This window comes from Columba livia, chromosome 6 (genome assembly GCF_036013475.1).
Source record: "Columba livia isolate bColLiv1 breed racing homer chromosome 6, bColLiv1.pat.W.v2, whole genome shotgun sequence".
Taxonomy (NCBI): Eukaryota; Metazoa; Chordata; class Aves; order Columbiformes; family Columbidae; genus Columba; species Columba livia.
Genome location: NC_088607.1, coordinates 795,312 through 1,080,349, shown reverse-complemented (window position 1 = coordinate 1,080,349; position 285,038 = coordinate 795,312). Strand labels below are relative to the sequence as shown.

At 49.8% G+C, this 285,038-nt stretch overlaps 5 protein-coding genes and 1 long non-coding RNA gene across 57 annotated transcripts; 3 read left to right on the top strand and 3 right to left on the bottom strand.

Moving 5' to 3' along the window:
• Positions 1 to 47,394: 47,394 nt before the first annotated feature.
• LOC135579727 (uncharacterized) lies at positions 47,395 to 79,467 on the bottom strand. Of its 2 annotated transcripts, none has more exons than XR_010473345.1 (5): positions 78,219 to 79,467; positions 52,794 to 52,869; positions 50,840 to 52,197; positions 49,848 to 50,054; positions 47,395 to 47,922 (listed from the first exon to the last, which is right to left on the bottom strand). It is a non-coding gene; the product is annotated as an uncharacterized LOC135579727 (long non-coding RNA). The 2 variants fall into 2 exon arrangements; XR_010473346.1 differs by having other exon boundaries at positions 49,848 to 49,983.
• A 3,898-nt stretch (positions 79,468 to 83,365) lies between these two features.
• Positions 83,366 to 106,078, top strand: PPP2R2D (protein phosphatase 2 regulatory subunit Bdelta). 2 transcript variants are annotated; one of them, XM_065066692.1, is made up of 10 exons: positions 83,366 to 83,559; positions 83,885 to 83,974; positions 93,911 to 94,008; positions 95,502 to 95,667; positions 97,265 to 97,377; positions 99,882 to 100,059; positions 100,907 to 101,071; positions 102,476 to 102,645; positions 102,734 to 102,825; positions 104,215 to 106,078. In XM_065066692.1, exons 1-10 carry the CDS (start codon positions 83,553 to 83,555, stop codon positions 104,492 to 104,494), a joined length of 1,359 nt encoding a protein of 452 aa, XP_064922764.1. In that variant the 5' UTR covers positions 83,366 to 83,552; the 3' UTR covers positions 104,495 to 106,078. The 2 variants fall into 2 exon arrangements, with proteins under 2 accessions (XP_064922764.1, XP_064922765.1); XM_065066693.1 differs by lacking the exons at positions 83,366 to 83,559; positions 83,885 to 83,974; positions 93,911 to 94,008; positions 97,265 to 97,377 and having other exon boundaries at positions 95,550 to 95,667.
• Positions 106,079 to 107,874: 1,796 nt separating this feature from the next.
• BNIP3 (BCL2 interacting protein 3) lies at positions 107,875 to 116,581 on the bottom strand. The gene is made up of 6 exons (XM_005509330.3): positions 116,387 to 116,581; positions 113,425 to 113,602; positions 112,300 to 112,384; positions 109,680 to 109,786; positions 109,189 to 109,338; positions 107,875 to 109,082 (listed from the first exon to the last, which is right to left on the bottom strand). The coding sequence occupies exons 1-6, from the start codon at positions 116,547 to 116,549 to the stop codon at positions 109,031 to 109,033; spliced, it is 735 nt and encodes a 244-aa protein (XP_005509387.2). The 5' UTR covers positions 116,550 to 116,581; the 3' UTR covers positions 107,875 to 109,030.
• Positions 116,582 to 123,958: 7,377 nt separating this feature from the next.
• On the top strand, positions 123,959 to 197,749 carry JAKMIP3 (Janus kinase and microtubule interacting protein 3). Of its 47 annotated transcripts, none has more exons than XM_065066648.1 (26): positions 123,959 to 124,205; positions 124,841 to 124,946; positions 125,701 to 125,797; positions 151,983 to 152,124; positions 153,532 to 153,743; positions 156,774 to 157,271; positions 165,576 to 165,791; positions 167,418 to 167,537; positions 167,928 to 168,074; positions 168,509 to 168,640; positions 169,048 to 169,083; positions 169,697 to 169,756; positions 171,645 to 171,773; positions 173,100 to 173,228; positions 174,342 to 174,425; positions 174,898 to 174,960; positions 175,313 to 175,411; positions 176,314 to 176,412; positions 176,502 to 176,561; positions 178,473 to 178,538; positions 178,963 to 179,031; positions 179,107 to 179,184; positions 182,040 to 182,243; positions 182,582 to 182,647; positions 184,189 to 185,317; positions 195,759 to 197,749. In XM_065066648.1, exons 5-25 carry the CDS (start codon positions 153,609 to 153,611, stop codon positions 184,312 to 184,314), a joined length of 2,616 nt encoding a protein of 871 aa, XP_064922720.1. In that variant the 5' UTR covers positions 123,959 to 124,205; positions 124,841 to 124,946; positions 125,701 to 125,797; positions 151,983 to 152,124; positions 153,532 to 153,608; the 3' UTR covers positions 184,315 to 185,317; positions 195,759 to 197,749. The 47 variants fall into 47 exon arrangements, with proteins under 47 accessions (XP_064922720.1, XP_064922718.1, XP_064922715.1 ...); XM_065066646.1 differs by having other exon boundaries at positions 125,552 to 125,797; XM_065066671.1 differs by lacking the exons at positions 123,959 to 124,205; positions 125,701 to 125,797 and adding exons at positions 124,351 to 124,632; positions 183,578 to 183,649 and having other exon boundaries at positions 167,424 to 167,537; positions 182,082 to 182,243.
• Positions 197,750 to 198,435: 686 nt separating this feature from the next.
• DPYSL4 (dihydropyrimidinase like 4) lies at positions 198,436 to 212,826 on the top strand. Of its 3 annotated transcripts, none has more exons than XM_065066688.1 (14): positions 198,436 to 198,744; positions 201,233 to 201,321; positions 201,768 to 201,952; positions 202,713 to 202,877; positions 204,551 to 204,612; positions 204,704 to 204,784; positions 205,675 to 205,743; positions 205,830 to 205,950; positions 206,598 to 206,754; positions 207,723 to 207,864; positions 209,016 to 209,186; positions 210,343 to 210,522; positions 211,190 to 211,358; positions 211,918 to 212,826. In XM_065066688.1, the coding sequence occupies exons 1-14, from the start codon at positions 198,499 to 198,501 to the stop codon at positions 212,007 to 212,009; spliced, it is 1,929 nt and encodes a 642-aa protein (XP_064922760.1). In that variant the 5' UTR covers positions 198,436 to 198,498; the 3' UTR covers positions 212,010 to 212,826. The 3 variants fall into 3 exon arrangements, with proteins under 3 accessions (XP_064922760.1, XP_064922761.1, XP_064922759.1); XM_065066689.1 differs by lacking the exon at positions 198,436 to 198,744 and adding an exon at positions 199,249 to 199,394; XM_065066687.1 differs by lacking the exon at positions 198,436 to 198,744 and adding an exon at positions 199,860 to 199,946.
• A 1,138-nt stretch (positions 212,827 to 213,964) lies between these two features.
• On the bottom strand, positions 213,965 to 284,687 carry STK32C (serine/threonine kinase 32C). 2 transcript variants are annotated; one of them, XM_065066690.1, is made up of 12 exons: positions 284,284 to 284,687; positions 248,628 to 248,683; positions 226,399 to 226,550; positions 224,424 to 224,597; positions 223,875 to 223,912; positions 222,842 to 222,931; positions 221,806 to 221,909; positions 221,608 to 221,724; positions 219,574 to 219,699; positions 219,268 to 219,399; positions 218,258 to 218,325; positions 213,965 to 217,512 (listed from the first exon to the last, which is right to left on the bottom strand). In XM_065066690.1, the coding sequence occupies exons 1-12, from the start codon at positions 284,366 to 284,368 to the stop codon at positions 217,377 to 217,379; spliced, it is 1,278 nt and encodes a 425-aa protein (XP_064922762.1). In that variant the 5' UTR covers positions 284,369 to 284,687; the 3' UTR covers positions 213,965 to 217,376. The 2 variants fall into 2 exon arrangements, with proteins under 2 accessions (XP_064922762.1, XP_064922763.1); XM_065066691.1 differs by lacking the exon at positions 248,628 to 248,683.
• Between the last annotated feature and the right edge of the window lie 351 nt (positions 284,688 to 285,038).

Here is a 285,038-nt window from a genome sequence, read left to right as displayed (position 1 = left end):
GGTGCTATTGTGAAGGCTCGGATGATCCCTCTAAACTGCCCACAGAGGTTTAGCAGTTTTCAGAGTGCTAGGTGCAGCAAGACACTAGCGTTATGTTTTATTAAAGCCTCTTGAAAAGTTTATGGGCTCACTTCTGAGTGAGGCTTTTCTCCCCCTAACTACATCTCATTACTCCTCCTGAGCACAGTCTGTCACTCACATCGTATTTGCAGATAGAACAGGGGTTTTATAGGTCATCTTATTTGTTGTATCATAAATATAACAAAATAGTGCAAATGACTTAATGCACACACATAGCTGAACAAGAAGGAATCCCAAAAGCATCTCTAATTAAATAGGAATTTCTTGAGAGAGATTTAAGTGGTGAGGTTTTGGTTATAATTCATTAGAGGGGCTCTTGTCAGAAAGCAAGTAATGCTCTAAAATAAAGTGTCTCCGTATTTCAGTGGAGGATTTTTAAGCTGAGACTTCTACTGGAAAACTTTCAGCAGGGTTTAAGACAGGAGCAAAAGCATCTGGCACTGAAGTGTGAGCAGCAAACACGCCGAGGCTCCTGCACCCCCAGCGGAGCGGCAGCAGCTTTGCTGGACAAAGCCGGGCTTAAAGCCCCGGCCAGGAGCTGCTGCCACGACTCTCTTCACAGCGTGTTTCACATGCAGCCGGTTTCTGGACGCCCTCCCGCAGCCTGGGAGCCCAAGCTGTTCAAACAGCTGGGAGCTGCTGGAAGCAGCGCAGACCCAAAGCTGGTTGTGCTACGCTGGGCGTGTGGTAAACAGGAGGATTTTGGGGCCTCCCTTGGATCCTGTGCTACCTTTGGGAGCCCAAGATTTCTGTAATCTCAGATTTTCAAAGCTGGATGTTTTCCCTAATCCTCTTATCGCTGGCTGGAAAGCCGTCTCTGCTTTCGCAGCGCTGTGCATCCCTGGGTGTGTAACACCCTATGACGCTTCTCCAAACCCTCCGGAGAACATCAATATTGATGGAGGAATCTGCTTTCACCTGGATGTGCTTCTATCCTTCAGCCGGCATCATATAGGAGAGCTCTTGTGGTAAACGACAGAAAGCCATTAAAATGCAATAACCAACTTTCAAGAACCGTCTGACTAATTCCATGATTCAGGAACTCCGAGGCGGCACCGCAGCAAACTGCAGGAGTAAACAGCCCAAATGCTGAGCAGGCAGGGCAGCTCCGCTTCCCCTCGGTTACTGGCTTCCTTTTGAACCTCTGCTTGTTTTGCTCGTTTGTTCCTTTTATCCTCAAGGTGCCTTACTGCTAGGAAACCGAAAATCAGTGCACAAATAAGGTCATCTGTAATGGACTCCAGTGGGAAGGGGAAGCGGAATGAAGTAGCCCTAAGCAGAAATAGCTTTGAAACAATAATATTTATGATGGGAATACATCATTTCATTTTGCTGGGATCACCACAGGCACGAAAACTAAGTTTTTTGTCTGCATTTCCCTATTTTGAGTTGAAGACAGCAAGTCCCCGTCACAGCAAAGGTATTTACTGGTCCCCGTCCCGCGGGAGCGCCCGGAGGTCTGTTTGCTGGGAACGCAGCTGCAGATGCTCCAGCCGCGTCCGTCATGAACCCCAAGGTGCATCTTTTAATGTTCATCAAACGCGAAAACCAGGCGACAGATTTCAGTTGCTTGGCTTTCATGTAAATGTAACATCTACTCATTGTACAATTACACCTTAAGTGTTCAATTCATGGCTGGCACACAGCTTACGGTAGCGCTGGTTGTGTTTTTCTAATCAAAACATGCAATCATGAAGTGGGATTTGATTTAATGTAGGGACCAGCATTCCGCTTTCCTTTCCCAGAAGGCAAGTCGGTGCTCTTGGTCTCACACCCATCAAAAACCGGGGAGAATTTAAACTGGTTTGCTGAGCAGATGCCACCAGGTCGGAGCCCGCGGGGCCGGGTTGTTTCTCAGGATTACCACACTTGCCTGAGCGCGGCGGTGGTTGTGCCTCGGGGCCAGACCTGCGCTGCAGGCCAGAGCGGTGTGACAAGAAGGTTAAAAATCCTTAGCCCCAAGTCGTGACTACGAAAGAGCTTCAATGGGAAACAGCTCTTTTCTCCGCGCAACAGAGATTTGGTTGGAAAACATTCTTTAGTAACATGGTTCTGCATTGTTAATGCTCCCCCCACCACACACAGGGGTTTTGAGCTGCCGCCCCCCGTTCCTGTTGTGCGCGGTGCACTGCGCGGCTGCGCCCACTGCAAAGAGTATTCTAGTTTTGCTAATATTGCTCCAACAAGTGGAGTGGCCTCTATTCACACCCCAGCAGGAACCCTCTGTGGCCAGAGCCATTAATTGGACCCAGGTGGCCCTGGGTGACTCATTTGGGACCACAAAGTCACCTCCTGTCCTCCAAATCCCACTCGAGAGAGCAGAGCCCGGGGGGGCACCCACCATTCCACACGAGAGCAGACACGGCTGCTGGGGCTCCCTGGCCTCCACCCACACATTTAACTTATTTCTAATAGCACAGACATTAGCAAAGGCAGAGCAAACATCACTCTATGAAGGCTGAGTTATCGACCCTTGTTTACCTGTGTCATGACCTGTGACACTGCACATTGCCCAGCTCTCAATTATGTCACAGATGGGTTAAATTCTCTCCTTATCTTTGGAAATGCCACGTGCCATTTCAGGGGAATCCTGACGGCAGAGAGCAGCCACCTGCCAACGGGGCTCTAAGGGAGGAATCCAGTAGCACTGCAAGGTACTTCTCATCAACAACTTTCCCACAAAGTGCTTTTTTCCGTTATTCATCAAAGTGAAAACCTTTCATTGAAACACATCAGCTTAGTGAAGCTTTTGGTGGAAAATGGTTCTCGGACCCGTGGGACTGAGATGTCCCCCCGTTCCCCACAGCACACCCACTGTCCCGCAGGGTGGGTGCACAGCTGCTCCCACATCTGCCCCTCCTGCCCCCGCCCCAAAACTGGAACACTCGTCCCTCACTTTCCAGCCCGCATGTAACAGTTGGGGTTTCATCCCCACCACAAGATGAGTTGTTTCGAAACCTTCCCTTTTTGGCACAAGAGAAAACCACGTCTAATCACATTCCAAAGGGAAAAGGAAACAGCCCAAGCTGGACAGGGTCTGCACCCAGATGTATCTGGGTTTTTGGTCAAGATCACTTATTTTTACAAAGGGCTTCAGTCTCCTGTCACAGCTGTTTTATGTCCCATTGCCATCAATGAAGCACCACGTGAAAGTGTGAACTGCGAGTGAACCTCCCACCAGTCACAACACGGGCAGCTCAAAATTCCTCAAAGTCCAAATCACACTTTTCAACTGTTAAAATTATACTTTTCCAGCAAAAATCTTGCACTAGTGTAAAGTGAAAAAGCGCCCAGTCGCCTTGCAGCATATCGACACCCGAGTGATTGCTGTGCGGGGCCCGTTTAACGGGGATTTAAAGACCATTGCATGGGGTGGCAGGTCCCTGAGCCCCTGGGACCCCAGGAGGCACACGCAGAGCAGCGCAGCAAACCATGCCAAAATACATTCCTGTAAACTTCTTGGCTTGATTGCCTTCAACAGAACAAGTATGCAGATAAAACAAATACTATTTAAGGAACAGCATCTGTCATCTCTGGTTTTGAGGGAAGAAATGACAATAAAACAGCGAGCCGAGTTTCTCATGCAGGCGCAGAGCGGGGGGCTGCGCTCCAGCCTTCCACAGGAATCCCTTCTGGTGCCTTGTAACGACTATTTAGGGTTTATTTCAGCCCTGATGGAGCTCGGGACAACCTCCTCTCTATAAGCTGTGAGTTAGGCACACCTGGAGGTGTATATCTGAATCTCCAAGGGGTGGTTTGCTTGCTTTGGGGATCAGCACAGTCTCCATCACATCCCATGACCACCACCTCTCTGCAATAGCACATTTTCTGTCTGACTGCAGGAAAACCAAAGAATCCTGAAGAACCAACCAACAAATAGGGGGTAAAAGGCCACATCCTCCCTTTCCTCTGCAAGCTGGGCAGATGGAACCAAATAAGCCATCAGGCTGGTAAAACCCAAGTGCTCCCGGCGAAGCACCATGTGCCTCTTTCCTTAATATACAGATGGAAAAAAACCCTGACCTTGCTGGAAACGGAAAAGTTCCTGTTTCTCTTGTAAGGAAAAATCTGCAGGGCTCAGGAAAACACAGAGACATTTGTGCACATACCCCACCAGCTCCCACGAAACGCCTTTACCATACCAGCTCACCTCCACATAGAGAAATCCCAGTGAGCTGTGATTGATTGGAGTGATTATCTGTGACGACATACACTTGAATATTTGCTGGAGCAGCAAACGGAGTGTCCCGTCCCTGTCAGTGCGGTGACAAACCCACCGTGCTGTCTGTGGCACCGGCCAAATCCCCTTCAAACTGCCCCTTTTGGGGACGACCTGCCAGATTCTGTGTGAATGCTGAACTCAGGGCGAACAGGAACCAAGAGGGTGCTCACACACTCCAATAATTCACGATCCACACCTTGCAATAACAATTAATTATTTGAACTTTTTGTTATCCAAGTACCAGCTGTATTTCTTTTCATTAAATTGATTTATATTTCTAATAAAACACAGATCGTTAATTACATTCAATTCTGGATGTCTATCGGGAACCTACCCTCTTTTCCTTGATGTCAATAGGCAGTGCATTCAATCTTAGCCTGAAGCTTTGGGAAGGAATAATCAAGTTTTAAATATCCTGTAAGCCCAGATCTTCAAGCACAGTGTCAGCTTTTCAATATCTTCACTTTTGACCAGATTAGTTTCGTACATTTTCCTGACTGGAAACAAAGACCTGCATTCCAATCAAACACTCAATATTATCAAAGGAAATTTCCAGCCACTGCGGTGATTACCGTTTTGGTGCCTGGTTTTCCAGCAAAGCAGCGGCAGTTTGTGCGTGTGTCTGTCCCTGTGTCTGTCCATGCACGTGTGTGTCTGCCCCTGCATGTGTGTGTCTGTCCCTGCACATGTGTGTCTGTCCCTGCATGTGTGTGCCTGTAGCTCCGTTTCCAGTCCATCTTTAGCAGATGACCATCCCCTCCTCACCACTCTCTTACAATTTTCCTGTGCTCTTCAGCTGTCATAACTTGGCTCCTTCATGGTGATACATTCAGCTTCTTATTAAATCTATTCATCTATTCCAGCTTTCAAAAGCGTAATATGCAAAGCAGCTAGCAGGTATATAGGAGATGTCATTTTTCCATAAATCTATAATATGAGAACAATATAGTCTCAAAAATGGAGAGGGCAGACTCTTAAATGTCAGACATGAGAGATTAAAAATTCAGAACCTAAGTTAGATAACATCCTTCGCATTTACATCTGTAAGATAAATAAGGAGTTTAATCTTATTTAAGATGTATATTCCTGGCCTCGCTCGCTGAATTTTCAGGAAATATCCATATTAGTGAACTTGGTGGTATTGTGGCTTTGCTTCTGCTCTAATCCCTGAATCCAGCTCCTGACATTTCCAAACTAAGAGGCATCAGCAGAACTTGATCATTGACCCTAAAATCACCACCTCTAAAACTGCCGCTTCCCGCAGACTGATTTGTAGTTTTTTAACCTCACTGAAATAAACAGTTTGATGCTGGATAATGAACCTGTTCCGGATAACGAGTGAATGCCGATGAGCTGAAAGCAGCCCATTCATTCAGGATAAATAAGGGGAATTAAATGCCTGTTTGTGTATCGATGGGGAAGCCGGTGCAGATCACTCTGCCACCCTGAACGCTTTACCTTCCACTGGCATCAGCCGAGAAACTCCTGATTTTCTTTATCATTTATTTTTCTCATTTCTTATAGTAGATGTGACTTCACAAATTGACAGGTGAAGGTGGTTCTTGTGTTGTCCCAGTTCTAGAAAGCAGCAGAGAAAACCAAACAAAATAAAACCCTATTTCCCTGAAAATAAGACAGGGTCTTATACTAAGTTTTTCTCCAAAACCTAATACATTTTTACATGGACACTATTTAAATTGAGGTTTTTTTCTGAACTGTAACTAGGGCTTATATTTTGAACTGCCTGAAAAATCATGCTAGGGCTTATTTTTGGGGTAGGTCTTATTTTCGGGTAAACAGGGTAGTCCAAAGTACGGGATTCCTCCATGTTTATCATTGTAAATCTTTGTATTTTAAATCAAGTTTTATTCCTATCCATTACAGACATTCAATAAACATTTTATCTATATGACTAAATGTATTGTGGTATAAAAATAACCATTTCATTAAGAGCCGCATCAGTTCTGCTTTCAGGCAGGTGTTCCACGTGCGTGTTCTTCAGCTTCCTCGCAGGTACCAAAGGTGAACACACTAACGTTTTGCACCTGCTTTGCAGCTGCACATCCTGCGGACACCTGGACACCCGGAGTCACCGAAAGAGGACAAACAGGGTTTCCACACCGCAGCCGTACCCTGCTCACGGTGCACCTGCGCACGGGAATCGTTACAGCGTTACCTGGCGTTTAAAAAATAAAAAATCAACGTTTTCACATAATCTGAAATTAAGCATCCAATATTTATGGATATTTGCTGTAAATAGCATGCTGAAATACATCTGTGCTCAGAAGCCTTTTGTTCACAAAGTCCTGACAATTAAAATGTGCTAACGATGTGCAGATTATTACAAATTCATCATGCTGATTTTATGCTGATGGAAGTTTAAATATCCAGCAAAGCACCAAGCAGAGCCGAGGGAGGGAGGCGCTGGTAGACGGAGGCACCGCAGCCACGGCGGCTCGGTGCTGGTTTCCTGACGTGTCTCCAGCAGGAGTCAAAGCACCACTGAACGTCCAGCGTTTGTCCAACGGAAAACACGTCACAAACTCAAAATGTTGTATTAAATAAAGACAAGAGAGCAGCAAAACCAAAACAAACTCTAATTGCAGAAGATGGCTAAAGCTGCAGAGAGATGCTGCAAACCCGTTCTGGAAAATAAGAACAAAAGTTGAAGCGTGAGTTGTCCAGCGCTGGGGCTTAGCAAATGGCTGGGTTTACTTATAGATCCTTCCAAAGTGATTGCTATTCAAAGAGCTCTGACTCTAAGGCGCCAAAAGGAAATTTCAAGGGTAAACTTTGGAAAATAATTCATTACTGGGTCATTGGCACTATTTGATCAGCTCAGGTCATGTGTTTACCTCTAGAAATCATTAAATTCAATTGCAAAATATCTTTTAGGGGTAATGGAGGGGATTCTGAGTCCAGAAAGCAAGAATGACCTCACTGGGAGGTTATTAATATGAAATTTTGTGACAGGTTTTTATCACCTTTGTACCTTTTGTACATAACTTCATTAAGGGCTTTTCCCAAGTCTGCCTTCTCTCAAAATGTAAGCCAAAACTCTCATTATAAACCTCCACTTGCCTTGGTAAAGATGGCTGAGCTCTAAACAGCAAGAATTCAAACACCAAGTGCAACTTGAGTATTATAACACCAACACAGCTTTAATTTTAAAAGGTAGACAGAGCAAGATATGGCGTACGTGGGTGTGATTCATCCATATTAATGCCCTAAGTGTGTCATTTGTCTTTACTTGATATAAATTGCTTTTGTCTGTTAGGGCACCAGCTCAGCCCACCACGTTGTCGCTATGAGCAGCTCTGTGTTCGGAGCTCTGCAAGGCAGGGTCACAACAAACCACGGCTCAGTGGCACCACCGGCCCGGGTGGGCACTAACTGGGAGAATTCCTCCCAAAACGCGCTGCTCCCCAGCAAATACACCCAATCTCCAGGCTGAAATACATCTGTAATGATTACCAGCACTGCATGCTCGTCATACTTGCAATTTTGCAGCTTCTAAATTACGGCACTTACATTCTTGAAGAAATCATCTCATTTGTAGAGCGTTGCCCAGCCCTCCTGTTCTGCAGAGTGATAAAACACCGAGCAGATCACCCCCAGGCTAGACTGCGGGTACCCTGTTGCTGTGCATTTTATCTCTGTTCTGATCCTTTTTCTAGTAGGAAATTAGATCAACACTACCAGAAATGGTAATTTTTCTCATGTCATTTTTTACTGCCTACGGATTTTTTTTTCTTTTCCTGTAGGCAAGAAAGGATCAGAAACAGAGAGAGTTGATTTCAAACCCTGTCAGACTTAGAGGAATAACTCTTTACACTAAAGAACCAGCTCTCCTCTGATGCTGCCCAAACCACTACTAAACCACAGGCTGCTCGTTCAGATCCTCACTTCTGCTGCTTCGGTTCCTTCACCCCACTGGTGAGCAGCACGGCAGCCGCTCCGCCTGCGAGCAGCTGGGGATGGAAACCACAGCAGGTCCTGCAGAGCAGCACGTGGATCTGGGCGTCTCACACACGCAAACCTCAACCACCATCAAAATTTAATGAAGTAAAACAAGGGCAAGTGTAGAGTGTTGCATCTGGGCAAGAACAACCCCAGGTTCCAGTATAAGTTGGGGAATGACCTGCTGCAGAGCAGTGTAGGGGAAAGGGACCTGGGGGTGCTGGGGACAGCAGGGTGACCATGAGCCAGCACTGGCCCTTGTGGCCAGGAAGCCAATGGTACCTGGGGTGGGTTAGAAGGGGGTGGTCAGTAGGTCAGAGAGGTTCTCCTGCCCCTCTGCTCTGCCCTGGGGAGACCACACCTGGAATATTGTGTCCAGTTGTGGCCCCTCAGTTCCAGCAGGACAGGGAACTGCTGGAGAGAGTCCAGCGCAGCCACCAAGATGCTGAAGGGAGTGGAGCATCTCCCGTGTGAGGAAAGGCTGAGGGAGCTGGGGCTCTGGAGCTGGACAAGAGGACACTGAGGGGGGACTCATTCATGGGGATCAATATGGAAAGGGGGAGTGTCAGGAGGATGGAGCCAGGCTCTTCTGGTGACAACCAGTGACAGGACAAGGGGCAATGGGTGCAAACTGGAACACAGGAGGTTCCACTGAAAGAGGAGAAGAAACTTGTTCCTGGTGAGGGTGGCAGAGCCTGGCCCAGGCTGCCCAGGGGGTTGTGGAGTCTCCTTCTCTGCAGACATTCCAACCCGCCTGGACACCTTCCTGTGTAACCTCATCTGGGTGTTCCTGCTCCATGGGGGATTGCACTGGATGAGCTTTCCAGGGCCCTTCCAGCCCCTGACATTGTGGGATTCTGTGATCATTCTCTGAAGCGTAAACCCAAACCGCACCCCTGCCTTTTTGCCAGTTTACCCCACCCTGCGCCCCTCACCACTCCAGGGTGACCTGGACATGAATCCATCTCCCTGTTCAGCTGCCGGCAGGCAGGTGAGAAAACCTTTCCTTTACCAAAACCTGCCCGAGTACTGCCTCATAAACACATGATATCCTACTATTTGCCCTCTCCTTTTACAGTATTTATCTTCTAAGTGGGAAATCCAGTCAAGCTGCTGTTGTCATTACCACTTAAAAGAATGAACCCTGTCTGCAATTGCTAACCGAAAGGTATGTGAACCCTTTCAGTTTTGGGTCAGTCTGAGAAAGAGTGGCTTGAAAACACCTAATCCTGAACTACGAAGAAAACTGTCCTTGCAGTGCAGACTGTCTGGAACCTCACAAGTCTTGAGACTGTTGGATAAAGTGTCCTTTAGCTGAGTGTTGCTCATTAGATGCTAAAATGAAGGTATAACCCACATGCAAATACGTCACAAATTGGCTCTTTAGGGTGTGCAAGCAGTGATAAGATTTTGTATATAATGGCAGTTGCTTTTCTTGCTGGCATGGGCTTAATACTTAAAGTCACCATATACTTGTCCGTATACTTCTGACTGAAGAGACTGCTAATTTTTATGTTAATCTTTACCGCCTGTACAACAGACAACCCACATCCTTCAAAAAGAACCAATATATCAAAATAGCTGCTCAGCAGCCCTGCGCAAGGATGAGTCAGAGCAAAGGAGGATGGAGAGCCCCGGGGCTTTGTCTGCAGCTGGTGCAACTGCTCCTGTAACCTTGTTCCTTCCTGGAGAGTGTCCAGGGATAAACGTCTTAGAGGTGGGAGAAGGAGCGAGTGAAAAACGCTCATGCTTCAGGATCTGACGGCAAAAAAATGAGTTTGACAAGCACTCGCAGTTGAACTGATTAAGAAGCAATTTGTTTCCCTAATTATTTGTAAATAATAAATGGCTAAATACCTCATTTTATAGTAAAGCAGCTAATTCTCAGAGTTCTTTGCTTAATTTGTAGATGAACAAATTTATGTGGAGTAGTGCGTTGATGTTTTACTCTCTATAAATAATTCTGCACGTGCTGTCTCCTTCAAAGGGCTGGGCTGACTTGTGCTGCATTTCCAGGTATTTGTGGGGTACAAACGTCTGAATTTCGTCCTGTAGAGGAGGATCCAATATCATCAAGAGGAGAAGAAACCAATAAAGCCGCAGGAAGCCATGTCCTCAATGGGTGCAGATGGATGCAGTTCACCAAGAACATGTCCCAGGACCTGACCCGCTAATGGGACCCACTTCCTTTTTTTTAATGTATTGTACACCAGATCTCCCATCAGTTCCTGCGCTTTCACCACCCACATCAAGCACTTGTGCCACATAATTTGACAGACAAAATCGTGCTTGGTAGCAAACCCGGATCCAGCACCTCCAGGTGACGCCACCCTGAGCCTGCGGTCCTTGTCCCCAGGGGACAGAGCTGGTGTCCCAGGTCCCTGTCCACATCCCCAGGGACCAGAGGAGCTGGTGCTGGTCCCCAGGCTGCACCACTGATCCAAACAGGGCTGGTCAATGCTGTCTGATGGACAGAAGCAGCTGCTTTAAGCAGAAAACTCTCCTTAGCAATGATATACTGGGATTTTATGGATATAAGACGTTTCCCTCAACTGTGGCATTACAGTTTACAAGCTACAAGCTCCCCAATATATCTCCTTGACAGGAGGACTCAGTTACAGGATTTGGAATAGGAAAGAAAGGCCGTGCCCTGATTCTTGGGCTTACTACTGCCCAGACATGATGGACTGCGCTAGAGAACGGTTTGGCGGGGTCTAAGATGCTGGTGAGTTATGAAATGTATTTTCGGTTATTGCTAGAAATACTTATCACTAAGTCCACACCACGGAGGGAGCAAAACCACATCATTTGCCTTTTCTCAGAAGCACTGACCAGAACACAGCGCAGGGCCGGCAGCGCTCTGACAGCTCCAGCAGCACGGCAGGGACCAGGGGGCGACAAACGCGAGATGCGGAATTAACACTGAGGAAGGACATCCAGGTGTGTGTCCAAGAGAAACCAAGTATGAACTGCTTTCTAATTCAGACACTTCATTTGAGCAACATTGTCTAGAAAAGAGTCTGTATAATAAGAAATATCTCTGATATATTTCTAGATTTACCACAAGGCGATCTTTGAAGAGCCTTAATTTTGGTGGATTTGTTCCTCCTTTGCTACTAATCTTTTAGACAGTTACGAGCCTGCAGTGGGGTCACATCAAACTGTCTGGAGCAAGAAACAAGAGATTGAGTCATACCTGCAGCCCCTAGAGCGACTAACACCCCCACAGACACAGCAGAATGGCTAATGGGAATTTGTGTTCTCAAAGTAAGCAGTTCCCAATTAGCTTTTAAATTGACAGGGTTATAGTCACATTTGAAAACTGGAAATCTTTATTTAAGGACATCTTTTGCTCATCAGGAAAAAATAAAATGCTGCCTCTCTGTGCTCGGAACAAAAAGTATGTTGGGTTCAGAACTGGAGAACTGGTTTTAAAAGGTCAAATCAAACCGAACCAGAAGGTTTAGGTCTAAGTGGTGATTCTAACAGATCCATTCACTTTGAATTACACACTAAGCCAGCATTTTATTACCTGTAATATAATGGCTACACACTCACCTCTATTACAGCGGAACCTGCTTCCTGCTTGGCTTCTACCATCAATATTACTCATGGCGTCTTCCACACTAATGTAAAACTGCACATAAATTTTAACACTTAGGGAGGAAAAAATATAGACTCATGTGGAATTCCGATTCCCTGCCAAAACCTGCTTCAATTGGTAGCATGCAATTTTAATGAGACTTTTGTGATAGTTGGAAGCTTGGCGCTCTAAGCAAGCTTGAATTTTAATTTCTAGTTATTCAGCAACAGAGCTAGGCACACATTAACAAAAAAGCAATTACTCCTGACATCTCAGCACTTACCACGTGCCATTTCAGAACAGAAATGTGAGCTCAATGGGGACTTCAAGTTACAGAATGCAAACTGAGGTGAGTCAAAGTGCTATTCTTCGTTCCAAAAAGGTGGATTGAAGGTTTCGAAGTGCAGGAGATACAAGGACAATTTAAGTGAAACAAAGTTTACTCTCTCGCCTTTCAAATCAATGCATGTTGTAAAACTGCAGAAATAATGACAAACCTTGGCTGTGTGAAATAGCTTCCTTTTGCTTGCTGTACCTTGTGCACAGAAAGAAGAGAACAAGGTTTGAGCAAGGAGGGGGAGATGGGATGGGATGGGATGGGATGGGATGGGATGGGGTGGGATGGGATGGGATGGGATGGGATGGGATGGGATGGGGATGGGGATGGGGATGGGGATGGGGATGGGATGGGAATGGGGATGGGGTGGGGATGGGATGGGATGGGATGGGATGGGGATGGGGATGGGGATGGGATGGGAATGGGGATGGGATGGGGATGGGATGGGGATGGGGATGGGGATGGGGATGGCAATAGGGGAGAGCTCATCCCCCACAATCCAGTACCCCAAAAATTAAAAAGTGGCCCCCACAAGTCGCACCAGTGGGATGGATTAACGGGATTCTCCTCTGGTCTAACGTGGGAAGGAGCTGAACTCTTGCAGGAACCACCTGGTTACAGGTGCATCCCTGGGAGCTTCAGAGGTTCTGCTCTCAAAACGGGAAGATTTGATGATTTCCAGGGCAGATCTTCAGAAAGGAATAACCATTTTTAATGGCAATCCTGCACTTAGCAAGTTTCCCAAGATAAACCTCCAGAGAAGTGCTTCTATATTTAGTTATGTTATCTGCATGTATGTATAATTAAGTGGCTTGCTACATTATTCAAAAATATGCAAACTAGATTTACATGCAGTGCATTTTTTAAGCTCTAGCTTGAAAAATACGTTTGGGAAAATTCATAGTGGGGTCACAGCTGCTCTAGGGGGAAAATCAGCCAACCTGCGAGCTGCAACAAACTGCACTAAAATAGTTCTTCAGGAGTCAGAACAGCCTCTGGGTTTGCACTCGACTTGAACTGAGAGGACACCGGACACAGAGGCTGCAACTAGGACGTTATTCACAGTCTTAATATCGCCAAAAGTTTGTTCTTCTAATATTGGTTTTGCTTAGTGCGAGAATCACCTGATTGTCTGATATGTACACACAAAATGACTTCTAGTGGGTACTGTGTCATACGCAAATTCCGCCTGTTAGTGGCTTTTCAGTGAGAGAAGTCAAAATAGTTATATTTGTTCCTCCCAGAAACATCCACTGAACATCACTGGACAAAATGAGTTTTTATGAAAAAAAAGAAGAAAAAATACCCGGGTTTTCTTCCATGTTCAATATGCATCAAAATACCTGCAGGAATACTTTGCACAAAGCCCGATGTGCACCCGCAAAAAGCAGACTTTTATTAACGACTCTATCATTACCCACTAGTCCAAAACTAACACTATTTTTCCTCAGGTATTTGCAGAATTGCGGTTTACAGCTCATGACTGGAAAAATGCATATTATGATTTTTTTCTTCTCTTTTAGCAAGTGAGAAAGTCTTTTGAATTCATTACAAAGCTCATTTGTCATGTTCCTTTTCGATTAACTTCGCCCCTTTGTTTTCCATATTTAATCCATTTCTGAAAGGTATTGTTCCTATGTAGACGCGCTCTACGCCTGCCTGTTGGAGAAGGGGACTAACGCCGACCGCGTCGGTGCTGAGCAAACCCAGCGCTGAGTATTTCACGTGCTGTACGGTGCAAAAGGCACAGCAACCCTGCGAGCAGGAGGGACACACTCATTAACCCTCCCAAAACACAGGCTGGGTGGGAGCCGGCACGACGAGCTGCTGACAGGCAGAGCCTGTGTGGGTCACCCGGTGTCATTCGGCACAGACCGCGGTGCCTTGGGCTGGTTTTAGCTCTGTCCTGGTTTTGTTAAAAGAACAGGTTCTCTTTTAGTGAATTTGCCTGTCAGCTAAAGCCTTCTTATTAGCTGCTTTCCTGAAAGCCAGATACATGTTTTAGTAGACATAGCAATGGTGTGCAAGGTCGCTGGACTGGTAAGTGGATGCACATCTCATGAGAGGGGCAACGAGAAACAGGTGACTGAAAACTGGCCAACTGAGTATACCATTCATATAAAAGTGGGAGATCACAAGGATCTCACCCCTTTCCCTATGGTCAACATTAGGAGAGGACCTTACGAGTGGTTCCTGTGAACTGAGGCCAGTGACAGACTGAATCCAGCTCCGGTTGGCTGCAGAGTCCAGTCCAGGACTTCAGGTGCCAGCCCTACAGTTGCTGGGACTTTCAAGATTGGTTTTGTATAATTTGTATTATTTTCTCCGTTTTTATCAGTAGCATTAGTAAAACCTTTTTAATTTTTTCCAACTCTCTTCTCTGTGTCCTCCTTTCCCTCCCGATCTCCTGTGCTGAGCGGGAAGGGGGGAGAGGGAGGAGCTAAAGGTTTTTGCCATGGTTTTGTCACCCCGCAGTCGGACCTTGACAAGCTCATACACACTTCACTGCAACACCTAGAGACAGAAAAAAGTGCAAAAGCCAGGAAACAGCCCTGGAGCTGCAGAGGAACAGTTCCCTGTGGGAAGCCAGGGGGATTGGAAGCATCTTGCAAACATCAGCAAAACTAAGGGTCATTGCCAGAGTTAACACACCACCAGGATAACAATAACATGTTGTAGGGCTGTTAAGACTATTGTAACTCAACAGGGAAAGATAACGACCTGTGATTTATTTTGAGTTGGGGCCTGTGGAACAGTTGTATATGTATTTTATTTACTGCATTTTGCCTGTACTGAATGTCATCTCTTCGCTGCAGTTAAGAGGAGGGAAGGACTGGTGTGAGAATATCTGTTGTCTAAGACTGCAAAATTCCCTTTTGATTTTGTGTTTGGATATTCAGACTTCTTAAAGCAAACCGAGGCTTCTCCCCTTTTCACCAGCTCTTAATCCATAGAACACTGATTATTGACCTAAAATAATAGATTTGATAGGTCAAATCTAGGTCATTTGAGTACTGTGTGGGGTTTCTCATTCCTCAGGTGCCTGCTGGGCAGAATCCGCCAGTCTGGGTCTGATCCCTGAGGGTCTCTGACTGCAGACACGTGTCCCACGCGCACACGGCACAGACATGTCACATGCGCACACCGCAGAGAAACATGTTACACATGCACACCGGAGACATGACACACGCGCACACCGCAGACACGTGGCACACGTGCAGACTGCAAAGACATGTTACACATGCACACTGCAGACATGGCACACGCGCACACCGCAGACACGTGGCACACACGCACACCGCAGACACGTGGCACACGTGCAGACTGCAAAGACATGTTACACATGCACACTGCAAAGACATGTTACACATGCACACTGCAAAGACATGTTACACATGCACACTGCAGACATGATACACGCGCACACTGCAGACACGTGGCACATGCGCACACCGCAGACACGTTTCACACGTGCACACTGCAAAGACATGTTACACATGCACACTGCAGACATGGCACACGCGCACACCGCAGACACGTGGCACGCGCGCACACCGCAGACACCTCCAGCATTAAGAACCGTTTTATTTAACCCGAGCGGAAGTTGGCATTGTACGTTCCTTCTGTGTACCGGGCTTATGCAGAAAATGTCAACATTTCATTTGAGTGTTTCCAAAATATTTGGTAGCCTTGAATGGAGAATGTCCTTTGCATACAAAGCGTGATAATTAAAACAAAATCACTCAGCATTTCTACAGTTTGTTGAAAGGAAAACAACACCAACAGGAGGCTATAAATATTTCAGTTTTGGGTATCTTCTAGCTGCTACCCAGTGGCATTTAAAAACGAGGCTTAGGTTTTTTAGGTAGCTCTAGTGCTAAGTAAAGAGGTCTCATTTAGCTCCATGTTTTAGTATTATTATTTTAAAACAATTTTGATTTCTTCTCTCCATGTCCTTGCCTTTCCTTCACGCCCCTTACCGCAGACTGGCCACGTTAAGACCCAACCAGGAATAATGTCATCTCTCCATGTGTGTTTGTGCGATACTGCCTGTGAGATCAACACAATAAGGAGCAGTCGTGTAAATCCATCAAATGCTCTTCACAGAAGCCAAAGGTGGAAGCAGAAAATCATTCTTATTGAGCCCCTTGGGAATGTTGGTTGAAACCTGGACCAGAAAATATTTTGGGCATGTTCTCCCAGGATTTTTGCCCAAAAAAGCTCAGTACGAAGCCGCTCATGGAAATTAATTCTAATAGCTTCATAGAATCTCCTATTCAAGCTGTAATACTTCACATTACACAAATCTCACCACAAAGGAGATAATAGGCATGGGATATATTGAATTACTAGATAAAGTTCTTATCTGTTTCTCTACATTACTTCACTGGGTCTGAAATGACAAGTCATAGTTATTAAAACCACAGCAAATTGCCTGTGATTTGCATAGAAACCAGTACATTATCCTAATATCATTATCTTCTCTATCTGAAGCCCACGACAATCACTAACAACTGTCCCCAGAAACATATGCTTTGCATAGCAGCTATTCACAGGTGTGCGGAGAACATCTTAAACAATTATGAGCTGACCCTGTAATTAAGTGCATCCCGTAAGCACGCCCTGTGCCCGACTCGTCCTGCTGGGCCGCCTGGGGGCGGCAGGAATCTCCAGGGAAAGTTTGTTCACCAGCGAGGGACCCGGTACGAAGTCACAGGGAATTTTCAGTCAAGTATGTTAGAAATATCAAGGACTCATAGATTTTATGAGACAGCAATAAACATTCAGAATAGAAAATTATATGTTTTTTTCTAAGTAGTAATCACCAAAAGTACACAAGCTGTTTTCCAATACACACAAATGATCTGTATCCATCAGGCGTAACCTCCCGGCACTATATTTCCATAGACCAAATGGATGAAGAAGGGCTTCAGATGTGCTGTCCGGGCCACTGCGGGTTGAGGTTCCAGTCGAGCCAGCTGCCCAGCAATGAACCCCGTCAAACAGCAGTTTGGGGGCACGTTAGAGCCGAGGCTGGGTGTCACAGTGCCATGGGCTTTCACTGTTTGGGGTACAGGCAGGCTCACACCAGTCCAGCCTAACCAAGCTGTGCCTAGGGGCTGCTGGTCACTCCCAGCAGCACCCAGGGAACAGCACCGTGAAGTGTTGCTCCTGGAGCATCCTCCATCTGGACCAGCAAAAGTGCTGTCCCAGCGAGTTCACACACGGGCTTAAGATGCTCAGGTAACCAAACCCCCATGGAGACACCCGTTCGGTAAGCGTCTATGAAGCGTGATCATCCTTCGTTTCGGTTATGCCACGTAGGTTTAAAAAAACTACTCAAAATTTAGATCTTATCCTTCCATCCTTTGCAAGAAAAACCCCAAGAAGGCAAGTGACCCAAAACACCCCCAGCCATGTCCTGGGAATGGGAACAGGGAGGCGCTTCCCTGCCCACTCCACCGCTGCAGACTGCAGATGTTTACAGCAGATATTCCACTAAGATTGCTTCCTCTTAAAAAGTAAGACCAAACCCCTGTTATTACTTTGAGGGAGCAGATAGTGTCTACAAGGAGGCCTTTTGAGGGACATTACAAGCAGCAATAAAAGTATTAGTTTTACAGAAGCACTGGAAGGATTTCTGAAATGCTCATCAGCATGGGAACCTTGTTTCCCTCAGCACCAAAAACACATGTAACAAAGAGTATTTTCCTGATAACTTCGGGGCTGGAAACGGAAAGTGCAGGGAGAAGTGAAAGCGCATGGTGCCAAACCCCAGCACGGACTCCCAAATCCCAGCACGGACCCCCAAACCCCAGCAAGGATCCCCAAACCGCAGCACGGACCCCCAAACCGCAGCACGGACCCCCAAACCTCAGCACAGACCCCCAAATCCCAGCACAGCCCCCAAACCCCAGCACAGACCCCCAAACCCCAGCATGGACCCCCAAACCCCAGCACGGACCCCCAAATCCCAGCACAGCCCCCAAACCCCAGCACAGCCCCCAAACCCCAGCACGGACCCCCAAACCCCAGCACAGACCCCCAAACCCCAGCACGGACCCCCAAACCCCAGCACGGACCCCAAACCTCAGCACGGACCCCAAACCCCAGCATGGACCCCCAAACCCCAGCACAGCCCCCAAACCCCAGCACAGACCCCCAAACCCCAGCACAGCCCCCAAACCTCAGCATGGACCCCCAAACCCCAGCACAGCCCCCAAACCCCAGCACAGACCCCCAAACTCCAGCACAGCCCCCAAACCCCAGCACAGACCCCCAAACCCCAGCACAGCCCCCAAACCCCAGCACAGCCCCCAAACCCCAGCACGGACCCCCAAACCCCAGCACAGCCCCCAAACCCCAGCACGGACCCCCAAACCCCAGCACAGCCCCCAAACCCCAGCACAGCCCACAAACAACAGCATGGACCCCCAAACCCCAGCACAGCCCCCAAACCCCAGCACAGCCCCCAAACCCCAGCACGGACCCCCAAACCCCAGCACGGATCCCCAAACCCCAGCACAGCCCCCAAACCCCAGCACAGCCCCCAAACCCCAGCACAGACCCCCAAACCCCAGCAGGCTGGAGCAGGCAGGTGCTGGTACCGCTCACTCTCAGAAGAGGATGCATAAAGCATCTTGTTTGCACCAGTGTGCAAGGAAAGCTGGACAGGTCATAAGAAGAGCAAACAAAGACTTGGGTCGGCTGTCATTTTACAGAACGCTGGTTCAGAAGGTTGAGTTGGAAGCCACATCTCACTACCCCAATTCACTGCAGCATCCGGGCACCTTTACACTCCTGGTACATGTTGCCAGTTGCCATTTTGGTGCCATGATCATCAGTTTGGCTGATGCACAAGCATTATTTTATTTTTAAATACTTCGGAAGCATAATCAAAGCTCTTGGAGAACTTTTCATTGTGACAGATCTGGCTTTCCTGCAGCCAAGCCAGCCTGAAAAACAGCCTCTGCATTCCTTTAATGAGGCTTCCTTTAATATTTAGACCAAAATATTATGATTGTAGTTATTAACTAGGCATTCCCTAAGCACAGCTCATCTTTGTATTTGACTCATTTCCTGAGACTATCTTCATAAAAGCACCTGACACTATGATTCAAGAAATGACATGCAAAAACCATCTGGACCTTCGAGCCACACACCTTATCTTCTGTTCTGAATAATTACAACTTAAATCAATCATCAAAAATCCATAGCTTACTCTAGTACATCAACATTACATTAATATGGAAATCAATGTTTGCGCATGCAAATCAATGACTAAGTGCTTAGTGACCATTTGTATTCAGAACCAGCAGTTTTCAACCAACAGCTGTACGGTGACGCCAGGAGTGAAGCTTTCTCATTTCGGCGTCAGTCATTACAGAATAGAAAAGACAGAGAAATCTAGTTAAAAAAACCACACACACTCACCCCTGGATTGACTGGAGAAGAGGATCATACAGTATCTAATTGCTGCCCTGTAAGTGCCATCCACCAGTGCATTGCTGAGCCAGAGCACCACGTAACCTTTGTAATCAAAGTAACGCTTATTAACAATAAGTGATCCAAAGAACAGATTAAGATTAATTAAAAAGAAATTCTAAGCAGATATTTTAATTGTTTCATTTCTGTGTCTTGACACCAAAGCAGCTCTTTACTGGAATGCTTTTCTGATTACCTGGCACCTATGGTTTAATTGCATGGTCTAAAAACATTCCCATTATAATAGAAGTGTAAAATCTTCATTTGTTATAATTGTTTGAATCAACCACAAGAGCGGTTATGATAGTATAGCTTATATTATAATTAATATTTTTTGTAGTGTTAGACCATAGGCATGAAGATTTCTCAGTGCTAAGCAGCAGGGCCTGTGTGCAGACAGGCTGGGGTACAACCCGAGACGGTATCATTAGGATGCTGGACTAAACTAACGTCACCATTTAGGCAGCATTAAGCTTTTTCCAGAGCTCCGACAACACTTTCCAACCCTGTTACCGCACACCAAGGCCAGAGAGGCGTTAGGAGCTCGTTGGTGTTGCAGACCCCGAGCTGCAGCCCAGCCCAGCCCAGCAAAGCTGAGCAGCTCCGCACAGGGGTGTCCCAGGGCTGGACGGATCCTGACACTGCTGGGACTCACGTGTGTGAACGGTACCATGTCCTGTTCCAGCCCCGTGTGGCCAGCGAGGTCCTGAAGAAACAAACGCCACAGCAGGAAAAACAAACCCAGCCCTGGGACAGCAGCAGCCAGGCCTTTCCTATGGCCTTTGCCACCCCTCCCATCTCCATAGACACAGAAATGCAGCCAGAAGCAAAGCAAACCAAGGGTCCTTTTTGGCCCAAAGTGCAGTCTTGATTATTTATCCGGTTATGTAAAATGTATATTTGCACAGCCCTTTTGAGGAAGGGAGGAGCGGGGAAAAGCAGCGGCGTCTGTGTTAGGAGGCAGCAGGAGGGCTCTGCTGAGCCACCCAAGCGGGGGCATGAAAACCTGAGTCAATCTGGATTCAAAACCAGCCAACATGCTGAAGGAAGGAAAATCACAGTACCAATGAAAGGCTAATGGTAAATTCTGTGTTACTTTTTCTTCTATGTGAAACATTTCTGCCATAAGCTAGAGTGTCTTCTTATTTTTTATTTTACTCATCAGGTTATTTTCTGTTTGAAAGAATTACTTCCTTTCTGACCGGAGATTCAAAAATATTTGTTTTCAAACATCTAGCCTGATAAAAACCTTACTTTGCACTTGCAACCTGACTATTTTCCTACACATAAGCGCAGCCGAAAGAGCAGGGGTTGGGCGGGAGTGCAGCCGTGCAGCCGTGCACTTCACCTGCCCTTAACCAGCCACCAGGGTTCTGCTCCTCACACTGCCTGAGCAAAGCCCCCGGGCGCGGGCTGAAGGAGAAACCTCCTCAAAGGCTGAACCACCTTCTGAAGCCTTTGACAGTCTCCTCGTGGCAGCTGCGTTAACACCGAATGGATTCTCAGTCCTGTGTGCTCTGGTGCTACTTTAACCCAGACTATAAAGTCTGCTCGTGCAAAAACCACAGCTCTTCTGTCTGCTCCAGCAGCAGAGAGGGTCTGAGCCCTGCAGGGAAGGGGACAACAGCGATGGCTTTACTGGAGGAAACAGCCTTTTGCCACTTCAGCACGAAGGGCATCTGCGGAGGACGTAGGGACACATCACTTCTCCAGGACAACCAAGGACGTGGGGACACATCCCTTGTCCAGGACATCCAAGGACATGGGGACACATAACTCCTCCAGGACAGCCAAGGACGTGGGGACACGTCCCTTGTGCAGGACAACCAAGGACGTGGGGACACGTAACTTCTCCAGGACAGCCAAGGATGTGGGGACACGTCCCTTGTCCAGGACATCTGAGCCCACAGGGAGAGTGGAGCAGCTTGGAGCTGCTGCAGGGCCAGGCACAGCCAAGTCAGGTTAATGCTTGGGCTCGGAAACACAAACCCCTTTTCCTTAATTTTTATTAATGCTTATTTTCTGATCTATCACCCAAACCTCCTCATTATGGCCTATTACAGTCTTAGCTTCTAATAATTAGGAATTGTAAGTACAGTTCTACATCATTTTCCCTCGGCTCAGGAACAGACTCGTGTCCCCCAGCCAAAGGGCAGAGTCACTGCAGAAGCACCCCGTCCCCAGCACCACGAGTGTCCCAGCCATGTCACTGTGATGTGAATGCATGGCCATTGGAACAGCCAGCCACACTGCCCTGCTTCCCCCCTACAAAAAAACAGCATTACCTCCTCTGGAGCCGCTATTTCCCAATCTCTCCTTATTTCCAGTCTCTGCAGTGTCTCCATTTACTCCATTGCTCCTCTCAGTCCTGCTCTTCCACTCGTGCTGTTTGCACTCGCTTCTTCTCAGAGGGCTGCAATCAACCTTTTTACTGCTTCTCCAACCTTCCACCTTTTCCCCCTCTCTTTGCTCTTTACCGACATTCACATCGCCTACACTGCATGATGCAAAAAGCAGCGATTTTAGCATAAAGAAATGGTGCTAACCTTGCAGATCTAAGGATGCCCCGCGCTGCAGGCACCCCAACCCCTGCAGGAGGGAGGGATTCGGCCCCAAACACCTGTTCATGGCTCCCAGAGGCCTCAGCATCCTCCGGCACCAAAGCAATGGCAACCTCTGCTCCCATCTGCCAGCCATGGAACTCATTTCAACACTGGGGTCCTAATCCTACCTTGTCAAATCTGTTCAATTTGTTATATAATGATCTTTTGTTTTTCACGTTAACAACCTGCACAAGTTATTTTTTTCAGAAAAGCACAGCTCTAAATCTCAGTATTTCCTGTGCTGCTCTGTTCGTCTCCTCACCACATTTTATTTCAAGTGCCATAACAGATTGATCAGTTCCCAGCTTATTCTTCAGTCTGACTTTTCATATTTTTTAAGGACTTGTATAAATGCTTAAGATTGGATTGTGCTTAGATACAAAACACACAATGTACCACAAAAAAAAACAAACTGTAAAAGTAGTAGTTCACACAAGTCAAACAAATACAGCACGGCTAGACAAAGGTTAGAATCAGTATTTAAGGTAAACTTGAACAAATATGAGATTTAGATGGATTTTGAAAAGGGCAAATTTTGAAATGGCAGTCAGTGTGGAGTGAGGAAATCACCGCTCTCCACAAGCATCACCTTCCAAAGGCAAAAAGGGAAATCCCACTTTTTCTCTTTTAAACCAAGAGAATCTTTTCCTTCATTCAGCAGTTTAATGCTAACTAAGCTTCAGAGCCAGGTTTCCTACAAGTTGTTACTGAGAAGAGGGCAATTGGCATCACAACGTGTGTTTGGTGTTTCAGGATGCAGATTTAATACCATTTATAGAACAGAAACACAACCCAATTTGCCACAGGATTTCTGTGACCGGAGGTCAGGGCTGCATCTGCTTCCATGCATGGTCACCAGTGTCTCCTCCGTGGAGACGCGTCCACAGGAGCTGTGCAGGGCTGGTGTCCCGCACGTCTCCGGGGCTGGGACTTGCTGCCCCTTGCAGGTCCCTCTCACTGACCCTCTTGGCTGTGCTCAGTGCATGAAAGGGGCTACGGATACTGGAAAAGTTGGTAAAAAGACAGTTTAACACTGTTTCAAAAGTGTTGAAAAGCAGGCATTCTTTATTGTGGCACGCCAGGCACTCGGAGGATCCTTCCTCTAATCGAGCACGCCTATCGCTTAAACATCCCCATATTTATTACACATACTGATCACATATTCATTAGTTTCTACCACTTAGTTTATGCATTAAACATGGGATTTTTACATAGTTATGCCTCTTCATTGTCATCTTGTAAAAATACACCACAAAAGTCATGTAGTTCTGCTTTATCTTCTTAACAGATGCTGAGAACATCCTGCTTGCTTAGTTTGCACTATGTCTAGTTTCTCTATGTCCGTTGTTCCTTAAAGATTAACAGCTTCCTACTTCAACGTTTCTATCACTATGGATCCGAAGCTCCAGCGTTTGCTCAGGCTATAGGAGCTCAGATGAGCAGGTTTGGAGAGGAGTCAGTGTTAGGGTAGCACCAGGTACCCAAGCATCCCATCTTCTAGATAAAGCCATTGGAGAATTGGGAATGACCTACTAGAGAGCAGTTTAGGGGAAAGGGACCTGGGGACAGCAGGGTGACCGTGAGCCAACGCTGGCCCTTATGGCCAGGAAGCCAATGGTACCTGGGGTGGGTTAGAAGGGGGTGGTCAGTAGGTCAGAGAGGTTCTCCTGCCCCTCTGCTCTGCCCTGGGGAGACCACACCTGGAATATTGTGTCCAGCTGTGGCCCCTCAGTTCCAGCAGGACAGGGAACTGCTGGAGAGAGTCCAGCGCAGCCACCAAGATGCTGGAGGGAGTGGAGCATCTCCCGTGTGAGGAAAGGCTGAGGGAGCTGGGGCTCTGGAGCTGGACAAGAGGACACTGAGGGGGGGACTCATTCCTGGGGATCAATATGGAAAGGGGGAGTGTCAGGAGGATGGAGCCAGGCTCTTCTGGGTGACAACCAGTGACAGGACAAGGGGCAATGGGTGCAAACTGGAACACAAAAGGTTCCACTTAAATATGAGAAGAAACTTGTTCCTGGTGAGGGTGGCAGAGCCTGGCCCAGGCTGCCCAGGGGGGTTGTGGAGTCTCCTTCTGTGCAGACATTCCAACCCCCTGGACACCTTCCTGTGTAACCTCATCTGGGTGTTCCTGCTCCATGGGGGGATTGCACTGGATGAGCTTTCCAGGTCCCTTCCAACCTCTGGCATTCTGGGATTCTGTGATAACGCTCACAGCAGCACACCCGACCCCCAGCTCCCCAGTGTGGTCGGGCTCTCTCTCCCAGGGCTGCAGTAAGAGCCCAATGTGGACATTAAACCAAAGTTAAATGCAGAGGTCTCACCCCCCAGCAGCCACCAATGCCCCCCAGCAGTGACCCAGCAAAGCTGCTCTCCAGCTGATCTCACCACTGGCAACCTCAATGGCTTCACCAGTACCTAAATAAGCAATGGGTCCAGAGCTGGGCAATACATTCTTTAAAAATAGCATTCAGCTGCACAGACCTGCAGCAAGTCAGCAGGCAATGATTCATTAGCAGCAGTCTTGGACCAGACCTGTCAGGTTTCAGTGTTATTGGTTTCATCTTACTTGCTATAAGCACAACTCTGCTCCTTCCCACCTCTTTTGACCGTCATAATTATTCCTCTGATGCTGGTATTCCAGAGCAGCGGGTTCTGGTGCACCCTGGTCCGACACCCTCTCCAGAACACCTGGTGTACGCAGACACTGCACAGCCTGAAATTCAGCGCAGAGGTGACAAATCTGGGAGATGGGACAGCAGGACCAGCCCCGGCTGTCGGGCAGGATATCCTGGTGAACTTCACCATGCGTTATATGGTCTTGTCAGACAAAAAAAAAAAATGTAAAAAGATGTTATAAATTAAAATACAGTGATGAAAATAAAGCAGAGTCCTAATAAGGAGCTACACGAGAAGGCAACACTGTGCTGAGAAGTAACACACTGGGAAGACCGCACGTATCATATAGAACAAATAGACATCCTGCAAAAATCAGTGTGTTGCAACAGCGTAGACTGAACTGAAAACTGATCTCAAATATTAAAACATGGAAAGCTAAGTCCTTTCCACTCGAAATGTACATAATCAGATACGATCCCCTCTAAAGAGCCATCAGCTGCCCTATTGAAGGATCCAGACCCACATTAGGTCTAAAATCTGCCTTTCCCTGTGCTGATGATCGCACTGTGAGCACAACTGCGGTGCCTGGGGGACAAAGCCAGGTAACCAAGTGCTCGGGAAGAAGCTGCGAAAGCACAATCTTTCTCTCCTGTCTCTCAGGGTTTCCTCCCGTAACCGAGGGGATCTCCCCTCTGGAAAGCAGGGCAAGAAGTGTCTGCCCCCATCTAGAGCCAGCAGCCTGTGCTCGGAGCACAACTCAGGCTACACTGGTAATAACCCTGTTAGAAAAGCAGCAGTTTAAAATGTGCTCACATAGTTTCGTAAGAGTAAGTTTCCTCTTAACAGTGTCAATATCTGATGATCTCTTAAGGCAGTTTGTAGCTTTGGACTATTTATAGACGACCATTTCACTGTTTGCTTTGACTATGCACAAACTTACACAAAGAATTATGACACTTTAGCACATCCATGGCCACCAGAGACAGGTTCATCTTAACTGAAGTTCAACCCCATGCCCGCCAGCTGGAGGCAATGGTGAGAACCCTGTGGTGAAGCACCACTCAACACAAAGCCATATTCAAATACAGTTTTCTAAGAATAATTTCTGTTTTTTCCTCAGTCTTTTAATGAATATATCCCTCTTTTCCTGCTTATGGAATTGGAGATGGGGTGTTTAGCTCTGTCACATTTCCATTTCAGTGGAAGATCTTTATCTTTGTGTTCAGATACGCTGAGCTTACAGCTGCTACTGGAGCTGTGCAACTCCTGTTGTAGTTGGTGCCACACACGACACAACATTTGAGTGCCCGGCTCTCACTGCTGTGCTCAATGCCCACCACACACTGAACGACCAGGAGCGCTTCAACAAACTGACCCCAGCACGGGGGCGGGCACGGCCCCACACAGCGCCCCTGCGGCACAGAACCAGATGGGAGCTGGGGGCACCCCCAGTGCCACGAGGGGAGCAGGAGGAGCTGCTGGCAGCGCCACACGCCTGTCCTGCCTGACAACCGGCGTTATTTACAGGGAAAATGTGAAGGACAAGGAGCAAAGCTCAAAGGCATGCCTCGGGAAAAATGTTCATTAATAACGTGCATTCCTATGATGAATTTCATAGCTGGAAGCTGAACAAGGCTTCATCTGAGACTTGTCTGCTGCAGTTCCCTCCTTGAAAAGAGCAATTGCTTCTCTTGCATCTTCAGAGAAACATCAGGTGTAGGTAAGGGAGGTACTGATGACTCGTCAGGGAAGCCAGTAAGACCTACAGAACCACAGCCTGGCTGAGGCTGCAGGGACCTCGGGGTCCATCTGATCCCCCCCAACCAAGTACAGGCACCCAGGGCCATGGCTGGTGGCCCTGGACATCTCCAGGGACAGTGTCCCTATGGAAACGGTGGCTCTGGACATCTCTGGGGACAGTGCCCCTATGGCAATGGTGGCTCTAGACATCTCTGGGGACAGTGTCCCCATGGAGCTAGTGGCTCTGGACATCTCACAGTCAGAAGTGGCTCCTGACCTGCAGACAGGCTGCACTTTTGCCTCCTTAAAAGTACCCCTGCAATTCCTTACAGATTAATTCTTAACAGTGACTAAAAATTCCACTGATTCTCCCTCTGTCTGATCCGCTGCTGGTTATATACTTAATCAGTATGCTTTTTTAGTGTGTTCAGAACTACATCAGTTAAATTAGTTCTGCGTCTTACTCCACAATTGAAATTGTGTGATAGGATCAGGTTTGTTGGTTTATTTTGCTATTTTAAAACTTGATTTGTTTTCCATATACTTTCTGGTCCTCAGAGTTTGCTCTGAAGTATATTAAGTTAAATTTAAGATATGTCCTTTGTGCAACTCTCCTGTGTTAACTCTCGTTGCTTCAGTCTGGCTTTTGGGTATTTTTAGCCCATAAATGAAGCATCTTAACTCAAGTATTCCAACTTTCTCCCAAACGAGTCCTGTTAATCTAGCATGAAGGGAAGGCACTGAGCTTCTACACCACCTGGAAATGGATCCACCAGTTGGGCAGAAATCCATTTTTAAAAGCCATAGCAAATCACCCCAGGCTGCCTTCCACCCAATCTCCCATCCATATCCACTGATATCAGCTTCCCCACCATCACCGAGACACTCCTGACCACTTCTCTTATTCTTCACCGTGCAAGGCTGAAATTTCAGTTCTAGGTCTCTTTTAATGAACCGATGATCTTTAGTAATGTATCTTTGCAAGTTATCTTTGCTCTATATATTTAAAGATATCTTCCTTTTTTTTTTTCTTACATCTCTGCAATTATGAATATGTTCACTGGCATTTAAACTCCAAAAAGCCAGTGGAAAAATGAGATGTGCTTTAAATTAGGCAGCACTTGAGCTCTTTTGTTTTTAAACAGCAGCCACTGTGGCTCCGGGTGGTTCAATAACTGCTCAGAGCCAAGAGCTGCATCAGTTGTGCTCCTTCCAGGGCTCGGTTCCGCACAACCTGTAAGCAGATATCCCATGACGTTCCCTTTCAATGACACAGCCAGGCAACTCAAAATAAATACAGTTTTGAACAGGCAATGCAACCCTAGTGAGGGCAACTGCTCCCCAACCCGGGGCTTTCTGTGTGGGGTGGGTCTTCTTGTGGTTTTGTTTTGTTGTTCTTTTTCTTCCCCAAGAAGTGACTCCCCAATGACCTGAAGAAACCCCAAGGCCGTTGCCTTATTGAGGTAGGATTCTAAATTAAGACAGATCTTTGTCTTTTTTGTGAATCAACACCATCCTTTACTTCATTGTTCAGATTGAACGGTCCAAATAGAACAGTACGGTTGTAGCTGATTTGGGGTTTGCTCACATGACAACCATAAGCGATGAATTTTTGAAGAAATGGTTGCAAATCTGCTCTATTGACATCTGAAAGAGTTATGGAGTTTGACTGAAACAGGACAGCTACTGGAGCTCTAGAAACATGAATTTGAAAAAGAAATAAGGAAATTAAGGCGAAAAAGGTTAAACTACCCTTACCAGGTTATTAACTTGCATCAGTTTCACTTGTAGAGCTACAAACCCAGATCTGCAGGAGCACCTGAGCCGTGAAAGCAGATGAAGCCCTATTATGCTGCAGCACTGAGAGACACAAGATTTGTCAGCCCAGTGAAGCGTTAGCTCTTGAAACAAGTGAGCAGTTTGTTGACCTTTCAGTGATTGAGACAGAATGAACAGACAAAACTACCCCAGCAGCGGGCAGGGGACCCGGCAGTGGCTCAGCAGCTCCAGCGGGACCTGAAGGTCACTGTGGTGCTTGCTGTGCGCTGCCAGGGCCCCATTGATCTGCTCACTAACCCGCAGGTTCTGCCTTTATGCTCACTTAACTCGTTTTTTGCTATAGCCACATATATCTGCTCCTTCAGCTTCACCGCGATGTGCCAGGACTGCCATCATTTTGAAGAGAAAAAAAAATAATAGGGCCATTATCTTCCCATCCTGAAAGGATTTTCACACATGCTGATTTTTTTTCTTTCATGCTGTGCCATCTGTTTCAAAAGGAATAGTCATAATATTAAAGTCAGCCACGCTCAAGTTCCGAGCTTTAGAAGGTGCCTAAAACATAGCGAGACCATACCTTTGACATACCCACACTGGTCTTATGAGTTCATAAAATGAAGGGGAAATAACTGCTTCTAAGTCCATTTCTCAGAAGTTCGGCTGGTACCAGCCTGCCAGAGCTGCCCAAACCCAGGGCAGAGCATCATCCCCCGCCTCATCCGCACCCTTGTGGCACAGGGCTTGGGACGGCAAGCACGGGCTGTCCTTTGTGTCCACACTGCACACCCACATCAGAAAGGGGTGATATATTTTCCTGCAAACAGTTAGCACAGGGCCTGTCCAAGGGGTATGCCCTATTTTCTATATTTCGTGGAGGGGATGCTGCACAACGGCTACACCAAAATGTTGGAATGAGCAGCAGTCGTTTGTATCTAACGAATTAAAACAAAGAGGCAAATGCTTAATAATTTATAAATTAAAAATTGAAATAAGGAGGGAGCTTAAAGAAAATACTTAAGGATGCTTCATAAAACCAGCACAGAAATAAAGTTGTAATGCAAAGCCTGATTTACATTCAGGAATATGTAGCACTAATCCTGCAATTTAAGTATATTAAATCCTGTTCTTGTGCTACAGACATGCTCTTGCCCTGACCAATAGTCTGGCACTTTTAACACCTGTTCCTACCCCATGCTCACTAAGCTGGGCTTTGCAGGAGGGATGGAAATCCATGTTCTGCTCTTCATCATGGAAAACACCCCTGAGGGTTTGAGCAGCAGCTGAGATTGCGACCCAGATACCTGAACTGATCCACACGTGAGCGCTGAGCTCCCGCTCGCCATGGCGAGGCACACATTGCGGTTTTCCAGAGCAAAAGGTAATTAAATTAAGAGTTACAGCCATCTTCACCTGCAGGTTCCTCCTGGCACAGGTGACACAGGCGTGCTGCTGCTGCCCCTCTGCAGGGGCCGGGGAAACCCCCCTGTGGTTGAGAGGCAGGATCTCCCGGCAGGAGCGGCCGCTCATTTAATGTCTTATACTGCCACCCTCTGAAACCGGCTGATCAGGAGCTCCGCCGAGGGCTGTCTCGCACTGTCCATTCCCCCCCGCGGCACCCAGGCGGTCAGGCTGAGGAAACCGAGAGGCAAATCCAGGAGGAGATAAAAGCAAAGGAGAAGTAGAAGGGACTTGCCAATTCAGAGCTGCCGAGCGCAATTTCCATCTCCTTGATGTCATTCAGGACACAAGTTATTAGAAATGGACAGAGGTTTATACAGGTTTATAGCCACTTTATTGACCAGAATGTGGCTGTAAAGGTAATTCCTGTTAAATGCCAGCCATACACAGCAGGATTCACCCCCAAAATCTCAATCACAGAGCTTCTCTGTGCAAATGGAATAGCGATGCTGGCTGCTGCACAGCTTGTGTGGGTGTTTATACATAATTTAGCACAGGATCTCCTAAGAACAGGAATTACAGGATAGCATGTGGTAGGATATAAACATCTGAAGCACTAAACTAAAATGATCCCTGAAAAAGACAGCTGAGTAATTGCAAAAAAACTGGGAAATGGTGCAGCTGATGGCATCTCCAGACTGACAGGGGCTGCCTCGGTCTCTTCAAGGAACAGGGATGCTGTGACCTCCAGCCCTCAGTTCAGCCTTGGAAAACACCCAGACCCCTCCTGCAGCAAGTGCAATGAGCCAGTTTCTCTCACAGCGTTAAGGACCTAATCCAATCCAGGTAATGTGGGACATTACAGAGTGCAAAACCAGGCAAGGACTGAATTCAAAATACAGACTCTGCTCAAAACTCCCGGCTAGTGCTAAAAATAACTGATGACACAAGGCAGCGGCGCTTGGGAGGTTCAGATGAAGAGCGGCAGCAGCACATCAGCCCGGGGCCACGCTCGCCCTGCTCGCCCCATTTGCTGCCCTGGGAAACACTCAACTCTTCCCCGGGAACAGGAAAGGGAGGTTCTGAGCCCAAAAGGCCACTGGAACTGAGTCTAAATGTCACTGCGCTGAACTGAGCGCCACCTGTCCTTGTGTTGGTGGCAGAGCCATCAACAGGAAAGGAAATTACAGTGGAGGAAGTTTCCCTTCCAAATTGCTCAGAAAAAAAGGCAGATTTTAGGTACGCACCTGCTTCATGAAACCTCTCATCTCTTTGGTAACACTGGAAAAGTGCAGGAGCTGTGGATGTGTGGCAAAAGAAAAGTATTGTGGAGTTGTCATACGCAAGGACAGGAGTTGGACTCGATCCTTGTGAGTCCCTTCCAGCTCAGGACACTCCATGATTCTATGGAAAGGAGCCCTTGATGTCACCTGCATGGCAAGGCAGTTCAGATGAATAAATCACAAGGGTACGCAAGTCAAGCCGTCACCTCCACGTGTGCTTTTGTCACACGGAGCAGGACTGCACCTCCGGGCAGCATCACCTGCCACAAAACCCGGAATTTTATACCAGCATGGTGGGAAATGACAGAATGCTGTAACCACGCTCAAGTGATTTGCAGTTGGGGTGTTGAAAAATTGCCTGCATCATCCTAACTGCTGTTGAGCCTTGAGTGTTAGACAAATACAACATCTGTGTTCAGATGGACACAGAGACACCCTATCAAACCTGCTCGAGGAAAGATCAAAGCACGGGGTAAACTACAGCTCATCTTTCAACGTGGCTTTTTCCAAAGAACTGGGGAGCAGTTTCCAGCTCACCACAGATATTGTCAGGAATAGCAAAGGCCAGTGACCGTGCCCGTGCAGAGGGTGCGGGACACTCAGCACTGGCCGGACTGACCATAGGAATTGGTTCTTTCTGCGGGTGTTCTACACGGACATTATGGTTGTTGCAACTATTATCAGCTTTATGATTGACATTTTAATATCCCATTTTAAAGAGTTAATGAATAGGTTGTCTTCAGCAAATTGCATCAAAGAGAGAATTTACAGATGAAACTGGGATACAGAGGGAATTCAGCACCCCTGACTTCACAGCTCGAGTCTGAGGTGAGTCACAATCTGTGCTGGGACGGTAAATGAATTTTACATCCTCTCTTTACTACAGCATTTTACATCCTCTTTTACATCTTTTCTTTATGACCTTCTGCAGTCTGTTTTAGTGCCTCTGACAACAGGGCCATCAACATCATCTCATGATGCAGCGTTAACAGAACGCAAAACCCCAGAACTGAACTTCTGCACAATCACTTGCCCTTGGCTACTGGTGAGTGAGGCAAAGAGTCAAACATGTTCCTGGAAGAGAAGAGGAGTTCCAGAAGTTGCCCGTGGTTTGATGGCTTGGTTTTCTTTCTGCCACTAAAGAGGAAGGATATTCAGAAGGGGACAACTAAAAACAAACCAACCAACCACCCTTCACTCCGACAAAAAGAGACCTGACTCCAAACACTTGCTTTCATCCACTTTCTTTGCCATCTCAGTGTTCCAGTGTATTTACTTGGGAGAGCTGAGACAGATTACAAGATTTGGCAGATGCTTCACATACCTTTTAGCTAAGACTATTTTCAGCGTGACCCAAATAAGCACTGTGGGAGTCAGTGGGAAAGGCAATATTCAGAGATCTCTGTTGGCTGCTGCGATAATCATCTCATTCAAGGTGTGATTGACCATCTGTCACTGAGTTTGGGGACTTTCCATTGAAGCATTTTAAAATAGTCAATTATTTAAGAGTTTTGCCTTGGATGACTACACTTGGGAAAGAAGCATCAAGCCACCTGGTATGTGTTTCTGAGCACCAGGCACTATTTGTGGCTGCGAGGGGGTGACAATAGGTGAGGAAGGGTTCCCTGGTCCCCATCACAGGGGGACCCAGCCAGGAACCTGCTCTGCCAGAAATCACAGAACGCCAGAATGTGAGGGGTTGAAGGGCCCTGGCAAGCTCATCCAGTGCAATCCCCCCATGGAGCAGGAACACCCAGATGAGGTTACACAGGAAGGTGTCCAGGGGGTTGGAATGTCTGCACAGAAGGAGACTCCACAACCCCCTGGGCAGCCTGGGCCAGGCTCTGCCACCCTCACTGGGAACAAGTTTCTCCTTATATTTAAGTGGAACCTCCTGTGTTCCAGTTTGCACCCATTGCCCCTTGTCCTGTCACTGGTTGTCACCGAGAAGAGCCTGGCTCCATCCTCCTGACACTCCCCCTTTCCATCTTGATCCCCATGAATGAGTCCCCCCTCAGTGTCCTCTTGTCCAGCTCCAGAGCCCCAGCTCCCTCAGCCTTTCCTCACACGGGAGATGCTCCACTCCCTCCAGCATCTTGGTGGCTGCGCTGGACTCTCTCCAGCAGTTCCCTGTCCTGCTGGAACTGAGGGGCCACAGCTGGACACAATATTCCAGGTGTGGTCCCAACAGCCACATGCTGAACCACTTATTGCTGCAAAACAGTGATGGGAGGACAATGATAAAACACTGTGCTGAGCAGCTGAAGAGTACAGCCCTGTGAGAAAAGGAGAGAAACCATGAATGAGAAATAGCCCAAAGCTTGAATTAAACAGCAGGTTTGGTTTGGCTACTTCAGAAAACGCACCTTTGCATGAATACCAGTGCAAATGAATTATTAGCAAAATTCCCCCAGTTGAGGTAAGCCTCATCAACACCGGCTTAATAAAACCACAGATCAAAACGCTGTCCCCACACCGAGCAGGACACCCGGCAGCCTGGCTCTTGCTGAGTTGTTGGCACAGAAATGCTGTATCAAAGAGCCTGGTTTTGCCCCCAGCATTTGACACTTTTCCTAAGGAAGTCACTGCTTTGATTACCAATGTCACCTTAATTTGTCTTTTTCACAATATGAACCTCCTCGCTTCAGGATATTTCGAGATTGCCTTCAATAAATATGAATGCAAATTTATTCATTCAGAGTCATTATTTGTCATTCACTATATCAGCACTGCTGTGGCAGCTAAAGAGACCTTCATCCACAAATTTCTTGTTAGGTATTTCTTCAAAGGCAGCTACTTGATCTTCCAGTACACTTTTTTTGGCTTTTATAAAATAAATACATGAAATACATGAATACATGGCATTATGTACTGGATTGATTCACCCAAGTTTGGTTTCTTTCCCCAAATACTGGGAAATATCAGTAGTTTTATAATAAACTATAGTGAAATCTCTAACAAAGCACCCAGGGTAATTCTGAAATTGAGGATAGCACAAAGATGTCACATATGCTGATGCTGAACAGAAGCTTTGAAAATAATCAGCTTTTTCTAAGGGGCTGGAGAAGGTTTGAATTTTACATGGAGACAAGGAGCAAAGAAACCCAAGAAGAATGACAACACTCCCACACTAAAACCCTCTGCAATATTAATGAAGCCATCACAAAAGAAGCTACAGCATTAGTATGACTAGCATGATAAAATATGACTTTAGCTTATGGCATGTTCAATCGCTCATTTAATTTTTATAGGAGTTGATTAAGATGCTTTCACTTGAATTTTATACTGTTTGCTATAAAACATTACCCTTTTCTTCAAAATCTATAGAGACAGACAAACCACACATTTGCCAAGCCGTTAAATAAATAGTATTAAATCAACAATACCCAGGGTCCCAAAATGCGAGTCATTTCCATGTATATTGATTTTATTTCCATTTGGTACAACAGAAGTTTTGTATCTAAGGAAAGCGTTTTGGTTTTAGTAGTTCAGCTCCGCCCAGGCAAAGCCGGGTTTATCCCGGCGGGAGTTCTGCCCCATTTCAGAACAGAGACACTTACACTGGGTTTTTTAACTCTGTCTCCCACTGATCCTCACCACAAAAGCCTGGCTTAGTTTCTCATATTTCTATTCACTGTTCTTGAGGCTTTTGTCCTAATTTTTTCATTACCAGATCATCTTCAGGTGCTTGGAGGCACTGCAGCCCCCTCAGGGGCCCTCATTAGCACAACTACCTATTATAGTTCTTGTTGCTTCAATGTGATGCTCAGTCTCTGATGAGGTAAATTCAGCCTAAACAAGTTATAAATATTCCACTTCTGACTTTGCACTGCTGAGTGACCACAGACCATTTAATTTCCCGAAACCTGAAAGCACAGCCTTGAGAAGGAGAGAGAAACTGAGGCATTCATAGAGAACACAAACCCATGAAAAGGTCACACTTTGCAGAGCCATAAAAAAACCCCAAGATGAACATGTTTTTGTCCTTGTAAAACCAAAACAAAGACAACAGGCTTGTCCTTTCAAACTGTGTAAGAGGAGTCACCTCATTAACATACACCCTGAATCCATATTTGCTCGCCAGCACTTACAATTCAAAAGTTATTTGATGGTTGGTGATTTCAATCAGGATGATCTTGGATGAAACTATTTAAAAGTGCCCTTTGTGAAACTGTTTGAATTAGTTTTTCTCCTTTTGCCAGCCGGATAAGAGACTGCTCCGTTTTCCAATCCATAATCATCATTTTTGGTTCAGCTACACTGAGCTAAACTTCAATTGCTATACAGCATAACCCAGTCCACAGAAACTACATTATTCGATATTTTCCACAAGTTCTGCATAATTAGACCCATCTGTTTGCTTTTTCTGAATTTTACAAGCTGATAGTTCATACTTACTTCATTATGATAAGAACAACCACCAAAGGAGGTTACACAGCGGCTGCTTTGGAGTCCCATCAGATGCTCTGCTATTTAATCAACACAAAACACCTGCAATAAAGCCCCTGGCCAGGTCCCACCCCACCAGCACAGCCCAGATGCCTGAAGGGCTCCCACAGTGTAAGCATCACCCTGCAGCTCCGACCGCATCCACCCTGCAGCTCCGACCGGACCCCACAGGCCCCCTGGCACAGCCCAGCGAACACAAGGGCGGGACAAGGGAAGGCTTGAATGGGGATACTCTATTTAGATTTGAATTGCCATCTGAAAAGCTAAACAGATTTGTTCTACATAACCCACAGGAAACAATCTCCAACACGGTGTTCAAACAGCACCCAGATGTGCTACTGCTGCTCCAGATTCAGCCTCTGTCCCCTCTAAATGCTGAAGCAAACTGCAGTGCTGCTGCACACAGAGCTGTTCGGGCCAAAGAAAGCGCCTGAGGAGTAGATGGGCGATCACAAAACACCACTGTGCTTCTCAGTAACTGGAGTATTTCCTGTACACTGATAAAGGTCAGAATTTTTTTGATTGTCTGGATTAACAGCGAGGTCATTTATCTGCCCAAGACAGAAATAAATCAATTAGTGGATGAACATGCTGAAAATTAAAACTCTTTTTTGAAAGAATCCCCAGAAACAGAACACCGAATCCCCGGCTGCTTCACTGCAGCCTCACCAACACTCAGACTTCTTAGTTCTCTGCGTGTACAATGCCCCATTGCAAGGATTACCTCCAGTTTCGTTGAACAGAGGTGTTGTTCTCACTTCAGTCTTTTAAGCACTGCTGGAACAGGGCAAACCTTGCGCTTTGTATTGCCTGCATCAGCAGATGCTTCTGATCCGAGCCACAAGAGACCAATGCCTCCTGGTCTCCAGGAGGTAAAGGGATGTATCTGCTCCTCATGTGGCTCTAGATTTTGATGCTGCTCACATGAAAATGGTGGGGTTTCTGCTTTTATTCCATAGCTATGGTTAGTATTGGTGAGAGAGCTCAGCCAAGCCTGTCCAGCCCTTCCTCTTCCTCCCAGAAGAAAGCTGCACATGGAGGGATCACAGCACTGGGGATTGCTCGGTTGATTTCACTGAACCTTAACACAAAGCAGCTCTCTATAACACTGGAGCGCGTTTAAATTGCTGGAAGATTCAACATTTTTCAAAGCAAACACCAAAAAAATTCCCCGTCATCTAAAGTGTATTACTTGCAAAGCATAACAATCAGTAGAAATGTCTTGCTGAAATCCAGCCTGTTCAAATTAACATTGTTTGAACTTCAGTCTCAGATACCTGTGGGATAATAGTTAGATCAGCACTCGGCATTTAGCACTTTAACTGCCAGTATTAAAATAACCCATCACAGGGAGAAGGGGAGAGAATCATTCTTCAGAAATTTGCCTTTGAGTGCTTCCAATGGCTCAGATTTTTCATTAGGCACAAGTGTATTAAATGCACAGCAGTCCACCCCATTTCTTGTTTTGTGATTTAATCAGGCTCGAAGACAATCACAGAACACCAGGTTGGAAGAGATCACAAGGATCACCTGGTCCAACCTCTCCTGGCAAAGCCTGGTCTAGACAAGCTGGCCCAGCACCTGTCCAGCTGCATCTTTAGAGTGTCCAGTGTTGGGGAATCCTAAGGTGAGGTGCAAGTCCTTAAATACAGCTGAAGGAAGACAAGACGTTCATTCCTGAGCTGAGGGTGGCCTTGCGGAACAAGGACACGGTAAGCACAGCTTCCTCGCCCACCACAGCCCACGGAGACCTCGCACCCGCTCACCCGGCAGCAACAGAGAAGCCACAGTGTCCCTGAGCATCCTCGGGACAAAAGCTTCCCTGCAGAAACCGCTGCTCCGGCGGCAGAAAGGGTCTCACGTGTTTTGCATGCTGTGTTACACCACTGACACTCCATACTCAACATTTTAGCTGTTTAATCCTGGCATAACATATTTGAAGCACATTTTACAGGAGGCAAGCAAGTGTAATTCAGTAAAAAGCATCAAAGCTGTGAGGGAGGAATGAAAGCACAAATACTGGGGGTAAACTGAGCAGCAGCTGCGGAGGCGAAGGAGCGTGCGCAGTGCACTGTGCCCATAACTCACACAGCACTTGCTGCAACGAACTCCGAGTAATCTGCTTGTTGGAAAACCAGTGTACATCAGACCAGATTCAATCACAGAGCCCTCATCTGTATTCTGAGTACAAACAAGTTATGGGGAAAAGCATTTATGCTGGCATTTTTTCATTTCGAAAAGCCTAGTTTTCAGAAAAACCTTTGTTCAGGAAAGAAGCAGAATATCTACCTTCAGATTTATACTCCATATGGAACAAAATCTCCACTAACTCCACACTGGGTTCAGGAGGACACACATATTTATGAGCTGCACTGGAAGTTTTTCTACACCTATTACCAGTTTTTAAATAAGGCTCCACAAGAGCATCCTGGGTCAAGTAGGTCACATAAATGACAATGCACATCCTGCTGCCTTCCAGAACCCTCTCAGGCCCTGTTTAATAGAAAGAACCCGATCTAATGACACGAAAGCAGCTGCAGTGCAGCTCAGGGCACCAAGGGCTGTGCTCAGCATCACTCCAGCCCCACAGACCAGACCGACGAGGCGGAGTGAGGCAGAGACTATCAGCATTACCTTCTTATTTACCAGGTACATGTCAGGATCAAGCATGATGTTCTCTAGCAGCCGCTAATCTCATGATGGGGTAAAAGACTGTGACTTCAGCACATAGCTTACTGGAGAAAACTGTGAACTGGTTCTCTTTAAAGCTCAAGCTCTGTGGTGTTTCCAGACACTTGTTTACTGCTGTGATACAGCAATGCTCCTCAGTGAAAGAAACAAAAAGGAAGAGGGTCTCAGAGAAACAAAGGCTGCTTTGTTAAAAACCCACTCCCTGGAGAGACTTCTGTATCTCCACAAGCATCATCACATTAAGCTCAGGCAGTCTGGAATTCATCAGTTGAGAAACAAACAAGAACAGTAGCCCAGACTACTTGCTTTCAGAAGCCAAAGTGACTTAGAAACTCACAGCATCCAGCGAGGCTCCCAGGGACAAGGACATCTCGAGGGAAGGGGCTCTTGCTGGGCTCTGCTGTCCCCTGGCCAGGCGTCACCTCTGTCCCCTCTCAGCCACACTGTGAGCATCGCTGGAAGAGCCAACAGGCTTCACATCCTCCTGATTCAACATTTAGTCCACAACAACTAGGGCTGCTTTCTGTCTAACTCACACCACTGCATCAAACCTAACCCCAAACTAACAGTCCCAACCTAAGCATAATCCTCGCTTATTTATAGGCTGCACCCACAGCCAGGCCTAATCAAAGCCCAGCTGTATGCAGTCAGGTGTCCCTACAGCCCAACCCACCTCTGCCCTCCCTCCTGAAATTCCCCTCCAAACACAATTCAGCTGGAGCAAGACATTGAGCCTGAGGATCTTACAGGTCTTGAATAGATCTCACACCAGGAGAATAACCAGATTCATGGAGTATGAGTGAGAACAGAGCAGCAGCAGAGAAGAACAGTATATCAAGAGATTTTTGATTTCTTACCTGCTTACAGACCTATACAAAACTGGTACGTTAAATCCAAAGAGCATGTCAGTAATTACTTTTAATCATAACCAAACCCTTCTTAAATCTAGGTGAGAAAATACTGCCTCACCTGAACCTGGTAATGTATCTACATGCCTCTTCTACGGTGTATGTAAGCAAATTGCTAATATTTTCCATACCAGCCCTGTTTTCCACTTGTTTTCCCACCACAGAGTTGTGTGCTATGATTTCAAATCTCTAGGAATAGCCCGATTTTAAAAGGTGCCAGAAAGTTGCCCGTTTCTCAGCATGTGACGGCGCCTGGATGCTTTGCAAGTCTGTTTCCTCAGCTCCGTTTCACACATTGTCCAAGGAGAATCCTATAAAGCAGAAAAGCAGCTTCTGACTGGGTGCAAAGGGCCAACGACGCTGAGATGCCCCGTGGCAGCAGCATTAAACCCAGAGATTCTGTGGGGAGGGGACAGGGGCAGGTTCTGTGTGTGCGAGAGGGAACGGAAAACTGAGCCTGGGAAGGGCGACAATATCATCAGTGCTGTACCTGTTAAAGTAACGCCAGCAGTGAATCACAATTCACAGCGCTGTCAGTGAGAGATGCAAAAAGCTACATTTAAAATCTGGGGAGGAAAAACAAAAAAAGCCTCTCCAAAAAGCGGAAAAGTCTAAAATAGCAGGAGGTTCGCAAGGTGTGAGCTGCGGGACGTGTCTGCCCAGGCTGCATGTGAGGGAGGGTGCTGGGCCCAGGCTGAGCTGCAAAGCCTGGCTTAGAGCCCAGGCTGAGCTGCAAAGCCCGGCTCAGAGCACAGACTGAGCTGCAAAGCCCAGCTCAGAGCCAGGACCACGTCAGGAGACTCCGATTGCATCCCGTCTCCCAGCGCTGACCGGAGGGATCCTGCCCTCGGCTCCTCCTGCTCATAAAGAGCCGCATCAAGCTCCACTCATGTTTAACCTGGTTCCCAAGCTGCTTTCCACTGATCCTTCCTCCCCTCAAACTCAGAACATCAACTGGGACGGACAAGGTGTAAGAGACGAGAGCAACAGCTTCTTCTCTACCTGCAACAAAACTCACATGCAGCTTTGAAGGAAAAGACCAGCATAAAGATAACGAGGTTTTCAGTAGATACCATGGTTTATTACACATTTATCTTTATTCATAAGATGCCCCACTAGTAATATTCCTGTCTGAAATAGGGAGTGAAATATCAAATTGAGATCCAAACACTTTGATACAGACAACCACTTCAGTACAGTCTAACCACTTCGACAAAGTGACCTGATATAATTAATTCTTATTTTAATAAAATAAAATTAGTCTTCCCAAAACATTGGATCATCCCATCACATGTTGGAGATCCTAGAGGTGTTGTGACAGGTTATGGCTTTGAGATATGGCATTACTATCATTTTGCTTTTAGTAGATAAAGTGTGCAGGCCGATTTCCAGTTTGGCTGACTGGCAATGCAGAGGCGGCAAGGACGGGGAAACAGCTGCAGGGCTGCTCGGACCTTTTACCAGGGTACAGGAACACGAGATTAACCGAACAGAGGTCCCATTAACTCACGTTTATCTCCCAGTGTCACGTCCCTCATGACATCAAGGTCTCAGTGGGATCTCAGAGACAATGTTACACGAGTAGGAGATAATTCTCAAGTTGTATATTCCATTTAGAGTCAACAAATGTATGCGGTATGTGACAGAGGGCTATTTGGGGACCAGCCACAGGGTTCAGCTTGATGCAGCTGCAGCCTCTTTTGTAACCAGGTCCCTGCCGCACTGGCCAAAAGCTTTTGCTGAGTTTAAAGGAGTTTCTGCATAAGCTGTGTTATTTATATTCCCTCCATTGCGACCTGCGGTTGCTATACCATGTCCAATTAACCCACTGAATTCAGCAATTTTAGAGGTTGTTTAGATGTACACATGACGACTGCTTCCTTTTGTCTTGCTTACTTTGCCAGAGTATGAAAGAGGCCACCTGACAGTTTGTCACACGCCAGGAGAAGCAGGACGCACAACAACGTGTTGGGAAGAAGACGAGCTGAGCTCCATAAGCTCAGCTCCATAAGCTCAGCTCCACAAGCTGAGCTGCACAAGCCCAGCTGCACAAGCCCAGCTCCACAAGCCCAGCTCCATAAGCCAAGCTCTGATGTCTTGTCCCATAACCTGTTTGCTCCGTGGAGCTCCTGGGAAGCGCTGCAGGGCCAGCCCTGCTCTGCACCCCTCACCCTGACTCAGGATTCCTGTTAAAAGAAGCAGCAAAGCATCACTGGAAGCAAAGCCAAGTCACCTGTGCAGGAGACAGACATCACCCAGCGGCAGTGCAGTCTCTCCCAGCCCGGAGTTTCTTGTTGCAGAGCTGAGCCCTCGAGGTCAAACAGCAAATGAATGGTTTTCCTTATCCTTCAGAAAAAATGGAGAGCAATGAGAGCTCTGGGAAAGGACAACTTGCAGGTGCTCCCCTTGGCTGATGCTCAGCACGCCAGGGCAGGAGCAGCTCCAGGGCACCGGGGCGTGTAATGGGAGAAGAGCCATGGGCACCATTCCCAAATGAAGGGCTGTCGATCACACCGGTGCTGCCAGTGCTGGGGACAAGGGGATGCTGTCCCGTCCCCGTCTCCCAAAGCCCAGGGCACTCAGGCGGGACGCGGGTGTGAGTCACGCGGCATCTCGGGTCAGGGTTTAAAAGAAATCTTGTTTGAGGTATTGATTAGAACCTGCAGTGCAGGGAAAGATCGGCGTAAGTTTCAAAACCTCTGCAAAAGCGTGTGGCGTAGTTTATATGCAAATCATTGGGGTCTGCACTCCTGCTGTCATAACAACAGCCTGGTGCGGTTGTTGCCACGCAAAGCCAGACCTGGTCAAGCGTGTCACCACCGAACGGTGACAATGGCATCGCCGCCTTTCTATACTGATTAATTTTTACCTCAGAAGCAAGATGACCGCCCAGAAATGTTACAGAGAATGGGATAACAGAGCCTTCAGGAGAAATGAAATAGCGCTTCCACACCTGTGTGTGTTAAGCCATAGGGACGCTGGCAGCGCTGCTGGGGACGCGGAGCCGTTGTGGAACATGGACCTGCCGGCTCTGGGACACGGGTGGGCTGCAGACGTCCCTGTCACCGCAGGGACCGCAGCACATCATGCATGTTAAGCTGCCGGGGCCAGCTGATTAACCAGGTAATGAGCTCACACGCAAGACCAAAAAAAAAGCAGCAAAACTTATGCTTTTCCAACAGTGGGGAAAAAATTAGCATGTCATTTGTGAAAAGAGATGGAGGATTCCAAGGAATACTTCTCAGGTGTGCCCTCTGACCTGCATAATTTGCATGCTTATATATTTATAAAGCTCTGACCTTCCAAGAATCTAAAATTTGCTGAAGCACATGGGACACATTACATTTGCATGACAGGTAAATCGCTAATCTTCAGAAGTGGAAAGTTCAGTATAAAGAGGTAGAAAACATTCAATTACTTACCAATAGCTTTGTGTGCAGAGAAAGAATTGTGATTTAGCACTTATCAGCACTTGTCAGGTACTGATAACTCCCCATATGACTGTTTTTCTTCTCCTTTGTGAACAACACCCTGACTTGGGGACCTAAATAGTTCCAGTGTCACCGGGGGGGGGCCTGGAGCCGTCAGCTCCACTCCCCAGAGAGGAAGAGCTGCTGAAATTCTCCATTACACCATTTATTTCACAGAAATCAGTAGTGGTTACCTGGAGGGACATGTCAATCTCACTAGTCGCTTGACTTGCTCTTAATTTGCCTGCTCAGCAATTTCCCTGGTTCATTTTCTCATTTATACTAATTGGTGAGGAACGCAATAGGCCTCCTCAGCCATGCTGTGACTCCCAGCACACACTAATGCCTCTTTCAAGACCGTGAAAGAGAACAAGGTTTCAGGTCCTGTAAACGCTCCTGTAAGAGATGCCGGCGGCTCCTTTCCGTGCTCCTTGTCCATCCTGTGGTGGCAGCGGCTGAATGTGCTATTCATCCTCCCTTCAGGAGTCCCAAAGCACAAAGAAAACACAGCCGTGTCAGCAGCTTTGCCTGGAAACCTGTGATCCATTGCTCCATGAACCCTGCCCATGGCTGAAGAGCGTCCCCGCACAGCCATAAAATCAGTTACTGACAAGTGCTAATAATGGCTCTGGAGTTTCATAGTGCTGGGTCGCAAATACACGTATGGGTAGAGGAGATAATTTGAGGCTATCTATGGTCACAGCTCACAGTTTTAATAGTTCATAATGCTTGAGATAAAAAATAATCACGTGTCCCGTAACAATAAGCAGCCAAAGCTTTCCTGTCCCGCACAGAGCTGGGTGTGAGTGTCCCCAGGATGGACCGACCTCTGGATCCGAGAATTCAGCATTTTCCCCAAAAAGAAACGTTTTCTCTCTTTACTTGTTGACATCACTATTTGAAATTCTGAATTTCCCTTACTCCAAACTGGAATGTAAGAAACTATGGATACGCTGCCATTGCATATCCCAGCCCACTCACGGTGCTTTTTCCTTCTGAAATAGCACGTTTGTAAAAACTGTAGATTTATTGTTTTACTTTCTTTTTCCTGTTTACTTTTCAAGTCCATTCCCTTCACCAGCTAGCTAAAGCATGCTGCAATTATTGCTTTCCCTCTGAGAAGTTTTCCAGCTGCATTAACTGAGATTCTGCTCTACTGAGCTTCCACAACAAGGTGCTGTGACAAGCCTTGTGCACTGATGTCTTTTACTGTTGGTTTGCCACTTCCTTGCAGCTCTGCTGGAAAGTGTGAGAAATCAGGTGCCTGAAGAGATGGCCATTTAGCATCAGCTGAGGAAATCACCGTGTCATGAAAAGTGGAAGAATGAACAGACAGTTCTGCTTTGTTGGCTTTTCCATCCAAGGCTGGACAAATTAGAAACAAGAAGCATGGAGCAAAGCAGAGAGAAACCTGATGCCTCCCCAGCTCAGCCGCTCCACAACCTGCAAATTGCCTTGTCTGGGGTTTGGGGGTTTAGGCTCAAATGCTCCATTTTGATTTAAGTAGCCAGCCAAATTTCTACAAGCTGTATTTACAACAGCTGTTTTCTTGATTCAGGTGTGGCGGAAAAACATTTTGTGTGTGGAAACAGCACCAGAGATGGGATGTGGCACGGAGGAACGTAACGGTGCAGCCTCCCCTCGGAGCGGCAGGGATCACCTTCTCAAAGCAGTTCTGTGAGACGTCATTACTTATCTTCAGTTCAGAATGATCTGAAGAGGGCAGACGGGCAGGAAGGCAGCAGGAGGGCAGCCCCTCTTGCCCAGTGCCCACGGGCGGCATGTGGGCTCTGCTCCCCAGGAACACAAACTCCCCCTGGAGCTGCGCCAGGGGAGGCTGAGGTTGGATGTGGGAACAATTTCTTCCCCAAAGGGCTGTGGGGCATTGGAACAGGCTGCCCAGGGCAGTGCTGGAGTCACCAGCCCTGGAGCGCTGGACAGACGGACATGAGGTTCTCAGGACATGGGGCAGTGCTGGGGTGGGTTACGGTTGGACTCCATGATCCTGAGGGTCTTTTCCAACCAAAATGATTCTATGGTTCTAAATCTTACCATTTTACCTCTAAACCAAATATAAGCAAGTGTTTTCCTAAGAGGACTGAGCAATCACATGGAGTAACCCAAGCTGACTTCAGTATTGACTGAACCGGTCATTAGTGAAACGGAGCCTGAAGCTCAGTGCACATGCTCTTGGTGTAGGTCTCCTGAAGGTGAGGAGGCTGGGCCATAGGCCAATGAACAATGAAAAATTAGTCTTAATTTGACTGAAACAAGGCATTTTGCAAACTAACTTCCTTCATAGTGTATTATTGTTATTATTAACTATTGTAATGTGTGGCTCAGACATCAAGCAGAAAAAGATTGCTGACTCTGAGGCGGTAGCTCCCAGGGAGGTACAAAACACTGATTTACCTCACAAGAATGCTTTCCAGAAAGAAGGCAACTCACCGAAAAAATGAGCTAAAGCCAGGAGAACATATACAAAGTAATATCTGGACAAGTTAATATCTTATTACTGCTATTGATAGGCTGTTATCATGTCTGAAACGTTGTACAAATTTTCTAAGGCACAGAAAGATGGTACTTAAAACAACACTTTGCTAACAACAGTAACACTGCTCTTTTTCATTAGTTTTCTCCTTTTGCTGTGTTTCACAGGAAATTATCTGTTGTCCCTGTGTGCTCAGCCTTCTCCGTCCCAGCACATTCGTTCAGTCCCTGCTCCAGAGATGAGCTCTGCCCAGATCTCAGACCCTCCGCCAGGCTGCAGAGGAGAAGCCCGCTCTGGACAGCAGGCACGAGAGTGTTTTGCAGAGGTAGTAAGAGGAAAACAAATGTGTCTGGTTGCAGGGCAGGGAAAAGCAGAGGAGTCAGCACTCCTGGGCAGCTCTGTGTGCATCGCTGAGCGCTTTATCTGCCTTATTTAGTTTCCCCATCTGTAAAATGGGAATAGGGGCCCCAAAGGATTGTCCTGAATCTTTATTAATTAATATTTACACAACCTAAGGATATTTTAATCTCAGGGCACGTTTGATCGCTAAACATGTAACTAAAATATAGCAGGAATAAAACTCAGCAGGACAAGGGCCTGGAAGGGACTCTAAATGCCTTAAGGGTCCCTGTGCCCTCAGGGGGGTGACACAGGACCGAGCCGTCCCCACGATGTTCTCCAGCCCCTCGCAGACCCGTCACCCCCCCGGGCATCGCCCAGGGCCCCGCTGCTCTCAAATGTGGCAGAAAACATTGATTAATAACTGAAGAACCCTCTTTCTCTGTAATTTAAGACTACCCATTTTCGCTCTGTCCTGCGTGGACATGGATAACAGCTACTAATGCTCAGTTCTTTGCAATGCACTTTTACATAACTACAGCCTGCCTGGAATAATCCCGCTCCTCCGCATCATTGCCTGGGTTGTTAAGAAAAGCATGAAAAGGAGAATTATTCTCATAGTATTCCACAAATTCTTGCCAGGTTAAGCCCTCCCCAGGGTGAACAGCCTTATGAGATGCAGGGTAAATACTATGAGGATTAGTCTTAAAATGCTTCTCAGCTTTGAAAACTAACATCCATCCAAATCAGTCATAACTGTGCTTGGCTTGGTTAAGTCTCTGCGTTTAAACAAACACTTTCTCATAGGAAATCATTTCTAGGAATGAGGTTTGACCAAATGTTCCTTGCTTATGGAGTAATGAGTTTAAAATTTGAATAAACAGACTTGGTCCTTCTTAAGTATAAGATTATGTGGTGCTACCGTTACGTACCTGGGAGACTGGCTCTTCTGAAACAGTGATCGGGGTGGGAGGGATGTCTGGATAAATTATTTAAGTAAAGGGGGAGGACAAAGGAGGAGTTTTCTTCCCATGCTGTCATTGTTTAAGCCAGTACTTACTTTTTTGCATTAGACAGAAACCCCATAACTGTGTGGATTATTAACATGCTCAAGCTTCCAAAAGAGAACCACAATAACTTTTAAACTGTTTTGTTCAAAACGTCATTTCATGAAGGACTTAGAAGTCGACAGTCCTGAAATCCTAACAAGGGCTACCGAGGTACCAACAGACATTACCAACACGTGGCTTCCCCAGGCGGCTGGTCCAGGGACGCAGAGCCAGCTGCCGTGCGCCCTGGAGACCCGAGACCTGCTCCATTGGAAATCAGTTGGGTCTCTTTCCAAACCATGTCCTCACTCTGAAAAACGTCCATGGGCATAATGGGGAGATCTGAGAACAGGAATAATTGGAGTTACCTGTTTCATGTCCCTCAATTCCTGACATTTAGAAACTTACTGGGTTTCTCTTTAGTTTTTCAAACACATGGGACTTGAATTGGTAGCAAACTGAGGACATGCAGTACTGAACAATAAGCAAGCGGTAATAAGAACACTTGACTTTTAGAGCAGAGATTAATGTATGTCCTCCTTAGCTGGAAATTGCCCTTCTGACAAATTTTCCATGGCTACTTTTTCACTGCTATATTGTCTTTTTCTGAGAATATAAGAGTCTTTCCTCATTATTCTAAGAATTCTTATAATATATTGATCAAGAGCCACTAGGAATAAAACCTTACTTGAAGGAATGTCTGCTCCCCTGGCACAGCAGCAAAGAGGAGGCTTTGGCATATAACAAATTGGAGAATAAAAGCCATTTTTAACGTTCTGATTAGCACGTCTTGCTAGAAGGGGCTCAGTGTTATCTTCTTCCTATAGAGTCTTCATTTTCTTTCAAAATATTTAGTTTTAGAACATGAAATAAATGAAGAATGGAACATATGAGAAAGAAAATTAAGTTAAATATGGGAACTATGGATTTATTTGCATAATTATTATTTTGTGCAGTAAAATATCTAATCGAGAAATATTCTCTAAATAAAAGAATCCTTCTCAAACATCTCAAAAGAAGAAAGACTGAACCCAGCTCCACTCGAGAGCTGTTATTTTCTAATCAGCTGAAATTTTGCATTTTTTTGGGTTTTCCACGCACACTTTGAAACCATTTCATCCTTTTCCTTTGCAGGAATTTGTTCTCCGTGCAGGGGACCCGGTGCCTGCACTTCACAGCAGAGAGCAGCAGTAAATACAACAACTCTTCTGGATCCTTCCAGCAAGAAATAAACTCACGTTACTGTGCTTGGCCGTCACTGCAGACCACAGCGCTTCCGTCTGCTGGGGATTTGGCTTCTCCCCCATAAGCACCTGCCTTCTTCTCATCTCAGAAGCCAATAGTGAACACGGGCAGTGAACACACGCAGGAACCTCTGCCTGTCCATTCTTCCTCGGGGTTGAAATTTCTTGCTCTTTTATTGTAGAGGATGAAGCTGAAGTAGAAAAGCATAAAGGAACTGAGAGTGAAAGAAAAGAGAGCTTTTGAATGGACACCAGGAGGCTGGCCCAGCAGGTCCCCGGCTGCAGCCACCTGCCCCCAGTTGAAGAACCACGCTGGTGTCCAGCAGAAGAGATCAAGCCTCTGCAGTTACGCTGTTCCACCCCAAAGCCCTTCCCGACCGCAGGCCCAGCAGCGGCCGAACCCCGGACACCAACATTCCACCTCTGCTCTGAGATGTAAGTGATACGGGACATTTTTCTGTCCTGATCAAACTCCACATTTTCAAAAATTCAATAACATTCCTCAAGCCTGGTCATTACACACATTTTCTAGCGTTCCAGTTAAGCTATTTAATTCTTTTTGCTAGTCCCCAGTTGAAACTCGCAGTCTTCCTCAGAACAAGGTGTCTAAGGGACCGGATTAGATCATTCAACAGCCATGCTTGAACTGACACCGTCATTGAAGCTGAGTGTGAGTCTGCACTGCAATATTGCAGCCCTGTAATATTCAGTCCCATAAGGTGTTTCCTTGCGCTGTCCCATTACTGAAACCCGCTAACTAACCAGGAATGTGTAGGATAGATAACACCTACAGAAGAAATCTATCATGCTTCCACCTAGAACAGATTCAGATTTCCTTCCTGTCACAGTATGGCAATGTGTCTGAAGAAGCTGTGCGGAAAACAAGAACTCTATTTTCTGAAAAACACCACAGTTTGGTCTGCCTGTAGTCAGCTCCGTTAGAAACATTCTAAAAATGTGATACACTGGGTCTGGGGCTTAAATGAGCTGGGACTCTTGGCTTCATGTGGCTTTTCCTGAGCTCCCAGTGCTACGTTTTGCCATTCACTCTTTATTTTACATACAGGACTATCGCTTATTAAGCTCTACCTTCCTTCTTTTTCTTTTTTGTTTGTTTGTTTGTTTACTTTTAGGAAAAAAAAAAGCCAGATTGGTCCAGACCAATGAAAAACTGCGGGATCAGTCACAGTGCACATGTGTATCTGTCCCCATTTTACTGAGTTCAAAGCCCCCTGGGAACCCCGCGCATCCGCAGCCACCTGGTTCCCGACAGCCGCAGCCAGAGCTGAAGGGGCATCTGCATCGCAAGGGGCCGCAAGTGAGAGCTCGAGCTGGCTAATATGGCAGCAAATCTGCAATAAGCTTTTAGAACGGACCATCAAGTGCTGGATTATCTCAGGAGTGGTTTAGCTGCGGCTCCCCGGGCGCTGTGTGGAGCAGGGAGGTGGGCTCAGACCTCAGATCTCATTTTTAATGCCAGTATTATAACTACGGCACAGTTTTGGGCAGCTGGACTAGCACTGAGAAACACGCTATTCCCCGTGGCATGAAGGGGCTGCCTGGTGAGGAAGGCAGCGCTCTGCACAGCCTAAACTAAATACAGGAAACTATGTCTGAACACAAAGACACCCTTTTCCAGTGCGGATGGATGGATAACGGGCCGGCTGCCCAGAGCTCCAGCCTTGGAGATGCTCGGCATCCATGGAGAGGTCCTGGTGACCTGCTGAACCAGGGAGGGACAGGGACCCCCTGACTCCTGCCAGCTCTGGGAACAGGGACATTTGGTGTGACATGGTCAGGGGTCCATGTTTTGAGATAAATGCATGTAACACTTCAAGTTCACTATTCTGGAAGAAGAGAAACGAAATCGCATGGGATTGAGATGGAGGAGATATTTTAATTAAGCAAAAAAAATAGGGCAGGCACACTCCCACTGACTCTTTTTTCAGATCGTTGTCAACCAGAGTTAGTCAGCTATTTTTATCATCAGGATGCTCAAGCAACACTGGAGGTGCAAAGCGGATGGGCAAGGATGTGTAATCTATACAAACAAGAGAAAGTAAAAGAGATTGCTCAAACCAAGGAGAAAAATACACTGTGTTCCTCTCACAATTACCTGTTCCACTCCCCTCCAGCCCCCGTGTGACAGAGGTCTCTGCATCTTCCGTAATAAGTAGAAGATGGGGAAAGAGAACGATGGAGCTGTCGGTCCCGCGGCACCGCGAGCTGGGGATGGCAGGGACGAGAAGGTTCTGCACCAGGAGAGATAAAGCCCAGATGAACTACAGCCTGGCATCTAGATGAGACACTTGCTTTGTTTAGCCTGGAAAGAAGATCAGGCAGGAAAGGATAAACTGAAAGCCTTGTGGTTTTTTTGTTGTTAAGTTGATGGAAGAGGCGACAAAAATATTTGTGTGATGTTATAAACAGGAACCCTGGCATGCTGGTCCTGGCTGACAGCAGATTTTGAGATATCTTGCAATGATGAAATATAAGAATGTTTTTGCCTCACGATGGTGCTACGCTACATTTTCTTTCTCCCTGCAGTATTTCAGCCATGTGCCAGAGCTGTTTGTCCATCTCCTTGGCAGTTCGGGACCTCTGCAGCTAATGGTGCATGGTGTTGCGCTCACAGCACGAGGAGATGCTGTTTCAGCTGCTCAGACACCTGGGAAGCAGTACGGGATAACCCTATCCGTGCACCGTGCCGCTCCTGTCACCGGGGCTCGTCCCGTGTCACTGTGCGCCGGGCGGTGCGCAGGCACGGAACAGAGCACGGGTCAGCTCAGGCGGCCTGATGGAGCCAGAACCCCCTGGTCATCTCAGAGCTCAGGATCATTTACACACTTCTCTGGATATTTTCCCCAATCAGTCAGGCTGGGCAGAGCTGAGTTGCCGTGCACCTGGGACTCTGCGCCTGAGCTGCCCTCCCCACTTTTCAAAAGCACCCAAGGGTAGAGGAGGGATGACAGACAGCGGCTTCTCGCAGCTGATCCACCCACACGCACCCGCTTTCAATCAGCCTGACGATGGCACACAGGAAACACGGGATCACAGAACAGATTGGCTTGGAAGGGACCTTAAAGATCATCTATTTGCAACACTTACCCAGAACAGGTAGGGAGCAACTGAGAAGGGTGAGGTCCGGAAAAGGTGTCTCCTAGTGGTGTCAGTGAGCACGAACCTGGCGCGGATGGGGAACGCACCAGGTGCACCTGCAGAGCTGTTCCTCCCGACGGCGGCTGAAGTTTCCTCCAGGGCTCTCAGAAAAACTCCACAACCCCTCAGAAACTACAACTACTAATTCTGTGGTTTACCCGTGACTCACTGCCAGAGTCTCACACCTAATACTAAAATACTAAACATGAAAGACTCGTAGCCAAAATTGATTTTTTTTAAGTTATAAATCACACAAAACGTGGGTTTTAACTGGATGTGCAAGAGAACTTTTGCAACAACTGAAAATAAATGGTGTTTAAAAATAACTTTCCTATACAGAGTAATTTCTTTGAAGTAAAGAGTCTGAACGTAATAACATGAACTTAGCATTTATATATTTCTTTCTTTATTTGTACCACTTTCTAACGTGGAAAAAGCTGTAATTTTCTTTTGGACCTCATAAAACACAGGCAGAGCGAGGTTATACGGCTTGCTCCATACCACACAAAGTTAATAGCAGCCTAGACCTGAGCAGAGCTGCAGTTTGCCCCCGCAGGATTTGTCCTTGCCCTACCATTAGGCTCTGGCGACTGCAATTGCAGCTCAGTCAATAGGAAGCTCTTAGGGAAGGAGCGAAGCGGGTCTGTGCGTCCTGACGGGAACACCAGCCCGAGCGCTGACGCTGCTTCGCAGAAGGACACAGCAAAGGCTGAAAACAGTCACCTGGAAAATAAAAAAGCAGACAACACTGAGTGAATGTGAAAAGAAAGTATGTTGTCATTAGCAAGACGGGGAAAAAAGGTCACTAGGTATGAAGGTACCCCAGGGAGGTGGGGATTCCTGTTATTTGCTGTGAAAACAGCTTCGAAGGCGTCTGTTCCGTTTTTCCCAGAATATGGGTTAAGAACTCAAAGGGTACCTGGGTGATGGGGAGCGCTGGGGGTTGCTCTGGAATGGGGGGATGCTCCGGAATGGGGGAATGCTTGGGAATGGGGGGGATGCTCTGGGGTGGGGATGCTCTGGAATGGGAGGATGCTCTGGAATGGGGGGGGGGGGATGCTCTGGGGCGGGATGCTCTGGAATGGGGATGCTCTGGAATGGGGGGGATGCTCTGAGGTGGGGATGCTCTGGAATGGGAGATGCTCTGGAATGGGGGGGATGCTCTGGGGTGGGGGGGATGCTCTGGAATGGGGGGATGCTCCAGGGTGGGGATGCTCTGGGACCACAGGTTTGCCTGAAATCCAGTGGTGGCTCAACGCCGTATCAGGGCACACACAGCAGGGCAGGAACGGGCTTTGCAATAATAGCTGGAAAAGAATAAAAAAGCCTTTTCACGACTGAAGCAATTAACAATTGTTAATTAACCATTAAAGCTATCAGTCTTTAAGATCTGTAAGGTTAAGCGCAATCAATAGTTATTTGATTACACTGAGCGGGGTCAGGAGTCTCAGTGCACCAGCGTGTTTGAGGAATTACCTTGGAAAGAAGAAATGGTAAATACTACTCGCTTTGAGACTGTTCTAAAATGCTGATCGTGTGATGGGGAGGAAAAGGAAAGTAAGAAAACTGATAACTGCATCCAAATGTGGGGTTTAGAAAGAAAAAGAGGAAAATACATTAAAAAGAGAAAAAGAGAGAGAAAGCAAGGAGCTCTCTGACCTACCGGCGCTCCTGCTCCCCTCTCGTGCCCACGTCTGGCACAAGAACCTCCGGAGGCACCACGTGCACCCACGTCATGGCCAACCTGTCCTTATGCTCTCTACTTTATTGACCGTTTCAATGACAAATAATCCATTTCTGAGGGTGATGGTGCAAAGCTCCTCAGAGGAGGAACATTCACATCTCTTCCAAACCTAAACATAGTTGTACAAAGCCATCAGAAAAGTGTAATGAGGGTCCTTACCTGCTTTGCCCCCTGGTTGGGAAGCAGCGGGGGTTTCACGTGTCTTTTAAAGCTCTGGAGCCTGTGACCAGCCAAGCTGCCCCGGGAGATGAAACACAACAGCAAAAACACATATCAGAGGAAAATCTACCTGGGCGTAGTTTAGTTTATACATCATATACAGAGAAACTTGTGAGTGCTCAGTATCTGTAAGAATAACAGAGGTGGTATTTTCTCCTAAACCAAAACAAACAAAAGAACCCTTAAAAGCACCAAATCCACCACTGAAGTCAAAAGCAAACTCCCACTGACTTCAGGAAGCTGGATCAAGCTCAAGTGTGCATATTTCTGTTTCCCTGAGCCGTGTAAACTCCATCTGCTGTGCAGTCCCTGCGGGAAATGCCATCTCTGTTTGCTTTATTGGGTTTGCTCTCCCCGTTGGGGTCTGTACTCAACTCTGCCAGTGTGACAAAACACAGGATTTTATGGTGCGGTGCCCAGCTGTCCCACGGAGGCCACGGTTCCTGTGGCATCTCTGAGATCCAGCGCTGCTTTAATGAAAAAGAAAACATCATTACATCATAACCACCTCTGCTCTCTTCTGACTTTCTGTCACTCACTGCTGTGGGTTTGTCATGGATGCACGCGGGCAGAGAGCCTGAGGTCACCGAAGCGCTGGAGAAATGAGATGAAGCATCACAGACCTGCAACAAAACTTCTCTGTTTCCTGTTATATAGAATCATTTTGGTTGGAACAGACCCTCAAGATCAAGTCCAACTATAACCCACCACTGTCCCTGCCCCATGTCCCGAGAACCTCATGTCCGTCTGTCCAGCCCTCCAGGGATGGTGAGTCCAGCACTGCCCTGGGCAGCCTGTTCCAATGCCCCACAGCCTTCTCCATGAAGAATCTTTTCCTAATACCCTAACAGTCCCTGGCGTACCCTGAGGCCATTTCCTCTTGGTCTCCCACATTCTGTGAAAAAGTGAAGTTTACTGAAGCCCCCGGAGGTCCAGCTGACGGGCAGCACTGATTCCTTTTACATCACCCAGTCTGCTGAAATGGGTTTTTGTGCCGCAGCATCGCCCCCAGCACCACATCCCTCCCACATTGGGGAAAGCAGCCAGGCTTCCCTCTGCTGCCCTGGGCAGTGAGCAGACACAACAACCATAACCTGCCCAGAGCAGGAGCCTGAAGAGCCTCCGAAGCCTGAAGAACAGGGAAAGCGAAACAATATTGGCAGAACCACACTTAGGTGTGTGAAGCTCTAGTAAAACCACATTAAAAAACACCCTTGCAAGCAATTGTCTGCATCAGTTGGTGCTGGTGAAGATTGATGACAAAGATAACTATGATGAATTGATGCTGTAATTACGAATATATGAAGTTTTATGAGGAGACAACAAATGTGTCACTATTTATCCACAGCTGAAAAAGCAGCACCGTATTCCTTCAAATTGTCTGCAGCTTCGGAAATGAGCCCTTAACGCAGCTCTGCCTTTCGAGAACGTTTCGCCCAATGCAAATGCTTTTGCACCTGAAGACCATCTACAATTCCACACTGGAATTAGGCTTAAGGAGCCAAACACGATTGGAAAGTATCTAAATCCTCCTTGTTTGGTGGAAGCCATTCTTCAGGGGAAAAATAAATATTCTGCAAAACTTTTAAATAGCATTCTGCACCATTTACATATGCCGAGGCTTTAGAGCTGAACAAAAATACAAATGTGAATAGATTTGCTTTTGGCTTACTAAACATGTACACAATTGAGTAAGAAATTGCAATGTTTGCTGATAAGGGAGCTGGAAGCGCAGTTTACATACAAATAAAATCTGGATGCTACCAGGCAATCTGAACGCAGGTGTTTAATCAGCCCTGGAATTAGGAAAGCGTATACCCGTGAGCACCACGTGGGCCGGCGGTGATCGCGTATTTCTCCCACACCCAAATCCCATGGAATCTCAGAGAAAGTCGGTGCTGGGAGCCCCGGCGCTGGTCCTGGCACTGCAGGACACAGGACACGGCTGTCCCCAGCTCTGGGGACACCCACCAGCACCCAGCGGAACCGGCAGCGCCCGCTCCGGCACCCTCGGGTCTGCGGGTGCTTGGGGACCACGCACGGCACCACCACAAAGCAGCACACACTGCAGTCACCCGTAGAATTATTAGTAAGAGTAAAGGCACCACTGGCTTGAATATCTGAAGAAATGCACTATATCTGTGCCTCCAGAACACCACCGCGGTCTAACAGCAATATCTGCAGGAGCTTTGCATTCTGCAGTCACTGCCTCAATACCAAAGCTAAATCCACTGGTGATGTATGTTGGCCCACAGGAGACTGATCAGGTTTGCACCCACAGCCTGACCACTTTGTGAACACAAGGCTGCCTGGCTGCCCTGGTAAAACACCAGGGTTATTTATTGATTATTGTATTTTATATTATATTATATTATATTATATTATATTATATTATATTATATTATATTATATTATATTATATTATATTATATTACATTATATTATAGCCCTTGTTGCATGGGGGTTTCCATGAGACAGGGCTGCAGCCCACCTGGGATAGAACTGGAGCCTCCAGACACATCAGCCACATCTGCGGCACCAACTTACACCAGACTGTTACACTTTCAGAGCAATATCAGCACTCACATGGCTATAGTTGGTTTGTTTTGTTTTACTTCCTATCTTATTCCTCAAGGAGAATTTAATGTACTATCTAGGCATAGTTTTTTACAGGACAAAAGCACCAATATCACAATTTCTTGCATGAAAGTAACAAAAACATCAATGTATATGTATAGTGCCCCAAAGTAACAAAATATATTAGTAAAATCCAGAAATTCAGTGAAACGCAAAGTATATGTATCCTTCGCAACTTATTGTAACCCCTATATCACCTTACCATGGTGTTACCCCTTAAACTTTGACTACCTTGCAGGGAAGAGCCTAGGAACCAACATTTCAGTGGTTTTACTTCATGCTGACCAATCCTTCCCGTGTTTAAAACCAGACTCACCCTCTTTTCCCCGTTAGAGGAATGAGCGTCAGTGCTCGCCGGTCCCTCCTGGGACAAGTGACGGGCACGTCACCCAGCGTGACCCCAAACGCCGCTTCTGCTCTGCTGGTTTCTCTTAATACTTATCACATCTTAGGTACTCATAATTCCTTTATAAGTCCAGACAACAAACGCGTTAGGGAGCAGAGGGGAATCAGTAATTATGTGCTTTCCTTGTCTTTTAGTTGGCCTTAAGTTGCTGCGTTTGTCGGCCATGTATAAGGCTTAATCCCAGCTCTAGTAAGCTGGTTTATTGCGGTGTTTGTACCACAGCTCACAGGACCGTCAAACAGGGACGGGTAAACACCTGTAAACAGGGTTCTCCACGTGTCCCCAGGGGGTGTTCCCACCAGCCACAGGGACACACGTTGAGGGTCCCCGAGCAGCGGGACAGATCAGGTTCCTCCAGCAGCCGCGCTCGGGTCCAGCTCGGACTCCCCAGGCTAAGGCAGAGCTGTGGTTCTCTCCGTGCTCCAAAGGGACCGATGTAATTCTGCACAGCAAAGTGGCTCCTGGAAAGCTCTATTGTTTGCCTTGCCATTTATCAGAAGAGAACAGTTTAATGTGTTGGTAGCAGGCACAAGTGAGTATCTCTTCAGTGATGAAGGAAAATAAGCTTAGTGCTAAGGCAAATAGAAAATATTGATCTATCTTCAGGTACTGCGGCTAAAAATCTTTTGTAAAATGTATCTTCTCCCGCTCCTACTGATCAGCATCCTCTGTCTTTTACCAACTAATTCTCCATAGTGGAAGGTTTAACCTTGAACACAGAGAAGGAAAGAAAACCAAACCATCCACAAACAAAGCCATACATGCACATCAGCAAAATGGGCACTATGAAGTATTTGGGTCCCGCAAAGATGCACCAGGGTGAGAATCCTCTGTCCCCGCAGCGGTGGGACCCCCGGTCCCCTCCCGGGGTGGGCGCTGGGCTCCTGCTGGGTTTTAATCCAGGGACCAGAATTTCTGCACCTGGTTGCACAAAGCCTCGGATCACACGGATCCTCCCAGCTCTCACAGCCTCGCTGGCTGCGCAGCTCACACGTTAGACCCTATTTCGTTCTTGTGCACTTGCTGCCCTTTGAGGAAGTGCTTAGGTCACGCAAACAGTCACCAGCGTTTCTTCCCTTTCCTCATCACCTGCACTCACTGCTAAGCTCAGAAAAACCAGCCCCTCCAGTACTGCTCATTCCCAGCCACCGCTTCTTCACTGCTTCCATTCACCTGGGGAAATCACGTTTTGAGAGTCACTTCTTGGTAAAACCTACAAGGCAGTATAGGAATATTGAGAAAAAAAATACTTTAAAATACTTTAAAAATACTTTTAAAATACTTTAAAATACTTTAAAATACTTAAAAATACTTAAAACCAACAGCCTCATAAATCTGAATCTCATGGCTCCAGCCACCTGTTGGATTGTGGGGGAGCAGGCGGGCAGCGAGCCCATCTCCAGGAACACACAGTTAATTATTAAAACCAGCAGATTGTGCTACAAATATACATGACATCTGAAAAAGAGGCATTGCTTATATCCGTATATATGTAGAAATGATGGCAGATTCCAACATCCTTCCCATGAGCAAGGGATGGAGAAGTGATCAGCTCTCACCCCCACAAGGAAGGCAGAGCTTGGGCATGGGATGGCGCAAAGAGAGGCGGGTACAACCCCCGGAGGGCTGGGAAGGAGTCTGGGACGTGTGGCCTGTCTCGGTGAGACGATGCCATGAGCCTCCAAGCTGTCTAGGATTAAGCCAAGACTAAAAATCGAAGGCAAATGAAATGACTGGCATGGCCGGGCTGTACTGACGGCAGCTCTCCAGCCGGCACCGACGGCTCGTGATGCAGAAGACAGAGCGGATCTGCAGAGCCGTGTGTGGGGCACGCAGGGCAGTCACCAAAATACACCCCAAGGGGCACAAACACGGCCCAAGCACATTAACTCTTATTTAAACAAATTTTCAATCAGTGCCATGAAGCAGGCAATCAGCTCCAATTTAAAGCAACACTTGAAAAGCTTCCTGTTTATTACAGAACCCATGGTTTGGGATGGGATTGTTCAGGCTGGCTACTTGTACCCCTCTCTGCTTTTATTAAGAGCAGGCCTGTGCCATAATATTATTTTTCATACTCTCATACCACTGACAGCACATCCATCATTCTTCATAATTGCATCTAACAAATATTGATTTTGTCTCCAAAAGAGTAAACAGAAATATTAAAGTGCTTTTGCAGAAGCCAAAACACTAGTGGAAAGCACATTTAAACAGAGCGAGGAGGACGGTGCCCATGTCCTGTGACACAGCATATGGCTGCAAAAAAGCAGCACCAATTTACACTGGCTGAAAAATGTAGCAAAACAGCGGATCACACTGAATTGGGCAACCGAGCTGTGCCAAGAAAGTGCCGCCAATACGAGTGGAAGCTTCAACCCATTCAGTCTCAGACAAAAACGCCTCCAAAAGTTTTCTCAGTCCTCCCTGAATGGGAGGAAATTACTGAATTTTAGCCTCCAAAAACTATGAAGGCTGATTAAATGCATCGCTGGGCTGCATTTACAGTCATTGCTTCTCCCTTCTTCATCTTCCCCTTTGGAGGTTCAGCCCCATGCACCCCGGGAGAGTTGGCCAGGTGATGGGGACAGCTCTGGGACAGCAGCTCTGGAGCGAGTGGAGAGAAGGGGATGGAGCCAATATGTGTATAATGCCCCAAACTAACAAACCATATTAGTAAAATCCAGAAATTCAGCTGGTGAGGGGCTGGAGCACAAGTGTGATGGAGCGGCTGAGGGACCTGGGGGGTTCAGCTGGAGAAGAGGAGCTGAGGGGAGACCTTCTGATCTCTGAACTGCCTGAAAGGGGCTTGGAGCCAGGGGGGTCGGGCTCTGCTCCCCAGGAACAAGCGCCAGGAGCAGAGGAAACGGCCTCAAGTTGCGCCAGGGGAGGTTGAGGTTGGATGTGGGAACAATTTCTTGCCCAAAGGGCTGTGGGGCATTGAACAGGCTGCCCAGGGCAGTGCTGGAGTCACCAGCCCTGGAGGGCTGGACAGACGGACATGAGGTTCTCAGGACATGGGGCAGTGACAGGGTGGGTTGTGGGTGGACTCCATGATCCTGAGGGGCTTTTCCAACCAAATGGATTCTATGATTCTGGCGCTTTGGTCAGCTCTCATAGGATAGAATTCCAGGTTACCTGATGGCCTGGGTGGCCTTTCCCTTCCAGTTCCCACGGAACTCCTGCCCGGACTCCCCCAGCGCAGGCGGCGGGTGCGGAGCAGGATCAAACCCCCCAGCACCCGCTTTGGCACCCTGCAAACAACACGTCCTCAGGACCAGAGACACCTCCAGAAACGAACATCAGCACTGGAACCGCACCTGCCCCGGCTTTGGAAACTGCTGCGATCCAGGCGGGGAAGAGACGCCGCCAGCCAGCCATCACACCTTAAAATGCTTCTTAATAAATAAAACCCAGAGAGCTCTTCATGCACAAGGCCAAAAATGGATGGTTTCTGGCAAAACATCCAGGTTTGACACACAGGAAAAAACCCACACCACAATGATCTCTAAACAAGGAAAGAAAAGATAATTATTTGGAAAATGGCAGATTATCACATGGAAAATAGCAGTCTGCCTGGTACGTTTCCCTTGGTGAATTAACCTCAGCAAGCAAAAGGTATCAGTATGTATATCAACTTGAAACAAACAAAAATAAACGCATGGATCTAATTTTGTTACATGTGTTATGTGAGAAGAAATATACAAAACCGGAATGGAAAACTTGATGTTTTTGTGACCCCATGAAAAATGAAAATTCATGAACAACAGGTTAAATTGGAAAAGCTGGTGACACCTTTCCCTCAGAGTTCTGCGACAGCTCTTAAGGAACGTCTGGGCTCGGGGAGAATTGGGGGGTTTGTTATCAGTGTTGTGTTAATGTGAACAAAAATCTTACATTCAAAGGGAAAAGAAAGAAGTTTCTTCAGTACACAGCACTTTTTATGAAGCACCAATATTAGTTAACCAGTAGTTAACGAGTAATTAGTAAATACAGTTTATCCAGCCCCCCTCGCAATCAGCAGCATCGCTGCAGGGCGCTTATGGCACATGTACAAGGACGTCCCTGGGACCCGTCCCCCCAGCCCGGCTGCCCCGGGATGGAGATTCACGCCCGGTGACGTAATTCGCAGAAATCCTGAGCCCACCTGGACAGATCTTCATCAGCAAAAGATAGAAGCAGCAAATTTCCAGCTCTCACTTTCTATTTGCAGCAGCTGAACGTGAAGCCGCAGCCCGTGTTTGTCACAGCTCTACAACAACCCCTGCGCACCCACTAGAAAACACAGGTTGTGCCTGTATTCTTATCCTCCCTCTGCATCCCCAGGGGCTGAAACTGCCGTGGAGCAGAAGCTGTTCTAATGAGCCAATGCTTCATTTTCTTAAGGAATTTTCAGCAGTTTTTCCGCAGAGAGCTCAAATTCTCTGGGAGCCACCACTCCCAACAACATCCTATGGGCAGCGCACTCAGGTGTTTATTTCAGCGGGAGATGATCCATTTGGAGAAAATTGTAAGGAAAAAATATATCTCTAAACTCAAGCAAGCATTGTAATGGCATGAAATAAACAACACTTTCAGGAAAAGGAATCTTTGTGGAGGAACTTGATTGACTCTCCCGACAGCATTATGGACTGGGAAGTGAAAAAGAAAAATGATACACTTGAGTTGCAGTAAAGTGTTGGATGTTGTGTCACTGCATCTTGACTGCTAAGACGTTTTGAATTGTTGGGTATGGAAAATACCAGGAGGGCTTGAAATGAGGAGAAAGAGCAAAAGAAGGAAGGAAGGATCAGGAGCAGTGCACGGCTCGGGGGTCCCGGCCACCTGTGACACCCACCGGAGCCACCGCGGCCACCTGTGACACCTGCTGGAGCCACCACGGCCACCTGTGACACCCCCAGCAGCCACCATGGCCACTTGTGACACCCACCAGAGTCACTGTGGCCACACGTGATACCCCCAGGAGCCACCACAGCCACCCGCGACACCCGCTGGAGCCACCACGGCCACCTGTGACACCCCCAGGAGCTACCACAGCCACCTTGACCCACCAGAGCCACCACGACCACCTGTGACACCTGCCAGAGCCACCACAGCCACCTTGACCCACCAGAGCCACCGCAGCCACCTGTGACACCCCCAGGAGCCACCACGGCCACCTTGACCCACCAGAGCCACCGCAGCCACCTGTGACACCCCCAGGAGCCACCACGGCCACCTTGACCCACCAGAGCCACCGCAGCCACCTGTGAAAACCGCAGGAGCCACCATGGCCACCCTGACCCACAGGACCCGCTGCCTCCAGCACGCACATGGAATTCAGGATCCCACCAAGAAATCAAACCCCAATTGAACAAACAATTGGCAAAGAGAAAGCGATAGCACAGCAGGAGAACACTAAAGATTAATACAATATGGTAAAAATAGTAAAAAGAACTAAATTTAAACCTTAGAAGGAAATTCTCAACACAAAAAAAAAAAATAACATTAATAGAAGAACAAATGAGAAACTCAGCAAAAGTCACTCAAGAGACAAAAAGTTCCTTCTTGGCAAACAGACCATTTAAAAGCTGATCATTATCTGCCAGGGCAGCTGCCGGAGCCAGTGAAGGTCACGGGGAAGCCGGAAGGGCTGGGGGAATATCACGTTTCTGAGCACAGAATATCGCGTTTCTGAGCACAGAATGTCACATTTTTGAGCACAGAATGTCACATTTCTGAGCACATCCCACCCTTGGAGGCTGGGAGCTGCAGCCTGAGGATCACGGGTGAAGGACACGCTGGTGCTGGGAACACCCGTCAGCCGGTGGCTGGGGACACGGGCAGGACGGAGGGTCCCCCCATCACCTGTGCTGGCCGGGCTGCAGACAGAGCAACGCTTGGGTCTCCAGCCCCTGTACCTGTTCCTCCAAACAAGGGTGAAGGGGTGAATAGCAAATGAGACATTAAGTACCCAAGCAAAAGAAATATATATATTCCTCCTAAGAAAAGCTCTTTTGAACCCAACCCGATCTCTCCTGTTCAGTCGGGAGTGCTGAGCCTGACAGCCTGTTGGGTGATACCATCCCCATCACCTCCATCGCTTGGAACACTTGAGAGATGCCTATTTGGAAATATAGAATAAATATGGATTTTAAAAACTTCCCAGATTAATGAATCTACTGTAAGAACAGCTTTAAGGTTAATCCACACAAAACCAGCATAAACACAGAAGAATACTTGGGTCATATGCAAGTTAAATTCAACAGTCAATAAAATAAGTCTCCTTCAGCTCACTGTACATGAGCTTTTTTCTCCTCAATTCTTTAAAACGCTTGGGGTTTTTTTTCCCTGAAAATTGAGACTAAAATAAAGAACAAACGCAGGCATTCCTCATTGGCAGCTGAGGCAGAGCTAATGGCTGCGATGACACCTGCTGAGGACACCAAGACACGGGACACCCACCATCCCTCCATCCCCATGGCCTGGAGGAGCCATGGGCAGCGGGAGAGGAGACCGTGGGACGTCCTGCTGTGACCAACTGCTGGGACCAGCCCTGGGGCTGCGATGGGACAGGCCCAGGGCAGGGGCCAGATCCCCACAAGATGTTCCTCATGGAAACCTGGCTGGGGACAAGCCTGACCTGTGGGAGAGCAGGCAGGGAGGGCAGGGATCTGCGCAGAGAAAGGAGATCCATCAGCCGTGTGGACTGTCCGGCCCTTCAGCTCTCACACCCACCAAGAGTTAATTATTATAACTGCATGGAACAAAGGAAAAAGGTCTTCCAGAAAGGGCTGTGATAAAGAAAAGCTCTCCATCCATCTTTTCTAGCTCAACATTCCACATCTGTTGAGATCTGGGTTTAAGTTTGTAGCTTCCAACAAGAAAGCGATTGCTGAGATCAGGCAATCACAAACCCTGTTTGCAATCAGAACGGGTGAGAGGTGCTCAAACACCCGCTGTCAAGAAGCAGCAGCAGAACATCGTTACTTGTGCCAAAAACGCCTCCAGGGAGCCAAAGCAGCCAGCTGGGACACCGGCAGCCCCTCCAAAGGCTGCCAGGGCCACAGCAGCCCAGGAACCCGCACCCACGGGTGCTCGTCCCCGTGCCCCCCCGTTCTTACGCCCCAGGCCTTTTCAGCCCAGGACCAAGCTGCCCCGAGCAGCTCTGCCTTCAGCAGCCCGGGCTGGGAGGAGGGACGGACGGGGGAGCTGAACCCCACACAGAACAGGATCACGGGTTTTCTGTTCTGAGGGACTGCAGCTGCAATACACACAGAATTACAGGGGTTTGCTAAGGCTGTGCCAGGGAAGATCGCCAGAGGCACTCTTGCTAACTGATTTTTATAATCTAAAAAATATTTGTATTTTTTGATCGCTGAAGAATGCTATTAACTTTCTCCATGACATATGTTCAGAGAAATTCCATCACTTCTGCCTGCATTAGTTGTGATTTCCACCCCCAAGCAGCCCTCCCCACACACACACTCTTCACATGGCAGAGATTCTGTTGCTGTGCTGAGGCAGCACAATATGGGATCAGCAGTTTTACAGCTCTGTGGTTGCTTGAAAAACATACAAACAGGACACATAACAGAAATATCTCAGTGCTTAATTATTTAAAAGGGAGGAGAGTCCTGCTGTGTTCGGTGACTCCGAGACGAGGTGTCACCCGTGGGCAAACGGGACGCAGCCAGGACGGAGCAGCAGCATCTTCCCCTGGTGCTAAAGTACAGAGAAGACAGTAACTAGAATTTCCAGAATAAATTAGAGAAATTATTTCTGCAAATGTGTGTCTGTGAGCTGCCCAGGAAGATACAGGAAAGCCAGGAGTGAGCTGGACAGGGTCCAAACCTTTCCTCGACAGACACCAGGACCAGGACACCCCGACCCGCCACTAATCCAGCAGCTAATTCAGCAGCTTCCCAGCACGAGTTTTCTAAAAAGCCTTTGACACACTTTTAAAACTAGTCGATCCATCTTGAAAATCCAGCTCTTTTTGATACTATTATGTTATAATAAATGAATTGTTATCTAATTTCACTGGTTTAAATATCTAAGGCAGTTAAAGCCTTAATACATAATTTCTGTGAGAAATATTGACGCATCTGAATGAGAAAATATATGCAAAGCGTTTTTATGAATACAATGTGTGTCACTGACACCCATTCCAACAGCTTTTCACAGCACGGGAATGAGAAATAGTGCTACTGCCAACACGCAACAAACACCAAGAGAAAGAGAGGAAATGACAAAAGGGAGAAGGACACGGAAATCACCCGTGTGAGCACACGGACTCATCGGGTCCGGGCAGGAGGCTGAGGGGACCCGCTGCTTTCGGATCAGTGTCATAACCAGCGTGACCAGGTGACACCCACCTTGGCCCAGCTGAGCTGAGCCCTACGTGCAGCCACCAGCTTCCACACTACTGAGAAAACACGTTCCTGAAAGGGGGGAGAACTGGAGTCTCATCTTGTTTAGCGGTGAATCAAAGCTCACACTCATTTAAATGGGTCGGTCACCACCGCCGTCCCCATAACACAACTGACAGGAACTCCCGTCCCTATCCTGAACGCTGCCGCAAGCGCTGGATCCTTCAGGGGAACCAGGATGAGGGTACCAGAAATCCAGATTTTGACTGAAACTATGAGTCAAATCCAGAAGTTGTTCCCTGAGTTTCTACCTACATTATTTGAGGGATTCATCAGTTTTAAGAGTCTTTATTCCCTTGAGGTACCTAATGATATGTTTTTAAAAGACACTTGTACATAATGTACATAAGCTAGAGCTCTTGCCCAAGTTAAAATTCACGTTGGTTTAACACCTTGAAAAACATCGCTAACAATGACTTTCTAATGTGTATATCTGTACATGCATTAAGCGGTTATCATATTTATCACTGACCACAGTAATTAACTGTACATCTGACATTTACTACAGTAACTACAATAACTGGAACAAATGAAAGCACTGGCAAGGTGCACCTGGCAAGGTGCACAGTCCCGTCCAGAAAACCCCTGCAATCACTGCTGCTGCCCTCCCAGCTTCTGCGCCTCTCAGCCCACAGCAATCCAACGTGCCTCTCCGGGATGCGCTAACGCATCGCCAGCGCTGCTCAATGCCTTCTGACCTCAGGGACAGAGAAGGGCTCAAGTGGGAAAGCCAGTGCTAAAAGTGTAGCTGTACGTGAACCAAAAGGCCGATTCCCATGTGTTCCTGTGCTACAAAAAGGACTGAATGCACGCATTTTTCTGTCTAGGATGTAGGGTACAAAGTCTTCCCAAGCTCATTTTCTTTGTTGGATACCTCTGCTTCGTCACACCCAGCCTCTCGCTCTTTTGTCTTTTGCATTTCCTCTCCCTTTCTATTCCTAATCCTTTCTTAATGCCTCCTATAAATAAAGAGTGAAGAATTGGTAGAAAACAGCCACAGCAGCAGAAAGGCAGGTTCTCATCTGCTCTTATGGAGGCAAATAAGAACAGTTTCCAGCTCTAATATGTTACACTGGAAGGAAAAAAGTCGCTTTAAAAATCCATATTAAAGCTTTTAGCCAATTAATATTTCATTACAGATGCATGGGAGAGACTTGTCACTCCCTCATGGTTTCATTCTAAAAAGCTAAAACCAGTTTTAAATTCTTACTTTTTAATACGAAATCTTTGCAAGTTGCTAATTAAAAAAAATAATTTAAGGAAATGTTCTTTCCTCGATTGGATTGTTCTTCTTATTGCTTTTTGCAGCACGATGAACAAGTATTAAAAACAGCCCAGCTTCCTGGCAGCTGCTCTAACCGGAGCAGAGCTTTGTGAACGGCAATCCACCCCAGGTCATCAGGCAGTTAACAAATTGAAAATGGTCGTTGTTCTTTTATTAAAAACCTGACCAATACATTTTTGATAGTGAACTGGGAGGGGGGAAGCAGGACGCTGGTCTCCATCGCGCTGGAGCTCTGTGCGCTGTTTGCTGGCGGGTACCAGCACCCGGAGCCGGGATGCTCAGCACCGCCCGGCACCGCGGCCACGGGAACACCCGCCGCACTGCGTCCTGTGGCCCATCTGCTGCTGACTTCTTCTCTCCAAATGTAATAAACTGCATTTCCGGGTGTGCAGGTGTCGTGGCTGAGCCCCAGCCAGTAAGCAAAACCATGACAGCTGCTCATTCACTGCCCGGGTAGGGGAGAGAGTGGAAAGGGAAAGGAGAAACTTGTGGGTTGAGATCAAAATAGTTTAATAGCAAAATAATACTAATATACCACTACTACTAATAATAATAATAATAAATAATAATAAACAAAAATAAAATCTAAAATAAGTGATACTCAATGCAATTCACAGAATCATAGAATCATCTTGGTTGAAGAGACCCTCAAGATCAACCTCGTGTCCCTGAGAACCTCATGTCCGTCTGTCCAGCCCTCCAGGGCTGGTGACTCCAGCACTGCCCTGGGCAGCCTGTTCCAACGCCCCACAGCCCTTTGGGGAAGAAATTGTCCCCAGATCCAACCTCAACCTCCCCTGGGCAACTTGAGGCCGTTTCCTCTGCTCCTGGCGCTTGTTCCTGGGGAGCAGAGCCCGACCCCCCCTGGCTCCAAGCTCCTTTCAGGCAGTTCAGAGATCAGAAGGTCTCCCCTCAGCTCCTGTTCTCCAGCTGAACCCCCAGGTCCCTCAGCCGCTCCATCACACTTGTGCTCCAGCCCCTCACCAGCTCCGTTCCCTTCTCTCCACTCGCTCCGGCACCTCAAGGCCTTTCTTGGCACGAGGGGCCCAGAACTGCCCCAGGATTCAAGGTTTGGCCTCACGTGAGGTCCTAGGAGCAATGAGAGAGTCACTTAAAAAGGCAAACGGCAAACTGGGACAGGGAATATTGGCATGCAGCTGCTCAGCTATTTCTGCCACTAAGTCTATTATTCACATCTGTAACACCCGTGGGTTTCCCCAGGACAGTTCTCTACATGCCGTGCCAGGACAGCTCTGCAGCCCCTCGGAGCGGGACGGACAAACATGCTGGGACGAGATGTTCCCAGCAAACTGATTAATACAGCCAATATTCAGTGCGGAAGGGTCAATCACCAGTGCACGGCCTGTCTCTATTAAGAATAAGCCCAATGCTAAACTCATCATTCAGCTTCTCCAGGAGCAACAGGTCCTCTGTATCTCTGCAGATCAGACTCTTCCCATTCAGTAGTTAATTACAGGAGCAAGTACCCAATTCAGTCCAGCCAGCTGGGAAGAAAAACACTAAACTGGTGCAGTTTAAGTAAGATTAACATGGGGCTGCCCGCCAGCTGCCTACGCGGACATACAGAAGCTGTTCAGAAGATGGGCCATCCCGAGCCGTGTGCTCCAGCTGCATCCCGCTCCCAGGACACGGCGGGACCAACCAGGCGAGGAAACCACGCGCACACTCGGGATAGTCCTCGCACAGATAATTATCCGTCACTATTGAGGCTACGCTGAAGCTCTCCAGTGTGCCATCTTAGTGCCCTCAAACCCCCTGTATTCCTCAGCACTCCACTGAAATTCCTCCACAAACATCATTTTACAATTGCTTACACATTGGAGAATACTTCTCTGATTTACAAACGAGTAATGCCACCATTGGATCTAGGATTCGCTCTGTTACCTCTCAGAGAAAGCATTCAAGGGCCTGGCAGAAACTGGTTTTCTTGGTAAGAGAAGAGAGGAATCTGTTCTAAAAGCATGATTACCAAAGGGGCCATCTGAACTGGGGCCTTTTGTTTGGACAGAGGTCTGAGCCGGTTTCCCCCCGAGGGGCAGGTGGTGCAGAGCCCTTCACCACTCATTCCAGTACTGAATGGTCCAACGGGTGCATTTGTAAGTTTGGTGGCAAACTTTACTGATGCCTTTGTGAGCCAAGTTATTCAGAGTTTGCAAGTTACTGAATCCTTCTCCTTCTAGGTCTCATTCCTCTCGGACTGGCTCTTCCCTACAGTAAAAGCAAATGGATGTCTCTCAGTGCTGTTGTTACTTTTAATTAACTGCCTGACAAAGTTCAGTTTGTTAATAGCTGTGTTCATCAAAATACACATGTATCACCTAACCAACTGTGATGGCAGCAAACCTGCAGATTTTGGAAACAGCTCAAGAATTGTTGTTTTACTTCAATCAATTTCTAATATTTTGAACCAAAACTGTAATTGAAAATTGGCTGCTGGAGCAGCAAAACAAAGCCACTCCACTGACGGATGGTCACTCTGCAGCAGCCCAGCGTGCCGGGTATTTACCTCCGCCAAGCACAGGAACACGCTCCGATCTTTGCTGTGACACTTTAAACCTGAGATTGAACGAGCAATGATCACTTAAACCAATATCACTGGGAGCACAATTTGGATCTCTGCAGCATGCTGATAATAAAGTATCTCAGCTCTCATAAAGCTCTGCTGTGGGACGCTGTGCTAGCGAGACTCAAAATGAGACAAAATAATTCATACAGGACACAAACCGCTGCGGGATTCATTCGGTTACTGTATTATAATCAGGTTTTAGGCAAGAAAGATAAATCAAGAGAACAGACATGACAAGCAATGGATTAACTCTTTTTCCAGCTATAGTCATCTCGTTCTTCGTTATTTGAAAATCATGCAGGCAAAAGCAAAGGGAAGGGGAAGGGCAGTAACCCAGGGGCTACGGCCAGTGATCCCTTCCCGATGAGACGTGGGAGTTGTCCGTCCAAAGCAGCTCTCGGGGTGTCCAACCACTGGTACAGAGATGGGGCGAGGGGAGCAGCTCCGGCCGCAGCCTCTCTGCAGCCCCCTCCTCCTCAGCATCCTCATCTTCCTCAGCATCCTCATCCTCCTCCTCAGCATCCTCATCCTCCTCAGCATCCTCATCCTCCTCAGCATCCTCATGTTCCTCTCTGCAACCCCCTCCTCCTCAGCATCCTCACCCTCCTCTCTGCAGCCCCCTCCTCATCCTCATTCCCCTCTCTGCATCCCCTTCCTTCTCCTCTTCATCCTCCTCCTCCTCGCAAGCTCCCCTCCTGTATAAAGACCACACTGAACTGCAAACACAGACTTGGCCTCACTGAAAATTGGCAAAAATTTAATGCTGAAAAAACATCCAAAAGGGTTCGCTGATGCATTCTGCTCCCTACATTAAATACTGGAGGATGCCTGCTGCTGTAATTATTCATAAAGTATCACCTATTTTAGTTGAATTCATGCTCAGATATCTTTAACTAAAGCATTGTTTGTGAAGCATTTGAAGTCTTGGTGGCTCAGTAACCCAGGAGACCAGTGTCTGACTATAAACCCTTTGTTCCTAATTGCTCCCAGCCTGGGGACTGTGCCCTGTGCCACCGTCCCTGCTGCGTCCACCTGCCCCAACACCGCTGGCCCAGCCGTGCCAGGGCAGGACGCCACCAGGTCACCAGCACCAGGTCACCAGCATCTCTCCAGCCCCAAAGGAAAATCCTCACTTCAGTCCATCAGCTGACTCTCAAGTCCATCTCATTAATGCGCTGTCTTTGCTATAAGCTGCCACGACTTCCCTTTACACACCTGAGCGAACTGAAACACCAACCAAACACAAATTCCTACCGGACGGTTTAAACACCTGCACCTTTTCTAGGCATGAAATGAGAGAAAAGAAATTGTGGCAGGAAGATACAGTCTGTGACAACACCATTCCAGTCCCGGTGTATTTGCCATGAAACCAGCCACCAGATGTAACGTTTTAAAGTACCTTTAAATATTGCTTTAACTCATCAACATGTTTAATTTGAGAAGAGATCGCCCAACGAGAGGAAATGATGCTGGGAATTCCAAAGAGCAGCAGCCAGCCCCCCAGACATGAAGGTGCAGCAGACACCCGGCCAACAAGCAGCGAGTGCATCAGCTCCATTTCTCTGAGGCGTTGGGCTGAAGGCTCAGTGCTGCTGCTTGCACTGATGGGTGCACGTCAAGAAGAGGGAAGAATAAAACCGAGCTTTTCTCCCCTCCTCTGAGCACAGGAGGTGGGAGATACGCGTGGGCACAACCGGGGACTGGGGAAGGACAGACAAGCGCTGCTGCTGCAGGTCCCTGGCCACAAACCCCTCTGGGTTCATGGCACAGAACGGCTGTGGGACAGTAGGAGGAGGGATGCACAGAGGCCAACGCAGGAACCGACACCAGGAGCTGGACCAACCCGAGGCAACTCCCTGCCCCACCAAAGGCTCAGACACGGACCCTCCTGGGACTGCGCATGAACCAGAATAGTTTCTTCCATGTCACAAGCAGGAAGACAATCATAGATGACTTGAGGCAGAGACATCAGGGAGACACAATGTTATCAATGTAATGACTCCCAGTACTTTTATTATTGCTTTAATTTCGTATCTGCATGGGGAAGGCTTATGCTTCGAAATGCAACTTCTCAAGGCAGCATTTCAGCACGGTACAGTCACCTTCCGTTCATTTTCTCCAAATGAGACAATGCCTTCACAGCTGCCTGAGTACCAGGACTCAAACCACGGCAAACTGGAGTTGGAAGACACGTTCAACCCCCACCAGGGCGACCCAGACACCATCCCCTGGGACACCGTCCCCCGGACACCGTCCCCTGGGACACCGTCCCCCAGCAGCTGTGCTGGAGCCGATTGTCACTGTGGAGTATGTGACTGTTGTGCGGGGATGAGCCGCCCTCATTCACTGCACACAACGAGAAAAGGAAACATGACAAGTGTCGAGAAGGAGAAGAGGAATATGAATGGAAGAGGTCCCAGGGATCTTTTTGTCCTTTTTCTAAACCAGCCATGCCATCTGTCTTCTCTGTCGTGCCTTTGGTCTTGTAGCTATTAATCCATCACTCGTTTTCCTGAATTAGCGGAGAGCAATTATGCATTCATTCTTACGGAGTATAGAAATGAATCCTTAACCTTTAGCTTGTGATGGAGCATTCCATACAAAACGCTTTTCCTTTATTAGTATTCTATCCATTGACTTGCACTGTGTGAATACATAAAAATGGGTTCAGAGACATTTCCCAGTGTTTTACACATTTTTCACTTTAAAGAAAGATGAAAACCCATGACCTAGAGAAGCCGGCCCATTATGATAAATCTTCATAATATTGTAGTCATTAAAAAAAAATCCTACTTGTTCCTCTTTTCATTCATGTGGAGAAGCTGTTTCTAGGAGTCCCCAAAAGTTCAAATGGCTTTTATCCGCAAACGCAGCTGTGAGGGAGGTACAATAAGGACAACGGTGCCACCAAGTGGCCACGGACCGCAGAGGGAGGAATGCGGGTTAACTCATGGGTTTGATGGAAAGCCATAGGAAAGCAAATACAGCATTTTCAAGGAAAGCCATCATGTTGACTTTTCTCCTACTTTTAGAAGGCTATATATTTGTTATTTACATTTTTAAGCACCATAAGGCCGAGAAAAAAATTTAATAATTAAAAAGTGCTTGAGAGGTCCTTATTTCAAACATGGTCTCTCTCCACAAACAGGAATGCACCGCATGCCAAGGATTTACAAACTGCAGAACACGCATGTTCTAGTAACATGCAAGAGAGACCATAAAACCCCAAAACTCTAGAACAAGCGATAGGGTTTAGTATAATACAATAACACTGCAGGGCTGAGCCCCCTTTGCCAAACCCACGAGCACTGCGGGGACCGGGAGCCCATGGTGTCCCCACTGCACCAAGCCGAGGCTCCGGTGTCAGCGCTGGGCTTGGGCTGGGAAGATCCTGAGCTGTCACAAGCTTGGAAGGTAACGGTCAGACCTTAAAGACACTGTCGAGATCGCAGACGTGATGTGGAAGTAGCTTGAAATAATTCAAAAATGGTGAAAGCCAAAGCTCAGCTCGTTTCCCTCGGGATCTTTTAAGAACAAATGCACTGAAAGTAATGAATTCTCTGTAAACAACTGAAACAAACAGATCCACTAGTGTCAAGCACAACCTCATTCGGGAAGGGGCAATGTCCTCACCCACATTTGGCTGGAAGCATAAGAGAGCAAAAACACAACCCTAAGTGCAAGTCCTGTGTGTCGCGGCCAGCAGCGCACAGCCCTCCCAGCGAAACAAAGCTCCCCAAGAAAAAACTAAGTCCCATCCGAGGTTTGGCTGTATATGAAAAGGCCCCACCTACAGCAAAATCCAAGGAGAAAGCCTGGACGTGTCTCCAGCCGGCACAGCACATGAAATCCATGGCCTTCCCGGCAGCCCCTCGCAGATCCCCTTTACCAGCCCACGTAACACAGCTCTGCCTGCTCGGCCCCCTCTGCCCCCAGCCCCAGCTTCTTTCTCCACACAGGCAAGGGGAAGCGCCTCAGAGGGTTCTGCTTTGCCTGGGATATCCTCAGTTGTGCAGAGGGACAGCGGGACGGCGATGGACACACGGACATGGGCACCGCTAGCTGCTGACCAGGGACTATTTGTGGACAAGCACATGCTGCAAGGGACATTTCACTCCGTGCCCCTCGCAGCCTCTTGTTCAACCTCTCGTCCTCTGCTGCGACTGTTGTATGATTTGTTCTGTTGATGCTCCGTTCTCTGCTTTTGTGCAAACCAGAGGCGGGTTCTCACTGCAGACCTCAAGTGCTGGTCCAGAGCTCTGACACTGAGCCATTTAAGAACCTAAAATGTGACTGCTTTGGCGGTAAATTAAAATGTCGTTTCTACATCATCCAGAAACTCCCTCCAAGCTGCAGGAACACGCCGAGTTCCCGGCTGCAGCTGGAAGCCCGGGACAGCAGAGAGCACCAGTGCGCACAGAAAACCACACACATGAGCATTGTGCACCTACATCTACAAAACACATCACCATAGAAACACCACAACGCGTTCTCTCACTGTACAAAAAGAGCAAATAACATCAACACTATCAATTATACCACATTAAAAAAAAATGCAACATATTAAAAGGTGCTACTTTGGGAAAACAATGTGTATTTGAATATTTGGTAGCCTAAGGGCTAAACCTTTCATGGGAACTTTATTTATTGATGTTTTGTTCCAGAGAAGACAGGTGGAGCTGCCTGGGCACAGGAAACTCTGCTCTGCCAAAGATCCCAATACTGGTAAGGGAATCCAAGAGATCACAGCCAAATGGTCCAAGTCAGGAATCACATACATTAAAAATAAAGTACAGCACTTCAAAGAAAAGAATAAAAAGTTTTTTTAAACTCTGCATGAGTTTTAAATTTGCTGCATAGAAAACAGCGTATTTGTAAGAATTTTTAATTGCGGACTACTAACTAGCTCAAAAGAAATCAAAATGCAATCGTTACAGCTTCAATCCGTATTTAAAACTCTACGGCCCCACTGTAGCTAACGCCTCGTGCTCGCTTTCCACCGCACAGGTTGGCCGGGTCTCCCCTATCAGCGCAAACACACCCGTGACCGACACGCTCAGCCCCGCTGGCCCCTCCTGCTGCGCAGCAACGGGTGAGACTCCAAAACACACCGTCCGCAATTCATTTAGCCTAAATGTTATCAAATTGATACAAACTACCCGAACAATGCTCCGAATGCGGAGGAATCTGTCGGCATTTCGTCCCCATTCCCAGCAGCCGGTTGCATTTTCTGTCTGGCTGCGCAGCAGCGTCGGGACGCAGCATCTGTCCCTGTTACCATCAGCATACGGGGCACTTTGGACACAGTTACCACAGCCTGGATTCCCCAGACAAGGACAAGCGCAAAGCTCCATAACCCAGGAACCGAAGGAGCCAGGAGAGAGCGCAGCAGAGCAGGTGAGGCATCCGGGCAAGGGGACAAGGCTGAGCAGACACGTGGGACCTCCCCGTCACCACCAGCAAACCTGCAGCCCCAGCACCACCTCTCACTCCACAGAGACACCAAACTCATCCCGCTCCTGGGAAACAACAAGTTTCCAGCAGCCCAGGTGGGACAGCAGCTCTTCCAGCCCCATCAGCTTGTCTCTGGGGCAGGACCACTGACTTACTTCTGATTCACAGGCAGGAGGAACAGCCCTCCAGGAACTCATCACCATGACTTTCTGCAAGCCATCCACACAAGTACCATCTTCCCCAGGCCAGCACCTGCTCTGAAATGCATGATGTGGCTGCACACTTCAAAATAAGCTTCCCTTCTCTGAATTTCAAGCAGCTCAATCTCCTATAAAGAAATAAAAGTCTGCCACAGAGAGACTTTTGGACCAGTAGCTTCTTAGCAAGCCCAACTCTCCACGAATATTTAAATCACTGGAGAGAACCTTGCTTTGAGTGGATGAAAAACGCCTCTCTCCCTGTTTCTGTTACAGGCCTGAAACCTGATGCTGATTTGGGATGGGGACTCAGTATGTGTGCAAGACAAGTCATGGAGAGGTTCAGCTGGGATGGAGGAAAGCAAAGAGCATCTCCAGACTGAACTGGATTGACATGGCCCAGGACAGGGCTCTCATGCAGTCAACAGAAAGATGGTTTTCCACACGCTCTCAATGGAGACAATTGCACTGGCTGTGTGTCAGCGCTGTCCCGGCCCCAGGAGGCTGAGGGAACAGGGGTCCTGGGCTCCTCGCCCCCTGGGGCCACATGTGGGGCTGGAGCCCTCAGCAGGGATTTGGGGGTTTCTTGGGATGCTTCAAGCATTACTATTTATTACATGGCTAAGATAACAAAAGGTTTCATAGGGAAGGTTTGCACAATGGAAAGTACGATGCCTGTTTTTGATGTGCTGATGCAGGAGAACCTGGGAAGGGGCTCGTGCACTTTTATCGAAGCAGGAAAGCAGGAGTCGGCAGCAGGAGCATGAACCGGCTTGGATAAACGCCTGTTGGACGGGTCACGGCCCAGGGGAAGGCTCCAGCACCCCAGCCACGAGAACTGGAGAGTTTTGACAAAAATATTGGCATGTGGATAAAGCAGAAAAGTCAAACCTTGGAAACACTGTACAAAAAGCAGTAAAGTTTAAAAGCATTAATGATTCGTGTACTGCACCACTGGAATAAGCTGAAATGCAGCAGAAGTTGTCTGTCAGGGAGGCAGCAAAAGCAAACCAGAGACAGCTGACCCTGTACGCAGTGATTCCTGACACAGCACAGCAAAGGTACCTGCCCAGGTAACCAACCACTGCTTGCAATACGAGAAAACAAGAACCTTAATGCTTTGTTTAACACGTGTGTGCTTCTGTTGGCAGCGTTTATGACACCAAAATGTAAATGAATCAGTACAAAAGGCTTCATTTTGGAATTTTGAGCTAAAAAAAATCAACAGTTCAAAAGTAGAGACAACTTGCGCTACTAATAAAACTTGTATTCTTGCGCAATGAAGATATTCCATTTCAGTCAGTAATCCTCAATCGGGAGGTGGCCATAAACACTTTATAAGCTTGTGGTAAGGATGCGGGGTAGTTCAAACAATGGAGATGGGTATTTAGCAAATAGCCGTGTTCCTTTCCCCGGGTGTTGCCGCGGCTCCCTCCCGCACACGCCGCGTTTCCAGCCCGCGCGTTCGGCCGAGGACGGAGCCGCAGCCGCGCTCAGACACGCTGCCGGCCCTTCCTCCCGCTCACCAGTCCCCGCGCAAACCTGCACCCAACACCACCTGTGGCCAACACACAACAGCATCCACTGCGGTCCCCAGTCCTGCTCAGATCACCCGCTGCCCATGGCGGGAACACCACAGGACCCAAGTCTGTTTCCTGACACGTTTTGCCAGACAAACTGTAACCACAACACACAAAAAACATCTCTCTTTTTTCAACAGAAACTTGTGATTAACACTGCGGAAGACCTGCGACGTGTGTGTGAGGTTCATAGCAAACTGGTGCATCACTGGCATGTGTGTTTGGAATAACAGGGAGTTTGGAGGCTACGCCGGTGTCCACAGACGCGACGTCCTGGCAGAGCGGAGCGTTGCCAAGCGCAGCTGGAGCCGGAGCAGCTGGTGCCCGGGACAGCAGCTCTGCGGGGCAGCAATCGGCCTTGTCCCCTGCGCTCCACACAAAGCGCCCTTGGCGCCCCAGCTCCGGGCGCTGGGCGCGCTGGGCACCGCCACGCAGCTGCCACCAGCGCAGCATCCCCGTCCCGCCGGCAGTCCTCAGCCGAGCCGCAAAACCTGCCGAAACACAGCTTCCACAGGCTTGGAATTTCCTCCTCCTCACACATCATTAATGCTAAAGGGTGCACAAGACAGAGCCATTTAAGACAGAATTTGGCAATAATTTTAAATGTCACCGTATTGATCCTGTAGTGAAATGCACGTTGTGTGACCAATATCCCTGACATCTCAAATACCCTTTTTAAGCCTTCCAACCAGACTTAGCTCTGGCATATGTTAGTGCTACTTACTCCAACAGTGAATTTTCTCCATTATTTTACTATAACTTAAACGCTCTAATGTTATTTTCAGTACACTTTTAATTCTTACTGAAAAGTCAATCGGTTTAAGAGGATGGCAGCTCTGGAAGCCAACCAAACACCACCACCCCTTTGGACAAAGAGCGTGCAGAACACTTGTCTGGCTGTGAAGAGGTTTCAACATCTCATCTAGTCCCATGTCTCCTAAAAACCCACATTGAAGAGTTTTGCTTGAGGCTTTTCCCATCTCAAAGGCCCAAGGGCAGACAGCCCAGGCTACGGCAGCACTGCCATCAGAACACACATCTCCTGCAGCAGCTCACAACAAACGGGGGACGGCTTGGGAATTGTGCTTGTGTTCAGGTCATTGATTTGGTCCTTGTGGCCCTTTGGTCTTTTGACCCTCCTGAAATCATACACTGCAATCAGCGTGGTAAGAGGGGAGCAAATAGTCTTCATTCAAGCCTTCTGTACCTCAAACAGAAAAGCTGCATCAAGAAAAAAACGTAATTTCCTACATTCATGTGTATCCCCACACACAGGTCTCCAGTGCGGCTCTTTGCAGCCTGTTCCAGCATTCAATAAACAGGGGGTTTCCTAACTGGAGTGTTTACAGTAGGATTCAAATATTTCCTTTCAGGGAGTAGCATTTGTTTTTCTCTTTATACCCCCCCTTAGGTATCCGTGTCAGTTTTACGCAGTAAGAAATGCGCCTGAGTTGAGTAAGTCCTACCCCACACTTGATTTGCCACGCAGTCCAGATGCAGGTAAAGAGCGGATCCTTGGAGGCCAAGGGGAGGATCTGCAGCCACACCTGGCGCAGGGGTGACTCACAACTGCCTTGTGACGGGCTTGAACGCTTTCTTCTCCAGTGGAAAACGCAAAGTTACAATTAAAAACTGGGTGAGGCTGGACAAACCCAAAAATGTTCGGAATTATTCCAGACGGCAGTTTCCCAGAGCGGAGCAGCTGCGGCCGGGTGGGAAAATGAGACACCGACATTTCGGAAGGTGTCACGGAACAGGAATCTTGCTATCACAGATATGACTCACTCGCTTCTGTGTCTGACATCCACCTTCTCCAAGCTGGGAAATCAAGATAATTTCTACTTTAATCTGAGAGAAGAAGAGGGATGAGCAATTCCATTCAAACCAAATAATACACGTTCCCTTCAAAGATAACTTGAAAATGAATATCTTAGCAAGACATTCATAGTTCACCAGCTGCATAGGACTTAAAATAGCACAAAGGGCCATCTCTAGACGTGCGGCACATCACAGAGTGACACTGACTGTCCCCAAAACCAGTTCTAGTTAGATAAGAGTGTGTTCAGGGGAGCCAGCTTCTAAACCATATGTAGAAAAACCAGCAAGTGACAAAACAGAGATTTATTTGGGTTTTGTTACAAGACAGTGGACATTCGGCTCCCATTTTAAACTGAAAGACTGCAATGACACCCCCGGTTCCTTTTGCTAGTCATTCCAGTTGAGAAACAGAAGGATGGCACCTCTGCAGTGCCACGTCTGGAACCGCCATGAACGAGTCTCAAAGCAAAATGGCACAGACCAGCTTGGGCAGGACGAAGCAAAGATCCGCTTGGGTCAAGGGAAATAATAACCTTAAAGTTAACCGAGAAGAATCTCAGTTGAAACAAGGCAGAATTCCTAACTTTCACGCAAATAAAGCACGCAGCCCTCAGCAGTAACGAGCAGCGCGCACAGCAGGGTCTGCAAAGGACTTTACCTGCTGGGGAAAGCACAAACACCAAACGGCATCCGGGGCTCGCTGGCACTTTGCTGCTTCCACAGGAGAAAACACATTCACATCTTCACGGAACATACTATCTGAACTCATCTGAGAACTGAAAATTAAGGGCGGCTCTGATGGAAGCGATTACAACCTCACTACAATCAAACAGAGCATGTCCACAGCTGCACTTCATGTCCTCTGTGCTTTAAAACTATCGGTATGAGCCGAGTCGGTCAGGAGGGGTGCAAACACGCAAAACCACAGCGAAATGCTGTAAGAATACTTTGCTAAATGTCGGAGGATCCACCGCTGAGGAAGTAACTCACCTTCAGCGACCAGCAGCAGTAGCTGTTCCCCATCACCATCAGCAGCATTGCTCCTAGAGAGGCGCCGCGGGCAGGACAGAGGGGACGCAAAACCATTGCAAAACCACAGCAACGCAATTTAGTAGAAAACTCTTGTAGCTCCTCAACCGGGCATCCAAAGCAACCATCCCCAAGATGCTCTCCCAGCAGCAATAGTTTTGACATTACTAAAAAGGTGTTTTATACAGAAGTGCTCACAGGGTGCTGAGAAGCCGCCTGAATTTTTAGCTTAGCTCAAGATCTTTCCTTATAACGCCAGAGAGCAATTACTGGATCACAGCGTGAGAGACACAAGAGAACATTTTCTTCAGTCAGGGGGTGATCCAGCTGTCAAAGACTTTCTTTTGTTTCTATTTTGGGGAGGGAAAAAAAACCCACCCTAAAATAATCCCTGCGTTGAGCAGTGTAAAGCTGCCGTTCCCAAGGTACGGCGGTCACGACCGCTCGCCGCAGCAAAGCTCTCTGCGGCTCTTTCCTTCTCCTCAGATTCTTTCCTCTCTGAACAGCCACGTGAAATGCCTGCCGATGCTACTGGAAGGTAAACAGGACAAGAAGCCGTGACTAACTAGGGCAGGCTTGGCCCCCGCAGCTGTAAACAGAGCTCGTGGCACCGTCCCTCCGCAGAAGCTGTCCCGGACACACGGACAGCGCCAGGAATAAAGGTTGTGCTGCTCCTTCCTGGAACAGCCCCGGCACACGGGCCGGTGGCAGCGGGGACAGGACGGCGCTGCCCGGGCTGGGGTGCGGGACAGCAGGAGCCAGACAAGAGCTGAGCAGCTGGTTTTAGGACATTAGGCTGGACATAAAGAAAGAGGTCTGCTTTCCTGAGGAGCCTGGGTGCGAGGACTGTGGTGCAGAAAGGGCCTCACTGACAATATTGAGGGGGAGCGGGGTCTGTGCTCTGGTTTTGGGCCAGGTCTGAGAGCAGGTACCTCCCTGGGACGGGGTGGGGGGCAAAGACAGGGCAGCAAAGTGCCCTGTTAAATACAGACCAGCCTGAGGTTACGGACTCAAGTCCAGAATACATTTATAGACCATATTGATAAACACAGTATGAAAAACTACAGGTAATACAACCAAATACAGGGCTAATAAGGAACCCTGCCAACTTCTAACCCACAGATTCTCGCTCAAGTTTGGAAAACTGACAAAAATTCCATGAGAAAAAAAATAATCTGTTGTTCTTCTCACCTAAGAATAATCAGATGTTTTTATGTCAATTAGCATCTGATATGCATCTATTAGAGAAAACTGATCCTGTATGCCAACCAGTTGTATTTCACTCCATGATAAATGCTCTTTCTATGGCTCGCACTGTCTTTTGAAAATATAAACACACTTTCAGCATGCTTTGTTTTCCAAGCAATAGTGGTGAAAGGCTACTACAGACCACCAGAGTTCAGGGCTCTGTTTAATCATAAACAGATAATGGGAAATACGATGAGAAGCAACTGCTGACGAGTTGGCAACGACACTTTGCGCAGCATGTGTCAGGGGGCACGAGGCAGCTGGTGGGCAAGATGCTATTTCGGGAGAACATTTGGAAACATCGCTGCCAGGGGCTTTTCTTGCTGCGTGCGGCGAGAGCAAAGCGTCCCTTTCTTCGAGCGCAGCTCCCGAGGACAGGACACCGCCCCCCGCGCTGGAAACGGCCGCTGCAAACACTCTGTGCTGCGGTTCTGAGAACTACGCTGAGGTTATTGTGCCCACCCCCACCCCGCGGCTTGTGCAACAGCCTCTGCCCCAGCACCCGGGAAACCTCCCCAGGACCCCAGACACGTCGCCGACAAAACCCCCGCAGGAGCTGAGCCAGACTGCGGCAGCGTCCCACACCAGTGTCGCACAACAGGTTTACAAACTGTAAAGTGCCCAGCAGATCACCGCGGGGTGAGTCGTCTTCTGTCCACACAAGTCTCTTGAATTTGAGTTACAAGCTTTAGAAAGCTCGTAAAAAACTAACTAGTTCCTTCAGTCTAAGTAACCTATTATTTGAATATAATCAATGACAACAGGTGCATTCTGCATGAGTTAAACTTTTCTTTTTAAAGTAGTTCACAATATAACAACGCTTTTAAAAAGATCCTGCTCATTAAAACTGCATACATAAGAAAATGAACAAATACATATACCCACTTCAAGAGACTAACTTAATTAATGGCTACTTTAGCTTCAGTTTTCCAATTAGCAGAATACCCTCAAAACAATTTACCTGTCAACTTTTGAATTCTCCCTCAGATTATAGATACTCATTGATTTGCATGAGCATATGACACACGAAGACATCTAGTTCGCTCCAAAAGTACATTAGTGCACAAGAGTGGGAAAAAAACCCCTAGAGAGATACGAAAGTGCTCAGGTGAGGACTCAGAGTGCTGTGTATCGCGGTGTCCCGGGGCGGCCCGGCCGACCTCCTTTCCTCACGTCCAGCCCGAACTTCCCCCAATGCAGCTCACACCGAGGGGCTTGGGCTGCAAGTGCTGGGCACGGCTGTTCCTCCGCTGTCCCTGTCCCTCCGTTGTCCCCGTCCCTCTGCTGTCCCCATCCCTCTGCTGTCCCCGTCCCTCTGCTGTCCCCGTCCCTCCGCTGTCCCCGTCCCTCCGCTGTCCCCGTCCCTCTGCTGTCCCCGTCCCTCCGCTGTCCCGGCACCCAAGAGGGCTGCGACATCCAAAACACAGACAAACAGCCAACAGGTTTATTTATTTCCTTTAATTTCACCATTGCACGCACAGCTCACCATCATGCCAACGTGACACAGGCAAGAAGAGCTTGTAAGAACACAGAGTTTCTGCTGATGTTTTTCTTTTAAATCGTTCTATCCTGTTAAAAGTTCCTGGCAGCTCACATCCCAGAGCTGATTCACGAGCAGCCTCAGGCCAGCAGTGTGACATAAAGCCCCTTGTCAGCTGGGCTGTGTCTGTTCCGCTCACTGTGTGCAGAAATCCCATTTTTTAATTGAAATGTTTCTGTTGCTAATACAAAACAATGAAAAACCCTTCAAAGACAAAAACTTCAAGACTGAGTTCCTTTAAAAACAAAATTAAAACCATTTGGATTTCCACTAGTGAAATGCTCTTAATTTTTTCAACACAGAAATTTCAGGTGTCCATAAAATTATGACACACCTATAAGATAAATCTAATATAAGGAGATAGCTGGCTAATCACGATGGTGCAAATATGCAAGTCAATTAAAAAAAAAATAAATAAAATGGCAAACTTTCACCAGCCAAGTACAAGTTTTGCTAAACACAGAACTTGCTCCTGAGGACCAAGAGACTAGATAGCAAATAAAACACAACTAACACCCGCTTGTCTTAAAAGACGACTTTCCTGTACCTACAAAGGAGACACATCCAAAAGGCTAAGCTGAAAATGATTTCATTTAAATTCTTAAATACATAACACACTGCATAAGGAATAAACAACACAAATCAAGTAATAAATTCTGAAACAGAGATATCAAACTAAGAAGTTCAGAACATTTTGAAGTCAAACGCGTTTCTGTATCTAAGGTACCAGGCAGAAGCTGCAAGCCCAGAGCAGAAATCACGCGGGACAGGACCTCCCGGAGCTCAGGCTGCACCCGAGCCCTGGGGCAGGATCCCGAGGCACCTATCACAGTATCACACTATGTTTGGGATGGGAAGGGACCTCAAAAGATCATCCAATCCAACCCCCCCATGGAGCAGGAACGCCCAGGTGAGGTTACACAGGAACCAGGCGGGTTGGAATGTCTGCACAGAAGGAGACTCCACAACCCCCTGGGCAGCCTGGGCCAGGCTCTGCCACCCTCACCCCCAACAAGTTTCTTCTCAAATTTAAGTGGAACTTCTTGTGTTCCAGCTTGATCCCATTACCCCTTGTCCTATCATTGTTTGCCACCGAGAAGAGCCTGGCTCCATCCTCATGGCACTCACCCTTTATGTATTTATAAACATTAATAAGGTCCCCCCTTAGTCTCCTCTTCTCCAAACTAAAGAGCCCCAGCTCCCTCAGCCTTTCTTCATAAGGGAGATGCTCCACTCCCTTAATCATCTTCGTTGCCCTACGCTGGACCCTCTCCAGCAGTTCCCTGTCCTGCTGGAACTGAGGGGCCACAGCTGGACACAATATTCCAGGTGTGGTCTCCCCAGGGCAGAGCAGAGGGGCAGGAGAACCTCTCTGACCTACTGACCACCCCCTTCTAACCCACCCCAGGATGCCATTGGCTTCCTGGCCACAAGGGCCCAGTGCTGGCTCATGGGCTCATGGCTCATCCGCAGGGGAGCAGCTCATCAAGAGATGGAGACTCTGCAGAGCACTTTAGCGAGTGTGAGTTGTTGCTAACGAGACTCTTACTCCATAAGAGGATATACTTCTTTTGTCATATGCCATCGAGATCAAAACCAAGTCCCTGTCCAACAGCTTTGTCTATATTTCCTACAACAGCTGTGACTTAGGAAACGTACCCAGTATTTAAGACACAACAACGCAGACCTGTTACCTCTCCAAGCACTTAGCGCCTCCCTAGAAACAATGAGGGCGTTAAAGTTCATGTTGTACCACGTTCTGAGAGACTTGTAGGTCAAAAATACGCTAAGACAGAAGTTTTTGGAAAAACACGAAATGAATTTTGATTTCTTTTGGGGTTTAGGGGCAAAAATTGCATCTTCACAGCCTTCAGTATCTATGGAAACACAAACAAACAATCAGCATAAGAGGCCAAAACGAAGCAAAGCTCCAGTAGTGTTCACAGCTTACGAGCCACAAGAGCATCTTGGCGGCCCCGCCGGTGCCCGGGCTGCCCGGCCCCGGCTCTCCGGAGCCCCCGCAGCCACAGCGCCAACAAGCGAGAGCGTGTTCGTCTTTGCGGGAAACACCACAATTAAACACCTGGCTGCGGAAAGTAAAACTTCCGATTTGCGGAAGGCGCACCGATATCAACAGGTTGTTCCAGCAGCCCCGGCCCGCCGCGCCCCTTCGCGTAAAGGTGCGAGTGTAACGGTGAGTTTGGAGCCCCCGCTGCCCGGGAGGCTCCTCCGCCGCCCCTCCGAGCCCTCCCGGCGGGGCCGCCGCAGGCCCAACGGCCGCCCCGGGCCCAACGGCCGCCGCTGCCGCCGCCCGGCCCGACCCTTCCCCCGCCCGCCCCGTCAGGAGAGCCGGGCCCATGACGTCACCGGATCAGGCCGACCGGCAATGGGCGCCATTTTGAAACCCCGAAACCTCCCGCGGCGGCAGCTCCGAGCGGCGGCGGCTGCGACCCGTTCCCGGCCGGCGCGTCCCCCCGCGGGCCCACGCCCCAGCGGTACCGGGCGATATGGCAGGTGAGGCCGCGCTGCGGCCCCGGCTCCGGCTCCGCTCCGGCCGGCGGGCGGAAGGCGCTGCGGGAGCCGGGCCGGCAGGCCGGGCCTCACCGCGCGGGGCCGGGCGGCAGGAGGGCCTGTGGGAGCGGGTCTGCCCCGCGGGGCGCCGGGCCGGGCTGGGCCGCGGCGGGGACCGGGGCGGTGGGCCTGGGCTGGGCCGGGCGGAGCGGGCGCGCTGGGGAAGGGGCCGGGCCGGGGGCGGTGGGGCCGGGGCCGGGGCCGGGAGGCGGCGGGGGCTCCGCGGGCCGGCCCTCCCTCCCCTCAGCACCCTCTCGTCCCTCCGCAGGGGTGTCAGGAGGTGGCGGCGGAGGCAGCAACGACTTCCAGTGGTGCTTCTCGCAGGTGAAGGGGGCGATCGACGAGGACGTGGCGGAAGGTAAGGGGAGGGGAGGGCCGGGCCGCGCAGCCTCGGCCGGGCCGCAGCTGGAGCCGCCGGGTCCCGGTGCCGGTCCCGCTCCGCGGGCACCCCGGCCCGTTCTCGCCACCACATCCGTGTGCTGGAGGAGCCGGGGCCGGCGGTGCTGCAGCGGCTCCCGGGCGGGCACGCGTGTGCGTGGCCATGACTAAGCTGGGCTCCCAGCGCCTGGTGCTGCTCGCTGGGGAGAGCACAATAGACAAGGCGCGGTGGCTGCCTTCTGTTCTTTAATTCCAGTCGCTGGGGAGAAGAGGTAATGACAGTGATAAAACACGGGAAAAAAAAACACCGCACAAATGGAGTCTGTCAGGCTTGTCAAGTTTCACTGTGACGCAAAGAGAGCAACAGAGAGAGTGTGCAGGTCTGTCATTTGTGCTTGATTTAAAAAGTAGAGTTTAAAGGCTTCCTGCAGCTGTGGAGAGATCTTATTCCTGCTTGTTAACATTTGGAAGCTATAAATAGGGATGTTTAAGTAAGGAAAGTGGGCACACCTTTCATTTCTCTGAAAGTTTGTAAGCACAGTGTGTTTCAGAATGAGTAGAAATCTTTTCATTAGAAGAAGGGTTTCTCTGTGGTGTGTAGAAACAATGTGAAGTTTTGATGAACTTTGAGAGAGTGATTTTCTTTCTCCTAAATTTTCTGTGTTCAAACTGTTCAGGCTGGCATTGCTGTTTAGAAAAGAGGTTGTGAAATGTGTGTGAAATGTGATTCTGTGCTGTTTACTTGATCATTACTGCATTAACTGAAATAGCTGTATTTACTGTATTAAGTGAAATAACTTGCAGTGTCAGTGTGTGGTCGTCTTGGCTTTTGGATTTTGTTCTACTAGATGCAGTAAATATTTTCTCTTACTGTCTGCCACAGGGGAATTATGCTGACAGTGTTTTCATTTTCATGCCACTTGTTTGGCATTCCATTTGAAATAATAGCTATGGGAAGAACAGACTTGAAAACTGCTGGAGCAACTAGTACTCACACTCAGTTGTTGTTTTCTTCCTTTTTTCCGCCTAAACGTATTTTATAACTTGTAGTATTGTTCTGAAGTTCCTAGAATTCTTAGGAAAATGTGTTTAAGTAGCTTTTATGGCCAAACAGTCATTTTTTTCTAAGGATCTACCGTCTAGGAGACTAAAAGTCAGTTTTCCATGTGGCAAAAAATATACTTGTGTGAGCACCTTACTCTTCAGTGAGTAACTGAGCAACAGGAGTTTGTGCAGAGCTGGAGAGCTTCTTGGTTTTGAAACACCAATATGCCTCGGACTCAGTGAGTTACTGAAGTGCAGAGCAGGACTGTTGACAGAGGAGCTTGCAGTTCTGGTGAGACACGCTGGCTGGGCCGAGCTCCGTCTGAGAGCCGGGCGCTCTAGGAGGGGCCGAGGGAAATACTGGCAAAGGTGCTCAAGGCTTTTAGCCTGGATTTTCCCAGATGTGCCTTGTTAATGCAACTGCTTCTGGAGTCAGGGCCGCGGATTGTGCGTGATGCTACTACACAGGAGGAATTGAATTTTCTTCATAGGGCAATTAATATAAGTAATCATTCAGCACCTGGTTTTCCTACTGGAATATGAGAGCTGCTCACAGTTTTTGTGACTTATTGTCTTTATTTTGGTTTGTGGACTTTCCCCTCCTGTTAGTTTTTTGCCTTGAAATTGGAACTAAATAGAGAAAACATACAATTAATTTGCTAATAATTGCCTGAATTTGATGCAGCAGTGTGCAATAAGAGTGCAATTACATTGCTAGATTTTTTTTTTAGCCCCTGTTATGTAACTATTTACTCGTTACCTTTTTTTAAAACTTCTTTAATCGAACTGCACATCTAGACCTATCTGGGCGACAGTTGCCTTGAAATAGCCTTGCTGCAAATATTCCATGAAACCACTGTGAATTTCAGGTACGTTTTTGTTTCTGCTTTGTGAAAAATAAGCTCTATAGAGGAAATCTGAAAACGACAGCATAAACTAGCTGTCCAACATATTAAATGTGGACTTTTTTGCTAAATGTTCTTACAAACAGTTCATTCGATAGTGGAAATTTCAAAGCTGATAGCAACTTAACCCAAAAGTCAGTTCTTTTTGCAATGCAATTCTGAAATACATTTTATATTCAACAGCTTCTCATGTGTATTGCTTTAATAAAACTATTAACGTGGCTGTGACGAATTGCTGTAGTTAGATGCACAACTGCTGCCTCCATTCCCAGGACTTTTTCTAACTAGGTAATTAATACAGAAAATGACTTTGTCTTTCCCGTGTATCCCCTTTCTCCAGTGAGTAACGTTTGCAATCTGTACAACACCCTCTTTAAATGAGCAGAAGAGCAATGTTTGTATGACCCATCTGCCTGTTTCACAAAGATCAGGAATATATACCAATTGGAGAAATACATAGCTTTCTAAAGCAGGAAAGTTCAGTTGGATCCAGGAGGAGGGTTGGAGGCTAAAGCAGGTACTGAATGAAAGAGTTGATACCGAGGGTGGCAACTAGCTTAATTTTTCTGTTAAAAAGTCATTTAAAATTGGGTTGTAATTTTGTTGTTAGTGTGAAACCATGTGATTACTACATTATACTGATTCCCTGTGAAACTTGTTATTCTTGGATTACCTTTTTTGGTAGAAAGCAGCTTCCTAAATACAGGCACTTTTTTAATATAATGCTGCCTGAGACCTAATCAGTTTTGTGATTTCAGTGTTCAATTTGTTTTACTTGTTCAAAAAGTTTGGGATTATTTTTGCAAGCAAAAGATGAACCAGTTTATTCCCTAATGTACAGATATGCACAGATTCCCTTGGGCTGGATGTTCTGTATGGTTACTGCCCTCAACGAAATGGGTGATGCTGTTCTAGTGGAGCTTTGTCAGCTCAACTCTGAACCTGGTTTAAATGCTGTACTCGAAACCTTTTTTGGAGCAGCTGGGTGTAAAGCAGAGTCTTGCCGTAAGTGCTGCCCATGGTGCCCTTTCCCGATGGACAGGAGCTCCTTGGAAGCTCCGGCTCCTTCACTTGATGAACCTTCCGAAGGGCTTTCACGTGAGCAGAACTTCTCTTCTTGAAAATGTTTGTTGTTGGCTTCCACAAGACTTGTATTGGATTTTCTACTTGTGAAGAAATTTTGTGTCTCTGTGTAAAGATCAGAGAAAAGTACTGGTTTTCAAATTCTCCAGCTAGTAATTGGCATTGACAGCACTGATAAACTAAAAGATACGCTGTTATCATCAGTTCAACATATTATTTCCCTCTCTTAAAGGTGGTTACAATGCAAAGTCAGTCCCCCTCTGAAGTTCATCAAAATGCACAACTTGAGTAGAAAACCATGATCTAATAAAAACATATTGGACTATAATCCTGTGATTGTTCTCAAATCCGGATACAAGTGATTTAAAAACACGCTTAGTGTTACATTGTGTTTACAAATCAGGGGTTTAAAAATGTTCTTATGTGTTCAGGAATTTAACTGCCCTATTCTCTTTTTAAATCAAATTCTGGCATGGTTTCAGCTGCTTAAAAAAAAAAGTCCGAAAGGGGTTAAAATTGCATAGAAGAAGTGATAGAATTGGTTGCTATGGCTAAGACCTTTTTTTCTCTTTAAGAACTGTAAAATATGGCACTAATGACTCCATTCTGCGGTCGTGTGTGTTGTTTCCTCTCACGGCAGGTAGCTGGTTGTCTGAAGGGGCTGCGGGGTGGATTTCTGCCACGACCAGAGGTGTCTGGCCACGAGCGGGGCTTGGCTGCTCTGCTGCACCCCTGACCCATCCCGCGCGGTCCCTGGTCCCTGTCCCACTGTGCTCCTGCACCTCCACCACCGCGCTGCTCCCCAAGGGCTTGATCTTACCTGTGCTGTGTGTTGTGTATGGTATTCTGCATAATACATACGGCGATGTAATAGCAACTTTGGGAAATGTTTGGGGGTGTTTAAGTGTGGGCAGAAATAATATTTTGCGAACAGTTTTGACCCGAGTACATGTTATGTAGTGGTTTCCTGCTGTAACAATGTTGCTCTCATTGAGCAGTATTTAATAATAAGTGTTCTTTGAATTCCAGTTCTGTCAGACAACAAAACGTGTGTTATGCCACTGGCAATATTGTGCCACTGTATATTGATGTCTAAGTAACTCTGGAGACTATTAACAAAAGGTGTTGTGTTTGAGAAATGCTGTATTAGTGAATTTTTTGAAGTTCCTCTCATGCTCTTTGGAGTGTGACCCCTCGCAGCGAGAGGGCCCAGATTTACCTGGGCTTTAAAAAACGAAAAAGCTCCATTTGCTCCTCGGGCTTCATAAAAGTGGTCACGTCAAGTGACGTCTCCCTGGCCTTCTGTGGACAAGAGAATCTGTCCTGCCAAATCGTACTCAGAGTGAATTGAAATTGGTGATCTTTACTATGGTATCAAATCTTCTTTTATTTTTCTGGCACATGCACATGATGGGTTAATGGAATTCCGTGTGCAGACAGGGGAGTATGAATATAAGCACAGAAATGTTTAGTGTTCTGAGAATTTTGAAAAATATGGTTGTTTTTTGTAAAGGAGACTGGGAAAGTTAGGACCTAGGTGGAGACCTTAAAGGCAGCGAGAAGTGGTTCATAAATGTCTTATTTCACTGGTGGAGTTCACCCATAGCTTTTGTATCTAGCATCTTTTTCCAGGTACAGATACATAAAACAAGTTAGAACTATCTTGTCAAAGAAACTACAGAGGTGTAGGTTTATGGGCATTAAGGGGGAAAAATTCTCAGTACCAGTAAGAGATGGCAAGTGGAATATTAACAGATAAGAAAATCCTTTAAAAAAAATAAGCAACCACTGTGCTACAATAGAAGACAAATTAGTAGATGTAGCTGGATGCTATTTAGGTTAAAATGTGAAGCTGCAGGAATGTGTAACCCGTGCACAAGTGGTAAGCAGTGAGTGCGCTGGGTAAGCAGCGAGTGGGGGTTGAGAGCTGGGAGTGCGTGCTGAGCCGTTCCCAGCGCTGCGGTACGGGAGCTGGGCCCGGTCTGCATCTCCTGCTGGTGTGTGAGCGGCACCAGCTGCTGCCGCTGGGCCCTTCATTGGGTGTTTTAACAGCCAGGGGAAGAGCTTTAATAAAAATAAATAAATAAATAAAGGGGGTTTTGTCATTTAAGTGTGAAAGCCGTACCTAGATGAAAAAAATTATTTACCCATCGTGTTAAGACATTTAATTAAAAAAAGGCATGACAATTAACTGCTTAGGAAAAATTAAGAGAATATCGCAAATTAATTAAATATGCTTCCAGTAGGAGGAAGGTTATTGGAATTACTGTTGCAGAGGTTAAAATAAATAATACTGAGGCAATAGATTTGCATGCTGAATACTTTTGTGTCCTGAATATTATAAATAGCATCCATAAGTTCTTATTGCTTGTAAGAGGAGGCATGGTGAGCTTTGGCAAGCATGAAGGTGATGTTATTTCTGTCTTACTGAACTGCAGCTTTGGTACTCTTGCTGCTGCGTTACCCTGTCTTTGTGCTAACACAGCCGGACAACTGCCTGTGCTTCAAACTCGGGGAAGACAGGATTTTTTAAATATTATTTCAAGGAATTACAGCATCAAGTGATGAGCTGTGCCCTGCCGGTTATTGTGGACTGTTAAACTATACTGGCTACTTAAAGGGCAATTCAAGCCATTTCGCAAGGTTTTTCAGGCATAAAAAATTGTTAGACCTGGTGGATAGTTAAAGCATGCAGGGTGCTGAGCAGTGTGAGCTGGAAGAAATTTGGTCTAAGCAAAACTATACCACCTTTGCTTTATTCTCCTGGCTCCTAATAATCTCACTTCTGTGTTAACTTCAAACAAACCATCAAAGTGGAAGTCTAAAAATTGACAATACGCATAAAAGTTCAGCTCACGTTTCAGTACAATTCAGAGAGAGAAATTAAGAAAGTGTTTTAGGAAATACTTCAGGAGGGCTTAGACATGCCCATCTCAGTCCATCCCAACTGCACAGTAAAAGCAAAGGTGTCACACTTGACAGCAAGGGCTGCCCCCTCCCTGCCCCAGCAGCCCCTCAGTGCCAGCAGGCAGCGCGGGGCTGGCTGCCCAGAGTTCCCTGGCGGTTATTGCTAATCAGCTAACACGTTCTAAGGCCCTGCGTGTCACTAACTTGTGAAGCTCAAACATGCTATTGGTTTTTCAAACGCTTTTTCTATTATTTACTGTTTAGCCTCTGATTTTCTTCATTCTCTTTGATAATCTGCTCCCCCTAACCTGTCTCCATATCTTTATTTTCTATCACTAATCTTACTTGCACCTCTTATATTTATTTGGCTCCAGTAGAGCCGTGGTTGCTCTGCACTGCTGGTTCTTGCTGTTCTCCGGGCCCTGCCTGCCCGTGCTTTCAGCAGGGGAACCTGGGAAGGGTGTGTTGTCACCGCCTGTTCTGTTCGTTCTCGTGTCATGTCTTACAGTTCAGCACAACGTCAGAGGGAGATCACAACTTCTGATTTCCAGGTGGATTTAGGAGCGTGTAACCTGCACTTAGCCCCATTCTCTGGTCTCTGCTTGGTTCCCATCACCTGTAGCAGACCACACAGTGTCTCCTGTGACTTTCTGCAGCTGTAGAATAAAACACTTGCTAGAATAACAGTGTGTGGTGGAGGGCAAGGTGTGTCACCTTTCATCTTGATCACAGGCACAGAAGTGTTGTTGCTCTGTGTAGTTCCCCGGCGGCTGGTGCCAGCGTGCTGGCTGGGCTCCAGAGCGGGAGCTGCTTCTGCTCCTTGGAGCACTCGACAGCAGAGCATGGCCGAAGGTGCTGGGGGTCAAAAGATTTTCCAAAGCGAGAGATGGGATTCAGGTTTGCAAACATGCATTCTTTTGTCAGTCTGTGTACTGAATGTGAAGTGTTCTGTTGTCCATTACATATTTAGAAGTTTTAAGTTGGAATCCCCTAGAAGCTGGAGCAGCCCGTTTTAGATCATGCTCCAAACGAGTGGCTGTTTGACTCCCTTGTTCATTCAGCGTCTCAGGAGTGGGCTTTTGACAAAAGTCTTTACGTAGCTTAGAAGAACGAGGGAGAAGTTGATGCTGCTCGTGTCAAGTTAGTTCTAAGCATGAGCTACAGCTGCAAATTGATTAATCTGCTGGTGATCAGTGTTTGTTTGTTCTCTAGTTTCCCCCTTTCCCGTGGTGCCTCTGGACACTCCTGGGTTGGTTTGTCCTGTGTGATTGTGTGATACTGGGCTGTGGGAATTTGTGTTTTATTCTCCCACTATTGTCAGTCTTGGATTAGAGTTTCATTGAGATGACATGGCCAGCCAGCGCACTGCCGTTCTCATCTTAGTACAAAATGCCTTGCTTATGTCATGATATTTGGTATTTGAAACTATTAAAACCTCTTAGCCAGGCATTTGTCGTGGCTTGTAGTTCGTACTTTCACACAGTTTAGGTATGTTTTGGGCACAAAGTAAAGATCTAATTGTGAAAATAATTAGCATGGATCAGTATTAAAGCCCAGCAGCAGTATTAGCCAGATACAGAGATTTCTTTTTTTAAAACTGAATCTCAGTTCTCATACATCTTGTTTTCCCCACGATTATCAGGCAGGAAGAATGAGCTGGCTTTAAGGCACGTTCACGATTACCATATCCATATGTTCTACAGCTTGCCAGGAAAGAGCCTTGGTCAAGTGTTTCTTTCTTGAGAAAGCAGAAAGTTCCACATGAACAAAAAGCTTACATGGACCAGCTCATTGACTCTGTATGTAGGAATTCTTTGCTGAGAACCTGAGTGGGGCGTGAGACTTCACATCAGAAAATGCGGCAAACTTTGGAAAGTGAAGTAGTGTGTCAGTGTTACAGGTAGACAGATTGTTTTCTTATTTGTGATAGAAAGTGTATTTAAGAAATGGTTAAAATTAACTACAAGATAACCTGTATGTTCTTTTTACTTACTTGGAGTAAAAAGTGTGAACAGGATCTGTGATTCACAAGGAAATTAGTGAACTAGAAACTGGTCTCTTTACAGCCATCTAAACCTTCTGTCCATCAGCTCTTGAGCACCATTTATTTGTAGTGTGGAAGGACAGATATTCATATTGATAATCTGGTCTTAGTGTATCAGAACCTTTCAAAGAGAAGAACGGAGATCCATTCACATGCGAGTTGACAGATCTTTGGTCATTGTTTAAACTTGAGTATTTTGCTTATTTCACTGCTGAGGTTGGGTGAAATGTTGGAGACTTTTAACAAAGTGGATCTTTGTGGTAGGTGGAAATAAGTAGCTTTTCTAGTTATGTTTTGAGCACATGTTGCACCACTCTCTATGGTCTGAGTCTTATTTGTGTATATGTGTGTGTGTATAAAAATATATATCAAATATTTTTAAGGTTGTGTGTGTATATCTCTGTGTATACATATATATATATCTTTTAAAATTCTGTCAATGTGTTCCTAGAAGCTCATAATTCTAAGACAATTTCTGAAGTAAGAGATCATTAGTACCAGTGAAACCTTTATCCCATAGGCAGTTTTCTGTATGTGTGTCCTTACTGCTGTAAATTCACATGGGCGGTTTGGAGAGGGGAAGGATTGTCGGGGGTTGTGTTTTCAGTACTTTCTCCATAGTCTGTTCCAGAGGTGAATGTCCCTGTGCCAGGAGCTGCCCACCGAGTGTGGAGTGGGAGTCAGGAGAACAGGGGAAGTGATTTTAGTTCTGCCAGTGTGTGCAGTGAAAAGCCAGAGGAGTTTTCTTCTGAGTTACCCGGGAGGGGTTGGTAACACGGGTCAGGTTTGCGAGCAGCTCGGTGACTGGGGACGCGGGGAGGCGGTGGCAGGTGAGGGTCACTGGCTGGGGCACTGGGGAGAAGCCAGCAGCAGGGTCATTTGAACGGCAGATGAGTGAGGAAAGGTGGGTGTTTGGGGTCTGGAGTACGTGCAGCGAGGGGCTGGGCTTTGCTCTTATATTCTGGCTCTGCTGAGGATTTGGGATTAGCCACCATCCTGTTCTGTACTGAAACATAAATAATAGACACGTCCAGAAGCAGGTCGGTAGTGTGATATTTGAAGGCTGGGATAAGTCCCTATAAAAGCTTTTAATGTTTTTCTTTTAATAAATCAAAGAAAGGAAATAATGATATTTATACACTAGGAAAAAACTACTTAAAGGGCATCTGTTAATAAAAGATGAAATATGAATTATATATTGGGAAAACTGGTGAGACTCGCTAATCACCTTCCTCATAAGAGTGGTGGATTATTGAAGGGAATTTAAAAGATAGCATGTCAGAATCAATACAGGAAAGTAGTTTTCATCTAGTCTGCAATTGAAAAACTCTGAAACTAATTGATATTGTATACTTCAAATTGTACAGTTCTTATGCCTGCATAATAGAATGAAATACTTGCAGAGGCAGCAAGCACCAGTATGGAGAAATGTCTGCTTACAATTTCATGCCAAGCGGTTTGTTGATTTGGTTACCGTGTGCCGAAAAGCTGTGACAGAGGTTTATAGCCCCTTATCTCTCTGCCCCTTGGTTAGAGGTTGTTTGATGGCAGTCATTTCTTTACTGGCAGCTCCACGGCTGGGTTGTGGCCCGTGGCTGTGTGGCAGGTTGGTTCCCAAGGGCACTTTGGTGGCTCTGCCCCGGGCAGCGCTGCGCTGGAGCTCGGCTCCGCGCTACAGAACCGCGTGTCTCCTCTTCTGGCATTGGAGGTACTCGAGAGCTTCAAAAATGAGAAGTGAGGAAGTGGTTTAGATGGTAAATAAAGTTTTGTTCTTCTTTAAAACATGACTTAATTTCTGGATACTAATGATGTCAATCAAGAAGTTGTGCTGTTAAATTAATACAAATTGTAATTTTGTTTTGTGTTCAAGTCTTGAAACATCTTGATTTGCTTTACACGTGACAGTGCTGTTTTATTTCTGTTCTGTTTACAGCTGATATTATTTCAACAGTTGAATTTAATTACTCTGGTGATCTTCTTGCAACAGGAGACAAAGGTGGCAGAGTGGTTATATTTCAAAGGGAACAAGAGGTCAGTGACTTGAAAAACAAAAGTGCTCTTACTACACTGGTCTTGAGTTGCACAGTCTCACTTCACCTTTTCATCCCATGAGGTTTAAATGGTCAGATAGTTTTCTCAGAAACCCCTAAGTTAACCAAGTTTCTAAATATCTGCCTTGTGCTGAACTTGTTGAGTTTGTTTGGCGGTTCCCCTCTCACCTTCAAAAAATGAAAAGTCACAAACATACGATGAATTGTTCATGTATGTACCTGCTGTGCTCAGTATCACTTTGCAGACTTTCTCCTCAGCTTTGCGCTTGGTCAGGTTGGTCGAAGACAAATGGTAATGTTTTTGAAGATAATGTCAGAAAAGATTATAAAAAAGGATACATGTTCAACTTCAAGGACAACAGGATAAGACTGTTCAAAAATTGAAGGATTAAGCTTCTGATGTGGTTTGGATCCTGTGAATCAAAACCAGCGGGAACAGCTACTTCTCTAGAAACGCTTGAGCATGTTCAGTTCAGAAGGCCCTTTGCAGTGGCATTCAGCTGCGTGATAATGTTATGATGTATTCAGATACGTCACTGAGCTTTTTATATCCAGAAAAGTAGCAGGTATTGGAAAAGTGCACTGTATGCTGAGAAGTAACTGTCATGCCTTGTCAGGTCAGGGAGAAGTGTGGAAGTGTGTTCTTTCCAAAGCCAGAGGTCACACGGCCGTTCTCCTGCGTCCCTGCCACCCAGGAGTGGTTGTCCTTCCCTTGGAAGAGCCTTGTCCTGGGTCACAAATAACTACATTGATCATGGAATTTAAATTCAGCTTGTTTGTGCATGAACTATGCACATGAACTGTGCACAAACAAGGTGCATAGTGCTGTGGTTTTGTTCAGCAGAATCCCAGTTCTTTCATGCTGTGGTTCAGTTGATGCTCACTTAACAAGCAGTCATCCAACGTTTTGCGTTTCATCCTCACTGTGATTCCATTTATAAAACATTTTACCGAAGGTTTTACTGTGAGGATTTTGAGAAGTAGTGAAATGAAAATCCTGTTGCTGCAAAAGCAGCTGAAATGTTATCCCGCTGCACCGAGCCAGCCCGGAGCTCATCTGTCATTTAGTCTGCTGCGTAGACTGAAGCGAGGTCAGGAGTGACTGCCTGCCGGGATCGCTGGCTTCTCCGGGTCCTTTAGAGCTATTCCTGGCTGGTGCTCAGCTGTTAGTGCTCGGTTGGTCTGTAAACCAGACCCAGCTGTCACGTCATTTCCGCAGTGGTAAAGAAAATATAACTGTTCACACAGCAGTATTAACGGGCTTCTTGGAGTTCATGCAAACTGGGGAAAGAGTTGGGCATAAGGGCTGTTTATCTTGTTGTGCAAAACTGTGGAATTTCTGAAGTGGAAGAAAAAGATCAAAAATACATACATAATGCTTTGTAATTGATGATTTTTAGTCATTAGTTTGTATGTGTGATTCCTAATGAACCGAGTAATATCAGCTTCAATAAATATTCTGTTTCCTTGCAGAATAAGAGCCGTCCTCATTCTAGGGGAGAATACAATGTTTACAGTACCTTCCAGAGTCATGAACCTGAGTTTGACTACTTGAAAAGTCTAGAAATTGAGGAGAAAATTAATAAAATTAGGTGGTTACCACAACAGAACGCTGCTCACTTCCTGCTCTCTACAAATGGTAAGGACGCTTTCTTTTTGCACAAAGAACTTTTGATGTCATTTAATCTCACCTCTGATCCACTGTGGGGCTTTTTTCTGGAGTGCTTGGGGGTTGTTTTAATGTCTTCTCATTATGTGCTAAATATGTTTTGATTGTAATACTCTGTAAATACCTGATTTATGGATGTAAAAGCGATGAAGCAGCAACAGAGTAGGCACAGAGAGCTCTGTTCTGTGATATCCTGACTGTGCTTCCCATACCCCTTACTCTGCTTTCTGGTTTGTGGATAAATGGGTTCCCAGTGTGCTGAACTGGAGCAGAAGTTTGAATTTCACTTGATCATCCTAATTTTCAAATAGGGGTTTTTTTGTGATCCCGGATGAATTTTTAGTAAAAGCATTTGAAGTTGGAACACTGTGGTTACAATGCTCTTTTTGCTTTTCCAACACCAAAACATCATGTGTGATTTGAAAAGCAACTTTAAGATAAGAGTCACTCTAGGAGGAGTATGTTTGTGCTATTTTTACTGTGTACCTTAGAACACAGAAAAGAAGTGTAAAAATTACAACTTGGGAGTTTTCATGCGCTTTTTAAAAGCTTCTTCCACTCTTTTGGCAGCGGTTATTGGTATTGGGTCTGTTTAGCTTTGCTGTAAATGTAGGTGCAGAGCTGTGCATGGCAAAACCTGCACTTATTGTCAGATGGATGTGCTTGTTCTTAACAGTTGGGATTGTTTTCTGCCTTGTACTTCAATGACCTGATGTAAGGGCTGATCCCCTCCCTGCTATATGGAGTTGTAAAAGCAGGAATGACTTCTGCCTACTGGACTTTGAAATTCAAATAATCTTACTTTGATCTAAGTCCCACTGAACTTAAAGCAGCGTTTAAAGCGTGTGATCTGAAAAGCTTTAAAGAATGCAGCGGTTGGGAGGTTTGTTCCCGTTAGCTCAGGATCTCCCTCTGGTCACACGTTCCTGCCCTGCAGACCGGGCAGCACCGGCCGGGGATGGGCTGAACCAAGGCCCACGCTGGCCCTGCGCCCCGGGCTGCCTCCTGCCACGCGCCCGGGGCAGCCTCGGCTTTCCTCGTGTGGGTAGTGCCGGGGATCCTGCCTCCGCTGGGTTTTCCCCTGGCGTTTGCCTGTTAAAAATAATTGAGATGGCCAGACAGGGCTTGCTGGTGAGTTCTGGTAAGTGGTGTGTGAATTTTCCCTTGTGACGGGTCATTCTGGGGGGTGGTAGCGCCTTGTTCAGGCAGAAACTTGTGTGCTGTTGAAACTGAACCTGAGACTGGAGTTAAGATGGAATCAGTCTTCTCCGTTTCCTGATATTTTCCTGCCTTTCGCATGCACGCCCTCCAGTTCTATGTGTTTGGTATATTGTTTGTTTGGTTTGCCCGTGTCAGTTTGCTAAACAAGAAGCTGGAAGGCAGAGCCCCTCTGGTGTCGCAGGGAGGGCTGTGCTCGGTGTGACGCTCCTGTGCTGAGGGCTCCCGCGGGGTCCTTGCTGTGGAAACCCAGACAGATAGATAATATCCACTCTGCTGACTCCATTGTTTGGTGATTTTATTTTGAATTCAATGCATTCTCAAGCATGTGAATTTTTGTTGGTTTTAGATAAAACTATTAAATTATGGAAAATAAGTGAAAGGGATAAAAGAGCCGAAGGTTATAACTTAAAAGATGAAGATGGAAGACTTAGGGATCCTTTCAGAATCACAGCACTACGGGTATGTTTCTGTCTTCAAATATCGTTGTGCATGTTCTTCTCTGCCTTTGTACTACCAACGCTGCCAACTGACGTGTGCAGATTAAAAACGATGTTTTGGTCAGGGGCACTGAAAACTTTTATAGGACATGGAGGCACTTTATTATACATATGTAACTGTTAAATAAGGTTCCTCTGGAAATGCTGAGGCGAGCTTTCTATTATTAGAATGTTATATTATTAGCTTCCCAATAGTTTGTTTTTATTGGAACATCCTAGCACTGGGGTGTCAAACTCCTTTTCACCAGGGGCTACAGCAGCCTCACAGTTGCCTTCAGAGGGCCCAGTGTAATTTTAGGACTGTTTAAATGTAGGAGTAGTTACATGTATAACAGTCCTGAAGTTACATTTGACCCTTTCAAGGCAACCACAAGGCTGATGTGGCCCCTGGTAAAACTGATTTGAAATTTAAACTGCTTTTTAAAATCAAGTATTTTGTTACAGACAGCATTGCTCCACCTCAGCATATTAAAAAACGGTACTTCTGAGTATCTGTGGGGCTGCCTTGCTCTCTGCTCTGTTCTTAGACAGCGTGGGCTTACTCGGCTGCGTTCTTAAAATAGTCAGACTCAGAGCACCCTGCAGAAGGGTGCGGGGACACGCTGACTGGGTGGTCTCAGAGCACCCTGCAGAAGGGTGCGGGGACACGCTGACTGGGTGGTCTCAGAGCACCCTGCAGAAGGGTGAGGGGACACGCTGACTGGGTGGTCTCAGAGCACCCTGCAGAAGGGTGCGGGGACACGCTGATTTGAGCAGCCCATAACACAGTGACGGCTGTGGGGTGTGTGGGTCTGTGCCGCTCACTGCGGGAGCAGCAGGAACCTTTGTGTCTCCCCGAGTGCTGCCCTGTGGCACTGCCAGCTACAGTGCTGTGGTGGCTTAAAGCGCATGCCCCTCTGAATTTAGGAGGAATTCAGATTTGATGTGTTGATATATATTTTTTTTTCTTTCCTCTCAATAATGCTCATGTTGAACTTGCTCGGTGTTTTTATCTAAGAACAAGACTCACCAATTCAAGCAGGGTGCTGGGTGTTCCGTGGTTAGGTAGAAGGTGTTTTTGTTAGAGGCAAGTTCTGAGCATTTGGAAAATGTATACTTGAATAGTCTTGACATTTTTGCACTTGCATAGTGATGGAGTGGCAGGGTTAGTGCATTGTTTTAAGCATGAGCCCAAGAAATGTGATTCTGTGGGGTTGGGGTTTTTCTTGGGTTTTTCTATGTTGTTGTTATTACCATAAATAGAAATTGAACTGAGGTTCTCACTGCTTTCAAAGCTGTCTGGGAACATGGAGAGTCCAGAATATGACCTAAGGGTTTTACCTGCCACTGGCTGTACCTGCAGAGGAGCACGTTAGCACCTTTTTCAAACACCAAAATCCATTTGCGAGTCATCAGCCTGAATGGGGGGAAGCAATAAAAAGCAAGAGCCTCTCTTGAAACGTGGTGTTGTAGATGTGCTGTAGGTGTGCGGGTGTTCTGGGCAAGGCAGGCTGGGCTGGGCTGGGCTGCAGACCTTGCGGAGGGCGTGGAGGGAAGCAAGGCTGAGCCACCGCTGGCACAGGGGACACCACCTGGCCTAGAGTTACCTCCATGTGTTAAAATGATCACATGTGTGTTGGGCTTTGTTCACATATTTTGGTACAGAAGGATACTCCCCAGTTGTTTATAAAGAAGTAGACACAGAGGAGAAGCAGCGTTTCAGAGCTGCGTTCTGTGCATAGAGACAATGGCATTTAGAAATGCCATTCCTTATAATTCAGATGATGCATGTTTGATTTCACAACCAGGCCAGGAACACTCGTGGTGAGATAGGAAAATTACCTAATAAAACATAATGGATTAGCTTGAATCATTACAGTTTGCTATAAACAGTGTGAGATAGAAGCATTGCAAAAGCAATTCCAGAGCTCTGGGTGAGGTGGTTCCCTTGGGCGCTGTGTAGCTCTTTTCGGGGTGGCGATGTGAGTCGCTGGCCTGGTGGCCTGCAGGGCGTCCCTGGGCCACCTCAGCCTGTCACCAACATGAACTGGGGGGCTCAGGCCACTGCACCCCAACAGCCACATCACCCTCTCGCGAGCAGGCTGTGGCACCCAGCCCTTCCTCCAGTTCCCTCAGCAAATCGGGCTCTTGCTCTGCAAACCGCTCTTACCCCTCTGAGATGTGGGGGGCTGGTATCAAATGGCCATAATCTTCAGCTGTCGTTCCACGTGCACCCCATTTCCTGGGGGAGGAGGGACAACGCTGCTGGGTATGGCAGGTGCCTGACGCAGAAGCAGTTGCCCGAGGTTGTGTGTTGGTAGCATGCAAAGTTAGCATTCAGAGCTGATTTGATTACTTTTCTTGCTCAGTAGATTTCAAAAATTAGTCACTAAATCAAAGCAGAAATCTGTGATGTGCAACTAATGAATATCTCCTGAATTAGAAGCCCGTTTTATGCCAAAATTGACTGTTCTTTTCATGTTTCAGGTGCCAATATTGAAACCCATGGACCTAATGGTAGAAGCAAGTCCCAGAAGGATATTTGCAAATGCACATACTTATCACATAAACTCAATTTCAGTAAATAGTGATCACGAAACATATCTTTCTGCAGATGACCTAAGAATTAACCTGTGGCATTTAGAAATCACAGATAGGAGTTTTAGTATCCTTTTTTGTTCTCTGTGAACACTGGGGCAATCGGCATTGTGGAGGTTTCAGAGAATCACTTCAGTTTTACTATTTAGAGGAGGGATTTGAATCTAGGTGTCAAAGTACAGGATTTCGGAGTCTGGAGGTTTAGTGCGGTGGAAGCAGGGCTGAGGACGCTCTCGCTCATCCTGCAGTGCAGGCATTCCCTCAGTGGAAAACTCCCGCGGGAAACAGCGTAGCTTGATTGCTAAAAGGAAATCCAGGAGCTTGGGGAGTGTCCTTTGTTTGTGGACTTCAGTTCACTTAAATAGGGGTTGAAGGGTTTGAAGAGTAGATCATTTGTTACTGTAGGTACTTCTTTCCAGAAAGTCTCTTAACTAAGTGACACTTCTCTTAAAGAAAACAAATTTCAGGGGTTTTTTATGTCAAAGATATCATTGACTGCAGAAATAATGTTCAAATCTTTTTGCAGCCACGTGTATCCAAAACTAATAGTATGTCCTGTATTGGCAAATCTGCAGTGCAATACAAGTTGCAGAGAAACTGAATATTAAATAGGGTCACTAGGAAGTTTTCTAACGCTGTAGATAAATAACTGAAGTGTATTCAGTGTTGAGCAGGAAGTGTTAAGGAGGAGGCTTGAGGGGAGTCTGAAATTATCTTCTGTGTCTGTTAAAGCTGATTTGTACAATCTAGAATTCTTGGTTTAATCTGCTCATATCACTTTGTATAGATTGTACATGACAGAAGTTAAGATCTTGCCCTGCTTTTCTACGTGGTGTCTGTAATGTTTTCTAGTAGTTGTCTGCTGGAGGCCATTTGAACGTGCCATGTTCGTGCCTTTACAAAACCCTTCCCAGATATTGTAGATATCAAGCCTGCGAACATGGAGGAGCTGACAGAAGTGATCACGGCGGCCGAGTTCCACCCGCACCACTGCAACGTGTTCGTGTACAGCAGCAGCAAGGGCACCATCCGGCTGTGCGACATGCGCTCCTCGGCGCTCTGCGACCGCCACTCCAAATGTGAGTCGGGCTGCGCTGCCGGGTTCCTCTGTGCGTTCATACCCATAGAGCCTGTAGGTGTAAATAAACGTACCGAGCTCTGCTTGTCGGGAAAGAGCGCACAGGTAAGGGGTGGTAGTTCTGTAGAATGGAACATTTTAATTGTCTTGTTCTAGGCCATCAACAAGCAGAAGTGTAGCATGAGCCAATTGATGATCTGACTCTGCTCCTGTTTACCCATTTATGCATCATAAACTGACGGGAACAAGTGCTTTTGGCACCAGTGGGACCTGTCTGCTGTCCACACTCAGTCTTGGTGCTTCTCAAAGGTATCTGCTTATCAAATGCCAGTTCAGGGCCATTTATTCACCTTTGTGCATTAGAAGCTGGGCTGATGCTGCCAGAATCCATTTATTTTGTGAGCATTTGCAGCTCTTAGGATAGGATTAATTCTTAATATGCACTGTGTTAGAGGTGAGCTTCCAGGGGTGAGAGGTGAACGCTCTTCAGTCTGCTGAGCCGCATCCATCCCGTCGTGAGGAGGCGGTGGTGCTGAGCTCCCCCTGGGCGCTGCCCACAGCTGCCCTGCCTCGCTGCTTTCCGGTGTGTCGGTGCGCCGGGTCCTGCGGGCTCAGCTGCTGCACCGGTACCCGCAGCCGAGCTCTCTGGAGTGCAGGGAGGGCTTTCGTGGTGGTGGAAGCAGATACTCGCGCAGTAGGAAATGTAGAATGTGAGGCCACTTCAGCTGTGGGACGTGGAATTGCATTAAATCACTTAGAAGCACTTTATTCAGTGACAAGCGGTTAAAAAATAAGGTCCTGCTAAAAGGGGTCTATTCAAAAATGAAACCAATAGTTCTAGGTAGATTCCATCATGAAACATTGACTTCAAAGATTGACTCTTCAGTTTAAATAATGCGTTTCTTTATCTGCTCTATAAACCACACACAGTGTGTTTCAGATGTGGATACTAATATTCCAGTAGGTTGTGTTGTACAGCGCGTGTCCGGGTGTGAAGCAAAGGATGCTGTGCAGTAGTGTCAGTGCATGGCTCGAGCGTTGAGGCGGTGTTCGGGGTGCTGCTGGTTGCGTCGGCTCTTGTTCAACACGATGTGTAGAGCGGTTGGAGTGTTTGCTGCACCCGTGTGCTGGTTTTTGTGTTTTCTCTGGTTCATCCCTAAGAGCTGGGAGCTGTAGTTTGCTGGTGCTGTGCTCCAGTTGAAAACGTTGGAGGTGGGCATCTAGCAATCTGGCGACTAAGAGTATGACCTTCTTTATAAAGAGATTAGTTTTTAAAAGTACTTAACAGCAACTTTCTTTACAAATAAACCGCTATATTGGTGTAAAATTTTCCAAGTACCAAAAAATGTTCAGAGCTGTAAAACTTGGTGTTGGTTTCATGTGTAATTTTGTCTTCTGTCTGCAGTTTTCGAAGAACCTGAAGATCCTAGCAGCAGATCATTTTTTTCAGAAATAATATCATCGATATCTGATGTAAAGTTCAGTCACAGCGGTCGATACATGATGACAAGAGACTACCTTTCTGTCAAGGTCTGGGACCTCAACATGGAGAACAGGCCTGTAGAGACATATCAAGTATGGCGGTCAAGTTTTCTTAGTATCCCTTTTTGTCCCTTTTCTTCTTTTTCTTTATATCTAATATCAATTTAAATGTTCCAAAAAGGTTCACGAATATCTTCGAAGCAAACTTTGTTCTCTCTACGAAAATGACTGCATCTTTGACAAGTTTGAATGCTGCTGGAACGGTTCTGATAGGTAAGTTGGGGGGTTCATTTTGGCTCCCTTGGTTTGCTTGTTTTCCCTCAGCTTTAGGGGTTTGGGTTCCGGTCTCCAAAGCCATAAGCAGTACTGAACTACTTGAGAAGGTGAGAAGATCCCTACAGCACTCTGGCAGTGGGAGCTGAGATTGCAGGTATCGCTGCGTGCTGCTGCTGTTCCCATTGCTCGAGTGAACAATACCAGAGAAAATCCGATACTCTGAATGCCGGGTTGCAAGTTGGCTCGGAGGTGTTGAGGGGAGAACTTGTGCTGCATCCGTCACATTACAAAAGAAAAAACGTTAGCAGTGTTTACAATACCTAACACAGAGCGCATTTTAAAAGTGCTGTGTGTCTTTCACCATGCAAATTGCAAAGAAACTGCCCCTTATCTCTGTTCTTCCCAAGCAACTCCGGTCAGTCTTTTTTGAAGGGGCAAAAGCAGTCAAAGCAAGGGCATCTCACTTGAGCATATTCATAGGAAGAGAAGTTGTCGTGGCAGTTGTGCTGCTCGCCGCCCTTTGACAAGGGAAGAGTGTTTCACTGGGGGCGTTTGCAAGCGTGGCTGAGCGGTGTGTGGTGGGGCCAGAGCATCTCCTCCGCCGTGGGTCATTTGCTTTCTAATGCCGTGAGGACAAAGTGTCTTAGCAAGTAAGATGATCAAGTGAGGTGGCTGTGATTTTAACCACCTGTGGGACGTCTGCCACCTGGGAAACGGCTTTTCCGCTTCCAGGCAGTGGAGAGAAGTGTTCAGTACAGAGAATCACGGACACCTTGCCCTCAACCTCAAATATATATTTTGTGAGCTACAAACAAGCTGTCTGATGGAAGTTAAATATGTGAAAGCATTTTCAGGTGCAGGTTTTCTGCCTTGTTCAAAAGCGAATTTGATACTGTGCAGATGCTGGCTCGTTCCTGCAGGGCTGCATCAGACATTCACCCAAGGGGTTTCTTTTGGTGATTCAAGATACTTTTTGTAATTGATGCATTGCTGTGCTCCCGGCCAACGGGTGCACAGCACCAAGGAGGGCGCGTTCATTGATTTACAGTGGCTTTGTTTGCAGCCGGCCTGTCCTTGCTTGCGGGATAAAGGGATGGAGGAGCGGTGGGAGAGCAAAGGGATGGAGGAGCGGTGGGAGAGCAAAGGGATGGAGGAGCGGTGGCAGAGCAGAGGGATTGAGGAGCAATGGGAGAGCAAAGGCTCGCTGCTCACAGTGAGATGAGCCAAACCTGAGGCTGCTCCTGAGTGCTGGGGGAGCGGGGAAGAGCCGGGCCAGCAATTCCAAACTGATCTGAGCGGGGACACCCGTGGGCCAGAAAGGGATGATGGGTGATGACGCCGTTTGTGGAAACCTAGTAAGATTTGCCTCTTTCTGCTTTCCCGCAGCGCTATCATGACTGGATCTTACAACAATTTCTTTAGAATGTTCGACCGAAACACGCGGCGGGATATCACTCTGGAAGCGTCCAGGGAGAGCAGCAAACCTCGTGCCATCCTGAAGCCGCGCAAGGTGTGTACGGGGGGCAAGAGGAAGAAGGATGAAATAAGCGTTGACAGTCTGGACTTCAACAAGAAGATTCTCCATACAGCATGGCATCCCATGGAGAACATCATTGCCGTAGCTGCCACCAATAACTTGTATATATTCCAGGACAAAATTAACTAAAGATGCCTGACTTGAGGACCGAGTCGTCGTCTCGCATAGTTGAGCTGAGTTGTTTGTCTGTAAAAGAGAAGGCCTGTTGTCCCAGCAGTCGGATCGTTGGTGCCGTGGCTGCCCCGGGCCTGGCGCTGGCTCTGCCGGGGGGCAGCGTGTGTGCCGCGCTCGGCCACCCCCGAGCAGAGCCCACGGACAGCGCTCAGCGAGGCCAGTCGCCAGACACCTGTATTTATTGAAGTCTGAGCCTTCCTTTCCAGTTTATAGACCAAAAAGTTAACACCCGAGAAGAAAAATTGTCATAAAAATGTAATTTCTATCTCTCGCGCTCTTTCTCTGCTGTAATATTTGGGCCTTTCAAACATATATTGTGCTTAATGCCTGTAAACATTCCTCCTCTGGCCTGTATCTAGGCTTAGGTGTTTTTACCTTTGAGCACTTAGGTAGGTCTTGAGTTGGGTTCGTAGACAGGTTTCCATGGATATTTACTCACCAACTGTATCTATAACCACACCTTCTGGTGTAAACCACTTAATAAAATAACAAGCTATAAAAAGTGTTTTTAAATCTGAAGGTATGTATTCAGTCTTTTTATTTTTTTATGCATGTACTGAGGTAGTGCAAACCAACTCTGATGGGCAGATTGGACAATGTTTGCCCCAAAACACTGAGGATTGTTTTTTTGATGGACTAATACGAACTTTTTTGTGTAGTATTTCAAATTCTAAATTTAGAGTTTGCATTCGATTGTCCTTTAGTTTGAGTTGCACTGGTTTTGTTGTAAAATGCTGTGTGTCCCAGGTCGACGGAACAGGTTAGCGCAGAGCCATCCGCAGCCTTAACAGAAGTGACCGCCTTGCGCCGAGGGGAAAACGGTTTGTTGAGAAATCCGGTTTATCTGATGCCTCTCAATGTTAGATAGACATACCTTATGTGCATTACGTTTTTTAACCTTTTTAGTATTTGTCATGAAGATATAGTTTATTTTAAATATCTGACATAATATATTGTATTTCACGCTGCGGTTCCAGCCAGCAAAGTGTCGGTTCCGCCGGGCAGCAGCGCAGCCGAGCTCGTTTTGTCGCCTCCGGCTCTGAGACGTGGGGTCGCTGCCTTGGGACTCCGCTTTGGTTTAAGCCTTGGGTACCTTGTTTTCCTTTTCTTTTCCCCAAAAGAGGCCTGAGATCCTCGGGCCGTCTGCTGGCCCCGGCCCGGCTGCCGGACTTGGGAGGCTGCTGCAGCACGGTTGGCCGTTAGGGAGTAGCTGGGCCTTCCTCTGAAATGTGCCTGCGAACAGGGGGCTCTGGTGGAAAACGAGATCCCGGGGCTCCCCGGGGGAGGCGGAGCCGCTCTGGGAACGAGGGGCTGTTGTGCGCAGCCGCGAGCCGCGGCGGGGACGGCGGGCTGCACTGCTCGTGCTGTGCCTTGCTGTGACGCTGTCGGAAAGTCTGGAACTGTGGAACTCCCGGGTCACTGAAGCGTTAATTTGACCTCGTTCCTGAACTACGTACTAGAGCTAATACGGTGGGATTGTACATACTTGTTCAATTATTTTGACCAAAAAGTTTAATAAATTTTAAATGTTTACCTGGACTTGCTCTGTGCGTTTGGACAATTTTTTCCGTTTGTGGGATAATTGGCCAGAGGAGCCAACCTGGAGGTGTGTGTGTGTGTGTGTGTCGGTTCTCAAGGGTCAGTTGTGAACGCTCGTACCTCTAACGCACAGCCCGTCTGTCGTACCCGCTGAATGTTCTAGTGCTGTCTAGTTTGAGCTGTTGTTTTCAGCAAATGTAAGCGGAATACGAGGAAAAAGGAAAAGCATATGCTGAAATCTTCTATTACGTAAAACACTATTTGCTTGTACCACTTCCAATTAAATAGTTTTTGATGATTCGTGACACTTTTCTCACTTCATTTTGTCCAAAGCCAGGTGAGGGTACGTGGGCGCGGACCCGCGGCGCTGCGGACGCTGCGCGGCGCTGAGCCGGCTCGGGATCACCCGCAGAGCAAAGCTTTTGCTAGGAGTTAGAGGTAAGACTTTTGGACCTCATTTTGCAGAGTCAGCGGTCTGGGTGTGCTGAGTCCCCAGCACCCCGTTGAGCGGGGCTGTGCTGGATGTGGCCCTCCAAGGCTGTTCTGTAAACCTGCAGGAGTTTCCTGCACAACCCTCGCTTCTTAGGTCCTGCGCACGTGTTTTTAATTGTCAGCGCGGTTGTTCTTCAGCCAGCAGAGTGTGGCTGTGACAACCGATCGCTGGTTACGTGATGAAAAATACTGGGAGGAGGCAGACCAGCCTCTCAGAGGTCCCGTTCTTCCTCGGGTGGGTTTGGATGTGGCAGGAATGGGATTTAAGATGAAACTGAATTGCTTTGTTGCACACAAACACAGACTGAGATCAGACCTCCTTGTGGACATGCAGAGCGGCTGGAGATCAAACCCACTGGTGTGAGAGGAGCCGTGGGTTCGGGGTGAGCAGAGCCCAGGGCTGGGTTTAGGGTGAGTGGAGCCCGGGGCTGGGTTTAGGGTGAGGAGCCGTGGGTGAGTGAGTGGAGCCTGGGCTGGGTTTAGGGTGAGTGGAGCCCAGGGCTGGGTTTAGGGTGAGTGGAGCCCGGGGCTGGCTTTGGGGTGAGGAGCCGTGGGTGAGTGAGTGGAGCCCAGGGCTGGGTTTAGGGTGAGTGGAGCCCAGGGCTGGGTTTAGGGTGAGCGGAGCCCGGGGCTGGGTTTAGGGTGAGTGGAGCCTGGGGCTGGGTTTGGGGTGAGGAGCCGTGGGTGAGTGAGTGGAGCCTGGGCCGGGTTTGGTGTTGGCACACAGCGGTTCCCAAGGAGCAGAGCCTGGAATGGGTGTCGGGATCAGCCCCGGCCCCTGGCTCATCCTCATGTTGTGAATGCAACAACCACACTACACGCAGGAAAAGGTTCAATAACCCGCGTGGGAGCTCCAGGGTCCCCCTGCCTGCGGTCAGACAGGAACCTATCCTAGCAGTACTGATGGGGAATCCTTCATTTACCTTTGGACGCAACGTATTTAAAAACCTTTGCTTTTCCAAAGGAGGTGGAAGCTGCTGATCTGACAGTCACCCCAACACCCATGTTTTTAATACTGCTTGGGTGGGACACTGAGGTTCAGCTCTGCCAGCAGTCAGGTTAAAAAAAACCTGTGGCCTATGTCACGTGTGAGAAATAGTATTCAGAATTAAAATACTCCTAAAAATCTGTTTTCCATTGCACATACAGCAGAAACCCCCAAGAGCCGCTGGTCCTGCTGCACGCGGGGTGTGACGCAGCGGGCACGAGGAGCCCAAGCGCTGCGGCCCAGGGCACCCGCGGCTCTGAGCAGCGGGACTGCGGGCTCTGCTGCAGGCAGGGAAGGAAGAGGCAGGACTGCGAAATAAGGATAAAGTAGCAAATTTATTTTGTAAATGATGATGACAGTACAAAGTCAAATGCGCATCTGCGAGTTCAGCGAGTTTCTGCTCACCGAGTGGCTTCTGCTGCCGGCCGAGCCACAGGCCCCTTCAAGAACAAGCAAGGAAGCTGTTTCCTACAGAAACTTAGGTCGGTTATGCAAGTGAACAGGGTGAAGCTCTCGTTCAAAGACAAAGAGCATTGTCAGCCGCTTTCAACAATGACTAGAGAAAAAGGAATGAGAGAACTCTGAATCCACAAGGAACCTTTTTATTTAAATATATAAAACACAATATTTTGGCAAATGTTCATTTTCTTCTCATTAAATAAGGTAAAATCACTGAATGAAAAAGCATTCCATTAGTAAAAACAAATACGCAAGCAACCGTTTTTTAAATCTATACAAGGAGGAGGCAAATATAAGATGCAAATGTTATTACTTTACAGATGAGAAGACTGAGAAGCAGTAGTCTGCAGGTAGATACAACAGAAGGAACGACTAATAATTGGGGACTTAAATAAGTGTCTTTGCAAAACAAACTATTTATTAGGCACTAAAGTCCAAATTTTAACTCAGGCTGTTGTGCATCACACGCTGAACTAGTGAAACCCCGGGGAAGTTGGTGCTCTGCTCGTTTCTCGCGGCTGACGGTGCCACAGCCACGAGGAGCCGAGCAGAACCGACCGGGGAGCTGCCCCGAGCCAGGGAAAGGCTCCGGGTTCCCCTAGAGATACATAAGGCCACACATTGTTTAGGCTAGTCCCTTGTTGTCATGATTACAGCAGCAGCGATGAACACTCACGCGGATGAAGCACAACAGGACAGCAGTGCAGGTGAATGCCCAGCTGAAGCACAACTGCTCTATTAAAGCCAGGCTTGTTCTGAAACACCAAGCGGTTGAATTTTCAAAGATACTTCACTACAAAGCAATACAGCGGATGTTACAGCATCTAAACCATGCTCTGTGGGCTGATCCGGAGGCTGCATCTGATCCCCCAGCTCCACTGTCTCTTTCCCTTTTCCCGAACCAGCAACACAGCAGTTACAGACCACGCAGTCAGCGCGGGCTCAGCCCCTTCTGCTCTCCCCGTCCTGTGCTCCCAGCTCAGCGTTTGCTTTGCTTCCAAACGCCGGTGCCTTCAAAACGTGCTGCTCGAAGCCGTGGTCGTGAGGCGTCTCCCGATGTAGACCCTGAGGATCAACAACATACGCTCAGTGAGGGAACTGGGAGGCAGAATTAGGCCTCAGAGAACACAGCTTAAAAAATATACATTCTTTTTTTTAAGTTAAAACTCACCCTAGTCCAATGGCAAGCAAATGAGAGAGAAGCAGAGATGGGAGAAAAACCTTCAAGAACTCGGCTGAGAATATCCCTCCTTTCTTCATGACGCTGGTGTTCCTCATGCTCAGGGTCGCCGTGCGCCGCGGGTGCTTGAAGAGGAACTCCCTGGTGTGAGGGGCAAACACAGTGACAGCGTCACCGAGCTGCGCCGGGACGGGCAGGGCTGCGGCCGAGCTCCCAGCACCGGCACTCACCGCCCTGCGCCAGCGCTCACTGCACAGCGCTCACCGCCCAGCACCAGCGCTCACCGCCCAGCGCTCACCGCCCAGCGCCTGCGTTCACCGCCCAGCACCAGCCCTCGCTGCCCAACACCAGCCCTCACTGCCCAGCCCTCACCACCCAGCACCAGCGCTCACCGCCCAGCGCTCACCGCCCAGTGCTCACAGCCCAGCGCTCACCGCCCAGCGCTCACAGCCCAGCGCTCACCGCCCAGCACCAGCACTCACTTTGGGGGGATGTTCTCGGGCCGGCTGGACCAGTCCCATATCCAGTCCGCGTTCTTCTTCAGGAGCCTTTCCACCTCCCTCCTCCTCTCCAGGAAATCTTCTTCAGACTGAAACGAAGAGCCGTTAGCAGAGGGCGGGCTGGACCAGGACAGCTCCACGCTCGCTCCTCCCGTCCCCTCCGCTGGGGACTCTCCAGACCCCTTGTCCTCAAGTATCTCCCCCTAAGGATGGGGCTGAGGGAGGTCTGTCCTCAGAGCAGATGCGAAGGGAAAAGTCCGTACCACACGTCCACAGCCCGTATTTGTTGAAGCCTACCCTGGACACCAAACACCAGAGCCCCACATTGGATTGTTCCATCTAGGACCCGAAAATATCTCCAATCATGCATCTGCCCGGCATTTGGCACAAGAAGCTTTCTGCCTGTGTTCAGAACCGGCCGCCGTGCCTCTGACCATCCTCGAGCGTGGGAATACGAGCCAGTGAAACTATGAATACTCTAATCCCAGCCTGGTAAAGCCGGCCGGCTGCTGGGCCGGCGTTGGAGCAGCTAAGCCAGCCCAGCTCTATGTGTGCGGAGATCAGCCCCGGACAACCCGGGGCTCTGTTTCCATCCAGTGAGTTACAGCAGAAAAGCTGAATCACAATACAGCTGCTCGCTTCTTACACACGCGTTAAATGGAGCCGAGGTCCTGCGATAAAAATAGCATCTGATCACAGAGTTAAACCAGCTATATACGCACACGTACACATGTAGGAATGGAAATGAAACTGCCCAGGGAACTTTAATTCTGATGGTTTTCTAACTTCTGATCAGTTGTTCTCAAAGCCTAAATAATGATCTTAAAACTTTGGAGGAGTTTTCTGGCACTAGAATTGATTTCCAGCCATGTATTCAGCTAACCCGGAGCTGGTGATTCCTGCAGGAGCTGTAGCCATGACGGGAGTTGCAGCTGAAGGACGAGGCAATGGGACCAAGCGCTTTTCTTGTCGTTTTGAGACCCGACTACACCTACGTGTTGTTGGTACAGCTGTATAACCTACAACTGCATGAAGTTAAACCCCCACGGGTACTGTACAAACAGCCAACGCACAGGCTGGGTGTAAAAAGCGTTTAAGACTAGGCAGGAAAAGACAAGCCCTGAACTAACAGCCAAGGGACCAAGGAGAGCAACAATTGTCATTGAGAATGGGAGGGGATGGGAAAAACCAGCGTTTTTTAAAGTAAAATGCAAAGGGCCCGAGTTCTTCCTAGAATTAAAAAAGTCACACACTGGAGCGTAACGTGGTGCTGCCGACTCTTGCCAGTTTACTCTACATCGCTGTTTCTTTTCACGCAGAGGCTCCAAGTCAAGTATTCTCTTGGTTTCTAATGGCCGGCTGCTAACCCTGTAACCATTAGGCACAGGCACAAAACATAGTTCAATTTAAGGAGAAAACAGTATCTCTATACATACACAGCGCAGGCGGAGTGACTTACCCAAGATAATACAGCGAGTCTTCGCAAGAGCAGAGCAATTTACTTAAATACTTTTAATACTTCACTGCTCAAAATGTATTTTTTTCATATTAAAGCTAGTATCTAATTACAGTGAAGACTTGAGAGTTTAGCCCGTCATCATGCAGTAAGCTACACGTTGACCCAGCATGGTTAATGCACAGTATCCCTTTCCCCCTTCTTCTCACAAATGTATTCACTAACTTTCTTTGCACGTACGTAAACTACGGCACAAAATGCAAGCAGGAGTAACAGTGAGCTTCTCAAAGCCACGTGTAGAAATGCTAAGTGCTAGTTGTTAAAGTGAACAGGAATCACAAAGCTATGGCAGCGCTTTGACAACATACGTTATTTGCTGTCATGTTTAGGTGACTCCAGAAGTTCTTGCTGCTGCCAAATTGCCGTTTTACATTCACAATGCACAGGTGGTGCATTTAAATACCGTTTCATTGTGGGGAGGCACCGACGGTACCACGTTGACAGTCAAGGAGGAAGAGGAAAGTCCCGCGTGGTGAGCTGCCCAGGGAACCCTGATGTTCACTGTACAACCCCGCGTGTACCTGCCCTGCTGAGAAACTTCCTATGCACCCCAACGTAAAATGCAGTTGTCCCTCAATCTTTAGACTTCCAGCACCATGGGCCTGTTGAGAAGCATAACGCCCGCTGCACAGGAGAAATGAAGCGCGAGAACACGCCTCAGGGTCCCCAGAAGCTGGGGACGGAGCGAGGCGCTGGCTCCAGCTCCGGCTCTGGCTCCGGCTCCGGCTCCAGCTCCGGCTCCAGCTCCAGCCAGCGTTGTGCTCTGGAGCAGCTTTTCTCTCTCCCTACTTGTAGGATCTGAAGGGTGGCGCTTCCAGCTTGTGCTGGGAAAGAGGCACGTGAGAACCCAGCCACTTGACAAGACAAGAAATCAGGGCACGTCAAACCTCCTCAAATACCTCAGTTTAAAAACCAAACTCTGTGCAAGTCAGACGCAAACACCCAAAGCCTGATTCTGCAAACCTTAACTGAAATTACTAAGTTATTTAAGTCTCTACATTAGCAGCTTCACCTCTTATTTCTTAATGCTGTTTTTTAAACAAAGGGTAAGAAGTGATTTCTCCCCAAGCAAGACGAGCTGTTTACCTGAAAGCTGTTCTTCTCCCCGCTGCTGTGACTCTCTAATTCCAGAGCTCGGTGACTGTCCTGGGGTGTCTGGGAACGAGGAGGGCTTGAGAAAGAGAAGAGCAAGGAAGAAACAACTCATTACCTTCTGTGTGACGGTGTTTGTGGTATGAACTAAAAGCCAGCCAATAAGGCTTGTAAGAAGAGTTCTCCCAAAGAGCTAGAGTGCCCTGACCCTACCTTAAGAGATTAATCTGTCCGTGGGTGACACAATCCAGCCATCGTATTCAATTAATCTTTGATTTCCTAACAATCTGCCAAGCAGACTGCACAGGGCTGGTTTTCAGCAGTGCAGAGATATGCCTGGGAAGCTGTATGATTCGGCCTGTGCAACTTATTAAATAACAATGGGCAGAAAATGGGGAATGGAAGTGGGGTTTGGTTTGAACTCAAACTAGCAAGTTCTGCATCCTACTGTTAAGCTTTAGGCTGCAGACTTCAGAGCCCATTACAATCACACACATGAATTAATGACGGCCCCGGAGTATTTAATGCACTAGGACAAGGCTGCTGCCTGCACACACGCAGCACAGCCATGCACAGTGCGGCTCCTGCCGCTGCACTTCACCAACATGCACCAAAACCCCGCCATGGCACCAAAACCCGCCATGGCACCAAAACCCTGCCATGGCACCAAAATCCCGCCATGGCACCAAAACCCTGTCATAGCACCAAAATCCCGCCATGGCACCAAAACCCCGCCATGGCACCAAAACCCACCATGGCACCAAAACCCCGCCATGGCACCAAAACCCGCCATGGCACCAAAACCCCGCCATGGCACCAAAACTCCGCCATGGCACCAAAACTCCGCCATGGCATCTCCAGGAGATGCAGGAAGTCTTCGAGCGTCATCTCCCTGCATCTTCTTTCTGGTTTCAGGACAGGCTTCTACGCAAATGTTACTCTAGTATTTAAATACCAGCCTTTTAAGCATGAAATTTTCCTCTCTCTGCACATACGTACGTACATGTGCGTGTGTATACACATACACGTATGTCAGCACTTCTGTATTTGCCTTTTCCTCTTGTGCAGGAAAACGGCTTTGTGCAGCAGCCCCGGCCTCCGCTCAAGCGCTCTGCTCACCTGTCGCAATGAGAACTTTCTCTTGAGCTGCTTCTTCCAGACTCGTGCTGAGCATCCAGGAGAATCTTCTCCATGTCGCCGTTGTGAATGGAAATGGAGGCAGGCACCTGCTCCTGGCCCGTCGGGGTGGCGGTGCTGCCATTGCCGTTGCTGCTGAAGTGGAGCTCTACCCAGGAACCTGGTGGCAGAATTGCAAACGGAGCCAGAATAAACCAAGGGGTTCGTGTGAGAGGCATCGAAAGCACGAGGCTGCCGATCCCCCCCAGCGCGGCGGGCCGGTTTGGACGGCAGAAGCACGCGCGCTGACGCCTCGGCTCCAAACGCGGTGCGATGGCCAAGCGCGGGGCGGAGCTGCGGAGAGGCTGCTCAGTACACCGTGTCCTTCCTGCAGCTGAAGATCTCTCACTGAAGGATACGCTTCATTTTTATTGTTCAGCATAGGCGGTAGGCTAATAAAATAATCTCAAGGACTTTCTCTGCCAAAGTTTATTTATCCATTTATCGAAAATATTTTAGGCTAGAGAATCCCATAACTGTGCTTTGTTCGGCCTTTTTTCAGTAAGCGTTTTTAGGTGTCACTGTTAAGCAACAGAGCACATGTGGCAACGAGCAGACCACGTGTTTGCTACTCGCAGTATATTTAACACGGAGTCACATGTTGCTTTGTTTTTTTAAGAGGGTGCTCAACAACAACTCTCTCCGGGCTGCAGTAACCCATGCACAACGTACCTGCTGTCTCACTTACAAACCAGCTCAGGGGACAGATAATATTTGAATCATACAAATGTCAGTGGAATTTATCTATGTAACATGTTGATGTGTGTAAACAGCAGTTTGCGGGAAATGCAACAGTTATTGCAGAAGCAAGCGGGCAGGGGGAACGCCCGGGATCCTGGTGCGCAGAGCAGAAGGAGCCTGGGGCAGACACACAGACAGGGCAGACGCACGGACGGGGCAGACACACGGACGGGGCAGACGCACGGACGGGGCAGACGCACGGACGGGGCAGACGCACAGACGGGGCAGACACACGGACGGGGCAGACGCACGGACGGGGCAGACGCACAGACGGGGCAGACACACGGACGGGGCAGACGCACGGACGGGGCAGACACACAGACAGGGCAGACGCACGGACGGGGCAGACACACGGACAGGGCAGACACACGGACAGGGCAGACTCACGGACGGGGCAGACGCACGGACGGGGCAGACGCACAGATGGGGCAGACGCACAGACGGGGCAGACGCACGGACGGGGCAGACACACAGATGGGGCAGACGCACGGACGGGGCAGACGCACGGACGGGGCAGACGCACGGACGGGGCAGAGCATGAGGAGCAAACCACGTGAGAACAGCAGGAGGGAGGAAGGAGCGGTTTCACGGCGTGCAGGGGGGAGACGCCAATGCAGAGATGTAGCGTGAAACAGAAACTTCAAACGAAGAAAGATACTGCGGTTGAGACTGACGGTTCAGGAATGAAATGAAAACAGCAAGAAGCCAAACTGCTTAATCTGCATTAATAACGTTGTTTCTTCTCTTCTGAAAAGCCAGATAACCACGGTATCTTTTGAATGGAAACATACTGGGTTACTGAGTCTTGAAGCAGCATTTTTCCAGATAGCCTCTTTTGTTTCACAACTGTTTTGTTTTGTTTTCCCCTCCACGTGACAGTGTACGGTATGTGTCTGGGCATGTGTTTATACCCAGACTAACGTTTCCCTGTTCTTTCCCCCCAAACTGATGGAAGCCCACGTTGTTACCAAAGAATGATCACGACCACTGAGGTTTAAACGAGACAGTGTCCAACCGGAGCTCCCCACACACCCCCCTGCTCCCAAAGCACGAGGACCCCGTGTGCTGCACTACAGTGATCTGTACAGCCCTTGGGAGCGGTTTTCTCCGGGAAAGACACACAGCACTGGAGGCACCATCACATCTCAACAACCATCAGCACCACAGGCGAACAGAACCGCCTCACACAGCAAACCAGCGCTGCCGACTGCAGTCCTGCTGGATCCAGCATTAATGGGCTTTACAGACCCTGGAAACTCAAATGTTGTTGCTGTTTGGTGAATACAGAAATGTAGCCTCGCTCCTGCTTAAAAATAAAATAAAAAAAAAAAAAGAAAAATGCATGATAAAACACGTAGAGGATGAAACCTGTAACAGAAGGATCACAGTACATTCTTCTTTTAGGCACTCTTGAGGGTCAGGTTGTGCCAGTGCACTGGGAATATGCTCTTGTATCATCTTTAAAGGTAAAAAAGCCCATATTTTTATGAAGTTGGAAATATAAACAGATAAAAGCACATCTAGCGTGGCAACGCAAACCGAACAGACTGAGTTGTGGGGATGGATTTTTGAGGAGAATGATCTCACATGACGTTCCAGCCCAGGATACACACTGTGGGAGTACAGATCAGCATTAAAAAAAGCACTCGGGTACCTCTGGAAATCTTAATTTCTTAACAGATGGCTTTCAAAACTAGAAACAAACAGGCGAAATGCCACGGAAAGAGGAGAACGCCTCCCTCCATGGCTAAAGCCACCGTGTACATCAGTTTCTGTCGTCGCACGCAGGTCTCTCGGGCAGCTCCCTTCAGCCCTTGCTGAACACGCGAGACGCGCGGCTGACCCTGGTGCCCCGAGGGAGTTCCGTCCCGGAGCGGCACCGCGGCTGCCGGACCGATCCGTTCTCCCCACGCCCACCTCCGCGGTCCCAGGCAGCTCCGCACCCGGTTTAACGAGCAATCCCCGCCGGAGTGCGCGGTCAGGGCTAACGGAGCGGATCCCGCCACCCCGGACACCCCGGCCCAGCAGACGCTGCCGGGGCCGCTGACAGACGCTGCCCGGGCAGGCCCAGGGGGCGGCCCGACCGACCGACCGCCTCAGCGCCGCGCAGGCCGGCGCGATCGCAGGGAGGGAGCCCGGACACGGACACCGACGCCGCCCTTACCCTGCAGGTTCTCGTCCTGCGAGCTGTGTCGCGACATGGCGGATGGACACCCGGGACACGGTGCTGCGGCCGCGGCGGGACACGCACTGACCGACCCGCGCCCTCCGCCGCCCCTGCGGCTGCCGGACCGTCCGCGTGACGTCAGCGGCCGCCCCGTTCCCATTGGCCGCCGCAGCGGGGCGGGGGGGGCGGAGCTGTGCGTCCCCTCACGGGCCGTCACGTTCTGTCCCGTTCAGTCACGTTCCGTTCCGTTCGGTCCCGCTCGGTCCCGGTCCCCCGTGCTCCCTCCCGGTGACTCGGGGGCGGGAGCCGCCGGGGCAGATGAGCTGCGGCTCCGAGGATCCCCAAAGACCTCCTGGAGCAGCGGGATCACAGAATCAGTCCCAGAATGTCCGGGGTTGGAAGGGCCCTCGAAGCTCACCCAGTGCAATCCCCCCATGGAGCAGGAACACCCAGATGAGGTTACACAGGAAGGTGTCCAGGCGGGTTGGAATGTCTGCACAGAAGGAGACTCCACAACCCCCTGGGCAGCCTGGGCCAGGCTCTGCCACCCTCACCGGGAACAAGTTTCTTCTCATCTTTAAGTGAAACCTCCTGTGTTCCAGTTTGCACCCATTGCCCCTTGTCCTGTCCCTGGTTGTCACCAGAAGAGCCTGGCTCCATCCTCCTGACACTCCCCTTTCCATATTGATCCCCAGGAATGAGTCCCCCCTCAGTGTCCTCTTGTCCAGCTCCAGAGCCCCAGCTCCCTCAGCCTTTCCTCACACGGGAGATGCTCCACTCCCTCCAGCATCTTGGTGGCTGCGCTGGACTCTCTCCAGCAGTTCCCTGTCCTGCTGGAACTGAGGGGCCACAGCTGGACACAATATTCCAGGTGTGGTCTCCCCAGGGCAGAGCAGAGGGGCAGGAGAACCTCTCTGACCTACTAACCCCGGTAGATCCCCCAGTGCTGGACCCCAAAGAGCCTGAGCTGAATAACGGGGTGACCACCCCATGGAGTTACACAAGAGAGCAGAAAACTGCCTGTGGATACCAAGGGCAACCATGTCTGATAGCAAAAGCACCAGCGCTGGCCTCAAAACCAGCCCCCAACAGCCCTCAAACCAATGGCACAGGCCCTGGAAATAGATAATAATTAATTTCTTCTCCTTTTTAATGTTGACTGAGCCTGCATTGCAGTCTAAGCAGACAGCAGGGGCCCTCCAAATAGGAAAGCACTTTGTAAAGACTGGTGCTGCCATTTGAAAACAGACACTGATTGACTGCTGTGAGTTCATGAAGACAAATACATAAAATGTTACTTTATTTAACCAGAGGATGGGTAAAGTGTTGGTTATGGAATTAGAGGCGTTTTCTCTAGGTGGAAATAGTTTTCATTTGTGCCTTTCTGCAGCAGGCAATCAGGCAGCCCAAATAAATGCACCTTCTGGTCAATTTTGGTGACTTACTGTAACAGCAAGGAGTGACAACCTGCAACCTTCCCAGGAAGGTGAGGACAGGATTTGAGTTATATGTGCATTATACTCAGTACAACCAATGGATTGTCAGACAAAGTGGAGCAAAGACATTTTTGGGGTCAGTTCCCCAGCTTTTAGTCCATCCTTAACACACAGGTTTTCCACACCTCAGTCTTAGACCTGCTGCAACTAGCAGGGAGCTTTAGGTAGGACTTTATCTGGGCTCCTTCATTCGCACAAGCCCAGTGCAGCTCTCAGAGGAGCCCAGGAGCCGTGCACAGTGCAGAGCCCTGTCCTGGCACCACACATCTGGGCACAGCTGGAGGGTGGCTGTGGGGGCTGGGGCACATTGTGTGCGTGCAGCCCCTTCAGCGAGCAGCCTCGCCAAGCACGCCAGTGCCCCAAGCAGCTTCCCTTATGCCCGACCGCAGGAAATCTGCCGAGAAATTTGTATTTAATTCGCATGATTAAAAATCAGTTTCATTCTGCTAAGGAACTCAGGGCAAATTTGTCCTCGTCAGAAAAAACAAAACAAAACAATTTTAAATTGAAGAACTGTTCAAGAAGAAAGTTCCCTATGTTTGTGCATTGATTTATGGTGTCCCTGTGTGCCAGGGTGGAGGGACAGGCACAGACACGGCTCTGAGAGCTCTGGTGCCCACGCTGCAGCTCGTTGGTGCCCACGCTGCAGCTCGTTGGTGCCCACGCTGCAGCTCGCTGCTGCTCTCTGCTGCCCTGCGATCCTCCCTCTGCACCTCGTTTGGAAAGGAAACCCCGGCAGCCTCCAGCAAAGAGCAAGTTCGTCATTCCAGGGAAGTGTTTGTCTTCTCCGTGTGAATGTTACACTCACTTGCCTCGGGGACTGCGGCAGCGTTTGAGGGACAGGCAGCTCAGTGCTGTGTTCGCACAGGTGTGGGCTGACTGGCTCAGGAGGGAGAAGGGGTCACCAGAGCAACTGTGACCCCGCTGACACCACCACCTTTTCAGTCTTCTCCCACTGAAAACAATCTCCTTGGGGAGATTTACAGCCGTGGGATCTCCCCCAGTCACCAGCAGTGTTTTCCTCTGCTCTGGAACCAGCAGTAACTCCACGATACTCATGGCAGTGGAAACGTGCTCTGACAGTGTCTCCTTCTAGCACAAACCCCCTGACAACTATTTTATCCTCTGGTGCTGTGCAAACCCTGCACATATCCTGTGCAGAGCAGGGTATTTGCTGTGGGCAGCACAAATATCACATTGCCTCCAAATTGGCTTCCTCTGCTACTGGCTTCTCAGCAGCCAGCGGCTCTTGTCCGGGCGAACGTGGGCACACACAGAGCTCTGTTAAGGTTTCCTGATGAAGTCGCTCCCCTCCTGTTCTCATGAGATGAAGACTGGAGCTGACCCCATCTCATCCTCTTTGCAGGGTGCGACTCACAACTGAGCAGCTGCATGGAAAGGTAAGAAAGACAAAGCATTGTAGTTTCAAGCCAAGTGTTTTTTCCAGCGTGGTGGAAATGTCCAGCTGGTGTCCAGCGTACTGAAATTGCCTACAGGCCATGAGGTGCTCCCGGCGCTGCCCCGGCACACTGGGTGCAGGGAGCGACGTGTAAAAGGGAATTCGAGCCACGCACTGCCCGCTGCCATCAGCACAGAGACCCCCGAAGGATGTCCAGCAATGTTCTGGCATGAGAAAGCGCGGGTTGTGGGGGAAATTCTTCCAGAGTAGGAATTTCCTGCATAATTAAACAACATCTCCCATTTCTGCCAGTACTGGGCAGTTGTCCCTCAGTGTCCCTGCGAGGGGTCCTGGCCAGGCCAGCGCTGGGGACCCGCACGCTGGGCAGATCAGGGACCTCAGAGCTTCTTTCAACATAAAATCACTTTCTCCACCTCACAGGAAGGGAAATTGATTTGATTTTGAAACAGAAGGAGCCGCTTTGTTACAATGTTGCAAAGTTATAGCAACAAAACACCAGAGAAAGTGCGCTATGTTTAACCTCTGAATGCGCATCTGGGATTTGACAGAGTTTGTTATCCTAAGTATGAAATACAAGGGTTTTCAACTAAAAAAAAATACATTAAGATGAAACATCATAAATTGCAGAGAAAGGTATCATTTGGATACTAAACACTGAAGTGTTCAAATTAAACTTTCAGGATTTTTTTCTCTCAACAGTTCTCACCTTTGAAAAATAATTACCATTGCAAAGCGTGGGTAGGTGTCTGCTCTGAGTTGGGTCATCCTAAGTTAATGGGAAAAAACTTACTGCTGTGGCTGTAGCAGGTGTGATTATGTAGGTAGCTATAATAAATATACATCTCCTTGTCCTGTTTTCTGTGGACAGTTCTTCTCTTCAGGAAACTGATTTACCAGGAGCCTTTTCTGCTTCAAGGCAGGTATAAACCGGGGTCAAGTTAATCTTCTGTACTAGAAAACACAACGCAGCTGTGACAGCTTACCCCTGCGGTCTTTCATTAGGAATTGGATGGATGCATTTATTTTCATATAAATCTTCAAGGTAAAAGATTTTTGGGTTTTGCCAGAAAAGCACTCTGCTGTGACCCTGGAAAATGGTAAACTGTACCGGATGAAATCCTGAAAAGCTTATCGATTTGTTAAGCTGCCATCCTCCTTCGGGTTGGAACCCCGTGTAATTTAGTTTACTTGCATGTAACAGAACAAACGTGTATTGATCAGCTTCTTTACATCAGAGGCAGGGAGGCACCTGCTCCCCTGAGAAGAGGGGCAGTATTTGGGGTAGTGATGAGGCCACACTTGCTGCTCAGACAACTTCAGCTCCGTGTAGTTCTGAGCGTGTGTTTCCGTGCTGCTGTGGCAGGTTGCAACACTTGTGACGGACAGTTACTGCAGACATTGCACAAAAACTGTTTGTAGTGCCAAACTGATTATAATCTTAAATTAGTTTTAAAGTGGATAATATTGACTTAAGATTTTTTTGTTTTCTTATCGCTATAAATCAAGGTAATCTGTACCGGCTTTACAATGGATCCCCTGTAAGACCTGGGGCAAGCAGAGGGCAACCTCAGGACCCAGATGGGAGCGTGTGCCCACATCAGCGGTGACATCAGCGGTGACATCAGCTGTGGCATCAGCTGTGACATCAGCGGTGACATCAGCGGTGACAGCAGCTGTGACATCCCTGTGACATCGCTCTGCACATCACAAGGGACCGCGCTCGCAGCCCTCGTCCTCTCTGCACCGCGGTACTGCCGTCCTGCTCACCTCTGCAAAACTCAGCTCCTCAAAAGCTGCTGAAATGCAAGAACTACCTGTTTTCATCTGGTTTTTTTCACTGCCAACACTGGCTTAGTTATTAACCTCCCTGGCTGCCTCTGGAGATCAAAGCAGCGTGCACGGTTTTATGCAGAGCATTTCTGGGAATGGTGTTCATCATTAACTACCCAAACGTTCTCAGATACTCATTTCTGAGCTTATGCTTATCCAGGGTGTTGACATGAGGAGATCTAGCAGATGCACTTATGTGTAATCTTTAATGGCAAGTTTTAAAAGGTATTTGGACTACAGGAGTCGAGGACAGAGGAACTGAGATCCTCTTACGGGTGAAATAAAGCAAAAAGAAAAAAGAGCAAAATAGCCCGAGTCTTCTATCTGGGCCAATCTTGTTACTTTTTTGCAAGATTTGATTTCTTCAAGTTTCTTACATGTACTTGTCTTTTCTAGGTGTTATTTCTTTCCTACAGCAATTTCTGATGGCCCAGTGACAAAAATCTGATCATTATTATCATTCATTCCTCACAGAATCATCCACTGGCTTTGCAGCCTGGACAGGTGCAGGAAACAGGACCCATGGCAGGATTGTCTCAACTAAGGAGGTTTCATTTTGTTCCATTTGGAAGCACAAACAAAAAAGCCAAGCTGCCTCTAGCAGAACGGCTGCAATCCCAGGCCTCCGCCGCGCACTGTACGGGGTCCTGCACACCTGCCTCCAGCAACTGCTGAGCAAGAGGCTGAGGACGAGAGTCCTGCCCAGTTCCCGGAGACGCCTGCGCAGGGCGCTACGTGTACAACCACTTGGACGACCTGCGGACCTGCGTTACAGAGGAGTTGTAAACAGTGTGCTGCCACGGCTGGGAAAGACAGAAACCAGTGCTAGAAACAAAAGCCAGACTTGTGTTGGCTTGCTTTTCAGTCTCTCAAGTGTAAGAGATTCTGACCCCTTCTTGTATGAATCACAAAAATGGAGCAAATATGGGGTTTTTATCTCTCTTATTTACTTGCTAACTTCAAGTTTTTAAAGATCATTAGGTTTTTTGCTCTGCATGATAAAGCACTGTGCATGGAGTGCTATGGACAAGCTCAGAAAATGGAAGTTGCCAGAAGAACATGTTTTGCCCAGCACTTGCCAGCTGAAAAACAAACCTCGATTCTTTGAGTGATGTAAACTAACGATGGCCTTTTGCGTTATATCACTTACAACACTGCTTCCAGTGTTATTTGTTTTACTTACTCCCACAAAATGTTGCAATTCAGCTCTAAAAATAGAACACAGTTTTCTTTAAGCAAGGGTTCAAAAGCCTTTGTTTGCAGAGCTCTGGCCAGAGCCAGAGCCCAGCCCTGTGCCTTGGGGAGCTGGCTCCTGCCTAAGCTGGGGACACTGGAGCGTGGGGACTTGGTCTGCTCCGCGTGGAGCGGGCTGAGCGGTAGCCAGATGCTCTGATTTTCAAAAGCGTTTGTGTGATAAAGGAGCAAGAAGAAGTGCTGAGGTTTTGCCCGATTTCTGGAGTGGGCAGCGCACGTTTGCCTGTGTTTGGCACTACATTTGGCACTACATTGGGCAGCTGTGTTTGCAGATTTAAACCCTGATCCTGCGGCGTCTCTTGCAGCCTGGCCCTGTGTCCCCAGCCTCACTGACCGCAGTGGGACAACAACCCGGCTGCCAACAAGAGCCCGGGCTGGGGCTCCGGATAAACCACCCTGGAAAGCGGGAGTCTGGGTCTGGGAATAACGTCACCGTTTCACATCGCGCAGCACAGCATGGATGGACAGAAAATAAGAAATAAATTGACTCTGTGGCTTTGATAACAAGAAACTACAAAGTTCTGTTCTTGCAGTTTCCTGTCACTACAGGTTTCGTCATATTTTTCTCTTTCTAGGTGTTTCTATGAAGCCAATAGAAACTTGTTCTAATGATTTTCTCAAAGTGCTGCTTCATGTACCTTTGTCAAACGATAATTAAACTGCAGAGCAGGGCCGTGAGAAGCACAGCAGTGGGTAACCACAAACACAGAAACATGTTTCTAGGAATTTAGCTAGGAGTCGCACAGATTTCTCGGCTTTGCATTCAGGTGCTGCACCGAGTTGAGGGCTTTGGGCTGGGGAAAACGAGGGTTTTAAATGGAAAGTTCCAGATATTTAGGCATTCCCGTTCTTTAAGGGGAAACAACCTCACACCCTCCCTCCTTTCTGAAAGCTGAGAATGTACTCGAGAGGAGGTTTCAGCTCCGCAGCCCTGTGCTCAGCTCGCTCTTCACGCCTGCCAGCAGCTCCCGCCGTGCGCTGGAATGGGTCCCAGCCTTCCCTCGCAGGAAGAAATAAATAAAGAGGCTGTATATCCTCTCTACTTCTAGATAATTTTGCAGTATGGGGCTAGTATAAGTGGGGGTTTTAACAAAACGCATTCATTTTATCTGGATTTGCTATTCAGTTCTGATGTAAAGGGGAATTTGCATTGTGGTGAGTTTGAATATTGAAGATGAATAGTTCTTCAGTGATGAAAAGCAGCGAGAGGCCGCAAGCTAGGGGTTAAAGATGAGCTTTTCATATCTGCGGCGCTTTAATTCTCAAATCATACCTTACAAGAGTTTGCAAAGAAACCTGCCTTTTTCCACCATATTAGCATTTCCACATAATGTCAGAGTAGGGTTATATCATTTGGTGGAGTCACCATCCCTGGAGGGGTTTAAGAGGCACATAGACGAGGTTCTTAGGGACATGGTTCAGTGCCAGAATTAGTTATGGTTGCACTTGATGATCCTGAGAGTCTCTTCCAACCAAAATGATTCTCCGATTCTCTGATTCGGTAATGACATTGCTGTCAGAGATAAGCTCCAGTCCCTGGCCCTGCACTTATGTAAGGATTTCCAGATGACTCGGCTCTGTCTCCTTTGCTAGGAGCAAGTGCAAAGGCTGCTGGCTGGTTTTAAATCCCAATAGCCTTTCAATCTTCTCTGCCCTTTTCAGTAATTTAGCCCCTGCTTCAGGAGGAGTTCCCTTCAGATTCAGTCTGTGCTGGATGCAAATCTCTGGCTTAATAATTAAGCTGAAAATGCAAGTCCCAGCAGCATCCCGGTGCGCGGGGAGGTGAGCGGCTCTGACTCGGCTGCTGTTCCAAGGGGTGAGCGGCTCAGACTCGTGTGCTGATGGAGGGAGACTCGGGCGCTGATGGAGGGAGACTCGGGTGCTGTTGGAGGGAGACTCGGGTGCTGCTGGAGGGAGACTCGGGTGCTGTTGGAGGGAGACTCGGGTGCTGCTGGAGGGAGACTCGGGTGCTGTTGGAGGGAGACTCGGCTGCTGCTGGAGGGAGGCCGTGGGTCTGGCTCGGCTGCTGCTGGAGGGAGGGCCGTCCGTGAGTGCTGACGCGCTGCGGAGCTGCAGCTGCAGCGAACCGCAATGGCTGCGGGGCGGCCGTGGAGCCGCGCTCTGAGCTCATCCTCCCCCGAGCAGCATCACAGCCGCCGCCTGCACCTGCACCTGCTCTGAACCGCGGCTCCAGCCTCCCCTCGCCCACCCTGCTCCGATTCTTCCCTGGGGGTGTGTACGTGGTGAGCTGATTTTACTGTACGCTTGGTGTTTTTTTCCTTCTCTGTCCTCTAAATGCTTCCCTGGACTGACTGATGAATCATTTCTCATCTGATCCCACTATTCGGAGGACAGAGATGGAAAATATAATCTTGTGCAGCAGGGATGGATTAATTTTTTTTAGCCTTTTGCAGCATGAATCGTAAAAATCCTTTTAAATCTGTCTGCTAGGAACAGCCTACAGGTTTTAAAATGAAGTGCACTGCGTACAAGGAATGGTGCTGTCCTCAGGTAGAGCAGATGAGCAGTGTGCATCATGATGGAGCGCGCCTGTGAGGTTAGTTCTGTAAGTGTTTATGCCTGTATCAATATGTACATAATGTGTGCTATATATATCTCTGTATGTTCCGCATGAATCGTCTGCCTGAAGGCTTTGTATAATCCATTTCCAAAGGTGCTGTTTGGCATTCCGTGTTCGGGATCTCCCCGGTGTCCCCGCGGGAGCTCTGAGCCCGCTCTGCTCTGCGGCAGCCGGCCCGCCGCTCCGGCGCTGCCTCCATCGCTTGCGTGGGCTGCACCTGCCTGCTCCATTTACTCCTCAGCGTCTTCAGCCAGTCCCCGTCGTATGTGACTGCGCTGAAATATCAGGGTCTGCGATTGTTGACAAATGTCCTGTGCAGCCGGGAATATGGCGTTTCAGGGTAGTACACGTTATGATGGATTTCTGTAACAAAGTAATCTGGTTTCTCTGCTCACTAATGGATTTGGACATTTTCTATTTTCTGAACTCCAACGCATATACCACATATCCTGAGAACTGCTTCCCGTTCCGTTCTGTTTAACCTGTTAGACTGAAAAATGCAAGTTCATGTTTTCCCAGCTGCTTGCTCCCTTGCTGCTTTTAAGAGTCATTTATCTCATCAAGACTTCTTTTCCTTGCAGTTAATGTGGCTGCACCCCTACTGACACTGTTTAAAAATCAGGAATTAGAAAACAAACACACTGGAGTCAGAGTGACTCTTGTCTGCCATTCCCCACATCGAGATACTTCCAGAGCAATGAGTATAGCAGAAAATAATCCTTCCCTGCAGGACCCGCTCACTGCTGGCAGCTCCCAGCTGACGTGCAGCGCTCTGAACCTGCCGCCTATCCTGCACCTTCGCTCTTCTCTCTGTGTTGAAGAGCATGGTAGGTGCCCAAAGTGTGCTCAGAAATGGGAAGTTTGGTGTGGGGGCTGTCGTAATACCTTAGTTTTGCAGCGGACTTTCTGTTTTGTATTGGCCATTGTCAGCTTCCCAATGGTGACTGCTTGTTCTCCACCTGCATGTATCAGGCCAGTAGAAAGTTTAGTTTCATAGTGGTGAATGAAAAGGCAAACGGCACTGGAACGAGGATACGCAAACGCCTCGGCCAGAGGAAGCTGCATCTGTCACCAGGCCCTGATGGAAAAAATGACACCCCATTTTAAGGTGACTTTTAAGAATGTGCTTAAGGCCCATTGGTTGTCTTCAAAAATTCAAGTCCTGAACATATTTGCGGACCTGTGTGCCTGTAGATCTCTCTCTACTATATGCTCTGGAGGTGACAGGTGTCAACACCTCCTACTTGGGGAAGTCTCAGCAAGTTTCCAAGCGCACTGTCAATTTCTATGAAGTACAATACTTTGCTTCACCCCCCCCCCGAAATGCATGTCTGGAATATTACCTTTTATTGAAGACAGCTCAAATTCAAAATAGTGCTAGCAAACGCATGTTAACAAGTGAAGGCCTTTAATGATCTTTCTTAACACTTTCCTTTAAAACACGTCTTGTAAGTTCATGATCTTCTCCGGTGCAGCTCTCCAGGGACGATCAACAGCAGAGCTTCAGCTTAAGAGGAAAACTTGAACAAACGGAATGGCGGGGATGTAGGGTTTGAACACAAAGCTGTTCTGTCCAAGTGCTCTGGTTGTGCGACTCTAACATCCCTGAGTGATTTTACAACAGAAAACAGCTTTGTACAAAATTAGCAAATCGGCAAATATTAGCCGATACTGCAGACTCCAGACTTTCTAAATCACTCCCGCAATCCTCTCTTTATTTGACCCCAGCTGGCCAGTAGCATTTATCTGCATGGGAAGGGAAAGGGGAGCGAGCTTGTCCCCAGAGCATCAAGTGCTGGCTCTTATTGGTGGCAAAATAGTAATACCAAGCCATTCGTGCCAGTGCTCCCACCTAGAAAGGCAATTCCCTGATTTTTCTTTGGCACTTGTAGCCAAGTGCTCTGCAGTCAAATAGACCTACAACCAAAGAGGTCTCAGGAATGTAATATAGTTCTGTAGAAATTATTCTCATGGAGAATGACATCCTTGTAGATTTTTTTAAAACTCCTCAGTTCTGTGCAAATCCACAAGCCATCATTTCCAGGAACACGTGATTAGGGATTTGTTATTCACTGGTGATGCAGAATCAAGACGCAGGTTCAATAAATTCCATCTGTGCAGCTTCTCACATCTCTAGCACGAGCCTCCCTTTGTGCTCTGTGAGAGCAGAGCAGCGGCCCAAGAGAAACAGCTTGGAAAGGCTGGAGAACATGTCTGGAGGACAAATCCGTCTCCCCACGCACGGACGCAGCGGCAGGGTGGGGAGCGCTGCTCTGCAAGCCCAATGAATATCCTGATGTGCTGCTGCTTTGAGTTATTCCACAGGGGCCACAGTCATTTGACCTTGACAAGGTCACGTGCAAATGGGGACCTTATTTTTCGTGGAAATCAGATGACAAGAAGAGTCAGTTTAAGGTGCAGAATGTGTATTTTTCTATCATTTAAGTAATGTTTCTGGGTTCTGGTGCTGGAGCTTTCCCAGCCCAGCCAGGATGGGGTGTCCCAGCACCAAGAGGAACCCGCGCCTGCTCTGGAAAGCTGCTGCCCAGACCATGCTGGGTGTTCCACGCGGCTGACTTTGCCGCGGTTTCCAGCTGGAGTTCGCTCTGCTGGAAGCAGGCTGCTGGGGCTGCGGAGCCAGCTGTTGCTGTGCCAGCCGGCGGTGCGGTGACACGCTGCTCAGACCGGCCACCCAGCTGGGGAGCCTGAGCCCGCTATTTCAACCCCTCGACAATCGGCAGAGATGGAACTCATTCAGTTTGGGCCTTTAATACCAAGAAGACTTCTCATGTTTTTGCTGACTGCTCTGTTTTGTCCCGCACGACCCTTAGAGATGTGTCCCCTGGCACATAGCGCAGGTGAAGGGCAGCACTCATGAGCTCCAGATGGCACAGAGGGCATTTTACTGGGCTGTAAATCTGAAACAAACTCTGTATTAATGGTGTTTAATTAAAACAGGAACTGCACTCCAAGTGCCTGATTCTGATGCCACTGAGTCAATGTCAGAAACCTTACTGAGTTCAGGGACTCGGGATACGCCCAGGGGGAGAACTTTGCTAAATATCCGAAGAGTCTGAGGATTTACTGCTTTACCCTCGAGTAGGACTCACACTCATATTCCCATGGCCTTTCAGAAAAGTTCTTGCTACGTTTTGCGTTTTGCCTAATTCTATCTTAAAAGAATGATTTGATTCATTTGATATTGGATTGCTGCCTCCATAACAGATGAATTCTAGCCATGGTTTGTAAGCAGAATGTGTCTAGTCTGGACAGTGCTTTTAGAGCAAATCTCGTGATGAAAGCTGTTTGCCCTTCGGTTTGCATCATGCTATGGTCTCAGCATCCACAGCCCGGACTCCTTTTGGATAAAGCTAACCCAGGTGTTTTCAACCAGTAACTAGTGCCCACACTGCAGCATAACACCACATTTTGAAGTTCCATCAAAATGTTCCATAATGTTGGCTTTTTATAGATACCAGGGTCATCCTTGTATGTGGTATTTTCTTACTCTATCTGTAAAGAAATATTGGGAAAATAAGTTAATGAGAAACTTGAAGGCAAACTATCAATCTAAACCATGCAAAACACAGATTTTTTCTTTACATCTAAGACGAAGTTTCATATTTTCACATAAGCAGGAAAAAAAATTCCCTAAAAATAGTTGATATGGTCATGTTTGTGTGTTGAAGCGACAATAACTTATAGCCACGGCCTTTGTTGCTTTGGAGAGTTGCAGAGAGTTGTGCACCGCATGTGAGCTCAGTTTTGCTGCGGTTCAAAGCCGGGAGGCGGCGAGTGCTGAGTGTCTGGCCCACACTAGTAAATACCTGTGGTTTTTATGGGACGTTTGTTGGCATTTTTATATTTACATGTTGCTTTTGTTGTTAGCAAAATTAAATTATTAATCGCAACTCGTTATTTCATTATTGTCTAATATCATGATTACTTCCTGCGTGCTGGGTGAGGCCAGATTATCTTGACAGTGTTCCTTGGGAAATGTTATATATACAGGTTATATATACAAATATGTATATACATCTATATACATGTAGCTGACGGTAAATGCTGTGTGAGGGAGGGGAGGGTCAGGTCTTGCTGCGGTGACGTGTGGTGGTCACTGAAGTTTCGGGATCTCTAGTTTGCATTCAAAGCAACGTCAGAGGCAGCATGAAGTTAGTAAAGTGAAAACACAAAGGGTCTTAAAGGAACATTTGTTAGCTTGAGCTGTAGTAATAATAAGTACAAGGAAAACGTACTGACTTATTAATCCATTTTAGCTCAAACAATGCTTGCAGTTGTTAAAAGCCTTTTCTCTCCAACCCAAGCAGTTTTGGGATTTCTAGTGTTTTGAATGGCTGCTTACAAGTTTCCTTTGCTGGGGATCACCACTTTATGGCATAAGTTATGTATTTTAGCTGCTGTCCTTGCAGGAAGCAGGGTGGACTTTGTGTGACAGCGGCCCCAGCTCCCCTGTTGAGACGTCCCTTGGGCGCGGAGGTGCCTGCAGGGTCCGGGGGGCCAGGGCAGCCTTGTCACGCTGCGGTCAATCAGTTATTATTGATGTTGCTTGGATAAGGGTTCATTATACAGTTTGACAGCTTCACCTTTTCCCTGTGTCTCCCTTCTTTCCCTGTTTTATGGTCGGTATCTCCAGGCGCTGCCGGGGTTTGCCTGCGGTGGTTGCGAAGGGCGCAGGGGGAGGCGGGTGCGCCTGTCACCCCAAACGTGGCCGCGCTGCCTCGCTCCCCCGCACCTCCCGCCTTGTTTGTGTCCTGCTCCATAGTACACACTGCAAACTCATTGCATGTTCATTGTGGAGCAGCTCAAACAACCACGGGTCAGGCATTGGTAAATACTAGTTCACTTCCAGAAGGGCGGTAAAGGCTGATTTGATCTCCTGGGGTGACAACATTCTGCAGCACGGTTAAGAGAAAAATCAAAACAACGTTTTGAAACAAAGGAAGGTATTTCAGTTTAGTTTTCTGTACTTTTCCCAAGCTTTCCTGAAGACATGACTAGTTCCTGGGTTTGCACATACCGAAATTCCAGTTCCACATCCTGCTGGTACCACTTCATGCAATTTACAGAGGCAAAACGTTGCTGCCAAAGCTTTGAACTTTGCTGGTTTGCAAGTTTGTAGTGGAAGGGAAACCTCATTATGTTCAGCTGCCCTGAGGACGCGTTGGAGCTCAGCAGGAGTCAAAGCCCTGGTGGTTGGCTCCAGGTGCCCCTCGTTAACTGTCAATTAGCCCAGCAGGGCTGACCTGCTTTTGGGCACAGTGCGCAGGGCTGGCAGGAGGGGGGGGCTGGGGGCCTGTGTTGGGTGGCTCTTCAGAAATACAGGCAGTTTGGTGGATTTTTTGGTCTTTTTTTGGGTGGAGCGGGTTGTTTTTTTTTTCTTTTCTCTCTTACTAAAGTGTCTGCATGTTGCTTAAGACTGGCTTATGGCTTTGGCCTGATTAAGATTTTTAATAAGCACAAGTTAAGCAGAAACAAAGTGGAGAAGGAAGCAACCCAGCAAATGGGAGTTACCGAAGGTTTGAGGAGGATGGAGAAGAGAAGGAGGGCTGGTTTACTCCTGGAGCTGCGCTGCAGGAACTGGGCAGCAGGTAAGGGCGTCCGAGCTGGGTCAGGCGGGCCCAGCAGCACAGACACCGGGGCTGGTGTCCAGGGTGTCCAGCTCCTGCCAGACCAGGAGCAGAAAAATAGGACTATGTTCCTTTTCACTCTAAGTTTGGCGTTGGTGGCATTTTTTGTGTATTTGTTGGTGGGTTTAGGGTTTTTTAGTTGGGTTTTTTAAATTATTTTGTTTGTTCAAAGGGAAAATCTGCAGTAGGGAGTGTGTGAAACGGCAGTGGATGGCCAGAATGGCTTTGGTGTGGGCAGAGATGGCACATCCAAGCCCACGGGAGATGATGCGTAAACCCCCCGGAGCACCCGCAGGCGGCTGGGACGGGCGCTGCTGCTGCGTCGTGTGCCGCTCTATAAATCTCTTGTGAGAACTGGTAAAAAGCTCTTAGCATGAAACTTCTTTCCCTCCTCACTTGTGAAATACACACCACTTGGAGAAATATAACATGAGAAATCTTTATTTCTGCGGAAAGTGACGCTGCAGTGGAGGAAAAGTCTGAAATTGTTCCTGACAAGCAAGGCACGTATTAATTGGCATTGGTCTGTTTATTGGTGTTGGCAGGGGCTGGGCATCGGTAACGGGTCCGGTTTCGTTGTCCACCTCAGCATAGTAACTGCTTTCAGTCCCCTGATGCCGTCAGAAATGCTCGGATGTGTTTTACTGTAAGAGCAGTAACAGTTATACGGGGCGGGGAAAGTTGCTGATTAACTCAGCGTTATGAATAAATGTGTGAAAGTAAAGAAAAATAGGTGCTTCTGCTAAAAATATCATTACTGTCGTTTAAAAATAAGTCACTCAACAACTGCATTTGACACTGAGTAATATTATACAGGCATGAATGTGTTTTCTTCTGCTTATATTTCTGTGTCAATCAACAAGCAGCGGTATCAAGTAGCGTTAGTCAGCTCAGGAGCAGATGCACCTCCTGGGAAGGAACGTCTGCGTGGAAGTACATGTACACGTACATCTCCAAATCCCGAGTGAAAGATAGGGAACAGAAGATGCAAGGGTTTGTCAGGACAGCAGATGCCTCTTTGGGATGGAGTTTGAAGGTATTACTGTCTACCAACACTAAGTGAAAGCGGGTAGTTTGGTTACTAATAAAAACTGTCCTGGAAACTGTGAGAGACATTACTGATGCCTCCAGGCAACCCTCAGGCTGAACGCCCATCCTCGCCTTTGAGCATCCATTAGCTCTCTATGGCTCCTTTACATACTGCGGTTTCTAGGGGTGTACATGGTAACTCGGGGTGTGCTTGAAGGGCGCTGGAAGCTCTTCTGGCTGTTTGTCATCATGTGAATCCCGTGTTGGGGTCACCGTGTCTGCACCCACAGCTCCAGGCACATGGTGTCACGTGTGGATGTGACAGTTTAGTGGTGGGACAGGTGTTTTCAGTGTCATTTTCTGGAATAACTTGGGATGTGTAAGCACAGAAGTTTATAGCTATCTAAGCTGTCTATAAAGAGTATAAACTCTTTAGGGTAAGGGAAGTCAAACTGTACAAAAGAGAAACTGATTTTCTCTGATTCTGACCCACCTGGACACCTTCCTGTGTAACCTCAGCTGGGTGTTCCTGCTCCGGGGGGATTGCGCTGGATGAGCTTTGGGGTCCCTTCCAACCCCTGACATTCTGGGATTCTGATTTGACACAAATTCATACTGCTTGGAAAATATTTTAAAGTAGATTTTTAACTATTCTAAAAAAAATAAATAGAAGCAATTATTAAAAAAAAAAATAAATGTAATCCTCAAACATTTTAGCTTCCTTTTTGAAATTGTCACAGGTTTTTTTTATCTTAATATTTTGACTAAAATGATTGAGAAATAAATCCATCATGAAAACTCTTCAGTCAGCAAAGTTCATCACAGCAGCAGTGTGCTTCAGATATTGCCTATTGCCTATGGCCCTTTGAGATCTGACTGCAAATACGATTTACTGATCTGTTAGAGGAAAAGCAGGAGCGAGTGCTGGCGCTCCGGAGCGCAGCGAGCAGGGCGGCGCGCATCCCGGCTCCATGGCAACGGCAGCTGCTCCCGGCCCAGCTGCTGCCGCTCGGGGTTGGAGCTGCTGCGTGGGCTCCTCCTTCCCGAGCACAGAGGTGTTTTCGGAATCCTGTTGGCTACGAGCCCGTCCGCCAGCAAACGGCATCACAAGCAGTTAGCACGAGCGGTGATGTCCCCGCTCAGCCCGCGGGTCGTGTCGCCCGGGCTGCGGCTCCAAACGGTTCCGCTGGAGGGGAACACGGGACGAGCCCCACGGGACAGGATCTGCTCGTGTCTGGGGCTCTGAAGTGTGAGCTGGGGAGGCAGTAGAAACTCTCACCTGGCAATAAGGCACAAATACTTGTGTTTGCAGGAGCCCATGAGAAAAATTGTTTTCCATGGTTATTTATAGCTGTGTGTTAAAGAAATTGTCAAACTGTAGGTCAAAACAAAATGTTTTTATTTTCCTTAACCTGTAGCATGAAGAAAAGCAGGAGGGGCAGGAGGGTGAGACAAAGCAAACTTTGATCACAGAGCATGTCTATTTAGCTCAAAACAGGATATTTTATTTGCATTTTAAGGATATCATAACACAAACAAAGCAGTGGAAACCAGGAGCCAGGCTGCACACAAAATCGCTGAGGAAGAAATTGAGATGTTAGGGCCTTTCTTCCCACCTTTGTCCCTCCCTCCCGGAGACGTTGCCGTAGTTAATGTACAATTAGGGTGAATCCGGTGGGGTCTGTCCCCGGGGGGCTGGGCCGGCGGCTCCCGTGGCTCTGAGGAGCGCTGGTGTGTCGGGCGCTGTGAGCAGCGCCTTCTGCAGGGAGGAGCAGGCTGCCCACAGAGCTCCTGCCGCTTCCTCGGGGGCTGGGTCTTGCTATTTTAAACTGGGATTCTGTAGCACTTCAGGCTGATATTGACTTTTTCATTATTATTTTTCTATTGAAGTATTCACCTCGTGGTCTCCGGCATGCCATGAAAATGTTATTCTGTTCTCTCCCTCATTCACTCCTTTAATTAAATCTAAAACTCCCAGCTGCACCTTTTATTTCTCATTTTATAGCAGTGCCTGCATGGGCTCTGGGCCGGTGTTTCTGTACCTGCGCGGTTGTTTGGCCGTGCAGCTGGTGACAGGACCAGCAGCTTCGCGGTGGCTGCAGTGTCACGTTCCCAGGGACAGCGGGTGACACTGCCCCGTGCAGCGCAGGCTCTGCAGTGTGTGCTCCCAGTATGGACCGGTCAGCACCAGCAGGCTCCTCCTGTTCATCCCACTGCAAGGGCGGCGGCTGCGCTGGCTCCCCGTGTTCCCCATCGTGCTGTGCTGAGCGGACAGATGCTTCTCAACCGCATCAGATTCTGAGTTCACCAGAACTCACTTTCATAGGCTCTTTTTCACTGCACTGTATTTATAATAACGGAAGAGCATTACAAACAATAAGACTCCCAGCTTCATCCCTGGATCAATATTGTACTGCTAGCACAAAGTCCCTATTAGTCTCCGTTCTTTTACTAATTTAATTCCAACTTGAATGTGGAAAAATGTAGTAGTTTCACCTAGCTGAAGTTCATGTTAATGAATATACTCGCTTCTCGGAATCATGAAGTTAAAAGCAATTTAAATATCCCGCGTAACAGGGGCTCTAAAATTTCATACCAGTGGACATGCCAGCACTGAACTTAAATTTGTGTGAATGTTCTTAAAGCTTTCCAGAGAAAAGCCACCGTGTTCCGTGGAGATCAGGCTCCATCCTTCTAGCAGCTGCTTATCAAGACTGTTAATGGTTGGACTTGATGATCTTAAAGTTCTTTTCCAAGCCAAATTATTGTATGGTTGTATGGCTTCCTGCTGGCCTGTGGCCCTGGTGTGTCACCCCTGACGCTGCTGGCGGTGGGACAGGGGACAAAGTGCTGGAGGTGCTGCGGGCAGGGCCCAGGGCAGCAGCAGCAGCAGCAGGTTTGGGATCCAGGGCTCTCAGGGGGTTGTGGAGTTTCCTTCATGCTGTTTTTCACCCCACATCCCTCCCCCACGGGCTGTCCCATGCAACGGACAGGGTCAGGGCCCTTTCTTAGAAGAAATATTTGAAGTTCCCACTGGTAAACATGTGCCAAACTATAGCTGATCATCTTTATTATTCTAATGATTTAAACAGATTAACCGGTGCAGAGAGAGATAAAAATTGTATGCTTATATTTTCTGCACTGTTTTTTGGCTGCTGCGGAGTACCCTGCACCTCAAAAGCCTGGCGGTCAGGCATTTGTAACCCGGGGGACTTGATTAAACCCACTGAGATGAACAGGGTGTTGAGGGAGTTTCCTTTCCCCAGGTTCCCTGACGGAGACTCAGGTGTGGGTTCCAGAAACGGTTCTTAAGGGAACAATTGATTTGCAAAGTACAGTGTAGAGCAGCTCCAGCCGATGCCTCCTGAAGGACCTCAAACAAAGATAACTCCAGGCAATTACACCCTTCCAACCTAAGCTCCCCACCCCGCACACGTCAGTTTAGGCCAATTGTAAAATTAGAGCCTGGAGTCTCCCACTTCTTCATTGGATTCCTTCGTTTTCATCAGGTGGTGGTTTCTTATCTCTACCAGTAGCTGTTTGTCGTTCACAGACCAGACCAGATGTCACTCAACGTCCTGACCTTCAGTTGTTAGTTCGCACCTGTAGTTGGGGAGAAAAAGCAGTTCTTGGCAATAACCCAAAATCCTTCTGTTTTGCTGCCTTTGAGATGCTCTGCTCCCTTTGGTTATCTCCAGGGACCAGCTCCCCTTATCTTCCGAGGCCTTTCTTGCTTAACGAGGCGGAAAGTTCAGAAGTTCAGGGCTCGCAGCCTGCGCAGACTCACGCTAAGCAAATTCTGTATAAGCGTTTCTAAACAAGTTCTGCAAGAAGCAGTATACCAAATAATTCAATAAGGAAGGCAGCCTGTTCCCGACACACGGTGCGATTTGGATTCAGTTGTGCCAGCAGTGGAAGGAAAACAAGAACATCCTTGTATGTAAATGACATCTATCTTACTTCTAATTAAAAAATTGAAGGGAAAGACTTTAATTGAAGTACATTTGATGATTTGTCAGAAGCAGAATTCTCAAGCGCTTCTTGGTTAGATGCTTCTGGATGCAAACTTTCAGCTGTCATTCTCCATAGTAGCGGGCTGGTGGTTGTCTGAGCAATCACGCCTGTCACGGTGTTCAGTTCAGAGGGCCAGGGCTCCCCGGGGTCACGGTGTGAGCGGGGCTGGGGCTGCGGGGACCTCCCCATCACCCCACTGAGCATCGCCCGTAAAGCCCCTGCTGTGCCAGGGCTGAACGGGGTGGACCTGGAGCCTTCGCTTTCTCTCTTGCGCTTGCTTTTGTGAATTATTAGCAAATAGAGTTTATAGTGGCAGTGACAACATCTTTCTGGTCTTTGTTTTAAAGTGAGATTGTAAGAAAATAACCCCGGGGAAGCAAAAACTCAGTCCTCTCTTGTCTGGTGTAATGGGGCGCTGGGACATCTTGGATAAGAAAATAATCTTGCCGGATCAATACAGTGGCCCTGGGAGCACCCCAGATCCTGCTGGAGCTGCTGTGGGTTCCCGGGGCTCGGGGGAGCCCTACACATCCCAAACAGCAGCGTCCTCCTGGCAGGGACAGCACAGGGACAGGAAACCCAACGTAGGCTGGGAGGTCACGGGTTTGTGTCCCAGACCCGTTGAAGGGCTGGCGGTGGGGCTGGCCGGGAGCTGGGCATGCTCAGCGGCTCTGGAGACACTTCATTGTACCTGAGTATGTGTTGCCTGTATTGCCTGATGCTGAGCTAGGCTGCTGAGGTTGGTGTAAGAGCTTGGGTTTTACGTTGGAATAAGCTTTGGGTTTTAAGGTGTTAATCAGCTTTTTTGTTCCTGAGCTGTTGGAGTTCACAGTTAACAGCAAGAGCTGCAGGTTGCATGGCCAGAGCGTATGTCCTGTACCTGCAGCACAAAGTACTGCCACCCTGGGTAGGCTGAGCCTAACAGAGAGCGACCTCAGTCTGCACAGCTCGCCTGAAATCCTACACAGAGATTTCCACACTGTTTCTGCCTGGTTTGGGGAGTGCAGGACAGAGAGAGGCAGCGGGTCTGGCCCGTGAGCAGGGTCAGGAGCTCTTTCCGCGCACCCCATTGCCCTGCAGGGTGCCAGACCCAGCCGTGGGGTATCACAGGATCACAGGATGGGGTGCCCAGTGACCCTCCAGCCCATCTGTGTCTGCAGGAAGGATGACAGGGCAGGATGGAGCAGCTGCTGGGGCTGCTGTGCTGGGCTGAGCTGCACCGCGGGTACTCGCAGACCTGACGATGTCTGGCCAGGAGCAGCATAACTCCTGGGCTAATGAGAAGACGCCAGCTTTTCTTTTAAATACAATGTAGACAGAGGTTGGGATTTTTCTCTTCCTCGCTCAGCCTGGTTCCCGTGCAGGCTTGTGTTTGATTTTTCTCCAAACAAACTGTTTCCTGTTGTCATAACGTACCCAGCTGGGGAGGGTTCGGTGGGAATATCTCAGGAGAGGCTGGCAGAGCAGTGGATCCGGGAAGCGGATCCTCCCCGTAACGCTGGCACGGTTTGGTAAGTTCCATCTGAAAAATAAAAAGCTGCTCCGTTTGCTGAGTCACAGCCCCTCGGAGCCGGAGCCGTGACGAGCCGGGAGCTGCCGCGCTGCTGGAGTCCAAGCAAAGGTGAGCAAAGGCTGTCCGGAATCCTTCTCGGGTGTATTTCTTGTCTGAAATGATTTTTAAAATCTCATCAAAGTACATTGTAAGTTAAATTGGGCACATCAAAGCGTGCAGCTACGTTTCTGTCTTGCAGGGTTGGGGGTTGCATAGCTCTTCTAAGGCAAATCCCGGTGGTACCCTGGGCGCTGAAGGCAGAGCGCATCCCTGGGTGGGGAGCGGGCTGTGGTGTCCCTGCTCCTGTTGGGATGCAGTGCTGCATGTCCCCTGTCCCAGAACGGGCTGTGGTGTCCCTGCTCCTGTCAGGATGCAGTGCTGTGTGTCCTGGTGTCCCTGCTCCTGTCAGGATGCAGTACTGCATGTCCCCTGTCCCAGAACGGGCTGTGGTGTCCCTGCTTCTCTCGGGGTGCAGCACTACATGTTCCCTGTCCCAGAACAGGCTGTGGTGTCCCTGCTCCTGTCGGGATGCAGCACTGTGTGTCCTGGTGTCCCTGCTCCTGTTGGGATGCAGTGCTGCATGTCCCCTGTCCCAGAACAGGCTGTGGTGTCCCTGCTCCTGTTGGGGTGCAGTGCTGCATGTCCTGGTGTCCTTGCTCCTGTCGGGATGTAGCACGTCCCCTGTCCCGGGAGTTACCTCTGTGGTTGGGGAGCCCAGACCTGCCAGGCCAGCTCTGCTGGGGAGGGGGTGACCTGCGTGGCTTGGGGAGGGGGTGACCTGCGTGGCTTGGGGAGGGGGTGACCCATGTGGCTGGAGAGGTTTCTTGTTGATGGAGCGAGAAATTGGGTTTGTTTTCCCTTCGTGGTCTGAGCGGTGAGGTGGTGGGCAGCCAGGTGCATTGATTCCTCCCCTGCTAATAGACTTGCAGTAAAGCAGGCAACGATTATCTCCTAGCATCCTGAGTCGATTCTGCTTTCCTCGCGTTTATAAATCTCTCCGTAGCTAAGGCCTGGTACTTTTCCAAGCTCTGCACTGTTGTTTATTTGCTGTAGTTGTAACAGCTTTATTTATTCTTGCTTCTATACCGTGTTTTAGTGGTTCAGATGCACAATCAAAGATTGTTTGCTTTCTGAGGCTTTTTGTTCTTCTTAAGTCTGCAGAACTGGTGTCAAATCCAGAGAACAAGTTTCTATGGGAAGGGGGCAGTTGTGGCTGTCGGGGGACAGCCAGCCAGGTTTCCTTACAACGGGGAAGCTGCAGGTAGCACAGCGGCCTTCGCTGGTCACCAGGAAAATGGAGCATTTGGCATTTGAAAGTAACTCTGTCTTTGTTGAAATGCTGCTGGAGTATATATTATCTAGAGAAAAATAATCTCTTGCTATTGTATCAAAATATATATGGGCATTTAATTTGTGGTCACTTTACTTGTAAATTGCAGATTCGTGTTTTAAGGATAAGAACATTTCAAAGCAAATATTGAACTTCAGAAGCTATGACTGACTGTTTGTTTTCCATCTGCTTTTTAATAGGTTTTTACAAAGTAAGCAAGAAGCTCAGCCGTGTCTGTAGGGGCTGTGGGTTTGCTGCTGCCCAGGTGCTCAGCCCAGCTCAAACTCGGCAGCACGAGCAGGGTCCCCTGAGCAGAAGTTCTGTCCCGTCTGTGTGTCCGTCCGGCTGCTGCGCGGTGCGGGCGGAGGGGCAGTGGGGCCGTGACCCGTCCAGGCCCAGCAGAGGGGCTGCAAAAGCGAACTCTGCTGCAGCTCAGGAACCTGCAGCTCTGCAGTTTTGTCCCACCTGCTCCGGGTCCCTGGCTGGGTGGGATGCAGCACGTCTGCTGCCAGCACTGCAACAGGCTGCCCAGGGCAGTGCTGGAGTCACCATCCCTGGAAGGTTGGACAGACGGACATGAGGGTCTCAGGACATGGGGCAGTGATAGGGGTGGGGAACGGTTGGACTCAATGATCCTGAGGGTCTTTTCCAATCAAAATGATTCAGTGATTCTCTCTCCTGCACCTGCCCCCCAGGGCTGGCCAGCAGCACTCGGAGCCTCCACCCTCTCTGAAAGGCCATTGAAGACACTTATGGTTTTGTATGTTTTGCTGCTAAATGAATTTCCTAGCCTTGTAAAAAAATGTTTAGCAGCTGACCAGTTTTAGCAAAGGCAGAGGTGCATGGGGACCGACCTGAAGCTGAGAGTGGTGTCTTGGGAAGGGCAGTGGAGCTGGGGTTGGCTGGATCCACTGGGGGTGGATGGATGGATGGATGGATCCACTGGGGCTGGCTGGATCCACTGGGGGTGGATGGATGGATGGATCCACTGGGGGTGGATGGATGGATGGATCCACTGGGGGTGGATGGGTGGATGGATCCACTGGGGCTGGCTGCATCCACTGGGGGTGGATGGGTGGATGGATCCACTGGGTCTGGCTGGATCCACTGGGGGTGGATGGGTGGATGGTTCCGCTGGCTCTGGCTGGATCCACTGGGGGTGGATGGGTGGATGGATCTGCTGGGTCTGGCTGGATCCACTGGGGGTGGATGGGTGGATGGATCCGCTGGCTCTGGCTGGATCCACTGGGGGTGGATGGGTGGATGGATCCACTGGGGCTGGCTGGATCCACTGGGGGTGGATGGGTGGATGGATCTGCTGGCTCTGGCTGGATCCACTGGGGGTGGATGGATGGATGGATGGATCCACTGGGGCTGGCTGGATCCACTGGGGGTGGATGGATGGATGGATCCACTGGGGGTGGATGGATGGATGGATCCACTGGGGGTGGATGGGTGGATGGATCCACTGGGGCTGGCTGCATCCACTGGGGGTGGATGGGTGGATGGATCCACTGGGTCTGGCTGGATCCACTGGGGGTGGATGGGTGGATGGTTCCGCTGGCTCTGGCTGGATCCACTGGGGGTGGATGGGTGGATGGATCTGCTGGGTCTGGCTGGATCCACTGGGGGTGGATGGGTGGATGGATCCGCTGGCTCTGGCTGGATCCACTGGGGGTGGATGGGTGGATGGATCCACTGGGGCTGGCTGGATCCACTGGGGGTGGATGGGTGGATGGATCTGCTGGCTCTGGCTGGATCCACTGGGGGTGGATGGATGGATGGATGGATCCGCTGGGTCTGGCTGGATCCACTGGGGGTGGATGGATCCGCTGGCTCTGGCTGGATCCGTGGGGCCTGACAGCGCTGGTGTCCCGGGCTGCGCTCTCCTGCCCATCCCAGGGGCTGTTACAGCCATAATACGATGTTATTTATTTTACTGTGCCTGCTGGGGGGATGGATTTTGTAATTGACATCAGTAGGAACAGTATCGTCATTTTAATTATGTTGCAGTAGTGAACAGTTGTCAAAAAAATATTGTCTTGGATGTAGCGTACATATTTTCCATGGCCATGTAAATATTTGAGTTCTTACCTGACCACAGGCTGATTCAGGGCAGTATTGAGGCAAACTTCTGAGCCTGATTCTGTGCACATGGTGCTCCTTTCTGTCAGCCCATCAAAACAAAATGGGCTTAAAATACTTGTAAACTGTGTTCATATTCACATTCTCCCCTCCATCATGGAGCTCCACAGTCCAAAAGTGGAATGTGCAATATTTTTACTATAGACCTCTTGAAAAACTGCACCACCAAGCCCTGTGCGCTACAAAGGCAGACTAAATCACTTTAATACTATTTCTTTGATTTCTTTTAGCATCCTTTCACAGTGTAAAAGCTGGAGCAGATTGGGGAAGCAAGGATCTGCTGGAGCTGTGCCTTTCAGGGCTGCTGGGGTGCCATACCTGCCAGTTGAAGCAGGTGTCTGTTCCATGCTGTGTGTTACCGTTTGCAGCAGGTTTGTGGGGCGCGCTGGTTTGTGATGGGGTGGCGGAGTCTCCAGCACTCGCCCCAGCAGCGTCTCTGGTGAAGCGTGCGGTGCACATTCTAGCAGGGGTTTCGGGGCAGTGCGGGGCTGCTCTCGATGGTGCTTGGGAGGCACCTGCAGCAAAACCTCTTGTGCTGCCACATTAGTTACTGAGGCTGAACCCCAGAAGAGTCCTGTTAGCTGTTGTACTTGTATAAACGCCGGTACGGGTGGTGCTGGGGCTGGCTGCTCCCAGTTCTGCCCCTGGCACCCCGCACCCCATGACTCGGCGCAGCCTTTTTCACCCGTGCTGGTTCGGCCCCGCGAGCAGCAGAAGGGCAGAGCTGCTGCCAGGGTGTGTGCTGTGCAGTGCAAAGTATGGAGGTTTCATCTTTCCGCTGGAAAATCGTGTAAGCGCCTCCCGCCCGTGCGCTGCGGGTTGGCTTCTTGTTCTTGGCACCAGTATGAAAAGCTGAATGAAACATCCTTTTTGCCTACACAATATCAATCATTTCATAAATGCCTGTTTAATGTCTCTTCAAAAAAATCACAGGTCCTGATTCTGTTATTACCTGGCTGTACCTATTATGTTCCTTTTAGATGAATACAAGTATAATAATGAGTACCTACCACTTATCTTTCTGCAACATTATAATGCTTTTCATCTTATTTCCCATCTCTTGCTATTACAATCTAGTATCTTATTTACCTAGCTGCGTGCACAACAGATGTCCTCCGTGATGACTTGATCTTTCCTTCTAAATCTCTTTGTGGAGGATATGTCAAATTGTATTTTTAAATACAGATTATCTTGTACCTCCCATACTGAATTTCATGTTGCTTAGTTACCTAATTTTCTAGTTCGAGGTTTTTGTTGTATTTTTTCTTCCTTTTTCTTGTTTGATGCTCCTCGCTCATTTTGATTGACCTAAATAATCCTCTGTTATCAGGAGGTTTTGATATCCTACCCTTTACTGGTTTTTAGAGGTCGCTAGCAGAATATCAATCACTGCCAGCCCTTGCTCTGCTCCCTGGAGCCTGCAGCTGCGCATCTCCATGTTTCAGTAGTAATTGCCCCATTGTTTCTATCCCCATCTGTAACTGTCTTACACATCACGTTACTAAATCTTCTTATACAGTTAATGACATCAGTGTCCAACCCTCAGGTGTGCGCTGTGAAACTGAGATTCAGATTTACATTCTCACGTTCTTTAGACCTTGACGTGCCAGGTCTCAGTGAGGTTCAGATGCACGTTCTCGCATCCTTCACAGGTTGACGTGCCAGGTTCCACTGATGTTCACATTTATGTTCTCGCATCCTGTACAGGTTGACGTGCCAGGTCTCAGTGAGGTTCACATTTACGTTCTCACATCCTTTACAGGTTGATGTGCCAGGTCTCAGTGAGGTTCACATTTACGTTCGCACATCCTGTACAGGTTGATGTGCCAGGTTTCACTGGGGTCATGTCCGGAGCCCAAGTGCCGCTCATGTTTCAGGCTGTTAAACCCTCCTGCCTGCTGGCGAGCAGGTGTCTGTGCAGGTGGAGCATCAGCCCATCTGCTTGGGCATGGACTTCTCTTAGAGCTTTAACATTCTACGTGTATTTGCACAGTTCTTCTGTATTTTTTCTGTCCAGCCTTTAAGAAGTTCAGGTTCCCCTGGGCAGAGCAGCCACAGCTATTGCTGTATGTCATGTTGTGTATCTCCAGCCTTCTGGAGCTTTGCAGACACGTAGTCCCAGCCCCTGCCACTGCTGGAGAACGTGCCCGGCTGTGACACCAGCAGCGGGAAGGGAAGGGACGGGGAGCAACGGTCAGCTGGAAAGCCAGGAGCCAGACGGACACATCCTCTCAGCCTGAGACCAGGGCGGTGCGACCCATGTGAGAAGCCACTTTCTCTGAAGGAGTAAGTGCAGGGGCTAAAAGACGGGAAAATCCTGAATGCAAATCCGGGATGACTCAGATGCCACATTACACAGATAGCTAGGGCAGAGCTCCTTCTGGCTCTTCCCATCTGGAAATGGGGATGTTTGGGAGAATGTTTTCCCAGCTCTTTTCTATAGCACTTTTCCAAATCATCAGGACAACTCTAAGATGGAGATTCGTGAAGGGGAGGAAGTTCTCCCGAGTGAGACATCAGCCGGCGCAGCTGCCGAAAGATGCCACTTGTGTGACCTGGCTACAGCAGTGAACTCCAGCAAGTCTGGTTTAGTGACACAACAGAGAGCACGAGCAGCTGCCAGGGTTCCCTTTCTTCCTACTTTTTTCCTTTCCCCCTTCACAATAGAGAAATGAGACTTTTCCAAACACATATGGATCCTGAGATTGCCCCAGTTTTGTCCCTCAGTAGAACGAGCGAACCAATTTGAACTCCAGCCAATGGACACTGGTGCGGCGGTGCTGCCAGGGTCCTGTCCTGCGTCACCCGCAGCTGCTGAGCGGCCAAGATAGGGAGAACTTTCCAAACCTCTGCTCAGATTTAGTCAATGAAGCCGCTCTGGCAGCAGTTGTGCTGTTGTGGTAGGGTGATTTGTGTTTATTTATTTAAATAATTTGTATCTTGGTCCCTGGGTCTCTTTTGTAGGCAGGTAAAGGCCACGTGAGCCGCGTGTTGCTATTGGAGATTTAACTCTCTGAGTACATTTGTCATTCTTGGTGCTGGTAGCAGGCAGATCTATAACACATTATAACTCGTTTATCTTTCATCACATACACACATGGTTTGGATTGTCTGCCCTGAGCTGCTCCTTCCAATTAGTTTTACATTTTTAAAAATATTCCAATTATATTTACATTCAAGGTAATGCTGCTTACATCGAGTGTTGCATTAGAGGGATCAGGTTATGTTACTCTTGTTACTAACTGAAATTGTCTCTTGAGTATGATAATGTGTACAAACCATGGTTTTCCATGGAAGTCAGCCTGTCTTCTGGTTGTTCGTCTTGGTTAAAAGAAGTTATAGACTTCTCATGTTGAAAATAGGATTTTCCCAGAGGAATTAATCCTTTGACTTCAAACGTTAAAGCTGGGTTGAAACAACCCTTACCCTTTTTATCTCCCTTAAAAGCCTGAAGTATTGAAGAACGGGTCTGGTTGTGCCACGCTGAAAGGAATCGAGCTGTTCTGGGAAACTACAGGAAAAGGCCGATCTGCAGGCCAGGCGAATCGAATGGGAAGGTTGATGCAGCATCTCAAATCAAATCAGCTTTAAAAGATCAGATTATAGCTTAAAAATTCTCAGCCATGTACATCTGGTTAATGCACAAGGCAGCTACTACCAGCCATCACCTCGCCAAGGTCGGTGAGGCGCCAGCGCGTCCGTGTGTCCTCGCACGGCCGTGGCTCCGTCCCTGGGGACAGGAGGGCTGGCTCGTGTCGCACCCGCGGTTCCTGCTCCTCCTCGTGTTCTCTCCTGCGTGACTTCAGCACCTTCCCTCCTGCTCATTGCTCTGTCTCTCCTTTGGGAAGCACAAGCTTTGTTACAGCAAGGTTTTCAGTGTTTCTGTTTCGTTACCTGGGAGGGCGTTCTGCCTTCAGGATTTTACTCGCTCATCTTCCATGGACTGGGTTGGTGTTTTATAAATCTTTTGAAAAGTGGATATTTTCTTTGTAGTTGGAAATACATACTTAACCAGGTACAGCTGGAGTGCTTCTCTCTTTCTACGCAAATACCGAGCGTGTGTCACAACTACAGGATCTGCTGGTTCCTGCTCTAGTGCTCACAGCACGAGTGCCGGTGGGTCCCTGTCCCCGTCCCCAGCGCCGGGTCAGTCTGTGCTTACAGCAGCGGATCCCAGTGCTGCTCACAGTTTATTTGCCAAGAAATGGTTAATCAGAGTGGGCCCTCTGTGTACCAACAGCAAACACAAGAAAGATGGCCAAGGGAGGTTAGCTGAGATTCACTACAGCCATGGCTAAATATAAACTTGCTTTCACATGAAAAATTCTCTCAAGGTGGCAATATCTTTTCATGGTCATCTGGGAATAAACTCATCCTATTTGGTGTTATGAGGACTGAGTGTTACGCTTAAAGCTTTATACAGTGCTTCTCTTCCAAGCGCTCGGCCAGCTCTGCTGTCCTCGTTCCTTGGTCCATCTCCGGAGAGAGGATCTTCTGCTTTCAAACTGAAGCTCTAGAGAAGTGGCTTTTAGGCACTTATTTTTGACTCCTGGGTATATTAATGACCAGATCATTACACTGGATGGAGAGTTTCCTGCTGACTCAAGTGGAACTTGGCTCAGTGCCTCATTCATATCCCGAGGAGGAGCTGTGCAGAGCCGGGTTTGGGGTACGGCTGCATCCCCCTCCAGCACCCCCGTTCCTGCACACAGGCTCTTTCTGAACACGCAGTGCAGCTCTGTGTTAAGCTGGTTAATAGTATTTTTTTCCTCTTTTCCTTTTTTCAAATCCCTTCCTTGCTTACTAAATATTTCTATATTTTCTCTTAAAATGTATTTGATTCAGTGCATAACCTAAAATGCGCAGTATCAACGAGCTGGATATTTTGGCTTCTTGTTTCTTCCTAACGTTCGTTAGCTGTGAGGAGACCCTGCTCAGGGGCTGGTTGCTGGGTGGATGGTGAAATCTCTGAAAGCTTACAGAACAATTAGCTCTGCGTCAGTCCACCTTGGGCAGTGGCCTGCTGTCCCCAGGGCAGCCCTGGGAAATCCCATGGCTCTTCTCAGGTTTCTAACAAACCAACCAACCAACCTGTTGTGTTGTAGCCAAATGTGTAAGCTAACTATGTCAGTTCTGATCTCTTCAGCAAGATTTACAAACAAGTGACTGTTTGGTTTGTTTGTTGGCCTTCTTGTCTCCCTTGGGAATGTTAAACAAACTTTGCTATATTTGTTATGAGCGATTGTACTGGTCCATGGATGAACAATTATTGAAAAGCGCTGCTCCCGGTGAACCCTGCTGAGCTCTGATACACCGAATTACCAGCTCCCTTCAGGAAGGAATGTAAGGCTGAGCTCATAACCCCCAGAGCACATAATCATTTCCAGAGCTGTTTTTTGTTTCCCTTCCATGTGCTGTCATGTTATCACGTGATAGAAACGCATGTACCTACAGCAATTCCAGTTCACTGTGTGCCAATACATCCCAATGACCGTTAGGTCCGTGATGGTTTTCCCATCCCAGATCCAGTCCTCACACCCAGGACTCATTTAGTGTTGCCCGCTTCACAAGTGAAAAGCCCCGTTGTGCCACGCTGAGCACTGAACACGAAGTGATGCTGATGGGTATTTGAACAGCCGCTCTTTTCTGAACCCCTTTGTCATCTTGGGGTTGGATGTCTCTCCCAGCTTCATCTCCTCTAGCGATGCTCTTGCCAGAGTCTCAATAACTGTCATTAAAAGGTTGCTTCAACTAGGATATTTAGCAATAAAAGATCAGATTTGAAATACTCCGATCCTCAGTTTTTTTCAGGCCGAAGGAGCAGTTTTTCATTAGAGCTTGATGGGCATCTAAAAATTTGGGAATATTTTCATTTGGGAGATTATGTGACTTTCCATTCAAGTTCTTGTCAGTTGCTGTGAAGTGCAAGTTTTGGTCTTGCTTTAGACGTAGGCACGTGCCTGCTGAGCAGGTTCTTAGGGACACGGGTTAGTGCTGGAGTGGGTTGGGTTATGGTTGGACTTGATGATCCCAAGGGTCTCTTCCAACTGAAATGGACCAGACTGCCAGCTACAAATCCCTTGTCTGGATGAGCGTGGTCGGCCTAAAGAAAGGCTCCTCGTCCTGCCGTGTCCTTCCACGCCGCCCGCTCCTCAGAGCCCAGCGTGGCCAGGATGAGTCATCCTGGAAATCAGCCTGCATTCTGAGATCCAAGAGGCAATGTTTGTGTTGCCACGGTAGAGTCTGTTATTTTCAAGCTCATTTATAAATTGAATAAATCCAAGAACTGAAAATCTTTTATGAGAGTGGTGCAGTTAAATGCCGCCTTTCCCACTCAAATGCAGCTGTGTTGTGTGTTCATGCAGAAGGGGGCTGGAGGGCTGGTGTTAAATAGTTCTTTAGGGATGTTAATAACACGCTTATAATGTTTCCAGAAAGTGCTTTTGGATCATGCGATGCCATCTGTGTTACACTTGATTGTAGTTAATTACACAGGCATGAATTCCTTGGGAAAATGGATGGCATTACTCAAACAGTTTGTTTGTGATCAAGATAATGGAATGACACAACATTAAACCGATGGAATTAAATCTGAAATGCATTCCTCACTAATAATCCTCTGCAAATCAGTGGAATTATCCTGAGTTGCTCCAATTTAACTGGGAATTTGCATAGGTGTATTGTAATATTATTGCAATAGCACCAGTATATTTTTATACCTAAAGTGTTGTGGGGTATCTGAGAAAAGAGAAAAATCAGCTTCATGCATAATAGCTGCTGTTTGTCATCAGTTATTTCACATTCTGCAATTTAACCATAAGAAACGTGAAAGTTGAGCAGGTGGCGTGCTAAGGTGACATTAAACTTGTGATGTGAAAATATACGTGTTGAGATTCAGTAGCAATTGTGTCCTCCAGCGCTGAAATCCTTTTGTATTGTAAACGTTAACTATGCACATAATTTAACACAAAACATAGTTGGGTGTCAAAAAATCAAAAGTCAGGCTTTGTAAAACTTGAGATAATGAGTGAGGGGCTGTGATTTAGACGTGTGTGTGTGTGGAGCAAACAGGCACCAGTGGCCTCGCGCGCTGAGTCCGTGTATAGGAGCCCATGTGGCCTGCGGATGTGTGGATTGCCAGGTGCAGGGTTTTGCGTGGGGTCTGTAAACATGGTCCACCCAGCAATGAGTTAAAGCCAGCTGTGGTGGAAGGACTAAGCTTTGAGGGAAGATTCAGGTCAGTCAGGGTTTGACATGTGTCTGTTAAAGCCGGCGTTGGAATTGATCTAATCCTCAGCAGAACTTTGGCTACACTTGACCCGCAGACCCGGCGCTGTGCGGTGTTTGGTGTTTGATCATTTCATCGAGTGAAGCGGGAGTCCTGCAGACAAGCCCTGTTTGGTGCTGGAGTGTCCCATGTCCCGTGACCTCGGGACGGTGTCGCTGCTGCTCTGCGGGAGCAGCTGTGTTCTGGACACGGAACGTCCTCAGCACCGGTCGAGCTCAGGACAGACACGCTCCTTTGGAAGTGCAAGTTCAGTTACTCGCATTCGTGGGTTTTGTTTTGTTTTGTTTTATTTCTTTTTTCCCAAGTGTTTTATCAAAGTCGTCTCAATTTAATCATTCTCTACCCAGCACAGAGATGAAAACCCTCGTGGGCTGTAGACAGGAAATACACAACATAACCACATGTACGTGACATGTGTCTTGGCGGTTATTGATCTCAGCGCTTTCAGGACTTGCTACTTGCTGTATTTTTCCATGTAATTTCCAACAGATTTTCTTCTCCTCACGCTGCAGCTGGGTGAATAACACCCTATTTGTGAGAGATGTGTGTACAGCCACGGAAGCAGCACGGGATGTGGCTACACTGGCAGGGCGCTCTGGCTTAGCATGAAACACCTTTGCAGAGGAAAACTCCTTTTCTTGTGGCTGGATTTATAGGCTGCTCAAATCCTGAGCGGAAAACTGAGATTTCTCAAGAAGAGCTTCCCTGTGTGAGGAAATGAGAGCTCAGCCGTAGACAATATTACATTGTCTTTCTATTATAATATTTAGAGATGCACCAAGGGCTCAAAAACCTTTATCTAAGCTACTTAATTATAACAATTTGTCAAAAATAGAAAACACCAGTGTTCAGAAGGCTGTATCATAAGTTTGAAATTGTCAGTGTTTGTAAGAATGGCGTTTTCCTTAAGCTATGTTTTGCTTAAAATATTGGTACTCTGGGTAGGGATTTATTCATTTGTTTCAGAAACTACTATCTAGAAAACACATTTTCCAATTAGCCTTGATGTCTGAATTGCAAGTCAGGAGCAAGAAGAATGATGAGCCTGGCTAAAGGCAGCTTATGATGCATTATTAATGCTGTTTTCAATATCAAACATGTCAGGAATCATATGCTAATATATTCTTACAGAATCAAAAATGTGAAGACCTTTCTGTTCTGTTAAAATAATGTGTCTTATGGATGCCCCCCTCTGCATAACTCACTGAGGAAGAAAAAGAAACAGAAATCCAAAGGCACTGTAAGCGTTTTCCTGGGAAAAGGCTGCCAGAGCCACCCGGGCAGGCTCGCGTTCCCACCTCTTTGCGGGGCTGGATCAGCGCAGGGATGCTGCCTCAGAAACGTCCTTTGCAGAAAGATTTTCTCCCCATGTTTGGGAGCAATGCTGTCTGGCAGTCCCGGCGTCTGTCCGGTAGTCCTGGTGTCTGTCCGGCAGTCCCGCAGGGACACGGCTGCCTCTGAACCACGAGAGCGGCACTTTTATTAATACAAATAACTACTTTTACGGTTCCCGACAGTGACGCTTGTCCCAGTGCATACACAGGAGGTCGTGGTTGTCACTAGAAAGCTGTCCTACTCTGCCCAGCCTGATTTCCCCTTATCGTCCCTGGGAATACCAACCCAGCATGCAGCAAAAGGACCAATGACTCCAAACTGCAAATCCCTTTATGTTCTGCAGGACAATGAGCACAGGAGGGAGACTCTGCATGTATGGCCAGGTTTTGGAAATAAAACCACTGCTTTTGGGTTTTGCCCTTCAGCCTGTGCAGCAGCCCGGGCGTTTGAGAATGTTTGGTCAGAACCTGCCTGGGGATGGTTGCATGGCGGTGTCCCCATTGATGTGCAGTGGTGTCCCCACCGACGTGCTGCAGCGTGCGGGTGCGATGTGAACCTGCAGCGGGACACGTCTGTGCGAGTGAGAATCACGGAATCATTTCGGTTGGAAGAGACCCTCAGGATCACTGAGTCCAACTGTAACCTAAACCAACTGTAGCACTAAACCATGTCCCTGAGATCCTCGTCTAAATGCCCTTCAAACCCCTCCAGGGACGGTGACTCCAGCACTGCCCTGGGCAGCCTGTTCCAATGCCCCACAGCCCTTCCCGTGAGCCGGGGTTCCCTTCACTGTTTCCTGCCTGTTCTTGCAGCATTTCCATCCTCTCCGTGTGAGCGTATCTGCAGCTAACATAGCCTGGTTTGCCTTGGGAAGGGGAAACGCGCTCCTTCCTTGCAGGTGTTCTCCCCGGATGTGGGAGGTGCGGCTGCTGAGCCGGTTTCCATCGCGCTGCAGATCCCGTACTGTTAGTGTGTTTGTGCAGACAGACCCTTACCAAAGCCCATCACGTTCCTGTTTTCTGGATCTCTTAATCCCTGGATGTTATTCTTGGCTATATCCAAGTTTTATCGTTCTGTCCCTTTTCCTCCTTAAAGATCTGATTGAAGAAATCCTCAGCTAATTCCCGTGAAGTTCTTTTTGAAGCAGTCTTATTACTTAAAGTGCTGGCAAGGGAGCTGATTTTTGTGTGGGAAAAGCTCATTAAGGCTTCATTCAGCATTCCTGCCAGGAAGATGTTTCTGACAACGGCCCCTTTGCCTGCGCTGTGCTGATGGGAGCCCGCAGGATCGGACAGTCACCGCTGTCCCCTGTCCTTTGTCACCTCCAGCTTGGGACACGCTGACATGAGCCACAGTGGAGCCTGCAGAGCAGAGTCTCCTGGTGTTGTTGTCTGGGGATGGACACCAGCTCCAGGCGGGGACTTTGGCTGGTGAAGCCTCAGCAAAGCCTGGTTTGAGGTGTAAGGTGTGAGGTTTAAGGTGGGCACTGCAGGCTCCAGCAGCTGTTGTGTCACTGCCCTGGGGTGCTCATATGGGCCACAGCGATCGCCCAGCTCATAACATCTCAGATCTTCCATAAAGGTTCTGTAGACCCGCTCAGGACAAGCGTTGTTATACAGGCCTTTCATTCTTGAAATAAGCTAATCAATTTTAAATTTTATTAGTTTAGCAGAGAAAAATCAGATTTGGGCAGTTGCTTGGCATGAAAAGTGTCAACTCGTACAGTTAAACCTTGGTAACATTTTAAACAGTTTATTTGTATCAATTCCTTAGTTTTATTTTCTGCAAGTGTACAAACAAATTATTGTAGCCCATGTCTGTCAAAATAATCCTTCTGATTTAGATGATTTTCACAAATCCCTGTGTCATTCAGTTTATTTGTCTGACACTGGAAGGCGAGCAGTTCAACGCTTGTGTCACGCTGCTTCCCATTTCCTCTGCTTGTGAAATATCCTGGCTCCACCTGCTGTATCTGTAGCTGTAATATATAATTTAAGAAAATAATTGTAATACGCATAAATTCTTCATTCATTGTGGTAGGTAGAACCCAGTGCCCTGGATTTTACCTATAAAGAAAGAGGGGTTTGAGACCCCCATTGCAGAACAATCACTGATGTATTAGGTTTTCTTCACAAAGAGGCAAGAATTGTAAATACTAAGAACATCTACTCCTGCTCGGAGGTTTTTCAGACAATATCTGTAAAACTTTATTTATTCCTGTTTCTTTGACCAACCAAACGCATTTCTTTTCATAGAAACCTCGAGGTTATAACGTCAAGCGCGGCTGGGAATCAGCAGAATGAAGACTATACTCCCTCGGTTTGCTCGACTAATATCAGGAATTTTTCCCCCACGTTTTTTCTGCAATCTCAGCCTCCCACGCCGACCCCACGGGGATTTGTGGTGCCCGCATGTCCTCCTTCGTTTCCCCAACTCAGCGCTTTGCCCCGTCACCCCAGCCCCTCAGCTCTCCCCGCTCCGTGTCCCATTGCCGCGTCCCCTGCGGCAGCCGCCTCTGTCGGCTCCTTTCTCCCTAATGGATGCAGGTTTTTGCTTTTAGAACTCAAATCAGTCCTGTTTTATTATTACTGTGATTACTGACATTATATTGCTATTTTACTATTATTGTGCTGCTGTTTTACTCTGTCATATGGTTATTTTATGATTACAGCTGCTCTGGAGCGTTAAGCCTCCTTACCCGTGCTTGTCCAGGGAACAGTGCTGCTCTGCTGTGGTTGCGACCATGAGGCAGGATGAATAGACCAGTGCATTGAAGGTCAGCATCCAGGAAGGTTGTTACCCACGTTAACAAGGTTGGTATGAACAAGGTTGGGAATATTTTTCCAATTTTGAACTTCTTGTTTATTTTTTACACTATAAATTAAACAGATATTTAAAAGAAGGGTCACTGTGCAGACGCCTCCCGGGTCACAGGGAGCTCCCCTGACTTTATCATTTGTAATGAATAATGATTGATTTGTACATAGAACTGTGAAAGAGTTTTCTGACCTGTAGGATGGATGCAGCATAAAAATAGCAGTAGCAGACAAAAATATAATGTTTCTCCCTACTTTTATCCGTCTTTGTGTCAGATTGCGAATTCTTTGGAGTGAGTTTGTCTTGTTCTTAGGCTACCTGCACCTGATGGTTATACTAAGCTAGAATATGGGATTTTTTCAAGGAGATGAGTTTTTAATAACCCTTACACTCTTTTCTTGACTACAAAGGACCTTTAGTTTCCATTAACATTCCAAGTTGGGCGCAGTCTCTCCAGACCTGAGTGATGCTTCCCTGTTCAAGAACACTGCTCTTTATTCTTGGGCAAAGTCTCTGTTGGAGACTTTTGAAATAAAAATCAACAAGTGCATATAACTTTTAGTATTATATTTAGTAGTATCGTGCTAGTTTTATAAATTGTCTATGTTGTATAATTTATAAATGTGTTGGGATTAATGGGTTGGTATAGAGTGCAAACTATAATCTGTTAATATATGAATTCTGTGAATTCGGGTCCTCTTTTGCCCACAGCACTGCCGTTTAATAGAATGAATTGGCTTGTCTCAGGTTTTCTTTTTTTTCCTTAGATTTAACTCAAAACCTCTTAGTGTGATCAAAACCCTGACGCTGTTACCAGACTCAGATAAACCTATACTTGGTAAATGAAGCCTTAATGGCTGTGTTGATGATGCACAGCACACTCCCGCATGGAAGGATTCTGTTGCCTTTTGTGTCACCTCCGCTTGCTTCTGTAGCTTCTTACTGGTTTTATCACTTTTATTATTTCCATCATGAATATCTGGAAAGTATTAATAGGAAACCAAGCATTTTTCCTCTCAAGACTTTGTTTTAAAGCACATAAAGCACTCTGCTGGTACTGAGAGCGGTTTCCCAGCTCTTGCTGTCCCCAAGCCGTGGCGCTGCCAGCGGATGGTGCTGGGTGCCCCTCCAGAGCATCCCGTCCCTGCTCCGCGTGGATTCCACTGCAAACGGAGTGACAGTAAACACTTACAGTTTGTGATTTAAATGTCTTGCTCTGTACAGGTGCAATACAAAATATCATCGCACCTGAATGCTGTCAGCCCTTACTTAACGCAGGAAGAGCCGCTGGAGCCGGCCGACGCGCGCCCCGTGCTTTGAGAGGTGCGGTGCGTCTCACGCTGCTCCTGGCGGGAGCCACGTCCCCGCCGGTCCCCAGCGCTGACGGACTGTGCTTTCCCCAGGCAGGTGAGAAGATGTAGTGGGCGGAGGGCAGGACGAGACGCCCCGAGCGAGACGCCGTCCCTGCCACGGCCTCACCATGTCCAAGAAGGGCCCCGGCGGCCGCGCGCGGGGGGACAAGCCGGACGCCTTGGCCGCATTGCAAGCTGCCAACGAGGAGCTCAGGGCCAAGCTCACCGACATCCAGATAGAGCTCCAGCAGGAAAAGAGTAAGGTGTGCATCTATTCCTTTCCTTCCCCAGGAATTAAAATACAGTCTTTTGGTTGTGACGGCCAGGCACTCTTTGTAGCTGACTCGTACGCAACTTGGACGCAAAGCAGAGATGTGCACCAGGAGCTAGACTGGTGTGGGAAAGCGGGGCAGCCCCTTTGTTGCAGATTTGTAAATGTTCTCCTTGTGTTTCAAACACGCGTGGGACAGCAATTCCGCCCCCTGCGAGCGAGGCTGCTCAGTGACGCCCCACGGCCGGTCCCGGGCTGCGGGCAGCGCGCCGGCTCCCGGCATCCGCGAGATGAAGTTGAAGCATCACGTAGATAATGTCAGCAAAAGACCCGGAAAAACAAACATCCGCTCAGAACAGACGGCATAATCATAGCAGTGGGCTGGAAGCTGTTTGTGTCCTTTGTTTCTCTGGCTGGAATTTTCCCTGGTAAATATTTACCTGTTTGTGAGGATGTCTGCGCTCAAGGGTTTGTACGCAATCTTGTGTTATTCAGAAATTCTCTTCGCTGATTCTCCTCTTGCACATTTACATGAATTTCATTTGGATTTTATGTTCAAAATCCCCCAAACCGGCTGCATACAGGTTCCAGGTGTGCGGCACCGGGCTCAGACGCAGCTCCAGCCCCAGCTTCCCGCTGTCAGCCACAGCCTTCAGGCTGCTTGTCCCGAGGCCGTGAAATGTTCATTTGCTTTTCCCTAATCCCCAAATTAGTTTCCACAGATAAACTTTGGGGCTTTTTGGTTCCAGAATGCCAATGGAGACGTGCATTACCGTGCAGGGACAGCATGATATTCTGCATTTTGCCGTTCATTTGCATCATTATTAGGCATTGTAAACTATGAATCTTAATTTTTAAGAAAGCTTCTAGGGGCGCGTGTGTATATATATTTAAATAGAACATCTCTTAATCCTTTTGTTGTGAATCAGCATTTGCAGCTTTAAGACTGAGCACCGTTTCCCATCCCCCTGTCCTCCCCAGTCCTTTTGGTACAACACTTCTCATCGTGGCTTCTTCTGAGTTTATGGTACGGTTTTAAATTGAAATATCATTTGACCCTTCTGTGGTCAGATTCAGTTAGTTATTTGTAATGCATAATTCATGGCTGAAAAAGCATCTGACAAAATGCAGTTGCTTGGGGCTTCACAGCAGCTTGCACAGAGCTTTTTATGTCTCGCATACGTGCGCACACGGCACAGATTGCATCTGTGTGCCAAATAACGGCTTAGCCTTTCGGGGACGGTGTGAGAGCGGCTGCAGGCACCCACCTGAAAAATCGGGGGCTCAGACCTACCCAGGACACAGGGGCTGATTCTGAATGTGCGTTATCCCGCCCCACTCACACGCCAGCCTGGTTCCTGAGCGCGTCCGTCCCGTACTGCTGGGCTTGGATTCTTGTGTGCGTTAATGATACTTACATTGTGTTAACCTGAACTTTTTAGGGTACTGAGAGAGCCCATAAGATTGCAAGGGCTTATTATTTAATTATAAAGCCAAACTATGATGCTGAAAGCAGCATTGGTGTCTAGACTTTTATCTTCAGTATCAATAATTTTCAAAATGACAATGATATATTTTTGTTTCTCTTTTTCTAAACATGCAGATATTTCTGCTTATGTTGATCTCCGGTGAAAGAAAACAGATTTTTCTACAGCCTTTTCAACAAATTTCTCAGGGTTCTTTTTCTTATTTTCACAAATTCCATTTTCCTTGGAAGAATCTCCAAGTTCCCCATCATGTCACACGTTTTTGCTGACGCCTGCAGGGTTTGTTCTGCAGACTGTTCTCGTCTGGGAGGCAGGCTGAGGTGTATTCTTAGCACGGAAACCTTATTGTGTCAACAGAGGAAGAAAAGCGCATCTTTACTAAGCAGAATTGACCTGAACACTTTTTTTCCCAATGAACGCTTCAGTAGTTAATAACCATGTAGTGAACAGCCACTTTCTGGTTTTAGCATTTAAATATGTGCACAGTCTGTTCTGGTAAATACCACAGGGCAGAAAAGTGTCGCGGACAGCCGTGCGCTCTGTGCCGCGGATGAACCTGCCCGGAGGAGACGGGCGGATGCTGCAAATGCCCCGCAAATACCTGCTGGGGATCTTTTCTGGTGCAGCACCTGCTGTCATGCAGCAAACACCTCCAGACAGAGCTGGAGCGGGTCAGATTTTCCCCTGAGACACAGGGTTCTCATTTGTAGCGCAGAGATGAGCGGTGCCGCCTGCCGGCTCTGCCGCTGTGCGTGAGCTGCGAGCAGGCGCTGCAGCCGTGGACGGAATTACAGACAGCACCCGGACCTTGGTGCTTCAGCATGGGGGTTCATGGCCACGGCCGCTGGGGACAGGTGGCATCGGAAGGGGTCCAGTCACTGCCAGTGGTGATTTTGGCCACGCGGAGCTGCAGTGACTGTATTGGTGACAAGGTGGATGCTCACCGGTGACAAGGTGGACACTCACCGGTGCTTCTGGAGCGAGGATGGGCCTGTTGTGCGCAGGCAGAGCTGTGCCCAGAGCATTTGTGGCAGATTTGTTACAGAGCGGCTTGCACAGCCCCAGTCCTCCCGTCTGTGTTGCTGGATGAGCCGCGGCGCTGGAGACACCGCGGGCACCGGCCAGACGGTGGGTCCAGAGCAGCCGGGACCGTGCGCTGACAGAACCGGCTGTAACTCCCGTATACCTTTTCCTGTGAAGCAGAATGTGTATTTTCTCCAAAGGGAGGAAATTTCACTGTTCTATGTCTACAGCAAGAAGGCTGTGCGGCAGAGCTCGGTGACCCTGGGTTTACCCAGAACCTCTTTAAAACAAGCAATGCTTAAAATGTAATATAGTATTCGATCATAAGGAATGAACAAAATGCTGAATATGTAGTTCTGCATGAGGTGATACTAATTGACTAAGGCTCTAAGGCACAGACATATAACATTAAGGTCTAATACTATAAAATTATCTATGTCATTTTTGGATAAATTCTAACTTGTGTTAATCATTCTGTTGACTAAAAATATAGTTTTTGACTTTCCCTGTAGGTCAGCAAGTTGGAAAGAGAGAAAAATCAGGAAGTCAAGCAGATCAAGGAGCACGAACAGCATAAAAGTACAGTGGTGGTAACGGAGCTCAAAGTCAAACTCCACGAAGAGAAGATGAAGGAGCTCCAAGCTGTTCGAGAAGCACTTTTGAGACAGCATGAAGCTGAACTGCTTAGAGTAATAAAAATTAAAGATAACGAAATCCAGAGACTCCAGACCCTTCTCAACGCTGTACGCGATGGGGCTCCCGACAAGGTGAAAACGGTGCTGCTCACGGAGGCCAAGGAGGAGGCCAAGAGGGGCTTCGAGGTGGAGAAAATCAAAATGCAGCAAGAAATCTCGGAGCTGAAGGGGGCTAAGAAACAAGTGGAAGAGGCTTTAACCATGGTCATCCAGGCCGACAAAATTAAAGCAGCCGAGATAAGGAGTGTGTATCACCTGCACCAGGAGGAAATCAGCAGGATTAAGAGGGAGTGTGAGAGAGAAATTCGTAGACTGGTACGTGTTGCCATCTGCATTTGGTTTTGTTAACACTTATGCTATTGACAGGAAATGAAAGTTCTGTGCTGGCCTTGGTTGAGGCGATGAGGACGGGCATTCGAACAACTCCATGGGTCTGCGACTGACCCTGGCGCGGTTAGTGTCACACACCCTTTATTCAGCCACCCGTTCTCTCAGACTTTAGGTGGTTAAGAGTTTTTTCCCCCTCATAGCTTATTTTATTTTTATCAAGAGGGTATTAACATAATTTATAACCAACTGATGTATTGATAGTGTTCAAATATCCTGCAGTGTAAGTACTTTCTTCTCTAAACATGCATTACTAGATGCATTGATTTAATACATCAGAAGGAAAGGATAGATAATGTACATCCTAAACAAACTTGCTGCATTACGTGAAAAGTTCACGCTAATGGCCTCTAATGCAGAAGCTATAAAATAAGTATGTTCATAGTTATAAGAAATAGGGTGGTTTGATGTTATGTTTTCTAAATTGCATTTGAAAATCAAACATTTTTTTAGTTCCTTCATGAAAGAATCACATTATCTAAGTGTACTAATGAAATTACGTGATGCCATCGTTTTACCCAGCCCCGAGTGCTTCCTGAGTGACTTGGAGTGCTCTCAGCAGCTCTGGCTCGACCGTAATTGGTTTTGGTGGGAGCGGTGTGCTCCTGGCACCTGGCTGGGGGGCTGTGCGTGGGCTCTCCTGCCTGGGAATGAGGCAACTCACTTCACCTGGTGCTCAAAACAGGGCTTTTTTCCCTTTTTAAGATAGAGGCCATCAATAAAGCGCTTTTGTTGAGCCTTCTTGGGGCTGCCATGAGAGAGAAATACAGAATGACCCAAGGGGAGCGGGTCCATCTGTCCGTCCGGCAGAACCGGTGTGTCCACCGTGGCTCTGGGTGTCCCCATGTCTCTGGGTGTCTCTGCATGTCCCCATGTCTCTGCATGTCCCCATGTCTCTGGGTGTCCCTGCAGCTCTGCATGTCTCTACATGTCCCCATGTCTCTGGGTGTCTCCAACATCTCTGGGTGTCCCTGCAGCTCTGCGTGTCTCTGGGTGTCCCCATGTCTCTGGGTGTCCCCAACATCTCTGCATGTCCCCGCGTCTCTGGGTGTCCCCGCACAGGAGCCCCGCACCGCAGGGGCCGTCCCTCTGGGTTCAGCTGTGGCCCCCGCCAGCCCTGAGCTGGTAGTGGGCTCACCCGGGGAGTCTCTGCGATTCCTGCCCGATGCATTATTGAGCTGCTCGAGCCAAGGGGGCAGTAACCTACACAAAAATTACCATTTCACGCCTGCTTTTTCTGATTAGCCAGAAAAGAGAAAGACAAGTTGTACTCATTCATGTTCAGCTTTGCACTGATGTCAAGTCCCTTAACATAAAGTAATTTATTGAAGTTATTTATCTCTGAAAGGTACAGATTTTCATTTCCAAGTCAAGTCCATCTATGCAGGCTTGGCTTACAGAAAATGCTTCCATACATAGTCAAACAGAAGTTGTTTTAAAAAGGTGAGTTAGTACTAATCCATTATTCTCCTTTCAAATTAGAACTAGTTTTTGTTGGTTTTGTTTGTTTGGGGTTATTTTGGGGTTTTTTTGTGGATTTTTTTGGTTGTTGTGGGGTGGTTGGTTTGTTTCCTTGGGATGTTTTTAACTTGACAGACAGGAATACATGTGTTAGTGTCTCACTTTAGGCTTTTGGAACAATGTTCAATGGCCTTTAAAGTAAGAGGTGTGACAGAAAGAGACGGCTATCTGCCCAAAGGAACTGTGCAGCGTCACATTTGCCTCAAGCCAAGTGGAGTTTGATTTGCTCTTCAGCATCACCCACTTTATGGGATTTTTGCCAAGGGAGGTGCAGGGGGTACCCGCTCAGGCTTTCGGAAGAACCAGCTCTGCCAGGGACCTTCCGTTCGGTGACTCACTCCGACTTTGAGGGCAGTTGAATTGTCACATCAGGCCAGACCTGATGCCAGTGGCTTCAGTTTTGTCCTCGCCGGGTTCCATGGGGAATCCTGCACTTCTGCCCTTTCCCAGCAGAGGGATCTGGGCAAGCAGCTGCTGGGCCTGTCTGTGCTTTGTACCCATCTCCAGCAGCAAAGTTAACCCAAAATGTGCCTGTCTGTGCTTTGTACCCATCCCCAGCAGCAAAGTTAACCCAAAATGTGCCTGTCTGTGCTTTGTACCCATCTCCAGCAGCAAAGTTAACCCAAAATGTGCCTGTCTGTGCTTTGTACCCATCTCCAGCAGCAACATTAACCCAAGTTGTGCCTGTCTGTGCATTGTGTGCATCTGCAGCAGCAAAACTAACCCAAGATGTGCCTGTCTGTGCATTGTACCCACCTCCAGCAGCAACATTAACCCAAAATGTGCCTGTCTGTGCATTGTACCCATCTCCAGCAGCAAAGTTAACCCAAAATACGCCTGTCTGTGCACTGTGCCCATCTCCAGCAGCAAAATGAACCCCCAAATGTTCCTGTGCTCCAGAGGAGACTGCCCAATGCAGCTGCACGCTGGGTCCTCCCCAGCTTGGGCTCTTGTGCCACAACACGTTCACAGTAGACCCTCCATACACAGCAAACAGCTGTTAGTGTGGGGATGTGATGTTTTCGGGGGTCATTGGGGGAGTTTTGCACTATGGGCACACAGAGCCTTGCAGGTTGTAACAGCTGGCAAGGTGTAATTTCTCTTGAGAGACAGTCCCCACTTAGCATTTGCAAATAAAAACTCCAGCTGTGTAGTTATTTTTCAGGTGCCAGGGTTAGGATGACTTGGTGGCGCCGGTGCCTTGGGTGTGATCCCGTCCAGCAGAGCCGAGCATCCGCCAGTCCTCCTGCTTTCTGTTCACACACACAGCTTGTGCTGCTGGCGTCTGTAAAGTCCGAGTGTGATGCTCTCCAGAGAGGTACAACTGACCCAATAAACTGTCCCTGGCTCAGAACCTTACGAAATGCTGATGTCAAAGGTGAAGGTCCCTGGCAGATGGTAACAAGGAAATAGGACAATTATTTCCTTTCTGAAGAATTCTTAATTTTATTGTTTAAAAAAAACGTGCATTTTAAAATGCTACACACATGTATATAATTATATTTGTATGATCTCCCTAACAGCTGCACACCCTGTGTTAGTGTGGGCATGTCCAGGGAAAACAGCCCTTTGGGCAGAATTCCCCGACGTTAGCTGGCCTTCATTTTTACTTAATGGGCACTAAAATTCGATGTGGAAAAGTGCATTTAAATTTTACTTAAATGTAGATGGATCAAAAATGGAAGCGCTGACCAGCAGTGGCCACTGCAGCGTCCCCTGTGTTTCATTTATAAGGGGAATATAACAGAAAAACCGGAGAGATGAGATTTGTTAGAGACTGGAAAGTGTTGTTTCCAATTTAAGATAGACTTTAGCTGATGATGATTACCAAAAGGTTTAATAACCTGCTCTAATGCCTCACGTAAGACCATTGTATGGTGAGACCTTCGTGGCTTCCTGAAGGCAACGAGCAGCCCAGACACAGAGAACAGCGTTCCAGTGTCACCCCGAAGCTCCCTGGTACCGGCCCCCCCCTCAGGTTTCTCTGTTAGACAGTGGCAAATCAGTGAAAACTTCTGATTTGAAGGAAGCTGTGGGATGAAAATTGGAGGAAGCTGACTTTTTAAATATTGATTTTATTGGTGACTGGTTTAGTCCTTATCTTCTCCTTTTTATTCCCTTATATGGTGAAAACATACCATATTTGGTGTTATAAAGGTATCTCAGCAGTCATCCTATATCAAAAGGAAGACAAATTATTCAAGGTGAATAATTCCTTCTTGCAAATGTGGATTGTTTTCATCGTTTGTGGTTTGAACCTCATTTACAACAGTATTTATTCCAACTAAACCTGGACCACAAAGAATTTTGTTGTATATTAACAACTGTACAACATTGTTCCTGCATTTCGGAGGGTGAATAATCCTCCTAGTTCTCAGTTTTTCCTTTTGTGAAAGTAGAGCGAAAGAGGGGAATGCAAAATAGGACAAGTGTGGGAAAAACCTTTCAATCTTTATGCACAATTATTTCTCTCATCTAACATACTTTACTTTTGCTCTTCTGAAAATGCATTGTGCACTTCGCAATGTGCAGCTTAGCATTGCGACATATGTTGTAATGCATATTGTAACACGATTTAGAGTAGTGTGAGAGGTGATTGCACTTTGCATTTTGGTGTTTGTCTGTACTGAAGTAGGGAGAATGTTCCTTGGTCAACAAAAACCCCTGTGTTCCCGTGTCTGCAGTGACGGTCAGGGTTTGTGCTGCAGTGCTGTGTGACAGCCGGGCTGGGGTGCACAGGGGTTAGTGGGTTCAAACGCCCTGGGTGAGCGATCAGAACGGTTCAGCAGCATCGCAGTGCAGGTGTGCGACTGCCAGCCTGGAGACGTCTGGGGTCCTGGGGACAGCAGGGTGACCATGAGCCAGCACTGGGCCCTTGTGGCCAGGAAGCCAATGGTACCTGGGGTGGGTTAGAAGGGGGTGGTCAGTAGGTCAGAGAGGTTCTCCTGCCCCTCTGCTCTGCCCTGGGGAGACCACACCTGGAATATTGTGTCCAGTTGTGGCCCCTCAGTTCCAGCAGGACAGGGAACTGCTGGAGAGAGTCCAGCGCAGCCACCAAGATGCTGGAGGGAGTGGAGCATCTCCCGTGTGAGGAAAGGCTGAGGGAGCTGGGGCTCTGGAGCTGGACAAGAGGAGACTGAGGGGGGACTCATTCCTGGGGATCAATATGGAAAGGGGGAGTGTCAGGAGGATGGAGCCAGGCTCTTCTGGGTGACAACCAGTGACAGGACAAGGGGCAATGGGTGCAAACTGGAACACAGGAGGTTCCACTTAAATATAAGGAGAAACTTGTTCCCAGTGAGGGTGGCAGAGCCTGGCCCAGGCTGCCCAGGGGGGTTGTGGAGTCTCCTTCTGTGCAGACATTCCAACCCGCCTGGACACCTTCCTGTGTAACCTCATCTGGGTGTTCCTGCTCCATGGGGGGATTGCACTGGATGAGCTTTCCAGGGCCCTTCAACCCCTCCCATTCTGGGATTCTGTGAAAACCTCAGTCGTGGCAGCTGATATCAGTGTTCAGTATCAGAACACTGACCAGTTATCCTTGTGGAGTATTTGGCAAAAGCTGGTTAACGTGGCGTAGCTGGCTCTGCTGCTCAGTGACATGTGTCAGCAGGACCAAGAGGCAATCGCATTCATTTCTGGGAGGGAAGGTGACCATGGGCTCCGGGGCTGGCAGGGCAGACGTCCCCTCCTGCCGGCCCGTGTCCAGGCACCCGTCCCTCGAGGTGACCCCACCCAGGGTGACCCCGTCCCCTTCCGCATGGCCCGCTGCTGTCAGCTGGGCGATGGCAGCTCCGTCACCTCTGCTCCCGAGGGCTGCGTGGCCCCTGTCCTGTGCTCATTGCTGGCTCTGACACTGTGCCCTGGGACGTGCATTTGTTGCAAACAGCTCCAGCTGGGTGCCAACTTCTTTGCCTTTGAGCCGCTGCCCGCGGCCGCCCGGCTGTTCACCGCACGCCGGTTCATTGCAGGCGTGTTCTGGGGTACGCGGCCGTGGCCCAGTGGCCTCTGTGGATGTGCAGAGCTGCAGAGACCCCAGGAACAGCACAACGAGAAACTCCCCAACTGGGGAACCTATTCAATGGAAATAATACATTTTAAAATAATAATCACACAGCTTAAAACTGGCTGCATGTCATGCTGTGCTAGGTGTTGTGCTGGGTAGCACAAGGAGGGAACAACAAATGTAACTTTGCACGGGATGATGCTTGCAGAATTGGCATCAGCTGTGCTCATGGGCTGGCTGTTAATTAGCGCTCCCACATAAATATTCATCCCAAGTCGAGGGGGGAACATCCACAGCAGGGTGGCTGCTCCGGGGGTTGGATGCTCCGGTGTGCTGACGCCTTCCCCAGCGCGGCGTGTCTGTGGCGTCAGACACGGGTGGGGAGGAGCGGGAACACCACTGCTGCACCCACCGGTCCCGCTCCCACCGGTCCCGCTCCCACCACTGCTGCACCCACCGGTCCTGCTCCCACCAGTCCCCCTCCCCGTGCAGGATGAGTTGGGGGTGCACGGCACTGGGCTGGGGGGAGCACCTGGGGACCAGCGCCTCTTCCAGTGAGTTGCAAGTTGTTTCTTGTCTTTATGTTTCCTTAATGTTACTAATGCTAGGAAGAAATGTGCTAAATAATGTTTTTTGTTGAAATGCTTCTTACAGTATTTCTGCTTAATAATGCACTGCAAACACCAAACTGTTATGTTATGTTATGTTTCATGAATGTGAATTTAACCATATAAAGGCTGATATTTAATCATGTGAATACTGATGTTTCCTTTGTTGCTTATGAAGATTATGTTTAGGGTTTTTTCTGAGGTACAAGCCATTAATGAAATACTGTGAAACGTTTTGTGTTCTCTCCAGTTTCTTTGTTCCTCCTAATGTGAAGTGTTGCTCGTGTTGTACCATGTCTTTGTTTTCATATAAACAGGGACCAACTACCCAATATTCTGCTTATTTTAAACAAATCTTCACTAGATGATGCTACCTTTTCACCTATAGACCCATTCAGATTTCTACCTGATAGGTGTTTAGCAGAAAGACCTCAGTGGGCACCTCTTTGTTTCATTCCAAGTTAGTAGACTGTTGCCCTAACGGCGATTGTTGAAAGCACCCTTAATAAAACAGCACCCAAAGTGCATTAGATTTGCTCCATTTTACTAAAAGAATCTCGATTTTGCATAACGTTGAAGCACGGTTCCTGTGCAGGTATTTCTGAGTTGTCCCGTGCTGGCTGTGCCCGGGGCGCTGCGGGACCCCGCGTTTGTCCCCTGTTTGTCTCTTGTTTGTTCCTGGTTCTCCTGCTGCCTGCACATAACGCCCAGCGCTTGGGTTTGCCCTTTTTCGCAGTGTTTTGCAGTTATTGGAAGCAAAGTACTCTGAGTGACCTGGTAATTGATTCCCAGGTCATGTTTTCTCCAGGCTCACAGACAAAGCTAGCAGAGATAGAAGTACCAATCGCAGTTCTCGCAAGGCAAGATGTTCTTATTTCAAGCAGGCCACATTTTAAAAACTGATCATTGAAATTAAATGTGTAAAGTCTCAAAAACTCATGCCAAAAATCTTGTGTGTATGGTGTGTGAAACCAGCTTGCCAGACGTTTTAGGGATGTATGTGATTTCTTTCTTTCCATTGAATCACTATCTGCAAGCACGCTGGGCAGCCCTGTGGTGCATGAGGGTAATTAATACTTTACATTCATGTATAATGTATATGCATGTGATCCAGCCGGGGGAGCAGGAGATTCAGCTGCACTGAGGGAGGTTCTAATTCCTCATTAGTTCAGAAAAAAGATGCAGAAACTATTCCCGGAGCACCTGCAAACCCCACGTGCCCGACACAGTGGCGAGGGGCACACGGCTCCTGAGCCAGGGACACGGGGACCCAGGGCGTCGGAGACACTCACCTACCTGCTCAATGATTTTGTAAAACATTTAGTATGCATAGGCAAAACCATCATGGAAAGGGGTAATTAAACAAATTGCTCACATGGGGTGCTTTTGGAATAAAAAAGAATTTTAAACGTTCACATTGCTTCTGTATTTTGAGATTTAAAAGAGTATTCAGGATTTAATGTTTTTCTTTTAAAATTATGAATCCAGATTTTTCAAAAGGTGGTGGCCAAGTGAAATGCTGCAAAATCATGAAAATGTTTGAGCGAACTAATACAAATTGTGATGTGAATATTAGATTTTTAATATTTTTAAAAGATGTTCTGAAATGGTACTAGAACTCTGGGGTATTTCCCAGTCATTTTAATGAAAAGATTCCTGCTGAAAAGAGCAGTTTTGTTCTGGGAACCCCAGGAGAGCAGCGTTCCTGAGCTGGGGAAGTGCCTTGAGGGTACGCTCACTGCCAAGCACTGGTTGCTGCTTTGCTCCCCACTGAGCGTCACCGTGTCCCCAGGGCTCTGGGGTCTGTGCTGTGCTCCGGCCGCTGAGCGTCACCGTGTCCCCAGGGCTCTGGGGTCTGTGCTGTGCTCCGGCCGCTGAGTGTCACCGTGTCCCCAGGGCTCTGGGGTCTGTGCTGTGCTCCGGCCCCTGAGTGTCACCGTGTCCCCAAGGCTCTGGGGTCTGTGCTGTGCTCCGGCCGCTGAGTGTCACCGTGTCCCCAGGGCTCTGGGGTCTGTGCTGTGCTCCGGTGGGGTCGGGAGATGCTGTGTTGTTTCGAGCCGCTGCTGCCTGTGTGATTGTGTTCTGTTCTCCTTGTAGATGGAGGAGATTAAATTTAAAGACAGAGCAGTCTACGTGCTGGAGAGAGAGTTAGGGGTGCGAGCCGGGCATGCTCAGAGACTGCAGCTCCAAAAGGAGGCTTTAGATGAACAGCTGTCCCAGATCAAAGAGGCCGATCGGCATCTGAGCAGCCCCAAGCGGGAACTTCCTTATCCAAGTGGTGCAGGAGACGCCTCAGATCACTCGGGAAGCCCCGTAAGCACTTTCACGTGGTTTCACCTACACAAACGAGCAGAGAGTGACCAAATGGCACCAAGTGACAGAATCTTGATGAGCGCGCCCCAGAGCAACAGCTTTCCCATAACCGCACACCCGGGTCTTGCTCTCGTTTGTGAGCCAAAACTCTCAGATTCAGAACCCAAACCTGTTATGGGAGAGCTTTTGCTTTGTTGTTGGTTTGTTTTCTGGTTTGTTTGGTTTGATTTTGTTGGTGGGGGATCTCTTTCTGTTCTTTTTCTCTTCCTTTTCCTCACTGTACCATGCTGCTGCCACCTGCCTTGATTTGACACTGACACCCTTTGCCAACAAATGATGCAAATGCATTTCTAACCCAAGTGATGTATGTGTGCTCGCTTTTGGAACCACTGATGCCGGGCTTTGGGAGCAGATGTACGAGGCCAGTGTCCGGAGGGAGCCGGGGGAGGTGACAGCGCACGAGGCATGGGATGTCCCCAAACACGGCTGCAGGCTTGGGATATCCCCAAACACAGCTGCAGGCTTGGGATGTCCCTGTCCCCAAACACGGCTGCAGGCTCGGGATCTCCTGCTGCTGCTGTCTCGCTTTCAGTGCACCAGAAAGTGAATTGAACACCTGTTAACCTCTTCTATTTATTTTCTACACTGCAATATCCAGAACATTACATTTTAGCCAACCTTTCACAATTTTTTTTAATATAACCATGGGTCCTTTCTGCTTTTGCCTTAATTTGCTAATATTAAAAACCCTCAGTTAACTGACCTCGTACATCTGACGTACACAGGTTATTTTCATTGCTGGTTCTCATCAAGATTTCTTTTGCAACAGCCTTAATTTTCTCCGTAGAAATGCGAACACTTACACAGGAGCCAAGCGACCTGTTTTGTTCTGTGCCCCGAGCCTCTCCTGCACCTGTTGAATGAGGAACCCTGGACAGCCCAAAGGTGCCACCGGCACCACAGGCACTGATTCCTTTGATTCGTACTCAACTTCTGCCAAACACCAGAACAAGTTCCAGAGAAGGGGAAAAAGTGTCACATTTGTAAATAGCTGTAACTTCTGATTCCGGATGAGGATGTCTACCTATAGCTCCATTTATAATTTGATTTAAGCATTTTAACTCAGATAAAGTGCTACTCTTTTGGCTTTATGAGTGACCCTTTAGAACCCAACAAGGGCCACAGCTTTATGGAAGCAGAGCTTATGCAATGATATAATTGCATGGATTTTCCCCGTTTGTACTTCCGTATTTTTAATATCATTTTCTTACAACAAAGTCCTCAGAGCGGGTGTTGTGTCTGACGCACTCAGTTCAACAGCGGCATACATTGGAACCATTGCCTTAATTTTTGGCATTTTCTTTTCCATTTCCAAGTTCACCACCTGTGCCTTTGTATCTGCATATACATACTTCTGCATTTGCATACTTTGTTCCATTTGCACTCCTGACTTTCCGTTGATCTCTTCCCACAGCTTTAGCGATCAGTCAGGTCACACAGGTTGCACTCTGCTGTACGGTGCTTTGAAATGTGTGGATGTGGGATAAGAAAACGTTTGAGCTATGAAAAATACTGATACTGCACGTGCACTTACGAGCAGTTATTTGCAGTTGATCTTTGTTTTAGGAACAGCAGTTGGATGAAAAGGATGCCCGGCGTTTCCAACTGAAAATCGCCGAGCTGAGCTCCATCATCAGGAAGCTGGAGGACCGGAACGCGCTGCTGTCGGAGGAGAGGAACGAGCTGGTGAGTGCGCGCGGGGCACCAAACCTCGGCACGTTTCCCTGTGCCGGCTGGAAATGGGCGCAGGGCCGGCTGGCTCGTCCTGGGGCTCCGTGTGTGGTGGTACCCCGCGTCACGCTCGGCTTCGGTCACCTAACCGTGAATTTTTAAGGTGACATTAGCTGGAATTATTTTTGTCTTTAAAAGTAAACACGCTCCCCACACGGTACACTTATTGTGCGGATTGAATAGCTCACGAAAGGGGAACAATCTGCTTCCCCATGGAAAATAACAGGAGTTTTTGATCAGTTCTGCTTTGCAGAAAAAATACTGCTAGTATGATAGTTAAACAAAAATGATTAATTTATTTGATGAAAAATAAGGTGAGGTGTTAATTCTCTCTTTATCTTTCAGTTAAAACGTCTTAGAGAAGCTGAGAGTCAGTATAAGCCCATTTTGGACAAAAATAAACGCCTTAGCAGGAAGAATGAAGAGCTGTCACATGCCTTACGTCGAATGGAAAATAAACTGAAGTTTGTGACCCAGGAAAACCTAGCGATGGTGAGTGTGGGCGTGCCCAGGGGGGACGGGCAGCAAAAGCTGGCAGCAAGTACCTGTGGCTTTGTATTAATGTGGCGGGACTGGGGTCGCCCCCACAGTGCTGTGTATCAAAGCCAACCAGGGGAACCCAGGAGAAGCGCCCGTGGTCCCAGCTCTCCAGATTCCCCGTCTGCCCAGAGCAAGCCTGCGGGCCATCCTCCCTCAATTTCCTATTTCCCCCCAATATCCCCCATTCTCCCCCACGGCCACAATTTCAGGCGGTGGCGTGCGGAGCAGGAGCTGCTGGCGTGTTAGCAGCTGGCACGTGTCCCAGCGCAGGGCAGCGGGCCAGCTGGCAGCACTGCCGCGGCCGGGCACGTCCCCGCGCGAGGGGAGCGCTCTGCGCTGTCCTGCCGCAAAGCCTTCTCACCAGCTCCCCTCTGCATTTCTTGTAGAGGCAAAGAGCTGGAACAATAAGGAGACCGAGCTCTTTAAATGACCTCGACCACAGCCAGGAAGAAAGAGAAGTGGATATCCTGAGACTGCAAGTCATTGAACAGCAGAACATCATCGATGAACTCTCCAAGGTGAGACGTGGTCCCACCAGAGGTCAGCGGAAGCAAGGGGTGGGCTAACGGGCACAGCTCGCAGCAGTGGAAACATTTCTGCGATCAGTAGGGATTGAATGGAACATAAGTTACCTGTGGTACAGCTTTTGGAAAAGTCCTTTCAGTCCACTCTGTACTTGCATGACAACCATTGCAGTGTGGCCAGTAGATGTGCTGATACCCAATCCTGCACCTGCCAGAGGAAATCAGAGCTGCTCTAGCTGGAGGCAGCACCAGGGCTGAAGATTGCTGTGTACGGGGGGTGTTCTGTAGCATTGTGTTGTCAGTCTTTGGAAAGAGCAAATATTGAAATCATAACACACCTCAAGAATTTTTTTTTTTAATGTCTTCACATTTGCTGACATTATTTCATTGTTTTTGATTAGACACTGGAAACTGCCGGCTATGTGAAGAGTGTCATGGTAAGAACCAAGTTAACTTCATCCTCATCTTCGTAAGCTTTGAACTGCTGTTGATGAAAAGCAGGCAGGGTGTAATAGTATTTATCACCACTTGCATCGCTATTCAGACAGCAAGCGAACCCTCGGTGTAGACGTTATCAAAGGCTGTTCATCAGAACTTGTTCCGCAGAGAAAACCGTAGTGATGGTGGAGAGCAGAGCTCTGGTGAGAGCGCAGCTCTGCCTCACCACACTGGCACGTTCTCGGTCGCTGCCCTCCACCACCTCACCCCTTCGCTCGTGTCAGGAAAGATTTGTGAAGTTAAGCCGCTAACATGTGCTGATAAAGCATGTACCGGTTTGTTCTTCGTTGCCAGGTGTGCAGCAAAGCTTGTCTTGTCGAGCAAAACAAGTATTTTGTTTTCTGCTGTCACTGCTGCTGTTATTAGGGTTTGCCATGGGGCGGGTGGTGGTGGCACATTGTCAGCGTCCCACAGAGCCATCGCATCCTTCTACCAAATGCTTAAAGTGAAAGATGGGGGGGACTTGATTGCCCAATGACTACTAGTACTGACATAGTTAATTTAAGTCACAGCTCTCTGAAAACATCTAACGTATGTCTCTGATTCCTTCAGGAACGTGACAAGCTGTTAAGGTATAGGAAGCAAAGGAAAAAAATGACAAGAATTCCTAAGGTAATAAAAAAGTCTATATCATGGCGAGGTGATGGGCATGTTGGCTTCGGGGTGCTGCGGGGACGTTTTTGGAGGTCTAGAAACGGGTCCTAATTTAAGTTTGGCTTGGAGGCCATTCACAGACAGCGTCGGGATCATTCAGACCAGATCAGGCAGGAGCAGAACTGTTTGCACTGTGCGTTACAAGCGGTTGCATGCTCTGCGGTTGCCCCAGCGCTCCCGCTGTCCCCTGGGACCTCCATGGTGTGTGACTGTCTCAAGTGAGATAGAGTCTGTGACTCAGCACATCTCAGAATGATCCTTTAATGGCACTGCCTGAAAACATATGTAGGTTGTAAATAATTTCACTATGGAGTTTAGTAACATGCAAAAACTGCTGGTTACAAGCAGCAACGGTTAGAGCTCAGGGAGAAGGAAAATGTTAGTTAATGAATACTGGGCAGGATGTTAATATAAATATTAACGCTGTAATGACATCATAAGGTGTGTTGTCAGGGGCCAGAGAGAAAGCTGTGTTCTGCATATGAACAATTAAGGCAGTGATGGAGCTGATGAATCTCTAAACAATGAATTGCGGGCTATGTGAGATAAATCCTCAGCTCCTGGCAGCCTGTGAATGGCAACTGGGCCTTTGAAGGGGAATTGGGGTTTGTCTCCTTCAAAAGTTATCCACTGCAAATTTTTTTTAAAAAAGCCTAAATCTATAAATGATTTTGTACATCAACAATTAGAACATCTTTAAAAACTCTGTTTGAAATGTCATCTTCGACTTTCAAGCATTTGACAGTAGATCTTCTTTTTACCAGCACTACCTCACTCTTTTAAACAGAGAGCAGATTTGAGCAGAAAAATAAATTTCTCCAAATTGTAAAAACATTGTGGTGGTGACCAGCTTCACATTTTCAAGCAGAGTATTTCTTGAAAATGTAACTTTGCATGTGACAGTCCTGGTAGTGACAGGAGGGACGTGGTGGTGGTGACAATGCGCTGACAGAGACATTTGAATGCGTGTCCCACCTCCCGGGAGGTGAGCGCACAGGGCAGTAAAAGGGGTGATGTGCCTTGGCCAGAGAAACTGGGAGGAAAATACGTTAAAGCAAGGCAAGTGCTCTGGGGCTGCACAGCGTCACACCTAATGACAAACAGCGATTCCCGATTCGGAGAGGTTCAGCTGTCACTAGAGCACTGCCGCTGGGCAGAGAGCTTTGCCAGTGCGTGTAAAGAGCTGGGTGCTTTTCCAAAAACCAACAGAGTGAGAATTACCAATAATCTGGGATTCAGGTTACTCCAAAGGTACGCATGTTCAAACCCTACAGAGGCGCGGGGTTTTGCCGTGTGTCCAAACGTGTTGCCGTCCCCGCAATGCCGCAGGGTGGCATGGCCAATGGCACCACTGGTGTCATGGCCAATGGCATCACTGGCATCGCTGCCGCAGGGTGGCATGGCCAATGGCACCGCTGCCGCAGGGTGGCATGGCCAATGGCACCACTGGCATCGCTGCCGCAGGGTGGCACGGCCGATGGCACCGCTGCCACAGGGTGGCATGGCCAAGGGCACCACTGGCATCGCTGTCGCAGGGTGGCACGGCTGATGGCACCGTTGGCATCACTGCTGCAGGGTTGGCACGGCCGATGGCATCACTGGTGGCACGGCTGATGGCACCGTTGGCATCACTGCTGCAGGGTTGGCACGGCCGATGGCATCACTGGTGGCATGGCCGATGGCACCTCTGGCATCACTGCTGCAGGGTGGCACGGGCGATGGCATCACTGGTGGCATGGCCGATGGCACCTCTGGCATCGCTGCCACAGGGTGGCACGGCCAATGGCACTGCTGGCATCACTGCCGTGGGTGACGGCCGCGCTCGCTGACCCCTTGTCTCTGCCAGAAGCCGGTTGTGGAGACGTTTTTCGGCTATGACGAAGAAGCTTCCTTGGAGTCTGATGGTTCATCTATCTCGTACCAAACTGACCGGACAGACCAAACCCCTTGCACTCCTGAGGATGACCTGGAAGAGGTACTCATGAAAAATACGTGTTATTTTGTTTTGAAACCTCGCTACTGATTTTTAATTAAATTCCTGGTCTGTCACCTCTGACCAGAAAATTTAAAACTTATGTTAAATTTCATACTGGTTAAAATCTCTGAATTTCAAGTCTTCAGTAATTTCACAACTTTTAGCTAAGTTGGAAATATTCTATCCTAAGAATGTTGGATTTATAATGAGTGTATAGGTCTAAAAAGACTATGAAGTTGGACAACCCTGGGAAGATCTATTCGCACAGAGATTTCCGGCAGGTTTGCACACGTGTAGTTTGGTTCAGGTGCTTCTGTTTGTCGCTGTGACCCCGGCAGAGCGTGGCCCTGGGTGTTACGGTTGTGTTCTGGAAGGAAACTGCGCGGTCACGCAGCACCGGCTCCTCGCTGGGGTGTCGGGACTGGGACTTTCCAGGGGCTCTGAATGCCGAGTGCACGGGGGAGCCAGTAATACAAATCAACGTGATTATTCCCTGTAAATGTGTTCCTGAGTGCGTGTCAGGTCTCTGAACCATTACATGGTTCTGGCTTTAACAAGAATCCTGTAATAAACAAAAAATTGCTCGTAAAGACTTGCAGCCTTTTTATAGTTTGCTGCCTGCAAGTTTTCATCTACTGTTTGACCTGTTTCATGGGTTGTAATTAGATCTGTTAGAAGGGAAGCTGGAAGATTCCGCTCTCCATCATTAAAGCTCCGTGGCTGGTTACCAGGTGCGTGCTGCGCTGCAGGAAGTCTGAAAGTGGTTTTATACGTATGAACCTATCTATTTTTCATTCCTATCTTGAGGTTTTTCCCTGTTCAGACAGGACGGAGTTTATGCATGCAACCAGCAGTATCATTTCATTTCATGTCGAATGAACTATTCCGATCAGCCCGGCGTGAAAGCGTTCAGTGCTGGATATAGTCAGGAGAGTGAAGATGAAGGGCTCTTTTCATGTCCATGTCACCATTTCTACAAGTATTAACTCTAGATTAATGTATTAATAATGGAGTGAGACTGTCAGGTTTGGCTTATTCTCCAGATTCAAAACCTTTTGTTGTTTGAAGAATGTTGTATTTTCACCTTTAAATGTGATGACTTTGCCTGTTACTGCAATAAAGGGCGATTCAGTCTTTTTTTCTATGTTGAATTTTCTTGAAGTAAGTGTGTGAAAGGGATGTTTGAAGAACAAAAGAGAACTAGTCTGAGGGCACATAAACAAGTTCTGTAGTGCTGCACATTTTAGAGAAAGCAAATGTAATTTTTTATACTTTCATTGCAGAAAAAAAGCAACTGGTGTGATGCATATTTGTGTTTAATTGCAGGGCATGGCCAAGGAAGAGACAGAACTGCGGTTTCGGCAGCTGACGATGGAGTACCAGGCTCTGCAACGAGCTTACGCCCTATTGCAAGAACAGGTCGGAGGAACGTTGGATGCAGAGCGAGAAGTTAAGGTCTAAATGGCTTATATTACGTGGCAATAAAGGAGTGTGGTTGTGCGGGGTTTCCGATTGCACGTGCCCCGGTGGCGTTCGGGGCTGGGGCTCCTGTGTGTCCCCCGTCCCCGGGAAGGGCGGCTGGGCTGGGAACCGCCGTCCTACCGTTCAGTCTGTGTGCCTGGGGTCGGCCTAATGGAGATTCGAGAGGGAATTTGTATGGGAAATCCTTACAATTAATTATTTTTCTACAAAAATCCAGGACAGATAGCCTTAAGTATATAATGCTTGGTATTTAATTCCTTCTGCAATCTTTGAGATTACATGATTCCTCATGAAATGTTTAGAAGGCTTAAGCTGAGTTTCTCTTTTGTAATTAAATTGCTAAGTGGCCTGTTATCCTACCTGCCTGCCTGCCTCATACGGCCCATGTGGCCTCAAATATGGCATAAGATGTGACATTTACTCTAAGTATGCCGTATACTACAAGGAGGAGGCAAGACTTGTGCAGGGAATGCAAGGGCAAATACAGTAAATAAAGGGACAAATTCTGTTCCAGTAAACAGGTGTAGGAAGGTGGTGGTATATATTTAAATAAGTGTGAAGCTACAGGTATGGTAAAATATTGCACACAGTGCAGTAGGACCCTAAGACAGGGTACTGGTTGTGTATGGAGGAGCGCAGTTTGCCGGTTTGTAACGTTACATACGTAGAGTCTGTTCTGAGATTTTTAACTCTGCAAAAATGTAAAGGAATGGGGTGTGTCCAGAATTGTGGCATGATCATTTTCCTTTGTGTCCATGGAGCAGTGACTGTGCGTCACTCGGGCTTTTTCCAGCCCCTTTTCTGCCACAGCAGCCCCAAGGAGCCCCTGACCCGTTGCTGTCCTGCCGTCCAGCTGGTGGGATGCTGCTGGTGTTAATCTGGACCTATGTCTCAAAATCACCACCCTTTCTTACAGACTTCTTTTTGCAATTAGTGGCTGATGTTGTGTGTTGTTCAGCCAAAGAGCTTTAACACTTATTCGTTAAAAGTATCTGATGTTTTGCGTACTTTGTGCACCCGCGTTACCTCCTGTCTTTTAGAGAAAGTCTGATGTGTTGTGTTTCCCGTCTCCCTGCTCTCCCACAGACGCGTGAGCAGCTGCAGGCCGAAATCCACCGCTCCCAGGCGCAGATAGAGGACCTGGAGAAGGCCCTTGCTGAGCAGGGGCAGGTAACGGCACGGCAGAGCCGCCCTGGCCCAGGAGCCCTTCCGTCCCCTGTCCCCGCCGCGCTGCGCTGCCGGTCAGCCGTACCGATAGACAACGTCTGAGCTCCTGGCTTTTATGTATCCATCAAACAAAGACATTGGATTCCAAATATGATTTGTTTTGCCTAGTGTTCAGAAATACTTTTTACTCGGTATAATTGCAATTTAATAGTAATTGCGTAGCTAGAAATATCCCCTTTTAATGCAAACCAATCTTATATCCTAAAGGGTTTTCTCAATCATTGTAGTGCTTCTATTCTATTTGTATACAACAAACTGTTAAAACAAGACTGGGTGAGCCTTCATAACATAGGAAATAATGGAATTGCAATTTCATATGCAATATTATCCTGTCCCTCCTTAGATGTGTGATTTAATGGAATACTTGCTGCTGTGTTTGTGCTTCACCTACAATATTGGTCATTTCTTTTTCAAGGACATGAAGTGGATTGAGGAGAAGCAAGCATTGTACCGAAGAAACCAAGAGCTGGTAGAGAAGGTGCTCAGTGTTTCTATTTGTATTATTCAAATAATATATGTAGCTTAAGGAATGCAGAAAGTGCAGTATTTTAATCTGTATCCTACAGACCTACTGGAAATAATTCACATATAATAAGATCCTTGTAAACCTGCCAGAACAAGTGGTTTTCTGGCGTTCCCTCCTGCCCCATGAAGTGTGGCGGTGTTGTGGGGATGTGGCTGTGGGGAAGAGCCCGCGTTCCCCGCACTGGTGCCACTGTCCCCACTGCTGTCCCGGGCGGGCTGGGACCCCCGGTGCTCGCCCGGGCCCCCCGTCGTCCCGGCACGGCCAGCGCGGCAGAGCCTGGGCTAACGTGTTGCTTTGTTTGCAGATAAAGCAGATGGAAGCCGAGGAAGCTCGCTTGAGACACGATGTGCAGGACGCGAAGGATCAGAACGAGCTCCTGGAGTTCAGGATCCTGGAGCTGGAGGTGAGCATGCGCTGCAGGGCCAGCGCCGCCCCGGGTGGGCAGAGACGGGGGCAGCGCGGGCTGGGAGCCCCCACCTTCACTGTGACACCCACACTGCACGGAGGAGACCACAGGGTTTGGGACAAAGCGCTAATAAGAGAGAAAAGCAGACCAACACCCAGGGGTCAGTGGTGGTATCTGGACAGGTTGTTCTGGTGGTCTTACTGCTTAAGTGATTTTAAAATCCAGAGGTTGGCTCATGATGTAAGTACACGTTTCACTATACTCCATCCGTTCTGAACATGCAGAGAGACAAAACCAGAGCAGATCACACATGGGAAGGCAAAAAGAAACAGGAACTTTTTTCTCATCGCCGTGTTCCATCTCTCGCTAAACCTGCAGAGCAGGAACCGCGGGGCCTGGACCGCTCTGTCGGCTCCACAGAGCCGTCTGTGTTCTGTATCCTTACCTGGATGAACAGAATCCATACGCTCTTGGAAACTGTTTTCCAAATTCTCAAAGAGACATTAACAAAGCAACCACTGACAAGAAAAAATTAAATGCTATTCATATTACACTAGCTACAAGTGTTTAGTTTTGTTCAAACATATTACGTAGTCAAAATAATAGGTAAGTGGTTATGATGGGCGCCCAATGAAGATGCATGGTGGGAAAATGCCAGTGCTGTCAATCTGTATGTCTGCCCTGCTTTGCAGTGAGCTGGGGTCGTCCCCAGCAGCACCGTCCCCTGCTCCCAGCTGTGCCAGTAGCCGTGGGCTGCAGGGGAAGGGTTTCTGTGCTTTGCTCCCCATACAAAGCCACCCTGCGGCAGCTTTGCTGTCGGAGTGGCCGCTTTCAAACCATACCCATTGAGTTCTTGGTGAGCTGCACTGTGACATCCCAAGCACCTGCTGTCGTTTCAGGAGAGAGAAAGACGCTCGCCTGCCATCAACCTGCACCACGGCCCGTTCCCCGAGGGGAAGAGCCCTCTCCAGGTGTACTGCGAGGCAGAAGGTGTCACCGTAAGGGATTCTCCTTTCCCACGCTCCTTCCCGTAAACGAACCCAGCCGCTCTCTTCTGACTCCTGGTTTTCCATTTCTCTCTTGTTAGGACATAGTAGTAGCAGAGCTGATGAAAAAATTGGACATTTTAGGGGATAACGCCGTAAGTGTATGTTCCTTTAATAAATTGTGCATGCTTTGGTGAATATTTGTCCTCGTGTGAAGCGAGCAGAGCCTTCTTGGTTCGGTGCTGCGCAGCCTGTGCTGCCTGTGCTGCCTGTGCTGCCTGTGCTCAGAGCCGGCGCTGCCGGCCAAGCCTTCGCTGGCTTTGGAGGATTTGTTACAGCCCTCTGGCCAGCGCCGTGCGGGACCTTGCTGCCACTCTATTGCTTTTAAAGTTTCAGTTATTTGGAAAATATTTTGAAACTTTGGTTTGGGTTTGGTTTGTTTCCTGGTCACTGTTCACACATGGCTTGTTTATTTGCTTACTCCGCACTTGCTTTGCTTTGCTTTTGCGTTTTGGCAGCTGTGTGTTTTAATTTTGTCTAATGACTCATACGCCTTTGATAGTCACCAGGATAGTAAACAAAAACAGTCACAACAGCAGCATGAAAGAACCACAATAGAAGAAATGTACGTACATGGAAGATATATTTGCCCTTGTACATCTGCACATTCTGCCCCACACAGTCAAGCCAGGAGTTAGAGGAGGAGCTGAAACACGTTGAAGCCGTTAATAATCTTCACCGTTGCAGCAGTTACGATGTTAACACTGGCAGAAGTGTGAGGAATCCTACAATCTTTTGTATGCAAAGAATAAAAAGAAAAGATACACATAAGCTTAATCGCTTAAGAGCTAGGACTGACCCTACTAATGTGTAGAAAGATAATACGCATTCATCTATTAACCCCTGTACGAATGTTGTCTTCAGTGAAATGATTAATGTCAGGTTAGTCCCAGGCAGGGTCCCAAGCAGGCGACTGGAGAGAAACAGGAGCAGAGGAAGCGACAGCTTTTCTCACAGTTTCTAGTCCCCTTCCTTTCCTCTTCTTTATTTGTTTGAGTGATCTCTATAGCGTTATTTCCTCCGGCTTTATTTTTCCTTATTACATACAACAACCAACTTGCAGACGTGACACCAGGCGGAGTCCCGGATAGCCCCAAGCTGTCTGTGCACCGTTGTTATCGCATGTTATTTTCTTGTTTCCACGTGTTGGACGTGGCGGGCTCAGCCCTGCTGGCAGACTCGGGGTGCCCGTTGTCCTGCGGGGAGCCTGGGCAAGCAAACCCGTGTCCCGCCCGGGATTCCAGCTGCTCTGTCCATTTTCTCACTTGCTTCTGTAAAGCTGGGCTGTCGTGAGTTCAGTGTTGCTCTGCAGAAGGCAAACCCTGGAGCCAGTCCGTCCCAGAGCGGGTCAGTGGGGAGCGGTGTGTCCCCATTGTCACCCTGTGTCCCCGCTCCCAGGGACCCCCGGCAGTGACAGCCAGCGCCTCGCTGGCTCTGGGCAAACACGGGTCCCCAGCCAGGAGTCACCTCTTCTGCGGCACATGTGGTCAGAGAAAGACCCAAGTTTGGGATAAAATGCCAAACAGCATTTCGGTACCTCAGTTTTTTTGGAAAGCAACAAGACATGGATTGAATAGCTAACATCTTAACCAATGTTTTCCAAACTCATCACTTGGCTGCGCAAAATAAGGTTTGTGTATTAACCTACTGTGTGTATAATGAACTTAAGGCCTGGAGACTGCATCTCTTTTCTCAATAGCACATTGCGCTGAGCTTGATCTTGTCTTGTGTTAGTGTATGTTTATCCCCTGATAGGTGAAAATAGATCCAGAGTCACCTTTTTTTTTTGGTAAATGTGAGAATTTTGGAAGAATTAGCTATATGTATTATAACAATTCAGCATGAATAGTTACTATTGTTTTTACAACAATGTTACATTACGATACAAGTTTCCTTTGCCTTAGTTTATTTTTCACTTAATTTTATATTTATTTAATACAGCAGTGGCCCAAGTAGTGGATTAATAACCAGACACTGGGATTTGTTGTAATTTTACTCTGCTTTTGGTGCAGAATCTGACCAACGAAGAGCAAGTAGTTGTCATACAAGCAAGGACAGTTCTCACGTTGGCCGAAAAGGTAATAACAACTGCGTCGCTCCTCAGTAAACGCGTCGTGAAAGCGTCCGACCCTCTCAGAACAGCTCACTTGAAGCCACGGCAATGTAAATGATACCTTAATCACCAAGTGCTGGTATTCTTTATGTGGAATTACGCTAGTTTTTGTCATATTAAAGGCAACATTCAGGCAACACAGGCACATGTTGCTTATTTTAAAATGTTAATAAGCAAAATGGTGTTAGAAGGCAAATGGCTAGGCTTTGAGATAATGCTCTTTTCCCACCACCAGTACATAGAAAAGAAAAAATGTGGTAATATAGTTAATTTTTCCTCTTTTATTTGGTGACTGTACCGAAATACTTGCGGCGTGTGCCGTGCGGCGTGTGCCGGCAGCCCGTGTGCTCGCCGCTCCTCGGGCTCACTTTGCTCTGCTTTGTGCGCAGTGGCTCCAGCAGATCGAGGTGACGGAGTCTGCGCTGCAGCAGAAGATGCTGGACCTGGAGAACGAGAAGGTACCGAGGGGGCGGGAGGGGGCTGGGGCGGCCGAGCCGGGCGCTGTGCACCCACCGCCTCTGCCGTGTCCGCAGGAGCTGTTCAGCAAGCAGAAGGGCTACCTGGACGAGGAGCTGGACTTCAGGAAGCAGTCCCTGGACCAGGCCCACAAGGTGAGCAGAGCCGCTCTGGGCTGGCGTCCTGACTGACTTCCCGGGGGTGGTATTGATATGTGTGGTCTGTTCCCTACAGAGAAACCCTCTGCTCTGGGCAGTACTGCTCGTGGAGTGAGCCCAGGACTAACAGGCTGAATTTTAACAAATCCCCTATACCATGCCATAATGATGAGCTCCTTATGGACAGAGTTCCTTGTGTTTGGGTGATCCTTGCAGGATTAGGACCTGAACATTAACTTAACACAAGTTTTAATTTGTAGAGGTTTCGGTAAATAGCTGATAAGAAAATGATGTTTTCAGTAACTTCTCTTTTCCTTCCAAAATAGAGATTTTAGCCTAGACATTTCCTTAGGTCTTAGCTTGCAGCCTCTGTAACCAAAAGCTGCAGATATTCTGTGATTCTGTGAAGATGAAATGAAACCACTTTTAGGTCGGGTTCATCTTTAGCTGATCCTAAGCCATTTAAACCATCTCTTCAGTCATCAGCGGTCTTGTTACCTTCAGTTAGGAAAAAGGTCAATATATGCTCATGAAACACATAAATGCATAAACTTTCATATTGATTTATCTCATTCTTTCAGTTCCATTTAAATCTTACACTTTCTGGGAAGCCATGAGTACTTACGCCTCTTTTTCTGGATACCTATGATCTGTATCTCAAACCATTTGAGGGAGTTTTTACTCAGCACGGTTTCTGTCCTTTGAGGATGATTTTTAAGACTGATTTTGCCAAATGCTGAGCTCTATTTGAGCCAGCCTGTGCCCAGTGGAAACCCTGGGAAGTGCCCAAGGCCTGGCTTACCTGCAGTCTCAGCCCTAAGGCCAGATCATCCCCTGCAGCCTCGGGCTGCTCTGAGCAGCAGTTTGGGGGATTCATGTCCCCAGATCAGCCCCAAGAGGGACGATCCTCAGGCACTGGGTGAGCTCTGAAACAGATCGGTAAATCTGAAATGGATCCATAAATCTGAATTGGCGGAAACTTGCAATAGCAGCAGAGTGGAGCCTTGGCCGTCTGTCCCTCAGCATCCCCGTGGCTCCGGGCCAGCCACTCGCCCTCCTCCGGGAGGTGGATCGCCAGGTCCAGGGTCCCAAATTTACCAAAGGCCAACAGCAACAAGCTCCTTGGCACTGCCTTTCGTGGAGAAGGAACGAGCATAACGGATGTATTGCGTTCAGCCATGCATTGCATGGGCTGTTTGCATTGTCCCGTGTTCTTTAACGGCATCAGTGAATGTCCCCAGGCAGAGCCATGGGCTTTGCTCCCAGCACAAATGCAGCCTGAAAGCAGCAAGAAAGTTTTGTTCTGCCCCAAAATTCAAGTGGCAAAAGCTCTTTAGATTTGTGTAATTGGTTTCCCTTCCATGTCTCCTTTGTGCCCTTTGGGAGAAGGAGCCACTAATCTTCCCCCACTAACCTACAGCCAACACGATTACCAGCTGGAACCGCTAAGCTTTTTGCACGGTTTTCACTCCCTCTGGTTGCTGGCGGGGGATTTGGCTCACACGGAGACTCCTGACACTGCTGCTGCTCTGCAGACCCTGAATTTCCCCACGCTCCTCATGCCCCACTATCAGTGTAATCAGAAAGGGGTGACGGGTGTATAATGGATGCTTGGGGCCAACAGAAACCCGCGTTTCAAATAACAGCATTTTATTGAGATGAGACACAATAAGCAAGGATGTGGGTCTTGTGTTAGTGTTGTAAATGCTTGTGTTGTTCTGTCCTGACTCCGCTGACACAGTAAGAAAACACCACCAGCAGACTCAGGTGGAAAACCTTGATGATTTTGAGTTGACCTGAATTATCACAACAAACAACTATGGCATTTTCAGACAGCCCGTCTAGAGGTTCAAGCTGCACTCTTGCAGTTGTGTTCTGAGACACAGAGCTCTGCAGGGTTCCAACCACACCACTGCTGCAGTGATGTTCTCCTGAGACACAGAGCTCTGCAGGGTTCCAACCACACCATTGCTGCAGTGATGTTCTCCTGAGACACAGAGCTCTGCAAGATGCCACCAGCTTTTGAAAGGGTGTGTAAAGATGCCATCAGTTGCTGCTCTGTATCTGGCTCTATATCAAACTTGCTGAAAAATATTTTGTCATGTTGTTGCCTTGCATGAAGAAATAACATTCATCTTGGACTTGAAGCAGGAGACGCTGTCTGGCCAGGTCACCTGCCCCAGGAGGGTACCCTGCTGGGTCCCCCTGGGGAAGCGTTGCCAGTCTGTGTCCCACACACTGTGTATCTCAGTAAATCTGGAGGGTGCATCCATCACCAGGAGACTGCAGAACAGGGCCCAGCTACCAGATCTGTTTTTCTTGAGCATAAAGCCTCTTAGAGCGGGCAGCTCTGCCGGAGGACGTGCTGGAAATGCCTTCACATGGGCATTTTAACCTTGTTGGTACAAGGTGCTGTAAGCACTCAACAGGAGTATCAAGTGGTGCCGTATCCTCTCCTGCTGCTGACACAACAGCCGGGAAAGGTGAATGGAGAGACTGAACGTTACATTTAAAAATATCTGCGACTCACAGAATAAGTCTCTTATGAACCTCTTTCCCTTTTCCCTTTTTCCTTTCCTTTTTGGTTTCTTTTTGCCTTTTCTCCCCATGGCCATGTCCCGTCTCCAGAAAGGAGAAGCTGACAGGGGTGTGTTTTTGGGAGCCCGCGGGGTCACACCAGCCTGCGGTGGTTAATCCCGGCTGAGCTCCCCGCTGCATCCCGCGCGGGGTGCCCAGCGCACGGCCGCTGCTGCTCCCCTGGCCGTCCCGGGGGAGGATCTTCAGTTCCTCACAAAACCCTCATCCGACCGGAGACAAGGTCCAGCTGACAGCCTTATATTGTTTTTGATTAGCAAATTCTGGAATTAGAAGCCATGCTCTATGATGCCCTGCAGCAAGAAGCTGGAGCCAAAATTTCCGAACTTCTTTCAGAAGAGGAGAAAGAGAAGCTGAAGAGCGCCGTAGAGCAATGGAAGCGGCAGGTGATGAGCGAGCTGCGGGAGAGGGACGCCCAGATCCTGCGCGAGCGGATGGAGCTCATTCAGCACGCACAGCAGGTGGGTGCTGCACGGGATCGGGTGGGACGGTCCCTTGGATGGGACCGTGGTGACCCCGGGAGCACCGGCCTCTGCTCATAGAGCTGGCCCAGGAATGGCTGGTCCTGCGGCCAGAATTGCAGTGGCCTTGGACAACCCCTGCAAACAGGGCCTCCTGGTTTTCATGAATTTGTTGTGCATAGTGACATTCACGGAGGATTCATTTACAGCTTAAAACCCTTTTTTTTTTCTTTTAGAAGCACAAGCACATACAATTTATACCTCCAAAAATAATGCATCTTCTGGGTACATCTGTATTTGGTTGGATAATAAATATTTTTTTATTTGAAATCTGACAGAGAATTAAAGAGCTAGAAGAAAGAATTGAAGGCCAAAAAAGACAAATAAAAGAGTTAGAGGAAAAGGTAAGGTAATGCAGATGAAACAGTGTTTGTATGTGCACATGACCATCTATTCATTTCACCTTGGCTAAGAAAACAACCTTTTAAGAAGTTTGTGTTTGTTAGTGCAGTGAACTAACATGAGAAACCATCTTGCATTTGCATTAGTCCCTCTGAGAAGGAAAGGTTACCAGCTTAAATGGAGTCTTTCCTCCTGTTGTCCTTCAGTAGAGTCCTAATCGCAGGACTTGCAAGGCCGTGGGCTCCACGTGCCCGGGCAGGGAGGCTGGAGAGCTGCTGGCTGCACCGGGGAGGTCTCGCTCAGCAAAAGGATTCGGGATCTCTCCTCCTCCCACCCGCAGTGCCTGCACATGCAGTGGTGCAGACCTGCGCCCCAAGGGAACCGCGGGTTCCCTCTCCTCTCCTCGCCCGCAGCCACAGGCGCTGCCATCGCGGTCAATGCCATCGAGCTTTCTCCGGCCAAGCCATAACTGTTGAATTTCACCCCAAAATGACCCTCATCTGGAGCCATCTAGTGAAATTTCCATGGGAGAACTTGTTCTGGTACAACAGGGGCTGAGCTGGACTGTCACCTGAAACTAAACCCAAACCTTAGCAGTGCAGGTTTGGGGTATTTTTTGAGGCATCAGAAGAATGCAGCTGTTGTTCTTTTTCCTCCCCATTTTTCTGGAGCACTGGGCTGGGCTGGGCTTGGCTGGGCTGGGCTTGGCTGGGCTGGGCAGAGCGATGCTGAGCAGCTGGAGCTGCTGGGTTCTGCAGAGCCCAGCCCAGCCCAGCCCAGCCCCAGCGCTCACTGCACCCTCGCATTTCTTCCCAACGGCAAGTTCTGTTGTGCTCTGTCTGTAACCACAGCTTATTTCTCAGCTAAACACACTGTAAACTCTGATTCTCTTTCTTCTCTTCCATTTTTTCCTCTCCTCCCCCCCTTTTCAGTTTTTATTTTTGTTTTTATTTTTCTCCTTAGCTTTCATTCTTTGGTCGTAGCCCTCAGGCCGCACACAGGAGGTAAGTGCCCGGATCACCTCTGCTCTGCCTTCCTCATCCTGGACCCTCCGCAGGATTGGGGGCTCCCTGGGTGCCCCAGATCACCCAAATGGAGATCTCCAAAGCCAGCGCTCCCTCCCGCACAGCTGGGCTGACTCGCTAACAGCTGGATTAACCCCCTCGCATTAGCTGGTTCTGTCTTTGGGCTTGAAAAGCCAGAATGGCTTGGGGACAACGTGTCATTTATATAATAAATGTGTTTCTCCCAGCATCACACCTTCGGACCCTAAGATATTGCCTAGGCCCACCTTTTTTCCCATGTAAATAAGAGATAAAATGCCAATCTGTGCTTCTGGAGATGGCAGAAATGACCACATCGAGGGGAACATTCCCTATGAGTCATCAGAGTCAACAGAATACAGCACAAATCCTTTTTTATCAGTTGTACAGCTCACACAGATAGTTATAAACACAAATCTTACAGAAATTTCATGCATGTTATTTTTGGCTAGACATACTCTTTTTTGATCGCTGTTTTTAAATCTCGGTTCTTGTTCCAGCCTACCGAGGAAGCTGGAATTGCTTCTGCCGTTAGTAACAGGAAGACAGCACTGATTCCCGAGGCAGAAAAAGAGACATTGCTGTTTCAGACACCCCAAATATCTCTCGTATTTTGCTGCTGGTGATGGAAGGAGCAGCCTTTCTCACCCTTTCGGACTGAAGCTCAGCTCGGGTCCGTGGAAACGTCTGCAGCGCTGAAATCCCTGAGCGAGCGTTTGGAAAAGCCGGAACTAAGCCGACGAAGAGGAAAGCCAAAAACCCCGTCCCTCCCCGCCGCGGCTCCTCCGGGGCCCGGCTCTGCTGCTTGAAGTCGCTCTCAGCTTTGCGTGACGAGCGGTATCCTTGTTCAGATAAACTGAATACATCTGGGTTCCCTGCTAAGCAGGGAGTAAATTGCTTCTCTGTAGAAGTGACCGTGTCCTGTTTTCTACGTCACGCATTTGTATTTGTTATTCATAGTTATTTAAAAATCTGTCTTGAAAGAAGATTTTGGGAAGAGTTCCAGAGGCAGTAACTCATGAGAAGATACATGCGAATGAAAATGAAGTGGTTTTGTTCCAAGGTATTTCTTCACAACACAGGGTGTGTCCGATGGTTTGTTGAATACCCCACAAGCCCAGTTTTAGGGAAAAACGTGAAGCCATGTTCAGGAAATCAAGCTGGAAATTTCTTTTGAGTTTGCACTAGACCGTGGCCCGCAGCGCGATGAGAAGGATGGCATCATGATTTATAATTCGCTCTCCCTGAATGATGACAAAAGGCTTAACATTGTCCCAGCAAAAAGTTCAACTGGGAAGAGAATTAACGTTAAAACACATTGTCCCTGATCTGCACGCTCTGGGCTGGGGGACACGCGAGAGGGAGCAGAAGATGCTGCCGCCTTGGCCAGGAGCGGGGATGCTGTGGAGCCCCAGCCCGGAGCGGGCAGTGGAACGGGTCCTCTGCAGAAACAGCTGAAGGAGGAACAATCCAGAAGAAATCGCCCAGTGGGATTGACCGTATGGGCCGTGCGGGAGCGCGGAGCCGGGGCTGCGGGACGCAGGATCAGCTCCCGGGGGGCAGGAGACACTGGAGGAGCTGCCTGGCCGTGGAGACGTGAGACAGGAGGAAGACACCAGCTCCTGGCAGGTGAGACGCACCGATCAGCTGCAAACCCCTTAGTTATGTGATTATGTCCCATCCTGGAGATGTGAGACAGCAGGAAAACACCAGCTCCTGGCAGGTGAAATACACCCATCAGCCGCAAACCCCTTAGTTGTGTGATTATATCCCATCCTGGAGATGTGAGACAGGAGTAAAGCACCAGCTCCTGGGAGGTGAAATGCACTGATCAGCCGCAAACCCCTTAGTTATGTGATTATATATACCGTGTAACTCCCTTCACGCAGCTGGTAGTCTCTCTTGCTCAGGTTAAAATGCTTCTGATGATCACACAGTTACCAAAGTCTTTATGCAAATATTATTTATTTACCTCTATCTTACTTTAGTAGTTTAGGTGTTGAGTTTCAGTAGGATATGATCACAAATGTTAACTTTATGCTTTTAGATCAGTGGTCACTCAACACCAAATAACCAGGGAGGTCATGAAATACACTGTCAAATCTGTATGAACAGCGAGCAATCACGCAGCTTTTAAAAATATTTAAGTGCAGCAGACGAACATATTTTTCATTTTGGATTGAAAAGTCAAATAGTAGTCAGAAAAGTATTTTAATTCGCAATTTCCCTTGTTTTCTAATTGTTGCTGGTAATGAGTTACTTGGCCGGTGAATGTGATGGGGCAGTAGCAGCGGTCACCCCAGAACCGTCTGAAGCTCCTTTATTTAAGAATATTGAAGAATATCCAGATGTTAGACAGGGGACCAGAACCCGGCAAAACGGCTGGTGAGAAATCGCCACTGCCACAGCCCAGGGCCGTCTGTCATGCTCAGAAAGACCAGTGCTTGCTGAACCCTGCTCTCTGTCCCAAAATGTGCAAAAATGCTCTAATTTCCAAAAAATAAGAATCTGGAATAGAATTTTGTTGCTCCTGTGGATAACGCTCAGGATGAGTCTGTGGATGGGCAAACCAGGAGGCAAATCCAAGCACTTATCTGCTGGGTGAAGGCCAGTTCTGCTGGGGCTGCCCCAGCTCCTGTTCACCTGTCCCTTGTGCCACCCGCACAGGGCTGGGCTCTGCTCCAGAGAACCGTCTCCCCGGACGTCATCCCACCCATTTCCTTGCTTTCTTTTTTATTTTCCAAATGCTCCTTCTAGCAGAACGTCTATCGGATCTGAGTTTGAACCTCTCTCAGATGTCAAGGTGTTGAGTGCAGGTTACTGATTTGCTGCTCGGGACGGCGTTCCTGCTTTTCCGAGCGGTCAGACGCGGGTCGGATGTGGCGGTGCCCACTCTTGTCAGGCTCTGCCGTGGAGAACCCAGCAGCAGGACCAGGCTCTGCAGGGGCATCCCCGGCGCCGCCGCTGCCGCGGGGCCGCTCGCCGGCCTTCGGCACGTCTGGGAAGTGAGTTATCTCTTGCTGGGTGTTTACATCGTATTGGAGATTGGAGGCTCCCAGGAATAGGTAGCACAGGCTTATTTCCAAATAAATAAGTTGCCAGATAAACTAAGAGAAATTTTTCTTGATACTAGCTTTTACATATATGGAAGAGCATAAGCATCCCCAAATTTGTAATATTTTTCCCAATTATCACATTTTATTAAAAAACCGAACAACAGCAAGACCCAAAACACTTTTTATTTTTTAACTCTATTTTCAAAATGAAAGAACATCTGACAAAGATAAGTAGCATTTTTAAAGAATTCTACTTGGAACCTCCGTGCCTGTTCTGTCGGACACCTGCTGTTTCTCCTCTTTACATCAGACACAGAAGTAAGTTCTGCTGCAGTGGCCATTGACCGGCACAGGCAGTAATTAGTGCAAATGATGGAGCACTAGGCTCTATGCTCCAGCAAATGCACATTTTCGTGCAAGCTTCCCGTTGAATGCCCTGCCTCTCTGCCCGTGCGGGTGACGTCTGGGGGGCGGTGTGTTCCTGCCGTGTGTGCTGAGCTGGAGTGCACACAGACACCCCGGGGCCTCCCCGGAATGTGGGGTGACTTGTGCAGCCCGGCTTTGCATAGGAAACATCCGCACCCGATGCACGAGCTTGTACCTGAATGCTCACGCTTTGGGAAGGCAGCAACAGTGTCTAAGCGCGTGTTCAGTCAAATCCTAAATGAACTTGGGGAGCTGAGAAGCTGTACCTAATACCACACTCTTTGTGTGCATGTGTTTACACACACATGTGAAATGGAGCTGCGGGCCTGGCACGGGAAGGAGTCTGGGAATGCCTGAGGAATAGGAGTAGTTGCCCATCATGACCGCACAATGTCTTTTGTAACTAAATTCCTTCTGATAAATACATTCGAGGCATTATGTCACAATACCCTGGACTGAGAGTGACACAGATAAAACTGGAATGACAAAAGTAGGTCATGTGCTTATCCTTGCAAAGAGAAATTCGCTCTGTGATGAAGGATCTGGTTTGATTCCTGACTGTAAGGTTTCTCGTTGTTAACAGGGCCGTACTGTAATTACAGTCTTAATTATTTTAATCTTAATGAAATAATTGAAAATATTAATATTAAAAGGAAACTGTTTACATCTTGTCAGCGATAGGAGGACGGAGGGGGTACCTCGGTCTAAAAGGAGCGTGAGGAGACGGTCTCCCAACACCCCTCGGTGATGGTGACCAGCAGCTTTAGGCTCAGCATGGACCGTGATCTCAGACTAACCCACCTGTCCCCAGATCCTCTTGTCCTTGTGTTTCTTACACCAGTATAAATTCTTTTTAGAAGTGGTCTGAGCACTTTTAAGAATAGACAACGTATTTCCTACACGAGGCAGCAGTTGGAAATGCCAGTTTCAAATCTTCAGAATCAGACAATGGTATTCGCCCATCCATGGGAGGCAGGTGCCGTCTCTGCTGGTGAGCCCTGCGGAGCTCCCACCGGTCACCTCCTCCCGCGCCTGTGCTGGAGCGCCTGTCACCCTCTTGGGCTTGCAGTCATTACTTTACGTTGTTTTATGCACCGATCCCATAGTCAAAGTGCTTTTCCGTCGGTGTGTTTCAGTTGTCGGAAGAGGTTGGTTTTTTGAGGTCAGCAGCACATTTTTCCAGAAATGATGCACAGGGGAGCTGGCGAGCTACTGGAGCTTGAATTTTCCTGTAATGTTCTATCAGCTGCCTTCCGAGTCTATACATTCATGCATTTTGAAAGGGGTTGTGAATGGCTTTCTTCACAGGAGTATGGCGGTAAAGCTAATGAGCTACATTATTAGAATACTAATTGGCAAGTCTCTGCTGCGCACGATGACCCCGAACGGCTTTGTTTAAAGTGAACTGTGCAGGGAAATTCAAGCCGTCGAGAAGCTCCAGTTGAGCAAACAGTATTGGTGGGAAGATACAGAGGAAATTACTCAGAGGCTGCTCATTTCTATGGCCACGTAAATCTTGTGTAACTTTCTTGATCTCAGTGAAGAGCAGGATGCGGCTCAGCAATAACAAAGTGATTTCTGGCAGACTAATTGTTGTCAATCTATATAAAAGCGCAGGGTGTCTCGCTGCACAGTATGTCTGCTTTAATGTTTTGGGGCTGTTCCAGACTGAAATGCACGGAAGCGACAATGTCAGTCTGCATTTTCAGATGAGAGGAGATGGGGTCCGGGGCAGCGCGGCGGGCGCTGCGGGACGGGGCAGGATGAGACGCGTCTGGCACAGCGTGTTGGTCACGGAGAGGTCTCCGTTTATAAAGACGCTGCTGGTTACTGTTCTGCCAACTCCTGCAGCAAAATAATTTGAGGGAGACCTGCTGAGATTTTCCCTCTGAGTAGAACATCTGGTTTATGATGGCGGTTGTGCGTCCTGGGCAGGGTAGGCAAGGGCAGTACCTGCGACAGTTCTTTACCTTATCCTCTCCAGGATCGAGAAACCCGCGTTCCTATTTTATTGCGGGGGTGTCTGGGTACAGCGTGGCTCACGTGGCTGTTCTTACACCTGTGAGAAGGAGCAAAGAGCTTTCTCAGAGTGCAAACGTGCCGTGAATTTGCGCTCAGCAGCGATTCCGTGTGGTGTCTGCTGCGCCCCGAGCACCCGGGCAGGTCCCTCAGCAGGGACGTTGCAGAACAGAGCCCCACAGAGACGTTGCTGCCTAAACCGGCCGTCTCTGGGGTGTCTCAGGGAGCAGACACGCTCTGCAGTGGGTGTTGTTTCACATCTGTATCATCACTGTAAGGGTGTTGTTAGGGGAAAGCAACAAATCATAATTATAATCGAAATATACATTCAGCATAACTCGGTCCAGGTTCGCATGTAGAAGCCAGTTCCACGGAGCTCTTTTTAGAGGTAATCGTTCATTTAATCGTTCATTTACTCCCGGGCAGAGCAGATTCAGTTGTCATTAAGTCTGACGGGTTCTTCCCCTTAATTTTATTCCTGCTGAGTTCTTGTCAATAACAAGGACACAGATTCTTATAATGTATCAAGCTCAGTAATGGCCTGGTGAAAAAATAGCTGAAAAATCTATTATAAAGTGAGCTTTTTAAAAAAATGCATTGTATTTGTAAATGGACATGTTTGTGTATGCACTCCCCATATATATATATATATAAATACATTGATATATGCACAGCTGTAATTTGCAAGGCTTGCAGCAGTCAGAACCTCTGGGGAAGGGGTTATCCTGACACATATTTGTTCTTCTTTTGCTCATGTATTTTTGAACATGCTCCAGCATGAATTAGCAGGAACCTTCTCTTGGTTCCTGCCAGGGACCTGATCCTTTCACTTCTGATAGGGAGATGCACAACAAAACACGTGAATATTATCTGGAGAATCAAATTTTAAGTGTAAATGCAAATTAGCTGGATTAAACTTAATTTGTAATGACTACTTCCAAGTGCTGTTAGGCACAACTTGCTGTGAATTCATGCTCTTTATTCATGAAGTTTTCACATAACAGGCCTAAAAAACTCCTACAACTATTCGATAGTACCATGCCAGGAACATCGTGTATCCCTGCCAGTGCTGTTATGAATAGATAGAAGCAGAGAAATGTGAAGGTTTTGTTTTGAGATGATGGATTGGGAAGAGTCACAATTCTGAAGACTTTTTAGTTAGATAATTAGGTGAGAATAATGAATATTTGACTTACTATGTAGCATTATTCGCTAGGATGCTGTGTTGAGGGAAAAGAGAACACGTCCAAGCAGCCAAGACCTATAACAGCTTTACACAGAGCTGCGGAGGCAGATGTAGGAGATTTTATTCTGCCAATGGCTTTTTCCAAAGCCAGATCGCCCCAACAGCCTGTTTGCTGCTTGTTATAAACAAGCACACACCCTGGGGATACAACAAACGGATGCAATGAGTGTCAGAGGCTGTCAGGGCTGTACCAGCACGCCCTAGCAGCGCTCTGACGGCCCTGGATGTACAGGGGCTGGAAAACATTCACACGTCACCAAATCAGAGCAACCTTTTTGACCTGCACTAATTGTACCAAGAGAGCGACTGGAGGATCCCAACGGCTGTAAATGTATAAGTTAACAGATTTATGAGGGTGTCAGCTGCAGCGATGTTTCCTAAAAACTGCAGCGAAAAGGTCACGTAGGAGAGAGCGCGATGCTTGGGTTGGACACAGCTGCGTCGCGCTGCCGTGGGGCTGCTGTGGGTCCTGGGTGCCCTGAGGACCCCGTGTTGTCACCCCATGTTGTCCACCCGCGTTTGCTGCCCTGGCTCTGTGTTCATGGCTTGTGTGGGCTTCCACTGCCCCAAAACCTTCTGAACCGGCGGGTACTGACACCGCAGCTCAGCCGTATTTGCGCCCTGGTGATCTGTAGTAAGAAATAATGCCTGTGAGCAACCGGGTTCTGGACAGATTGTCACGTTTTCGTTGTTTTTCACCTTCAGAGCTGTTTCAGTGATTTGCTTCCATTGCCCCTCAGAGCCAATGTGGCACAGAAGAGGTGAAGCGGGGGGATGGCGATTCCCTGCTCCTGCTGCATCCATTGCTGCATCCATTGCTGCATCCATTGCTGCATTCCCTGCAGATTGATTTTGAAAGCACAGACACCCCGTTCCTGATGACTGTCTGAGTGGGCTGAGGGGGCTGGACAGCCCCTCCGGCTGCAGGTCCCAGCAGAGCCCCCGATGCGAAACCCGGTTCCCACTGCCCCCAGGATTCATGTCCCCAGCATCCTCAGCCCCGGCAGCATGAGGGTGCATGTGCTGCATAGGGGATTCCAGCCATACTCTACACGCTGCATAGGGGATTACAGCCATATGCTGCATAGGAGATTCCAGCCATATGCTGCATAGGGGATTCCAGCCATATGCTGCATAGGGGATTCCAGCCATACGCTCTACGCTGCATAGGGGATTCCAGCCATAAACTCGCCACTTAGACATCACAAACAGAGGTCTCTGTAAGGGTCAAGCACTAAGGAAGTCTTTAAAATCCACGTTATTGCAAATATAGAAGACAAATATTTTAAATTCTTTTCCTTAGCTGGAAAACAAGTTTTTTTGGGGTATGTAACGACTAGTGATATTATCTCATTTATAGAGCAATTGGGGATGCATTACATTACACAATATGGAAATATATTTTATAGCTATTGTAGCATATTTTTCTGCCATAATGACTGTTTTCTAATAGATTTATCTTTTTAAAAAGTATTCTGTCATTCACCAATTACATGAAAAGTACATGGAAATGTTTTACAAATTCACTCATAAGCACCAATTTTCCATTTGAAATGCCACCAATAACTGGGGGATGATACCAGCAACTCATGTAACCCAGGTTTCTAAAGGGCGAAACAAATAGTTTTCAGTGCAGAATCAGCTATTATTCAAGAACGAAGCATGATTAAACTAGATAAATTTAATGTAAGCTGCTCTGGTGGGAGTACAGGAACCACGGCCGTGCTGTCATGTGCTGCTTTTTGGATGGTATAGGCATCATCAGATAGTTTTACTTATAAATCTTCTCATTGTCTGTTACACACTGCTTCAAAATCCATCATGAAAAGAAATGCTATAGACTTCTTCTATGCACAGGTGCATGTGTGTGTGTGAGAGTATCCAGTTTGTTTCTGAAAGATTTTATCACAAATGAATCATTTGCAATGGAAGGAAACAGCTTTTAAAGCCCTGCTATTAAACCTCAGAGGATCAACAGTGTTTTGTGCTGTGGCAGCAGCAGTTCATAGCGCATCTGTGTGGGATTTCCGTCTCCCCTGCAGACGGGTGAGCCGCGTGGTGCCCGGCAGCCCGGGCGTTCTGCACTCGCGTGGGCGCTGTTTGTGGCACGGAGTTGTGAAGGGAAGTGGGCAGAAGGGGTTAGAACCCAGCGTGCTGGTTGTTACCCTCGTTAGTCCAGTCTCGCGGAGCCGCGGTGATGGGAGGTGGCGGCTGGAGGATGTAGGTCAGCACTGGTGCCGGCGGCGACTGGGGGGTGGTGTCTGAACCCGCATCCTGCGCCTCGCTGGGGAGGTGTTGTCTGAACCCCCATCCTGCACTTTGCTGGGGACATGGTGTCTGAACCCCCATCCTGCACCTCGCTGGGGAGGTGTTGTCTGAACCCCCATCCTGCACTTTGCTGGGGACATGGTGTCTGAACCCCCATCCTGCACCTCGCTGGGGAGGTGTTGTCTGAACCCCCATCCTGCACTTTGCTGGGGACATGGTGTCTGAACCCCCATCCTGCACTTTGCTGGGGACATGGTGTCTGAACCCCCATCCTGCACTTTGCTGGGGACGTGTTGACTGAACCCCCATCCTGCACCTCACTGGGGAGGTGGCGACTGAACCCCCATCCTGCACCTCGCTGGGGAGGTGTTGTCTGAACCCCCATCCATCACCTCGCTGGGGAGGTGTTGTCTGAACCCCCATCCTGCACCTCGCTGGGGAGGTGGTGTCTGAACCCCCATCCATCACCTCGCGGGGGAGGTGGTGCCCAGATCCCTAACCCAGCACCAGCTCCGGGCTCCCCAGTCCAGGAAGGGGTTGTCAAGCTTCAGGGGTCCCCAGGGCCCCCAGAACAGCCTTTTGAATTTCAGCCCTATCAGTAGTTATAAAGTGAAATGCTTGTATGCTCATGAATAGATGTTTTTTGCAGCGTATGTTCAGTATCAACAAAAATGGATAATGTCAGGTAATTTCCCTTCGGTTGGTATATTTGATTGGGGGAAATGTAAAGTTTTCCAGATCAGTCTGACCAGGACCAAACTGCACCAGGGACACGTTCCTGGGGTACCCGCAGCGGGGCTGGAGCACCGGGGGCTCCCGGCCCTGGTGCCCTCACAGGTGAACACTAGGCAAAAGGGACGCTGAATTTTGTAGCCAAACCAACTTTCCCCACTTAAAACCTTAAATTTTTATTTTATTTTATTTTTTAATATAACAACTTTTAGCTTTGGGCAGGATGATGCTTCTGTGGAACATTCTGAACTGTTTGCAGAGGCCCGTTTTTGCTCAGTAGAGAATCAAAGTGGGGAGGCTGTCGGTGTCTTCAAGCGCTCGTCTGGCTCGCACAGTCAGATATTAGCAAAAAATAACTTAAAACTAAGGTGCATTTTTTTGCAGCTGTCAGAACTGAGAGATCCGAAACTGTTATCAGCTGGATCTTTAGCTACTGGAAATCACTGTAACGTCATTGCAAATAGCAGAGATTTCCATCTTCTTGCCAGGGGAAAAAAAAATGGAGGGGGAGAAAAAAAGGGAAAAAAAACCCCACAGGTTGTCCCTTCTTACACCTTCGCTGCACCTTGTTCGGTGCTTGGCCAAATGGTAATTCACATTTTCAGCCAACTTAAGCTTGCACCCACATTGTAACTGATTATTAACTCTGCCTAACATAAGCAGAGCGAGATGCTGTAGAACATTCACTTAGCGAGTTGAATTCCTGCCTTTGTGGCTTAGCTGCCTTTTCGTTATTCCCTGAGCGTTTCCCGTCTTCTCCCCGCAACGGCGCGCGGTGCGCGGCCAGCGCCAGCGCTGCCGCCTCCAGCCATATGGTCGGTGGTGCCGGCGGTGCGAGGGCAGATGGCCCATCTGCTGTGTCACCGGGACGGGCTGGTCCCCACGGCCAGCGACACCCCACCGCAGCGGGCAAAATGGGATTTACAGCTCAGCCTGCCGTGTTTGGACAAAACCCCAGCAAATCCCCTTAGTACCATTTGTAAATAAAGAAACATAGATTGATATAGATATAGATATAGATATAGATATAGATATAGATATAGATATAGATATAGATATAGATATAGATATAGATATAGATATATAATATAGCCTTCCACTGCAGCCTTGGTAAGAGGCTGCGCGTAATAATGAGTTAACTAAGGTGCTCATTCCTTTTCCATATAAAATCCGTAATCTTTGAGGAACTGCAGTTCTGGATTGTTCTGGTTCAGTGAGGCTGCAGTTTCCCAGATGCAGTGAACACTCAGGTGCACAAATATTCAAGTTCCACCCATTAACATTTTTTTTGACCCATTTTCGCAGCTTTCTAAAAAAAAAAACCACCAAACTCTTTGTCAGAAGATTGCATGATGAGAGAATAACTGTTCCTTTAGAAACAAGCGAACATCAGCCCTCCACGCAGTGCCCAGGCAGCATGTCGGTGACATTTGCGGTGACAGCGGCTGATCCTCGGTGAGCGCCCCGCACCCCGTGTGCCGTCACCCAAACGCGTTGTGACTGCGCTGGCGGGGCCGCGCGCTCCAGCAGAGAGCAAAGCGACGTCTGCGACATCCAGCGTTACTCACTCGGGGCTTCTCCAAGTTCCGTGTCTTTTTAGGAACTGCTTATTGAGATTCCTGGGATTGATGTTCCCCACGGGAGCGGTGTCACCCTGTCCCCAGGGCACTGGGGAGGCCCTGGCAGCAGGATTTGGTATTGATTGCTCTCCCGGTAGCATATGAGGCTCTATATCCATATGGAGCCATTAATCCATATGGGGCTATGTATCCATGCGGGGCTGTACATCCATACAGAGCCATATATCCACATGGGACTGTATATCCACATGAGGCTGTATATGCATAGAGGGCTGTATATCTGAACAGGACTGTATATCCATACGGGGCTGTATATTCATACGGGATGGCCACTAAATCCTGGAGCGGAAATGGGGGGGACCATTTCTGCTCGGAGGGCAAGTTCTGCCACTGAATGAAGCAGATTTACCAGCTCTCTGTCAGCTCAGGAATTGAGCTACATTTGTCTCAGCCTTTTTTTCCTTTAATTTGTGGTAGGAGGATAACTACTAATTACCAAACAAATCACCTGGTTGCTATTTCCCGGCCCGGCTGCTGCGGTGCTGGTGTCTCGGTGCTGTGGTCACTGCTCATGCACTCACTGTCCCCGGGGTCCCCATCCCAGGAACACTTAATTGTGAGCTACTTACACAATCTAGCAAACCCCATGAAATGGAAATGTTGTAGTGCCTGGGACTGAAAATCGCGTGTGGAGAGAGAGAATCCCGGTTGTAGTTAACCCTCATGTTTATTTTATTCCGTAGGTACCTGCACCGCTTCCAAAGCTCGTGTTGAGTTTGTAAAGCTACGAAGAAAATCCCCTCACACTGTAATTGTGAAAACTCTCCAGCCACTTGTACATCAATCGTCTGTTTGAACTGGACAGTGTAAACAGCAAAGGGAGCTGAACTACAAAAACATGAGAAAATTAACTGTTCAGAGAAGTGTTCTGTTTGTACTGATGTAATGTGACATTCTAAGTCAAAGGTTATGGATTCTGATATCAGCAAATGATTATATTATAAAAGTAATTGAACATATTGGCATTCTACCAGATACTAATGTTGGGAAAACATTGATGAGCTACATTTTTACTTCTGTATTTCATGCTTAAAAGGTTGTTAAATGCCAAGTGACCGGGAGGGTGTTTGGAAGGGGCCTGGATCCATTCCATCGCTGTTTGCTCGGCCGCGCTTTTGCACGCTGTGTGTATGTGTCTGCAATTTCAGTTCCATTGTCCCATTAATTAGACTTAGTTATGGGTTTGGTTTGGTTTTCTTCTTTAAAAAACTAACTGTACAGGACAGGGACATGTGTAAATAAGGGATTATGCTTATGTATATGTTAATATTTATATGTAAAAAGATATGTACATAGGAAAGAAAGAAAAAAATGGCTCAAAGAATGTTTTCAAAACTGGTTCTTATAAATGCAGAGACAGCATATTTACATAAACGTGCTCCTTAATTCCAACATTAGGGCTTTCGCTCAATTTCCAGTCACTTTGTGTTTGATCCCTCTGGGGTTCGGTGCGATGGGTCCTTGGCCGTGGCCGGAGCCGTCCTGGAGCTGGTGCCGCCCGTCACCCGCGGGACGAGTGTGTCACGCCTCGTTCGCTCTCTTCTTACCGCTGGCTCTTGCGCAGCTTTTAAAACCATATTCTCAAAGCCACAGGATTGCAGAGGGGTCATTGCCCTCATGGTGTCTCTGTGATGAAGCTTTTCCTGCAGCCCCATCCTGGGGTGCAGTGTGAGGCAGCACAGCCTGGGGGGTCACAGCCTGGGGAGGGACCCCCACCTGTCCTGCTCCTCAGGTGACCAGCGTGAGCCAGGGACTGAAACCGCTCTGGCTTCTCACCTGTGAGCATCTCAGAAATTCCCCAGATTTCCTTCAAACAACAACAGGACGGGGGCAGACAAACCAAGCGTATCCCTGGCTGCGTTACCCATCTGTCGCGACGGCTGCGTTTCACCCGCGAGCCCCGGAGCGGCGTGCGACTGCGGGACGGGGTCCGGGCAGCACCGGGGCGGTTCCTACCCGGTCCCGTGGGCTCTTGTGCCATGGTCCAGCTGCCGCAGCGCTACACGTCTAAACTGAAATCCATGGGAACTGCAGCTGGCTCTGCCACACTGGGGGACTCAGGCCTGTACTCTGTCGGAGGACTGTGGCTGTTCCGGACAGTGTTCTGCTCTAGTACTATCTGTAGCCTTCAGAGTATCCGCGAGTGCCTTACACAGCTTGTGAACAAACTCCTGACGCCAAGAGACACGCGCCCGGGAGTCCCTCTGCGTGTCCCCGCGGCACGTCCCCGCGTGTCCCCAACGCCACCACCTCGTGATGGGCAGCGTGCGCTGGCACCTACATGGATTTAGTTTAGACTCAGGAAATCGTATTGTGAATATGTGTATTAAACCCTGTACTTATGTATTGTACATTTTATAAAAAGGAACTATTGTAAACTTATGCAAAATGTAAACCAGAGAAAATGTTTGGTTTTTTCCCCAAGGGCCAGCGTGCCGTGACTTGTGCTCTCTAATATAATCCTGACAACCATATCCTAAATACGTAACGTTTGGTCAGTGCTGAAACAGTAATTGACAGGCCTAAAACAGGGCTTGATTGCTCAATTACAGAATTTTACACATATTTTTGTATTGTGATTCATATGATATATATCAAGAGACTTTCTATTCATTTGTAAAATACATAAATTATTGTAAACTTTTAATAAAAAGATCTGTTTTAAACCTTCAAATTAGATAAATTGGTTTGGTTCTTGTCCCAGGTTGCACAAAGGAAGCCTTTGATTAGTTACTGTAACTTCATTGATTTTTTTATTATAAAGCAATATTTTTTTTACCACTTTTTGAATTCTACCTGAAAAAAATCGGTTAAATCGTGAACAAAAACAATATTCTTGCAAATCCACGGTAATGTAACAGCTTGCCTCCTACTGAGCTGAATACTAACTTTCTTATTTTCTCATCACTTAATTGCCGGTGGGAACAAGCCCATCTCGCACCTACCGAGATGAGTGGGAAGGCGATGTCTGAAGCGCGTGCCAGGCGAGATGTGACAGGGTGAGACGTTCATCACTCCGCCCGGGCCACCCCCGGGACGGGACCCTCCCGCGGACACGGGGGTGACCCCGCAGCCCGGGCCGGGCTGCCGAGCGCGGGGAGCGGCTGGCGGGGCCGGTGCTGGGCGCTGGGACCCGTCCTGGCGGGGCCGCGGTGAAACCCGCCGTGCAACCAGCCGTGCAAGCCTCTCTGCAACCCGCTGTGCGAACCGCTGTGCGAACCGCTGTGCAACCCGCCGTGCAAACCGCCGGCGGCCGCACACGGGTGGATGGGCAGGGGCGGCCGGGCGGGGCGGGGGGCGGCGGCCGGTCCCTGCGCGGCTCTTAACGCGCTTTGCTTTTTTCCCCAGGGCGAGGCGGCTGCGGGAGCGCAGCGGTGCCGGCACCGGGGCAGCGGCGGGGCGGCCGCCGGCAGGGGCACCCCCATGTCGGGGCAGCGGGAGCAGCCCCTGCCCGCCTGCTTCGCAGGTCTGGGCGCGGGCAGCCCGCGACCGCGGCAGAAGCGCGGCGGGATGTTCTGCAGCGTGGAGGACGCCTTCGACAACAAGACGCTGAACTTCGCCTCGCTCGGGGCCCCCAGCCCCGGGACCTTCTCCGGCGGGCCCAGCCGCGCCCCCAACCCCGTCCCCGCCGCGCCGGTCCCAGGGGAGCTGCCGGCCGGCTGTCCGCAGGTAAGGAGCGGCGGAGCCGCGTCCCTTCCCCCCCCGCCCGCCTGCCGGGCCAGGCCGGGGTAGGCAGGAGCCAGCCGGCAGTCCCAGCCCGATGCCCTGAGCTCCCCGAGCTTGAGCCCTCGCCCCTTCTCCGCCCATGGGTTGCGGAGCCCCGGGGGGAGAGCGGAGCTGTCCTGGCCGACACCCCTCCCGGCTCCGACCTGTCGCAGCCCCGCCGGACAGAGCCCCGCACCGGGAAGGGAGCTGGCAACAGTCCGGTGGAGCGGCTGCTTGCAGGGACGATCCGAAGGGTCGGTGAGCGGCCACGTCTCATTCCGAAGTCACAACTTTTACCGGCCCCGGCCCCTGCCCGCGGCTGCAGAGCTGCTCCGGGCGGCGGCGGAACCGGACAGGGACTGCTCAGCCCGTCCCGCCACTGGACCCGCGAGGCCGTTAGGGCTGCGGGACCGACCCCGGGGGCTCCGCTCCGCTCCTTTTCCCCCGGGCCGGCTTTGTCTCAGCGCCGGGAGCGCGGCCCCGGGCCGGCGGGGGGAGCGGGTGGGGGGCGCGCACGCACGCAGGGACGTGCAGACACAAACACACCGCAGACACGGGTGGAGCGCGGCGGGAACATGTCGCACCAGGGCAAGAAGAGCGTCCCCCGCAGCACGGTGAGGGGCTCCCTGCGCGGCGCGGGCGGGACCGTGGGTGTTGCAACCCAGGCCCGACCTGACCTGGGGCCGGTCCGGTGGGGCCGGGGTTTTGCGGGTCCGTCCCAGCCGGGGGTGATGGAGCGGGGCGCTTGGGGAGAGCCGCTTTGCTTGTGTCCGCTGATGGGGTTCGGGAGCACGGCGGTGCCGTTGGTCAGCGCGGCCGGAGCAGCCGGCCCTCCCGGGCAGGGGGTGCGGCGGGGCAGCCCCCCTGCGGGCTCCGCCGCTTCCTTTGTTGGCCGCGGCCCGAGCTCGGCGGCCCCGGCGCTTTGTCTGCGCTGGCCGGGGCGCAGCCGGGGTCCCGCCGACAAAGCCCGCCCGGCTGCGGGGACAAAGGCCGGCGGGACCCTCACCGCGGCTGCGGGGCTGCCCCGCCGCCTCCCCAACTTTCCTTTGGGCGCTGGGGCGGAAAACGTGTTTCGGAACCGCTTTTTTCGCGGAATGGGCTTGGAGGAGCTGGGAAGCATCTGCCTGCCTTGTTCCCTGCCCGGCATCTGGCCGCCGCGGAGCGCGGTCGGTACCGATGGCAGCGCCCGGGGACGCGGGGCGGGGCGGGCGGAGCGGCTCTGCCGGCCCCGGCGCTGCCGGTCGGGAGCAGCGAGCGTGGGAGGGGATTCCCCGCTCCCGGTGCCAGGGCTTCTCAGCAGCAGTCGGGAAAAACCTCTAGACGGCGATGCTTGTTTTCCCTGGATTTGCTGGCTCACGGCTGAGTTCCCTTGAAAACATCCCGGTGCTGCCGGGGCCGAGCTGCGCTACCGTGCGGGAGCGGGTGCGGGGCTGGGCGGCACAGCTGGGTTGGGGTGAGGATGAGATGAGCATGGGTCCCGCAAGGGGAGGGGCCGTAGGGCTCTCCCGTGGGGCAGCCAACACTGAGGCTTCTTTTGATTGATTTTATGGGATAAGGGAAAACAATTAAGGCTCAATAAAATCCTGGATAGTTTAAAAAACACAATTCAATTCTTTCTTTTTTTTTTTTTTTTTAATGTGCTGGTGATGCTCTTTAAAACAAGGCCCTGAAATGTTTTCCAGGCTGTTTTGCATCAGCACACATCGCCGTGTTGCAAGTCATCTCCACGTGCTGCTGCGTCCCTCGCTTGTTGTTGTGCTGAGGCTGTGCTCTTTGTGTTGTCCATTTTGGCCTTGGTGATGTTTATTCTAGCACTAACCGGAGAGCAGGAAAGGCATCCTCTAAATTAGGTTCCACATTTACATAAATGCCACTGCTCTCTAATTTTTCTGGTTAGAGATTCTGCAAATCTGACAACTGTGCCACTGTCTTGCTTTGAAGCGAGGAAAGACCTTGAGGCTTTATCTGCCTCACAAGGCTGTGAAAACTAACGATTGTCGATAAATTACCAGGTTAATAAGATGCACTTAGAAGTCTCAGTAACCGGCGCTGATGGAGGAGGCAGGAACGTGGCTGAGCTGCAGGGTGCTGAGCTTGCAAACCTGCTGAGAGCTTGGGTCAGTCCCCGAACCTGCTCCGAGGGAGCTGGTGGTGGCCTCGGGGTGCAGGTGCGGAGCAGCGGGGGCTGGAGCACGTGCCCCTCTGCCCGCCCCGCTCGGGGATGCGCAGCTCGCACCTCAGAGCACATCTGTGCTCCTCTCCTGTGATGGGTTCGTGTCATTTCCATTGCAAAATGCAGGTGGGCTTTGGTGTAGAGTAGTTTGGGTATTCAACTAAACTTGTATGATTGAAGGGCAAATATTAAGTCCTGGAATTAATGAAAGCTCAGAATGAGTAAAGTAACATCTAAATAAAGTAATATTTTTTAAAAGTATGGGTTTTTTTCCCTTAGAGTGACCAGCTTCTAATCAAAGGAGGAAAAATTGTCAACGATGACCAGTCATTTTATGCAGACATCTATGTGGAAGACGGTTTGATAAAGTAGGTTAAAATTTTATACTTTACAATGTAATTTTCAAGCATGATACAGTGCTATGGAATGTGAACAAGGTTCCTTTCTGTCATTTTTCTCTCGGAAATATGTTCTCTTTCTGAAAAACAAGGGCAGCTCTTTAGAGTGATGTCAAGATGGAACTCCATTGGTGTGCTCTTGTGGCTGGAAAGGCGTGCAAAGGGCTGACAGCACAGCTGCTCCGTCCTGAGCGGGGTCCCTGCAACGGTGGCTGGGGTGTCCCCATCCACTGCAAGTGTGGGACCCAGGAGGGCGGGATGGTGGGACCCGCGGGGTGGGACCCTGACCCCGGTACCGGAGCAGCCAGGGCAGTGCTGGGGGTGCTGGGTGCCCATGAGTGGTTCTTAGGAGTTGTTTTTGCATCTTTGCTTAAAAGTTGCTGCCAATTAGCAGGAGATCTTAATATCGTTTTCAGACAAATTGGAGAAAACCTGATTGTTCCCGATGGCGTGAAGACGATCAATGCCTGCGGGCAGCTGGTGATGCCAGGGGGCATAGACGTGCACACCAGGCTGCAGATGCCCGTGCTGGGGATGACCCCGGCCGATGACTTCTACCACGGCACCAGAGCCGCCCTGGCGGGAGGCACCACCATGATCAGTAAGATGGAGCAGCATTCCAATGGACTTCTGAGTAGAACCTTGTTTAGCAAAATACACGGGGCCATTTATCCTTGCAGAGATTATTCACCCTCATAGCAGAGAAATGTTAGTTTTTTGCCATAGAAATCAAAGTGCTGCTAACTAGAATGCATTATGTGCCTTTCAGAACCTCCTTCCATTGCTACACACATATATTAAAAATATATAGTTGCTCCTGCTTCACCTTTTAAGAGAATAAAATAGAGGAAAAGTTGAAACACCTTTTAATATATTTTTAATAGCTTGGCAAGTGTGTTTTTGTTAGGGTTTTTTCCTGTCTGTGAGCACAGGTTCTGTTTTTGCGTTAGTGTAAAGTAATTCTGATTTCTGGTTTTGTTGCGGTCCCAAGGCCCCCTGTGGTACGTGGCTGAAGGATCAGTGCCAGCAGGTGCTGCTGCTCTGGAACAGGAGGTGCAGGAGCCCGTGGCGGGGGGGCTGCCCCTGGAGAATGCAGAAGTGCGCGAGGACGTGCTTTGGGCACCGGCCTCTCGCAGGCTGCGCTGGGTGAAACAAAGGGATAATAGTAGCTGCAGCTTGGAGATCATTTGTTTCAGTTTGCCTGGGAAATTTATTACCCTTCATCTTTAACCAAGGCTATAAAAATGCGTTAGCACTAAGCTGCCTCCGTTCCCAGTGGTAAAGCCGGCAGCGGGGCGCTGGCAGCAGCTCCGCGGGTGCTCCTGTCCCCGCCTGACGCGCGCCGGTCTGTCTGTCCCCAGTTGAGCACGTGTGCGCGGACGCCGGTTCCAGTCTGCTGGGCGCCTACGAGCAGTGGCGCGGCCGCGCCGACGGGCAGGCCTGCTGTGACTACGCGCTGCACCTCGACGTGCCGCGCTGGCACGACGGCCTGCGCGAGGAGATGGAGGCCCTGGTCAAGGACAAGGGTAAGCCCAGGATGGGGGGTTGCTGACACCCCCACCATTGACTCATTGAATCGTTTTGGTTGGAGGAGACCCTCAAGACCATCAGCCATAACCCAGCTCTGGCGCTAGCCCATGTCCCTAAGAACCTCACCTGTACATCTGTTGAACCCCTCCAGGTGTTTAAGCAGCTCCACGGTTATTTGGGCAGATGCCCACGAGCAGGTCGTGCGGGGGGAGCCATGGCGGTTGTCGCTGCCGTGTTCCTCCTGCCCCATGTAAACAGGGTGCATGGGCGACTGTGCTCATTGCTATCGAGGTGAGAACTCCCATCCTTTGCCTCTGATTTCACATAAGCCCTTATCACAAAAACTAGAAGGATTTGCAAAAAAAAAAAAAGGAAAGCAACTTGGTTTTTAAAGGCAGAAAACACAAAGTGCTGGCAGACCTCGTTCACCTGCCTCCTCCTGTGTGTTTGCTCTTCTTGGGGAAGAAGGTAGCTTTTCCACCTGCTCCCACCTTATGTTTTATAAGCATCTGTGAGTTAAATTGCTTTATGTGTATGTCCTGTTCATGTGCATTCACCTTTGCACAATGTACATGGAAATCCCTTTTGGAAGCTGAAGGAATGGTATCAGCACCCTGATTCAGGCTGCCTGCTCTGCAGAAAAGTGTTTAACTAAAGATGTTTAAGATGAGGCTTGTAGAGTAGATCTGAGCTTTAGGATTTCCACAGAGCCTTCGTTTGTGCCTGTAATTCCTGCACATGCTGAGGAATCCGCTGGACGCGGCTTACGGGAAAGCAGCCGAGGTGCCAGGAGTTCTTGCACTTCATTAATACTTATTTCCATGTTTGGAACTACATTTTGCTTTCAGATATGCTAATGCAGAGCTAAACGACTTCAGTGTAATTTGCAGCCTTGCAAGCAAGGGCTTAATTGGTCAATTAACATAGAAATTTGCAGTGAATTTCCTATTAAAATGCAGAGTGGCTCAAGTGATGCCGCCGTTCCGAGCTTATAGCAGGTAGTTTTCATATGTACATTCCCATAAAATACAGTTTATTTGTAATTTGATTGTAGTTTGGGATTCGTTGTTGCCTCTATCCATATAAAATACAGTAGCAATTCTCTGGCTTTGACTCAGCGCTTCATGAATCATCCTCTGTGTTAGACAGAAATGATGGAAATGGGGATTGCGTGCAGTGCTCTGTGCACAGTACCGCCCATCTCTTTCTCCAGCTAAATAGCACTGCACTAAATAACAGTGCTCTAATATTAGTCTCATCTTTTGCTGTAATGTAGTCTTAGCACTAATGCAAGTATTGTTACCAGAAAGAAACTGAGGATACACCATGGATCGTACCCACCACTGGAGGGAACACTCAGACTGGGAGCAGTGTATCTGATTCTGCATTGGGACCAAGTTACAGAGAGGACCTCAAAGCAGAGATGGGCAGCGGGTTGGGGTTCTTTGGTTCAGGTGCATCCAAAGCCAGGGGTGTACTGTCTGTCATGGCTCCCGAGCTTTGGGGTTCAGCTCTGGTGGGGACAGGTCCCATTCCAGCCCCTTGCTTTGCTTTCCATCTCACCCCTGCCTGCACAACCCCCTGCTCTGAACACCCCTGCTCAGGCTGTGCCGAGTCTCTGAGCATTCAGTTGGGACAATAAATGCACATTTGATTTTCTTTCCTCAAGGTGTGAACTCGTTCCTGGTTTTCATGGCCTACAAGGACAGACTTCAGTGCAGCGATGCGCAGGTAACGCAGCCGGCGTCCGGCGACCCTCGCGCCCGCGCGCTGAGCCCGGCTCTGACTCCCTGACGTTGGGCACCCCGCTGTCTCTTGGCAGATGTATGAAATATTCTGCATTATTCGAGACCTGGGGGCCATTGCCCAAGTGCATGCTGAAAACGGAGACATCATCGATGAGGTACAGGATGTATTTTCATTGAAGTTAAAGGTCGAGTGGAGTGTTTTGATTTAAGGCCAAGTGCTGACTTTAACAGATCACAGAATCATGGGATGGTTTGGTTGGAGGGACCTCCCCAGCTCCTCAGTTCCCCCCTGCCATGAGCAGGGACATCTTCAGCAGCTCAGGTTGCTCAGAGCCCCGTCCAGCCTGGCCTGGGATGTCTCCAGGGATGGTTCATCCACCACTCTCTGGGTACCTGCCCAGGCTCTCACCACCCTCAGGGGGAAGAATTTCTTCCTTATATCTAATTATGCTCATGTGCATCATTTTTCTTTTTTTTACCTTTAGAAATTAAAATCTTTGGTACATAGTGCGGACAGGTGACACAAGGTAGAACTAAACTTGCAGTTCCTTTTAGCTTATGGTCACACAGTGTTAAGTGGTGTGGGAGGAGAGTTTAAGATGAAAACAAAATCCCAATCCTGCAAATGGGCTTATTGGGACAAACAGGACAGAGGCTAATTCCCACCTGCCCGGGGTTTTGCCTGAGAAACCTTGTCTTCAGCTGGCTGTGAAAATGAACGTGATTCCAGGGAGCTCAGCATCCTCAGAAGTCTGTCTTTAAGCTGCCAGTGTGTTGACACTCGAGCCCTGGGGGTAAACTCGGAGGATGCGGCGACAGGAGTGCAGTGATGGAGGTGCAGAGTGGGGAGGGTCCAGAGGTGCCACTGGGACACAGCAGTGCCCAGCCCGGGGCGGGTCTGCTGCAGTGGCTTGTGGAGTGTCACAGGTGTCATGCGTTTCCATCGTCCTTCAGGTGCCTCTGAAAAGCTGTTTTGTCCCCTGCAGTGCTGCAGACAGGCTGTCGGTGCCACTGACTGCTCTTTTGTTCATCTCCATCCACCCAGGAGCAGAAGAGGCTGCTGGAGCTGGGGATTAGCGGGCCGGAGGGACACGTCCTCAGCCGCCCCGAGGAGGTAACGGCCCCGTCCCTGGGCAGCGTCCGGGCTCGGCTGCGGCACAGGAGCCCTGAGCCGTTTGTGCCGCGGTTGCTGTGTCGCAGGTGGAGGCGGAGGCCGTGTACCGGGCCATCACCATTGCCAAACAAGCCAACTGCCCCCTGTACATCACCAAAGTCATGAGCAAAGGCGCGGCGGATGTCATAGCTCAAGCAAAGAGAAAAGGTAAAGCGTTTCATATTTGCACACTAAGTGAGCCTGTTTAAATATGCCCAAGAATATTGTTCTAGCTGCGAGGTTTAAGAACTTGTTATCACCCAGGTTCTCTCACATTTTAAGGGTGCTAAAACTTGGTGTTGGCTTTTCCTCAAGTGTGCCAGAGCTAATTGCTCTGAGCTGGGAAGATTTGAGGAGATGTGCTTGAAACTTTGACACCTGAATCTCAGTAGATGCAGCTGAAAAAAGGAAATAATTCAGCTGCAATCACTTGTCATGAACTAAATAAGAAATGGATCTGGAGCAAGCTCCAAATGGAGGCGGGGGTGAGCGGGAAGAGCTGGGAGCTCCATGTGCAGCAGGGCAGGACAGGACAGGACAGGGACACACAGCCCCTGCCCGGCCAGGACACGCTGTGGGGTTCGGGGCAGGCCTCTGGTTTGCATGTACAAACCTATGTTTGGTCTAAGGAGAAAACAGACAGATTCAGGACTTGTTTTGAGAGCGTTTCCCTGCTGTATGAGATGTATGAGGGATTAACGTGACTTTTAGAAGCTGAAATACCAAGATGGCTGCAGAGCAGTGAAACCCTCGCTGTGTTTGTCTGCGGTGTGTGAAAGAGGCTCGTTGGCACTCATTAACCGGTTGCTCCGCAGGCACGGTTGTGTACGGGGAGCCCATCACCGCCAGCCTGGGCGCCGACGGCTCACACTACTGGAGCAAGAACTGGGCCAAAGCCGCCGCCTTCATCACGTCCCCCCCGCTCAGCCCGGACCCCAGCACGCCCGAGCACCTCGCCTCCCTCCTGTCCTGGTGAGTCCGGCGGTGGGACCCCGTGTCCCTTCCGATGCCGCCTGCGGCCACAGCGTCGCTGGGCAGGCGCGGGGTGGGCTTAGAAAAGTCAGGGCCAGAGTTCACGTAGGAAGAACTTTCTGAATGGGATGAGAGGCGTCTATAGATCCAGATAACTGCCAAAAAAAAAACCAACAGTGACATATATTCTAAAGAGGAAATAAACAATTCTTAGAGTTCCCTGAAATGTGGCTTTTATCTTCTTAGAAGGATAGACAGTTGTTAACAAGAGAAGTGTTTCATGTTAGTATATCTTGGATAGTGTATAAAGATACCTCAAGACATTTAATATTTTCTTAAAAGAAGCAATACAATACCAACATAGGTCAGTCTGGCACAGCTTTGCCATCGATGGGGCGTGTGCTCCCCGGCTCAGTGAGCCCACACCTGCCTGCCCGTGTGCGTCCCGTTCTTGAACTGTAACATATGATAGTGTATAACGCTTGGGTTTATCCAGGGTCTTGTTTGATTTAACCACATCCTTGCTTTCAAAGAACCTTGGCTGGAGAACCATTTCCTAAAATAATCTGAGATTGAAAAGGAAGGTAACAAAGATTCCTTGTGGTCCATTCCAGCCTGGTATTCTGTGATTCTAGGATTGAAATGTTGGGTTAAATAGTAAAAGTAACGGCCAGCTTCAGAGAGAAGAGTGCTCATGAGGCTGCTGTTTACATCTCTTAGATGATTCCAGCGCTTAATTCCTGTATAAGTCAATAGAATTGCCTCCAAGCACCTGTAAAAGTTGTCTCTTACCTTCCCTGGGGATGCAGGGATGTGAGCCGCATGCCTTTGCTGGTGGAACCGTCTGTGCCGAGTGGACGGAGCAGGCAGGACATGACCCATCAGTGCCGGACGCGGCTGCCGGGGTGGGTGCTGGGGGTGCTGGTGTCCCCATGGTCCCTCCTCTGACCCTGCTGTGCTGTGCCCAGCGGGGACCTGCAGGTCGCGGGCAGTGCGCACTGCACCTTCAGCACGGCGCAGAAGGCCGTGGGGAAGGACAACTTCACCCTCATCCCCGAGGGGACCAACGGCATCGAGGAGCGCATGGCCGTCGTCTGGGAGCAGTGCGTGGTAGGTGCCGAACGCCGCCGGGGCCTCGCAGAGCTGGGGTGGGCGCAGGGACGCGTGCGCGGTGCTTGTGCCGGGTGATGTCAGCGTCCTCGTTAAGTCAAACGAGCCCGGAGGTGTGACGCTGTCTAGACTGCTGCTTCGGAGGAGCTTGATAATGAGAGACAGCGTGACACCCAAATGCCTTTGGAGTGTCTTCAAAGGCTTCTGCAGCGATCATCCGCCCCACTTCTGCTTGCAGTCACAGACTCTGACAAATTTCCTGAAGGGTGAGATGCGATATTCCTCTTCCCTAGTGCTCACAGGAGGCCAGGGCTGGTGGGTGGGGACAGGGCGTCTCTCCCTTGGTGGCTATGGCCATGCTTGCCAGCTGCACAGTGGCCCCAGGCCCCACCGGTGGGGACGGGTTCCCCTGGTGGGGACATGCTGGGGACAGGTTCCTGTGGGACCCCCGTGTCTGCCAGGCAGAGCTTCAGAACACGAGCGTCTGGGGCAAGTCCCGTGTCCCTGCCCAGGCTGTGCCCTGCCTGCCCGGGGGCATCCCCGGGGCTCCCGCCCGCATCCCCGTCCCGGGGGCATCCCCGGGGCTCCCGCCCGCATCCCCGTCCCGGGGCATCCCCGGGGCTCCCGCCCGCATCCCTGTCCCAGGGCATCCCCGGGGCTCCCGCCTGCATCCGCGGAGCAGATGTTGCTGGGTGGGCTGCCAGGAGCTTGGCAACCAAGCCACCTTGGAGTCTCTGTCCTAGCTAGGCTTTGTTCAAAGATAAATTGAATTTGTCTTAAGATGATAAATATCAATAGCACTATTTAGGTTCATTTGTTGTCCTTCTTCTCTGAAATGTCCTTAACCATCTTTAGTGAACATGAGATGCCTGTACAGGGAGTTGGAACTTACCAATGAAGGGCTTGTTTTCCAGAGATCTTAAATTTCACAGGGTCCAGGGAAACTAAAAACCTCAGCTGTATTATTTAGCCCACAGAGACAGGGCCCAGCCGTCCCGTGTCCCCAGACCTGCCGCAGCGAGGATCCTCACCCCGCGCGGTCCTGTGATTTCTTGTCCCGGTGCCTTGTTCCCGCTGTGGGGAGCGGGACAGGGCTGCTGCTGGGACTGGGACGCGAACTGGTGACCGTCCCTCTGTCCGTCTGCCCACAGGTCCCTGGGAAGATGGACGAGAACGATTTTGTAGCGGTGACCAGCACCAACGCTGCCAAGATCTTCAACTGCTACCCCAGGAAGGGACGCGTGGCCGTGGGCGCCGACGCCGACCTGGTCGTGTGGAACCCCAAGGCTACCAAAATCATCTCGGCAAAAACCCACCATTCGGTGAAGTGTTTCAAACACCGTTTTCCTGAGCTGGCTCTTGAGTCGGAAGAGAGTAGTAAAGCCGTGTATTCAGATCGTTCAGCAAGGGAGGGCTGTTGGTGTGGATAAAGGGATGAAGGGCCTGGCGTTTGCTTTTAAAAATACAACAAAAATATCTTTTTGTTACTGTAAAAGGTAGAACTGTAATTGAGTAGAGGTGACTGCTCTGAGACACTCTGTACAGAAATTTTGGGGGCTAGAACAGTGTGAGTGCTGAACTTGCTCTAAGTATTAAGCTACTAATATTAAGTATCAGAATCCTTCCAGAAGAGCCAGAGCCGTTCCTGCCTGTCCACCAGGGGCGCTCGGGAGAGCCTGGGGGCACCTTAGTGACATTCCAGCTGTGGCTTCCCAGGCCTCGGGCGCCCCCAGACTCCCCTCCACGCTCAGCCCGGGGCAGCAGCTGCCGCTGGTGCGGGGGTGTTGTGAGGGACGCTGCTGGTAGCGCTGATTGGAGTTCATGGGGAAACATTTTGACCCAGGTGTTTTTTTTTTCACCAAAATGTTTTTTATTGGAGAAAATTCCCACTGTGATTGAAGTATTCAAGTATTTTCTTTAAAAAAAAATAGCAACAGGTTTTCTTTTGGTACAGAAAATTATCTTTTGAATTTTTATAATGCTGCATTTTTTCGGTGTGAACTTTGTTGTTTAGAAGATTTGTTAGTGATAGCAATGGGAGCATTTGGAGACAGTGGCGGGATTCTGCATCTCCCACATGCCAGCCCTGCGTCCCGTACCCGTTTTGGTGGAAGCCTTGTGTGCCCTGGGAGCCAGGAGGAGAACGCGTGTCCCCTAACCCTAAAGCCCAACCCTAACCCTAACCCTAAACCCTAACCCGGGTGCGCGGGAGCAGGCGGGTTTGCCCGGGACTGCTGCGGCGCTGCTGGGCCAGGTCCAGCGCCTCAGGATCCGCTTTCTCCATGCCTGTTCGCTTTAGCTCGCCGGTCAGAACAACCTTATTATCTGAAATATGAAGGGTTAGTTGAGTACAACTGATTGTGCACGAGGAGAGATGTACAGAAGTGGGGTTTGTGTGTAGTTGGCTGGGCTGTCACCTGCTCCTAAATCCTAACTGTATTGAATATCTGCTTTGGTTTTGGTTTTGTTTTTTTCCAGAACGTGGAATACAACATATTTGAAGGCACAGAGTGTCACGGGGGTCCTACCGTGGTCATAAGTCAGGGGAAAGTTGTTCTTGAAGATGGAAAGCTGTGTGTCACCCAGGGCTCGGGTCGCTTCGTTCCCAGAAAGACGTTCCCCGATTTTGTTTATAAAAGGATAAAGGCAAGAAACAGGGTAAGGAGATTTTCACGTGCAATAATCCTGTATTTCTCTTGCAATCTCTCTGCATTACTGCATTGTGATCAGGTATAGTAAGCTTCCTGATGGAATAGGCAACAGGACCAATAATATTAATAATCTTATTTCTTCTTAGGCCTTGGAGATTTGTAATGTTGTCATGTAACTGCTTTGGTGTGTGGCTCGGCACATCAATCAGTAATGAGTATTTTAGAATTACAGCTAGTAATGCCAGCATTATTAGTACTGTTTGCCTATTATAAAGTTACAAAGCAAAAATGTGACTTCTGGGAAACCTGGTTTTGTTTGATTTGCATTGAGGTAGAAGGGAGGAATTCCTGTCCCGCCTGAATTGGGAAGGTTTATGCTATGGTATTACCAGTGCCTGCTTTGCATCTGTCAGAGGGTGCTGGATGTCGCGCTCAGTAGTTACTGGAAATGCAGTAAGAGAGATCCTTCAGTGCGCTGGCCCAGCTGGTTTGGGGGAGGTGAAGACACTCAAGCACATCAAAAGCTTCTGCCCAGCTCTGCCGTCCCCGTGTCCCACGCGCAGTGTGCGGGGCGGGCAGAGCTGCTGGGCGCCCACAGGGGGGGGACACGGACGGGCCGTCCCCGCGTGGGCTCCGTCCCGGTCCCGCCGCGCTGACAGCCGTGCGTTCCGCAGCTGGCCGAGGTGCACGGCGTCCCCCGCGGGCTGTACGACGGGCCGGTGCACGAGGTCCTGGCCAGCGCCAAAGCCGTGGCCGCGCCGGCCTCCCGCATCGCGCCCTGCGCCAGCAAAGCCCCCGCCGCTCCCGTGCGCAACCTCCATCAGTCGGGCTTCAGCTTGTCCGGTAGGTCCGGGGGCTCTCCGAAAGTTAAGGGGGGCTGTGGGTGGCGGGTGCCCGGTTTGCATGGCTGTCACAAAGTCCCGGGGTTGTGCGAGCACTGGGGTGAAGCTGAGGAACAGAAACTCAGGGTTTGCTCGGTAAACAGCAATACTCACTGTTGCAGCAGCCCAGGGACGAAATGCAGCACAGAAATCTCTCCGTGGGCTCCAGAAACGTGTACATGCATTGATGGACGTGTATCACAGGGCCTGGCGGGGGCTGCAAGGTGGCTCTGAGTGTGGAGGAGGGGGAGGCTGAGGGTTTGAACAAATTTACAAGGTCCCACATTTTATTATATAGAAACTGTGTGATTACAGGAAAGCCGCTTACAATGCTTTTCAGAAAGGCGCAATAGAGAAGAAAGATACTCAGGCACAGCCACTTTGAACGGTGCTGTGATAACGTAGCGTCCAGAACAGTACCTATGGAAAACACTAGTTTTTCCCAGAACGGGCAGGCTCTAAAAGCTGTGTGTGCGAAGCGCGGGGGCCCCACGGTGCCCCCAACGCCCGTGTCTCTGCAGGCTCGCAGGCCGACGACCACATCGCCAGGCGCACGGCTCAGAAGATCATGGCCCCCCCGGGCGGGCGCTCCAACATCACCTCGCTGTCCTGACGGCCCCACGACCGCACACCTCTGCGCCCGTCACCCCGCGGGCACTGGTCCGGCCGGGAAGGGGACAGGGTCACCCTCCAGCTCAGGGTGAAACCCAGCGGCTGTTGGCTGCCCCAGCCCCTTCTTCTTGTAGGTAGACACTAGAGTAACCCCGAGAGGTAGTGCTCCCGTCCCCGTGTCCCCATCTGTGTTCCCCCGTAGCTCCTGGGAAGCCCTTACCCTGTGCATGTGGGCACCCCGCTCAGGGCTGGCACCACAACCAAGGTGCGTTTCGGCTGGAATCCACTCCTTTCAGTAGCAGTGATGCCCTTTCTAGTCGAAGGATTTTTAACCGCTGAACGTTTCCGACTCTGGTTTTATTAGGGTGACTGCATCTCGTCTGTTTGCAGCATCCCGAGCAGGCTCCCGCCATGCCGGGCCGTGTCCCTGTGCCCGGGGGCACACGTGGCCGTGCCGGACAGCAGCGCGTCCCTCTGTCCCCGCAGCGCGTCCCTCTGTCCCCGCAGGGACCCGGCCCCTGGCAGCCACCCCAGCGGGCTGCAGTCTTTCTGTTGGGCTTGTTTTTTTAAAGATTATTTATACAGTTTTTCAGGAACCGAGTGTTAGTCTTATAACCAATACCAAGGCTCATTTGAAGGCCAGTTGCATATGACAAACTCTTTTATAAAGGTTATTATAGCCCGTTTATGCTATTTAAAGGTATGTACAGTAAAGGTGAACCTCAATGCCACAAAGCTATGCATGTACCTCTAGCAGGATGGCTCGCCATTCTTTTTCTCTTCCTTGCTTCGAATAAAGTTTGTTGAAACTCACAAAACACTAGAAGCGGGTCATGCTTAATGCAATAACCTGTAGTAATTTCTACATCAATCATATATGGGAATTAATCTGTTCTTATAATTTTTATTTAATTTTAAAAATTAATTTTGTTCGTTGGTTTACTAGTTATTCCTGCAAATCTACCAAAACTACTTAGAAAGAAAATCAATGCATATTCATTAGTTTTAAATGAAGGCAGCAGAACCTACATAGGGTATGGGAAAGACAGAGGGAAACGAAAGCGCCCGGGGCACAAACGGGCTGTGTGCCCCAGGTCCCTGGGCCAGCCTTGCCGCGGGCTCGGGGTCGGGCACACGCGGGGGGAGCGGGGACGGGGCTGCCCACCCGGGAAGGGCTCTGCGGAGATTCGTCCCGCTCCGTTACCACTCCTGGAGTGAGGAAGAGCCTTTGTAGATGCTTTCTGCCCTGAGATAAAGCTGCACATTGCACCAAGAGCTGTAATAAATAATTCCCCGTACTGATGAGGGATGAAAGAGAAAAACCAGAGACTTCTGAAAGTTCCCCAGGGCCATTTTTATCGAGTTAAAGATACAAAACGCAGGGTTGTGCAGTGAAATGCTAAAACACAGGAGGGGCCATAATTGTGGGTGCTCAATGGCAGGCACCGGGCGCTGGGACGTGCCCTCCTCATCCTCACCAAGACTGTGAAGATCAGCTCTCCCCAGGGAATTGCAACCACCTTCTAACTGACTGGGGAAAGCGGGACTCTATCGAACGTCTGGAATCAGCTGTTGCGCTTTTAATGCCCGGTTTGCAATTTGGCGGCCGCGTTCCTGCAGCTCTTGTCCCTCCCGGCGGCTCTGGGGCTGCAGCTTTGGGCGCTGCGGTGGTTTTGCGGCTCCCGCTCTCACGCACCCACCAGCTGCCGTCTGGCTTCGCCCGGCACCGCACGCGCCGTTAGCAGCAAATCGATAAAATACCTGGCGTACTGACCCAATTGCCACGTAGCGGTGAAGTCCTGGGTCACCACGTCCCGGCTGCTGCACCAACAAGGCCACCAAACAGCTCCGGTCTGCCACGCGTAAACAAGAAATGCAATTGTAACGTCCACTTACTGCGAGATTCGCTGGTTTTACCTACAGAGCAATAACCCAGAAATGACAACAAACACCTGACAGTGTTAAAAATACACATTTATTACTCCACATACGCAATGGCTTCTCGCAGTAGCTGCAAACACACAAACGTGTCATAACTTAAATATTTTGTGACATGGTAAAATTTTCATGCAATAAAATTACAGGAATGTATTAACATAAAATACAAAGATATATTTATATATATTTCCACTGAAATATTTCCAAAAAATACCCTACCAAGGCATCGGGTTTCCAGTGCTGTCCAATGGCAAGTTCCTATTATTGGCCTTTTTGCTATTGTTTTATTATTACTCGTATTCTCTTTTTGGCAAGGCATAGAGTAATAAAAAACTGGCAACAGAAGAAACATCAGGACCTGATCTGACATTTGTTCTCTAGCCAAAATTCCCAGTGAAGTCTGTGGAATTCAATGGAAACACTTAAAAATATGCAACTTTGCAAAACTTCATAATACGACAGAGGTAAGAAAACAATCTTATGGCAAGGAATTTAAGGAGAACAATTTATAGGCAATGTAGGCTTTTCACAGCAAATAATGGCACACCCTGTATAAATCTGTCATACAAAAAATACGTGTATTTAAATATTTATCTACAGAAAATTATTGTATTGTGGTTGTAGTGGAGATGTAAACCAGAGCTGCTACCGCCTCCTTTAAGCTCTGCACGGGGGGGTTGGTACCAGGAGTGTTTCAGGACTTCACGGTGAGCTTTGCTCACACCGGGAGCTGCACCAGGCTCCGTCACACACGAGAGACGACGCCGGGGACGGTTCGCAGCAGCAACGGGACAGCACGTCACCAAGGGGGCGGCCAGGGGCACGGAGGCTCCTGTTGCCCGCAGGAGCGGCGCCATGGGCCGAGCTTGGCACGGGCTGGCCCTGGGACAGCCGTGGGGCCAGTGGGGATGGGGACACGGGGATGGGGACACGCACAAGAGGGGTCTGGATGGCAGCGGCACGGCAGGACCCGGCGCATTGAAACCCGTCATGGGGAGTGTGACAACAAAGCAAACGCATATCTGTTTCTTACTGTTTTTCTGTCTTTTCTTGTAATTTCATCTCCGCAGACCAGGCACAAACAGGCGCCAGTAACTTAGTGGGACCTGGGGAAGTTACGCCCATGCATTAATTAAGATAGATAACGAGTACCTCAGCGGCAGTGTGTTCACAACGTCTCTGCTGCTCAGCACAGTGATCCTGGAGGTCTGTGTCCCGCGGGGTCTCTGGATGAGCAGCTTCCCCATGCAGACGCGCCCCTGGGCTCCCGTGGTGCTTCCCTGGCAGCCAGAACCTGCGCGCGCTCGGTTCACCTGGGCAGGAGCAACCACCGCCGTCCCCTCTGCAGCCTTCCCGCTGCCTGCCACGTGCTGCCGAGCATGTTTTGCACGATTTACCCAGGAAGAGCAGTGCTGAAAAGGGAACATGAGTGACCAACGAGGAGAGTGTCTGGGTGATAAACACCCACTTCAGGAGCCAGCTCCTCCCTACACACACCGGCCTCAACCTCAAGAAAGTGATGAAAACGTCTGATGAGACCTGTCCTACCAAACGACCAACATGTCTTCTGGCCCGAGACCTTTTGGTTGAATAGGATCTGTTTGCATCTCTCACAGACAGGATGGTTTGGTCAAAAAAATAAGTTACACTCCTTGTTATTCTGACAGTCCAAACTTTAGTCATTATTTACAGAAAGATGATAAATAGTGCAATGGAGTTTACTGAAAAATCCCTATCGGTACCAGTGGAGTAATCATCTGTAATCTATAAATCCTGAATGAACAGGTGGTTTTGACGCTCATTCTGCACCTCCTGCCCCCAGCCGGGCCCTGGCAGGCGCAGCAGCAGGCGAGCAGAGGCAACTCAGAGCCGCTCTCGATGTGGCTTTGTGACTTGAGATTGAAGTGTTAGTACTACATTGGGGGCTGCACGGGCTGGCACCGGGGACATGAGGGTGGCAGAGGGACAAGGGCCGGGCTGCCCGCGCCAGCTGTGCCCGCGCCAGCTGTGCCCGCACACCTCAACGCTCCTCTCAAAGACATCTACGAAATTTTGGTTCTGCGCAATTTTAGCCACGTGCTGATTTCCACATAAAACTGTGGAAAATAAATGCTTTGCATCATTTTTCATATAAAGTTGTTTAGGATCAGTTACACCTCTCTATTTTATTCGCGGAAACGAAAAACGCAACAAAATTTGTCCTGAAAGAGTCTGCACCTCTTAAAAACATCTATCCATTTTTGCATGACGAATACGCAGTAAGGATGCAAACCCTGCAGCCTCCTCGTGTCCGGCAGCAAACGGATGTTGCCGGTTTGAACCGAACGCAGCCCTAACGAGAGCCCTGCGTGCCACAGCAGCCGCTGGGCGCAGCAGAACGCCAGGCTCGTTTCTAGCAACAGGAACCAAAAGCCACTCCACAGCACATTAAGCAACTAATATAGTGAAGGCTTCTGAAACAAGAGGCAACAGCCACAGCTGGAGCAAGTTAAGGAGACCTCCCGTCTTAAGTTAAAACAGGTATTGGTAAATTATATACAGTACTTTACACTAAAAAATAAAGTAAATCGAAGGGTGAAATAAGATACGCCCCTCTTTCATAAGCAAGCAGCATTGCAAGGCCACCCACTTGGCCTCCAGTAAAAACTGGACCTGTGACAAGCTGTGTCCTCCAAACCTGGGCAAACAACCGAACCCTCCGGTTGTCCCACAGCTCCTCGCCACTCACAGCAGCTGTATGAAGAAAGAAAATATTTTAAATACATTCCGCATCTCAGTTACATGTTTGATCATTATCCAGCCCCAGGAGAATTCATGGAGTGCACAAAAACCACTTATTTGCCCCAAGTCAGGCAAGAAACTCTGAGAGGTGAGGAGAGGACAAGGACGTACCTGGGATGTCCTTATGCTGCAGGACCCAACAGCTCGGGGCTCCCAGGAGCCTGTGCCACCCGCCACAGCCCCGAGAGGCCCCAGGGCTGCTCCGACTTACACGAGGATTGCCTGTCCCTACAGCAGCCTTCACAAACAGAGAACACCCAAGTAAAATTCAAACCACCTGCTCAGCCCTCCTCCCTCGCCACACCTGCTCCCTGTCTTCCTTGTTGTGCTCAAGGATGTAACTTCTTTTCTTGTCACCTTACTGCATTAAAAACATGTGCAGATCAGCAACCTGATGCTAAGAAAGAACAAGTAAAGAAGTTGATCTACCTCCTCCGACAAGTTGCATAGCAAGTATCTTTACCCACGCCAGGCAGCCCATGTGCTGAACCAGCGATGCGTTCAATCTGGGAGCGCAGTTCTGTAAGAACTCTCTCTCTTCTGCTACAGCTTCGCAAGGCCGGCTGCGGGTGCTCCCGGTGGCCGGGGCACAGCCCGCGGTGCTCGGCGCGGCCGTGGCGCGGGCCGGCGGCCCTGGCCGCACTGCAGCCTAGCTGCTGCCCGAGGAGCAGACCGAGCTGCACATGTTCAGGTTGGAGGTCTCGGACTCGGCCTCCGTCTCGGCTTCGTCGGTGGTCTCGGGGAGGGACACGGACTCACTCGTCGGCTCTTGGCTCTTCTTTAGCCTGTGCGGAGCAGAGCAATGGGCGTTACACGGGCATCCCCAGGTCAAACGCCCGCAGAAGGAGCGGGTGAGCATGGTCTGCAGCAGTCAGCGCGCCCCGGGTTGCCCATGCGCCGCTCCTGAGAGGGGCCTACAGCACACCCGTGGGGAATGAGCACACACGGAGCACAGAAAAGGTCCCGACAGGGGCCAACATATCAGCAAAACACACTGAGATGCTCCAAAATACTCCGCAATGACCTGCAAGGCTCCAGCCTCAGCTGCCCACCAGCTGGGGCCACGGCGGGCGCAGCGGGGTCCCTGCTCAGCCCCGCGGCAGCTCCTGCTTCCCTGAGGAACCAGCGTCCCCCAGGAAAGCAGCTGCTCCAGCTCCAGCGCTTCCACTGCCCACCCGTGCCCTGCAGAGATTTTAGCACGTTCCTCGCCTTCACTTTCCAAAACATCACCCTCTGAAAGCAGGATGGGTGAGAAGATGCCACGGGGGAACTAAAGCAGTATCACATACATATGTTAAGTCCCAGAAGTGTCTCTGCAGCATATTTTATTTAATAATCCTTGATCTTGTCTCCCATTTTGGTCAGAACTGCTCTCCATACAGAGGCAGCACCCGAGCTCCCCGCTGACGCGTCACCCGGGGCTCAGCCAGTGGCAGGTACTCCCAGCTGCCAGGCACTGCAGCTCCGATCCCAAGGGAAGGCAGGAAAATGAGGACTTTTTCTTTAAAAAAATATATTCTGCACACTCACTTCTCTCTGTTAAAGATGACAAAGTCTTGCTGGATAGCTTCAAGGCATTCTTGGAGATAGTCATTTTCCTGTTGAAGAGAAACAATCCATGCACAAGCAGTCCCAAATCCATGGCACTGCTGCCAGCTGTGTGCACAGAGCAAAACCTGTGGGCACCCCCAAAACCTCAGCCGAAACAGCTGGTGGGGACAGCACAGCCCTCTGCCCTCACGGCTCCCACCAGAGGGTTGTTTCACCCGTGAGGAGCCGTTTTCCATCAAACACAGACAGCACACCGTTCCCCAGACAAACGCAACACATTCACCTGTGCATTGTGCTTTTGGGAGGGCGATCTGCCTGCAGGAAGCAAAGCCAGCCTGGGGACAGACCAGCACAAAGCCTGCCCGAGTCCTCACGCAGGGACACTGGTCTCCAGCCCAGGCCACCTCGCCTGCCCTCGTGTCACCCACCTGCACAGCCCGGCCATGGCAAGGGACAGACCCCTGCCCGGTGCTGAAGCCCCGCGCTGGGTCGCGCAGGCACCGCCCTTAGAGAGGTACCTGGAAATTTGCTTACTCTGGTTTTTGTTCCTCCCTCACTTCCCGATTTGTTCTTTTACAGTAAGTGTCATTGATCGCAGCATTAACTCCCGCTGAAGAGGGCAGGGATGCATTGCAGTTTAATTGGCGCAGACAACAGGACAGGTAAAACCCTGCTGGTGTCCCTCGGTGCTCTCAGACAGGGCGTGGGACAATGGGACAGGTAAAACCCCGCCGGTGTCCCCTGCTGCTCTCAGGCCATGGTCCTGCTCTCACTGGGGGAGCAACGTTTGTTCCTCTTCCTGGGGTTTGCACAGTTCTGAGGCACCACACAGGGGACGCAGGGATGGTGGGTGACACGCAGGGGACACAGGGACAGTGGGTGAGCCACATTTGCTCTGCCTGGCACAGCACCCTGCCTGCAAACAGCCTCGCAAACCCCTTCAGGACAGCCTCTTCTCCCAGCTGGCCGTTACCGCAGAAAGCACTTACAGACTGTGAGCTGTCTTTGCTGTTATCCCTCGACTTGCTCTTCGCCAGCCTCTTCTTCTTCTTGTGCAGGGGCCTGGACTCCAGGATCATCTCCTCCAGCTCGAAGGTGGGGTCGCAGTGCAGGCGGCCCTTCTGCGGGACACAGACACGCACCGCGCGTGAGGCGCCGCACGGACCCTCCGCAGCACACACAGCACACACAGCACACACCGACACCGGCTCCCCGTCAGAAAGCCTCTGCTGGACGCAGCGGTTCCTCCGACAAGCACCGACCCACTGGGGCTGACGCAGCTCGCTCCTACTCACGTTGGGGACGAAGCCCGGCTCCACGCGCTTCTCACAGACATCGCTCCAGACCACGCCGGACAGGTACGCGGAGGCCTGGACGTCGGCCAGGCAGGAGAAGCGATGCTCGGGGTTCACCGTCAGCAGCTGCGAGGGAAGAGCATTCCCATCAGAGAGAGAAAAGGAGCCCAGCGGCATCACCGTGCAGGACTCCGGTGGTGCAGCTGTGCAGCAGCCTCTCTGTCATGGGAAATGGGTCACTTACTCGAAAAAGAAATATTAGGAAAACGTTCTGGAGGTTGTAAAAGCAGATTGCCAAAAATCCTGTACCGTGAGCTCCTGACTGGCGCAGGTTTGCTCCTCCCGTACCCATCTGCGATGCAGGACCCTTCACGGCAGCCCCTGGCACTGCCACCCCGCACCCTCCTCACCCGCAGGGACAGACCTTGCTCTCCTGTGGTTCCCCCACAGGCTCGTTTCGGTTTCTATCTGCACATGTCCTGTTTTCACTACCACTTCTGTGACACCAGGGGATACTGATACTACTCCATTTATCGCACACACAGGTTACTCAGCACTGAGAAAAATATTGCAGATGATCGCTTGATCTGCTGGGACAGCAGTCTGAGGACAGAGATGGTTTTTCAAAGAATTCAGCCCCATGCACTGTGCTCAGCTGACCTGAGTTACAGCTTCCAGGACTGCTGGAGGGTGCCTGAGGCATGTCTAACGAGGAGATACGTCTAACGGGGCGGTATAGCTAATAGAGGATCTGGGTAGGGCTCCCAGAAAGTCCTGTGCCTGGTCTCCCGCTGTGCAAATCCCCACCGAAGCTGAGCTGCTGCCACCTTTGCAGCGCATCCTCAGCCCCCGCGGTGTCCCTCCTCTCCCACACACGGGACGCTCTGGTGCCACCATCGCCGCGGTGTGATGCTCACCCTCGCCCCCTCCACGAGCTGCCTCCCACCTCTGCACCAGTTCTGCCCGTTTTCCAGAGCACCTCCAATTTGAGTCCTGACCTCCAGCCGCCCCAGCTCGGTTTTGGGCATCCACAAACACTCTCCCAGCTGACGGATGTCTGCGGTAGGACCTCTACAAAATGCCCATCTAGGGCTGTTTCCTTTAATTCTAGGCACGCTTGTAGGTGGTTACAACCTTTTTGCAGAAAATAAAGTCAGCATGAGTGTTTTTCCAATGCCAAAGGCAGCTCTGCAAGAGCAGGTAATGGTCACTGTGCTCACAGCCAGGTGCCCAAGCGAGGGGACGTCGTGAAGGGTGCGTGGTACAGACAGCCTTGATCAGCAACTGCTGCCTGGGGAGCTTCTCTGCTGCTTTTTCACGGCATAAAATTATCTTCATCTTTAAAGCAAAAAGGGGGGAATTCCCAGTCCCCAGGTAAGGCTGCAGCGATGGCCTGGGCTGCCCCAGCAGGTGCAGGGCGGGGGTGTCCCCAGCACAGAACCGCAGCGCTTTGGGGGGACACAGGCCCCCCAGGCCGAGGTGGCTGCTGGCATTCATTCTCCTGGGAGATGGTGAATCCCCGCAGGTCTCCCGGCCCGGCAGCGGCAGCCCAGCAGATGGCAATGCCAGCCCGCTGAATGTGCTCAGTCCCAGCGCACAGCCTGCTTCTCCTTAAAACAAACCCTCATTATGGAAACGTCCACCCAACATTAACTGACATCAGAGCCACTTATTTGCTGTCAGAACTGTGTATATCTTTTTTATAGCACGCTCATCAGCTACTTTTCTAAGTTCTCAAGCAAGCAGCAGCCAAAACGCAGCCTGCACGCCAAACCAACGAGTTCATTGTGTGGCGGCACAAGGACAGCTGGCCCAGGTGGGAACTGGAGTGTCACACCAAAACCAGCTTTTTTCCTTCCCTTGCTGTCAAACGTAATGCGTCTTATTACAGGGATAATAAACAAACAAAACAAGATTAATCAAAGCCATAAAAATTAGTCCTATTTAAATTTTACATTATTAATTAATGTGCTGACAGTTTTGCAGCTTGTCCCACACACACTGCAGCTAACGTACAATGTAAGGACCACTGACCTTTCTCAACAGAGCAACCATTTCTTTTGACCATGCCGATGAGTACTGAACGCTCACAGTGCTGAAGAGCTGAACTAAGGACTCCACGGGGTTGTTGGAGTGGATGTCGTACGGTCTCTGGGGGAAAAAAGCAGCAAGGTGAGGAAAAGCTCCCTGTCCTCTGTGCAGTGAGCCCGAGAGCGCGTCCCGAGGCCGTACCCAGCCCCGCAGCAGCTCGTAAGCCATGATTCCCAGCGACCACCAGTCCACCTCGAAGGAGTAGCCCGTCCCGCCGCTCAGGAACGAATGGAAAATCTCCGGGGCTGAACAGAGAGGACAAAACGCAAGAGGTTATTCGCTGACTTCCGTTTGTTTCTAGTTCAGTGTTTCACGTCAGTCAGTATGTAAACCTTGTGGTGATTTTTATGCACTAGTGCCTGAGGGGAGGCTTTGCAAGCAGGGTGAGCAGCAGTGACAGCAGTGACAGCAGCATCCCTGCCCTCGCTGTGTTACCAGGCACATGCCAGGAGAGCCCCCAGAGCCCAGCACACAAGGGACAGCAGAAACCCAGCGTTGCGGGGACCACCACGTCCCAGCCGCATTGGGACCACCACATCCCAGCCCCATCAGGACCATCACGCCCCAGCCCCATCGGGACCACCACGTCCCAGCCGCATTGGGACCACCATGTCCCAGCCCCACCAGGACCACCATGTCCCAGCCCCGTTGGGATCACCACGTCCCAGCCCCACCAGGGCCACCACGTCCCAGCCCCATCAGGACCACCACGTCCCAGCCCCATTGGGACCACCACGTCCCAGCCGCATTGGGACCACCATGTCCCAGCCCCACCAGGACCACCATGTCCCAGCCCCATCAGGACCACCACGTCCCAGCCCCACCAGGGCCACCACGTCCCAGCCCCATCAGGACCACCACGTCCCAGCCCCATTGGGACCACCACGTCCCAGCCGCATTGGGACCACCACGTCCCAGCCCCACCAGGACCACCACGTCCCAGCCCCATCGGGACCACCACGTCCCAGCCCTGAGCAGGGACAATGCGCTGACAGCGACTCATTCGCTCCAGAGTTTCACTTCTCCAGCCGTCAGGTTCCACCGAATGACTAGGCGCATGCATTAACGTGATAAATTAATTCAGGGGCTTTGTCACAGACAGGGACTGTCAGGCAACATGCGGTGAGCGCTCTTGAAGTGTAAAATACAGATGTAAGGAAGAGCTGTTATTTCTTACCCATGTATGGCTTTGTTCCAGCTAATGCAGTTGCTCTTTCACCATCCCGAATTATTGTTGCAATATTAAAATCTGTTAAATGTGCATGACCTTAAACAAAGACGCATTTTAAGAAGGAATTAATCACAGTGCAGAACAGCGGCCATGCACAGTCAGAATATAATAACAACCTAATACATTTGTTCCATAAGCCCTGAGGCTTTCCCAGGATCTCAGGCTGGCCCTGGATTAAATGGTGGCCAGCGCTGGTCTTGATTTGAAATCACACCTGGAGCAAGGCAGTAACCCACAGCAGCTCCAGCACTTGGTCAGATTGCTCCAGCCAGCAGAGACAACACTACACTACAGTACTGTCCTGGCCGCATTGATCAGAGCCCTGGAACCGATGAGAGCCATTGACCCACAGCGACCCAGAGCCCCAGAGCTGAACCAGCGCTGCCGCTCTGCACAGAACAGCCAACCCGGACACGTCAGCTGAACCAAATCCTGACAATGCTTCCCAAACCCTGCGCCTGTACGAAGAAATGATTCAGACACTTCAGAAAGCGCTGGAACACCTGTTTCTACTTTCTCTGTCATCAGGACCAAAAGTTAAAATCCAGAAAATGTCATTATTTTCAAGCCAGCCATACAGAAAACCCACCCACCTGGCCTTCTGGGAGCCACTCTGTGCTCTCTATGTACACGGCAGCTATGAAAGTGGTGTGTACATCCCAGACCACCTTGTCCTATGGAATCTTCCCTGACATCTCCTCTTTCCCATTTGTGTTTGGGCTTTATACCCTGCACTGTTTTCTAATGAACTTCCATGCAAGTGCAAGCTTTGGTTTTTCCAAGGCTTTGCAATAAAACTCAGAAGGTTTGGAGCCTGAGAGATTATGTCTTCATTTTATAAGATCTGCTGGAAAAGAGGTGGTTATAGGATCTCCTATGGTATTTGCTTATGTAGGCCACTGAGACAGTATTCCCAATAGATCATAGAATGCAGAATACGAGGCTGGAAGGGACACAAGGATCACCCGGTCCAACCTACCTTGCTCATCGAGGAGGATGTTGTCTGGTTTGACGTCTCTGGAAAAAGAAGCAAGGTTACAGCAAGGTGAAACCTCAGTCAGAAGGACGCACCTTAACAACAAACCTGGAGCTTTTTTATCTGTCAAAAACTAGGAACAAATAAAAGGAAAATACACTAACATGAGAGAAGCCCCGCTATGATGCACCAGAAATATGCTTTTCCTGGGCAACCGGGGAAAAAAGTGGGAGCATCGGACTTGTTCAGGCATCGTTTCCAAGGAAAATTAGGAACACAATACTGGGCCTGTTTCCATGTAGCCCTTGATGGCTTTGAAACCCGGGCTGGGAGGAGCCGTCAGCCCTCAGCAGAGTCAGGCTTCCTCTGAGAGACGGGGCAGGACCGGGGCACAGGCTGCCCAGGACCAGCACCGCCCGTCCCCTGACTGGGGGCACTGGTGGCATTCAGCACAGCCAGCATCGCCCACGGGCAGCTCCCGCCGGTGAGCGAGAGCCTGCCGGGTACCTGCGGATAAGCTGCTGGTGTGGTGGATAACGCCCTCGCGGGTACCTGTGGATGATGTGCTGACTCCGCAGGTAGTCGAGCGCCAGCGCCATCTCGCAGATGTAGAGTCTGACCATTTCTTCCGTGAACTGGACGTTCTGCTGCAGGTGGTAGCGCAGGTCGCCGCCCAGCAGCAGGTCCACCACCATGAACATGTCCTCCTCGTCCTGGAAGGAGTACCTGGGGGTGCACGAGTCAGACCCAGCCCGGGTCCCTCTCCTCACCACCGCAGCTGCAAACCTGCCCACTGCCAGCACGTGCCGGCTTCCCCGTCACACCTTTCTAACGCAGCAAGCGCGGCTCAAGACGCTGTCCTGTTTTTCACCTCTGGCTGCCCTGAGCAACGCTGCCCTTGGAAAGCGCGCATCCCCATTAACTGCAGCGCTGCAGGCAGAGCCCGGGCTTCGCTAACCAGCTGCTGCAGAGACACTTCGCATTTTCAGTGGTGAACAATCTGATAAACCTATACTGAAAATATTTCTGCCTGTCCTGAAAAAGGATTGGAAAACACAAGTGCTAATTTAACCGTAAAAAGCAGAAAAAGATTGATATTTACTGTAGAGTAAAACGCCTCTCTAAATGTGCAGTGGATCCTGCAGCAGACTGACAGCAGCGAGGATACACCACACAACAGCGTTCAATTGTTATATTTGGTGACAGTATTCCTGAGGAAAGCGTATGTGGGATTGTATAATCCTTATGAATCACACACTCCTGCTCTCATCTTAAACGCAGGCATATTCTAAAGTAGGAGCCGGCAGGGAAAAGGCTGACTGAAACACTCATCCCAAACCAACCAGCGATCTGAGGATGCAACGCACCATTTTCCAAAGCTTGTGAATTTGTTCGTCATGCAAAACTTGATAGCGATATATCTGAGCTCTACGGGAATATATATGATTTGGCCAGTGGACCTGTTGCACTTGCTGCCCCCAGCCGCTCTCCAGCAAAAGGCCATGCACTGATAGTTCAAAGAAATCTCATCTGTTTTTTCAGCCACAGGTCAGTAAAATCAGTTACATTTCACATCGCTCCATACTAACGCGATTGTGTGTGCACTGGCAAAAACCGTCCTTGTTACTGGGTAACGTTGAGGGATCTCATTTTAAAAAATCCCCTCAAATCAGGCTGAAATGTAACCAACAGCTTTAGTTAGTAATGCTTTGGAAACGCCCCGTCTAGTACAACCTGACGGGCGCTGTATCTCCTTGGCCACCTCACAACTGCATTAATTCCTCGCTGCTGGGCTGCGGAGCCGCTTTGCAGGGCCTGCGCAGACCAGCCAAGCTCAGGACAGCTTTAAACCAGCCCTAAACCCACTGGAGTTAGGACCCACCTTAGTAATGCTCCACTGAGCACACTGGCTACGGCTGGCAGCAGTTCTGTGTATTTAAACCGTTAGCCAATCTCTGTGAGATCGAGTCCTTTAGAGGGACCAAATACTGTGCGAAACACTATATTCTGTGTAACTTTTGTATTAATAAAAGTTATACATCATCCTCTCTAAAAATGCTGGTTTCTTTGACTTTTCAAGCTGTTATTTACTACAAGAATTGGCCCCAGGCAGTACCCGATTGCCAGGGTCTGTCACGGTTGCCAGTATCTCCACACAACGCGATGGACCATCTCCTGCCCAGCGGTCACCGGGAGCACCGGACACCCCAGCCAAACTGCACCCCCCAGCGCACCACGCTGCCAACGTATTGCACGGCTGAATTGGTAGTGGGGCCCTTGAGGAGGGATGTGACAGTGGCATCAGCACGGAGGCTGTGAAAACACATGAAGGCTTTCCATGGAAAAAGAGAAGCTAAGCCATTTTAACACGTTTGATGCCATAACGTTCAGTATCTCCTGTGCCATGTTTCCTGAACACATGTCACGTCATCACGGGCTGTCACTGCGGCACTGTGACATCCGTGACCCCGAGGACGGGGACACCGCGGCTGGGTGAGCACCGGGGGCAGGGAGAGGAGCCGCTCACCAGAGGTTCACCAGGAACACGTGCTCGATCTCCTGCAGGATTTCCAGCTCTCGGAACACATTGCGAACCTCGTCTCTTTCGATGCACTGCTGTTTGTTCATGTACTTCATGGCGTACATCTTCTCAGTGTCTCTCTTCTGTACGATACACACCTAAAGCACCGCAGAAGGGGGAGGAAAAAAGATTTAGTACAATGTTCCATATCCTCACTTGCTGCTTTGCCAGGCTGAGCCCCGCAGCGCTCAGCACTTCTGCCCTGCTATTGAATATTCCTGGTCCCCGGGCTGTGACTTGGGACGCACAGGTATGAGCACTTCTCCCCCAGCCCCGGCTCCATTCTGCTCACAGCGCGGCTCCCCACCTCCGGCAGATTGGTTTTCATCTGCTGCATACAAAGCTGCGCTCTGAAAGGTCAAAACAAGCCCATTTGTTTCAGCAGAAAGCCATTAGCACGTCCATTTGTTACCAACAACAACCGCCGTGCCCCAGCAGTGCGGCGGGACTCTGTCCCTGCAAGACCCTCCTGCTCGGGTGTCACGGCCCCCGTGCCCCACACACCCAGCCCGGGCTCCCCGTCCCAGGAGTGCTGAGCCACCCGTCCTCCTGGCACCAGCAATGCCTTAATTACCACGGTCACTATTTTTAAAAGAGCTAATTAGTTATCAAGGTAACTATTTTAAAATGAAATAATGACATTTCTACATCCGGTATAATTACATCTCTCCTCTTTTAATTACCAGACGTGCCCGGAATTACAATGCGCTGGATGTATTTTCTTTGAGAAAGAACTAATTTGGCTTTTTTGGTCATGCAGCCTGTATCTGGAGCAGCATGGGGGGGCTGAGCCGGGTGGCCGGTTAGAGAGCAGGTGACATCTCCAGCGAGGACACGGGACTCTGGGGGCAGAGAGCACGGCAGACAGACGGGAGCCGCAGAACTCTTCCGCGCTTCTCTATCGCTGCCATTAATAACCATTTGCAAGTGCTAATGGTGCACAATATCATATCAGCAAGGACGGCTACAGCAAGAAGGTGACAAAATAATAGGTGGTTATCGTTAGCCTGATAAAAACACCCCAATTAGCGAAGCACACTGTGAAATTACGGGGACAATTTTGCAGTCATCGTCACAATTACAGTAAGAACGGAGAACTCTGCATTGCAATATCTCCAGGCTCGGCGCAGACCTGAGGGTACGGGCTCCCTTCTCGGGCAGCCTGACCCCAGCAGGTCTCTCCGGTGGAAGTCGCGCATTGCTGTGGCATGGCCGGCACAGCCCATGGCCACGGTGACACAGCTGGGCCACCGAAGCCCCGCTGTCCCCAGGGCCTGGCACACGCTGTCCCCAGGACATGGCACACGCTGTCCCCAGAGCATGGCACACAGTGTCCCCAGGGCACGGCACACGCTGTCCCCAGAGCACGGCACACGGTGTCCCCAGGGCACGGCACACGGTGACCCGAGGGTACAGCACACTCTGTCCCCAGGGCACGGCACAAGGTGTCTCTAGGGCACGACACCCAGTGTCCCCAGGGTGCGGCACAGGGTGTCCCCAGAGCACGGCACACGCTGTCCCCAGGGCACAACACACAGTGTCCCCAGGGCATGGCACACGGTGTCTCTAGGGCATGGCACACGCTGTCCCCAGGGCGCGGCACACGCTGTCCCCAGGGCGCAGCACACGCTGTCCCCATGGCGTGGCACACGCTGTCCCCAGAGCACGGCATGCGGTGCCCCAGCCCTGCCCCCGCTGGAACAGGCCCCTCCAGTGCAAAGCTCGTCAGGACTGCCAGGGACTGTCCACAACACAACATACGGTGAAACCTCAGCTTCCTGCAATAATGGCAATAATGAACCTAGTGCAAAGCAAAGCACCAGCAGCATCCAGCCCCTGCCTCGAGCAGGCTAAACTGGCTGCACATTTCATAAAACAGCCAAAGATAACTTCACATTTTATAAATTCTTCAAGCAGAAAAGATGTAAGAATATCCCTTTAAAACATGGTCATTGCTATCTAACTCCTCTAAAAACAAATGGTTGAATAACAGCCTTCTAGGCACTGAACAACATCCTTTCCTGATGTCACTTTATTTCACATTATGGCTAGAAGCTCATTAATGTCTACTTTATTTTATTTTTTTAGGTTGTGACTTGCAATATCTTAACGGGTATTACGCTTTATATTTATGTTATTTGCTTCTTGTTTCTCTGCAGGGAAAATAGAAACCTAGTATAATAAATCAGAAAATGACGAAAACTTCTTGTACTCTGTAATCATAATAAATAGTTTCCCGAAATGGAACAGCATCACCTACATACAAAGCAACGGCAGTTTTGGGCGCTCTGGAAATGTTTGTTCTGGGTTTTCTGGAAAAGAACAGGCCCGTGGGCGGCCACGGGAACGTCCCCGTGCCAGCGGGGACAGCGCCGCGGCCGCTCCGTGCACGTGTCTGTACCACTGGAGTTACTGCGGCCATCAGTAATTGATGACCACGTTAATACGGCGCTTGGTGGGACCCAACGCAACCGGAGCAGCGCCAGGAGCGGAGTCCCGGCCACCCAGCCCCTGTGCCGCGGGCAGGACCCCCGTGAAACGCCCCGAACGCAGCCCCCGCACAGACATGCTGCCCCAGCACCGATCTGTTCCTCTTGTGCTCCTCCTCTGCGCATCTGTTCCCGGGGAGGGAATAAACATCGACTTGGTAACAACTCCAAGTGGTTTTTAAAATTAATCTCAACCCATTTTTGAGCCCATCTACAATGCGAAGCAACGCAAGAAAGCAGAAAGAAGAAGCTACGGTGTCCTCATTCCGCATAATGCGGTCCCTCGCCACACAAAGGAAACGTTCAGTGGTTAAATACAGCCATTAGGAAAAATGGTATGCAATGCTGCCAGATTTGTGAAGCAGAAGGCAGGCATCAGCTGGTAGGATATTGCTCAAGACATGGCACATAAAAGATTTAATAGAGTCCCAGATACCCTGAACGCTCAGCGGCTGCCAAGTGCTTTGTGTACAGCTGCCTTTGCTTTCACTGCGCTGAAGGCAGAAAGGCTCTGGAGCCCGCGGTTGCGATTCAGTGCATGAGATGTGCATTTAACATCGCCCAGCGCCATCTCACGTCACCGGGCCCCAGGCAATGACAACCCCCGATTGTCACCAGAGCCGGCAGCTTCTCACCTGCACTGGGGACAATCTTGGTCTTCACTCAACGGCCCCAGCTGTCATCTCATTAATTTTGTGGGGACTAATGAGGACCATTGAACCCGGTTATATTAAAAACGTAATGGGGGGGGAAAGCTGACACTTGGCTTCGAACACCTTTCTTTAAGGTAAGAGCTGTCACTGAGAAACGCAGCACACGAACAGAAGAGTTCAGAGCCACATCCCTGCTTTGTGCACGGTTTGTTTTGTCACCCAAAGTGATGAAGAAGTTAGCCTGGGGGACAAAGGGACAAGCTTTGATTGAGAAGGAGGGAAGAGCGGGGCCTGGAGCGGGAGCAGCCGGCACGGCTGTGAACCGCGTCCTGGGGTCGGTGCGGTGCGGCTGTTCTCACCAGCTGCCACAGGGAAACAGCAAGGACTTCAGATATCAGACCACCATTGGAGAAAACAAAACAAACAAAGAAAAAATAATACTGAGACTAAGTAAGCAGAACGTACGCGAGGGACTCGCCCGCTTGACTGGCTCATCTTGTGCTCCCGCCCGCTCCGTGCCCACAGTTTGCAGGGTGAAGCTTGCTCTTTGGGCAGGAGCGTGCACACCATTTGCACCAACACACACCCGGCGTCAGGATAAAGCCTCGGGATAAACCCGATCCTGCAGCATCAAAGCGCTCTCCGGCACACCATGGACTAAGCACCAAAAGCAGAAACAAAGTCCTGACCTGCCAGGAATTATTTGGCTTCATATTGCCCTGCATCACTCACTGGGCTCTTGCTTACCAGAGTCATTTCTGTTTCCCACCCAAGCGTGGTGTGAGCTGGCATGGAAACAGCTGGGCTTTGGGGCTTTTCTGATGTCCTGGGCACTCAGACATTATGTCATTTTTGGAAGTTCTTTCTTGTTCTTGTTAATTTAGGATACTTTCCCCAATCACTCACATTTGTGCTGCTCTGTACATTTTCAGTCCAACTTGCTCTCTCTTAGGCCTTTTCTCCTTTAGAAACCCAGTAACTTTTTTCCTGCTGATTCTGGAGGAATCCAGCGGACTGAAACCCCCACTCAGATGAAAGGTCATCTAATCATTTAATAGCATGTCCTGACTTATCTCAAACTAATTATAAAGGGGCAGCACAATTTCTCTGGGCTCAAACAAAAGCGAGTGGTTTGCATTCTGGGCAGGATCTGCGGAGCTGATAAATGCCTGAGCTTTCTTCATCTTGGCTGCACAAAGATTGTATTTTCCTTCTGCAAATGCAGATGTCATCTTTAACAAAGGTCCCCACGGTCCTGTCCGCTGGGCGGGACTGTCGCAGCTGATGCAAACACCCACGGCTGGGCCCAAGATCTTCCTTTCGCTGCCCAACTGCGAGCAGTAGGTTTTATTCTGCAATGTCTCAGTGGCTTGTGCCTTTGAAAGATGAGACAAATGCCCCGTAATCCTTACACACACAGACATTTATTGACTTTGGCTGAGAGCCAAAGGAAGGTTCAGCGGACAAAGCTGGATTTTGCTTATTTTGTTTTTAGAGTAGAGCCAAGGCTTAGCATCAGCAAGCACTGCACACCAACGTCAAACACCTCAATGCTACGCGATAGTGCAGCACAGCCGAAGGCTGCTCTAGCTTATAAAAATGCTTCTTTGGAGTGGTTGCACCTTGCCCACATACATTGATTTCTCTTCCAACTTCTGCTGACTCCCCTTGGGTGTTTGTGTCTGGACTCCCACCGTGGAACACCTACAAAACTCCAGTGTTTTGTTTAACTGAAACGGTTAAAAAAGTCGCTGTATTTCCCTCTCTCCAGGGATGAAGCACTGCAGTTGTATCATAAGTGGTCATTTGGGAAGCGGCTGCGACTCTGGGATGATGCATCGATCCCTCTGGCAGAGCTGATTTAATCCCCGCAGCGCTCTCCAGCCATTAATCACCCGGAGGAGCCGTTTCCAGCTCTCAAGTACAAGCCAGCCCTGATGAAGTCATGAGGAATTATCACGAGCGGAATCTGGCCCTAAGCTTTGAGCCAGCAAAGGAAACCCCGGTCACTCCGACAGGGGCCACGTCCCGCGCTGGGGGCCCTGGGACCAGGCGCTGCCCCAGCCCCGAACCAGGCGCAGACACGCGAAGAATTGGGCAAAAACCCAGTCCCAGCAGCGCTTCTGCTGCACAGCTCAGCCAGACATAGAACTGCTGTGGCACCCAGAAACATCAGTAGGTACAGGGGCAGCGTGACAGCGGCCTCGGGATGGACGGTGAGGAAATGGGAGATTTGCAGCCTCTGGAGCAGGAAGAACTAAGCTCTTTGTTCTGAAGGACCAGAAACAGCAAGGAGGCACTTACCACAATGGACAAACAGCTTGAGCTGGTTTGGAGAACCAAATTTGGTTTAGATCACTAAATGTTACAGCAGGAACGGGGGAAAAAGAGCAAGAACTGGTACTCTGTGAGCGCCCCGTAAGCCCCTGCTGACCGCACGTCCGCCCAGAGCACCCGAACGCCGGGCTCCCGGGACCGTCTGCGGTACGTCCCGGTCACCCCAGCGCGGCTGGAAACCCGGGCAGGTGCGGGGCAGGGTTTGGAGCCAGGCTGCAGGAGCAGGGACAGCCAGGTCTCCCCGCACAGAGCGAGAGGGTTGGGATTACTGGTCTCTCGCAAACATGAGTTCATTGAGCAAGGAGACAGTCTCTGCCTCGCCGCCTGAGAGCGGTTCAATACCGAGAGCTGCACACAGAATATTGCCAATAATACAGGAAAAATGAAAATCAACCCTCAGCTGCCATCGGGGAAGGAACAAACAGGGATCGTGCTGTTCTGAAGGGAAACCGAAGGCGCTTGCCACGGTGTCACAGTTGCACAGGACACGGTATCAGTTACCCTGTCATTTGAAAGCAATCTTCGTATCCATTTTGTATTATGATGGTACTGATGATAATTGAAATACAATCTTTGCCTGTTAATTAACATCTGTGTAACACTTGTAATTAAAAAGATAATATTAACTTGCTCTACAGTCTCATAAACAGTAGGATAAAACCAGCTATTCATTCTTTTTTTAGGCATAGCCAAGATAGCAAAGTTTAAAGCTGCCTCCTCAGTGTACCTGCAGGGATGTAATTAAACTACCGGGATTCACTAAGCACATGAGCCATGGTGAGCAGCTGATGAAGCTCTGCCTTGCACAGGCCAGTCAGCGTGGGGACAGGGGCTCGTCACAAGCCATGGGATCCCATCCCAAGTCCTCCCTGTCTGGCCAGGGCCACAGTCCCCTGAGGACCACCAGCGACTGGTTTGGCTGTGCCAAAACCAGCCCCTGCCTTCCCCTGGGGACGCTCCTTTGATCCCTGTAACCACTGTGCTGGTTCCCAGGCAGCACGCTGTGACAGCCCAGGGAAGGCAGCACCTCCCACAGAGCCACAGACCCCCCAGGTGAGAAACGCTGACTACCTCCGCCAAAAATCACCTCAAATTTGTCAAATCGGATTTATCTAATTGAAAGCATTCTCTAAAAGGCATCAGTTGCATTGACTCTGACAAAAGCAATGACCTGGCACCTGGGTCCTGGGCACCCAACAACACAGCTTGGCTCTGCAGATGTTCTCCTCTCCCAACACCCAGCCATGAGCAAACGAGGCAGGACAGAAAGACAGACAGATGTGCTTTCAAGCACTGCTGGAAGTGCAGCCACGGGCAGCACAAAGCTGTGTGCCACGAGCAGGATGAATCACAAACAAAAAGTAAACTGAAAATTACCTGATACAGGGGAGAGTAAAATCAGCTGATGTAAGGGCAAGGGCTGGGATGCAGCCCACGGGTACCCCACCCAGGAGCAGCTCCTCCGCAAGGACAGGGCCCGAGAGGCACCCACCAGCTCCGGGATGCCGGTCCCTCCCCCCGCAGTTACTGACCCAGAGCGTGGCTCCGTGGGTGCAAGAGGCTGGAAATGCCAAAGGCAGCGGGCACCACTGGACCCTGCAGCCCCTCACCGTCCCCTGCAGCCCCTCACCACCCCCTCAGGGCTGCTCCCTGCAGAGGGGGCTCGGGGAAGACGGGAGATGTCAGACCTGTCCCCCGCAGAGCTCCTCTGACGCTGCGCTAGCCCCGCAGCCCCGGTGCCAGGTCCTGGGAGCAGGGCTGGAGCTGCGCACAGAGTACCCGTGACGCTCACCCCACGCTCAGCAGGGACACCTTACTATAATACTGTCTGATCCTGAATAAAAACATACTTTGAGACAATCAAAAACCTTCACTGCTTGATTATGCAGCCTATTTAACCAGAACTTTGTTCTGGGAACAGTTTTGACAGCAGTGTCTCTGGCAGTGTTTTTCCCAACTATTATCTCCAGCACACAAAGACCCATTTGAAAGAATGGGACATCTGCAGCTCTGGTCCCAGCACCAGTCTGCACAGCAATCTCTGTGACGCCACGCTGAACCAGGCTCAGTGACACATCCACACTGGCCATGGCCAGGGGCTGCTCGCACATCTCCATCGTTCGGCCGAGGCTCCGGTCTGTGGGCACACGGGCGCTGCCGGGGCCAGGCCTGCCCCACGGGGCTGCCCTGCGTCTGGGTGCTCAGCTGGGCCTCAGAACAGCGGACACTTCAGGTGTGACGCTCACGACGCTGCTCCCGCCTGCTCCCGCAGCAGCCCAGGTGAGATGGCAGCGCTTCCAGACCGGGAACACAGAATCACAGAATTGTTTTGCTTAGAAAAGACCTTTAAGATCATCAAGTCCAACCACTGACCCAACCCGGGCACTGCCCCATGTCCTGAGAACCTCATGTCCGTCTGTCCAGCCCTCCAGGGCTGGTGACTCCAGCACTGCCCTGGGCAGCCTGTTCCAATGCCCCACAGCCCTTTGGGGAAGAAATTGTTCCCAGATCCAACCTCAACCTCCCCTGGCGCAACTTGAGGCCGTTTCCTCTGCTCCTGGCGCTTGTTCCTGGGGAGCAGAGCCCGACCCCCCTGGCTCCAAGCTCCTTTCAGGCAGTTCAGAGATCAGAAGGTCTCCCCTCAGCTCCTGTTCTCCAGCTGAACCCCCCAGGTCCCTCAGCCGCTCCATCACACTTGTGCTCCAGCCCCTCACCAGCTCCGTTCCCTTCTCTCCACTCGCTCCAGCACCTCAAGGTCTCTCTTGTCCTGAGGGGCCCAGAACTGCCCCAGGACTGGCAGTTTGTCCTCCCCACGTCCCAGCACAGGGACGGTCACTGCCCTGGGTCTGCTGGCCACACCAGCACTGGTACCAGCCAGCATGCTGGTGGCCTCTTGGCTGCCTGGGCACACGCTGCCTCATGTGGCACGAACAGGGACCCACTGCTGCTGCAAGGACACAGCCCCGGTGCACGGCCGCTCTGCAGCCCCCGGGAGTCCCATCCGCGCCACCGGGGGCTGTGCCGGCAGCGGCACCAGGACGCGGCACTGCGGCAGCTGCTCTGCGGTTGACGGTTCCAGCCAGGCGGGACCACTTCACAGCTACACCTCTAAGAATAACAAGTATTTTCATAACATAGTCTCCCCTTCAGATGCAAAGGTCAAAACCAGAACCTGTCTGTCCTGGATAAAGCAAATTAAAAGGTGTAACGTTGCGGTGAATGGAAAATGACTGCGGTTCTGCGGAGCCGTGCTCTAAGTGCAAACCGACAGCTCAACCAATCTGCCTTCACATCTTCAAGAGCTGATTTGATTTTCTATTCCAAACACCTCGCCACAATTCACCCCTTCAAATATTTTTTATGAAGTCTCACAACTTTACTTTCTCCCTGCTGAAAAGTGTGCTTTATCACAAGATTGATGAAGGACTGGCTTGTCAGACCACCATAAATCATTAAAATCTCTTTAATTCAGTACTGCTGTTTGCTACAGCCAAGTTGTAACAGTAGCTGATAAAACTTTAATTCATAGCAAGCCTGTTGGTGTTTTTAGGTCGTGTCAACACTTCCATTAAAAATCCCTTTCTCAGTTGTTTGTGCTAGAGACGGAAACTTCTTCTGGCCCCAAACCAAACCTGCTGTTGCAGATGGCGCCTCAGCGTGCCGTACAGCAGTAACTTCAGCTCCGTGCGCTAACAGCGCGCTCGTGTTCCCACCTCCGGCAAACCTGCCGACCCCCGGGAGCTCAGCACAGGGAAACCAAACCCACCTCGCGTCAGCTGGGACCGCGCTCAGAACACGCAAACCCGGGCTGGCCCGTGGCTTCTTCCAGAATGAACCACTTTCCCTCTCGCCGTTGACACAAAAGGCACAGGACCAGCACACCGACACCACGTCAGGAAACCCTCCTTACCGGCACCGGGCACGGCGAGCAGGGAGCCAAGCCCTGTTTTGTGTCTGTCATCGAATGTTTCCCAATTCCTGCAAGAATTTGTGGGAGGGGAGTGCAGAATGTCAGCTGCATGCTCTGAATCCTGTGATTTAAAGCCATGTAGGTGATTTGTATTAAGCAATTCCTTTTAATGTCATGTGGAGAAAATAACGTCTCGCCAGAGATTAAGCAGGTGTTTCTATAACTGAGTTTTGGATATGGGTGATTATTTGACTTGCAGCTCCAAAAACATGTTGACTTCTTTACCTCATGAGAGACGTTAATCCAAATAAACAAGGGAAAACTACAGAAGTGACAGCAAAAAACCTAAGAAACAGAAAAGAAAAAGGAGCATTTTTCTTTAGTTTTCTTAGCCCTCGTTCTCCACTGTCTCCCCTCTCGCATGCCAGCTATTCATCATTTGATAGCAATTTTAGTCAGATACCTCAAAATCGGCTGTCTTTACTGAATACTGAAACAAAACTGAAGGAATCTTGGCTCCTCCTTGGCCATGGCCCTGCGCACGTGTGTTGGAGCCGAGCAGAGCGGAGCCCGGGGAGCTGGCACGGACAGGACACGCGTCCTGGGGCCGCCACGCTTCCTGCGGAAAGGCTGTTCGGCCTCTACGTGTTTGTGGAGCTTTAATCACAGGTTCACATCTCTGCTGGGGTTTTCTGGCTTTAATATCATTTAAAGAATGATGAAAAATCAGACCAACCTGCAGAAATGCCAGGAGACACCACGACCCATCTTCTGCCTGCCTTTGGGATGGATCCAAACCCGGACCTGCCATTTACTCCAGCTCTGCAGCACTCCACTGATCTACATGAGGATCTGGACCCTGTTATACAGCTACAGTTAACGAGTCTTTTCTGAATAAAAAGTGGAAAGTAAGTCTTGCTATGGCTGACATACAGTGTGAGTGAAGTCTTCTACTTGGACTCACATTACGGCCATGGTTGCATTCTGTGATGTTTTATACGCCGGTCGAAGAGGCAGACAAAATGAGTTTTTCAGTTACATATTCGATAAAACTTGGGAACAGAGAGAAATCTAATTATTTCCAATGAAGAATGGAGGGCTTTATTTAATCTCTGATCACAAATTAAGGTTGAAGCTTTTCCTGATCCCAGACTAGAACGCTCACTGTGCTGCTTCGAAGAACCTCGTCGCCCCTCTCGCAGCAGCGCTGCCGGCAATGGCGCTGAGAGCGACGCGGCCCAGCACCGCTGCCGCGGCCGCCCAGGCACCAAAGCTTCCATTCCGCGCCAAAGCAAATAAATACAGGTATCGTTTTTCAGCTGAGAAAGAAGGGGATGCTCACGTTTCACAGTGTTAAACCTCCAGGAGGAACAAATGCCTCTTGCGGCCAAATGCTCCGTTTCTCACCGGCAGCACTTGCTGCAGTGCGCTGATGGGCTCATCACCAACCGGCTCCCGAGGGACCTGCCCTGGTAGCCATCTCATTTCTGTACCGAAAGACCTTGTTTGTCAGCGCCCGGCCCAACGTCTTGCAAAGAAACCCTAAGAGCTATTGCAGCACAGACACCTGTGCCCAGGACACCAGCTCATCGTGAAGTGACTCGGGGCACAAAGGTGAGCAAAGCTCACTCCAGTCCTTTAAAAACAGCCACTGCACCAGAGCTGCGCAAACCTCCCTGGCTTTGGAATCAGCTGTTGGGTCTGCAGGCTGGCAGTCAGAAGTCAGAGTAAGTACAAACAACTGTTACTTGACAGCAAATACCTCTGTGCACATACACCTCATTAATTTCTCCATCAACCACAGCACCACTCTCCAGGTTTAAAGTCAGTAACTTGGCTGGATGGAAGTTTTGCCAGACTATAGTCGCATCTGTCCACATCGGCTTTTCAACATTGCAATAAAATCCCTACTACCTTTCCCTTGGGAAAAACCCTAGACTTGTACGACCTGCCCTAACAAAGCTTTGTTTTCCCCTTGTCCTACATGCCCAACACTCGAAGCATTTGGAGAGCCACCAACAGAGGCCATGCTAAGGACCTGTCACAGTACACAACTAACGTGTCAGTGAGAAAATACCATCTTGGAAGGGAGAGGATTAATGATAATTTGTGGTTAAGACCAACTTGGCATGCCTAGCACAGCTCTATTGATACGAATTTCATTGTGGCCACTGTTGCCCTTCCTTTAGAAAAAGCAAGAAAGTGCATGTTAGGGCAGCTCCTCGAGGAGACGTCTGCTCCAACTCCAGCATCGAGCCCCACACATGCAGCAACTCAGCGTACGAAACATAGCGAGTCCCTTCTCCAGGAGGCATCTATTGCAGTTCTTCTAGTGATGGGTTTCTGTCACAGCCAGCTGCAGAGAGCTGTGTCCCCTGCAGGAGACGGCTGTGATCTGCCTGCACTCATTAATGCTGCTGAGCCACCCAAGTGGCCCATCACCCTGCATGTCCCCATGGCCCCAACGCACTCGCTGGCTGAGTCATGGCCATGACTGCAGTCCGGCTGGAGCCGGCAGCTGCCCCAGCCAGCCCTGCAAGACCCAGGGCTCGCACATCCATCGTGCGCTGGCTGTGCTGACGGCACGGGCACAGGGAAGGGACACATCCATCATGCGCCAGCTGTTCTGATGGCATGGGCACCGCGAAGGGGCACATCCATCGCACACTGGCTGTGCTGACGGCACGAGCACCGCGAAGGGGCACATCGATACCTGAGCTCATCGTGGCACCAAGCAGCAGCGCTTGACCATGGCTCCAGTTGTGCCCCAAGCCTGGAGCATCGGCCGGCGGAGGAGCTGCCGCCCAGGACGCTCTGCACATCCCCGCTCGACAGCGTCTGTCACAGCGGCACTTGGTATTTCGTCTTCACTCCGGTTTGGTTTAAACACACCACTTCCTTAATACAAACAGCTCAGAACAGCAGCTCGGGCAGGTGTGCAGCCTGAGTGGGTGTGCAGCTCAGGCAGGTGTGCAGCCCGGGCGGGTGTGCAGCTCAGGCAGGTGTGCAGCCCGGGCGGGTGTGCAGCCCAGGCGGGTGTGCAGCTCAGGCAGGTGTGCAGCTCAGGCGGGTGTGCAGCCCAGGCAGGTGTGCAGCTCAGGCGGGTGTGCAGCCCGGGCGGGTGTGCAGCTCAGGCGGGTGTGCAGCCCAGGCAGGTGTGCAGCTCAGGCAGGTGTGCAGCCCGGGCGGGTGTGCAGCCCAGGCGGGTGTGCAGCTCGGGCGGATGTGCAGCCCACACAGGTGTGCAGCCCAGGCGGGTGTGCAGCTCGGGCAGGTGTGCAGTCCAGGCAGGTGTGCAGCCCGGGCGGGTGTGCAGCTCGGGCGGGTGTGCAGCCCGGGCGGGTGTGCAGCCCAGGCGGGTGTGCAGCTCAGGCGGATGTGCAGCCCACACGGGTGTGCAGCCCAGGCGGGTGTGCAGCCCGGGCAGGTGTGCAGCCCGGGCGGGTGTGCAGCTCAGGCGGGTGTGCAGCTCAGGCGGATGTGCAGCCCACACGGGTGTGCAGCCCAGGCGGGTGTGCAGCTCAGGCAGGTGTGCAGCCCGGGCGGGTGTGCAGCCCAGGCGGGTGTGCAGCTCAGGCGGATGTGCAGCCCACACGGGTGTGCAGCCCAGGCGGGTGTGCAGCCCGGGCAGGTGTGCAGCCCACACGGGTGTGCAGCTCGGGCGGGTGTGCAGCCCAGGCGGGTGTGCAGCTCAGGCGGGTGTGCAGCCCACACGGGTGTGCAGCCCAGGCGGGTGTGCAGCCCGGGCGGGTGTGCAGCCCGGGCAGGTGTGCAGCCCACACGGGTGTGCAGCCCAGGCGGGTGTGCAGCCCAGGCGGGTGTGCAGCTCAGGCGGGTGTGCAGCCCACACGGGTGTGCAGCCCAGGCGGGTGTGCAGCCCGGGCGGGTGTGCAGCTCGGGCGGATGTGCAGCCCAGGCGGGTGTGCAGCCCAGGCGGGTGTGCAGCTCGGGCGGGTGTGCAGCCCACACAGGTGTGCAGCCCAGGCGGGTGTGCAGCCCGGGCAGGTGTGCAGCCCAGGCGGGTGTGCAGCCCGGGCAGGCGCGCAGCCCACACGGGTGTGCAGCCCAGGCGGGTGTGCAGCCCAGGCGGGTGTGCAGCCCGGGCGGGTGTGCAGCTCGGGCGGGTGTGCAGCCCGGGCGGGTGTGCAGCCCACACAGGTGTGCAGCCCAGGCGGGTGTGCAGCCCGGGCGGGTGTGCAGTGCTGCGCAGGACGGTGCCTGTCCGGGGACACTCCATCCCAAGCAGCAGTTACAAGAACTGCACTCTCTGGTCTCCCCGACCTCGTCACATAGAACACCCAACTCTTCACACAGCCCTCTTGATCCACCTCTGAAGGTCTGTTCCACACCAACAACTTTCTCCACAGCCCCTTTTTGCCTCTCTCCAGAATCCATCAACGTGGTTCATCTGGGAAACAAGGCAAATCACCACCTAATCCTTAAAAGACTGTGAAAGAGGCATTTTCCAAAGAGAAAGGCAGGCAGGCAAACTGGGAAGAATAAAAGCCCATTGTGTGCTCACCAACAGGAAAGACACTTTGCAGTAAGCCCGGCTCACGAGCAGTTTCTGCCCCACAGCAGGTCCGGCCCAGTGCTGAGCTGAGCTGGGTGCACAGCACAGGCGGGACGCCCTCCCACTGCGGTAGAATTATATCAAATAACATAATAATAATGATAATGATAATAATCGTTTCTGTAGTTAATTGCATACCAGCTGCATCAGTTTACTCTTCTCATGTTCCATTTTTTCTCCATTGCTGAGACACAGACAATCCCAAGTGCTTGTGGGCAGCTCCTGTGTTCACCACAGAAAACCCAGAACACAGCTGTACCCAGGGCAGCTTTCTGGATTTGTGTCTGTTCCATTGCTGTGAGCTACAGATTTGGTTTTCAGCAGTGTGCAGACACTTCCATAGCAAGTCACGAACCTCAGACTGCTTTGAACACTGATCCAACCCGCAAGAAGAAATACATGGTGGGAAGAACAGGACACATCACTGAATGATGGTGCTGCCAGAGCAGCAGAACGGGTACACCCATCATGCTCTGTACAGCCAGACAATATGTACTTTAATAAACTATTATAAAAGCGCTTGGGGAATACTTGCTGCATCATGCTGATATATTCATAATTTCATAAGAACAGAGGACATTGTTCCTTATCATTTATGACATTAAGTGGTTTGTAATTGGATTCTCCAGCCATGAGCATTAACAGAACATCCCAAACTCATAAGCTGCAGCTTCTAAGGACCTGTAGATGATTTCGATGTCCAATGTAGCTTCAATTTTATTGTTGCCAAATCCTGCATCTGATGCTGAAACATCCCATGCTCTTGGTTCAATCAACGAGCTTGTGGGGGTGTGCTGTCTGATGGCTTGTCAGAACAACACAAAAAATATCCAAATGCTGGTCATATTTAACCCACTGAGAAATTTATCGTTAACATTAGCAACGCAGGGCACGCGTCTTTAATAATAAGGTTTTTCACATTGGCCATGTCGGAGTGTCAGTCCATTGGTGCTCTGCCCTTTCCTGCTCCACTGTTGTTCTCGTGCAAGTCGGTGGGAGCCCCACAGCACACGGGTGTGCAACACACGGGTGTGCAACACCCCCGGCTCCCCCAGAGACCCGCAGCTCCCCGCTCCTCACCCCATCCCTGGGCTGGCCCCTCTGAACACAAGCGCCAGAGTTTGATTCAGAGACACGTGCCACCCAACACACAGCACGTGTTAATCCACAAGAAGGTCTCCTTAATCAAAGACCTGGAGACCAGATTGCATTTGTGGCTTAGGTGGAGGGAGGAAGGGGCTTTGTTGTTAGAATTTAATATTGAAAAATGTCACATGTGAGAGGTAGGAAGAATGTGAGCAGGAAATAGCTATTTAGCCCTGATGCACACACAGTAAATGATGTGAGAAAACGCCGGAGCTGACACAAGCCATAGCAAGCTCTCCTGGCATGGCCGGGCAGGAGCAGCTTCGTGGTTCAGCTCGAGACGTTGCTTCTGCTCCCAGACTCAGCGGAGCCGGCGCGGCGCTGCTGGGGACGCGCTCCGAGCGCCATCGATCCCGCTGCCCGCGCACCGCCCGCTCCGCGCCCAGGGCTGCCAGCCCCGGGGGCCCTGCGGCCCCTCACGATGCCTCCCCCCCGCAGCTGGTTGTGCAAACAGTGACACAGCACTGACAGCGGGAAATGGAAAGCAAAAGCTGTGCTACCTTCTGAGCGGGGACACACACCACGGGCTGTGCTACAAACAAGAGCTAAGGGTCCAATGGGCAGAGATAACGTGGAAAGGCAGGCAAAGAACATGGCAGAGGGATGTCCTAGAGGGTCCAGCCTGCGGTCCCACAGTGTCAGAGAAGGGGCTTGGATTAATAATGACAATAACTAAACAGCCACCTGCAACAGTCACAAGTAATTGGAAAAACATCTTGTTTTTAAAAGGGCACATGAGAACATGCCGGACATTCCCCTCCGTAGGGACTTCACTGCCACTCTCAGTTTGGGCAGATGAAGACACATGTGGGACCACTGCAGACGGTTCTGCGGGGGAAAGACAAGCTGGCCCTAAGCAAGCCTGGCTTGGTGCCTCCAGCTCACGGGACCGAGTGGGGCCCCGGGAGCTGCTGCTCCTGCCGACGCTGTAACGGCACAGCATCATCTTACTCTTTATAGCAAACTTCATAGTCTTTACACAAACATGTCATGTGGAAGATGTATTATGGATTTGCTGTCTAGGCTTCCTCCCACTATCGACCTTTCTGCAAACTGTGGTAGGAAAGCAGTAGATGTGCCTGTTACTGGGTGACTCCAGGGCTCAGACAGCCCTGAGAAGGTGCAGGGCCCGGGGAAGGCTGCACTGCCTCCGAGCAGCAGCATCTTCATCTCCTTCACTATTTCTGGGCATTGCCTGATGCACAGATCCTCGCTTTGCAGTGCAGAGCAAGAGAAAAGCAGGTTCTCCCAATGGCAAAGCGATTCTGAGTGCAACACCCTCCCCAGGCACAAGGCAGAGATTTGTACAGTTCCGAGGCAGTAAGGGAAGGGAAAACGTGGTGGAGGGAGGGAAAAAAGGAGAAAATAAAAACCAGCTTGGAGGTGGACAGCAGAGGCAGGCACTGGCGACACCCCCGCAGCAGCAACAGTGAAGACTGAGAGGGAGGCAGGAGTGAGGAAATGGCGAGTGGGACCATTCGGCACCCTTTGTTCTCCCCGCTTCAGTCCCTGCCCACCACTGCCATCCCTAGTGACAGTTCATCCCGCAGTGCCGGCCGCGGTGGGACAGCCGGGGGACAGTGCCGGTGTCACAGCCGGACCCGCTCCTCCTGCCAGCCCGGGGCTCCGGCTGTTCCCAGGAGCTCCGGCTGTCCCCAAGAGCTCCGGCTGTCCCCAGAAGCTCCGGCTGTCCCCAGAAGCTCCACTGCACTGCACTGCAGGCTCGCACCAGGACGGATCCAGCCTGCTGGACTTGCTTATGGCTTCAGGAATTAAACATCAGTGTCTGCTTTCCTAAGAAATGGGGTTATGGGATTGTTTTTCATACTCTTCCCTAACGACTTTTAGGACCGTTGGCCAGTTTCAGCCAGATTTTACAGATGGATGAACATCTCAAAGATGTAAAAGTTCCTCTTGGCTTTGTGAAAACTAATCAGACAAGAAAAAAAGACAGAGATCCAGAAGGAGGGAAAGGCTCCATCGTTAATTAAACCGTATTATTAGACAGCAGGGAATCCTCTTTAATTCCTCACACCGAGCCAGGCTGCACTGCTGTGTGTGAGCAGAGACGAGCTTCGTTCTGGCAACAAGGCACGAGACCCTGTTGGTGCTGGTGCCCTTGGATCACAAAACACAACTGGACAAGAGCAAATGGCGAAACTAAAGTGAGGAGTAAAGAGGCCCCGCAAGCGCGTGGTGGAGCGAGTGTGCAAAGTGTGGGGAGCAAAGCAAATGAAAACATTTCCTGGGCTGGTTTGTAGTGGATTAAAGAGAGAGGCTGGCTTGTGTACAGTTATTCTTGGTCGTGCACAGGAGCTGCGGTGCATTTCTCATCTCCAGCGCACAGCCGGTGTGCTCTGCCTGGCGCCCCGGCTGGGGAGGGCACAGCGGGAAGGAGCCACATGAGCAGGGACGTGTTTCGGGATGTGGGAGGGACAGGGGCCGTCTGAGCAAGCTGAGAAACCGCAGGAGTGTGGGGCAAGCCCGGCACATAGAGCAAAGCCAGCCTGTCCCATAAGCCCGGCACACAGAGCAAAGCCAGCCTGTCCCATAAGCCCGGCACACAGAGCAAAGCCAGCCCAGCACACAGAGCAAAGCCAGCCTGCCCCATAAGCCCGGCACACAGAGCAAAGCCAGCCTGTCCCATGAGCCCAGCACACAGAGCAAAGACCCCAGGGCGGGGATGCCGTCCCCCATGCACTCTGCACTGTCTAGCGAGTCCCTGCCAGGGCAACCCAGGGCCATGGGCAGGTGCTGGGCTGGACGTGGGCGCTTCCTCCCTCCGCCCTCTTGCACCCTGTTCCTGTCCAGCCTGCGGCTGCTGCAGGAGCATCCGCCCCACCGCCCGTCCCACACCACCGTGACTCATCCACGGGAACGATGGGGGCTGAATAAGCCCCAGGCAGCTTCTGAGGCAAATGTTAATAAGGCACTGGGTATATATTAAAAACAAAAGTGGGCAGCTTTTACTATAAATCACTGTCTTATGAAGTCTGATCCTTCAGAAGCCCCAAACAGGTCCTCGGTGGGGGTGCACAGTATCACACCCCTGGCAGCTTCCAGCCGCAGTCACTGCTCACCCTGTCACTCCAGATCACCCAGCAGCATTTTCTGCTCTGTCACTTTCCCGCATTGCCCCACAACCCGAGATCTGGACAGGGTGGTGGTGTTGGACCACATCGCCACTTCGGCTTTTCATTCCTTGGCATTCTCTTTCCTGTGGCGTTTCCCGATGGTGTAGGGTGCTCCCGCCACCCCCGGCGCCAGGGCTGGGCCATCGCCAGCGTACGAACAGGGATGGGACCGTGTCCAGCGGGGATGTGTGTCCTGAGACCTGCCTGCAGCTCCAGCCAGCCCCCAGCATCACACGAGCTCCCGTCCAGCAAGGGAAAACACCAGGACAAAGAACATCCCTGGGATTTCAGTATCAAAGGATTACATTTCTAGCCTTTCTTTTTGGGAAAAACCCAACATTTATAAAGCTGGAAAAAAGGACAAAATATCAAGCTTGTGTTGAGATCAAAGAGATATTCAGCTGAGAACAGACTTCATGGGAACTGTATTTATGTTGTATCTACTGAGTGGGCATTTGTGACCTTTAGAAAATGGATTAAAGCTTTTCTATACCCAGCTTCAGGCTGGGTGAACTCTTAAAGCAACAACATAATGAAGTTAAAGCAGCTCTGCAAAGCAAACCACATTGCAAGCTGCTTCTCTTTGGAAACACATCTCCCCGCTGCGAGGGCCGGGGTGAGGGGTCCCGGCTCCCCAGCCCCTCACCCATCAGCTCTGAGAACCGCGCACGGCCGGTGCGCTCCCTCGACCTCCACAGGTGCCACCAGCACTTCACAAACCACACAAACAAAGAGAAAAACCAGAAAAACACAAGCTGCCTGTGCGCTGCCTGCACGGGCCCGCCCGCCCGACGCGTATTTGTTCTGTTCTCTCGGGAAAATTGCACTTTGCATTGCTGTTCGTTCCAGCCCCATCCCCTGCTTTAATCCCCTATTTCCAACAGTGGACAAAGACGTGAATCCGTGCTGCAGAACCCCAGAGGTGTTCAGCAGTACAGTGGAAATAACAAATTCCCATCTATCCCGCTCTTTGTCACTTGGAAAAGGTGTCTGATTCGAGGGACAATCGAGAGGGAAGCCCGGGGGGGACACGGTATGAACGCTCCCCACCGTGAGCCGGGACAGGGCGGGTTTGCAGAGGGACATGTCAGGATACCCCAACACAACCAACCTTCACGGAATTCCAGGTCTCATCGCATCTCCCGTGAAGCAGAATGAAACTCGCAGCGCGTTTCCCGTTGAAACGGGGGCTCACAAACCGCGTCCCCGCCTGGACACCCCCTCCTGGCCGCTGCTCCGCGGGTAACGGCGCCGGCCCAGCCACGCTGCGCCACCCCGGGAACACAACGCTCCCATCAAAACGCTGACAGCCATCTCTAATACGTATGGAAAATATTACACATTTGCTAATTTGAGTAAACACGGAACTGAGCGTGACCTTCATGTGATTAATAGTATGTGAAAGATGAGGGGACGGGGCAGGGGCTCTGCAGCACCGTCCCGATGGGGCAGAGAGTGCTGAAATCAGCCAAAGCAACTAAACTGCTCCTATATGCCAAGGAAGAGTTTTCAGGTAGGTAATAATAGTTCTAAATTCTCTGCAATTAAACGCCAGTTGTAAATTACTTTGTAAATGTAAAAAGCCTTTCTTGGTATCAAAGGAAATGTAGCATATTGACATAATTATCCAGAAAGATGACAGATGAATCATTGCAGCGTTTTGTTGAAAGTGTACATACAATTCTGATGCCTGATAGACTGCTCCAGGCTAGACTTAGCCTTGCTTTACCGTAAACAGAAAAGGAAGCAGCCATGAGGAGCAGCTCTCTTCAAAGCCAAAAAGGTCCTGCCCTGGGACAAGAATATGTTTTTCTCCTTTTCATGTTCTGAGCAGAATTAATTTTCCAGCACGAGGTGCTGCTGTTCAACAGAATAAAACCTCTTTTCTCCGGAAAGCTGATATTTGGAAGTGTGAGTGCCCAGAGAGTGGTGGATCCATCCCCGGAGACACCCCAGGCCAGGCTGGACCGGCTCTGAGCACCCTGAGCTGGTGCAGATGTCCCTGTCATGGCAGGGGGGCACTGGGGGGCTGGGGAGGTCCCTCCTACCCAAACCATCTGTGATTTGGTGATTCTATAAGTCTTCTCACATAAGCTCAAAAGAAAGTTGGCTGCTATTTTTTAGCAAGATTTTGAGTTAAGTTTTGGTCTTTGGTGATGAGCAGGAGTCAGAAGACCCCGCGAGTTACCATGCTCACCAGGGCTGTCTGGGGAGACTTCCCTCCGCTCTTCACCTTATCTTCACAGCAGCACCCGAGGAAGGACCCGAGCTCGTATTTCACCATTCTCCATCATCTAATGTTACCTCAGAAATCTGACATAGCTCTTCTGACAGTTTTTGTCTCCTCTTCAAGAGACACAGCTGCAGATTGTGTTACTGTTTAAATCCACCTTCTCCAGGACCCACACACCGCTGGGCTTTGCCTTTTCATGAGCCCTGATCCCACGTGGAGTCGCAACCAACCAGGCGGGAGTTGTGCCCCAGCACTCAGAGCCGTGTGACAGACACCTGGGTGCTGGACGCTTAACCGAGGCTGTGACAAGACATCTTCGTTAGCGAGCAGTGCTAACGAGAGCACCGCGACGGATGGTGCCCGTTCTCCTGGCTGCCGGAGCTGCACTCAACTGGTCCAGACCACGCTGCAGTTTGCACTGCTGCTGCTTCCCAAGGCTCCAGGAAGTATTCAAGAGGAGATTTTCAGTAACTGAGATCTCAGATCTCCTGGGAAATCTCTCCTTTTGCAAGGTTTCCCAGCATCAGAACGAAATGCAGCGGGAAGGGCAGGACGGCTCATCGCTGCGCCAGGGGCGCGTTTTCTCACCCTCAAGGTCTGAGCTGCCGACCACAGCGAGATGGACAGAGCCACAAGGAACGAGAGGGCACCCAGCTTTCCTCCGGTCGCCCAGCTTGTCTTGCGCTGGTCTCACCACGTGCAGACACCATCTGAACCAGTCTCTGCTGTCCCACAAGGCCGATATTGCACATTTTGCACAATGTCAAAGGCCGTTTCCCTGCCCCAGCCTATCACAAAGCCCCACACCATGCGGCTGTCACATAGATGACGACAGCCAAATTCAGCCATTTTCATGAACCGTCACCGGGGCTATGGTCACACCGCTCCTGTCCACCGCGTGCACACATCTCAGCCAGACAGAGGGACACAACGACTGCTGGGGCACAGCAAAGCGCAGGTGATGGAACGACCACAGAGCAGCGCCAACGCAGCCAAGTCTCCTGCGTTGCAGCATATGCGTATGGACACACGCACGTGCACACACACACACCCCGAACTTGGTGCGCGCAGTGCAAACGAATGGTGCAAAAAGCCGTGACAGAAGCAGCCAATAGTTACCTACACAGGGACTGAGTGAGAGCCGGCGAGAAAGGGAATGAAAAAGGAATAAACCTAGCAAACCAACCAGCAACTGATTCCCAGAGCTATCCAGCTTTCTGATCATCACCTCCCACCTTCTCCCACATGCTTGGCATAAAAGACTTGTTAAAAATAAACAGCAATAGCTCTTCAGCATCACTCATTTCTGAGTGGGAAAACAGCCCAGGGCTTCAGAGAGGCCTCTTGACCACATCGCGCCAGCTCAATCACCCAAACCAGCTCCCAGCGCCTTGCTGACCCACCGCCACCCTCACAGCCTCTCGGGAAACAACACATCATGAATATTCGCCATGAAATGGTCACAATTGCGCTGGTATTTTAAAATACAGCTGTTTCATCAAGATGCCAAGAATTAAAGCAATGCCAAAGGGCAAAGGTATTTTCCCGAATGTGTTTTCCTGTGTTTACTGAGCAGCCGTCATCTGACAATAAGAACAGCCCATTCTAGCACTGTTACCATTGCAATAAATTGTAAGGACAGAACAGCAGGCACCTGATGACACACACAAGCAAAGCCAAGCCCGAGTGCCCGAGCCTACCTTGCCAAAGCTGCCCTTCCCGATCGCCCGGAGAATCTGGAAGTGGTCAAAGTTCACTACAAGGTAAAAAAAAATATATAAAATTACAAATGCTTTATTGCAAAGATCTTATATTTAAAAATAAGACAGCAAGACAACTAAAGAGCACCGGTCAAGCTTTTATTAGAAGTCACCGCCTCCCGGGGAAGATGCGGGACAGTTGTTTCGCTACCTCTGCCTGCACCCGCAAACCCAGCCCTGCGGACCTGCTGGCGTGCAGAGCCGCAGCAAGAAAGGGCAGCGCAGCTGAACGCTCCAGCTGCCGCCTTCAGCAGCACACACAGTTATCACCGCTAAGATACTGCTGCGATCTAATCTCAGTCTTAAACACATGAAAAAGATAGGTCTGTTTATACCAATAATGAGATAAGCCCCATTGCCACAGAGCTGGAGTGCCCCACAAACAGATAAATACTGTCACAAAAGCCAGCGTAAAGGACCCAGCATATTGCCATTTTACAAATTGCCTCTTTATACCGCAGTTCCTTCACATCCTCCCCGCCCCGTGAGCTGCAGGGCTGGAACCAAAGCCCCTGGTGCACACGCAGCCCCTGGTGCACACGCAGCCCCTGGTGCACACGCAGATCCTGGTGCACACGCAGATCCTGCACAGGCACACACAGATCCTGCACGGGCACACACAGATCCTGCACGGGCACACACAGATCCTGCACAGGCACATGCTTCAGCTGCTGCACAGCTCTGATGTGCTCAGGCACTTGGACAAGAGCATCGTTGTCAGTCCCTTCCAAACCAACTGTACTGTACTGTACTGTTCTATTCTATTCTACTCTACTCTACTCTACTCTACTCTACTCTACTCTACTCTATTCTATTCTATTCTATTCTATTCTATTCTATTCTATTCTATTCTATTCTATTCTATTCTATTCTATTCTATTCCATTCCATTCCATTCCATTCCATTCCATTCCATTCCATTCCATTCTATTTTCCGTGTGTTTGGAAGTGTCCGGAGAGTGCAGGAGCTCGCCAGTGTGCTGCGGTGTCCCCCGCTCAGCTGCACCCATCAGCCGCTAACACCGCGCCGAGAGCCCGGCCGTGCCCAGGGCCCCGGGCGTTGTGTCCTTGGCACGCCGTGAGCGCCGCACACACAGCAGCGCTGGGCACGGGGGTTGAATGGTGCGGGAGCTGGTCAGAGAGCACCGACCTGCCGCCTGACTGACACTGCAGACCACATTGCACACAGGAAGAGTGGGAGCAAAGAATTCCCTATAAATATTCCGAGTCCCACTTGCAGACCTTAAATAAATGCACATCTGTCATCTCTGAGGATGAATCAAAAGCCCACGCATGCCCGTGGAGTTCCTATTACCCTTTTGTGCTAGGCTGATATCCAAAATATTGTTATTGTCACTTTTGCGGGACATTTTCTGCAGGAAAAGTCTGCCAAATGACACGGAAAACAGGGTCTGGGCCAGCGTTACCACGGATGTCCCCACACCCCCAGAGCCCCCGCCAGTGACGCCAAGGGCAGCCGCACCATCTCCTCCCAGATGCTCCAGGACACGTGTGAAACAGCACATGGGGAAAGCAGAGCTGCCCCGTGCGAGCAAACCCAGCGACGGAGCCGTGTCACCCAGAAACACGCGCAGGACCCCCAGCTCCAGGGAGCGCTTCAGCCACAGCACCGCCCTGGCCATGGAACCGCCCCGAGGGCTCAGATCCGCAACCGCTCCAGGAGGAGAGTTCCCGACAACCCTTTATTATACTGTTTGGAACACTGTGTAGAAAGCATTGCCGTGGAGAAAACAAAACCAAAAGTGCCATTTCCATGTATCCATGGCTACAAGTGCTGCAGAAAGCATCCCCTAGTCAGCAGGCAAGAGACAAACCTAGATATGAATACTCACCAGGCCCTTGAACCTGCCAGCAAACATGTCACTTTTAATAAACTAAATACACTGCTCTGCCGGTTTGAAGTTCAGATGATGTTAGATGAACAGGCACTGACTATTTTTTTCAGTTTCACTATTTTCTTCAGGAATCAGTAAGCAATCCCATTAAAGAAAAAGCAAGCCTCAACATTTGAGGAAGAAAATCATAGTAGCAGCACATTGCTTTTTGTGCACAACACACTGGATTTCTGAAAATGACAACATATCACTACAGAATATGTGATTAACCCTAAAACAGAAATCCAGACCGGCCTGGAACAATTCCGGTGCCCCAGAGGCTCCGGTTTCCGTGGGCTGACAGCAGAAGCTGCCGGTCACCCGCGGCCGAGGAGCTGCGCACTGGGGGACAGGGACGGGTCACAGACACGGGAGGGCTGCAGCACACGCCGCAGCCAGCACGGGGCACACCCCACCTGCCAACGAGCTATTCTATTCTATTCTGTTCTGTTCTGTTCCGTTCCGTTCCGTTCCCCTCCCATCCCCATCTGCAATGTACCAATGCGAGGGGGCACAAGGACGCCGATTTGTCGGTCACACCACAATCCAATGCCATCTGTTGTGTTGAAATGCCCCAATGGGTATTCCGTTAGCTCCTTATGAAAAAACTATGCTAATTGCTCCTATTGACTCCTCTAACAGCTCGTTATCAATATCGCACCTTTGCAGCTAAGCGGACTGCTGGACATCGGTATTTGCCACGCGAGACGTGCCTCTCGTCGGCATCAGGTGAAAACCATGGATCACAAATGCAGACACATCCTGCGAGCCGGATGTGCGCAGTTCAGGGTGATCTGCTCCAGTGTCCAGCAGACAGACAGGAGCGATGGTGGCAGTGATCTGCTCCAGTGTCCAGCAGACAGACAGGAGCGATGGTGGCAGTGATCTGCTCCGGTGTCCAGCAGACAGACAGGAGCGATGGTGGCAGTGATCTGCTCCAGTGTCCAGCAGACAGGAGCGATGGTGGCAGTGATCTGCTCCAGTGTCCAGCAGACAGACAGGAGCGATGGTGGCAGTGATCTGCTCCGGTGTCCAGCAGACAGACAGGAGCGATGGTGGCAGTGATCTGCTCCAGTGTCCAGCAGACAGGAGCGATGGGTGGCAGTGATCTGCTCCGGTGTCCAGCAGACAGACAGGAGCGATGGTGACAGTGATCTGCTCCGGTGTCCAGCAGACAGACAGGAGCGATGGGTGGCAGTGATCTGCTCCAGTGTCCAGCAGACAGACAGGAGCGATGGTGGCAGTGATCTGCTCCGGTGTCCAGCAGACAGACAGGAGCGATGGTGGCAGTGATCTGCTCCAGTGTCCAGCAGACAGACAGGAGCCATGGGTGGCAGTGATCAGCTGTTCATTCTGCATTGATTTACAAGATATCTAAAAGCGGGGCAAGACAAAGCTACCGTAAAACTTTAGATACACATTGAATACCCAGTGAGGGGTCAACATCAAGACCTGGTATTAATGTCCAATAGTGGGAAAACAATGGATGCAGTTAGTAAATTCCATATCCAATATCCTCAAATCTGGGGAAAACAGATGATCAAAAATCACATTTTAAGAACTGAGCCAACCTTTCGGTATTTATCTGCCTGTTTTCCAGCTACACCAATAAAAACAGGGAAGTTTTAACTCCAAGAGTGACTCTACAACACTAAAGACCTAAGAAATCCTTTTTTGAGTCTTGAGACAGCACATTTATAGGGCACAATCAGCTTTTTCTATCAATGCATGCCCATATGTTGGTATAATTAATAGCATTTGTCTGCCTATCCTATTACTCCAATCTGGCTTTGGAAGTAAGCACCACGGTGATTGATGTACGAACATCAGTATGTGGCCACAGTAACCACAAGTTTGCTGCCACAAAATGCCGAGAGTTTCAGCTCATGGCAAAGGGTTCTGGCTGAGATGCAAAAGCCACGGCACACGTGGGTTCCAGCTGGGGAGGAAAAGCCGTTTCTGCAAACAGCTTGGGGGAAAAAACAGGTATTTGGTGGGGAGAGGGAGCACAGGGCAATGGGGAACGATCCCTGAATCCCCCCGAGCCCAGAACCCTCGGAACCCTCGGCCCCCATCGGCTGTAGCCGGCGGGAGGAACCGCAGTGCGGGCACTGCGAACAGCACCAGCAACACGGTCAGTCTGCAGCACCCCGGGCTGGTCTGCCTGTTCACACCCACGGAGAAGATTACACGGGTGAGAAAAATGGAAATACAGTATAATGTGGCTGTCAGGAAACTCAAGTGAGCATTAACTACCCAGGAATTCAGGGAACGCTGGTAGATAATGAAAGAAATTAAAGGTATAATAAAAGCCCAGTGCTGCAAATGAGCCCCTTTAGAAACTAAGGATTCAAACATACTATTAGGAAGTGACTCTGAAGCCATGTAAAAACAGCGAGTTAATGTACGATTAAAAATGAATCTCTCTGAATCCGTAAGGAATCAAATGCACCATGCAAAGCAACGGCAAAGTCATTTTAGGAAGACTGAGTTATTGATACTGGGTACAAAAATGTTTGCATTGGCCAGAAACCATTCCTAATTAGTGCAAAAGCACCGTTGCATTGGCCAGGAGCCCGTGCGAAGGAGTGCGAGCTTACCACGCTCGCTGCTCCCCCAGCAACGGCTCCCGGGGCACTGAGATCGCAGAGAAAGCACCGCAGCTTGTCCCTTGTGCTCCGCGGGCTTTCAAGATGCTATTTCTGACAGAAAAAATGTGCTACTTTGCAGCCCACACCTAACACCAGCCAGAGCCCCCTGGACCACCCAAAAGCAGTGACCCCGCCCCGAGACCAGTATGACCATGGGTTCGTTCCTCCGTGCTCCCATATGCCAAGCCAGTATTTCTGGAAGGGTCCTGCTGCTCAGCAAAACTCTCCGGTAAATGGTCCGTTCTACGCAGGTATCGCTTGTTGAACAGCTCCCGAGCAGAAGCTTGGATGGCAGAACCATCACCTCACAGTTTAATGGAAAACTTCATATGCAGCTGGAATCAAATCTCCCTGGCAAATACCCAAACTCCTCCAGCGCACCGAGTCTGGAGCAGAGCGGCGCCGAAGCCGTTTGATCACAGCATCGTCTGCCGCGGGCTGAAAGGGCTGCTAATTAGAGCCCTGCAGGAGCGGCAGGAACACGCCGTTTTCATCCCCGTTCCATGGATGTGCCCTTGTAACAAACCTGAGACCCGGTCCCCCCAGCTCCAGCTCCCCCCTACTGGCAGCGGAGCCTTCACGGGCTCTGAGCCCGTTTTCCATGCCACATAATTTAAGCCTAGCCTAAAGCGCCTGGATTGCCCAGGTCAGCGCTACCCGAGGCTCAGCTCGTCAGTGACGGCCCCTGACGTGCTGGGTCTCGGGGGCGCGGACGGAGCAGACAGGGGGTGCAGGGGCGCTTCCCCCCGCCCGGCAGCTCCACGCGGCCGCTCCGCAGGACAATCACCACTTCTCGCACCGCTGCACTAGGAATTATCGTTCTTACCTCTCCTGCTCTTCATCCCAGAATAGAACAAGAAGATGAGGAAGGTCATTTGAGCCATTTAATTCTGGGACAGCTCCGTCGTCATTGCAAAGTTTGGTTTTTGCAGGGGCGCAGGGAGCAAAAGAAGGAAGCGAACCTCCCCCTGCGCCTCCTCAAGGCCACTTGTTCTCTTGTCCTTTTTTCCCCAATTCTACAGCTTAGAAAATTTGATTTCAAGTAACTAAATTTGATGTACCAAAAAAGTCTTTATAGCACATGTTTATAGTAACATAACATTAGCAATAAACATCCGCTAAATGTTACTTAATGTTTTCACAACATATGTTATGAATGATAAATGGATGACTTTGGCTGCCTTATGAATACTGAGGTGCATTGTGTTCAGGGCTGGGCAGCAACTGCTAAAATGCCCTGAACACGAAGTTTGGGGCAACTTTGCCATTTCCATTCCGAACTGAAAGCTGAGGACCTGCTTTACAAACCAGCAAACCACCAGCGTTTGGGTTTTGTGAGCCTCAGTTCACTCCATCCGTGGGAAACACGTTGATGTTTCATGTACGAACCATACGTTTGGGCTCTGCAGTGCGAAGGTTTGCTAACAGTGCCAGCTTAAGTACAATTGAGGAATTCTCACGGGAGAGCGCAGGAACCTGTGGTAACCAGAAATCACTGCTTCCAGGAGGACCCTTAGGACCGCTGCCGCGAGGCGGCCCCGAGCCGCCGGGCTCCAGCAGGCAGCTCCCCACCCCAGGTGAACGAGGTCTGCAGGAGACGCTCGTGATGAAGCAGAAAGCACGAGAACAGGAAAAGGAGGAAATGTTTAACAACTTTGTCGCAAAACTGGGGATACAGAAGTGCAAGAACCATCTCCAAAGTTAAACTAAATGCTATGTGAAAGAGACGGATCTTCTAAAAGTCTAAGAAAGTCATTTAGTCGGGAATTCCTCTGACACAGGATGTTTTCCCCTTTATGGGGCTGCATGCCTGGCCTCATGGGACCCCAGTTCATCAGTTTATGTTGTTAAACGTAACTCCAGATAAATACTTTTTACGTAGAGAGAGTTTCCATGTCACTGCAGCCCATTCAGAGAAATCCTCCCTGCGCTATTTCCTTCTAGAACCACCTCAGGACAGCAGCCACACCAGCCGCCCAGCTTCAGTTTCACCCCCGCGTCAGGACGCTGCTGCGTGCACGTCCCTCTGCTCTGCACCGCAGGCAGCAATGCCGGCAGCAATGCCAGCAGCACCGCAGGCAGCAATGCGGGCAGCACCGCGGGCAGCACCGCGGGCAGCAATGCCGGCAGCACCGCAGGCAGCAATGCGGGCAGCACCGCGGGCAGCACCGCGGGCAGCACCGCGGGCAGCAGGCAGCAATGCAGGCAGCAATGCAGGCAGCAATGCAGGCAGCACCGCAGGCAGCACCGCAGGCAGCAGGCAGCAATGCAGGCAGCAATGCAGGCAGCCCCGAGAGCCCGGCCGCAGCGCTTCCAACATGGCATCAGACACATGGCAGTTTAGCTGAACTCATCTCCCGGGTACAGAGCCCTCATTATGATTATTAGAGAAAGGAAACTAAGAATTAAAATACACTAATCTGAGTTTTGTTCTGCAAGGCCATCTTTCTATTTCAGTATTAGTCATACCACCAGAAACACGCAAGACCTGGAGATGACAAATGCCCAAGTCCTCATCTCTCTCCCTCCCGAGAAGGGCAGGTGCTGGGTGGGCAGGGATGGGGAACAGGGATGGGATGGGGAGAGGGGATGGGATGGAATGGGGAGAGGGGATGGGATGGAATGGGGAGAGGGGATGGGATGGAATGGGAGAGGGGACAGGGAGAGGGAATGGGTTCTGCAGAACCCGTCCCCTGCTGCAGGTGTTTAAGCGGCAGGGTGGCTTGCTACTTCGTGATCACCTTCCTCATCAGACCTACCACCTCATCAAAAATGGATACTGCAGCATTCCTCGGCCTCCACACTTGTGAAGAAAACCCGCACTGCACCCTCGAGCTGTGTTGGAACTGTAAAATATTTAAGCCCATCCAGTGGTGCTTGATGAATTCTGAAAGCACGGGCATGCCAGGAGGGTTTCCAGCTAAGCTGATGCAAAATCTCATTGAAGTGGAAGGAGGAAGAGTCTCCAGACGCCAGCGAGCAGGTGTGCCGGTGCTGAGCGTCCTGAGGACACCGCGGACGGGCTCTGCCCGCGGACGTGCAGGAGAGGCCCTGCCAGCCGGGACGACCAGAACCAGCTGCTCTTCCAGAAACTTCTTCAACAGCAATTCTCCTGTTTATTTTTCTCTTGGCAGCCACTCCTGCATGACCTGGGATGGATAAGAATCCAAGAGAAGAGGAGAGGCCAACGTCACACAGCTCAGGGCACACGGGCAAAATTATCACAGGGACCTGCAAGCTGGTGTGTGTTACCTTCCTCCCGGGCACACGGAGCAGGAACCTTCTCTGGGGTTCTCTTATGAAGACAACTAGGAAAATAATGAATGCCAGATTTACTGTTCTGTGGGGAAGCAATTCTGTGAACCAAATGTAAATGGTTGAAATGTCTAGAAAGCGCAGCGGCCCCAGCCAGGTGCAGGCGCTGGGTCGGGACGGAGCTGCCGGGCCCTGTGCTGAGCGTGGGCAGGCCCAGCTTCACTCTGTACGTGCCAGTAAAACATCGAACCACAGAACGGTTTGGGTTGGAGGGACTGTCCCAGCTCCCCAATGCCCCCCTGCCATGACAGGGACATCTTCAGCAGCTCAGGGTGCTCAGAGCCCGGTCCAGCCTGGCCTGGGCTGTCTCCAGGGATGGTTCATCCACTCTGGGGACCTAGCCGGGCTCCCAGCACCCTCATTTCACACCAGTTGACTGAGAGCAGGATGAGCTGTCGCTGGCTGGCACAGTTTTGAAAGCATTAACCATTTTTCAGTCCTGCCTAATATAACAAGGATAAAATTTTTCAACAGTTATGTCACAGTAATAGTTTAATTTAGTGCCTTGAACATGAAGTGTAATAAATAAATGTTTTATATCAGAAATAAAATCTGCTCATTTTCATGGGTTTAGCTCACCCTGTGGTTCTGACTGTACAAGTGAAACCGTGAAATGAGAAGTTAATTCTTTAAATCATTTCAACCCACAATTTAAACGAAAGTTGAAGGGAGACAAAGCCACTTTTGTGGGTCTGATACGGCAAATTGCTTCTGATCCTCTGGTCTTTAATTCACCTTTGTCATGCGGATGAGCCCAATCCTCCCATCTTCATTCAACAGGAACCTTCTATAGTGAACTCACAGCATTTCCAGGATGCAAAGGACTCATGCTGCCCTCTTGCAAAGGAACATATCCTGCTCCAGAGCACGCTACCTTTCACGTTACAGCTGCTTCTCTATTTTAATCACTTTAAAGTTGCTAAATTATTCACTGTTCAGAAAATACATTTTCATTGCCTAGAGTTGGCAACTGAGAATGACTTACAGAAATAGGTCATCCTCATCCCGTAGAAGAATTAACATACACTTCGTGTGCCTCCCCACCCGGTTTCCATTTTTAAGCTCTGCTCCACGTGAGGACGGGCCAAATTTAAACCGTCTGCATTTTTCATGCTGCTCCATCACGCTAAACCCACAGTCTCCACAATGTGCCCTGACTTCACATTTTTAACAAACCACAACCAGCAAAAAAATTAGTAGACCAACTTTTGCCTGGTATTCACACAGACAGTGGGTAGAGCCTCAATGATCATTGCAAAGCATCCCACCCGAGTCTCCCAGCGCCACCAGTTCAGCTTGAGAAAACTCGGTCCTGCGTGGGGCCGACCATCGCCAGCAGCCAAGGGCGCGCTGGGCCCTGGGGGTGCAGGCTGCGCGTTTGTTGCTCTGCTTTTTCTTTACCTACACACCTCCAAAAGAAACAGATTTTAACGTGACATTTAAAAAATAAAATGCTGGCACGTTTAATTTTCCGTTTTTACACATTTCCAAATTAAACACAATTCGCTAAGGACTGTTCCCCAGCAAGCTGTTAGCCATAATATGCCCAGGCTGCTGACTACTACAGCCATTTTCCTCGCTGGGAAGCACAGAACAAGGGCTGCGCTCGAGCTTTCGGTTCCTGCTCTGCTCCGCTCAGGCGGAGGTGGCTCTTGCCAGCACTTCATTACATGGAAACCACACTGGTTTCTCCAGCCTCCAGAAAACGGGATTCGGCTACGAGGAAATAAAGGGCACACGAGACCAGAGGACAAAGCAAGAAATCTTTAAGGGATGATAAAGAGCAAAACGAAGCTCTAAGCCCTGTGTGCATCCGGGGGAGAACAGGAAAGTGATTTTGGGAGGTGCAGGGGGATGGAGGGGAGCAGAGCACCGTGTGGGGCTGCTGAGGACAGGGACGGCCAACCCTGCGCTCTGCTCCCAGGGACGGGGACGGCCAGCCCCACGCTCTGCTCCCGAGGACGGGGACAGCCAGCCCCGTGCTCTGCTCCCGAGGACGGGGACGGCCAGCCCCGCGCTCTGCTCCCAGGGACAGGGACAGCCAGCCCTGCACTCTGCTCCCAGGGACGGGGACGGCCAGCCCCACGCTCTGCTCCCAGGGACGGGGACAGCCAGCCTCGCGCTCTGCTCCCGGGGACGGGGACCGCCAGCCCCATGCTCTGCTCCCAAGGACAGGGACAATCAGCCCCGCGCTCTGCTCCAGCTCCAGCTCTGATCACGGTGAACTACCCCTGCTGCACAGCCCGTCGTGCAGCGCAGAGACACCGCGCTGGGTGTCACACCCACGCTGGGTGTCGCACACCGGAGCGGCACGGCGCATGTGCCCAGCTGCAGCTGTGCACAGATGTGGGAGCAGCATCGCTCTCGGAGCGGACAGCACAGAGAGCAGGAACAACAGCAAGAGGCCCAGGAACTGTTGCTTGGGAATTCTAAGGTCCAAATTCAACTCTATCCACAGTGACAACAGCAGATCTTGGGGACATTTTGGCCCAGCAGAATCAACGGGAGGTTCTCCAGCTGACTTTAGTTAGACAGGGGTTTTCCTGGCCAAGCTCTGGACGCTGCCCGTTTCACTGCACCAAAAGCACCAGCTGTGTGTGGGGTTTGTTAAGCACCAGGGCTCTGTCTCAAGCCAGACCCACGGTGACACTGTGGCTGCGGACAGGATGGCAGCAAAGCCACAGAAAACCAGGTCCCTCAGCATCGCACCTGCCAGGGGATCCTCTCTGATCCACCCCGAGTACGAGACGCTGGTCACTGAATGAAACCTGCCCGGCCACACGCGGTGGATTAATTACAACATCGTTCTGCGCCCGTCACAGGTCGAAGCGATCATTACCAACTGAGGAAAACAACTGCTAATAACAGTATTGCTCACAATCTTATTCCAGAACTCAATTCAAACCGATTGTTCAGCTCAATAGCAAACAGCTTACACTAATTCCTACCAACTTTTAATACCCATATAGTGAAAAAAAGAGTTTGCACTGAAATGGCACAAATTCTAATGCACAGCAGGATTAACTCTTCGTGCTTTAAACTTAATTATGTGGCACTTGATATTCCCTCTTCCTTAGCTAAACCCGACACCACGCATCTAATGATTTCGATGCACATACGCTGATGGAGCTAATTAGGACTCCTGTAGGGCTGAGCTCAACTTTTCCAGTGTTGTCTAAACTGCAAACAAAATGTTCTAGAAGCCATACTGAGCAGCACAGGCCCCGTGCGGCACAGGCTCCGTGTGGCACAGCATGGCACAGCGCGGCACAGGCCCCACGCGGCACAGGCTCCGTGTGGCACAGCGCAGCACAGGCTCCGTGTGGCACAGTATGGCACAGCGCGGCACAGGCCCCGCGCGGCACAGCATGGCACAGTGCGGCACAGGCTCCGTGTGGCACAGCATGGCACAGTGCGGCACAGGCCCCACGCGGCACAGCGCGGCACAGGCTCCGTGCAGCACAGCGCGGCACAGCGCGGCACAGGCTCCGTGTGGCACAGCGCGGCACAGCACGGCACAGGCTCCGTGTGGCACAGCGCGGCACAGGCTCCGTGTGGCACAGCATGGCACAGCGCGGCACAGGCCCCACGCGGCACAGCGCGGCACAGGCTCCGTGTGGCACAGCGCGGCACAGCGCGGCACAGGCTCCGTGTGGCACAGCGCAGCACAGGCTCCGTGCGGCACAGCATGGCACAGTGCGGCACAGGCTCCGTGTGGCACAGCGCGGCACAGGCTCCGTGCGGCACAGCGCGGCACAGCGCGGCACAGGCCCCACGCGGCACAGCATGGCACAGTGCGGCACAGGCTCCGTGTGGCACAGCGCGGCACAGGCTCCGTGAGGCACAGCATGGCACAGCGCGGCACAGGCTCCGCGCAGCACAGCATGGCACAGCACAGCACAGCGCGGCACAGGCTCTGTGCGGCACAGCATGGCACAGCACAGCACAGCGCAGCACAGGCTCCGTGCGGCACAGCACGGCACAGCGCGGCACAGGCTCCGTGTGGCACAGCACGGCACAGCGCGGCACAGGCTCCGCGCAGACCACTCGCTCCTGTGCATCTACAGCAACACAATCATGTCTGCTGGGGAAAAGAAAAATACCTCAAAACACCGAATGCTCCATCTCCTGGGCTTTCAAAGTGTTTCACTGTTGACTCCGGCTTCAGGAGGATCAAACCAGGAACCAAATAGAAACCTTGCTTATATACTCGGAAATGGATTATGCTAAAAGCTAAATAACATAAAAACTTAATTTAAAAACACAAGTGATAAACAAAACAAATTCCCCCATCTGTGGCTTGGTACTGAAGGTGAGAAGAGCACGCTGCTCGGTCAGGTGGGACGCGAGCTGGTCTATCACTAACCTGATTGTACCGTCTCTCCCCATGCTGTTTACACACAAGCGCTCACCGTGGGGTTTCTCTTGCGGAGGCTCCGATGGGCACCAGGACACCCGACATCTCCCCACACGGTCACCCCAACCTTCCGACAAGCAGCTCCTTGGTAATTATTTCTACAGTATTGTTAAAGGCCTGACTGCAAATCCTCTAGGTCAGCCCCATTAGGTATTGCCCAGGACACGACTGCGGGCTGCAAATGTTCATGCCCACCAGGAAGACACCAGCCTTCTCTTTCTGGAAAACTAAACTCCGCATTTCTGTTGTTTCTCAAAGCAGAAAGTTCACGCTATGTGAAATCATCAGATGGTGTGACCGCAGGATCGCACCCAAAGGGAGCCCAGGCTTAGCCAGGTCCCGGTGCTAAGCTGTCCTGTCTCATCCTTGCCATTCCCCTGCCTGTGCTTTATTCTCCCCCCTCCTGCTTTGTTTCACTCACAGTCACATTTCTTTCCTCCCACTCAAACGCTGTGACAAGCTGGTACTCAGCTCTGCTGGAAACACACTGATCGGGATGTATTAATTCATGTAAAATCCTTTCCACTTTTCTACACCAGCAAGAGAAAGTTGGAAAGGATCATTCTGAAGTTTGAGGCAAATAACTATGGTGTTCCTACAGAAACGGCTCTCTGTCACAGTATGTGACACTTATTTCCAACAGTACTGCAGAGAGAGCTACTCAAACTATTCATTATTAACTTAGCCGCTCGCTCGTCTAACAATCATGTAAGACTCACTCCTGCCTAGGACAAAGGCGCTGGCCCTGCGCACGGTGGCCGGCCTGGCAGCGCAGCCCGGTGAGGCTGCGGGACACCAGAGCAGCCCCGGCGGCGGGAGAACCAGTCCGGGTACCCGAGCATCTCCGGACACGTCTAGAGCATCAGAACGGCCTGCGAGTACCAATGCACTGGAAATATGGGTGCTCAGAATGTATATGTGAATATATGTTATTACTTAGTATAGATATGAATATTAACATGAAATATCACTGGCTATTCTGAAATTATGATACCAATAAATGTAAGGATACCCAGTATATCTCACTTATGCCTCACAAAGTAGAATCATAAAATCCCAGAGTCCAGTACAGCTCTTGGGCCAAATAAACACTGGTGCAATGGTGCTGGACCATTTCTGAGGCCTGAGGAAATGTACCTGTCTGCCAGCGGACATCCATTTATTCTCGATTAAAATTGATCCAACAAATCAGAGTAAATAGAGTTTTGTCATTTTTTTCCCTGGAGGGAGAAAAGAAAATGGAAATACTTCTATTGCAGACCAAAGCGACCTGTTAATAAAGAACACGGGGTAGCCCCAGCTGCACGTGAAGGAGATGCTGGGATCACCATGACCGTGACCATGGCCCGGCACCGCGGGGCTGGGCGCCGGCAGCGTGTGACGGGGGTGTCACCCCCGGACCCGCTCCCCACACCGACACGGCAAGCGGGGCTGAAGACGTGACGTAATGGTGACAAACCAGAAAACCGTGCCATCTGGAGCTGACGGGCTCCCCAGCTCTGTGTCACCATCATCTATCTGCTGATGCACCGGATTTAAAGCAACTCCTTAAAGTAGGATGTCATTCCTATGTAGCCACTACACATTAAGAACCTGTACATCTTAATTTAAAGATATTCAGGCAAGCAGAGGCAGCACGGGGAAGCTGAGCCCCGGCACCGGGAAGCTGAGCCCTGGCACGGGGAAGCTGAGCCCTGGCACCGGGAAGCTGAGCCGCGACACGGGGAAGCTGAGCCCTGGCACCGGGAAGCTGAGCCGCGACACGGGGAAGCTGAGCCCTGGCACCGGGAAGCTGAGCCGCGACACGGGGAAGCTGAGCCCCGGCGCTGGTGGCTGCAGCCCGGGCTGGAGCTGCCTGACTCCCACCATAAGCAAAACAGACTCATTAAAAACAACTCCACAATAAATCAGTGGATTTTCACCACCGCCCCAGCAGCCTCTTCAGCCCTTCTCACACAAGGCAGGGACCCAGGGACCCTCTTGGCTGCTGGAAGAGCGCACGGTGCAGCCACCCCGAGACTCAGGCCTGAAAATATGGAAAAAGAAAACCCAAAACAGCGTATAACTGATGCCAGGAGCACCCAAGATACAAAGAAACGATTCTCTATGAACTGTCATAAATATAAGTTTGAAATATACAGTCAGAGCACCGATGAAGTCCTGTCTTCAACAAGTACAAGTTCCCCAAGAACAAGGGGGTGGGCTGGACCAAGGGTTGGACTTGATGATCTCTGAGGTCTTTTCCAATCCAGTCAATTCTGTGATTCTGTTTCATCCCTAAAACGGACAATCGGAACAAGCAGCTGGGGCAGCACCGGGGGCTCCTTCTGCCATGGAAATGCCCAGCGAGGGCAGGTGACCTGCCTGTCCCCTGCCCAGCCTGTCCCAGCGCCACCAAGCCCTCCCGCAGCTCCTCGTCCCGTCTCTGGACCGCGGCTGCTGTGCATCTCACACAACCGCTGCGCCGGGAGCACCGCTGGGAAGACATTATCTAGCTTTTCCCTTCATTATACAATTCAAAATCGTTCCGATAGATGGTACAGTCAACTGAATAAAATCAGCACCTTTCCCTTTTCTCAGCCTCCGTTTCATACCTGACATCTTGAGCACTTTCCAGATAGATTTAATGAATGGAAAGTGTTCTCTCCTTATTCCCCAAAGGCAAATAGTACTTTCCTATCTCCTGGGGAAAAAAATTGCTCAAAATCTGCTTCCTTTTGATTATGAAACAGGGAAAGAAAGACTAAATATTTCTGAAATTAGCTTAATAGTATCCAGAAATATTCAAAAAGCCACTATAATGGATATATATATAACTCCATATAATGGAGAACATACATTTATATTCATACCATACTTGATCAGTGAGAGAAAAGAACTCATGGCCAGAGGAGGGGCCAGATCTCCTGCTTGTGGTATAAATGCAGTGCCACTGGCTGACAGGCCCTAGATAGATAAATACATATATATACACCGCGCTCTTCCCCTGCTCCTCACCGCTCGCTATGCTGCGCCATTCACCATCCCTCTGCACCACCAAACACTCCAAAAAGGGAGAAGAGGTTCTGAAAGGAACAGGAGCATTGCATTAAATCAGGATTTGGCCTCAGCATTTTCTCTTTAAAGCTGCTGTGCGAATTGCTGGCTGGTTCCCCGAGCGCCGGGAGGAGAGGGGGAGCCGGGGTCTCCAGGTTCCTCTCCAGGTTCCTCTCCAGGTTCCCGGGGACCCGGGTTTCAAACCTTTGCCAGCTCTGTGTCTCCCCTTTTATTTTTTTTAGTAAGTATGTAATTTACGATATTGAACATATTATGGAATAAATACCACTTGTCACTATCCAATGCTACAACTCCCCTGAAGCCTGTAATTCCTTCCAAAAGCCTTTTATGACTGTACAGATCTCCCACAGATTTCTCCCCAAGTAAGTTCAGGCTGAACCTGAAGACTGCCATCTGAGAAGATGAGAAATTATTTCAACCTATTTATCCTTCAATTGGATCTATCGCAAGGATGAGGAGAGGAGAAGAAACCTGTGCTGCCTCTGCTTACTGGAGGTCCTGGGAAAGCTCAAGACAAGCCCATGTGGCCGTGCGGGTCTGGGCTCCACGCCGCCCACAGACACCAGGGGGCCAGAGGAAACGCCGGCGGCTGACGTGGGAGGGGATGCAAAGGGTGTGACTCATTTGGGGTACGGCTCATTTGGGTCTTCCCCCTGCGGAGCAGCACCAGTGACAAACAGGAATGGCACCAGAGGCTGGCGTGAGCCCCCGGGACCCCCCACCCCATCCCACCCCACACTGCAGCGTCCTCAGCCCAACGCGCCCTACGGCATCAGGGAGTCTCTGCTTTGGTGTCCAAACCCAGAACATACACATTTCCCGGTTACTGTCCAACAGTGCAAAGCACAGAGTGCTCCAGGGCGATGTCCAACACACCTTTCACGGCGCAGACCCCGTCCTGTGTCTGACAAACGCAGCGCCCGGGGACACGACGCTGCCCGCCGGGGACACGCCAGCTCCGCACACTGCTTGTAACGGGCTCTGGTTCCGATCTTTAAACAGAAGGTGTTTTTTCATGTCTTTTGGGCAAGAAGTACTCAAAATGCATTAATGCCTTTCTCTGTTAACAAAGAAACTATGGCAACACACGCATAGTTGCCAAGAGAATTACTGAAACAAGGTTTAATAGTTAATAAGCAGCCAGATGATGTCAGACTCATCTGTTAAGACCAGTTTTTATCTGGCTATTAGAACTTAATGTCCCAGAAAGTTGGGTTGGCCAGGATTAAATAGTCTTCCTTTTAGCCCAATTACCAGTAATAAAACCAATTTTCTAAAGAATAGGGTAGAATTATCCAAAATGTGGCCAAACCATGCCTGTATTTCATAGCACAAGTATTACTCTCCTTTTGTTAAAGAGCAATTTTCTCGATGTCAGAGATGTGAATCAAAACGTAATGTAATTTGTGTGTCACAGAAATGGAGAGCAGAGGGGGCAGGCTGCTCACGCACGCAGACCACAGGCTTTGCTAAGCCCGCGCTCGTGCCAATGCTTCTGAAGTGCGCCCAAATTCTTCTTATTTTTCTTTTTTTTAACTGAGGTGATCAAGAATTCTTAAGAAAAAAAAAACAGTGAAAATCAGTTTCTAAAAAGCAATAATGATTGTTTGAGGGAAAGCATTAAGCTGGCAGGTACACTTGCAGAGCTCTGTTTTCCTGGCTGGGCACGTCCACGGGAGACCCCGTGACCCCCACACACGGGGACCATGTCCAGCAACACTGTTAATTGCAAACGGGGAGTCGTTAGGGACCGCTGGCTCTGTGGCGGGGTGGGTCTGCAATCCAACCTGGAGCCAAGGAGCAACACGCGTCTCGCCGTGAACTCAGCCCAATGGCTTTGGCCAGCACCACCCCAAAAACAGCACTGAAAAATAACGCTTGTATGGAAAGAATGTGTTGTACACATTAAACACTAAACAGTTTTTAAAATATGAACAGGTTACCAGTCAATGCAAGCCCAATAAATGCTATAAATCTGTGTCACTGTGTCACTGATTCTCTATGATCAGTCTATCAAAATGATGATTATTGGAGTTTCACAGTTGGGCAAGGTTTCTGCTAAGCTAAAAGTTTTGCAAACACAGTACAGGACAAGCCTTGCACTGGAATAGCCGGGTTTCTGGCCAGGCAGGATAGAAGAACATGCTGAGACAAGGTAAATCAAAAGGGAGATGGAAGGGGCCAAGGGTCCAAGCCCTTGTCCCGGCAGGTCCAGCACAGCCCAGCCGCTCAGCACCGCGCCGAGGAAGAAACGGGACTTTGCTGAAGTACCATCAGATTAATCAAAGTGACCAGCGAACGCAGTCTCGGCTGGGGAGGATCCGCTGCCCGTCACGCGGCAGCTCCAGGCACCGCTCCCGTCCTTCGGAGCTGCTCTTGGCCCAGCGCTTCCCCAGCACCCTGCGCAGCATCCGTCCTGCCAGCCTGGCGCCCGCTCTCTCCAGGCTCTATTCTTAGCAGCTCTCAGCTCAGCGATCCTTTAAATCACCTCATCCCTGACCTGCTACATCTTCCACGACTTTCTTTCATTTTAGTCTCCAGTGCTGCTTCCCTGAAATCAATCATAAACCTCTTCATACCTCCAGAGGGAAAGATGGGATGTCACCTCTGCACTATTTCTAGTTCTCTCATGATGATGTCTGACTCCGCTCCACTTATGCTCAATGCAATGTTGAAGTCCTCTGGTGACAACCTCCTCCTCCAGTTCTTAAAGCTTTTTGTACCAGCTGCAGGGGTGAGAGCCCGGGCAGGTACCCAGAGAGTGGTGGGTCCATCCCCGGAGACACCCCAGGCCAGGCTGGACGGGCTCTGAGCACCCTGAGCTGGTAAAGATGTCCCTGCTCATGGCAGGGGGGCACTGGGAAGGTCCCTTCCAACACAAACTCTTCTGTGATTCTATGATTCCGTGGAGTTTCTCGTGTCTAAGCACCTGCTCCCTGAAGAAAAACATTAAACAGCTTTAAAAAATTCAGCTCTTCATGTGAACATCACACGATACGGAAACGTTCTCTTCTCGATGAAGTGAACAGCTTAATAACACATAACAGATGGACCATATTTGGAGCTCTCTGTCATCAATACAACATTCACCATTTGGAATAAACCGAGCAGTACAGCTGGCCATTGTCCCCACTCGGAGGGGTCTTTGTTCAGTAGACAAGCAGAAACCGAGTGGCTGCGGAAGGAGAGCAGCGCACGGACCACCCGCGTCCCACGGCAACAGGGTGACCGGCAGCAGCTCTGCCGGGGCCTCTGCCCTCACACACGGGAGTCCAGACACCCCGCAACCCCCCCGGAGCAAAGCCATTCCTGCCGCGGGCAGCGCCGCGCGGGAGCAAGGCTGCTCACCAGGGCACTGCTCCAAGGAAGGGCTGTGCTTTTGGAAGGGCTGCTTCTCCTGTACGTGTTTTGACAGGCGAAACCCACAACAGCTACAGAAATAGGCAATAATTAAATTGCAACCTAATTTGTTGTCTTTATTTATGATAAATTATGAATTACTGTATTACGGACACTCATTCCATTCAGAAGGCTGCTAAATAAAATATACCAATATTCCTAACTCCCCAATCCAGCGCCACACGACTCCATCGGCCCGGCCCCACGGCGAGGAGGCGCAGCAAGGAACATACATCTAAACCAGCGACGAGATGACTCAGACGAGACCGGGAGAATGAGGCAGAAGATAAAAATACCCGAAAGACGTAAGGCAGGTTTCAAAAACACTCGTTTGGTCCTGAATCAGGGGGGTTGCGCCGTGTCCTCCCGCCCGGGCCCACCCGAAGCCCGCGATGGGACATGAGGTGGGGGCAGCCCGCAGGGACACGGCCCCCGAGCCCACACGGGGACAGGGACAGCGCTGTGTCCCCCGCTCTGCATCCCACCCTCGGTGACATCGCTGGTCTCAAGGCCAGCAGGAGAACACCGGGGAATTTGTGGGGCGGGGGAAGAAGAGGAACCCCCAGAACAGGCGGGCACCCCCAGAACACAGAGTCTGATGAAGCAGCCTCCAAGCAAGCGGGGCACAGACTCGCCCCGCAGCTGCCACGTCTTCCACAGCACGCGTGTGCAGAACGCAAACACAAGTGCTTTTCGCTTTCCAAATTAAATCCCTCCAAGGATAGACGTTAATTTCTCTATGGCTTCCGCTCTGGAGCAGGATAAGCTACTTCTATCTTATTATTCTTAAAAGTGAGTATTTGTTAGGAAAGTGGAGATTTGCCTCTTTGAGAAGGAAGGATTTTCTCTCCATAATTGCCATTAAGTAATGGACACTCATTTAATTAAAGACTCTATAATTTGACAGGAATCTCTAGAAATAATTTCCCCCTCGAATCACCTCCTTGAGAGGTTTTCTGACACAATGTAATGGAGAGAACGACCTTCACGGCTAATGGAGGAGTCCACAGAGCCCTGGCGATCACACGCCCCCGGGGTGTCACCCAGGGTACCCGAGATGTGGTCAGGGGGATATTAAACCCCCCTTAATCACCCTGAGTCCCGAAGTGGTTTTCAGAAGGAAATTCAAGCCCCTGGCTCAATCCATCCCCACCTCTGTGCACGGACCAGCTGTGGAGGGAACGGGAAACTGTCGCCCGAGGGCTTTTGAAAAGCCTTTTCTTAATTAATAGCGTGTCAAATGTGTGCTGCATATTTCAATGGTATTTTGAAAGACACGTACATCCTAAGCCATGCCTTGTTAACTAATTACGAAGTGCAAAGTCCTTGCCAATTTACCATCACAAGACAATGTTACAGCTGCTTTCATATCGACACAATAGGCTCAGGCTTTAAAAAAGATCCTTCAAAGGCGGTAAGTGATTAGCAGGAAAATCAGGCCCTTTTCATGGTAAGTGACAATTGAAGATACCCTCTGTTTTGAGCAGAGAACTCACTCCAAGACTTCAATATTGTATTTCTGCTGTAATATCTGAAGCTGCAAGCTCAAAATAAATGAAGACACAGAAGTGGTTTACTCTCCCTTGTCTTATCTCCCGGTTTCCGTTGCCGGCTCCCCAAAGGCCCGTGGCCACGCTTGGCGGTGTCTGCATGGCACACGGCACCCACACACCCGGCACCCGCACACCTGGCACCCGCACACCCGGCACGCGGCACCCGCACACCCGGCATGCGGCACCCGCGACACCTGCACACCCGGCACCCGCACACCCGGCACGCGGCACCCCGGCTGCAGAAACGAACACGCACACGCTCTGGTTCCGCTCCGGATCACTCGGGTTTCAGCAACTCGGCTTCAGAGCAACAGCGTGTCTTTAATAACCGTATCTCACATTAGCAGAACATCTTTGTTTACGCCAAACATACCACATAACATTCAGCAGTATACACGGAAGAAGGATCGTAATTAAATCTGTACTGTAATTGTCAAAACAAACAAGCAACATTTATTTTGCTCATTTGCTGATATAGATTCACAGCAGAAACAGAGGAATGAAGGTGTCAGATGGAGGTGGACGGGAGGAGAGGCGGGAGGGTGGGCGATGATCTGAGATGGACGAGTCCCAGCACGGTGACACCAGAACCATGGGACAGTGAAGGAGCACGTCACCCCGCGCCCCAGGCCCCGACAGAGCCTTCCTCTGACCTGCATTGTAACCAAGCGCCAGCGATCAGCACCGCCCAAGCAGAGTGCCTCCCAACGGCTCCTTGCTCCCCCCCAGACACCAGGCGTTTTAATCACCGCTGATCTCGGCCGGGCAAGACGTGGCACCCATGGCGCCGGCACAGCTGCCGGGCACAGCCAGGAAGCACAGAAAATAAAAGGAGGATTTGTGTGTTGCCTCACTCAGGGCACCCTGGTCCCCAAAACACAAGTGAAACCACAAGGGCTGGTGACAGGCACTGCGCCGGGGAAAGAGCCAAACCAAGAGGGATGAGTTCACAATGATAACCACCGATAGATCCACAAGACTCAGAAGCTCCAGACAGCAGAAGAATCAGGTATCATTCCCCGTTCTGGCTATTCCTTCCCCGTTTATTTCCCATGCAGGGGTCGCACAGCCCGGCGCACCCAGGGCGATGCCGCTGTGCTCCCGGTGCCGGCGAGCGCCGGCTGAGGCACGGACCTGAGCCACCGAACAGAGAAAGGGACAGTGCCCAGCCAGACGGGCACGGCCGCAACCGGCCTGCTCCTGGATCGCTCCCCGCCGTAAATGTCAATTTATTCTTGATATTTTTCTTTATGCTCTGTGACATTAACAGAGTAAATTTAGAAACAACAGACTGTTTCTTTATATAGCAACAGCCAACCTGTGGAAAGCAGCGCCTCGAGACTGCAGCACAACAGATTCTCTGGTCGGATTTTTGTTAAGGGCTGTCAGGTCGTGTTACCGCCACCAGGCTGACAGGCTGAGAGCGACAGGGACGCTCGCACGTCCCTGTCACGGCGTACGGGGAAGGGCAGGAGCAGTTCCGGGCTCCCGTGGCTGTTGCGGCCACACGTAGAGACGGGTCATTCGGGTGGCTCAGAGCTGCGATTTGGAGTAGCAATCACACGGAAAGTTAAGCAGTGCTGCTACCTGGCTAAAAAAAATGAGGAAAAATAAAAGTTTCAGTAGCTTTTTAGAAGATGGGAAGAGTTCTGATGGAGCTTTGCTGGATGCAGAGAGCAGGTGGTGCTGACAGCCCCATGCCCGAGGAGCGGGCTGGCCCGCACGGCGCCGCCGCCACGGCCGCCCCTGCTGTGCAGACACTGGTCACGGTGAGCACAAGAGTCAGCGCAGAGATGCACCAGCTGCTAACGTGAAACCCAACGCACTCCACCAGGCTGTAACAAGATCCCAGCTCCTGACACGCAACCACACACACTCATCTGGGAGAGGTGAAGCCATCTTGGAAACGGAAAACAAAACCAAAACCACCAACACGAAAAACCTCGATGCTTTGTACTAAAAGATGAGGGAAAAAGGCTTACAAAAATATTCAAAGTAGGCAGACCATCGCTAATCTTAGTACCATGTCGCTTGGAAAGGCACCATATTTGGAAGATTTTAAACATTAATTAAAAGGAAAATTAGCAATATTAATAATTAACAATGCTTTTCCAAGAAAGAGCGAGCCACTTTAACTCCAGTAACTGTAGGTAATTGAAGTCCTCAGACTTTTGGCATATTTTTCCTGTGTACCTAAAGAGAGCAACAAAGGCTGCTCCAAGCAGAACAGAAAAGCAGCTACCTACTTCTTGTTTAACCTCATGTTTTATAGAGAAACAAATGCTGAGGCATTGTGAAGAAATTATCGGGCTCACAGCAGCAACTGGTGTGTGACTGATCACAGGCGAGCAGGACAAGTCCGCTGTATTTAAGGACAAATAGCCCTGCGGCGGTTAGTGCTGTGGGAGTTGCTGCTCCCTGCCAGCCCTGCGCTCCACGCACACGAGGCCGGCGAGAGCAGAACCAGCCCCGGAGCCCGCATGGCATCCCAGGGCTGCAATCCCCGTCCCGGGGCCGCAGGTCGCAGCGCGCCAGTGCAGCCTCCCGCAGCGCTGCGGCCCCGTGCCCCAGCGATGTTCTCTCCGGTCCCCTGGTGATCTGCTCGCTTTCCACCCGTTTCAAAAGAACAGCATCTGTTTCCTCTGCTCCCTCGTGTCTATTGAACTGCAATCGTCTCTCTTTGCACAATTCTCTCCCATTGCAGCCAGGCTTCCCTGGCCTTGCCATAACACAACCACACCACTCGAGTTGTGTTGGTGGCTCTTCAGTCACCCTTCGTGTCCTTCATACAACACTCCCTCCTTTCCCACCCGTTATTACACCCCCGATGAGCACGGGGAGCATTCGGGTTTCAAGCAAGAACTTAAAAGCAGCTGAGAACAAGACCAAATTCAGCATTACCATTAGGTTTTTGAATTACAAGAAAGCCTTTAAGAGGTCTGAGACTGAAAAAAGGGTCTTTTGCAGAACAACCTTCATTATTCTGTTGAATATCACACATTCTGTTATTTTTGTTTCCTGATTATCATTGCTTTTTCCAAATAAATCCAGAAACGTTAGTTTCCTGTGGACTCTGCGCCACAGCCCAAGACAAGAACTCTTTGTAACAAGTCTCCAAGAATATTTCCTACGATCAGCTGCTTCTGGTTTCTATCAAAAGAGGCTCTCACTGCCTGCCACACCAGCAAATTCACTGTGGGCCATGAAAGACGGTCTTGTTCCTCTCGCTATCCCACTGCGGCTGGTAGCGACTATCGGAACACTGGGAAAATAAACCAAGGAAAGGTGTCTATGCACCGGCTAGATGGGTCTGTCTACTTTTCTAGCTCAGCAGTGAACCTGTCGGGTCACAGCACAAATCCTCCGGCTGTTGCAGGAAGGTGAGCAGCCCGTAACCCAGCAGCAGCTCCATTAACAGATACGCTCTATCGCTGCTTATCATCTGTGGGTGTAAGAAACATTTCATCTGCAGGAGCTGCAGTGGAGGATACGCTTCAAAACAAAATGCAGTTTTCTTGCTTTTTAGCATAGATATACTGTAAGCCTGGTGCTGCTGCTTACATCACAGTTACAGCATCTAAGGGCAGTCTCTGCTATGGCATTTCCTTTCACTTGAGTACCATAAAGGAAATTGAAAGGAAATAAACAAACAAACCCTTACAACAAAGGGCTGGAGATGTCAGCTACATTCATTTCTTGGCAACTGGCTGGATCAGCATCATAGGAACGCGGTCGATGTGTGGTTTGGGCTTGGCTTTTTAGGCTGGGGCAGGCGGGCGGTTCGGAACTGCCACCTGGTGCCTCGGGGCCAAGGGCTCGCACGGGAGCATGGCCCGAGCGACACCACAGCGAGGCCTCTCTCTTCAGCAGGCAGGACGCTATCTAGAGATTTAAAAGCTAACGAGTCCCTTATTTACTTACATTGCTCTGTGAGCAGCGTGCAGTACCCGCATGTGTGTACCTCATGCTTGGAGTTAATGTGCACATTCCCAGGGAGATCGCTTTCCCTGCGACAGCCCTGTCAACACAGCAATGACGACGTGACAACAAACTCTGGATTTCCTTCCCAAGAGCAGTTGCTGGTGGGTTTGCACAGTGCACGTGGCTCCAGGGCACTATTTCAGGGCCCCGTCTCTGTCCCGAGGCTCAGGAGCAGCACTCGCGACGCCCACGGGAAACAAGGTGTTCCGCAAGCTCTGGTTATGGAAAGGGCTCTTTTTTGCAAAGGAAGAAAAATGAGGACCGAGATGGTGTAAATGAGCGGCTGTTAGTCACACAGGCTTGGGAGACAGATAAATCTGGAAAAGGAAAAAAGAGACACAAGAGGATTAATGAATATTGAAGATATTTTTGCCGGGGTAGACTTGACACGAGGTAGGAGCAGTGATCCCCATCGGTTCTCCCTGAAGCCAACAACAAACCTGTTCTGTGTTTTGGAGGTGTCAGAACAGACTCGCTGAGCGGACAGGCTACACCGACACACCCAAGCGAGCCCAGCATGGCGGGGACCCTGCCTGCCCGCGATGGCCACAACTGCTCAGGATTCATCTCAACACAACAACAAGAGAGCAAACCCAAATTCATAGACTGTGGGGATGTCAAACAGAGTTATTCACCAAGTTTAACTTCTCCGGGGTAAGCAGACGTCCTAGTTCTGTGACAAGAAACTCTCATGAACATGGTTACGTACCAACTCTCTGGAAAGACAACATCTCCTGACAAAGACTGAAAACACAAGGAAGAGGGAAACCTCGCCTCTGCGGCAGTGGCACACGGGGCAGGAGGAACCCCGCGCCCCCGGGAACGAACCCCGGGCAGAGCCCGCAATGGAGAACTGCAGAGCAGGGAGGAGAGCAGGACAGAGGCTTCCCGGGGGGACCTTTGGAGATGCCAAACTACGTGCACAGAAACCTCCAAACCAAGGCCAGAAGAGACGCTAACTGAAAGTATTTCTGAAGCATTACTGAGGGGCAATCAGTGATTTAATTGTTTGTTGATGTTACTCAACATTTTGTTAAACAGAAGCAATTTGTTCTAGTTAAAAGAAACCTGTTATTTTTTTTAATAATTTCACACATTGATCTTTACATCAGAAAGCCATGTAGAAAAATATACAACACACTGAAAACATTCATTAATCAGTCCCTAAGTTCTCCTCGTCACAACTGTGCTTGTTTTGACACCTGCTTGCAATTTCCCTGCTGTGGCGTTCAACGTGCAATAGAACCCAACTGAACAAAAGGAGCAGTGATTGCGAGTGCCCCGGCGCTCGCCCCGCGCCGCACACGCCGTCCAGGGTCACAGCAGAGCTGCCGTGGGGTTTATGGAGCTACAAGAGACTCTCACAGATCCCCAGCACGTCTGTGTCCCACCAACCTGGGGCAGCTCCCAGGTCGCTGGTGGATCTAAGTCGTGAATGAGCCCAAGGCAGAGCCGTGGCTGGCTGGATGCACGAGCAGGGCCGTGTGGTACCGCCAGCAGCCCCACGGGAGCATTTCCTGGCCCATCAGCTCTACCCGGCCGCCGGCCCGCATCGTCTGCACAGCTGTGCTGAAACCCCAGGGCTCGGAGTCAGCCCAGAACCCCAGCGGCACACTGGTGTTGGACGGGACAGCCGTGAGTCCCCCGCGCGCTGCCCGCACCGCTCCCCACCACACCGCTTCTGGCACCGGCACCATGTGCTGTACGGGGACAGCAAAATAAACAAACAACCAACACTGAGTCGAGGTCAGACCCAGGGGGTGCCCGAGCGGGAAGGACGGGGACACTCCCAGCCCATACTGAGACACACGAGCTCATCACATTGTCATTGTCACTGTCACACCCCCGCTGACGGTCCTGCCGAGCTGCTGTGCTGGAGGAGCCCCTCACCGACGGCAGTTCAGAGCAAACCTAGAATCAGGCTTAAATATGAAGTTATGGGGACTGCTTGAATGTGTATGAATTATTCATGTGATTACAATGTGCGGCATTGAGCCTTTAAAGTGCAAATTTTTTGGGGACCTTATTTTCTGCAAAGCATAAAGCACCTTTTCCTACAGTGCAAACAATCCAAGTCTAATATATATAATTTTCTGTGTTTCCTACTTTCTGGTCTTGCCTGCTAGTTTCCATGAAGGCTGGGGAACCAGTACAATACAAAGCCAGAGTGCAGTACATAGCTTTCCAGTAGATTACATGACATTTGTTTTACAAGGTCATTTAGCACGCTACACACCAGTTTTAAAAAACATCTTTCAGAAGAGATGCAATATCCTGCACCGTGGCACCGGCACGGCCGGGGACGCGCAGCCCGGCTGTACCCGGAGTCCCCTGAGCTGCGCACACCTACCGTGCCACTCCTGCAGCCCATGGAAAACAGATTAGGAATGACCGTGACTGACCGTGATGGTCTCCTGGACAATCACCTGGCACCTAATGAAGGAGACTTCCCAACTGCACCATTTACTGCACGGTTTGGTAACCGCGGTTGCAGCCTGCACCTCATCCTCGCAGAGCTGCCGCCTGAGGAGGAACCTGAGCCGCGGCACAAGCCCTTCCAAGCCCCTTCCTCCTGACAGTACACTCAGACACTAGGACTAAAAACACACCGGTAATTCTTCAAACTACCACAAAGCGGATCTGTGTCAGTACTTTCCACATGCTCTTACACTGAGCATCCTGCCTGCACACCAATACCATGAAATGGTGATGCTACAGGTGTGGTGGCTGATCACATCCCACATACAGTGATGGGTTTTCTTCAATCCAAGTTTCTTCCCATTTAGTACTGAGTTTCCTTGCTCCCTTCCTCTTTTTCCCCCTCCACATATCTGAAATACACATACGATGGCCTTGTGTAGGCACCAGGTAGTCCCTCTGAATTCACAGGACATGAATTATCAGCCGGTATTTTCAGGAGTGATGCCAGCTTTTGTTTAGCTGGGGGTTTTGTCTGGGGTTGGTTGGTTGTTGTTAGGCGGTTTTTGTCTGTTTTTTTTGATCAGGATTTAACCTGAAATGATGAAAGGCAGAAATCAGTATGTTTTCTGAGCAAAAGCAGCGGTATTTTCCCCCATACAGACCGTGCAGAAACGGGAGACCCAGCGCAATGCAGCAGCAGCTATGGGTCCTGCTGTCCCCTCCTCACCCTCATCCTCAGCCCCTGGTCAGAGCTGCTCGCTGCACCTCCCCCAGTGCTCCAATCCGCTGTAACCAGCATATTGCTCACATCAGTATAAAAGATCACTGAAATCTTTGGACAGCCAGGCTGTAACAAAACTAAAACCTTGGCCAATGAGGTAACTTTCTATGGTGGAACAGCCTGTGCAGGTTAACCCGAAAGCTGCTCGGAGCATCACCAGCCTCACGAGCCCACCAGCTCTCTGCTGGTACCGCTAGAACCAAATAGTGTCGGTTTTGAAACAAGAAATGGAAATGATCAGCTTCCAGAACTGTCAGCTGAGCTGTAAATACGTTACGTCGACGTTTGATTTAATTACACTGCACAGCTAACCATCAGCCTGCAAGGACGGAGCGCACAGTGTCAAATCCGCGAGCCATTGAATTCAGAACATTGTTCAGTGCCTGCATCTCTTCATTAGCCCCGAGTATTGGAAAAGACCCCGAACAACAGCCTGGATGTAAATGAGCACATCAACATTCACACACTGTCATATCTCATTGCTTAGCTGTATTCAGAGCCGTCTATTCCCACACATCCTAAGCACTTTTAATTTTCCATAACTGTCACCTAAAGCAATTTAGTTCCCAAGGAACAGTGGGAGAGGGAAAGAGGACACTGACATTTATCTGCTTGTTAGGAGCAGCTAAGCCGCTCGCGAGCTATCCCGCCTCTCCGTGCTCGGGGAGATAAATGCCAGAGCGGAGCTGAGCCACCGCCGCTCGCCCTCCCGCACACGGACCTGTGCTCCAGCTCTTGCACATGGATTTACACACCGCGCCCCGTGTTACGACCCTACAACTTGGAGCCTGTCATGCACACGAGCGATTATTCATCATTCATGTAGGTGCCTCAATACGGGATCCTGGGATGAGGTGGTAGCACACGTTAACAAAACACACGGCTTTAAGGTGTTTCATAGACTCTGGTGAATGACGAAATGTTTGAAACCGCGGCTGGGGAGCAGGTCCCTGGGAAAGCAATGGGAAAAGTCGTACCTGCTTGTACATCCCTGGGCTGACCGGGAACGACGGGCTCAGCACTGTCCCCTGCCCGGGTACCTCCAGACAGGACACCCTGACAGGGACTCGGTCGAGACCACAGTGAGCAGAAAGCCCATGTGCGGACCCTGGGCAGGGAGGATCTGCTCCACCACCTTCCCCGGCACACACACGTGTGTCCCATGCATGGGAACACCAGCAGAGCGGGGACGGTCACATCAGCACCAGGGACAGTCACACCAGCAGAGCAGGGACGTGGCCACACCAGCAGCGCGGGGACGCGGCACACCAGCAGCGCGGGGACGCGGTCACACCAGCAGCGCGGGGATGGTCGCTCATCTGTTCAGATCCCTGTGCTCTCACACATTATTCAGAACTCACGGAAAGCCTGTTTCAATTCAGTTATGAAGACCATGGCCTTTACAGACAGACCAAGTATTAATCTAGTCTCACATTTCATTGAACTGTATTCCCAATCACTTCTTCTTGATTGCGTCTTTCCCTCCCTATCAGCCAAGCATCCTATGAATTGCTGGTCGGTCTGTTCATTGTTTCTTACTTAGCTTCATGCAAACATCCTCAGCTGCCCTCGGGGTTTATTCTACCCCAATCTCCTCTCCATAGACCCCCCCACAGAGACATGACCCCTGGAGGCCTTGCAGGACCTCTCCTCCCACCTCCAGAAGACATCGGGGTGATGCCACAGGAGGAAGGACGTGAATCCCCATCCAGTGGTGCTCAAACACCCACCCCAGGGAGCCCCCAACGAGAGCATCACCATCCTCACCACTGGAAATGGCAACGTGAGAACGCTGCAAAAACTTGAAAGAGCAAGACCCACAATGAAATGCTGGAAACATAACATTTCCAGTCTCGCTGCATTCTCCCTATGAGAGGCAGTTTAGTTTTGCAAATAGTTGTAAATGAGAATATTTAAACACAAATGTATGTTCTTAAGCCAACACAAGTGAAAGGTACAGCATGCTTTTAGGTGAGCAATAGCAACGGTTTTCCATAGCTGCAATTTTCCCTGTTCAAAGGAGGCATTTTGTCCCTTCACCAGCACAATCCCAAATGGGTTTTCTTCGGATTTCTCCCAGTGCCATTGAGAACAAACCACGGACTTCAGCCTGGAGAGTGACAGCAATGCTATTAATTATTTCTAAAGGAGAAAAAGAGCTGGTAACCCAAACGTCGCACTTATCACCACACACTGTCACGACTTGCCGTTGCCGGGTTCTCTGGCTGTCACCTTTTCTGCGTTGGGGGGCACACGGGACAGCCTGGCACGTGGAGCTCTGGGCGGCCGGGCTGGGGCAGGAGTGTGGGCAGAGCACACACGACAACCGCGGGTCCGGGCGAAAACAAAGCGCTGCTGACAACACTAAACACAGCTTTTCTGACACCTCCTTTTATTCCCACTCCCTTCTCCGCTCGCTTACTTAGCTACCACTTTGGTAGTACATAAAGGCTTTTTTCTCTTGTTTTTAAATAACAGGGAAAGACATCTGTGCTCTCAACCCACAGTCACATAAGAGTCAGGCGATGAAAAAACTTTGCCTCACAATCTGGCCAAATTACTCTAATAAGTAATTTGCAGAGCCTGGAAGCTTAACACATCTGCATCTGACCCTAAATAAATAGGATTTGGCATTTTATAACCACCTTACTGGGCATTAGTCCATAGTTTTCCAACCAAAAGGGCAACGTTTCCTCCCCAGGGCTCGACACCACTGCCCAGCCCAGCTCATGGAGCCAGGGGGACTCGGTGCCGCGGCCGCAGGAGCAACAGCCAGAGAGGGAACAGCGCTGAGCGGGACATGGAAGGGAAAGGAGGAATGAGAATGGCTGGACGCTTGGCTTCCAAGTGATGTCAGCTGACAAGATCTTGGGGTGCTGGAGCAAGTGGAGAGAAGGGAACGGAGCTGGTGAGGGGCTGGAGCACAAGTGTGACGGAGCGGCTGAGGGACCTGGGGGTTCAGCTGGAGAACAGGAGCTGAGGGGAGACCTTCTGATCTCTGAACTGCCTGAAAGGAGCTTGGAGCCAGGGGGGTCGGGCTCTGCTCCCCAGGAACAAGCGCCAGGAGCAGAGGAAACGGCCTCAAGTTGCGCCAGGGGAGGTTGAGGTTGGATGTGGGAACAATTTCTTCCCCAAAGGGCTGTGGGGCATTGGAACAGGCTGCCCAGGGCAGTGCTGGAGTCACCAGCCCTGGAGGGCTGGACAGACGGACATGAGGTTCTCAGGACAGGGGGCAGGGACAGGGTGGGTTATGGGTGGACTCCATGACTTCAACCAAAATGACTCTACGATTCTATGACACGTGGGTCTGGGAGTGCTCCCCAAAGCTGCTGTGGAGGCAGCCAGCCCCACCAGGCCCCGCAGCCCCACGGTCCCCCAGCCCCAGCAGAAGGTGCTGCAGGTGACAGGTCGGTGTGGGGACAGGCTCAGCACAGCACTCTGGGTTTGCTCCCTGTACCAACAGCCCCACGGATGAAGAGCTCGGGTCTAGCTCACCAGATGAGCGGGGTGAGGCAGAGGGACGCGTACTCTGCTGCGTGTGTAACCCCGCAGCCTGCCAACCCCGGCTTTGAAATTAAAATGGGGATTATTTTCAGCACGCTCCCCCAGGTTTTGCAGCTTCTCGCCCGTTGCCATGGGGACGGGCGCTGTGCCGAGCAGCTGCCAGGCTCTCCAGCCTGGATGAGGCCGGTGGGGATGCAGAGCGGGGACCGTCCCCCAGCACCGCGCGGGCGCCGAGACCCCCGGCCCAACACACCCCGAGGCTGCAGCACTCCAGCAAACCCAGCGGCTGCCAAACAGCCTCAAGAGGTGTAACAGCTTTCCTGTTTCACCACGGAAAGGCGTTTTTACAAAGTAGCGATTCTCAGCTCGGAAACTCGCCGCGGGCATTCGCAGAGCAGCTCTTTTGGGAGCTCTGGACCCACGTACACCGATGTGTGCAGGTCACAGGAGAGACCAGCCCCGCAGACACGGGCATCGCGGGCTGGGCTCAGGACGTGCCCACGCCAACAGGAGGTACTGAGCAGCACACACCTACCCCATGGCCCCCAAACCCCACACGGGGCTCCCCTCCTCCTGCACGGCCCCCCAGCGCTGCCCCTGCCCTTGCACTGGGGCTTCGCTCCCCAGAGCCCAGCCCGGTGCCTCCTCGCGCTACCACCTGAGCCAAAGGGTCTCAAACTCAGGCTGTTCCCCAAGAGGGGACACAAAACCACCCACGGTCACTTCACCTGGCCCAAAGCCTGAGCACACGCTGCTTTGAGTCGGGCTGGTTTACCGGGGGAGCTGCACCCGTGGGCTGGAAACTTATTGTAAAAAGCTGATTTTGATTCAAGTAGGATAAACCCAGGAGACTGTGCTTGCCCCCTTGCCAAAAGCCATCTGCATTCTACCACAGAGTCAAACAAGGGACGGGCAAACAAGTGACTGTCACAAAATCACAATGAAAATAACCGGGCTGTAGCATTAAAACCTTGTAAATCAGCTGAAAATCTAATTTATTGTCAGGAAAGAGGCAGAAAGCCCTCAGACCACTCACCTCGGCGTAAGCGAAGGAAGCAATAGCTCAACAGAAAGCAGCAGATGGCTTTACATATTCTCATGTCTATTTTCATACACTTTTTTAGTAAGCCACTTTGATTCAGGAGAAGACACAACCAACACGCGCTCCTGAAACTCCTCTTTGGGTACAAAGATCCATACAAAGACCCATCACGCTGCGCTTCTCGCCGTCCCACCTGACGCACCCGCGGGCACCGCTGGCGGCATCAAGAGTGCCTTGTACTGCCTGTTGCTCGGCCCCGCTCCCCAGGTCCTGGCAACTCCGCTGAACACTTTTTAAATGTTTGGGTTGAAATGTTTCCCTTGGCTTCACAATGAGGGGTTTTCCTCACTCGGTATAATAAATAAAATACATAAACCAAGGAGGAGGTGTCAACAACCCCCACCAAGTGAGAAGGTTTGAAAAGGTTCTTACAGGTACAAATAAGAAGCCCTAATAAGCCCTTATAAGCAAAGGCCTGTTTCTCCCGATGGCAAACAGCACACGGTGACACTGACACATCTCCAAGCACACTGCGATTCCCTGCAGCTTCCCGAGGCCACCGAAACCCTGCGAGTGCTCAGCCCTGCAGCCCTGCTTCTCTTCTGACTTACATTCTTCTTCCCACCTTTTCAATGTTCCCTTTACTTTTCTTTATCATCCCCTTGCTCATCCATTAACTTCCTCTGTTCAGAAACAGAGTACAACGTACCTCGCCAAAAACTGTCGAAAAGGCATCACTAGGCAGCATCTCTAGTCGGCCAAGTGACGCGTATGCAGCAGCTACCAACACGCCAAGGTTTCTGTGTAAGCGGAACCAGCTGAAGCCGAAGCTCCCAAAGCGAGGGGAGCCCGTCCCTCACGCAGCGGCGCTCTCTGGAAGCACACACAAAACACACAGGCACTCTCCTTCCAAAGTCGGCTTTTCTATCAGTTGAATCCCAACTGCTAAATGCTCAGAAGTATTTTGGAGGTTGTATCAGCAAACATGAGGCAGCAGAATGCGCACGCTGCAGCCAAGCGCAGCACCAAGGTGTCAGAGACGCACCGTGCCCCCTGCAGCGCAGGTGAGACGCGAAGGAGCAGTCGCACTTGGCTTGCACTGGTTTCCCAGCCAAGAGCAGTTACCTGAACTGGGGGGAAATGGGGGGGCAGGGGACAACGCAGCACCCAGGAAGGAAGCGAGGAGGGCACAGGATCGCTGTTCCTCGGGCAGGAGTGTCCGTGGCACAGCTGCACACCATCCTGTCCCTGGATGGACGAGGAGCCAGCGCTGCACACAGGTGCACCAGCACCCACCCGCCCCGTCCCTGCGGAGCAGCCAGCCCTCTTCCAGTGCTAGCAAAAACCACGCTGAAACAGAGAGTCGAGAGAAGATCCAGAGGGCAGACTCAGGAATAGGAAGCGTACCCTCGGCGTCAGGCGTCCCCCAACAAGGACGTGACCCCGGTCCACGCTACACCAGGCAGGGCTGAGAGCAGGAGCCCATCAAGCTGAGATCCAACAGCGAGGAGCTGAGGTTGGACAGGAGCAGACTGGAGGGCCAGGACAGTTTCTGCCTGTGAGGTTAAAAGCAGATAATCCTCCAAGTCCGGGTATTTACACCCAGGGCAAACAGGCCGCTGCCCGCCGGGGACCCGCCACGCTCCGCTCAGCCACACCGCCTGGGCTGGAGCAGCAGCCCAGCAAATCCCGACACCCCGCCTGGGACAGCCAGCAAGACACCTCAAAGATCTACACATCTGGAGTTCGATTTGTGTGTGAGTAAACACTGGGCCTTGTGCTACTTGAATAAATGTTAACCTTCTGTTTACATACGCCTGTCACAATTAAAAGGGCTTAACCACTGGATTTAGACAGTCAGGCTCATTCTTGTACATCCATCACTGGGAACCACCTATGGGTAAAATTTCACATGCTAACCTATCTTTTTCTGGTTTTATAAATTTATTTACCTTTTAACTGGCAGCACTAGTAATTCTTCCACATTATGTCACACACAAAACCAAAGTATTAACCGGCTTCTTTATGTAAGGAAGTTATTGGAATGTCTTAAGAGATCTCCATAGCAACCATGCTGTGCCAGTAAATATGAGTTCACCAGAACAACACTGTAATTGCTCTGAGCACACACTAACAAGCACTGATGAAAAAGCAAGCAATATTAAGAAAGTAATGTCCTAAGTCTCCACTATTGCAAAAGCACTGCTTGCAAGTGCCTTATGAAATCTTATCAGGGTTTAGTCAATGGCCACTCACCTGCAAAGCTCAGTTTCCCTATACTGGCTGTATATAGGCTCAGTTCAGAATGGAATATGTTATGAATCATGTAGTAAAGCTTCCAGCTTAAGCTTTTTTACTTGTCTCGCCTGCTGACCCACCACATCCAAGACGAAATGCGTTTTCCGCTCTGCAAACACCCAGCAGTCACACCGCCCCAACCTCACGCACGCCCGCAGTGCAAAGGGACACGGGTCTGGAGGGATTTTGCAGTTCTTTCCAACAGCAATTTAGTTTTGTGTTTCAGTCCCACCACGGATGCCCCTTGGGCAGTGAGGTGTCCCTCTCACACGTTTTCTCCACACTGCTGTAGTGGGAGCCGCAAGGGTTAACGATTCAATGTTATACTCTGAATTGCTAATAAACACTTGTTGGTGATACGGCTAGCTACTCCAGTAAAGGTTCAGCTGCTCTAACGCCCCTCAGCTGCCAGCACAGCACAGAGAGGCTCAGCCTGGGTCACCCTCACCCAGGTGTCATGTGAACGAGAGCATCACTACGCCTTGAAGACTCACATTAACATATAGATTTCACTCCCATTTTCACATATAGATTTCACTCCCAGTTTATCTAGTGCAGCACCTCGAGCACCTGGGGATTTGTGCCAGCGCTGGGCTGGTGTCCCAAGGCTAACACAGCATTGTCTGTGTGTCGGGAGAGCTCCGGCCACCCAGCACCGGCTGCCTGTCTGCTGCCCGTCCTGAGACTTGCCCCAGCCATGACCAAAATCTCCTCTGGTCCTCTGAAATTCCACCCTGCATCTGAGAAGTCTAATACAGTTATGGTACTTCATAATGTATTTCTACAAAAACCCTTGAATTTTCGGAAAAAAAAAAAAGGGGGGGGGGGCAGCGTTTTATGCAAAGACAAGTAGTTTTAGAAGTTTGATGGCCAGCTGCACTTGATCTTTACTGGTTAAAAACAGGTATTTCCTTGCACAGATCGACAACTTCACTGCTAAACCGTCCCCTCACTGCCCGCCTCTGAACCCGTTCGGGTAACGACAGCCGCCCCGTTCCTGCGGGGCTGCCCGCCGGACAGTGCACGGTCGGGGCTCCGTGGCCCCTGCGCCCCGCGGGAGGCACCACCCGGCCGGCAAACGCGCACCCGGGGCCCGCGCCCGCTGCCCGCAGAGCCCCCGCCGCTACCTCGGGACCCGCACCGCGCACCCCGCCGGTGGGCGGACCCGCCGGGCCGGGCGGAGCGGCGCTCAGCAGCTCCGGGGCTGGGCATCCCGGGGCACAGCATCCCTGGGCACGACATCCCTGGGCACGGCATCCCGGCGCACCCCGGCCCGCACTCACCGTCCTCCCGCTCGTCGAAGACGGGTCTCTTGGAGGAGGAGGCGCTCGCTCCCATCCTCTTCTTCCACTTGCCCCAGTGAAACATTGGGGCGAGGCGGATGGCATGCCCTGCGCGCCGCTCCCCGCCGGCCCGGCGGCTCCCGCGGGCGGGACCAGGCGCTGGAGCCGCTGCGAGTCGCCGCCAGCGCCCGCCGCCGCCCTCACCCGCCCCGCGCCCCGGCGCCGCCCGCCCGCATGGCAGCGCCCGGCACCGCCGCCTCCCGTCCTCCTGCCCGCGGCGCCTGCCGCGGCGGAGCGGAGCCGAGCGGAGCCGAGCGGAGCCGAGGGAACGGGAACGGAGGGAACGAGAGCTGAGCCCGGCGGAGCGCGGGGACCGGGCGGCCGCAGCGGCGGAAGGCGGGACGGGGCGGGGCGGGCAGCACCGCCCCCTGCGCAGCGCCCCCTGCGGTGGCGGGAGGGCAGCGGCGCCGCCCGCAGGTGCGGCCGGGCCGGGTCCCGCCGGGTTCCGCTGCGCCTCAGCCCGCCCCGGGGCCGCGGAGCGTCTACGGGAGGGCCGGTCCCCCCTCCCCCAGCTCCGCGCACAGCCGCGGGTCTCCGCGGAGGCACCGGGGCTGTGACTGCGCTGAGCCCCGCGCTGAGCCCCGCGCTGAGCCCCGCGCTGCCCGGTGCCCCGCGGCTGGCCCGGCGCTGCCCCGACACCCACCGCCGCCGCTCCGTCCGGGGCTTCTCGGCCGCCAGCAGCGATCCCGCACGGT

Excerpts from the sequence above, each read along its gene's own strand:
- DPYSL4 (XM_065066688.1), top strand. The coding sequence starts at position 198,499 with ATGTCGGGGCAGCGGGAGCAGCCCCTGCCCGCCTGCTTCGCAGGTCTG. Across the intron at positions 205,744-205,829 it reads TCCTCAGCCGCCCCGAGGAG|GTGGAGGCGGAGGCCGTGTA; the intron begins GTAACGGCCCCG and ends GCTGTGTCGCAG. Across the intron at positions 210,523-211,189 it reads GGATAAAGGCAAGAAACAGG|CTGGCCGAGGTGCACGGCGT; the intron begins GTAAGGAGATTT and ends TGCGTTCCGCAG.
- STK32C (XM_065066690.1), bottom strand. The coding sequence starts at position 284,368 with ATGTTTCACTGGGGCAAGTGGAAGAAGAGGATGGGAGCGAGCGCCTCC. Across the intron at positions 221,910-222,841 it reads TGGAACAAAGCCATACATGG|CCCCGGAGATTTTCCATTCG; the intron begins GTAAGAAATAAC and ends CTCTCTGTTCAG. Across the intron at positions 217,513-218,257 it reads GTCATCTTTAACAGAGAGAA|GCTAAAGAAGAGCCAAGAGC; the intron begins GTGAGTGTGCAG and ends TGCTCCGCACAG.
- BNIP3 (XM_005509330.3), bottom strand. The coding sequence starts at position 116,549 with ATGGGAACGGGGCGGCCGCTGACGTCACGCGGACGGTCCGGCAGCCGC. Across the intron at positions 113,603-116,386 it reads GCAGGACGAGAACCTGCAGG|GTTCCTGGGTAGAGCTCCAC; the intron begins GTAAGGGCGGCG and ends TTCTGCCACCAG. Across the intron at positions 109,787-112,299 it reads GGGAGAAGAACAGCTTTCAG|TCTGAAGAAGATTTCCTGGA; the intron begins GTAAACAGCTCG and ends TCTTCGTTTCAG.
- JAKMIP3 (XM_065066643.1), top strand. The coding sequence starts at position 153,609 with ATGTCCAAGAAGGGCCCCGGCGGCCGCGCGCGGGGGGACAAGCCGGAC. Across the intron at positions 178,539-178,962 it reads TTCTCACGTTGGCCGAAAAG|TGGCTCCAGCAGATCGAGGT; the intron begins GTAATAACAACT and ends CTTTGTGCGCAG. Across the intron at positions 182,648-184,188 it reads TAAAAGAGTTAGAGGAAAAG|CCTACCGAGGAAGCTGGAAT; the intron begins GTAAGGTAATGC and ends TTCTTGTTCCAG.
- PPP2R2D (XM_065066692.1), top strand. Across the intron at positions 83,975-93,910 it reads CGACGAGGACGTGGCGGAAG|CTGATATTATTTCAACAGTT; the intron begins GTAAGGGGAGGG and ends TTCTGTTTACAG. Across the intron at positions 97,378-99,881 it reads TCAGAATCACAGCACTACGG|GTGCCAATATTGAAACCCAT; the intron begins GTATGTTTCTGT and ends TTCATGTTTCAG.